Source organism: Eupeodes corollae, chromosome 1, assembly GCF_945859685.1.
Source record: "Eupeodes corollae chromosome 1, idEupCoro1.1, whole genome shotgun sequence".
Taxonomy (NCBI): Eukaryota; Metazoa; Arthropoda; class Insecta; order Diptera; family Syrphidae; genus Eupeodes; species Eupeodes corollae.
This window is the reverse complement of record NC_079147.1, coordinates 74148122-74395028: the sequence shown is the minus strand read 5'-3', so window position 1 is coordinate 74395028 and position 246907 is coordinate 74148122. Positions and strand designations below refer to the sequence as shown.

The following is a 246907-nucleotide window of genomic DNA, read 5'->3' as shown; positions in this document are numbered from 1 at the left end:
TTTAGCGGCTAATTGCAATTGTCGTTCAAAGGAGCCATCATTTCGTTAGCTGTGTGGTAAGTGGCACCGTCCTGTTGAAATCACATATTGTCTAGGTCCATATCTTCTATCATGAGATGATATCTCCAAAGTTCGTTATCATCTCACGATACCAAACACCATTCACTGTAACCTCCTAACCGGTCGCCAGCCCTTGAACCACAACAAGCAGTCTTTCTTTGTGGGTGCATTGGTTTATCGATATTCACTCTTGTGGATTATCATTCGCCCAAATGCGGCAATTCAGCTTATTGACGAATCCACTGAGGTAAAATGTCAAGATGATTCTCTTTAAAAATTGATCATGCATTGTTGCCATTTCTTGAAACCATTGACGACGATTGGAATGGTCAAGAGGATTTATTTCTTGAGTCAATTGCACCATGTAAATGCAAGTCCGTATGCATGTTTATGAACGACGAGCGGGAGAGATGCAATTGTTGGGAACGACGACGAGTTGAGGTGGACGGCTCGTCAGCCAAAATATCGCAGCAACACTTTCTGTTGTACGAGCATGCTCTGGTATATATTAACACGACTTTTCCGACTGTACGCACGTTTGGATGATTAAATTGACCGATCGTGTATTCGTGTATCTTTTCATGGTTCAAATTAAGTAAGTCTAAAATTGAGAAATGTCAAATGAAATGCAAAACGTTGACTTATAGGTGCGGTTCACATTCATCATCGCCCCTTAAAATTTAACCACACTTTAAACATACATCTATGCAGTTTTCGGAAATTTCTCTTAAAATTTTCCTTAAGTTTTCATTAAATGCCGAAGGTCTTTCACATGACAAAATAAAATAGCCAGAGATTTCCTTAATAATAATAAAGTGTAAGTGTGACCTTCTCGACAGCAAATTGAACGTAATCCTGTTTCTTCTTTAAAAAGCGACGACGTGCCAGTTGATCTGTTGCTCATCTAAACTGAGCTTACCGCAGTAAAAACTCTAGAAACATTTGATCAGTAAAGTTATATTCAAGTTTAAGCTGAATAAAATGTCAAAGAACAAGAACAATACTTCTTATTTTATTCTTGGTACATTTGTTTATATGATTTTAAAATATCATTCTTTACGAATAAGGTTGTTTCACACATATTTTACTTGCCTTCCCCTATATAAAAGAATAAATACTTAGTACAAGTAGTACCCGTGGCATGATGGTTAGTGAGTTGGACGTTGCAACGCATTCTTATAATTACAGTAAGATGCGTTGGCCTCGTTTCACCAACGCAACGCCTTAGCGAGAGAACTTGGTTCGAGTGACATAGCCCCACCAAACAACAGAAACCTGACAAATACAGAAATTGACCAACGTTTACAACAGATGGACGAAACAATAAAACGAACGATGGAACGGACAATTCCAAAGTACAAAGAACGGGACCAAATGGACGCTTACAGAAACGCGACAATTGACGCACTACGTAGGCACAAGAGTAGCTTACTGACAAGACTCAAAAACTTCTACAGACGACTTACAGACCCACACGACTTGGAGGTTAGGACACTGAAGTCGTCAATAAAAAATGTCAATCTGTTGATTAAGTAGAACTACAGGTTATCAATTAACAAGTACTGGGACCGCAAGATCCGGTCAGTTAATTCGAGTGACCCTAGTACGTTCCCGAAAATCAACAAGATATTCAGGAAAAAGAACGACAATGACCTTCCGAGTCTGAAACTCCAAAGAACCGAAGAGAACAGGGACGTACTCATGACAGTGCAAATAGATCCAGAGAACGATGACTTTTATATAATTGAAGACCCAAAGGAAAAAGTGGAGGCGGTGGGAGCTGCTTTCCAGCAAGTGTACAAGGCGAATGGTAGCATTCGCCCCAACCACGACCTGGAAAACAGAGCCCTACTCAATCACTTTTACCTCCGTAATGATATCACACATTGGCGATCTGAGAACCGCGGTTTTATCCGGTTCAATGACGATTCCTTGGCAAATGCCATAATCGCCGAGCAAAGGGGACCAAGTCTCGCGTTAGTGACGAAGGTTGAGCTTCAGCTCATCTTCAACTCAATAAAAAACAAAAAGTCACCAGGTGTCGATGGTATATCCAACGTTGTACTAAGACATTTACCGACGGAAGCAATTGACACTTACACCACACTCTTCAACAATGCACTGAATAATGCATATTATCCAGTGCATTGGAAGACCACTGTGGTTCATCCTCTCCCGAAAAAGAGAAAGGACAACTCCAACCCGTCAAATCTTCGGTCGATAAGTCTTCTTCCGAGCATCAGCAAAGTTTTCGAAAAGATCATTAATAGGGCTCTGACTAAGTGGGCTGCGGACAACAAAATAATTCCGGATAAACAGTTCGGGTTCAAGGCGGATCATGACACAATTCATGCTGCGTCTAAACTCGATTCTGATATCCAATGGAATAAATCGAAACAACAATGCACAGGTGCTGTCCTGGTTGATTTGAAAAAGGCCTTTGACACCGTATGGTTAGAGGGTCTTTACCTAAAAGTGAGCAGGCTTGGCATAAGAAAGCCATTGTTGTATATACTGTAATACTGTATGATATAGTTAACGGTAGAAAGTTTGTTGTCAAAAGTGCCAGAAGTCAGAGACAATTCTGTTCCGGACTCCGTTGGCTAGGGCCACGAGGGATACGTGCAAGAATTGGCGCAAGATGGTCATCGTTGATCTTCACGGGCAGCCATTAGCGAGCAAAAGTGTAGTGAAGTACCTCGGTATCTGGTTAGATCAGTATTTATATTTCGACAGACATATAAATGATGCTCTAACCAGGGCCAGAGGAGCCTTCGCTCTGACGAAACGGCTGTTTTTTAGCAGTCGGCTTGACCTCAGAGTGAAGGTAATTTGCTACATGGCCCTCATACGGCCAATGATCGTTTATGGTTGTCCTGTGTGGTTCAGCGTTCCCCTTCCCAGATGGAGAAGTTTCGGGTGTTCGAGCGGCAGTGTTTACGACGCTGTACCGGCGTATTTCGAACAGCCGAGTCTTCTTATGTGCATTACTATTCCAACGAGGTCCTATACAACGGGGCTCGAAACAACAGAATTGACAATTTCGTGATAAAACTAGTTCGGGGTCACATTGCAAGGGCTATGTCTTCGACCAACAATTTAATTTTCGGGGCGTTCTATCCGAACGACGAGTATTTTGAAATTGCACGCTTGAGCGGCTTCATTCCACCAGAGGCATTCCTCTTTTTAGATAGATGCGGTCTGATACAGGATAGATTGGCAGTTCCTTTAATCTACCAAGTCAGACGAAGAACCGTGGATAGGCGACTCCTGTACAATCGGGACGTCCTGGCACAAGGCGGAGCAGAGCTCCTTCGGTTCAGTAGGGCTGTGTCCGAACAGCAGGAGAACCAGTTTTGGTGGCTTCAATTGGCACTTGATAGTGGGTAGTCGGGATGGGTTTTTAAGCCGGCTTACATACTTGTTTAATAGTATTAGGGTTTAGTTTTAAGTAGAATAGGCATGGTGTCACGAAAAAAAAAATACAATGAACAAAAAAAAAAAAAAAAGTGCGTTGGACTGTCATGCAAGGGGTCTTGGGTTTAATCCCTGCCTGTGTCACCTTAATTTAAAAAATTAATTTTCGCGGGTACTGCCTCTTGCGAGGAATTGACAATTCCTTCAAGAGTAATTCTTGTCATGAAAAAGTGCTTTCTCAATTTAGCTGTTCGGATTCGGCCTACAAATTGTAGGTTCCTTCCATTTCTGACAACAGTACTCGCACACAGGAATGATTGCGAGTTGTAAGTCACAAGGCCCTGGCTTACAACGGACTGTTGCGCCACCCAATTTATTTATTTATTTACAAGTAGAAGAAGTGGGCCAGAAAGAGTTTATGCATTTTCTATTAGAATCACTTTTTCAATGTATGTATACACATTATACCTGTATATACTTACTTACTTACTTAAGGTGGCGCTACAGTCCTGTGTGAACTAGGGCCTCACCCAACAAACTTCTCCATCTAGCTCGGTCCCTAGCTAGATGTCTCCAGTTTCGCGCTCCAAGTTGGGTGAGGTCACCTTCCACTTGTGCGCGCCACCTGATCCGCGGTCTTCATCTACTGCGCTGTCCTGTGGGTGCGGATTCGAAGACTTTCCGGGCCGGAGCATTGGTTTCCATGCGCTCTACGTGACAGCGCATCACCTTGTCTAAAACCTTTCTTTCTCCATGGTCATCCTGCACAAACGGACGAGTTTGGCAGGGATGCCAAAACTAGACATGGCTCTATACAGCTCGTCCCTGTAGATGCTGTCATATGCGGCCTTGAAATCGATGAAAAGATGGTGGGTGTCGATTTGGTGTTCTTGGGTTTTTTCCAGGAACGGCCCTAATGTGAATATTTAATCGACTGTGGACTTTCCTGGTCTAAAACCACACTGATAAGGACCTATCAGGTTGTTGACGATGTGCTTTAGACATTCACATATTACGGCGCAGAAGATTTTATAGGCGATGTTAAGTAGACTGATTCCTCTCTAGTTGGTACCGTTTAGAGGCACTCCTTTTTTCAGGATCGGGCAAACAATACTGAGGTTCCATTCATCGGGCATGCTTTCTTCCGACCATATCTTACAGATAGATTGATGCATGCTGCTAATCAACTTATCTCCAGCTGCCTTAAAGAGCTCGGCATTCAAGCCATCCGCTCCAGCGGCTTTATTAGACTTCAGCTTAGATATGGCAATCTTTACTTCGTCTAAGTCGGGAGGACGGGATTGTTGGCTTTCTTCGTCTATATTGAATGGATCATCCTGCCTGACAGCGGAATTTAGTTCTTCGTCGCCGTTATACAGAAGTGGTCCTTCCATATCCTCAGCATTGACTGCGGTTCCACTATGATGTTTCCACTTTCGTCTTTGCAGCCTTCGGTTCTAGGTTTATGTACCTGTGAATTTCGTTTCACCTGTTCATAAAACTTTCGAACCTCATTCCTGCTTTTATACCTCTCAATATCTTCGACCACACGCTCCTCATGCCCTCTCTTTTTCCTTCTGAGAAGTTGGCGTTCCTCTCGCCTCTTCTGCTCATAGAGCTCACGAGCAGTTCGCGTCCTTTTATGCAGCGCCGCCGCTTTGCGTGCCTGTTGTTTGGCTGCATTTGCCTGCTAACATTTCTCATCAAACCAGGGGTTTCTTGTTGGTGGCTGTTTGAAACCCAGCACATCAGAGGCGGCTTCTCTGATTGCATCTTGGCAATGTTGCCACTGGTTTTCGATACATTGTGTTGGCGGCAGAGAACTTCGAGAGAGGTTACTTGTAACTCGGTCGGAAAAGGATTTGGCGATCTCTGGCGATTGTAGCCGTTCGACGTTGTACCTTCTCCCAGCACCTCCCTGTTTTGCCTTGGGTCTGGAAATCTGAAGTGCTACCTTGGCTACAACGAGGTAGTGGTCCGAGTCGATGTTACCTCCTCGAAAAGTTCGTACATCCATAATGCTGAAAGCGTGTCTGGCGTCGATTGCAATATGGTCAATCTGGTTGACGGTAGATTGATCTGGAGAGGTCCAAGTTCCTTTGTGGATGTTGAGGTGTGGAAAACGCGAACTGGCTACCATGACGTTTCGCCCCGCAGCAAATCTATGAGCCTGAATCCATTGTCGGAAGTGTTGTCGTGCAGGCTGTTCTTCCCGATTATTCCACCAAAGATGTCTTCCCTTCCTAGCTTGGCATTAAAATCGCCCAGGACTATTTTAATATCGTAGCTAGGGCACTGCTCATATGTTTTGTCTAGGAGCTCGAAGAACATATCTTTGGTGTTGTCGTCTTTCTCTTCTATAGCGTGCGTGCATATCAGTCTAATGTTGCCGAATTTAGCCTTGATGCGTATGGTCATGACTCCAATGACGAAGCCGCATCCAAATAAGCGCTGTTGGTTTTCGTGGTATAGCAGGCACCATAGTAAATATCGCAGTTTTTCATACTCTTTTTGCCCGGCCCATCCCATCGTATTTCCTGGGTGGCGGTGATATCTGCTTTATATCGTTCCAGGGCCTCCGCTTATTCTTCGGCCGCACGTGGTTTGTTAAGGGACCTAACATTCCACGTGCATATCCAAAGTTCGTTGTCCTTTATTCGTTTGCGTTGGTTGTCAACAGTAAATCCGTCCGTATCCGAGGCTTGTTGGTGCTTCGCAACTATGAAAGCTTTTACGTGGCCAGGAAGTCACCCCGACGCACAACCCCCAACCTGGAGGGCCAGATCCTAAGTATAACTCCAAGGATGGGGAGCCGGATAAAACCGCTTCTTACAGGCCTGGGCTCCGAATATGTCGAAGAAGCCCTATAAGGTGTTCACTAAGTAGTTCAACCTTACTGGAACTGTAGACGCCACCGTTGATTCCATCTCGGGAATTCCTCCGCTGCCGTCTGGATAAGGAGAGGTGCCTTAGTGGAAACACCTCTCCCCACCTCTCTCGTTTGCTGCCCCCAACAACTTTCCACTGGGGTTGGAACCCAATCTCCAGTTGAGGTACTAGGCACCCGATGTTCACCACGGGGAGGTGAGAGTAGGCGTTGATAGACAGAGGTTTGTTTTAAGAAAAACCTGTGGACGCTTGTGTCCTCTTGAATGCACATGTCTACCATTTGAACATCAAGGTGTAACCCAGTTAATGCAAAAATATAAAAGTTTGTTTTATAAAGATGGGGATAAGTTAACAAATCCACGAAATCAAAACAACAACAAATGAACAGATTAATTCTAAACTGTATAGGTATCCACCTCAGCTTAAGGCAGAAGTAAGAAAACAAATGAGGGACATGGAAGCTCAGGGCAAAATTAGAAGAAGTAAAAGTAGATATAGTTCACCCATTATTGTCATACCTAAAAAGGGAGATAATTCTGGCGTCCAAAAATTCAGGATAGTTGTCGATTACAGGAAACTCAACCCAATTACAATTAATGACAAACAAACACTTCCCAATATGGACAGAATATTTGTATTTGTATTTATTACATATTATTTAATATACTGTCTAAGTCTTATTCTAAACCGAGTAGTGCAACCTATCATCCTTATAGTTTGAGGTAGGGAATTCCAGAACCGAACTGCGTGAACGAAAAATTGACGTGTTGATACAAGACAAGTAGCGTATTGGTATCAGATCGCTGCTTCGATTAGAGCGTGGAAAAAGGATTCTGTTGTAAAGGTACGGGGGTTTTCGTGTTTGCATGATATTGTGGAGCATTATTAAGGTCCTAAACGAGAAAAGATTATCAAGAGAAAAACCATATATTGATTTTGCATATGAGGTTATATGAACATATTTCCGTAACCCAAAAATATATCTTGTCGCACTATTATAGACAACATTAAGTTTCCTTTTGTGCTTGGAATCGCAATTACTAAATAGTTCACACCCAAATAATAAAAGCGGAATAAGCAGCGACTTATCAAGTATCATTCTTGTTTTTATTGGAGTGATTCTTTGGGTGGTCCATAACATACGTAAGCCTCCGTAAACTCTTCCTATGATAAGTTGTATATGATTTGTCCAAGTGAGTGTCGTATTGAATTCTACTCCAAGATTCTTGGCTGAGTCAACAAACTGAATAGGGTTATCATTAAGTAATATTGGAGAAAAGCAAGATGTGTCTGTAGGGTCTTTTGAAATGACTAAGCATTTTGACTAAGTAGGATTTAAACAAAGTCCGTTTGATCGCGACCAGAGCAATATCTTATTAAGATCTTCGTTTATCTCCCAAATACCATTTTCAACCAACCCCAGTGGACAACTGTACCTAGGCTGTACATCATCTGCATACATATGTATGAATGAGTTTAAGCTTAGAGACGGGAGCTCATTAACATACATGGTAAAAAGTAATGGGCCCAAAATAGACCCTTGGGGAACAGCTCGTGTTAGCGGAAGAAAATTTGAAGTTTGGTTGTTAGCAACTACTGCTTGGTGTCTAGAACTAAGATATGAGAAAATTAGTCTCACTGATGATGACGTAAATTGAAACTCATCCCTTAATTTGATGCATAAATTACGGTGGTTAACAGTGTCAAAGGCTTTAGAAAAATCCAAAAGAGTGAGTAAAGACACAAAATTTTTATCTATACTTTCTCTAATTTCCTCGACCACATTTATAAGGACAGTAGTGCAACTGTGTTTGGGACGGAAACCGGATTGATTGGGACATAGCATGTCGTTACGTTTTAGATATTGACGCATTTGCGTAATCATAATTTTTTCAAAAACTTTCGATAAATATGGCAATATGGCTATTGGCCGATACTCATTTTGGGTTTTTGGAACAGGAACAATTCTAACACGTTTCCAGACGGTAGGAAATACCCCAGTCATGATCATAGTGTTGAAAATATGTGTTATGTATCTCAATGTAATCGATAGAGTTGCCTTCACAAACACGAGATGGATTTCGTCAAATGCTATTGAGTTTGATTTAATAGATAAACAGGTTCTTGGAACAACTTCATCGTCAATTGCAGAGAAGCTAAAGCCCCTTGTAGAGCAGATGTCGGTTTCTAAATGTCCAAAAAAGTCTGCGCTTTTATTAAACTCAAATGATGATAGGGATGTGATATTGGTATTCAACCCATCACAATCAATGATAGTAGAAATATTGTTAATGTGCTTACCAACACCAATTTCTTTTAAATTTTTCCAAACTCCGGCTAATGAAAGGTTAGGTCTCTTAGCTTCCCTAATCTCAAGAACAACTTTATATCTTAAGTCAGTGTAGACCTTATGAAGTTCGTCGAGTCTAAAACGTTTCCAAACTTTGTAAGCTAGATTGCGCTTATTTATTAAAACTTTAATTTTGTTGTTGAACCAAGAAAGGTCATTGCATTTAAAGGACTTTGTTTTGTCGGGAACATGAATATTGAAAAGAGAGCTAAGGTTTCCTTCAATAAAAGAAACTTGGTTGTCGCCAGACTCCATAAAGAAAACTCGAGGCCATTCAACCGATCTTCAGTCATTTTCTAGTTGGTTATAATTAATGCTTTTAAAGTCTCTATAGCAATAACTGCTGCTTGAAACAAGAGGTTCGGACTGGTAAGTTAAGTGCAATAAGTCATGGTGTGAAGAACAGGATGCAGAAAGTTCTCTCTCAAGGGAAGCGGATGTATATGATTGCGGCTGGAGCTCCGCAGGTCTCTTACTTTGCATCAGAACTCGAGATTGTTTTTAGGGAACTTAATCTGAGCTTGGAAGAAAACTATTTCATCTTGGCCGCTGATTTGAACGCAAAACATGAAGATTGGGGAAATTAACGTAATAATCCCAGAGGTAACCATTTTTTTAATTTGATGAATCTTCACAGCGTTGAATATGGCGTCGACCTGCTGGCTACTGAAAAGCCATTGTATCCAAGAAGCGGCTCCTTTCTGGATCTTTTGCTGTACGACACCAGACTGACAGTTACAGACAAAGTGGGTAATCACCCTCGAAACTGCTTACAGACAGTCGAGTTCGACAGTGATCACTGCGGACTGGCTGCTGTAATGCAGATTCCAAACGAACGCGTGGAGTTGGAGGAATACGTTGCAACGCACTCTTACAATTACAGTAAGATGCGTTGGCCTCGTTTCACCAACGCCTTAGCGAGAGAACTTCGTTCGAGTGACATAACCCCACCAAACAACAGAAACCTGACAAATACAGAAATTGACCAACATTTAAAACAGATGGACAAAACAATAAAACGAACGATGGAACGGACGATACCAAAGAACAAAAAACGGGACCAAATGGACGCTTACAGAAACGCGACTATTGACACATTACGTAAGCACAAGAGTGGCTTACTGACAAGACTCAAAAACTTGTACAGACGACTTACAGACCCACACGATTTGGAGGTTAGGACAATGAAGTCGTCAATAAAAAATGTAAATCTGTTGATTAAGTAGAACTACAGGTTATCAATTAACAAGTACTGGGACCGCAAGATCCGGTCAGTTAATTCGAGTGACCCTAGTACGTTCCCGAAAATCAACAAGATATTCAGGAAAAAGAACGACAATGACCTTCCGAGTCTGAAACTCCAAAGAACCGAAGAGAACAGGGACGTACTCAGGATAGCGCAAATAGATCCAGAGGAAGCCATCTTTGACGATGACTTTTACATAATTGAAGATCCGAAGGAAAAAGTGAAGGCGGTTAGATCTGCTTTCCAGCAAGTGTACAAGGTGAATGTTAGCATTCGCCCCAACCACGGCCTGGATGATATGAAACAATGGCGATCTGAGAACCGCGGTTTAATGACGATTCCTTGGCAAATGCCATAATCGCCGAGCGAACGGGACCGTCTCTTGTTAGTTACGAAGGTTGAGCTTCAGCTCATCTTCATCTCAATAAAAAACAAAAAGTCAGCAGGTGTCGATGGTATATCCAACGTTGTGTTAAGACATTTACCAATGGAGGCAATTGACATTTACATACCACACTCTTCAATAATGCACTGAATAATGCATATTATCCAGTGCATTGGAAGACCGCTGTGGTTCATCCTCTTCCGAAAAAGGAATCATCACATTGCAAGAGCTTGCCTTCGACCAACAATTTAATTATCGGGGCGTTCTATCCGAACGACGAGGATTTAGAGAGTGCACGTTTGAGGGGCTTCATTCCATCAGAGGCATTTCTCTTTTTAGATAGATGCGGTCTGATACAGGATAGCAGTTCCGCTAATATACTACGTCAAACGACGAATCGTGGATAGGCGACTCCTGTACAATTGGGACGTCATGGCATAAGGCGGAGCAGAGCTCCTTCGGTTCAGTTGGGCTGTTTCCGAACGGGACCGAACTGATAGAGTGAAGCAGGAGAACCAGTTTTGGTGGCTTCAATCGGCACTTAATAGTGGGTAGTCGAAATGGGGTTTTAAGCCTTGGCCGGCTTACATACTTGTTTTATAGTTTTAGGGTTTAGTTTAAAGTAGAATAGGCATGGTGGCACAAAAAAAAAACTAAAGAAATTAAAAAAAAATATGGAATATAAAAAACAAAACAAAAAAAAACAAAAACAAATTAAAAAACGTACAAAAAAGACAATAAAATATAAAAACGAAAACGTTAGATTTGCTGCTGTGGTTGTTCTAGTTTTAAGTAGTTTATAGGTAGAATAGGTAGTTTAAGTTAGTTTTAAGTTTTATTTAAGGACCTAACTTTAAGTAGTTTGTAAGTAAAAATAAATAAAAAAAGGATATTGATATTAGTTTTTTTTTCAAATTTTCTAATAAATACAAAAATAAATAAAATTTAAATTGAAGTAAAATAGATCTTAGGGCCGAAAGGAATTAGTAGTTAGTGTTATAGTTTAACTTAGAGTGTCGTTGCACAAAATTGTTTTGGAGATAAAATCATTTTGAATTCGTAAAATGTTCGAGGTGACAATTTTTTTTTCAGTTTTTTTGATTTGTAAAAAAACGTTAGTTGGATTTTTTTCAAAAAATATACCTGTTTTGTATCACGTTACAATATATTATAGAAAATTTAATTCAAGTCTCTGGCGTTTTTGGTTCGTAAGATATTTATGGTTAAGCAGAATGTTCAGCTTTTTTTAAACGCTATGGTAAAAAAAAAAACAACCACGCAATTTTCTTGAGAGCCCTTTCTGTATCTTTCTGCCTTTTCATCTGTATAAAAAAATTTATTTGAAGTCGATATCTCTATTGGTCCTTGAGTTATGGACGAAGAAAAAAACGTCCCTAACCTACTGAAGTTAATAACACCCTATTGAACAGATTCTCTTGTCACACTGTAAAACAGGTTTCAATCTAAGAAAGTTGCAAGAAATTTTAAGTTGCATAGCAGTTCTAAGTGTTAACACTCCCTAAGAGTTTTCCATTGGAATATGTTTCCTATTGGAAATCCACTGACGGCCGCAAAAGAAAGACAGAAACTTAATTTTAAACATTTAGCCATCCTACTCACACCTACATTTTAAATTCGGAACATATTAAACTGTTTTATAAATAAATAACTTTCCATCATTCGATTTTAATCCAAATACGTTTTCGCACTCTCATCCGGTATACAGGTTTGATTTCTGTTTCTGATCTTGTAATAACAATAAAAAGGCGTTTCAAAGAGAGAAAATATAATAATTAATATAAATAAATAACTACATACAATACTATATACATATACATTTCACAGTTTTTGACTTTGGCGAGCCTTATAAAATATTAATTCAAACACATTTTCATTTGCATTTCTTTCTTAAAAAGAAAATTACTTGATCGAAATTTCGAAATTATTAGTGATACAAAATTTTGTTTGCTTTAAAACAAATAAAAGTCAATTGTAAAAAAAGTTAAAATTAAACAGAAAACCAAGTGAATAAGTCATTTGATTCTTGGAATAAAACCGTTTAAAGGTAAGAGGGATTGAGATTGTGTGGTGTGATTAATTTATATTATTTTAACTGAATATTCTCCATTTTGCGGGGTATTTTAATTTTTCTTTTTCTTTCTGTGATTAACATACTTATACCTGCCTACACAGTTTGTTTGTATTTTTGATGAATTCTGATGCGCAAATTCAAGTTTCTTGTTGTTTTCAATTTCAAGATATTCTCATGATTTGCATAACATTGGCAATGAGTTGAGTATCAAACAACAGAGGAAAACACAATTTGTTGCTTTTCCGTTTGACCTAGAAAATGTTTAGGTACTTCTTCCCGATTCTCATTGTTTTTGATTCATAAATTTATTTGATTTTATTTGCATTTGCATCTTCTTAGCGAAAGACTACATTGGATTTAAGAAGCTTAATAGGTATTACTTAAACATATATAGGTACATAGCTATATTCCTTTACTTGTATTGCAATTAACAGTAACCAAGGAAGAGGAAGACGAGAGCTATCTAATTAAGTTGGTAGACAATGGACATGACATATCTATGTACAGTATATTATGCGAAATGAACAGTGGGTCACAGCTTATTTTATGCAGTACATGATTTAAAATTTTTAGTTTGAATTATTGACAATATTTAAAATTTCACATATTTATAAGAAATACAAGCTCGACGTAACTTTCTAAAAGTCCGAATTTTTGTACGAGGTTTTCATTTGATTTTACAGAAACTAAATTTATCTATTCTTAATGTATTTTAAAGATTCCCTTTTTCACTTAATTTATCTATTTTTAATATTTTTTTAATTTTTATTCCAAGACTCATTGAAGTAATTCTTAAAAATAAACTGTATAATTTGGTTCGAAATCATAGATCGACAGTAACCAATCTATCAATACTTACGTTTTAAGTTGTTTAGAAAATCGCTTGCAAATCGTCGTCATTTACACCGATTTTTCAAAGGCATTTGATCGTGTGCAATACAATATTCTTTTCAAAAAACTAGAGCTGCTGGGGTTTCACTCTGCTCTTCTTGTCTGGATTAAAAGTTTTTTGGTTGGATGCAGTCAATATGTTAAAATTGTTGATGTTTTATAAATAAATAAATTGGGTGTCGCAACAGTCCGTTTGAGAACTAGGCCCTAGTGACTGACAACTCTGAACCATTCCTGTGTGCGAGTACTGTTGTCATGGAAGGAAGGGACCTACAGTTTTAAGCCGAATCCGAACGGCAAATTTTGAGAAAGCACTTTCATGACAAGAATTACTCTTGGAGAATTTGTCAATTCCTCGCACGGGCAGTAACGCCATTTTGTAACGACCTATTTGCCTTCTTTTGATCCTTGCTGGCAATTTATTGAACCCTTAGCTCAGTGGTGGGTGTGGTTCTTGGACCCTTCAATGTCGCTACAAAAAAAGATATTGCCAGACTCTGCATCCTGGTGTTGATGATGCGCGAGACATCGCCTCTACCCCCCTTCCTTAGTTAACTCCCTCGCTAGAGTAACCCCTTTGAATGGCTTCTTCCTCCCTCAAGCCATCACTCTTCTCATCATCATCCTCTCATCCTTTATACTAAAAAAATTACTCCATGATTATGTACTTATCATTCAGAAATAAAAAGATATGTACGTCTTAATTTCAGACATTTAGATATATTTTTAACTAGAAATTTGTTATTTTATAAAGCTACATATATCATATTTAAACTATTCTTTCAAATTTAAGTTAAAATTACAAATCTCATTAAATTATTTCACTTAAGTAAACTAAAATTACAAATCTCATTAAATTATTTCACTTAAGTAAACTTTAGGTGGCATAGGCAGGGATCGAACCCAAGACCTCTCGCATGACAGTCCAACGCACTATCATGCCAGGGGTACAACAGTTGATGTTTTATCAACTGTTCACAATCAGGGTCTAAACAGCAAATATGTAACTACCGTCCGATTTGTAAATTGTCATGTATTCCAAAACATTTCGAGAAATTGATATATGAAAAACTAACAACATGGTTTCGTTGCAGGAAGATCAACAATGCCTAATCTTTCTATTTTCTCCAATTTCATTTTAAATAATCTCGAAGAAATACATCAAATTGATGTAATTTATACCGATTTTTCAAAGGCATTTGATAGGGTAAGTCACTCTATTTTAATTGAAATTAAAAAACTTTGGATTTCATTCTATGTTTTTGAAATGGTTGGAATCTTATCTTAAGGGTCGAGTTCAATTTGTTTGCATTGACGAAGTTCTCTCAAAACCAATTTTGGTTTCATCTGGTGTGCCCCAAGGTAGCCATCTTAAACCACTTCTTTTCCTAATTTTAATAAATGACTTACCTAGTATTTTCCTTAATTCTAGTCAACTTCTTTTCGCCGATGACCTAAAGTTTTTTCGTTGCATAAAATCTATTAATGACTGTCATCTCTTACAAGACGATATTTTGAAATTATCCCAATGGTGCAAGAAAAACCAATTACATTTAAATGTAGCTAAATGTCAATGTTTTTCTTTTTGCCGCAACTTTTCTGAAATCATCTTTGAATATAATACTGAAAATCAAGTTCTAGAAAGAGTAGGGGAGAAGAAAGATCTTGGTGTTGTTTTTGACCCTAAACTTAACTTTGTTAAGCACATTGAATTTAGTGTAACCAAAGCTAATTCCACGCTCGGTTTTATCAAACGCAATAGCATAGACTTTAAAGACCCTTTTACTCTCAAATCGCTTTTTACCTCATATGTAAGACCAAATTTGGAATACTGTTGTGTTATCTGGAACCCTTTTTATCACATTCAATCTAAAAGAATTGAAATGGTCCAAACAAAATTTACAAGATTCACTATTCAAAAATTTGGGTAGAACATCGAAATTCCATCATACAAAACTAGATGCCAACTTTTAGGTATTCAATCACTTGAAAATAGACGTAAAATGTTTTCTGTGATGTTTATAAGTGACATTTTATCATACCATATCAAATGCCCTTTTTTGTTGTCTTTAATAAATTTGTATGCTCCACCGCGACAACTTCGAATACGTTGTTTGTTTCGAGAAGATGTACACAGAGTTAATTACGCGAAAAATGAACCTATAACGTGCTGTGTCAAAGAAACAAACTTAATTTCAATTTTAATTTTGATTTTCAATTAAATAGATCTTCTTTGAAAAGTAAACTATTATTGTATTTTCATTTAATTTGATTTTATATTTTGATCATGTATGAACGAATTAATTATATATTTTTATTTATATTTTATTTTTATATACTTCTCATATTAATTATATTTTAAGTATTAAGTCAGTTAAAGTTTATTTAATAAATTGAAAACATGTAAATATTTATCTAGTAGTCTAATTGTAGATTTTTAAATCTCATATTGATGAATAAATAAATAAAATAATAAACTTTTCAGGTGTTCCCCAAGGCAGATTTGCCAAATTATATTTCTTATGCAAAGTGTCTCTTATATGCCGAAGATCACAAGATTTTTAGCTGTGTAAGATCTCCATTAGACGCCAGTATAATTCAAAATGATATTGACTGCATTGTTAACTGGTGTACTATAAATGGTTTATATTCCAATATTAAAAAATGCAGTGTTGTTTTATTTTTTAAGATACTAGGTAGATTCATTAAGTTTCAATTTAATAATCATCCATTACAAAATTTAACAAGACAAAAAGATCTTAGAGTTGTCTTTAACTAAAATGAATTTTTCGCTTCAAATCGGCCATCTAGAAGTTCTAAGTCCTTTGAAGATCCATATACTCTAAAAACCCTTTATTTATCCCTTGTCAGACCTTTAATGGAGTATTGTTGCATTATATGGAATCCCTTTACTCAATTAAGTATCCTTAGGATTGAAAAAGTTCAGAAAAGATTTACCAAATTCGCCTCACGTAAGGTTTTTAGATCTCAGATACTTCATCTTATGAGACTAGGTGTAAATTAATTAATTTAAAACCTTTATTATAGAGTAGAAAGCTATGTTCGATACTCTTTGCTTTCGATGTTTTGAATTATAACATAGATTGTTCTACTTTGCTATCAATGTTTAATATTTACGTACCTACTCGTAGTTTGTGACATAGAGATGGAAATTTTGTACACGTTCCTTTTCATTGTACAAATATTGGGAATTGTTTTAAAATTATTAATTATTCACAAAATTTTAAGGAAAATGAAAAAGAAAGCAACATCGCATCTGCACAAATCCCATAGTGAGCCAACATTAAGCATTTTCCAATAAGGTTTTGACCACTTTTCCTTCAAAATATAAGGTTAACAATTTGTGATATTTCAAAAACTATTATCGGGGGCTTAAAGTACAATGCAAAATTTTATGAATGAAACTCAATTTCGTTCATTTAAATATTAAACAATAGAGGCCCAAAATGACTACCTTGTGGAACGCCAGATAATAAGTACTTTGAAACTTTGCCAACGAATGTTGATTTTTTTTAAATAATAAATGAAGGAGTTTCCTCAGGAACTGATTTAGCTCAAGATTAAAGTTTGGATATATTATTTAAATATTCAGAATAAGATTAATAATATGTTAAATAGATTCGAATTATGAATATATTAAATGTTTCTGAACAATATGACGAACTGTTCATACACTGATTACAAAATCTGAACAAATAGATCACAAGCATGCTCTAGTTTGTTGGATTGTTAACTCTTGTATTACATATTTTGTTTTAATGCCAACACGGTCACTTTTGCTCCAGTTGATTCGTTAAACCCAATTTTCTATAACCAGTCCACTCATTTTAGGCGCCACTCATGTTGGCTCTGAGTTCTTCCAACGTCGTTATCGGGTTGTTGGCACAAACCAATGACTTAGCGTAGTCACCAAGAAAAGGGTCTAGAAACATTTATGAAACATGTCATCATTTAAATGACTACCACGCAAATTGTTGCAAGCATCGATTCTTTTGAAAAAATCTTCGACCAATCGGTTTTTGAGTGCTCAAGAGTTAGATGTTTATCTGCAAAACACGGTCTATCACGAAGCCCCACAACAAAAGTCCAGGGGTTTAAAATGGCATAATCTTGGTTCCCAGTTTATATCACCACGACGAAACAATGTCAATGGCTAGGAAATGGCTCTTGCATTAAAGCCATATTCGCTCGAGTTGTGTGGCACCGTCTTGTTGAAACCACATATTCTGCATAAGGCTCCGATTTGACAGTGACAATCGTTCCATCGCCATTTTCGAAGAAGTAAGTTCCAATCATACCTCCGGACCAAAGTGCGCACCAAACAGTGACTTTTTTTTGAAGATTATCAGAACTGCAAATACCTCAATTTTGTTTATTTACGTACTCACCGAGTAAGGAATTTGGTTCGTCGCTGAAGAAAATTTTGTTCGAAAAATCTCAGTCCGCTTGTTGTTCAAGCACCCATTCCACATATCTACGTCGACGTTGTACGAGGTGTGGAAATTAAGATCCGGGAATTTAGTTATAATTTAAAAAGTGGCAACACTGTTTCATTTGTTATCATCTACCTAAGAAGGGGGATCTTCCTTTTAGTTAGGGTTCAAATTTGAAGTATATAGCACGTTTGGTTTACATTTTATGCGTATTTTTTGCAAGTAACTTTTTTAACGTGAAGGAGCTCCCGTCACCCTTTCGTACCGACGCGAATGTTGATCGTTTGCGCATGTTGATCACGTCTGACCGTCGCCTAAGCATTCGTGCATTGTGTTACGAACTAAACATCAATAAAAATCCGGTTCGGAAGATGTTACACGAGAATTTGAACATGCGAAAGATCTGCGCAAAGATGGTTCCTGAGGTTCTCACCCATTCTCGTTCGTTGTGCAAGAGTTTTTGGCAAAAAAAGGCATTCCAACGTTGCCTCACTCACCCTATAGCCCCGATATTGCTTCCTGCGACTTTTTTTTATTCCCCAAGATTAAGTCGTACCACAAGGAAATTCATCAACAGCGGCGTACAAAAGGTTAAAGAAGCTCTAACCGTGGTGCTAAACGGGCTTACTTCGGAGGACTACCAAGGGTGCTTCCAATCATGGGAGAAACTTTGGAATCGTTGTGTTGAGTTATAGGGAGATTATTGTGAAGGTCGATAGTAAAATTTTTCCTAAAACTTCATTTTCTTGTTTTTTATTGATAAATTCACGGAACTGCCACACCTCGTAAATGGTCAGTTGGCTTTAGCTGTTGCGTAAGCTGAACTTTATATGGATGTGCCGTTAGACAGTCCTAATTCCTGTAAACAACTATGAATCGGCACATTCGGCTCTTCTGAAACACTTTTTCTTGCAGCAAGAAGTTATTGGGCGGACCTTAAGCCCAATAACTTCTTTTTTTTTTAATGATATAAAATCATTGAGTGTAGCTTCGGCTGTGTGGCACGTAGTTTCGCGCCGTCCTGTTGAAACCAAATGTTTCCAATATTCTCCTCTTCAATTTTTGTGAAAAAAACTTTGTCAACATGTCCTGATAACGATCGCCATTAACTTTAACGGCCACTTCTTGCTCATTTTCGAAGAAAAATGGCCCAATTATGCCTCTGGACCTAAACCCGCACCAAACAGTGACTCGTTTTGGCTGTATCTGCTTGTCAATGTTGTGAGCGTGTTTGCTGTGCCCCAAATGCAAACATTTTGCTTGTTTACAAACCCTCCAAGATCAAAATGAGCTTCATTTGAAAAGATGATTGTTTTTGGCAAAATCACCATCTTCTCTAAGCGTTGGTTTCAGCGTTGTTCAAGCGTATAGACAACCAAATTCGTTCAGCAGAATATAAAACTAATTATCTGTGAAATCAGATATAAGTTAAATATTACCATTCACGAAATAAGCACTAGTTGAAAAAAAACGTTAGATGGCGGACCCTATATATTTTCAGTGGTACGTGCGAAACGATGGTCTTTCAATTCTCTTAAAGCACGATATGTGTCTGTGGCAGAATCACAATTGTTGTAGTAGGTTTTAACAATTTGTATGCGTTTCGCGACAGCCATACTTTTAACTGACAAAAAAAATGGTTGAAGAACGTAGTTTGAAAGATGTCAAATTCCAACCCTATACTTTTGAAACCGCAAAATGAATAACCCGTTACAAAAGTATCAAAATAATTTTAAGCTCATCAGTTAGATATTGCCGAACGATAGCGATAGTTGGCCGCTCTCATGTGAATATTCCTTACAATCGTTTAACACTGGAGTACATGAGCCCTATTTTTTTACAGCAATGCACGCGTGGCCTACTATGGTAGAAAATTTAATAATGTTAATAATTAATTAATTTAAAAACATAAATGAAGTAAATATTTTTGCATAATGTTCAATTAGCCTAAAACATTTAATAACCATAATTTTTGAATTTTAAGTTGGAGTGTAAAGTATTTCAAATCTACTACTACTATACTAATAAAAAACTGTTAAGTTATGAAGAAAACTGTAACTGTGATCTACTATAGTAGACCACGCCTGTACTCACTCCAGTGATAAAATTAGCTAAATTATCTTCTTAGCTTAGTAAATTGCTAACAATGGCTTCAACACTTCACCAAATCGTTTAAAATTTTTTTTCCATTATATTTTTGAATTCAGTATTTAGACGGATACTATATATTTTCCAAAACTACATCAAATCTTTTTGTTAAGCCACCGATGGCAACGAATTTTCGGGATTTCTAACTGCCGCTCAAATAACTAATTTAGTTTTGTTTTGCCAACATTTGCTCAAAAGGTTTTGCTACATCTCATTTCTTGAAAAAAAGACGCGAAAAAATGGTAGAAAATTATGTTAGCCGTATAAAATAAGCTGGGAAGAAATATTTGGGTCAAAATTAATATACCTACTCCTTTATCTGCGTGAATAGTTTAGTGTTGGAGAATTTCGCAATTGGTAATTTTCATTGGCTTCTTGATCTTTTTTAAATATGTTTCTACAAACCTACATTGTAATTTTTGGCATACACTTTTCACCTTTGAAGATATATTGTTTTTCATTTTTTTAGAATCACTGCAGCAAATAAGCTGTGAGCCACTGTATAGCATAAATATGCACCGGATTTTTATATAGAAAAATGACGAAATCAAATTGGACTGTATACACATTATGTATGAATGTACCTAGGTATATTCCAAACTTATTGATAGTAAAACAAAGAAAATAAACAACAACAACAACAACAAAAATGAATCCCAATCAGACCCTGGTGGTAATATTTGTGGTTTAGTTTGGTCGCTTTTGTACATATCAATATATTTTATTTATTATTAATTGGCCTTTGCCTTACACGTGTTTGTTGTTTTAATAAATAATTTTAATTTAAATGATACGAGGAGGTAGTTTATAGGTAATTGAGTATGAGTATAGGCATTGGTTTTTTTTATAGTAAAACACAAGAGATCAAGTTCTAGGTAGATATACCTGTGGCTATTGTTCGTGTGATAATTGGCTTCCTCTTCCTCAGTTAAATTCTGTTTGACTTCCTCTTGCTTTGAGTAAACTCACTCGTTTACCCTTACATCTCACTTCTTCTCATTCTCTCCCTCCTCAATGAGTGTGACTATAAGTAGATAAACGAACTAGCCAAGGTTTTATTTTGTTTTATAGATAAATGGTTTTATTTTTAGATGTAAATAAAACAAAACAGCTTCAAAAAGTCAATGCACGTATTGATAAGAATACAATAAAATACCTATGCATTCTTATGGATACAAAAATTTAGGTAGGTATGAGTATATGTATTTATTATACTTTTAAATTATATTATATATAATTTAACAAAGTATGTTTACCTTGCTATAATAAATAAAACATTTTAATGTCTTGTTTTTTTCTGTTTTTTGTTCTATACAAAATTCCAACCTACGTATACCTACCTCACACAAGTTTAACGAACTCTGAACTTACTTACTTGTTCTTGTCCTCGTTATCAATGATTCGTTGAAGTCTGTAGTGATAACAACCTGTTTAATGTGATTAGTTTAATAATTTTTTTTAACATTTGAATAAAAAAACAGCAACATTGAAGATTTTTTGTGATAATGATGAAAAAAAGATGATGTTTGAGTACACTCCGGGTACTCAAAGGAGGACATTAGTTTTATACGACTCTATTGTGCATTTTGACCAGGTCTGATTTCTGTATTTCTTTTTAACTTTCTGGCTCTTTTCATTTTGATAACAAGTTTTTATTGCAAGACGTTCGTATACTTCATTGAAAAAATGCCATACCGGTATTTTTAAGCATTGTTTATTAACGAATTGTTGGCTTATTATTTTGTTTTAAAATTTGCATATACTAAAGACAAAATTATAAACAAATTGATACGTGAAGTGGTTCAATTAGATTATTTTTTTGGAAAAAAACCTTCAAGGTCTGTAAAATCTAAATCAATGATTATTAGAAAGACGTATATTTCGTGTCATTTGAATAGGGACAAGATTTTTATTTGCCGATATTTTTCAAACCCTTGGGTGAGGTTTGGAATGAATGAGGTATGTATTGAGTTTATATTGCAAAAAATGTTTGGATTAAGTTGATAAATACAAGATTTATGGTGGTTTTTTCCTAAAGAAGGTCATAAAACATTTTATTTTTTTATTGTCACGTGAATAGGGACAAGATCTAAATTTACTTGCAAGACCCTAGTGAAGAAAAAAACAAGACATTTTATGATTTAGGTACATACTGGAGGGTCATTCCGTAAAACGATAATCGCTAGACGATAGCGTTTCGACGATAGTCTCACTTCACGTAAGACGATAATCGTCAAAGTGATATCGTCAAAACGATAGCGTTTGCAGGATAGCTAAGTAGGTACCGTCTGCTATTAATTTCCATTGACAACTAAACAAATTGAAGCAAAAAAGTTTCGATGTAGTTTAGTTTTGTTACAAAATGAAAATAAAAACTCAAAAAATACAATGAATTCGATTACGCATTTTTTTATATACAAAACATTAGTAATCTCTCTTAATAGTTGCTAAATAAATAAAACAATTGTAGTTTTGGAATTGCAAATGAGGACTTTATAATGATATTATAAACAATAAATTTGCCAGACGGTTGTCGTTCTACATACATAAGTTTTTAGTTAGTTTTAAAAACTTTATTTAAACAAAAAAAGCTTTGATTTACAATTTACAATTTTAACCTTAAGTTTAATATGGCTTGGCCAATGGCCGCCTACCAGATTGACATTTTTTTAAAGTTTTATATGTATAAATATTGAACGTAGTTTTTGTTCTTTTTTTTTATTTTAGAAGTCTCCTTCGATAATACGCTTTCTATAGCACAGTGCGCTTGATGTGTATTTATATAAAATCTCCCAGCTTACTTTTCCATTCAAAACTTCCATTGTATTGTTCCAATCCATCGAGGCCACCCCAAAATATCTCACTCGAAACTCTTTTAAGATGGGACACCTGGCAATAAAGTGAAATGTATCTTCCCTTTCCTTCAGATTACATAGGCCACATAAAATCGGCAGATCAGGTCGATGATGAAATTTAAATTTAATAATTCTCCTCGTACTTTGAATATAATGTTTATCATATGCAGGGGGTAATGGTTAAGGAAGTATGTGTTATCTCGTAGGTCTGCACTGAGTTGACTGTAGATCATTCTATATTGTGAGGTTTGTGCTTCTTGTAGATATTTTGCATATGTGGTGTTGCTGACTTTTTCTAATATCGCAGTAAATACTCTTCGCAAGTCCGTTACACTAATATCAGGTAAACAGCGGAAGTTTTCTCTTAGACTATTCGCCAACTCCTCCCACTCTTTGAACATTGGCGGTTCAGTAGTTTCCAAATGCAACATATAATTAGGTGTGCAGTTAGGTAGCCGAAAAATGCGTTTTAAAAAATACTGAGGAATCTTTCCACCTCTTCGAATTGGTTGTACCCCCAAACCTGAGCACCGTAGAGCATTATAGAAGCTGCGGTGGCATGAAAAATTTTAATCTTTGCCCTGTGTTCGATAAATTTATTTTCAATACAACGGGCCCACACTGAAGATACAGCTCTCTTTGCTTCCGCTAGTTTTAACTGGAAATGTTTTTTCATGTTTAGATTTGCCGTGATTAATACGCCTAAGTATTTATATTCTCGAACGATTACAACACTGTCTCCCATATAAGTCCACTTTTCATTACTCGCATATCTACCACCACCATCCCTGAATATCATCATTTTGGACTTCCCTAAATTAACAGTTAAATTCCAAGTTTTGCAGTACCTCTCCAGACAGATTCATCTTTCGCTGCATTCCTTCAACACTTTCAGATAAAAATACAATATCATCCGCAAAAATGAGCCCTGGTATCTGTGTATTTGCAAACTGGATGCCTCCGCCAACTTCTTCCACGATATCGTTGTTAAAGAGATTGAACAGTAACGTACTCAGGATACATCCTTGCTTTACTCCCATTTCAGCTGGAAACTCTTCAGAAACAGATTCCCCATCCCACACGTAGGCTACATTCTTTTCATACATCGCTTTCAGTAAGGTAACAATTTTACCTGATATCCCCAATTTATAGAGCTTATAAAAAAGTGCTTCCCGAGCAATTGAATCGAAAGCGGCACGGAAATCGACAAAAAAGGCATAAAGTTTTTGTTTTCTTTTTTTGAAGCTCTCCGCAATGTTAAACAGGCTGAATATTTGGTCCAAAGTCGAATAGTTTCTCCTGAATCTAGCTTGATTTTCGTTGAGTATTTTGTTATCCTCGATCCACTGTCTTAGCCTATTGAAAATCAGAGTACTAAAGATCTTTTAAGAAGCATTCAAAAAGGAAATGCCTCTATAATTTTCTGGTATATCATATGGTCCTTTTTTGTGCAAAGGGTATATAATTGCTTTTTTGAAGTTATCCGGAACATGCGCACTCTCAAATATTCTATTATATTCCTCCGTCAATGCGGACAGGAATTCGGTTGTACAATTTGTATAAAACTCTACTGGGACTCGGTCGTCTCCCGGAGCTTTTCTCGCTTTAGATTTTCAATAACCTTTTTTACTTCATAAATTGCAAATGGAGCATCTAAAAAATCATCGATGAAAAGCGGAACTGCGTACTGTGGAAGCGGAGAAGATTGAGGTGTATTAAGCAGAGTCTTAAAGTAGTCACGAAGTTCAAACGCTCGCAGAGATGTTGCAATTAAATTGTTTCTCCCGTTAATAGATTTGGCCGCTTTCCAAAATTCAGCCGAAGATTTTGAAGAATTAAGGATGCATATGGTTTGTTGCTCCAGGCACTTTCTTTTCTCAAGACAAAGTTTCTTAAAATCCTTATTTGCCGCTGCATACATGTTTTTGAAAAAAGACGGGTTGAATTTCCTTAGCAGTCTTAGGAATGAAAACTATTTTTGTCTAGCTTTTTGACATTCTTTATCAAACCAGGCTTGCTTAGAAGCATCTTTAGGTCTCCCCTTCGCACTTGCTGGCGCAGCCTCAACTATTATTTCGGTGAGATCATTCATATACAGCAGGTTGTTGTCTAACCTTCGTTTAGCAAGTTCCATATTTAATTTATTTTGGTAAATATTTTGGTTTCTATCACTCCATTTCAACTTAGGTAGCAGGCCCAATTGTTTTGTGTTGGGCATTTCTTCACATCCTGAAACTATACAAGACATTTCCAGGGGCATATGGTCTGAGAAAATCTGCGCTGATATCCTGAAATCTCTCAGAATTGCATTCCACTTTCCAAACACAAAGCAGTAGTCTATGACAGAGCATGACGCTCCACGAAAAAACGTGAACTCGCCATTCGGGTCCCCATTACAACTACCACCAACTTTGCATCCAAACTTTCAGCAATTTCAAGTATCTAAGCCCCCTTCCCATAATGTATATACATTCAATATTAAAATTTGTTGTAACTATTGAAACTTTGGGGCGTAGGAACATTGGTATATTCGACAGGCAACGATTTTTGTATCGCTTTTGCACAAAGCACTAATCCAAATTAGTTTTGGAAACAAAAAATATTTATGAAGCCAACTTATGTTCCCTGTGGATAAAATGAAGTCTTCACTTCCTTTCCTTGCACCAAATTGGGTTTATTACTGCAGCTGATTTACAAAAATAACAGACATTGGACAAACATTTTGATATCATAGTTTTATCTTCGGCGGCAACGAATGAAAAAACAAAAAATGACAATAACAATAAACATCACAAAACAGGTGGCATGTTTAACAATATATTTTTTGCAAATTTTCAAAATTTCTCATAGAGAAAAACCAAGTTTAATAACATTTTCAAGCTATTGAACAAGCATTATCTATCGTTGAGTTCATTTTGACATTTCATTCATGGTTAGGTTAGGTTATATCGTTAATGATAATCGTTTTGATGATTATCGTTTCGGAAATTACGGAATGACTCCCCTGATTTATGTAGATCTTGCTGTCAATTAGAAATCAGCATTCGAAAACATTTGAAAATAAAATCAAATTCTCTAAGGGAAGAAACCTCTCATCCAGAATAACCTATGTTTTATGGAAATTTTATATCAATCACGTCTATTCTGATTTCAAAGCAAGATATATTTTACAATAGTAGCTCATTAGGCATCAAACAATGTTTTCAAATTAGCAAAAAAGCTGTTCTTTTAAAAAATCAATTATTCTTAATTCCCCATTTATTAGTCATATAATCTGTTTCATTTCATTTTAATTGAATTGTTATTATAATGAATTCATTAAAAAAAATGTTTTTTTCTTTGCAGAATTTCAAAAATGATTATGAAAAGTCCTTCTAACGACTGGTCCGATCAGTTTGATATTATTGAAGAAGACTACGATTCTCTGTCAGAAATAGAAGAAGAGACTGATTTCTCTGAGTACTTATGGATGGAAAATGAAGAAGAATTCGACAAAGATGTAAGAATTTAATCAAAATTGTTTATTTAAAAACATTTACTATTATAGCTATCAACTATCAAGAAAATACTTAATAGATATCAACAAATTGAATGAGTTGGTATTATGATTATGTTATATAGACATTTGTGATCGACTGTAAATTTTATTAGATTTTATCATTATTGTGAATGATTTTGTTAATAGACATGGTATTACGGATATGCTGAGTGTCCCATAAGTAATGGTCCAAACTGTATATGATGAATGGTCAAGTCATGACCTACCAGAATTTTGTAACTTGTCTATTTTTATTTTTACTGTACGTTAATATTTTACAATTTTGAATAAACATTCAATGTTTTTGCGTTTAAAAATTTCAATTTTCGGCACTATTTTTCAAAATATTAATAATTAAAATCATATTCTTATCAAACATAATTTTTTACATCGAAATTTAAAATAGTTTTATGAAAAAAAAAATCATATCACACAATACTGGTTATTGATTTTAAAAACTTTCATGATTTTTAAGCTTTTCAAAAAAGTATAAAACATCACAAAGCTAGCTTTGGTTCAAAAGTTATAAGCATTTCAATTTAATAAGTCACGATTTAAAAAACAAATATAAAAATAAAAAAATGTGTTTCTGTTAAAATTTTTTAATACATCACCAGAGACATCTTGTTTCCAATTCATTGAATTATACTCATCATGTGAGTACCCCCAACCTAATTTTTTGTTTAGTTTAGTACAAGTAGCAATGGCGATCTTTTTCCTTATCAAGCAGCGCTTCTTAACGACTACTACTACGTCTAATACTTGTACTAACGCTTTTATTATTTTAACCGGAAATAATATGGCTGTTTGTACTATCGCCGTTTTTAAACCAATGGAGTTGTTAAGCTGTAATAGTGCGGTACTTTATTTATTTCATAAAGAAGAACTAATTTAAGAAAAGATCAGCAGCAAGGAAGTATTCAAATGCTTCAAATCCTGATCATCGGATATTTATAATTCTTATATGGAAGGTATAATCCCTGGCAGTGGAAGGATTGGAAGGCGCCAACACCATCTCAATGACTTAGTTGTGTTGAGGGACATTGAAAATAATCCAAGTACTTCTACTAGAGCCGTTGAGAGAACAACTGGGATACCCAAATCTACTGTTCGGAGGTTTCTGAAGCAGAACTACCTGAACCTTTTTCACCTGCAGCGTGTCCAGGTCTTATTACCTGCCTGTTGAGTTCTGCCAAATTATGATCGATAAAAGCCTAGAAGATCCTTATTTAGAATTTTTGGAAAACAGAATCTGTGTATTATTAGATGATATTCCTCTCGCCCTTCTCCAGACCATGTAGTTTCAGCAAGATGGAAGCAATGTCAGAAGTTTTTTGGACAGAACTTTCTCCGAGCGATGGATCGGTCCTGGTGAAACAACATGACCCTCTAGGTCACCGGACTTGAATTTACTAGATTTGTTTGGGTTGCCTAAAAGGGAAAGTTTTTGCCAAGCCCATACGACTAAGAGTAGGTGTTTTTGAAAATTTCATTAAAACAACTCGAAAACCGTTGGGATGCGGTATAGACAAGGTACCCAATTCTGGTAGGTCATGACTTGGCCATTCATCATTTACAGTTTAGACCATTACTTATAGGGCACCCTGTATAGACGACTTCAATTTTATTATCAACCATAAATTGTTGGTTGAAAAGTAAACACAATAATTTGTTTTAATTTTTTAAATGAAAAAAAAGGTTAAAAGGATAATGATTTAGATAGAATTACTTGTTAAAAGTAGTTATGATGAAGCTAAATGAGGGTGCCAGCACGTAACTTAATACAACGGAATTTAGTCGATACAATCGAGCATTGGCAGCACACATTTTGGTTCAATCGAGTGTTCTCGATTGTTTCGGCAGATTTGGCAGCACACAAACTTCAAATTGACGTTTGAAACAAAAGTTTTCACTATGAGAAAAATCGAAAAACAAAATAATATGTCAATGAATAATGAACAGACCGAGATTTTGACCAATTTTATGAGTTCTGACACTGATTTAGCAAGGGGAATTCTTAAAACTGCCCAAGGGATGAAAAATAGCAATATGGGGAAAACTAAAGAACTGATTGAACTGATGTTCTTCTTCTGTCTTCTGGAAGATCTAACGAGCTGAGTATCGTGTCAAAACATTCCTTGTTGACTCTTAACTGCTGCTCAAAGCTAAAAATAATTGTTTGACAAATGTTATACATGATCCTTTCTTTTCTTCTTGAAAGAAACATTTATTTACTCATTTTCACTCAATTCGAATGGGTCGCTATTATCTCTCAAATATCTTCTTTAATTTTAGCACAGGATACTTCTTCGCCTTCATTTCACTCTCCGGATCAAAGAAAAACATTTTGGAAAAGACTTAAAATTGAAAGTAGAATGCAATAATTTCAAAGTAAACTCATTGACGTTTCATTTTATAGTTCACAATGACTTTTTTAAGTAAAAGTCACAATGGAACTCGTCTCAAATCACGTGCTGTCAAAAATAATTTGTTTCGAGTTGATCGACGATCGACAATCCTCGATTGTATCAAGTTACGTGCTGGCACCCCTGAGCATTCGAAATGACTTTAATAATGGGATGCCACAATCAGCTGTTTCAGTCGTTCTATATGAATTACTTCGGGTTTACACAATGACACTCTTCCATCAACTCAACGATTCTTTCTTACTTTTTTCTATTGCTTACTATTCTGCTCTTAAATAAAGGATTATCAGGATTATTAAGAAACAAAGTAATTTTTTATAAGACCAACTTACATTTTCGCACAAAGAATTTTTTCTTTAGTGACAAAAAGCAACAAATACTTAACACGTGAAACGTCAAACAAAATAAATAAAACTTATTCACAATCAACTTTCGATAAATATTCACAATCGGTCTAATATTACCTATTGATACCCATAATACCAACTTATCAAATACAGTTGCTCTCAAGATGCAATGTTTTTGGAAAATTCTTTTTAATTTCTATTTTTTTTATTATTTTATTCTCACGAATACATAAAAAGACATTACTTAAACAATAAACCAAAGGCAAAATAAAAATAAACTTCAATATCTCAACATTTCACCAAAAAACCAATGTTCGTCGCAAAAATAATTTTCCTTTCAATATTCACTTCTCATTTTTTGTGGACATGGCAGAGAAAAGAAAAGAAACCGACATTGCTACAAGACAATTAATTTTAAAACTACATTTAAACAATAAATCTTTACGTGAAATTAGCGAAATCGTCGGCCGAACACATTCAACTCCAACAAATACTTGACAAATATCGGTGTGAAGGTACGACCCTAAACGACGAAAAAATCTTTTCTCAGCAAGACAAGCCAGTAATTTTAAGAAAATTCAAAGTAAACTTCAAAACGAGTGTACCAAACTTGGCGGCCGAAATGACGACACTTATTGAAAGATCGGAAGGATGATTTTAACTGCAGAGTTGCTCAATAAAAACCTATTATTTTCAAAATTTATAAGCGAAAACATTTTGAGTTCGCTAAAAAGCACCTCAACAAATCCCAACGTTTCTGGAATGATGTTTTGTTCTCGGAGAAGACCAAAATTAACTTATTTGGGTCTGACGCAAAGCAATTTGTTTGGAGGAAGTCAGAAGAATATAGAGAATTTGCTGCCACTGTAAAGAATGGAAGAAGAAGTGTTATGTTGCGGGGGCCAATGGTGGCAAATGGGGCTAAAACAACCGATCGTGCTGGCTACTGAAGAGATGAACCCTTCGGGGAAAATATTCATTGACCTTCGTGCCGTGTGAGCTGTGGCGCCATCCTATTTAAACCACACTTCCCCTACATTCGTTTTTTCAAGTTTGGCCAGACAAAAATCCACAATCATGCTGAAATAACGTTCAGAATTGAACCGTAATTGCTCTTTCACTTTCTTCAAAAAGCATGGGTCAATAATGCCGATTCTGGATAGTGCACAACAAACAGTCACACCTTTTGTATGTAGAGGCTGCCCATGAATTTCTCTCAGTTTAGTGGGGCTCCAATACCGCATGTTTTGTTTGTTCACGCATCCTGAAATATGGAAATGTGCCTTGTCACTAAAGAAAACAAGGGCGTCCTGATGCAGGTTTTCGAGGAAGGCTTCACATGCATTTTTTCTCGCAACATAATCGCGTGGATTGAGTTGTTGCACCACTGCCAATTTGTATGGGTAAACATTAAGTTCCTCATCAAAAATTCGTCTTCCACTGTGCGACTAGAAATCCCTAAAGCAGCCGAATGTTTGTGTGCAGATCACTTTATTTCTTTTGCATACTACCAGTATCCCTAAACGTGTCTACCCACAAACAAATCTATTTCCGATCAGGCACACGACCTGCAGGTGCGGTATTGAAATGGTTTCTGAAAGCACACTAAATTGCGATGATCGGACGGCTGAAAGGAAATTAGGCCTCCACGCTAACGCGCGCTCTTGCTTTGTCCACTGCATTGATGACACTGAAGTAGTCATAACGAAAACTTTATATAACATGCTTTCGAACAAGCCATATACCAAAGCTCTACTATTAATTGCTGCCCAGTTGCAATAGTTTCAAATAACGAAGTAACCACGCCCACCCTGTATTAAAATTTTAATTTGTATTTGATGAATTTTGTATTTTGTTGTTGTTTTTTCCTCTTGTTTATTTATCATAAAATATTAAATTAAAAGAAAATTGAAAACAAAATTCCAAAAACAAGACATTTTAATAATTTAAAACAGCAAAACAGTTTTTTTGCTGTCGTACGCCCAATTTTGGGAGAAACTGTTATTGATAGAAATTATCGAATATGAAATTGATACTCATAACAAAGGTGTTATTTATTATTGTTTTTTTGTTGTTTTTAGGAATTACAACGACTTGAAGAAGAAGAAATAATGCAACAATGCTTAGAAGCAATGTTTGTCGATGAACTCGAAGCTGAAATTGATGAGTGGCAAAAAGAAAAGTAAGTTTAATAAAAAAAATATGCCTTATAATTGACTGACGTTAATATTTGTGTTTACCAAAACAAAAATAGAGCAGAAGAATTAGACAAAGCGCTTTCGAATCTTGCCGTAACCGAGTGTAATGTTGAGAACTCATCACTCAATCCCTTGGCCGATGAATTCATTCCAATGGAAAACTACTTTATAGATCTGATAATATCATAAACGGAACTTGTTTCTCCTCTGGAACAAAATGGAACCCGCCCTCTCAACAATCAGTTCTACCCCGAATCGAGTAAAAATTGAAATATATTTTAAAAGAACAAAAAAAGTATAAAATACTAAAACAAAAAAAAACAAATACAAAAATCTGGATTACAAGAATCAAACAATGCAAGCATGTGAAATTAAAAGAAACTAAAAAAATATCAATAAAACTCCTTCCTAAATATTAATAGTGGTTAGATGGACTTAATACTAATATTTAAGTACACCTAAGTGGTGTAGTGTATATTGAAACTTTTTCTAACAAAAACAAAAAAATCAAAAAACAAACAAAACAATATGCATACAATACTAAATTAAAAACAAACGGCTTTTCAACTTTATTTAATGTTTGTTAGCCAAGCTTATTTCTCGTGCCGTAAACGTAAACTTGATTATTAAAAAGTTGTACATTTTGTGATTATATAACGATTATATTCTGAACATGCTTGCGTTCAATTTTATTGTAATTCAAACTTAAACAAACAAAAAACTTAAAAATAAACGAAAAATCTCTCTTAATTTTAAGAGAGAATAAAAATCCTTAAAAAAAGTTCAAAAATTAAAAGAAAAAACTTCAACAAAAAAAAACATAAAACTTCCAATTTACGAAAATCAAAAAATGCTGTTTAACATAAGGAACTTTGACTAAAAACAAATATTTCAAAAAATGGCCATTCCAATTTAAGAAATTTGTTAAAAAAAAGAGAACAAATTGAAAAAGAAAACTCTTTAAGAAAAAGAAAACCGGAACTGAGACCTTTTTTCTATATTTTTTTTGTTTTTTTTTTTTTGTAACTGATAGCTTCGTAAATATTTTATGTTGATTATTTTTGTTTTTAATTTTAAAAAAATAACTTAAATGTGATATTTTTTATTTAACAGACGAAAAAACTGTATAATTTTCAATAATGTTAAAAATTAAGTCTCGAGATTTAGTACATAAACTGATAAACTGTGTAATATACTATGAATAGAATTTAAATTATATATTTTCCTTTTTTATTATTTTTTTTTTTTTTTTTTTTGAATACTTATTTTCGAATATGAATTTAAACAAAATTTTTATAATGTAGATAAACTTATGACGTCATTATCTATTTACTACTATGCATAGTTAAAGGAAATAATTTAGTTTTGTTTTCTTTTGAATGTCTTGACACTTGATTTAGAAAAAAAAAGATATGTGTAAAATATAATTATGATTATTTATAACTCTTCTTTGTTTTTTAAAGAAATTAGCAATATGTATGTGTCCCTGTAAACAGCAACAAAAAAATATGTGTGATAAAAATATATTATTTAAAAAAAATACAAAAAAAGTATTATAGGTTTAAAAAGAAAAAAAATATTGTTTTATTTTTAGTCAGAAAAGGTTTTTGATGAGAGGCGTTTACTTTTCAAATGTGTGGCAGTGGAGGAATTGGCTAACGCGATTGTTGACGCGTTGTTGATTGTTGTTTTTGATTATCAACTCTGATTTGCTCTGTCTAAAGTGATCAACCAAACCCCTTTGAGTTTTTAGCGCACTTGCTGCGAGAAATGTCATTTTGCTCAGTTCATTTTTGTTAGTAAAATTTTTTGCGATTTTTAATTTTGTTTTTTAGTGAAAATGTAAGTTAATCTTGCGAAATGTAATATTTGTATAATAAATAAATAATTATTATTTTATAAGGTCGCATGCAACAAAAGCACAAATTTCAATCCTCTCCACGCATATGGAAGCACATCCAGAGCTGGCGAGGTCGTACAATGCCCTCTCAGCCACTGGGCGAACCTTCCAAAAACAGCAATGATAAAAATTGGCACGATCCTTAAATTTGAATGGACTGCCAAGAAAATCCATAGCGGAATGGAAAAGGGTAGATCTAAAATAATTTAAGGAGAAGCATAATTGGTTCTAAAATAATCATATCTTTATTAGATTTGGACGCTCCGTAAATATGCTACACAATACAAAATTCCATAAAAAAAACGAGTGGTGGTCCATTTGAGTCAAAAGAAATAGACGCAACTGCTGCATGCGGGATGGAAGCATCAGTGAGTGGTGTTGCAGGTGGTCTATCTTTCGGCAGTGAGACAAAAGGTTTAACTTTTTATTGATTATATAATTCTATATTCGCTTTTTTTAATAAAAAAAAAACAGCGAAGATATAATTCAAGAAGTGGAGCAGTTTCTCGAAGATCTAACAAACTCGCCAAACCGAGAGAGTCCAAAAGCAAATGTTCTTAATAAGTTAAAGTTAAAAGCTAAAGATTGAAAAAGTATTGAGGACGATGCTTTATAAAAAAATCAAACGAATGAAAATCTGGCGGAAATCCGAGATGCTATTCCACTACTTGCAAATAATTAACGCGAGGAAAACGAAGCTTTAATCTCAATGAAAAGAGAAGAGCTGCATATGAGAAAAATGGAGCTGGAGGTGGCTAAGTTAGCCAATGCACCGAAGTTGATGGAGATGAATTCCAAATCCCAATAATTTGACTGATTTGACTGGAAAAATTGCGGTACAAAGAAATCGTTCTACGATGCATCTGGCTTGAGAATGAATTGAGTTGAAATTTCTGGAGAATTTTTACTGGCGTTTCTGTAGGGTGTCAAAAAGAAAGGTTCTAGGGGATAGCCACTGTCTCCTTGAAAAATAAGTATGCGTAAATTACAAATTCTTCACTTTGGCGCCACACAAAACTGTCATGTTCACTACCACCATATTTTGCATTAATCGTCATGATCTTTGTTTTTTCGTCGCAGATCTTAAAAAAGCTTTTTGAATTGTTGTAGAAAATATTTTTTTTTCTAATAAAGTCACAATCATGGCATAAATGCTATGTCTTCCTTTACGGTTAAACACAAATATTTTCGTTTTCTGTTGGCCGGAGAATCATATGACTTCCATCAATGCAACCTATTACTACAAAATTGAATATAAAATTGTTGGTGAATTAAGAATAAGATTTGTATACCTACGTACATAGCCTCGTATTTATAAAGAAAACATAATTAAAATTAATTATTTCAGATCCCGTGTCTAGGAAAACTACACAACAGAATACAAATATTGCGGACTCGAATGGAATAGTTCCGAACTTCCTTTAGTTTGAGTTCGGAAAATTCTTGTGCATGATGTAGTTTTCCTAAACACGGGAGCTGAAATAACTAATTTTAACTAAGTATATTATCTTTATAAATACGGGGGATATTATATTTATTATTATACCTCCAGGAATTCTATTTTTCAACAAAAAAAAAAAACTTTCAATCAAATAGTACGGACGACAAAAATATTAAATTATTCTAAGTTTTTTTGTGCACCGTTGTTTACAATTTTTGAACTCTCTTTGTCATCTGGGATATTTTTAGATGACTGGAAATCTTCTTTCGTAATCCCCATGTTTAAATCGGGTTCTAAAAATAATATTGAAAATTATAGGGGGATTTGCAAGTTGTCCGCAATTCCGAAGCTTTTTGAAAGTTTAGTCAAAAACAAACTTTATTTTCTTGTGAAAGAACATATACCTAAATAGTGCTCAACATGGGTTTCTTTCGGGTAGGTCAACTATAACAAACTTGACATGTTTCTCATCGTTTACTTTTGAGTTTATCTTTTCTTTTGATTCCAAGCCTCTTGAGAGAACATTAAAAGTAAAAGATTTTGTGGTTCTTTTTGACTCTAAATTTTCATTCTCCCTTCATATTGATGCGATTGTTGCTAAAGCTAACTCAATGGCTCATTAAAAGGAATTCGATTGATTTTTCCGATTCATAAACCCTAGTATCATTATATACTTCTCTGGTCAGGTCAAATCTTGAATACGGGGATGTTACCTGGAATCCTTGTCAACAAAATTTATCAGATAGAATACAGAGAGTTCAGAATCGCTTTATGTATTTTACAAAATACGCTGGAATTTCTATCCCTGTTCCCAAGCCAGGCAAAGCTTTTTAGGATTGCAATCTCTGAGAGCCAGAAGAAGAACTCACGATATTGTTTTTGTGCGGGATATTTTTTGCTGCCACATAAGATCTCCAGAGTTACTCTCCTTTATATGTATATATACTCCAACGAGGCCATTGAAGGAATGATCTCTTCTTTTTGAGTCCAGACATAGAACGAACTACGTAAGCAACGAACCAATTTCAAGGTCAATTAGAGAGTTCAATGAAATTTATGATTATTATGTTGACTTATCCAGACAAAAATTTAAGAATGTATTATACTATTTATTCTTAAGATATTAAGTATTTGTTATTTATTGCTAAGTACATTTTTAATATTTATTTTTTACAGAAATTTAATCTGTTAAGCTTTAAAGCTCGTAGGTGAAATAATAAATAAATAAACTTGTCTCTGGTATGCACCACCACCAAGAATGTTTAAAGTTGAAGCATAGGTGGAATATGTGTCGACCTTACTCCAGACAGCAAGTCGTTTAACCTCAAACCAATCATGAAGGCTTCTTTTGATAGACGAACATTTTTTAAAAATCTAAACAATGTAATTTATAATAGATGAAAATTTATTGCTCATTTGTATGTACATACATTGGTTCAGGAAGTTCCAGAATATTTGCTTTATTTCGTAAAGAAGTTCTGAGCAATCGAACAGGCTCATAATTGTGTCCTTTATTTCTCTATTAACGTTATTAAATATTCTCACTGAAGTAAACATTTCGGTATTCTTATTTACAGTCCGTGGCCATATTATTAGACGCACTGCACAATTTTTATAATTATTACATTATAGGCAATATTTTTAACGTTCAAAAAAATGGGGTCACTCATTGAAAGACTAATTCACGCGTGGAATCACCACCCACAAACATTCAAATTCAAAGGAAACATTCAAATCGTATATTGACAGTATACCGCTGAAAATATTAATTTAAAAAACAAAATTGTTTAAATCTTTTGCTTTATTTCTAGTAAATATTTTATATTGTGAATACAAAATAATTTAAATGCATTACGATATTCGAAAACCTGATTAAGATATTGCATAAAATCTTAAGTGCGACTAATAATATGGCCAGGGATTAGGGATTTTTTTAAACAATATTTTACACACAATTTATTTGCTTTATAAATTGAATCCAAACAAACGATTTTACACACAAAAATCTATGTAAACGATACATACTCGTAAATAGCTGTCACATGAAATACAAGGGAAAAAACTATTGTCGATTTGATAATCACCTTAGGTAGGTAGAAATGGCGATCTCAAGGCAACCTAGCCTGAGATCCAATTAGCGCTGTAGTGCACCGTTTTGACACCAAAAACTCGTTTGACCTGTGATAGAAAGGGAAAGATAATATCTGAGGGAATCAATTTCATTGTTTTGCTGTGACCATAAGGTTTTAACAACCATCTGTTTGATTCCTTCAGCCAAATAGCGCTGCAGGAAATTATGTATTTAATAAAAAGGTCGATTGGTAGAAGATCTAAAATAACGTTTAAGGCGTCAGTTGGGTAAGTACGCATGGCCCCTGTGGTACCCACGCTGTTCTCTGGACCTTCTTTAGCTTTTCAATATTATAGGCTTTGCTAAGAGCAGGCTACCACACAATCGAACCATATGTTAAGATTGGGCGTACTACGGCTGTGTACGTCCACAAAATCATCTACGACTGAAGTCCCCACTTTTTGCCGAAAGGTTTTGCTGCAGGCGTAGAAGGCAACAGGCCTTCTTAACCAATACTTCAATATTTAGTTTCCAGTTTAGTTTAGGGTCGAGTATAACTCCCAAATATTTTGCACTGGAAGACAATGATAGGATTTGACCGTTGAGTCGAGGTAGCGTGAAGGGCGGTACTTTAGTTTTGGTGGTAAAGAGCAACAGTTCAGTTTTACTTCTTTTTTACTTTTACTGGTTAACTCCTAGTCCACAACTCGTGGCCCAGCTGGTAACTTTCTTCAAAGCTGACTACGTGATTTCACTAATCACAGAGGTATACTTTACTGGCACCAATAGCACCAAATCATCCGCATAGGCTACCGCCTTTACTCCACATGTCTCTAATTTAACGAGAATTGTATCCATGACCAGAAGCCATAGAAGAGACAAAAGGACACCACTCTGGGGTATTCCCCTACTCACGTGTTTTGTTGCGATTGTATTGCCTAGAGTGGCTCGAATCTTCCTACCACTGAGCATGGAAATAATCCATTCTCGCCTTACATGGAGCAAAAGTATTGTTTTTGATTATCAACTATCAAGTTAGCCGATTTCACCCCAGGGTTAATTCAATCATAAACTTCAAATAAATTCCTGTTTATTTTGTGGTGAATCAAATGTGTATAAGAGTATTTTGAATAATAAGATTTAACACATAGGTTCAACATTTCACTTTAACTCGAAATTAAATTAAAATTATAAATTCAAGTTCTGAAATTCAATTTTTCGGTATTGATTTCATTTTTTCAATCCTAAATCGAATTGAATCTCCGTGTTCTACATTTCGATATTTGCGATTTTCAAGTGGTTTAAATTCGACCAGCTTAAACTGGAGCTTGATTATGAGGTTCGAGGCATATCGTTTTGCTAGCGAGTTTGCCATTTTTCAATTATTGCTTTGGCTTTAGCCTTCTTCGTTTTGAATTCGACCAATTAACGAATTCGAAGGCGAATTTGAAATGTCATAACGTTTGTTGGCGAGTTGAAATCCGACAGCTTTTCTTTGGCAATGTAACTCGATTCTACAATGAAAAATTGGTACTATGTATCTATTTGACTACATCAAATGTGTTTGCGAGCGAAGTTTTTTTTGTCGAAAGTGTAAGTAAAATGTAAAATATGAGTTCCATCTACCAACCCAATTACACCGGGAATTTGTGATTTTAGCCAAAAATAGGGTTGTACTTTCATTTCTCTTCCTCATTCATTTCAAAATTCATCATGACTCTTTCGGCAAGTATTTTTGACATGGTTTTCTGTGCAATTCCAGCGTTCTTGTCACCTCCGATTTAGTTTTTGTAACCTTCTGTTGCCAAAGAATTCAATGTTACTGAAAACTTAATGATAATCCGAACAGCATTTTGTCTTCTGCGAGAAGTCATGTTGGATGATATGGTGTTAAGTAAGAACATAAATCCGTCTTTAGAAGGATGATTGCATCTTAAATCAGAAAAATGCATGAAATCTTTATTTGAACCGATGGTACGGTTCATATAATTTAATATTTGAAGATTATTTAATGCAAATGTTCAGATTGACTGCGCCTCAAATGGTCCATCCGCTAAGTCTAATTTTGGCATACTCTTTCCAACATTTCGGCCGGTATCTCACGAATAAATGCTTCAATGTTGTCTTCCAATGCTCCAATTAAAGCGAACTTATCTGTTTAGACATGGGCTTTAACATAGCCCTACAAAAAATCGTCTAAAGGTGCTAAATCGCACGATCTAGGCGGCCAATTGACCGGTCCCGAAGGTGAAATAAATCCATTGTTGAGCGTAATGTGTGGCATGTTGCACCGTCTTGTTGAAACCACATGTCAAGCAAGTCAAGCCCTTGCATTTCAAGCTCTTGCATTTTGGGCAAACATAAGTTGGGTACCATCTCACGGTAGTGCTCACCATTCACAGTTACGTTAAGATTCGCATCATCTTTGAAGAAGTACCGTCCAATGATGCAACCAGCCCATAAATGATGCATTGGTAGCTTTTGCAATGATTCTGGCTGATATTTACTCTAAATCCGATAATTCTGCTTATTTACGTACCTATTCAGCCAAAAATGAGCTTCGTCGCTAAACACAATTTTTCGTTCGGCTTCAATTCTTGCACCAGCTCTATTTTGAAAGGCATCACACCTAAATCGTTCCGCAAAATTTTCCACGTTGTTGAGTTACAGAGGCCCAATTGCTGCGAACGGCGACGAATCGATACTTGATGGCATCATTATCACTGGCCGATGCAGCTGCGATATTTTCTTTAGTTCGCATTCTACGTAACCGTGTTGGTGGTTTTTTGTCCAACAAAGTAAATTTGGTGCGAAATTAAGTTAAAGTGGGTCGATTAAACTGACCATAAAATGAAAGAAGCGCGATAGAGCACGCATTTTGGTAATAAAATTCAATAACTTGTACGCGTTGTTCGTTTGTTAGATGATTCTTGGTTAAATTATAGACCAAACTGAAGATGATTGACAATGAAACAAAACACGAAACGTTCGTCAGCTGCTTTTAAAAGTGTATAATAGCTAAAAACTCATCTGACAGTAGCGAAACGCATTAACTGTAACTTTTTGCCCGTTTAATTTAGCAACAGCACACCAAACTGCCGCATAAGGGCCACGCCATTATGATTACTAAAACGGCACGTAGACCTCTATCTATCTATACCCGGAATACCATTTTCTCTATAAATAGCTTTAAATATTAACGTCTAAAAATACGGGAGGTTTTTTTGCCGCACCCTGCATGTACAAACCTTTTCTCACTCAGTTCTATTATTTTGGAATCATCTCTTATTCTTCTGCGTTAAATTTTGCTCGTACCGTTTCTCATTTCCTTGCAAATTAAACCAAATTCCACCGGTGTCCATTTTTGTAATAATTATTGTTGTCCAAAAATTGTATGTATGTTTTATTTTTGTTTGTAAAACTGTCAAACAACGTGATACTCGTTCGAAAGTATAAAAGTTTTTGAAAACAAGTTAGTACAACCGACATCCGGAAATGAGTTTCGAAAAGAATCAAAAGTAAAAACATAGTAATACCCCAAGCGAAAGAGTGTTAATCATTATTCGAATTAACATATAGTCAAATTTAAAAGTTCGAATTGAAAACGATGCGCCGCGAACCTCATAATTAGGCCCCTGGTGTGATTTAAATTCGACAAGAGAAAACAGTAGTATTTAACTTAAGGAAATAAACCTTAACTTTTTTATGTAATCCACTTGATTGGTGAGAAGTTGCAGCTACTACAAAGCATTTAAAATGATTTTTTAGCATACTAAATGACTTTTCCATAAAATTTCGAGAAAAAACAATGTTCTTTTGAAAAAAACTGATACATTCAAAAACAAAGCTTCGACACCAGAGTTGTTCCCGAACTATTTTTTCGGAAACTTCCTATCGCAAAGAACTGCAAACCTAAAACTAGCTGGTATGTGCATCAACACAATGCATATAAAAATCACTAATATTTTATATTTACTTCATTGAAAAGCATAGAACGAATAAAAACACAAGAATTTATAAAAATTATGACATTGAACAAATTGTTTATTGACATACAGTGTTAGCCAAAAAAACTACTTTAAATGCCTCGATTATTAAATAATTAAAATACTAATTTAGGATTCGATTATTGTATACTTATGTTTTTAAAATTAAGAGTAATATCAACAGTTTCTAATGGAAAAAAATGGGTTTTGTAATGGTTCATTAAATATAGAACAATTAGTACATTTAGTTCAATGGTCAAAACAAGAGCAGCTTTTAAAAAACACAGTGTTTTTCTTAGACTTATGTACTAAAATATGCCTGATATTTTTAACCAAACAGCTTGTTTTTAATCAATTCAGTACATCTTCGAGTCATGGAGTCAATCAAATTGCTTATTATGTTCTTTAGGATACTTTCCCAAGCTACTTAATTACCATCAACATCTCGTCACCGAATTATTTTCGCTCTCATGTTCAGATCGAGTTGGATTTGTATTTCTCTTAAGAATATAAAAGGGTATTTTGTAATTGGTTTCATTATTGCAGAATCCTCTCGTTTTGTTGTTTTTCTTTGTCTGCCACCTCGATGAACCGTTTGGAATGACTTTTTTGGACTTTTATTAATCGGCAAATCACAGATTTTGGAATGGAATATTTTTCAGATATTTTAATTTGACTCATTCCAGTTTTATAATTTTTTCTTTTATTTCGTTAGAGTATTTGTTTTCAGCCATTTTACAAAAGTTATTTAAGAACACGGATTAGCTTGCCCGCGAACAAAATAACACCTAATAAAAAGATTCAACTCTAATCGTTTGCCAACGCCTTTAATATACGCAATGGATTTTGTAGTTAACGGACTAACTTTTCTCTATTAAAAAAAAAGAGATAGCGATAAAAAGTTGTTTTTGTTTTGGTGAATTAAAAAAAACTTAACTGTCCTAATTAACGTTATATTTAATGAACCGTTATGAACACTTTTTTCTCTTGTGGTCTATTTAGAAGAACATACATAATGCGTTCAATTTTGGGAAAAAATAAACAAGATTTGTTTAAGTTATAAAATTTTTAATGGCTATTGGTGGTAGTTATAGTTGCTAATGTTTTGGTCAACACTGTCTGTCAGCTTCTATAATTTCACTTGAAGTGATTTCGAAAAATATTCAATGTAATGAAATCGATCAAATAGTAGAACCGTTTTTCAATTCAGATTTAGTTTTCGTTTCAATCGATTTTTTGAACTTAAACTTTTTTGTTGCTTCAAATTCAACCGAAATTTTAACCATAACTTTGTTTTTGACTTATAATAAATTTAAGCAACATTTGTTGAAGTGAACAGCTAATCATAGAAATATGTTCAACGACTGACATCAGTCATGACTTAAAACTATCTATAAATAGTACTTGTGGTCATCCATCAGTGATCTGTTGAAAAGATTGCACAATATTGGTAAATAATCTCATGAGTCATTCAAGAGAATAGAGGTCAATAAAAGGAAACAAGAAAGAATTGAATATGACTCAATAAGTATTTGATAAAAAACCACAAAAAGATATCGTTTAGCATTAACATTTTTCAAATACAATAATGACTAAACTGGTTGAGCACAAATGAAACCATAGTTTTTTGAAGGAGTTCAATTTTTCCATCACATTAGGTTTTTGAAATATGACGGGTATTTAAGAGCTTAGCTAAAACTCGAAATATCTCTTAACAAATGTATTGTATAATTAATTTGCAAAATACAAATCTTACACAATTAAATATAATTTAAATAATTTCAGTATCTTACTTAGTTTATGGAATATGGGTTTAACGGTTAATGAGGGCAAAACAAAGCACATGCTATCATCAAGAAAGGACCTACAACACCGACGTCTTGGTCAAAACGTCACCATGGGCAGACGTAATTTAGAAGTAGTTAAGGACTTCGTTTACCTAGGCTCCGCTATGAACGCAGAAAACAACACCAGCGCTGAGATCAAATGAAGAATTACTCTTGCTAACTGCTGTTTCTTTGGGCTAAGAAAACTATTGAGTCAAAAAACCCATCTCTCTAGCGACCAAAGCTTCGCTTTATAAGACACTCATCATCCCCTTCCTGCTATACGGTGCAGAAGCATGGGCTATCACAAAAGCGGATGAAGCACCTAGGGTCGTTTTAAGAGAAAATTTCTTCGTGTGATCTAAAGCACAATTCACATGAGCACGACCAACGACCAACGAATGAACGAATATTCGTCGATTTTGACATTTCTTTCACATGAGAGTTTTTAATTCGTCGCGAATAAAGTTTGACAAGGAGCCACAGCCAAACACCATTCACCACTGAAACAAAAACAAGAATGATTTTTTTAGGTTAAGTAAGCGCGATTATTTTATTCGTTGCAAGTGTGGATAATGTGGAACGCGAATAAAGTTTGACAGTTTGTATCAACTATAATTTTTTTCGCGACAAATAAGTTTGTTTTCTCAAATTTATTAATATACGATATTGAAAAGTAAAAGTATGTATCATAAATCAAATAGACACTAAATTGCTATCGTTTTGTTAAGAATTTGTGTGGAAATATGTCTTCAAACGTATATAAACTCACATTTTGTAATTCATTCGTCGTTCGTTGGTCGCGCTCATGTGAATACTACTTAATAGGCTTTTCACACCCAAATTATCGGTTTTCGCCGAAAACCTATATCGAAAACTCAAGTTTTCCCATACATTTTTGGTTAACCACAAGTTTTATATAAAACCTATCGAAAACTAAGCAATTCAAAGTTGAACTAAAGAAACAAACCTTTCGAAACATTCAGCGCTCAAATTAATGTAATCAAAACAGCTGTTGGCTGCTGTCAAAACAAAAATTTCGTTTTGAAATAAATTTGGTCGTGGTAAGAAACACGCTTTTTGCAATTTCCTTACAAAATAAGAATTATTTCTATTACTGACCGAATATGGAAGAGAAAAAAAAAGAAACTTTGGGGGAGCTGCGTGGGAACGGAAAAAATTGCGGGAAAATTTGCCAACGTGAGAATAAAAGCCCCGGTGACTATTGCAGTAGTACCGTAGCGTGATGGTTAGTGCGTTGGACTGTCATGCGAGAGGTCTTGGGTTAAATCCACGCCTGTGTCACTTAGCTTTTTTCACGGGTACTGCCTCTTGCGAGGAATTGACAAATCTTCCAGAATTTTGGATTGAATTTGTTATGAAAGGAGAAGAAAATATTTTAAATTAAATGAATTTTTATTGTAACAGTTTTGTTTGTTGTTGATTCTATGATATATTTTCTACACAATTAGCTTCTCCATAGTAAATTGTTCGGACCGGTTAAAGTGAACTAAGAGGATAGCTGTAGGCAATCGAGCTTGAAGTTCTCGTTGGTTCATATCGTGAGCCCATTTCACCCGTCCCCAAAACTTCAGTTGAAACTCTTTTTCTAGACGAGCTATTGTTACGTTAAAATTAATTTGAATTGGTTAGAATTCATTTTATTTTCACAAATAATTTGAGAAGAACAAAACTTCTTACTCCCAAATTTTTTCATCAATACAAAATTTGACAGCGGGTGTTAAACAAATTTAAATGTCAAATGAAAACGTGTAAATGTTCGGTGTGAACGATTTTAAGGTTTTCGAAAAAATTTTGCCGAAAACCTGGTTTTGGGTTTGGTGTGAAAAGGCTATAAGGCCCCTATGCATAGATAGGCTGTACAGCGACGCGACGTAGACTTAGCCAGAAGGGTAAACGCTGGGTCGCGTAGAGCGCATGGAAACCAATGCTCCAGTCCGGAAATTCTTCGAATCGACACCCACAGCAGCTCAGTAGAGTATGTGAAAAGTGACCTCAACCAACTTGAAACGAAACTGGAGCTAGTTACCGAGCTAGATGGAGAAGTTTGTGTGGTGAGGCCCTAGTTCACCATAACTGTCGAACCACCTTGAATGAATCTATGTTGCTATCAAACGTACGCCTTGCTAGGTGATCCAGTAGTTTCTTTCATGAAATGCCAAGCTAAGCTGAAAACAAATCACTTAACAGCTGACAAAATGAGTACCATTTAAAAAACTGCTATTTCTTAAAGTTATATATTACTTTTACAAAAGTATCCACCTCACATATGTGGGACAGAAAATAATTGAGAAATCCAATCATATAATTTCTATTCTCAAAGTTTTTATCAGCAAACCGAAACTTGTATTTGAAACGTTGTGTATAATTTTACTAAAAACACCGAAATCTCTTAAATCTAAAATTGCCAACTTATTTAAATCCTTGAAGTAAATTATCATTTAAGGTCAGATACCTTAAAAAAATAACAACAATTGCGCAAAATATTGTACAACCTATTGTTAGGGTTTAATAATTTACTAGTTACAAATTTGCCAATGTTAAGTAATTTACTAAGGGAGTCCAACATTTAAAACCTCTTCATTTTATTTTGCTAACTATCAAATTGCTAATTGGATTTTTTTTTTAAAACATCACCCAAACATGTCTTAAAAATTACAGTTCGTGAAAATAATCAAAAAGCAAATACGCTTAAACGGATCTATTAATTGGAATTCCCATCCACTGCTCTTTTAAAAATAATTGTAAAGATTTCATTAGAGAATTAGTAAATTGCTAAAAGTTAAAGAAGCCATTACGTGATCTTAACTTTAGCAAATTTAGCTAAATCGCCTTTTAATCTAAGTACGTTGCTAAAAATTGCTTTAACATATTACTAAATCGTTTGAAATTTTGCTCCATTATACCTTGCTTTCAAATCAATAACAACTTACATAGTGTAGTCGTTGCTTAAGTAAACCGATGGCAATGCTACTGGCCATTCCATGCAACTGGAACCAAAACCATCTGGAAAATACAAATTTTCAACAACTGTCATGTCAAACAAAACAACTGACAGTTGCAAGAAAATGCAAACATGGCGGTGTGCAATTAAATTGTTATATTTTTCTGAGTGCAGAGTAATTTTCGTTTGTTTGTTTCCGTTTGCTGCAAACAGTGTGCAATAATAAAGTTAAATAAATCAATCAATAAATAAATTAGTATACTTAAGATTTTTGATTTAACTGTATCCATAAAAACAAAATAAGCAAATTCCGTTTAAAAAAATAAACCAAACACGAAACATTCTTCCGCTTAGTTCTTTTTTAATTTTGCCTTAGTCCAATATGACCTGTCACAGAATAAGAAGAAGTTGAAAAATTACTTAAACCCATTGCCATTCCAATTCGAATCCGACCGAAAAAATGTGTGTTTCTGCTTTGTTAGCGCGTTAATTGCAAAACTATTTCTATGCAATTCACGTCCAACATCCAAATGATAAAGAAAAGAAAAACTCCATATCCGCGCATAGTTAAAAAATGAGCTCGTCCCGCGGTGCATTGTTTCGAGAAATTCATAAAAATAGTTGGCTCAAACGTCTAACAACTGATGGTAAAAAAATTACAATTGGTCCCAAGGTAACAACACAAAACCATTCACCTTCCTCTTCTTTATGATGAGTAACGAGGAGCGAGAAATTTTCAATTCACACTTAATTTGCTATTAATTATTTTGTTTTTTGTGTTTGTTAGAAATCTGACAGGAGCTGGGTGGTGTTTTGTGTCCACGACGATACAGAGGCTCTGTTAGAAGGCTATGCAGAACCAAGGCTGGCACCATCGCATAATCCTGAGTGGGTGGTCTCAATGCAAGATACACAGCATATATCGCACGCGCTCATACCGAACTCGCACGAATTCGAATTTGTTGTCACTCTGAGTAATGAAGTTGTGCGTTTCCACGCAATGTCATGGTAAGTTAGCAATGAGTAAGAGTAACTACTCGTACATACCGATACGTTAGTAATTTGTAATTGCTTAAGCAACACTTTACGCTCGCTTTGGGCTAAATGATGGATTGCTTTGTTTGGTCAGTGCTATAAGTATATTATAGTCTTGTTTGTCTTTTTTTGGGTAGAGTTAATTTAAAAAAAAAATAAGAAAAAGGCCGTTAACAGCTGCGTACGGATAGGCTGAGCTTATTTTGGTATTCCATTGTTGTCCAATGATGAAATATTCAAGTCAAGGTTGGTTGAATTGGTGGATTTTTATTATTATCAGCTAAAATTCTTTTGTATAGATATTTGGTATTGGTAACTTCCAAATCAATCGACAATTACAACTATTTTAATTTTTCAGTTCCAGGAAGTGGTGAGGGGTTTTTTTGTAATTTTTTGATGAGATAAGCATAATTGAATCTGTCGTTGTTTAACAGTCAATTTTTAAGGGAATCGAAAGATTGTGGTAATTTAAATATTGTTTCCTAATAAACGTACAATTAATCAAATTAAGTTCTAAAGAAAAAATTATAGGTAACTTTTATAGCACGCGATATGATTTTTAAAATAATTTCTGACATTATAAAGGGTGTTTTTTAGACGTGTCGTGTTCAAGAAGATATAAAATACATATAGTTTAATGTTACGTCCAAGAATTCAGCTTTATAACAGAGTTAGAGGTTTGTTATTGTGTTAAAAAAAATGTTCGCACAAATGGCCACCGCTGCTGGATCAAATTAATTTTAGCCGAAAGACTTAATATCAGCACTAACTCCCCGATATCCATATCCCAGGTGTTAGGAGCGTTGATGTCAATCCGCTCTACATGACCTAGCATTCTAAGCCGTTGGACTTTAATTCTGTTAACTAGGTCAGTGTCGCTGTACAGCCCGTACAGTTCGTCGTTATATCTTCTCCTCCATTCTCCATCTATGCATACGGGACCAAAAATCACCCGAAGAATTTTTCTCTCGAAGCATCCTAAGACGCTCTCATCTTTCTTTGGCAGGGTACAGGCCTCAGCGCCATAAATGAGAACCGGGATGGTGAGTGTCTTATATGCTCGAGAGAGGACTTTACTTCTCAATTGCCTTCTAAGTCCAAAGAAGCAGCGATTTGCAAGAGTTATTCTTCGTTTGATTTGAGCGCTGGTGTCGTTGTCTGCATTAATAGCGGTGCCTAGGTAGACAAAGTCCTTAACTACCTCAAAGTTATAGCTGTCCATGGTGACGTTTTGTCCAAGACGTCGTCGTTCAGTGTCCTTTTTTGATGACAGCATATACTTGGTCTTGCCCTCATTGACCACTAAACCCATCTTCTTCGCTTCCGCTTCTGCTCAAAATCGCTCCACTGACATCACGCTTTGATCTTCTAATTATGTCAATATCATCTGCGTATCGGAGTTATTCGATGGATCTTTGGAAGAATGTGCCTCTAGTGTTGACGCTTGAGTTTTGCACAATTCTTTCCAAAATGATGTTGAAGAAGTCGAATGACAGTGCATCGCCTTGTCTAAATCGTTTTTTGAAATCAAATGCATCGGTGAGATCTTTTCCGACCTTGATAGAGCAGCGTGCATTCTATATCGTCATTCTGCACAAATTGCTCTGTAGAGCTCTTCCCTATGGATGCTGTCATACGCGGCTTTAAAATCTATAAAGGGATGATGGGTATCGATTTGAACCTCCTGGGGTTTTTCCAAGATCTGCCGTAGTGTGAATATTTGGTCGATAGTGGAATTTCCTGGTCTGAAGCCACACTGATAAGGACCAATCAGGTTGTTGACGAACGGCTTCAGACGTTCACATAATACGGAAGAGACGAACTTATATGCAATGTTAAGGAGACTGATGTCTCTGTAGTTATCGGGCATGCTTTCTTCCGACCATATTTTGCATTTCAATGCCGTCAGTTCCAGCAGCTTTGTTTGATTTAAGTTTAGATATAGCTATCTTCACTTCGTCAAGGTCGAGTAGGCGGAATTGTTGATCTGCGTTGCCTAGGTTGAGTAGTTCTATCTCCCTTACAGCGAAATTCGGTTCGTCATCTCCGTTATATAAATTGGAGAAGTGGTCGCGAGCATCTCTGGTCCTCCTATGCAGCGGGGCTTTTTGTATGCCTGTTGTTTCGCTGCGTGCGCTTGCCGGCATTCGTCGTAAAACGAGGGTGTTGGCCGTGTGAAACTTCAGACGCGGCATCTCTGATTGTTGTAATTCAATATTGTCACTGGTTTTCAATGCTTAATGCAGGCAGCATAGGACTCCTTAAGAGGTTATTAGAGACTCGATCGGAAAAGGACATGACAGTCTCTTGCGATTGTAGCCGTTTAACGTCGAATCTTCTCACAGCACTTCCTTGTTTTGGCTTGGATCAGAATATCCGTAGCCGTACCTTGACTACAACGAGGTAGTGGTCCGAGTCAATGTTGGCCACTCCGCAAGTGCGGATATCCTGCATACTGGAGAAGTGTCGTGCGTCGATCGCAATGTGGTCAATCTAGTTGACAGTAAATTGCTCAGGAGATTTTCATGTCCCCTTGTAGATATTAAGATGTGTAAACTGCGCCCTAGCTACGGAAACGTCTCGCCCCTCAGGGAAATCGATCAGCTTTAATCCGTTGTCGGAAGTGGTGTTGTGCAAGCTGTATCTCCCGATTATGCCACCAAAGATGTCTTCTCTTCCTAGCTTGGCATTAATATTTCATAAGGAAATTTTAATGTCATAGCCAGGGCACTGCTCATAAGTCTTGTCCAAGAATATGTCTTTGGTGTCTTCATCTTTCTCCTCTGTTGGGGCGTGCGCGCATATTAGGCTTATGTTGGCGAATTTAGCCTTGATGCGGATTGTCATGATGCGCTCGCTCACATTGTTGAAACTCAAGACTTTTTGTCTTAGTCTAGTTCCAACAACAAATCCACACCCAAATAGACGCTGACTTTGTTCTCGGTTGCAGTCGGCGTAGTGTACATCGTGGACTTTTAGTTTGCGTTTGCGCGGTCCATCCCATCGCACTTCTTGGATGGTGGTAATATCTGCCTTGCAGCAGTTTAGGGCTTCGCTGATTGTTCGGCTGCACGTGGTCTGTTAAGGAACCTACAATTCCACATACAGATCCGAAGTTCGTTTTCCTTATTTCGTTTGCGTGGGTTGTCAACAGTGAATCCGTCCGTATTCGAGGCTTGTTGGTGCTTCGCAACTAAGGTATTTTTTACGTAGCCAGGAAATCACCCCGACGGCACAACCCCCAACCTGGACGGCCAGATCCTTAGTATAACTCCAAGGACGAGGAGCCGGATAAAACCGCTCCTTATAGACCTGGGCTCTGAATAAGTCGTATAGGCCCTATAAGGTTTTCACTAAGTAGTTCAACCTTACTCGAACTGAAGACGCTACAGAGAGTTCGTTCGCTCGAGAATTCGTCCGCCTTCGCGGCGGGTTCAAATAAATTCTAGTCGAGATACTTAGTTTTCGACCACTTCTTGTAGAAATTACGCCGTATATCAGCAATAATACGCGAAATATTCTCATCCCAGGTGTCAATCGTCTTACCAATAGAAACATTTGTTTAGCGGTGTTAAATCGCGACACCACATGCCCACGACGACGACGCGAGATAATGCACTCACAACAAGTTTTCTTTAATAAATTGATTGTTTTGATGTGTCGAGCGAACCGAACCTTACTTTGGTAATAAATTTACACAAGTTGCAAGCGTTGTTAGGAGTAGGTTGGCGATTGATCTAATTATCGCCACACTTAGAGCAATGTAGATCCCTTGTTACCCTGAAAGTCTTATAACTTTTCTGAAAAGTGAGAATATAATTTGTTTGCAGCGTATGTCACTGCCAATAACTCGGCTTGAAAGACACTGTTTTGATCGGGAAGTGAGAAATGGTTAGCAAGATTGAGTGTTTCATAAAAGACACATGTTCTTTTCGAGCCATCAGTATATATTGATATTGTCGACTCACCTCATGTGTGAAACATTATTCACCCAGGGAAGATAGTACTAAAAGGTTTATTCAAGTTCAGATAGTGTGTCATGTAGTCTGTGCATATCCTATGTGGTTTTTCAGCAACTCGTCAAGGCTGTTCAGGAGTAAGTCGATTGATTATGAAATGGCAAAAGAAACATAAATCAAGTGACAGCCGCCTGTAAGTCGTCGGTTTCGATTTGGATGTAAATCAGCAAACTACAGATTCAAAGAATTTGATATGACAACTCACATTTTCAATGCTTTAAATGTTGAAAGTTTTGTTAAAAATGTGCCAAGCTCAATTGAAGAAGCAAAGAAGAGCAGCGACAAGAACAAATGAAAAAGTGCCATTGAGGAGGAGTTAACATCTTTGAAAGAAGCTCGTACCTGAACGTTAACAAATCTTCCTATTTCAAAAAAAGCCATTGGCAACAAATGGGTATTTAAAATAAAAAGTTATTAATTTGAAAATATCAGCATGTACAGAGCTCGTTTGGTTGCCAAAGGTTATGCGTTTTATAGCCAAATCAACTGTGACAAACATTTGGAGAAAGTAAGATTATTGAACTTAATATTTCAAAGGCATTTCATAAAGTGTAGCATCTTGCTCCCTTGTCGAAAATTTGTGCTTTTGGTATCGACGAATCCTTTCTTGGGTTAATATAAACTAACGTGCTGTAACCCGGTAAGTGCTTCATATCGGTCGAAAGTTATTTTCAAAAAAACACGAAGCATAACTGCGCAGCACTATCTTTAAAAATGTTCAAAACTTCCCAATGTTGTTCAAGAATAAATGATGCGTCTAGTCCCCAGATCTAGCTAAAAAAACCTACAACATCTTCGAGATATTGCCTTCGTGCGTAGCTTCCAGATTTGTCAAATTGAGTTATGAAGATCATAATGGTCTATCTACCTGGGGGGTGCTTATAACGTAGTAAAAACCCTATTTCATGCAAATCATCTTCTCTCCATGGTATAACAAAAAAAATCAAGATAGCCTGAATACGGATCCTAGATGTTTTAACCAATTTATTAATATTAAATGTAAATCTTAGGGCCTCCCTCCAACATTAAAACTAATCGATATGAACTCCTCCGACCTTTAAATTATTACTTACACTTTCCTCATTCTGCCAATCGTAAAGTAATCATCTTCAAGAACCTGACCATATTTTTTGATCACTTTATCGAAATAAGTGCTGATATTGTCGACAAAAAATTAAGTACACTTTAGATGATTTCTCTCCAAAGCTTTGAAAAGATCATTTTATTTTTTCTGTTCATAAAAAAGGAGTAAAAAATTATGTTACGTATATAAGCTACAGGCGTATGACCAGAGCCTCACTTTTCGAGTCTACGACTCTCTCTATTTTTTATTGTAGACCTATTTTCTCCACAACAACATGCCTTCTTAAAAAGGCTTATCTTCTACAATCAATCTTACTGACATTCTTAACGAATTAAAGAAATGAAATAAAGTGGACGTTATCACCACTGACTTCAGTAAGGTGTAGAAGTCACAAAATTATTAATCTTAAATTTAAAGTCCATGACTTTCCACCTTTTTTTTATTTAATGGCTCAGATCATATCTAGAGATCCTCCAATATACAGTTATTTTGAGGTTCTCAATCTCCGATCCTAGCAAACCCGCGAGCTTTTCAACGGAGCCACATTGCCCCTTTGATATTTGTCTTATATATCAAGGACGTTATTAATGTCACTCATATTTCAACTGTCTCTATTTAAACTGCTGACATGAAAGTAATAAAGGTTATTTCATCTGATTCTATCTTACTTTCAGATTTGACAGACAATTTTTTTAGAACTCAATGTTTCTAAATGCAAATTCATAACATTCACCCGTAAGCGATCACACCTCCCTAACATACAGTCTGAACGATGTTGCCATTAATTCTGTCTGATCTTTTTGCGAGCTAAGAGTTATTTGCTACACTCAGTTAACTTTTCCATATCATTAAACAAGGTTTCATTAAACGTTGGTCTAAAGAATTCTCGAACCTTTATGTCACTTAATCCCTATTAACCACCCTTGTTCGATATCTCCTTAAATACGCTAGCCTGTTCTCCTCATCCGAACTCTCACTCTCAAAGAATTGAATCTTAATTACTTACTTAAGGTGGCGCTACAGTACTGTGTGAACTAGGGCCCCACACAACAAACTTCTCCATCTAGCTCGGTCCCTAGCTAGATGTCTCCAGTTTCGCGCTCCACGTTGGGTGAGGTCACTTTCCACTTGTGCGCGCCACCTGATTCGCGGTCTTCCTTTACTGCGCTGTCCTGTGGGTGTGGATTCGAAGACTTTCCGGGCCGGAGCATTGGAAATGAATCTATGCAACGCAAATCTCTTCGATTTGCACCCCGCGATTTTCCTTTTTGGGATAATCTATTCTTAACACCTTGTGAAGATTGTTTAAAAGTTATTAATCTCCAAACCCTCTAAAAACGCCGAGACCATAGACGTTTTCTAGAAAAAATTCCCATTTATACTAATCCACGGAACGTCAAACCTGCCTCTTTCTTTCGCCTTTCTCACCACCTTACAAATTACGGCTTTTTTGAACCTATCTCAAGAATGCTGCGAATATTAATAACACGCCTACGGCCTTTTACTTCCATATCAGTCCTCTCTAAGAAACAGTCTATACAACCCGCTCTATTTGAGGGTTTAATATTTACATCGAAGTTCTATCTCAAATTGGGATTCCAATTCGAGTTCTAAGGCTTGGGAACTTGTTGAAGAAACAAGTTAGAACGGAATAAAGCTAATTTTACAACAAATAACTTTTAGAGACTAGAACTTTGTCAAGAAATAGGCATATACACCTTAATAAAACCATATAAGTAGTTTAACCAACACTTCAGTTAAAAATACAATTAATTTTAATTTTTAGGGAAGTTATGCAGGAATGGGTTGAGACTTTACGTTCAAAACTACGAGAGATGAAAATAATTTCACCACGAGAAAATCTCTATACCAAACTGCCAGAGGTCCGAGCACCATTATTGCCCACCAGAGATCCAACATCACCACTACCTGCTACACCACCAGTTCCAGCAGCCATTGTGCCAGGTGTTGAACGTGTTGTGCCATCAATATCATCATCTTCATCAGCTACATCTTCTACGACGACGACAACGACGGCGCAAACACCTGCTGGAGTAGTGGCCACAACCTCAATTTCGAATGTAGCCCCATCAACTTCAACTTCATCAACAACATCACATCTGCAAGATACTCCAAGAAACTCAATTTCAATAGCAGCAACATGTTCCACACCGTCAATTGTCAATACTAGCAGCAGCAGCAACGTCTCGGTGGTAGTTCCGTCGTCGACGACGTCAGCATGTCTCACCTCAATGTCAAACACTCTAACTCAGAATTTATTAAATATGCTCTCGGATCCCATAAGCAATTACAGTGAACAACTAAACACCGGAAACTACAGTGGTGCAACTAGTGCCGATGATGACGAAGAAGAAGACTTTTCCGATTTGAGTGAAGAATTTGTGATGTGCCTAGCACGACCTAAACTTATACCACACACTAAAATTGCTCATGCTGCTCTGTCACCGAGAAGCAGCCTAAATGAATCATCAAACCGCAGCAGTTCGACAGAATTGCATAATGCAATTACAGATACGCTCAGCGTTCGTCTCGATATCAGTTCCCCAGCAAACAAAGAAAAAGGTTTGAATGGATAAATATTTATTTTCTGTTAAAACATAAATTCTACAAAATAAAATTCTTCTCATTTACAGATCGGAAATCACTGTCACCAGGACGGCAAGTCGTAAGGTAAGCCTTGGGAAAATTTAAGAATAATATCCTTGTAACGTTTTTCCAAAGTGTCCAACATTTCAATGAACTGAGTTTGGCCTCTTTGTCGGCTTTTGAGGAAATTTTGACTTAACAACCAACAAAATTTTAGTTTGGCAACTTTGGTTTTGAGTTTGTGCTGCAATTTCTGCAAACGTAGCTCTTGATTCTTTAAATGTTTTGCTTTGGATTTGATGACATTGTCAAATTGTTTTTGAGCTATCTGCACTTGAGCAGTTTGTATTTCCTGTAAAACATTATGCAGTTTTTTGTCCAATTGCATCAGCTTTTGCTCTAGGTCGAGATTGTTGTTCTCAGCGAAGAGTTTTGTAAATATGAAGAGATTCTCGATTATTTTTTCACTCTTAAAGTTCTCCAAAATTTGAGTGATCTGTTGGATTACATCGTTTTCCATTGAGCATTGATTACAGTTGTCGATTATTTTATTTAGTTCTTGGATTTTTGCTTCTTTCTGAGAAATTTCAACACGTATATCCATTAGTTCTTGTCTGAGTCTTACAATTTCGTTCTCCTGTGAAGCATATCTTTCAACTGGAATATAAGGTGAAAGTTCTCTTGACGAAGACGACGACGATATAACTGAATTTCCCGATTGACTCTTATCCAAAGCAGCCAGAACCTGATTAAGATCCCGATTGCAATTTGATAAATCGGTGAATGGCATTGAAAGGCGTCCATCGTTTTTCAATTGTTGACACATCAAAACACAGAGACAATTTCTGGAGACTTTCTCATCTTCGGAAGTCTTATTGAGAATCTGCAACCATTTGCGACAAAGATTTATATCTTGGATGCGATCGAGTTTAAGGGTAAATTCTTTAAGTTGCTGCAATTGATGTTTGTATAAATTGTCCAATACTTCTGGATCAAATTCAAAAGTGCTCTCCATTTTGTAACAAATTGCTTAGAAAATATAGTTGAATATTTTTTTCATAGAAAATTTATACATATATGTAAATGAGTAATGGATAAAATATGTTTCGTACACAGTGTTTTAAGTGTTGCTTGATCTTCCTAACTCAGTATATTCATATGTAACAGTTTTGATGTAGACTTTAATCTGCAGACCAATAAGGTCCAAGAAATAAATCAATAAAAGCCAAGTACCATGAAGATCAAAAAAGATTCGAAGCTAATTTATCCTAACCTAACGAAATTATGAAAGAAACTACTTTAAAGAAAAAGTTGCAATTCGCCAGGATGTAGGTAGAACGTAACTTTTGCTACATGATCACTTAGCTCTGGCAAACACAAAATTGTAGTATCCGTGGTGTGACAAGATATTCAGAAAAAAGAACGATAATGACCTTCCGTGTCTGAAACTCTAAAGAACTGAATAGAACAGGGACGTACTCAGAATAGCGCAAATAGATCCAGAAGAAGCCATCTTTGACGATGACTTTTACATAACTGAAGATCCGAAGGAAAAAGTCGAGGCGGTGGGAGCTGCTTTACAGCAAGTGTACAAGGTGAATGTTAGCATTCGCCCCAACCACGACCTGGAAAACAGAGCGCTACTTAATCACTTTTACCTTCGAAATGTTATGACACAATGGTGATCTGAGAACCGCGGTTTCATCCGGTTCAATGACGATTCCTTGGCAAATGCCATAATCGCCGAGCAAACGGGACTAAGTCCTTTGTTAGTGGCGAAGATTTAGGTTCAGCTCATCTTCAATTCAATAAAAAACAAAAAGTCAGCAGGTATCAATGGTATATCCAACGTTGTACTTAGACATATACCGATGGAGGCAATTGACATTTACACCACACTCTTCAATAATGCACTGAATAATGCATATTATCCAGTGCTTTGGAAGGCCGCTGTGGTTCATCCTCTCCCGAAAAAGGGAAAGGACAACTCCAACCCTTCAAATCTTCGGTCGATAAGTCTTCTTTCGAGCATCAGCAAAGTTTTCGAAAAGATCGTCAATAAGGCTCTGACTAAGTGGGCTGCGGACAACAAACTAATTCCGGATAAAGAGTTCGGGTTCAAGGCGGGTCATGACACAATTTATGCTACGTCTAAACTCGTTTCTGATATCCAATGGAATAAATCAAAACATCAATGCACATGTGCTGTTCTGGTTGATTTGGAAAGGCCTTTGACACCGTATGGTTAGAGGGTCTTTACCTAAAACTGGTCTTCAACAGGCAGCGATGAATTTGCCGATCCTCTTCAGCATTTACACCAGCGATCTGATAGGAAGTCTTACAAAGGCAATTGCGTACGCCGACGATCTTATTGCGTACAGAACGGCCCGAAAGGTTGAGGTTATTAGACGACTGGAAACTGGAAATAAGAAGTCGGAGAGAATTCTGTTCCGGACTCCGTTGGCTACGGCCACGAGGGATACGTGCAAGAATTGGCGCAAGATGGTCATCGTTGATCTTCACGGGCAGCCATTAGCGACCAAAACTGCTGTGAAGTACCTCGGTATCTGGTTAGATCAGTATTTATATTTCGACAGACACATATGTAAATGCTTCTCTGAACAGGGCTAGAGGAGCCTTCGCCCTGACGAAACTTCTGTGTTTTTAGCAGTAGGCTTGACTCCAGAGTGAAGGTAATTTGCTACATGGCCCTCATACGGCCGATGATCGTTTATGGTTGTCCTGTGTGGTTTAACGTTGCTCCTTCCCAGATGGAGAAGTTTCGGGGGTTCGAGTGGCAGTGCTTACGACGCTGTACCGGCTTATATCGAACAGCCGAATCTTTTTATGTGCATTACTATTCCAACGAGGTCCTATACTCGTAGAACGGGGCTCGAATCAACAGAATTGACAATTTCGTGATAAAACTCGTTCGAGGTCACATTGCAAGAGCTATGTCTTCGACTAACAATTTAATTATCGGGGTGTCCACGTTTGAGGGGCTTCATTCCACCAGAGGCATTCCTCTTTTTAGATAGATGCGGTCTGATACAGGATAGATTGGCAGTTCCGCTAATATACCACGTCAGACGACGAATCGTGGATATGCGAGTCCTGTACAATTGTAGTTCAGTAGGGCTGTGTCCGAACGGGACCGAACTGATAGGGTGAAGCAGGTGAACCAGTTTTGGTGGCTTCAATTGGCACTTAATAGTGGGTAGTCGAAATGGGGTTTTAAGCCTCGGCCGGCTTACATACTTGTTTTATAGTTTTAGCCTCAGAGAGCATTAATACATTGTCATTTGTTTCTTGTGACCCTAAGCTGTCCTTTTGTTTCCTCGTTACCGAAATTCGCTGACGGATCTCTCACCATCCGATGCTGCTGCGAATTGGGACCTGAGAGCATTTCTCTCTGCAATTTTTCTCCAGGAATCTGCTGGCATCCATCTTCTGTGCCTACTCAGAATTATATCTCCACATCCAGGACCGCAACTGCATATACATTTTTCACAGTGCTCAGGTGTTGGTCAGTGTTTTCTAGAGTTGTACTGGTGATTGCTTCTATTATCTTTGGTGCACTGTAATATCCTGAAGACTCGTAACTGTGAACTAAGGCAGTCTCCATTACCATTTCTGTCTCAAATGCTTTTAAGCTGTTTTGTTCCCCATCACGGTAATAATTCTTTCCCTCAGCTAACCTCTGGAAACCGCGCTAAGTTGGTAATTTGACTACACGAAGAGTTAGACTTCTTAAGACTCAACACTTTTTGGGCACCTATTGATGCGGATCGAAAGTCCATTGGGAGTTAGAGCCTAGTGATTTACAACTCTCAACCATTTCTGTGTGAGTAATGTTGTCAGTGATGGATGGGACCTACTATTTTAAGCCGAATCCGAAAATGAGAAAGCACTTTTCCTGACAAGAATTACTCATGGAGAATTTGTCAATTCCTCGCAAGAGGCAGTACCCGTGAAAAAAACTTTAGGTGGCACAGGCAGGGATTGAACCCAAGACCTCTGGCATGACAGTCCTGCACACGCACCATCAAACCACGGGTACTAATGTTTTCTTAATTTTTTTCTACAGGCGTACCATCAGCACAAGCAAATCAAAGCGGCCCAAAAATATCCTGGAACTGAGGTAAAGCTGTCTAGTAGTAGGGTGCTGTCATTTTACAGTTTACAAAAACTAAACTAATACTGTCATAAAATGATATGGCACCCCCTACCGTAACTCGCCTTTCCGGTTATGATTGCGAGCTAAGAAGAACTTTTTGTCTATCCAGGTTGAACTTATTTTTATCTGGAAAGATCATTTTTCTCCAATCGTTTGGTATGATGCTACAATCAATATTTCACGCCATGCGACAGCTTGCAAAATTGAGTATAGTCGTAGTTTACGCTCATTGTTTAGCGAAGGTTTCTTTGCAGATTTAGTCTGCACTGTTTTCTGTTTATTCCTCAAGGCTTTATTTCCTTCCCTACAAATCATGCAAACAATTTCTTCAATAATACAAATTTTTATTTTAGAGCTCAAACATCGCGATCTCTTTCGATATCGGAAACAACCCCAGAAATCACAACTGTAAACAACAACATAACCGAATTTGATGTCGAAAAGGACCTCGACGATCATCCCCCACCACAACCACAACCACCGCTAGAAAAAGCTTCTTCGGAGTCTTCCTCGACGAACATAACAATAATTCAAGTATCAAATCCGTTGCCATCTTCCAACAAAGGACCTGAAATCTTCAAATTTCCCGACCCACTCAACAATCACGACGAGGAATACAAAAGCAATGTTCAAATTATTCCGTCCAATCTTAGTACAATTCCCGTTCATGCTAAATCAGCAATTGCTAATCAATATTCGTCCCCAGCCAGAGCTAATGCTGTAAAGAAAATAATTCCTGCGCCATCTTCACATTTGGAAAATCATAAGATCACAACTGTAAGAGTGACAGCGGCAAGCAGCACATCAAATACTTATGGCTCAGTTTGTCCAAGCTCATCCTCCTGCTCCTCCTCTTCGGCTCAAACTCCCAAATTGTCAAAGAAAATCATTTTAACCACAAACACTTCTGGAGTAACGAACATTGCTGTGAATAATGATGTCCAACAAAAGACGGCGCACTACGAGAAGGTATTTCTCACATCAACTGTTCCCATATCAACGCCGAAGTCAGGTGAAAATCTTAACGTTGCTTCGGTGTGTTCACCCAAGATGTCACGAGTAAAGAATACGGCTAGTCAATCGAGTGTCCCCCAATCTTCAACGTCATCACCCTTACATTCAGCTGGACTGAAGAAGAAATCATTAACTGCTGAATTAAGTCGAATGAGTATCGCAACGCAGACTACGGGTACTTCTACTGCGACAGCAGGAGCGGTGAGCAGCAGTAATGGTGCACAGCTGCCGTCAACTTCGACAGCGTCGCCAGTGCACGTTGCGCGAAATCCGAAATCCAGTCCGGCAATGCATAGGAAACGACTGCTGCAAGATGGCCGAGAGAATTGTCCACCTTCGGCGCTGGCAAATCGACCCTTCCTTACACGAGGACTTACCGAAGCTGTGATAACTGCACGACCTAGTCGTAAGGACATGAATAGACCTTCTCACCTCAAAGGCAATCAACTTTCGAACAATAATGGCGAAGCACCCTCTGCGATCGAGCGCACTCGCTCTGAGTCTCTGGAGCAACGCAGACGCAGTTCTTCGACTTCGGACGCCCCATCGCCACGCACGCCACGAACAAATAACAATGAGCCACGGGCTTCCACACGCATGCAGCAGCCACCGCAACCATTTCGGTTGGCACACGAGAACGCCCTTAATGCGCAATCTTCAAAACGCATGACCTTGCGGGAACAACAAGTGCTGCAATTACGTCGTGAAATCATGCATCCGGGTGGTGTGAGATTACAACTGAGGCGGAAAGATTGTATCGCTTCCATTGCATGGGTCGATGCATTCGGAGCTGTTTGGTAAGTTTTCTTGATGACATTCATTTTGTGGGAGCGCATATTGAGAGTTGGTAATACTTTTTCAGGGTCGCTGGTTGGAAACAAAAAGAGCATCCGGTGCTATACAACGCTCTTCATATAGGCGACCAACTTATCTCTATCGCCGGCATTACAATAAGCTCAGCAAGTGAAGCAAATAAAGTGATTCGTAATACAAATACTCTTTTTGTGAGTAAAACTATTTCAAATATTTGAAATAATTTTGAAATTAAATATCTTTTTTTTTGAAGCTTGAAGTCTTAATTCGGCGAGTGCCATTTGGACGTGGATATGCAATACGCAGGGAACGTGACGGCCAGTGTCTGGGCTTAATTCGCGATGGCAATACCTCGACAATTGTAGATGTTGTGCCAAATAGTTTGGCTGCCCGCCATGGCCTTCCTCCCAAGGTACTTAAATTACTCTCCATTACATTTTTGATACCTAAAGCAATTTGTGTTTCTTGTTTTCTTGCAGACTCAATCATGTGATGGCACAACTCTGACATTTTGGGTGCTAACAGAAATCAACGGCAGACCACTGAATTTGTTCTTTAAAGAGAACGAAATTCGTGACCGACTTAATTGTATTGGGCGTGATATTTCTATTCTTGTTCAACCCTCAGATCTAATCACGAAACTTAAGAAGCAACTTAAATCTTTACGTAGCCATAAGGATTACATAGTGCAGTAAAATCAACAAACACACAAAATAAATCAAAACAAACAAAAATCACATAATGTTCTAACATACAAACAACCATGGCCAAAATAAAAGGAACAAAACTTAATTTTTGGTAACTATATATTTTTTAGGACGTGTGTGAGGCAACTAATCAAAAATTTAACCACAATATTTGAATGGTAAATATTTTGTTTATGTTTCATTTTTTGTTTTTTTTTTTTTTTTTTATAAAATTAGTATTGGTTTTTGAGATTATCGGGCCCATTAAAAAATGGCCATAACAAAAGGAACACTAAGTAAAAACCTTAAAGAACAGATCACGTCAATTTGAATTTAATTTTTGGATGGATTATAGCTTTGATATTAAAATGAAATTTTTCTTGAAGAAGTCTTAGAAGTCTTGTGTTTAGTCTCTTTGATACTCAATAGAACGGTTCTCAATGAGAGTTAGGTTTTGACATGTTTCTTTCTTAGCGTAAGGCCGGTCTAAGGTGCTAAAATAAAAATCTAACTAAAAGTGTGTAATGACAAGATAACAGAAAAAATCTTAAGACTTATAGACGTCCCACTTTCAGACTCTCCCAAAGTAGACAATAAAACCCTCTTTTTAATTTCGACGGTCAATCAAAAGCTTGAAACATCAACATATTAAAAAATATCTTTTATCTTCCACGTGTGATTTTATTTGAAATAACAGCTACACCATCTATAAAAATTGTGAGTTAGCCTCCTGGAGGATACAAAGAACCGTTCCAAAGTTAGGTGGGATTTTTTGAGATATTTACCTAAAAGTAATTTTAAGCAGATACCTTTTGGTTTCCTTGGGTTCTTTCCATTTGTAAAACATTATGTTCATTCTTGCAGAATTTAAAGTCTGCTTTCGCTATTTCCCTTATCGGTTGTATATCCCTTTCTAACAAAACAAATATTCACATCATTCGATCCCTTTGAATTGAATCAAATACATAGTTTGGTTTCTCAAATAGGTTTAATGGCTGAATCACAATCACATTTATCTTCGGCTTTATCTGCGTTACGGTGGGCCTGCTTCGCGGTTGCTTTGAAATTTCTACTATTTCATCCCTCCAAAGAGCAAATATTTTGGTTGTTGACATTTTTTTACAGCTGCTACATTTCAGACAAAGCAAATGAAATAATAGAAATGTCATTCAAAGCAACCTCGAAGCTAGGCCACCGTAACGCAGACGAAGCCGAAGCGTATTTGTGATTCAACCATAAACTAAAGCTTCTGTTTGGAGTCACATGACGTTAATTACGTTCTTTTCCTTACGATTGTCAAACGAAACGTGAGGTCGAAGCTCAATTGTGATAGCATGCGTTGAATTCCTATGGCTGAACTCGTAAACGTCATACCGAAGCCAAGCTGAAGCGTGTTTGTGATTCAGCCATAAACGTCATACCGAAGCCAAGCTGAAGCGTGTTTTTGATTCAGCCAGTAATTCTTGAATCGAATTGAACGATTGCAAATAAAACAACTTTAAATTCAACGAGTACAGACAGCGAATGTATCGAGCAGAAACGAATACACTGGTTGGTGTGTTTCATAATCCTAAATGCAAAGATCAATCAGGGTTGCGAAATTTTTAAATCAAAAATTATTGATTAGACATTCTTAAGCTATAAGTCACTGACTAGCTTATGAATTAAATTCAAACTTAAGTTACTCACTCGTTTGCCTTATCTCCTACACGGCCAACACTTAAAAAGATATAAATCCTCGGTAGCCATATTGGTGTGCCTACAAGCTAAACCGATAAGTTTTTTCCATCTTGCTTGTTCTAAGCAAAAATACTCCATTTAAATGGAGTATTTTTGGTTCTAAGCTGAGTTTAATTTGGCGCTCGTCTTTGTGTTGAGAGAATTGTTATAAAATATAAAAGTTATTCACGTAGCAGTACGCACACAAATACAACCCAAATTTCATTTCGATTCCTCGATTCAGTGCCACCATATACCTGGATCGAAATCTCAATTCGATTCGAATGAATGCATGAAAACACGTCAATTTTTCTCGTTGAAGTCGTCCACATTACAAATACAACAATGTGAACAAATGGGGTCTTGGAGGGTGACACGTACGAAGGATTTATAACTTCATATAGAGTGTTTTTGATACATACCCTGGTTACAAGAGCATATATCGAGGAACCGAATCAAAATGTAATTTACGCGTTTATAAGGAGAATTGAATCAGGATTAAGCGCCGTATAGACCTGGATCTGATAGAAATAGGATTACTTAATCCGATTCCACAAAACGAAGTGAATCGAATCACCAACTCGATTTCCCGATTCAGGTATACAAAATACTTTTCGATTCACCTCGCTTTGTGAGATTGAGCAATCCGCTTTCGATTTTTTTTATTTTTATCAAAATCTTAAAGCTAACTTAAAGCTAGACAAAAATTCTTAAAAAAACTAGTGTACATTTCAAAAATTTAAAAAATATCTTACTAGCCCTATGCGGGTGCTCTAAGTTAATTTTAATAATTAATAACAAGAACTAAATTTAAAACCAAGAAAATAAAAAAAAAACTTGGGTTCTTTATCATTATTTTTCATTTTATATAAAACTTAAAACTAAATTTAAAAATAAACCGAAACCCATTATAATACTTAAGCTCCTTAAAACTAACCAAAACCAATAATACTACTTAAAAATACTTAAAAACTAAAACAGCAAGTTTTTTTTTAAATTAATTTTTTTGCTGCCACCCTGACTGTCCCTAACCTTATCCTTAAACTTATGTAAGTCAGCCAAGACCAAACGCCCTAGACAACTTTAAATGACATTCTCAATTTCTATCTATCTCTTTGGTTCCTATCGGAAACAGTCCTACTGAACTAAATACACTCGGCTCCGTCCAGTGCGTCTCGACTGTAAAGGAGTCGCCTATCTACAGTTTTACGGCTCGCCTGACTTGGTAAAATAGCGGAACCACCTCCCTATCCTGTGCCTTCGATTGTCTTAATAGAGGAAAGCTTCGGTCGGAATGTTGCAACTTAAACGGGCACTTTCGTAGTGCTCATTGTTGGGGTAGGAAGCTTCAAAAATGAAGCTGTTAATTGACAACAACCCCTACCGAGCTTCAGCAAGAAATTATCTATTCTGTTTATGTTGGCTCTATTGTACAGAACCTGGTTGGAAAAGTAATTCGACTCTGGTGTTCTGTGCGGTCCAAGGTAACGTCGCAGTCATTGTCTCTCAAACACCCGAATCTTTTCCATTTGAGAAAGGGCAACGTTGAACCATACCGGTTACCCGTAGGCAATAATCGGCCGGATAAGGGCCATGTAGCAAATCACCTTCACCCTGCTGTCAAGACGGCTGCTAAAAAACAACCATTTTGTCAATGCAAAGGCTCCCTTAGCTCTGGCCAGAGCAGCACTCATATGTCTGTCGAAATACAAGTACTGATCCAACCAGATCCCAAGGTACTTAACTACACTTTTATTTGCCAGTGGCTGTCGATTTGGTCCAACGATCACTAGATTTGTCCAGTTTTTTCTCGAATTCCTTGAGGCTCCATGCAGCGGAGTCCTGAACATAGTTTCGCATTTTTGAATGTTGATTGTTAACTTCCAGTCATCGCAATATTGGTTAATCTTGTCGAAGTCACCCTGCAAAAGTGTCTTGATAACCTCAATTTGGGGCCGTTCTGTAAGCAATTAGGTCGTCGGCTTACGCTATTGACTGAGTCAGACTTGCTATCAGATCACTGTTGTAAATGCCTAATAAGCTCCCTGTTGAAGACCATTTTCAATATTAAAGATTTTGGTAGATGTTACATTAACAATTTTGACAATAAACCGTCTACCATTAAGCATGTCATAAAGCATATACCACAGTGGTTTACTTATGCCAAGTCTGTTTAACTTTAGATACAGACCCTCAAACCATACGGTGTCGAATGACTTCTCCAAGTCAACCAGACAAGCACCCGTACATTGTCTTTTAGATTTGTTTCACTGGATATCAGAAACAAGCTTAGACGAAGCATGAATTGTGTCATGTCCCGCCTTAAAGCCGAACTGATTGTCCGAAATTATTTTGTTATTCTCAGCCCACTTGGACAGACCTCTATCTTTGTGACTAATAAGGTATTAGTCCCGTTTTGCCGGAATCCTTTTTCGATCCGAACCAGGTATATGCGGTTCTAAATTCCGATTCGATTCTCCTTGTAAACTAGGTAACATACTCCCTACATGACGAGTATTTAGCGAGCAAGTCAAGCTTAAGCTTTTGCAACTCTGCTATCAATTAATAATAGTTAACATTTTTCAATCAATTTTATTAAATGGCATTGTGACTCATTTTTAAATATTTTTGGCCTATTATAAACATTTTTTTTTTAATTATCTGTTTTGAATGAAAGAATCTAATTAGTTTAGCCATTTTTTTTTTCAATTGCAATAATTAAAAATGTGAATTTTTAATTTATAACGGTATAAAATTGTAAATTATTTTGATTTTCAAAAGAATTAAATAGTAGTAAGCAACAAAAGATATCTGGTCCAGTTAGTGAAAAAGAAAATTGAACTCGCCAAAGGATTTTGTTGCAAATTTTTAACTAATTAATACAAAGTATAAAAATATTGCTGGAGAGTTCAATAGCTGAAGTCCTTAAGAAAGAACTTCAGGAGTAGAATCGTAAGTAAGAGAATAGTTTAATTCAAAGCTAAAAAACTCTCACAATAAAAATGCGATGGTTATTTCCCAAGAAATATGTGGCCGACAAAGCTTACGATATTCGAGAAAAAAAAACAAGAAAGTAGGAACATTATCAAAATATATTATATAATATAAAAATAAGATAAGTTCCGAGCAATCGATTCTATGCCAACCTTCTGGCTTACTCCTTTCACAGTCCAAATTTTTAATGAACTCCAGGGGCACAGATTCATTTATTAATACTAATTCCGAACGATATTTCATACAATTATTATTCAATATTCGTACGATCATTTTGAAAGTGATCATATAAAGTTGTTTAGAACAAAGTGCTTTACAACTATAACACGGCTATCCACAATCAACCAACTTATAAGCTCATAGGTTTAGCTCTCGAGCATAAACTTGTCTTACACCATTTAGCCCAAGCACACATTATATAATAATAAAAATATTAAATAATGAAACATAAAATTTACATTATCACATAATGTTTCTAATTTTCTTTTGGAACTGGTCTAATAGTTTCTCTTGCAGCAACTATAACAATTTTGGAATTGATTTTCTTCAACTTGTACCTGTCATTCGGCAACACGCATATGACCTCGTAAAGGCCTTTAAAATTAACGTCTAGCTTAGACTTCCGTTTTTGATTGCTTTTGTATAGAACGGTAGCACCTATTTCTAGTTTAGTTAGAGTACATTTACCCTTGTCAAACCTTGTCTTCATTTTTCCAGCATTTTCACGAATTCGTTTATCTGCCAACTCGCGTAAAGCATCAAAATTGTCATATCCAGTTTCAATGTTTAGGTCTGCAAACAAAGCACTCACTTCAGGGGTTCTTCCACTGATTTTAGTTAAAACTTTTAAAGGTGAAAGTCCAGTTGTTTTGTTGATTGTTGTGTTAAGGGCCAGTTGAACTCGACTGACATAGATTGTCCATTCCATGTGAATGATCGGGATCAAAAATGGGAAATCCAATGATGCCATCTTCTTTCCGTTCCTTAAGTTGAGCAGTCTTCAAAAACTTCGACAATGCATCAGTTGTGATGAACATTGTGTTATTTTTTTCTTGATAATGTTCCGATATTTCTTCTTCTTCATTGTCCAAATTCTTCTTATTTTCCATCACTTATTAAATACTTTGTTTTTATATCTGTTTTGTTTTTTTTTTTCTTTAAAATTTCTCTTTATTCCTTCCTTTAGGGTTATCCCACTTCTGATGATAAGTTCAGAGCAATCGATTCTGTGCCAACCTTGTGGCTTACTCCTTTCACAGTCCAAATTTTTAATAAACTCCAGGAGCACAGATTCATTTATTTATACTAATTCTGAACGACATTTCATACAAATATTATTCAATATTCGTACGATCATTTTGAAAGTGATCATATAAAGTTGTTTACAATAAAATAATGTTGAAGGCATACTTTCCTGACTTTGTCAGTTGAAAAATCATGAATTAAGTCATCAAATTCAATTTCCTGCAGTAATTTATGTTCAATTGATAAAATTGACAAGCTGTTTAGTCTATCTTGTAGCATTGTGCTTCGAAGTTCATTTTTTATCCGGTTAAATTTCGAAAATGAACACTCTCCACTACAGTTGAAACCATCAAAGATAAAAAAAATCTACAGGCAGTTTCTGCATTTGGAAATTGTTATGTACTTGAATACTTGAGTGACTAAAAATCGCTGCTTACATTTAATTCCATTGAGTTAAACTTGCAAATAACATTGTCCAACCAATTCAATTACTGAACCTCCAAATACCTCCAAAATATCCTTGGTTGTGAGCACATTCGGTTTGTTTTTAAATTGCTGGAAACAATTAACGGAAATAACATTTGACTGTGCTCCTGTGTCAAGTTTACAATTAATCAGATTTCCATCTATAATGGCGTTCACCAACCAGTCTTTCGAAGAACATTCGGATTTGCCAGCTAATGTGGAGATTGAAAAAACTTCACCTTCATCATATTTGTAATCAACATTGCCAGTTTGAAGCTTGTGGACGTGCTTGTGATTGGTATTTCTATTCTGTATATGGTTTTTCTCAGATTTGGGCAAGCTTCTGCATTTCTTTGCCCAGTGATTCAATTTACCACAGTTATTACACTCTTCACCATAGGCTGGACAACGCCGGGGATCGTGCAGCCGTCCACACTTATTACATGTCTGATTTTGGTTTTTATTCTTGATTTGAAATCTTTTTCTTTTTAAGACATCTATAGAAACTTCTTGATTTTCTACACTGGCCGATGACATGCAATTTGACTGGCTATGAGAGAACTCACTTATTCGGCACTGCTCTACAAAAATTTAAATTTTTTCAGATGGAGTTTTGTCGCGCATAAGTCGCTCGCGTAAGGCAGAATTTGCGATACCAATAACCAATTTATCACGAATGTTTCTTGATAGGGAATCGTCAAAATTGCAGTCGATAGCATGTTTTTTTTACTTTATTGTAGAACACATCAAATTTTTCTTCTGGAAGTTGTCTAAGATTTGAATTCCAAAATAAATAACTAGAAAAGATTTCATTAGAAAACGATTTAAAGAAGTCATAAAACTTAGCCAGGACTTGTTCAAATTTAACTTCAGTGGCGGGAGGAACAGGTTCAACTTCGAGTTGTGCAAATTTGAAATTTAGATCTTCACCGCAAGTCTTGAGGATAACTGCGATTTTTCGTTTATCAGATTTTTCATCTAACTCATTTGCAATTAGATAATTGGAGAAATCTAATTTCCACCGTCGCCAATTTTCTGCAACATTTCCATTCATCAAGAAGGGTTCAATTTTTAGAGCCGCCATTTTGCGGTTGGGTGATTCGACAATTATTTTATCCCGATTCTGTCACCATGTATGTACTTGAATACATAGTAAAACAAATTCTTAAATACTTATTTAAATTACATTTAATTAAATAATACGAATATTAATTTTTATGAAATGTTTAAGCTCTTTAAGTTCTTAGTTCTTATTCTTCATTAGCCACGTGTTATCTGAATTCAAAGTCTTTTTATTCGAAGGTTTTACATGAGATCTTTCTTGTTTAGTTATGTTCGATTGTTAGTTTTGTTCATACACATTAGACTGAACAATTTTGATATTGTAATAAGATTTTCATTTACATATTTATATTGTACGAGGTGCAAGCATTCTACCTCAAGTTATACTGTATATCTCTATGGTTTTTTAAAAACTGTTCCCAAGAATTTTGAAACTCCACTGAAGTCAAATATTGCAATCGACAAAAAAAGACAAACAATGCATTATTTTCTTGATAGTAATTGGATCGTATTTTTAATTGCAAATAATAGTGTCAATAATTGAAAAACGAGTTGGTACGAGCTGGACGGGTGGTGAAGGACTATCCAAATATGTGGCACGCGAACTTCGTACTATTTGCGTACGCTTTATATTAAGCATCCGGATTCTGAATTTTGGCACACGCTTCAAATTTATCAAAATTCTCCCTTATATCATTTATGAAAGAACAAAGCAAGTTGGCAGCAACGAGGAACTCCAGTTTCGACATTTTCTTAGCGAGGTTTAGAGCTTCGCTTCTTGTGTCTGGAGCTTGCTTTGGATCTCTAGAGATAGATGTCTAGGCGTCAGTAATTTGCTTATAACCATAACTTGTTCCACTTGAATGAAACTTGTTGCCTCCTGCACCCAACCAGCCGAATGAAGGTACGAAGGTATCAAATTCGCACCGACATATTAGACAGATTATCATAGCTTTGTCAGAACGGAGAGTAAACTGAAACTTGTTTTGCTGTTAATAGCCGCGTTTTATTATCACCGTGATCTGATCCGGATCAGATCATGATAATAAAACAGCATTGGATCATCATATTTTTTATTATTTAAAGTTTGGTAGCAGTGTCAAATTCGTTCTTTCAAAAGTGACATTTCGAAGCAAAAAAAATATAAACAAATACCCAAAATGGAAGCTGCTGTGGTTGATCGAAGTATTCATTTTAATTTTTATTTCTTTTCTCTATTAAAAACTTTTATAATTTGCAGTTTTTATTTGAAAGTGATGAAAGCGAAGAATCAAACAATTCAATTTTATCCCTATTGAATCTTATCGGTGATGATTCAAGTTCCAGTTGTAGCTCCACAACTTCTGAAAATGTGCAAATCACAAAAATCAAAAAAATTTGAATATACTTTTACATGGGATTTTTTTGAAATCATTCTTTAAATTAAAAATGGTTGTAAAAAACACTTAGGTGACATAAATTAGAACTCAGAACCGTCTAAACCATCTCAATAAAGATAGTAGTTTTGAAATGACAGTGGTTTGTATGTAACACTTACAAGAATTTCGAGAGAAAATCATACAAAATTCTTAAAAGTGTTACATACAACCCACCGTCATTTCAAAACTACTCTCTTCTTTGGGATGGTTCAAACGGTTCGGATTTTTAATTTATGTCACCTAAGTGTTTCTTACAACCTTTTTCAATTTAAAGAATGATTTCAAAAAATTCCCATGTAAAAGTATTTTCAACATTTTTTGATTCTCAAAAAAAAAGTTAAAACAATTTTTTGATGGAAATTTTTTGAAATAATTTTTTGAATTTAATAGAGTTTACGGAATCAGTTAGCAGACATAAATTAAAAATCCGAACCGTTTGAACCATCCCAAAGAAGAGAGTAGTTTTGAAATGACGGTGGGTTGTATGTAACACTTTTAAGAATTTTGTATGATTTTCTCTCGAAATTCTTGGAAGTGTTACATACAAACCACTGTCATTTCAAAACTACTCTCTTCATTGAGATGGTTCAGACGGTTCTGAGTTCTAATTTATGTCACCTAAGTGTTTCTTACAACCATTTTCAATTAAAAGAATGATTTCAAAAAATTCCCATGTAAAAGTATTTTCAACATTTTTTTCTGCTGCAGCTTTCTCGATTTTATTTATGTTTTTTGACATTTAAAGCAGGGTTGCCCATAGAACATTTTGCTCAATGATTTTTTTTGGGCAAAATATTACCCATAAATTATGTCAAATATACATTTTTTTGGACTTAATTATTTGAATTTCACCAATTAATTAGGTTTGTTAAAATATCTAATTATTTCATGGATTATATACCAAATAAATAAATATAAAGCTTCTCGCTTTTTATTTAAAAAAATATTTTTTTTCAGTCAAATTAAAATGTTTATATGGCAATACAGGTTTTATTTAATTTGTTTGCAATGATACCAACATTTACATGTGAAATCACAATGATAGAGCGCTTCTTGTTGTGAAAAAAAGAATTAAATTTTGGATCTCAAATTGAGATCCAAACACAAAGGATCTTGTGTTGTTGTTGTAATGAATGTAAATCCAAGATCCGGATCAGATCATGGTGATAATAAAACGCGGCTAATGTCTACTTACCTTATTTGATTTTCTATATAATTTTTGTATAGATTCATTCTTTTTGAGTTGGTGGATTTGGGTGCCAAATAATTACGGGGCCTTGGCCCACCAGGCTCATGCCTAAAGACGCCACTTCATAGCTTAAAACCTCTCACAACAGAAATGCTATAGTCATTTTCCCATCAAATATGAGGTTTCTACTTGTGACTAACAAAGCTTACGATATTCAAGATAAAACAAGAAAGTAGGAACATTATCGGAAGATAGCTAATTTGTTTTTTTTTTTTTTTTTAGGTTTATTATATGAACTTTTTTCAAATTTTACCATGGCAACAATGAATTTTGAAAATTGTAATTGTAAATTGTTCAATCGAATTTAAATAATTTGAAATTCTTGATCGGGAATAGTCAATCTGACTGCCAAAAATCTGACAATCACTTGTCCACTTAGCCGATTCCATTCTATTAATGTGGCAAGGAGAATGCATCGATCTAAAGTGCTAAATTGAAACGAAGAAAACTGAAAAACCATCCAATGATGGTGTTTCCAACACGCTTTTTAGCGATTTCAGCAAACCTACAAAATCGGATCTCCCTTAAGGAAAATAAAATAATCATTGAAATAAAACTGATGTGTATTCGGTGTACTAAATGGCTGCATTTAATCTCGTGTTGGAGAGGCTATCATGGATATGTGTTTTTTTTTTTTTATAGATACCAGTTGGGTAAATAAATTAATAGTTGTTAAAATTAAAATCAACTTTTAGCTGTTCACAAATAAGAGACAAACATAGATTCCGAGGACCAAAACTATTTTAAAATGAAATTTTGAATGAAAAGTTTAAATTTAAATCTCAGATTCCTTCAAATTTAATTATATTTGGAATATGATAAAACAGTTCTGTTAGGTACATAAACCTGAGAAAAAAGTATCCAGATACCCCATCCATCTGATAGGGTACAAATGTTTTATTTTACAATATAGTACAGTTACACATTTTTAACGAATACACGATTCAAATCTTTTCTAATACGTTATTTAATGTAAAAATAAAAAAAAATTGAATTTAAAAAAATACACAATGCTTTAAAAGTAGTTTTGGGACACTCGTTGCACAATGCACATGTCTAGTTCCTATTATTTTGACCATCTTAATTATAAATTTCTGTAATACCGTTTATGTACTTTTAAATATCTTAATTGAATAGTTTGACAACTTGAACACAAAGGACAGTTAAAAGCAAAAGTAATAAATGTTCGTATTATTTTGGCCATAACTGTAAGTATCAACCCTGTCCGTCCACAGGACAGAGAATTCTCAACAAAATACACACACGATGATGTACATTATAAACAAAAAAAAAACAATTATTATACATTCCACAAATATATAAAACTTTACTTAAATAATACTATTTTTTTCTCAACACGACTTAGTATGCATTTTACATACCACTCATATACAAGCCTATATATTTTTATATAAAACATCAACAAAAAACAACAACAACTCTACTAGTAGCGGCAACTATAATAAATTGTATAATTAGGAAATTGTATTATTTTTTTATAACACTAGTAAATAAATATATATACATACATTTATATAAGTAAATACAAAAATCATATACATAATCGAATGAAACAAAAAATAAAATAAAAAGAATTATATTTTGCTACAAGGAATTGTATGGATAAATGAACATTTTTGATACTTAATAAAAGAAGAACTAATTTTTTTGCTTTACATACATTACATATATTTTATTTTGTTAATAAAACAAATAAGCAAACAAAAAGACACTTACTCTTCTAGAGCTCTGTTATATTTTTTTAAAATAATCATTTTATTTTGTTAAAATACAATTTTGTGTTTGGTAAATGTTTCTTTATGTGTTTTTATAAATAAAACAAAACTTAACTCTTATGTAATCCCTTTTTTTAATAAAATAAAAAAACTGAAGCAATATTTTAATATCTCTCTTATATCACAAAATGTAACTAATGTATCTCTTAAACAAATACAAACAAAGAAAAACAAAAAACGATTTTTCAAAAGAGCACTAAATTAGAAAATTTCTGGTTATATTTTTAGGTTTAAAACAAAATTTATTGTGTGATTGATAAGGTTTTATCACTTTGGAATATGAAGGAAAAAAGAAATAAAAACAAAATGTTATTTATAAAAATGTAATTTTTAAAATTCACATTATATACATACATAAATACCTACATCAAAATTCTTATATACAAGATATTTAGGTAAAATAATATTAAATGAAATTTAAAACTTTGAAAAATGAAAAATGTAACACATACACAAACACATTAACACACACACAAACACACTTATGTAGACTCATACAAATTTTAAAAGACATTTTTTTTTCATTTTTAAAATATATGAAAACAATCACTACATTTGTATATTTCTAGGAATAAAACAAAATAAATAAATAAATGAAAATGTAAGCCACTTTTGTATATTAAGTGTGACTGCAATATATTCAAATCAAAAATATTATATTTTATTTTATTGTAATTTGTTTTATCTAGGACAAGCAAAAAGAGATTGAATTATAATCCTGCAATGACTTATAGCCCTCTCTATGATTGCTCTTTAATGTATTTTAATAAGGACACCATTTCACTTTTGAGTCTGTACCCTTTATTCATCATCTTAAGACTAACTTATTTCTAACCTATCAGTTGACTCAAGCCTACATCGTATAACTTTCCAATACATTCATATCATTAAAAGAGAAGTAAAGAGAATATTAATACATATATAATCTCGTGTTCTTAACATACATATCAACTCCTCCTTAATTACTATAAAATACATTTTTTTTTTTATTACTTATAACAGAATAATGTTTCCACCTTTATTTACGAATTATTTCATTTACGTTTAATTCTCAAATTAAATTTCCTTTGATCTTTCAAAAATTGCTTTTTTAGTTTTTCTTTATTATCATTAACAATGTCTTCTACTGCACTATGAAACTCATCATTTTCCTCTTCAAATTGCAATTGACTTTGCACTTTGTTTTCATTACTATTTTTATTGTTTATAAGAGTTACATGTGGACTAAATCGAATAGAACAATTTCTGTGTTTTAATTGATTTATGTGAGCTATTTTCTGAACCCCATTTACAGAAATCTTATATAGTGATTTAGATATTTGTTTTATAATATGTAAAGGAATCCATTTGACATGGGATTTAAAGTTGTTTTTATAATATATATTTTCTTTATCTTTAAATTTAACAATTCTATTTAAATAATCTAATTTATGTGTGTTAGTATTTACATTCTCAACAGTATTCTTTTGATTTTTAGGCTTTTATGTCAAAACATCTAATAAAGTTATTGGTTTAAATTTAAAAATCATACTAGCAGGTGATTGGTTAGTCGAAACTGTTGGAGTATTCCGGTATTTAAGCAAAAAATTGTCAATTTTGTAACTTAGATTTTTAATAGACTGTTTTTCTATTAAAAATTTCTTAAAAACTCATTTTACAGTTTGAACTGCTCTTTCAGCCAGTCCGTTTGACTGTGGATGGTATGGTGGACTCTTAAAAACCTTAATAGCATTACTTTCACAAAATTCAATAAACTCCGCTGATTGAATTACGTAATTTGCAAATCACTTTTTCTGCTTGTGTACTTTTCATTTCAGCAATCTCAATCCATTTAGAAAAACTATCTACTAATAAAAGAAACTTTAACCCATCTATGTCAAAAAAATCGATGTGTACTCTTTCAAATGGATAAGAAGAAGGAATCCAGTTCGATTCTTCAGTTATCTTGGTAAAATTTTGAGTCTGAGCGCAAACTTGACAGCACTTAACAAACTCTTTTATGTCTGCATCTAAACCCCTCCACCAAACATAACTTCTTGCCAGCATTTTCATTCTTGTCATTCCAACATGGGTATCGTGTAACATTCTGATAACATCATATTTCAAAGTTTCTGGAATAACGATTCTGTCCCCATAGTATATGCAACCATCATTACACGAAAAACTTCGAGCTCTATCTATATAATATTTCGTTTCCACATCATTTTTTAAGTTGTCCCTATTCAAAAGCCAGCTATAAACCTTACTCAAAATAAAATCTTTGCTCGTTTCAGTTTTGACATCCTCTAGCTTCAGAAGTTTCATGTTGTCAGGACCAAACTTAAGCACATTTATGAAATCCTCTGGAATATTTGTCGAACTCAGCACGGTTAGCCTAGATAATACATCTGCATGTCCTACCTGCGAACCTCTTTTGTATTTAACAAAAAAATTATACATTGATAATTGGATAGCCCATCTTTGTAGCCTTGCTGCCGCTACAGCTAAGTGTCCTTTCTTTTCGCTTAATATTTCTCTGAGCGCCTGGTGATCTGTCACAATAGTAAATCTGCGTCCATATAAATATTTATGAAACTTTTTAACTGCATAAATTATTGCCAGCGCCTCTCTATGAGTTTGCGAATATTTTTTTTTCTGATTCACTTAGTGTTGTAGATGCAAAAAGTACTGGTTTTTCCTCCCCATTAACTATATGAGCAAGAACCACACCCACACCGTATGTACTAGCATCACACGTCAAAACGATTGTTTTTTTTGGATCAAAATATTCTAAAATATTATTGCTAATCAAAAGTTTTTTTGCTTCATTAAAAGTCTGCTCATGTTCTGGCCTCCATTCAAATTTATTATTTTTTTTTAAAAGATCGTATAATTTTCTTAATTTACATAGTTGCCAAATCAGGTATAAAACTATTGTAAAAGTTCAGCATGCCAAAAAAACTTTTGAGTTGTGTAACGTTCTGGGAACTAGGAGCTTCCAAAATAGCGCGAATTTTTTCTTTGTTGGGTTTGATTCCCTTACCACTAATAACATGGTCTAAATATTCAACCTCCGATTCAAACCACTTACACTTATCCCAATTTACTCGAACATTATGTTTTTCCAATCTTTCTAAAACTTTCACAACATTAGCTTCGCAGTCCTCTATATCGAACCCTCCAATCAACAGATCATCTAAATATATACCAACCCTATCAAGATCCTTTAAAATTTCATCCATAACCTTTTGGAACTCAGCGGGAGCAACAGCAAACCCAAAAGGTACCCTAGTAAATCTGTATAACCCTTTTCTAGTATTGACAGTTAACAAATGTTGAGACTTTTCATGCACGGCTAGTTGTAAATAGGCTTCTGTCAAATCGAGAACGCAAAACACTTTGAAATCAACAAACTTTGTAAATAATTCTTTCATAATTGGAAGATGATAAATACTATTTTCGATAGATTTGTTTACAGCCACCTTACCTGAGTCGCGGTCTTTCTCTACTGCGATGTCCCTCGGGATTGGATTCGAAGACCTCCCGGGCTGGATCGTTGATGTCCATTCGTTCTACATGACCCAGCAATCTAAGCCGTTGGACTTTAATTCTGGTAACTACTTCAGTGTCGCTGTACAGCCCGTACATTTCGTCGTTATATCTTCTTCTCCATTCTCCATCAATGCGTACGAGACAAAAAAATTACCCGAAGAATTTTTCTCTTGAAGCATGATAGGTGTCTTATAGATGGTGATTTTAGATGCTCGAGAGGGGACTTTACTTCTCAATTGCCTTCTGAGTCCAAAGAAGCAGCGATTTGCAAGAGTTATTCTTCTGGTCTTGCCCTCATTGACCACTAAACCCATCTTCTTCGCTCCCGTCGCAATGCTCAAAAACGCTCTACTGACATCATGCTTTGATCTTTCAATTATGTCAATATCATCTGCGTATCCGAGTAACTGGATGGACCTTTGGAAGATTGTGCCTCTAGTGTTGACGGTTGAGATTTGCACAATTCTTTCCAGAACGATATTGAAGAAGTCGCATGACAGTGCACCCCTTGTCTAAAACCTTTTTTGACATCAAATGCATCGGTGAGATCTTTCCAGACATTGATAGAGCAGCATGCATTCTCCATCGTCATTCTGCACAATCGGATAAGTTTAACAGGGATGCCAACACTAGACATTGCTCGGTAGAGCTCTTCCCTATAGATGCTGTCATACGCGGCTTTAAAATCGATACAGAGATGGTGGGTATCGATTTGAAGCTCCTGGGTTTTTTCCAAGATCTGCCGTAGTGTGAATATTTGGTCGATAGTGGACTTTCCTGGTCTGAAGCCACACTGATAAGAACCAATCAGGTTGTTGACGAATGGCTACACACGTTCACATAATACGGCAGAGAGGATCTTATACGCAATGTTAAGGAGACTGATGCCTCTGTAATTGGCGCAGTTTAGAGGGTCTCCTTTCTTATGTATCGGGCACACTATGCTGAGATTCCACTCATCGGGCATGCTTTCTTCCGACCATATTTTGCAGAGCTCGCGGGAAGCTCTAGTCCTTTTGTGCAGCGCGGCCGTTTTGTATGCTTACTGTTTCGCTGCGTGCGCTTGCAGGCATTCGACGTCAATCCAGGGGTTTCGCTGTGGTGGCCGTGTGAAACCTAGCACTTCAGAGGCGGCATCTCTGATGGCTGCAAGGCAATGTTGCCGCTGGTTTTCAATGCTTAATGCAGGCAGCATAGGACTCCTTAAGAGGTTATTAGAGACTCAATCGGAAAAGGACATGGCAGTCTCTTGCGATTGTAGCCGTCTAACGTCGAAACTTTTTACAGTACTTCCTTGTTTTGGCTTGGATCGGGATATCCGTAGCCGTACCTTGGCTACAACGAGGTTCGATTCAATGGTGGCCCCTCGGAATGATCGGATATCCTGTATACTGGAGAAGTGTAGTGCGTCGATCGCAATGTGGTCAATCTGGTTGACGGTTGATTGATCAGGAAATTTCCATGTCCCCTTGTGGATATTAAGATGTGTGAACTGCGTACTAGCTACCAGAACGTCTCGCCGTTGAATCCGTTGTTGGAGGTGGTGTCGTGCAGGCTGCATCTCCCGATTATGCCACCAAAGATGTCTTCTCTTCCTAGCTTGGCGTTAAAATCTCCTAAGATAATTTTAATGTCATAGCCAGGGCAATCCTCGCTCATATGTCTTGTCCAAGAGCTCGAAGAATATGTCTTTGGTGTCTTCATCTTTCTCCTCTGTTGGGGCATGCGCGCATATTAGGCTTATGTTGGCGAATTTAGCCTTGATGCGGATTGTCGTGATGCGCTCGCTCACACTGTTGAAACTCAAGACTTTTTGCCTGAGTCTAGTTCCACTAACAAATCCACACCCAAATAGACGCTGTCTTTGTTCTCGGTAGCAGTCGCCGTAGTAAAGTTTGCCCGCTCCATCAAATCGCACTTCTTGGATGGCGTTAATATCTGCCTTGGAGCAGTTTAGGGCTTCCGCTATTTGTTCGGCTGCACGTGGTCTGTTAAGGGACCTAACATTCCACGTACAGATCCGAAGTTCGTTGTCCTTATTTAATTTGCGTAGGTTGTCAACAGTGAATCCGTCCGTATCCGCGGCTTGTTGGTGCTTCGCAACTAAGGTATTTTGTACGTGGCCAGAAGTCACCTCGACGGCACAGCCCCCAACCTGGAGGGCTAGATCCTTAGTATAACTCCAAGGATGGGGAGCCGGAAAAACCGTTCCTTATAGGCCTGGGCTCCGAATAAGTCGTAGAAGCCCTATAAAGTGTTCACTAAGTAGTTCAACCTTACTGGAACTGAAGACGCCACCTTTGATTCCATCTGAAGAATTCGTCCGCTGCCGTCTGGATAAGGAGAGGTACCTTGGTGGAAATACCCCTCCCCCCTCTCTCGTTTGCTGCCCCCAACAACTTTTCACTGGGGTTAGGACCGAATCTCCAGTTGAGGTACTAGGCACTCGATGTTTACCGGGGAGAGGTTTGAATAGGAGTTGATAGACAGGGGTGGGTTTTAACTAAAAACCTGTGGACGTTTGTGTCCTCTTGAAAGCACATGTCTACCATTTGAACATCATCTTTAATAGCAGGTAAAAAAAGTCGGTTATTATATGACCATAACGCTCCGAATTGACGATGACAGTCGTTTAGTTGTCGATTTCGAAAAAGTAAGGTCAAATCACACCTCCGGACTAAAGATTGCACCAAACATTGACTTTCTGTATGTGCAAAGGCCCATTCCTAATTACATAAGGATCCTCAGAACCCCAAGTCGTCCACTGCCTGTTTTTGCAAACACCCGTTCGACGTATCAAGAACGCATGTAAGCTAGACTTTATATGGATGTATGTGTAGATCCAAATGGAAAATACGATTATGTGAAGCATAATCTCCTCAGCACGATATGTGGCTGTGGCAGAATTACAATTGTTGTAGTAGGTTTTAACAATCTGAATGCGTTGTGCTAAAGTAAAGCGATCCATTTTCGTAAATGTCAGACTTTCAACTGAAAAAACAAATTTGGTTTAAGAACTTAGTTTGACAGGTGTCAAATTCCAGCCCTATACTTTTGAAACCGCAGTTTTCGGACATTTTCGCGTCATGTACCATGCACTGTCCTGAGAGAAAATAGGTTTCAATTCTTTCTATAATTAAAACAATTATTAAAAGATTTTCTATAAATTTATTTTATGGTAGGCAGGAATGCCCACAAAATACAAATATAAATATACGGTACAAATTACATAAAGTCATATTGGTTGACATTGAAACACTTCTAGAGCAAAGTACAGATTAATACAAAAATTAACTTAAGCCTCACAAATAGTATTTTCAGCAGCAAGTTGAGTTTTTTGATTCCAAACTCTAAAATTAACAACATTTGGATCTAATTGCGAATAAATAAATATGGGCATCGAATTTGTCATCAACCAAATAGTTCCTTCTTTATCAATCTGTTAAGAAAAATAAATGTTAAATTGTATTTAAATCTAAAAAAGTGTAGGTGGGCCATTAATTTTAATCGTAGGTTATTTTGACACTAACAGGTTATTCCCGCTGGGAATCTTGAAAGAAAGTGATTTCCAAGTGAAAAATAAATCAATTTATGTTTGATCTGTCAAAATATAGATTTGTTCTGGTTTTGCATTCCGTGGGGCAAAATAAATTGATTTATTTTTGATTTAAGATCAATTCTGCAGATATAGATATTTCAGCACATTTACCCTTTCTTGTTCTAATTACACGAAGATGACAAAAAAACAAAAACAATTATATTCGTGTTCCATGCGCCACAAAAATAATCAATTTTTTTTACGGAAATCTGTATTTTCCCAAGTAACTCTACACTCGGACAACGTTGGAGAATATTGAAAACGTTGTTTTTAGCCCACCTTTCATGTATTTATACTTACTGTCAAATCGCTAGGATAAATCATTCGATCTTCATCTGATACCACTTGTCCATGGTTTTTGGCAGAAAATTCAGTTGTCATCGTATTCCAACAGCCTACACCATTTTGCATAATTTCTGCATAAAATATAATGCCAGTTTTTGGATCAAATTCATGCATCGTAGATTGCTTCCGCGGACCTCTTGTTCCAAGGAGCTTTAAATGAAAACCAAAAGAATATACCTCGTAATCATGACATAATAGATTGCGGATTTATTTATAAATATCTTACTTCAAAATCTCTTCCATGGCTGGAACGGGCTGCATTACTTTCCTCCTGCAAAACTTTTGTTGAAACTGCAAATTCGTTCGTACTTAAAAAAAGAAAAGAAAAGCACGATACCAAAATTAATGACTTTTAAAATATTCGTTTTTTAATGAACAAACTGAAAATAGTACATAATTTATGAGTTGCATAATTTTCGTTCGTATTTTGTCGTTTCTGTGTTTTGTATGTTTTTTTTTGTTCGTATGCCTCAGAAAAGCGAACTTACAAAACTCTTAAGCCTAGTACATACTTGTGAACCATCTCGTGAACCCATACAAATTTCAGTTTTTGGTTCACCCGTGAACTTGCTCGTGAAGCTGAGTGGAGAACAAAGTGGAGAGTTTTCGTTCACGGGCAATTCACGTGCAAAATGTACTGGAACTGTTGGTGAAGCTGAAGTCAAATGTTCACAACGTGTACTTACAAGTGTGTACCCGTGAGCAATGTCAAAAGTTCACTTTCTCCATTGGCGAACGTTCACTTCACGAGGAAGTATGTACTAGGTTTTAAAGATTTGTCTGGCTCGAAATTTGCCACTAAACAGTCGTGAATTAGTTATGACTAAGTTTTCTATGTTTGTTTAGTCATTTTGCTTGTTTGTTAACTTAGCTAAACGTTGTCAGACATGAACTTAAAGTAATTTGACGTTAATTAATCTCTAATTAGATTTGAAATTCAATTTCTTGCACAAATGCTTTCTACCAACCTTTAAAGGAGTGCTTTGGTAGCCTTAGATCAAGATCAAGGAAGCATAATAACGGTTAATTAATGATTGATGACCGATTAACATACCATATTCGAGATTATAACAGACTCGGCGAAACCCTACAAACTCTAGTCTCAATGAATGTTCTTCTGATTTTAGATGTTAATGCTAGGGTAGATTAGTCGCAAAATAGCTTTATTAGTGGAACTACGTTGATGTTCAAATGATAGACATGTGCATTCAAGAGGACACCAGCGTCCACAGGATTTCTCAAAACCCACCTTTGTCTATAAACTCCATAAAGGCACCTCTCCTTATCCAGACGGCAGCGGACAAATTCTCGAGATGGAATCAACTGTGGCGTCTACAGCTCCAGTAAGGTTGAACTACTTAGTGAACACCTTATAGGGCTTCTACGACTTATTCAGAGCCCAGGCCTATAAGAAGCGGTTTATCCGGCACCCCTTCCTTGGAGTTATACTAAGGATCTGGCGCTCCAGGTTGGGGGCTGTGCCGTCGGGGTGACTTATGGCTACGTATAAAATACCTTAGTAGTTGACAACCCACGCAAACGAAATAAGGACAATGAACTTCAGATCTGTACGTGGAATGTTAGGTCCCTTAACAGACCACGTCCAACCGAACAACTAACGGAAGCCCTAAACTGCTGCAAGGCAGATATTACAGCCATCCAAGAAGTGCAATGTGATGGACCGGGCAGACGCAAACTAAAAGACTATGATATATACTAAGGCGACTGCTACCGAGAACAAAGACAGCGTCTATCTGGGTGTGGATTTGTTGTTGGAACTAGACTCAAGCAAAAAGTCTTGAGTTTCAACAGTGTGAGGGAGCGCATCACGAAAATCCTCATCAAGGCTAAATTCGCCAACATAAGCCTTATATGCGCGCATGCCCCAACAGAGGAGAAAGATGAAGACACCAAAGACATATTCTTCGAGCTCTTGGACAAGACATATGAGCAGTGCCCTGGCTATGACACTAAAATTGTCCTATGAAATTTTAATGTCAAGCTAGGAAGAGAAGACATCTTTGGTGGCACAATCGGGAGAACAGCTTGCACGACACCACCTCCGACAACGGATTAAGGCTGATCGATTTCGCTGCGGGCGAGACGTTCTGGTAGCTAGTACGCAGTTTACACATCGATTGACAAGGGGGGGGGACAAGGGGACATGGAAATCTCCTGATCATTCAACCTTCAACCAGATTGACCATATTGCGATCGACGCACGACACTTCTCCAGTATACAGGATATCCGGACATTCCGAGGGGCGATGACGAACCGAATTCCGCTGTGAGGAAGATAGGACCACTCAACTTCGGCGACCCAGATCAACAATTCCGCCTAACTGACCTCGACGAAGTGAAGATAGCTATATCGAAACTTAAGTCAAACAATACTGCTGGAGATGACGGTATCGCTGCCGAACTATTCAAAGCAGCAGGCGATGACTTGGTACTCATCTGCAAAATATGGTCAGAAGAAAGCATGCCCGATGAGTGGAACCTCAGCATAGTGTGCCCAGCATAGTGTGTCCGATACATAAGAAAGGAGACCCTCTAAACTGCCAACTACAGAGGCATCAGTCTCCTTAACATTGCGTATAAGATCCTTTCTGCCGTATTATGTGAACGTCTGAAGCCATTCGTCAACAACCTGATTGGTCCTTATCAGTGTGGCTTCAGACCAGGAAAGTCCACTGTCGACCAAATATTCACACTACGGCAGATCTTGGAAAAATTCAAAAGATTCAAATCGATACCCACCATCTCTTTATCGATTTTAAAGCCGCGTATGACAGCATTCATAGGGAAGAATTGTGCAGAATGACGATGGAGAATTCACGCTGCTCTATCAAGGTCGGAAAAGATCTTACCGATGCATTTGATGTCAAATAAGGTTTTAGATAAGGCGAAGCACTGTCATACGACTTCTTCAATATCGTTCTGGAAAGAATTTTGCAAAACTCAACCGTCAACACTAGAGGCACAATCTTCGGAAGGACCATCCAATTACTCGGATAAGAAGATGATATTGACATAATTGAAAGATAAAAGCGTGATGTCAGTGGAGCGTTTTTGAGCTTTGCGACGGAAGCGAAGGGGTTTAGGTCAATGAGGGCAAGACTAAGTATAAGCTGTCATCAAAAAAGGACACTGAACAACGACATCTTGGACAAAACGTCACCATGAACAGCTATAACTTTGAGGTAGTTAAGGACTTTGTCTACCTAGGCACTGCTATTAACACAGACAACGACACCAGCGCTGAAACCAAACGAAAAATAACTCTTGCAAATCGCTGCTTATTTGGACTTAGAAGGCAATTGAGAAGTAAAGTCATCTATCGAGCATCTAAAATCACCTATAAGGCACTCATCATCCCGGTTCTCATTTATGGCGCTGAGGGCTTGACTTCGAGAGAAAAAATCCTTTGGTGATTTCTGGTCCCGTACGCATAGATGAAGAATGGAGGAGAAGATATAACCACGAACTGTACGGGCTGTACAACGACACTGACCTAGTCCAACGGCTTACATGGCTAGGTTATGTAGAGCGAATGGACATCAACGCTCTAGCCCGGAAGGTCTTCGAAGCTAATCCCGAGGGACGGCGGAGTAGAGGAAGACCGCGACTCAGGTGGCGCACTCAGTTGGGTGAAGACCTCAACCATCTTGGCGTGCGAAACTGGAGACAGCTAGCTAGGGACAGAGCTGGCTGTTGACTCATGTTGGTTGAGGCCCAGGTCCACCTGGACTGTAGCGCCACCTTAAGTAAGTAAGTAAGCAGCTGCGATGGAATTGGCCGAAACATTCGAAGTTCTGATTGGAAAAGTAGGCTGGAAAATTTTATATAAATATATAACCGCGAAAGAGACTTTCAATTAAACCACTATAACCATGTTTAACTTGTGAATATAGTATGATTATTATTAATTTTAAAACCATTTTTCAAATAAACTTTTTCGAAATTTACTTAAACTTAATATACATACATACCATAATTAACTGACTGATTAATGAACAATAATTCAATATAAAAAGTTTTTGCCGATTTTTTGAGGAGTATATTTTTCTAGGTCGCCATAATCACTATTAAGACTAAAAAACATAGAAAACATCGCATGACAGTTTGGAAGTAACCGCCAATAATTCAAGATTAACTAATGTTAAATTTTGTTCGTGCAGTTTCAACAGCAGCAAGAACATCGTAGAAAACATAAAACGACCAAATCAAAATTCTCACAAAAATGTTAAGACTTAGAAAGCCAAGTAAAATGGTATAACTTCCTTACGTAACAAAAATTAAAGAAATATTAAACTAAACCAAATTTTTTGTTTTACATACCTTGCCATTGGATGGAAATATGCAGTTTTATAGCCGTCTAGATTTTTATTGGACAGAGTAACGGAAAATATGCCATCGTTCCAGGAAAAATCTTGTCCGCCAATACTCAGATCTCCTTGAGTTGGATCAAAATGAAAGAAGTTATGACTGAATGACCAAATGCGATCATCTTCCAAACTTAAAAAACAAAATAAATATTCGTAAATATTAAATTTAAAGCACTTCTGTATCCAAAATACTAACCTGTAGACATAAAGAGCATTATTATTTAAATCTGGAATGTATCCGAAAGCTTTGTTACAATATGAACTATCCACGTCAACGGTTATGCTCGCTAAACCTGGTCCTGTTGCAACAATTGATTCTGGAATCTCAAAACGATGGATCTTTCTGTTCTTCTTCATGTCAATAATCCATATGGAAGGTCTTTGTACTTGGATTCGATTGTCTTAAGGAAACATATTAGACTTATATTTTGTATGTTTACCTTTTTTTGTAAAGTTAGACTTACTTGGTAGCTCTAGCATTCCAGTGTCAATAAACCAAAGCCGATTGCAAGCATCAATTCTAGTTCTGTAAACCGAAATGATTCGATTTGTGTTTTCAGTACCCTGAAAAGTAAGATTGATAATTTAAATATGTCAGATTTATGGAATGCTCTCAATTACCGTAAACTCATTTGTAGCCATGTCGGGATATGCTCTTAGTTTTGGACTTCGGTTTGAACCAACAGTTTTCAAGTCAATGTAATTTAGGGTTGATGGTATTCCAAGACGTCGCCTCGGCATAGTTATGAACAGTTTTCCATTGAAATGATTAACACCCATCGGAACATTATTATATGGAATGTAGGAATCTTCTTGAATAGAAGTTGTTGTTGGGGCACGAGTTCCTCGAACTTTTGATTTAAAATCTTCGGTTGGGAAGATAAAATCACCTTAATGGAAAATTAATGTATGTACATAAATAAACTGTTTTTAATTTTTCTTCATATCATTATCAAAAATTAATTTTTTCCTTATTCTTGCATCCTGTGGATTTTTGGTCTTCAAAAAAAGTGAACCATTAAATTAATTTGAACCCGATCTATTATTTGTTGGTAGAATGATCATTAGGAACAAGTGGGTTGGGTAAGAAAGGGCCTAAGGTCTTTTCACCTTTGTGTGAACTTCAGCTCCACTATAATTTTAAAATTTAGTGAAAAAAGTGAAAAGATATCAAATTTAAAATAAAAATAAGTGAACAGTAATCTATATACTGTAAGAGGCTTCATCTATTACGATATGAAATATCACTGTACTTAATAATTACTTTGCTCAGAATAATCAAATTAAAACTTATTTATTTTTCACTGTTTCCATGTAATCAAAATAATATTTTTCATTAGTAATAAAGAAGTTTTGTTCAAGTTAATACGTTTTGTTTCTTATTTTGATCAAGAAAAGCCCTATAATACTTCAATGCAAATTTTCTTTTAGAGCACCAGAACTACAAAAAAGTTGAATTGCTGAGAATGAACTTAAGGTATAAAGCAAATATTTTAGAACTTCCTAACCCAATGTAACTTTGAAACTTTCTATGAATATTGATAAATAAGTTATTTGCAACATATTGTATGTACCTTTAAGTGTATAGATTATTTATTTCAGATTCTTGAAAAATTTACAATTGTACAAAGAAACGTGAGTTGTAGAAGCTGAATAAGGTCAATGATTCTCGAGAATTTTCTCCAGATGAGTACTGAAAATAAAGGACGTTCTTATCCCTCTACCTTCCCAGAATCATCATCCATTCCCACATAAACAAGGCATACCAGCCTACGTTTATGTCGTCATAAATCCTATCCCACCTCCCACGTTATAAGGGCGAAGAATCTAGCAGCGCTCCTATCTCCTATGCTCCTTCTCACTCTAAGTAACCTAGCTGAATTGCTGTTACCGATTCCCAATCTTTTCCTTACACAACAGAATGATGAATTAACATCAACTGACTCCTCACCCTTTCTCTTCCTCCCCAACCACCTCGCAACTTTATTGGGCTGGATCTAAGGTGTTAAACGACCAGTGTCGATGATCAGCCTGGCTGGGGCCCAATTCAAAAATAGCCCAGTTTCTAACGGAGTATCCGGATATCTGGCGACCTCCGGATTAACTAGCCTGCTGCCGTATCTGTTGCGGCCAACACAGAGAAGGGAGTAGTGGCTAACCATGGATCCTCCTCTGCTGTTGGTAAAAGCCTTTATAGACAAAGGCGGCAAGCGGCGAAAATCTTAAAGGCCTCTGGTGCATCATCGGGGGCTGAAAGGACACCGTGTCGAATGAGCTAAAAGCATACTTGCTACAACAAGGACCATTAAGGACTCTACGTCCAAAAGAGAAAGGTCTCTTGAGGGAGGCGTACCGACACCAAAACGGCCTCGGGTGCACAACACCAGCACTCCTCACAATCCCATCAGTAGTGGTTGCGGTCATTGACAGGAGCGATGATGATGGCACAATATCGGCTGATCGTTGGTAGTTGGTCAAGGTTAAGCTTCCGGATGGCTTTTTGAGCATTTTGAGGGAGCTTATAGTACCACTTCCTTCCATAAGCGATGGGGGTTGGCATCAAGGCCATGTCAAACTCATGGTTTGTGGCGACCAGAGGTCTTGTGACATATACAAGCTTGCTGTTAGCCGGTTAGGTGAAGTTTGGCCAGGTGCGAAGCTCGAGGTTGTCGCTATGGAAGACATTCCTAGCAGACCTAGAGCCCGCATTTGGATACCAATCGAACCTGCTGGTATCGAGGACATTCTCGAGATGATCAGAGTTTTTCAACCTGTCCCTTCCGACGCATAACTGGAAAATTGATTGATTGATATACATTAAAGGGCAAGTATCAATACAAGTCTTCGTCTCAACATGCCTACTGTAAAGGTAAATCGGTGAAAACAGCGTTATAGACTTTAGTACGCACCGTCGAATATTCCCTCCATCATAAAGAGTTCACTATGCTTGCTTTCCTTTACATCGAAGGTGCCTTTAACAACGTGGGCACATCTGCAATCACATCTGCACTGATATCTCTAAATGTAGAGAGTTCGCTTCGGGAGTTAATTCATTTAATGCTTACTAGCAAAATAATTAACTCAAAACTGGGCAACTCTTCTAGTAGACGATTCTTTAGTAAAGGGACACCGCAAGGTGGTGTTCTACCTTCTCCTCTGGAACCTAGTGATGAATGACATCCTAACTAGTCTGGATGCGGAGGGTTTCAGAGTGATAGCCTATGCGGACGACGTTGCTATAGCAGTTTCAGGAAAGCATCTTAATATCCTAAAAGAACTCTTACAAAATGCCTTGGACAGACTAATACTTTGGGCTGATCGGTGTGTACTGGGTGTTAACCCACACAAAACCGATCTGGTCTTATTTTCGAGGAGATACAAAATTCCATTTGTCAACCCTCCTTATATTAAATGAATCCAATTAAAATTCTCAGACGAGGCTAAATACCTAGATATTGTCAAAAAAGCTACTGTAGCTCTCTTTTCTTGCAAAAAAGCTATTAGTAACAAATGGGGTTTACAATCCAGAATCACGCATTGGCTATAAACATCGGTAATCAGACCGATTTTAACGTACGGTGTGGCAGTATGGTGGACTGCTTTAGAAAAATCTATAAACCGAGATAAATTAAATAAAGTCCAACGTTCAGCTTGCCTATGCATAAGCGGATCGCTTCGTACGACCCCATCTGCGGCACTGGACACCTTACTACTAACATCTCTTCATATATTTAGCAAGCAAATAGCTGCAAGCTCTGCTATTCGCCTCAAAGCTTCGTTGCAGTGGACTAACAACAACATTGGCCACTCCGTAATTCGAAGGTATTTAGAATCAATTCCAAAGCACACAGACTACACCATCCCCCAACTGCAATTCGACAGAAACTTCCAGATTTCTATGCTTCCCAGATCTTTTTGGGAGGATAGAACATTCTTGGAGGATCCATTTTTACACAGATGGGTCAAAAACAAAAGAAGGGGTTGCTGGAGGTGTGTACTCTGAACGACTGAAATTAAGTCTCTCATTCCGCCTTCCCAATCATTGTATCGTGTTCCAGGCGGAACTTTTGGCGATAAAGGAAGTCTTGTCCTGGCTCAAAGAAAACGTGATATCAACATCTGATATCCGTATTTTCTCTGATAGCCAGGCCACTATCAAATCTCTGGACTGTGTCCCTAAAAACTCTCCGTTTCCATCTTTTACAGTCACTATAACCTATCCCAACTTAAGAAACGTTTTTGTATGTTTTGCTGTTTGCTCGATTTACCATCAGGAATAATATCAACACCTATTCCACCTATCCTTCATCTGGCAGCAACTTTTTATTAAAATTGAGCCCTTAGATTCAAGAAAAGAATATTTTACATATAAAAAAAATGTTTGTATTAATTTATAACTATTATTATGTATAGTTATCGAGATACTTACATTTTTGCAGAAAACAAACTTTGGAAATTCTAAATTCAACATAATAAACACAACAGCTGATCGAAATGATATTTATTCCTGTTGCAATTAGTACAGAGTTTAACAAACTTGGGTAAGTGCTGCCAGCAAATAGTAAAGTTTTAGCGATCACTTTCCACAGAACAAAAAACGGTTGACGATCAACTATCACCTTACGCGATTCCACCCCTGTATTTTCCTCAACACCATGTTCATGTATGCTAGAGGAATACTGCGCAATATTTTTTTTAAAGATCACGTGGGATAAGTACAACCAATAATTTGTGTTTTGTGAATAAAAAGGAACAAAATCGTACATCCTTTTGGAGAATGTGAGTTCAAAAATAAATAAATAAATTGGGTGGTGCAACAGTCCATTGAGAACTAGTGCCTAGTGACTCACAACTCTCAACCATTCCTGTGCGAGAGTACTGTTGTCAGGGATTGAGGGAACATTCAGTTTTAAGCTGAATCCGAACGGCTAACTTGAGAAAGCCCTTTTCATTACAAGAATTACTCTTGGAGAATTTGTCAATTCCCCACAAAAGCAAGAGGCAGTACCCGTGAAAAAAAACTTTAGATGGCCCAGGCTATGATCGAACCTATGCTGGCATCGAACCCAAGACCTCTAGCATGACAGTCCAACGAATTTTTTTTTTAAATTCATTTTTATTAGTTCAATCTTAAACCTATCTTAAAGCTATAAAATATTTATAACACTAGACTAATTAACCATAACTTACTGGTCCCATACGGACACGCGCCCTATTTTGGATGCACGCGTGGCCTACTATGGTAGACCATTTAATAATATTAATAATTTTTTATATAAATGAAATAAATATTTGTACGTAATATTCAATCAGCTTTAAACATTTAATAACCATAATTTATAAATTTTAGATTAGTGTGTAAAGTAAAATAAAAAAATTATTTCATAACCACAAAATAAACCCTGGGATGCTAAATAGGGGTCCGTTTTTTCTTAGGCACTTTACCTTATGTTCACAAATTGAGTTTTGTTTGAAACTTTTAGTCCCTTAGATTTTCACAATCGTTTTTAATTTAAATGTCCTTTGACGTTTTAGGTATTCCCATTGATGGTCTCTTATCATCTTTTAAGGAGTTATCACTTTTTTACGTCACAAAAAAGGCTTCTAAATATTTTTGAGATTATTCTCCGTCATAGAAAGAAGTTTTTTACATTATGTAGTTGAACTCGAGTACAATTCTTATGTTTTGACAGGTGAAGAATGGACGGTGACCGTTGTTGGGCTTAAACATTTGTTTCTCTAGAGTAACGCAACGCTGTAATAAAAAAAAAATATGATTACTTACTTAAGGTGGCACTACAGCCCGGGGCGGACCTGGACCTCAACCAACATGCGTCTCCAGCCAGCTCGGTCCCTAGGTAGCTGTCTCCAGTTTCGCACACGCCAAGTTGGTTAAGGTCCTCTCCCACCGGGGTGCGCCACCTGAGTCGCGGTCTTCCTCTACTGCGCTGTCCCTTGGGATTGGATTCAAAGACCTTCCGGGTTGTCCCGATGTGCATTCGCTCTGCATGACCTAGCCATCTAAGCCTTTGGACTTTTATTCTGCTAACTAGGTTAGTTTCGCTGTACAGCCCGTACAGTTCCTCGTTATATCTTCTCCTCCATTCAACATCTATGCGTACGGGACCAAAAATCACCCGAAGAATTTTTCTCTCGAAGAATCCTAAGAAGCTCTCATCTTTTTTTGACAGGGTCAAGGCCTCAGCGCCATAAATGAGAACTGGGATGATGAGTGTCTTTTAGATTGTGATTTTAGATGCTCGAGAGCGGACTTTACTTCTTAACTGCCTTCTAAGTCCAAAAAAGCAGTGATTTGCAAGAGTTATTCTTCGTTTGATTTCAGCGCTGGTGTCTTTGTCTGTGTTAATAGCGGTGCAAAGGTAGACAAAGTCCTTAACTACCTCAACATTATAGCTGTCCATGGTGACGTTTTGTCCAAGACATCGTTGTTCAGTGTCCTTTTTTGATGACAGCATATACTTGGTCTTGCCCTCATTGACCACTAAACCCCACTGCTTCGCTTCCATCGCAATGCTCAAAAACGATCCACTGACATCACGCTTTGATCTTCCAATTATGTCAATGTCATCTGCGTATCCGAGTAATGGGATAGACCTTTGGAAGATTGTGCCCCTAGTGTTGACGGTTGAGTTTTGCACAATTCTTTCCAGAACGATGTTGAAGAAGTTGCATGACAGTGCATCGCCTGGTCTAAAACCTTTTTTGAGCAGCGTGCATTCTCCATCGTCATTCGTGACAAACGGATAAGTTTGTCAGGGATGCCAAAACTAGATATTGCCCTGTAGAGCTCTTCCCTATAGATGCTGTCATACACTGCTTTAAAATCGATAAAGAGATGGTGGGTATCGATTTGAAGTTCCTGGTTTTTTTCCAAGATCTGCCGTAGTGTGAATATTTGGTAGATAGTGGACTTTCCTGGTCTGAAGCCGCACTGATAAGGACCAATCAGGTTGTTGACGAATGGCCTCAGACGTTCACATAATACGGCAGAGAGGATTCCAATCATCGGACATGCTTTCTTCTGACCATATTTTGCAGATGAGTTGGTGCATGCTCCCTACCTAGTCATCGCCTGCTGCTTTGAATAGTTCGGCAGCGATGCCGTCAGCTCCAGCAGCCTTGTTTGACTTAAGTTTAGATAAAGCTATCTTCACTTCGTCAAGGTCTGGTAGGCGGAATTGTTGATGTGTGTCGCCTAGGTTGAGTGTTTATATCTTCCTTACAGCGGAATTCGGTTCGTCATCGCCGTTATATAATTTGGAGAAGTGGTCTTTCCATATTCTCAACATCGACTACCGTTCAACTACGATGTTCCTCTTATCGTCTTTACAGGCTTCGGTTTGTGGCTGGTACCCTTGGGAGTTTTTTTTTTTACCTTTTGGTAAAATTTACGAACCTCATTCCTGTTGTGACATCCCTCTATCTCCTCGATCGCGCGCTTTTCATGCTCTCTTTTTTTCCATCTAAGAAGCCGGTGTTCCTCTCTCCTCTTCGCTCGTAGAGCTCGCGAGCAGCTCTAGTCCTTTTGTGCAGCGCCGTTTTGTATGCCTCTTGTTTCGCTGCGTGCGCTTGCCGGCATTCGTCGTCAAACCGGGGTTTCGTTGTGGTGGCCGTGTGAAACATAGCACTTCAAAGGAGGTATCTCTGATGGCTGCAAGGCAATGTTACTTAATGCAGGCAGCATAGGACTCCTTAAGAGGTTATTAGAGACTCGATCGGAAAAGGACATGGCAGTCTCTCACACTGTTGAAACTCAAGACTTTTTGCCTGAGTCTATTTCCAACAACAAATCCACACCCAAATAGACGCTGCCTTGGTTCTCGGTAGCAGTCGCCCGGTCCATCCCATGGCACTTCTTGTATGGCGATAATATCTGCCTTGCAGCAGTTTAGAGCTTACGCTAATTGTAAGGCTGCACGTGGTCTGTTAAGGGACCTAACATTCCACGTACAAATCCGAAGTTCGTTGTCCTTATTTCGTTTGCGTGGGTTGTCCATAGTAAATTCGTCCGTATCCGAGGCTTGTTGGTGCTTCGCAACTAACGTATATCTTACGTGGCCAGGAAGTCACCCCAAAGGCACAACCCCCAACCTGGAGGGCCAGATCCTTAGTATAACTCCAAGGATGGGGAGCCGGATAAACCGCTCCTTATAGGTCTGGGCTCCGAATAAGTCGTAGAAGCCCTATAAGGTGTTCACTAAGTAGTTCAACCTTGCTGGAACTGTAGACGCCACCGTTGATTCCATCTAGAGAATTCGTCCGCTGCCGCCTGGATAAGGAGAGGTGCCTTAGTGGAAACACCTCTCCCCCCTCTCTCGTTTGCACTTAGGATCAGTTGAACCATTAATATAAAATATAGTTCAACTGCTAATTTCTTGGGTAACCTTTCATTATTCATGTTCAAACCTTGATATGCGTTTTTAGTGTACAAACAAATATTAGAGATAGTGCTATAGATACGAGTAGATATAGAGTCTCCAAGTAATATATTGCATGTAAAGTTGGAAGATTATCAAGACTATGTCGTCAGCGTAAAAAGGGCCTTAATAGTAGTCCCTACAAACTCTACACCTCTAAAAATGTCAGCTTATGAAGCTAGTAGATAAGGGTGTACCTATCAACCCCAACTAACGCCTGTTTGAAGTCGAAGAATAAACTGTAATTTTTTCCTATTTCTTCAATACTCTACATTATACAATTATGTGATTTACAGTGAAGTATCCAGACCTGAAACCAGTTTGAGATTCTTTCAAAAACACGATTTTGGTTGATTCAAAAATCGCTAACAGTCGCGAATGCAAGATTTCCGTAAATAATTTGTAAGACAGCTTATGCCCCGATAGTTCCCCGAATTTAGCGTACTTCCTATTTTGTGAATGGGAAAGATTAGAAATTCCTTAAACTGTTGACTTATGGTTCTAAGATCACATTGTTTGATATTTTGATCATATTAATACGTTCAATATTGCGATAATTATAGAACTCATAGGTATTCTGTCAGATCCTGCAGCCTTTTCACTTTTTAAACTTTTCAGGATGTTGACTATTTTTTAGTAAATCATGCTCGCGTTTGTTTTTCGTTACTTCGTTCGGTATTGGAAATTCTTACATGACTGTGGTAATAAAAAAACTGCAAGTGTTTTTCCGGTAAGAATGACACGAGATAAAACAGCATCAAAGCGGGTGTGTGATAACCGTAAGACGCAAATTATTTAAACTCCCTTTAAAATGACGTAAGCGTACATCGGGGCTTGAAAAGGGAAAGCACGACCTGACCGCAGGTGTTTTTTTTTTACTTTCATGTTTTTAACTTGAAAACAAACTCAACCTATCAACTCATCCCTGATTGCGGCTTAAAAATAATTTAGGTAACGCCCTCTTAACAAATATAGTGAAAGCAGGGGACGTGGAGCTTTTCGAACTGTTTGTTAATTGTTAAAAAACTTGACAATGTAAATCATATATGCAAGTACCAAGAAAAATTTCGCACGATATCGTTATTAGTGTCATTTACATAAAACCTGGTGTGGTTAAATATACATATATATATATATATAAATATGAACTTAGTTTAGATTTACTTTGTTAACTGTTTATTTTATCATCTGCTAGACACGAGTATCAATCAATTCTGTACAATAAATACAGTGCGGTTCACGTGATTAGACGCACCATTTTTTTCTAAATGAATGGAAGTACCAAAAAATGTATTTATAAGAAAGGTTATTAAATTCTCTTCTATAAATTTTAAATTCAAGATTAGTAAGACGAATTCAACGGTTGTTTGCTATCTTCCTTGCAAAATAAACTTAAATAAATTGGTTCACTTGGTAAGTCGGACCTGTTAAAAGTTACAAAAAAGAAGAGGTTGAAGAAAGTTTTAATACTTCTAACAACCTCCACGACTCGGAATGACATCCAAAATTCTACTTTTAAGAGATTCTTAATTTTTTTTTTTCAAATAATCCAATGGAATCCTAGACTAGGCTTCTTTTATTGCCGCAATATGCACCTCATAGCTTTCATACTGTTGCTTTCTTCATAAATTTGAAGCTTCAGCCATTCCCAAGATTTTCTATGATGTTAAGATCAGGTGAGTATGGTGGCCATAGCAACAATTCCAATTTTTCTCTAGCGAGAAATTATTTTACAACATGCGCGTTATAGATCGGAACATTGGGCAGGTTCAGACTACAAAATAATGACTTGAAAGTTATGCAAGTTTATAGTATATGAGTGGCCATCACCATCAGGTCCTCTAACCCCGTACGGGGCATATGGCGCCAACAAAACGTCTCCATCCCTCTCGATCTGCAACCTTAACTGTGGCCACGTCTTTCTCTGGGAGTTAGCTCTCGATAGCACTGTATATTTCCATGTTGATCTTGGTCTTCCAACCCGCCGTGACCCCTGAGGATTCAATTCAAAGGACTGCTTCGCAATATCATCGCTTGGTTTCCTCAATGTCTGACCAATCCATTGCCATTTGCGCTTTTGTGATGCCGATGTGAAGCAGACAGCGGTTACCAAAAGCCTGCGATTTTCACGAGATGGTGACCGAGACTTTCCATGTTTCACAAGAATATAATAGCACGGATTTCGCATTGGATTCGAAGAATCTCAGTTTAGTGCGTAAGGTGACTTGACTGGATTTCTTAATTTGGGACAGAGCACCAAAGGCACCGCGAGCTTTATTTATTCTGCTTTTTTCGTCCAGATCCGTACAACCATTTGCTGATACAATACTTCCGAGGTAACTAAATTATTCGACCTCTTCAACAGGCGTGTCATGTGGAATAATACGATGTTGTGTTGGGGGGCCTGTTAGCATTATTTTTGTCTTTTTGATAACCGATTGAGGCCGCCCACTATGGGAAAACAGACGCCTTTTGTAGCCGCCCATTCTGAAATACAGACGCTGCTTGCTGCTACCGTTGGCCCTTCTTAAAAAGCTCATCCACCACCAGACTTCCATGCCGTTGACCACAAACTGCAGTTCCTCCCCCTTTAATTACCGCCAAAAAATTACCTTCCAATTATGGCAACTTTAATGGGAAGTTGACTGGATAGTTAGTAAAGAAAAATCTGCCTAACTATCAAGTCAAGTCTACTTCTATCAAAATGACAGTTGATAATGTTTTTTTTTATTCAATTAAAAGCTGAAATTTATTACTTTATGATTTATTTATTTTCTGCACAGCTCTATTTAATGCTCTTTGTAAAAGGGTTCCTTGTCAATTTGGAAAAGATATAAATAATACTTGTTTACGATACAAAATAAAAATCGTGGTAGACGTGGTAGCTTGCCTGAGGAGTGTTTTGAAGACAGTTATTTTGTTGGTACTTTTTGTACTTTGAACTTAAAGTAGACTTTTGCGAAATAAAATTCTGAATTTTAAATTCATGACGCTTGAAAAACTAACCAGCTGCCTTGGTCAAAATGTACGTTCAAAAAATGAAGATGACTGCAATAGATGTCACTTATGTTGGCTGTGCCTGCCCATTGTCTTGTTGTAAGATCCACTGAAAAGGTCCAAAAAACTCTCTTATGGCTGGAAAAGCTGTTTTTAAAAGATCTTTAGAACTTCTGGCACACGGTATGAGTGAATCCAGAACATTTTGGGAACTTGCATCGTATTTTATTTCCGCCCATTGAGGCCAGTGACTAAATTGATCTTGGCGAACTGCTTGTGGTGGTACATGTTGGGCAGGTCCTCTATGTTTTTTTGCTAGAATATCACTTTCTATAGATCGGCGTGTTATCAAACCGGTTTATGAGCCCATCTTGCACAGAGTTTCAGCCACTTCAAGGCGAAAATATACGGATGCCATGACAGCCTTGTGAGGAAGATTTTTATTTTTGCTCACCCTTTTGTAGAGCAGCCATGAGTTGGCCATCGTAAGGTCCAAGTACTGCCATCGTTTGCTCCTTAGTCGTATCTTGTAAATACCCATAATACTATCGATAAGGTCAACGCCACCCATATGTTTGTTATGCTCGCTCACAACATTGGGTCGCTGGATGTTAATATATCACGAGTTCTTTAATCATATCTGCGTACCTCAGATATGGGATTTTGCACAGTAAAAGTGGAAGCCAATGTAACTAGCTTATTAACCTTCCATACAACCGTTGAAACATCGATTCCGTTGATGTTAGCTACGTATTCCTCTGAGTATCCACGGTCTTTCTTCATAATTACTTTTTCGTTTGACAACTTGCAATCTGCTATTCTATTCCTTCTTACAGCACCTAGACCATGAATACCATTTTTGGCTAATTATTCCAAAAGATGCAAAGAAGTGACGAAGTTATCAAAGTAGATCCTGTAATTTTGGTGTCGAGGAATCATGCGCGAAAATCTTACTACGGCATTGGAAGATGCTCCCAAATCTAGCTCTTCAGCTCTCACAATGTTTTCCTTTCCAGTGTCAACCTCTGTCTTATAACCGAAACCCGAAACATCACTCAAAACATACAATTTGTAGCCCCATTTATGAGGTTTATTCGGGTTATACCTTTTTAGAATATTCCCTGCTTTTGTAGAGCACATTTGTTCATCCACACAAAGCCTTGATTCCGACGGAACTTTTGCATATGCTTCATTCAAAGCCTCAACAACTGGACAAATTTTAAAAATTCTATCGGCATCAGGAGTACTCCTGGGAAGACATTTGGTGTTGTCGTTGAAATGGAGATGCTGTCTGATCTTTTCGAATTTATTTTATGGCATTGTCTGTTGGATGAGAGGTGTACCAAGGAAGGAAATTCAATGGTTTGTTACTCTAGGCAACTGGATCAGTGACATTATATTAACCATTTCTTCGGAAATTTTCTTTATAAGTTCCGGGTTAAATAAGTACAGGAAGAACTGTACGCATACTGTGTATGAGCATTTAGCTCTAGACTCTTCCATTTTCAGAGCAATGTAAATGGAAATTTAGGCGTTTGTCACATATAATACCAAGATCTCTAATAGAATCGACCACATTGACGGCATCATTAAGGAAGTAGTAAACTCTATGAGATGGGATTTGTTAGCGCGAAAAGGTCATTTGTTTACATTTACCTACATTTAACTCCAAGAAATTATGCATGCACCAAACAAAAAAAATATCAAGACCATTTTGTAAAACTAAGGAATCAAATGGAGTTGAGATAGTCTTAAAATGTTCTTATCATCCGCAAACATTAGGATGTCTGAGTTTTTTAATTGAAGACAGACATTTTAAACATATAAGACGAAGAGAAGGGGGCCAGGGTGACTACCTTGTGGGACTCCAGAAGTTGCATGAATGGGACTGGAGACTGAGTTAAGGAAGAGGACTCTATAAGTTCTATACGCAAAGTAGGAGCCTATTTAGTTTATAAACATAGATGGAAGGCCTAGGGCTCTTGATAATTTATCTTATGGGATATTTTATCAAAGGCTTTGCTGTAACTAGTGTATACAACATCAACTTCATTGCCATTCTCGAGGGCTGACAAAATTTTAGATATGCATTCAATTAAGTTAGTCTTAGTGGATCTACCTTTAATAAAACCATGTTGAGCAGGGGAGAATAAGGGCTTGCAATAGAAATAAACGGAATGATAAACTAAGCTTTCAAAAAGTTTTGGAATGTATGAAAGTTCAGCAATAGGTCTGTTATTGTTTATTTCAGTTTTGTTACCTTGTTTATGAATCAGAAATATAAATGATTCTTTCCATATATGAGGAAACATACCTTGGGAAAGAGAGAGAGTTCAAAGAGTGCAGTTATAGGCTTTGACAGAAAATGCTCACATTTTTTTAAAACAACTGATGGAACGCCATCAGGACCAGGGCTAAAGTTTTCTTTGAGGATTACTATTTTGGCAAGTACCATTTCTTCAGTTATTGTAAAATATGAAAAAAAGGTTTGAGTGCAACCATGTAAATAACTAAAGTAGTGTTGATCAGGATCATGAAGATGTTTAGTATACGATTTGGTAAAGTATTTAGCAAATTATGTTATTTTCTATTTGGTTAAAGTATTGGTTATAAAGGGACTCCCTTAATTCAGAGAAAGAATTGTAGGCGAGAAGATAATTGTTGTGGTCGGTATCACATTTGGACTGTAAAAAAATCTTCCAACGCTTGTTGCGGGTATTTCTTAGGGTACGGAGCTCTCTGTTGTACCAAGGAAGAGCTGAGGTGAAATCCTTTTTACGAGAGAACGGTACTAATTCTTGAATACAGTATGAGAGAAGCTAACATTAAATAGGCAAACCTTTTGATCGGAGGCGACGCAAATGCTCGGCATACCCTTTGGGGAAGTTCTGTGATCAACGACTGAGGTGAGTATTATTGAAAATAATATGGCCATTTGTTACAGAGGCAATACTCCCACTTTCGTCTTTCCGAGCTTGGAAAATTATGATGGATGGGAGGATGTGCTTGATGTTACTTTAGTAAACAACCGTAATTTATTAGTGGAGAATTGGAGAGTTTCCCCTTTGAATTCGTTTTCGGATCACAAGTGGATTCTTTTTCAAATTAATTTCGTGTCGAAAAACCCTCCGCCTTACATAAATCCCAAAAGAACTGACTGGACGAAATTCAGTCAAATTGCTAATCGATAGGAGACCTTGAATCAAAGGTGAAAACCTTTGAAACTTCTATAAGTAAAGCTTCTAGAGTCTCTTGCCCAGTTAAATATAGCCGTAAACCCCTTCCTTCTTGGTGAAATGAAGAACTGTCCAGTCTTAGGAAAATGACGAGGACAATTTTCAATATCTGCCACAAAATGTACAAGCAAGCCCTGTCATCAGCCAAAAGACAAGGCTGGAGGGAATATTGTCAATCAATCGAAGACATAAAGAACTACGCAAGGCTCAGCACAGTTTTATCGAAGGAACATTGTAATCCTTCATTTCTAAAAAAGCCTGATGGAACCTGGACAGCCTCTCCAGATGAATCTCTTAAGCTACTGATGAAGACCCACTTTCCGGGTTGCGAGAGTGATAACCCCGGATCGCTTGAAACCACAGAGCTAAACGTAGCTCATATGGAGCAAGTCAATTCCGTTATAACCAGAGAAAATATTTTGTGAGCCATCAATACTTTTTCTCCATATAAATCCTCAGGCATGGATGGCATACTGCCAGTTATGGTTCAAAAGTTGCATGATGTGGCAGCTCCATGGCTGGAACAAATTTTCAAAGGATGTCTCCTTCTCAAACATGTGCCCATGTCGTGGAGACAGGTCAAAGTAGTTTTTATCCCGAAAGTGGGTAGGCGAGGTCACGAATCCGCGAAGGAGCGCATTTTTGATTACCATATTAGAGAAATCCTAGTTGGACTCGAAAGCTCTCAGCATGCTTATCTTAAGGGAAAATCTACGGAGACTGGCCTCTATGAGGTAGTGCGTACTGTAGAACAAACAATCCATTATAAAGAATTTACTCTTGCCACCTTCCTAGACATAGAAGGTGCTTTTAACAACGTCCTTACAGAATCCATAGAAGAATCGCTCGTTAAGTTCGGTGTAGAAGACTTCATGCGAGAATGGATTATTTCCATGCTCAGTGGTAGGAAGATTCGAGCCACTCTAGGCAATACAATCGCAACAAAAGACGACGTGAGTAGGGGGACACCCCAGGGTGGTGTCCTTTCGCCTCTTCTATGGCTTCTGGTCATGGATACAATTCTCGTTAAATTAGAGAGATGTGGAGTGAAGACGGTAGCCTATGCGAATGATTTGGTGGTATTGGTGCCAGTAAAGTATACCTCTGTGATTAGTGAAATCACGGAGTCAGCTTTGAAGAAAGTTAGCAACTGGGCCACGAGGTGTGGACTAAGAGTTAACCAAAGTAAAACTGAACTGTTGCTCTTTACCACCAAAACTAAAATACCGCCCTTCACGCTACCTCGACTCAACGGTCAAATCCTATCATTGTCTTTCAGTGCAAAAGATTTGGGAGTTATTCTAGACCCTAAATTAAACTGGAAACTAAATATTGAAGTACGGTACTTTCGGCAAAAAGTGGGGACTTCAGTCAAAGATGATTTTATGGACGTACACAGCCGTAGTACGTCCAATCTTAACGTATGGTTTGATTGTGTGGTGGCCTGCTCCTAGCAAAGCCTATAATATTGATAAGCTAAGGAAGGAGAACAGTTGCGTGGGCACCACAGGGGCCATGCGTACTTGCCCAACGGACGCCTTAAACGTTATTTTGGATCTTCTAACAATCGACCTTTCTATTAAGTACATAGTTTCGTGCAGCGCTATTAGGCTGAAATAATCAAACAGCTGGTTGTCAAAACCTTATGGTCACAGCAACACAACGAAATTGATTCCCTCAGATATTATCTCGGTAGACACTGACTACTGCACTCCTACGTTGAGCCCTAGTAAGGATTTTAAGGTTATTGTCCCATCCAAAGAAGATTGGGAGGATGACATCGTGTCGATAGGTTTTGACACAACCATCTTTACTGACGGATCAAAGATGGAGTGCGGAGTTGGTTCTGGGATCTTTTCTGAGTCCCTAAATGTAGCTAAATCCTTTAGGCCTCTTGACTTTGCTGGCGTTTTTCAGGCTGAACTGCTGGCAATAAGGGAGGCATGTAAGATACTTAAACAGAGCTAGCCAGGCAAGGATTGGCCCTTCATAGCTCACTTGCGGAAATGGTTAACATTCCTCTTGTTGCTATGAAGGGTAAAATCTTTTCTCTCTACCAAACTGAATCAAACCGAAGGTAGAGCAATTTACCCAACTGCATTATATCTTGGAAGATATGGCCCACCTATAATAAAACCCGTAAAAACGATCTTCTATGCAGGCCAAGGCAAGACATAGCCAGGATTGTTGCGATTTGTACCGAACATTGGCCTATAGGAGTTCATGCGGAGAAGTTGGGTATCTCCTACAACACATTTTGACGTAGTTGTAGTGACCAAAGAGAAAGTAAAACGATAATCCATTTCCTTTGCAAATGTCCTGCTTTGGCAAACACCGGAATGAAATATATTGGAAAAGCATTCTTTCAAGAACTTGATGAGCTATCTGAGACAAAGATTAGAGACCTAATCTTTTTTCTCAATGCGACAAAATGGCTCTAACATAATAGCTATGAAGCTTCTCTATAAATCTATCCCTTTCAATCAAAGGTCAAACGAGTTTTTGGTATCAAAACGGCGCACTACAGCGCTAATTGGATCTCAGGCTTGGTTGCCTTGAGATCGCCATTTCTACCTACCTATGAGAGAGACGAGAGAATCAAATATAACCAATTTGTATGGGACTCTATTGTTGAGTGGAGGGAACTAAATTCAAAGTCGGCTTATCTAAGAAGATTGTTGAGTTTGGAGAAATCATCCCTACAAAAATCATAACAGTAATTCTCCATTTCAAAAAAGTTGTTTTCAAATTCGATGGGGTCCTTCCTTTGTTCTTTTTTCCGTAGGTGGCAGGTTTTGGATAAAAAATTTCTAACTGCTTTATCACTTTGTCCTATTTTATTTGTATTTTCCGCATAGAATACCTTTTGGAGTGGTAGGCCTCAATTTTTCCCATTTCTAACGTCTAACCATGTGAACCGCACTGTAAATATAAGCATTTGGACAAGACACTTGCAACGAGGCATTCAAGACGATTTAAACAACTATACTGTGCTTTTCTCAAAGATAATAAACGAATACATTTATTTAACATTCGTGATTAAAGTAACTAACAATTTAAAATACTATAAATGCAATTTTTATGATTTATGACATGATAATTAATATTGATAAGTCATTAAAATAAAAAGAATTACCGAAATCGTTTAAAAATATACTATAGGTACCTGTAATCTTCTCATATTGTTTGAGTGCTATAAAATCAACAACAACAAAAATAGTCAACAATAAGCTCAGATCGAAGGCGGTGCAAAAGTACACGGAACTTCAAGAGTAAACAAATCGTATCTTCCCATGATAGGTAATTATAGTTCTATTTATGGCCGGTTTTTTCTTCAAAATTATCTCATTTCAATCTTCAATCTTCAATAAGCCGATGCGAGGTACGTACTCGTACTTGTACCTACAGCAAGTCAAGGTCAATGTTCACGAGATTCCTATATGTACCTATCGCAAGCAAAAATTTCAACAAGTGTAGGAAAAAAAGTCACTGATTTAATCCCAATCAAGTTGAGAGGCGATACGAAATATTATGTTGATTATAGTTTTGTTTATTTTGCATGGAAAATATCAAAAAATGCAAATTGCAAATATGCAAAAATACACAAGTTTATAACCTACACAATGCGTAAATCTTCATAAATTCTCGTTTTGTTGTTTCTTATCTTTTTAAAATGTATTATTTATTTATAACAAGTTCTTGAAAACGGGTACAAAAATAAATTATGAACTTACCTTCAATATCGGAATTGCCTCGATTTTCATAGTCCATTTGTTTCCATTGGAAAACCTCGTTCATGCCAATGCATTGAACATCCGGTTTAAGATGAGCAATAATGGCGAAGATTAACAAAAACCCTTGTTTCAGCATTCTTTGTTTTTTGAAATCGACTACAAAATTATTCCATAAATTGATTTAACTTAAGACAAACCGAACACTTCAAAAGTCGATGTGAGACTAGATCAGCAGCACGATGTCTATTTCAGATTCAACACATTAATCAATATACGATGATATTGAACTAGGAATTCGAACGTTAACTGAAAGATGCTAAAATCAAGCTGAGATTCGGAGATAATTAATATAGGAAAGATCTTTATTTGAGTGCTGAATGGGAATTCACCTTTTAGATTGCTATATTAATAAAGAAGTACTTATAGCTCTTTACTGTGTTTTTTTTTTTTGGTATTTTCAGGAAATCCCCTTTTTCAGGAATTCCACAAAGACATGGTGTACGAAAGGTACATAATGTACCTTGTTATTTATAAAGTCTTTGTAGGTAACATTCTTTGTATATGATTGTATATAAAATGTTACTGGCAAAAGCTTCTTCTTAAACGTGTCCATGGTAAGAATGAATTATGTTAGAATTATTTTAAAAATATTGGTGCTATATTTATTCGAAGAAAAATCATAAAAACAATGCACATTGAGTATAAAGTGTAATAATGATCTATGCAAAGGGTTTTCAATTGGCGCGGGTAGATTTTGGAGCTCCGTGGCGGCCATTTTGTTTTGGTGGCATCTGTCAAATCTTTTGTTTATTATTCAGTTCAAATGGGGTGGCGCAACAGTCCGTTGTGAACCAGGGCCTAGTAACTTACAACTCTCAACCATTGCTGTGTGCGAGTACTGTTGTCAGGAATGGAAGGGACCTACAATTTTAGGCTGAATCCGAACGGCTAGTTTGAGAAAGCACTTTTTCATGACAAGAATTACTCTTGAACGATTTGTCAATTCCTCGCAAGAGGTAGTACCCGCGAAAATTATTTTTTTTTAAATTAACGTGGCACAGGCAGGGATTGAACCCAAGACCCCTTGCATGACAGTCCAACGCACTAACCATCATGCCACGGGTACTATTATTCAGTTGCTCATGCAAAATTATCATGGAAAGTTACACGATTGAACAGAACGTTTAAATGATAAAACTTTATTATCAAAATGAGTGTTCGTTAACGAAAACGATGCGCGCATTGCGCCCATTTTACCTTAGACGTGGTGGCCCTTCACAGTCGGCTCTTCAACTTTTGGTTTGACCAAATTTGAGACGACCGCACCGATTCAGTACACAATCATTGACAACGCCATTTATTCACTGACTGGGCTTCGAATCGTTTGGAAGAGGACCCCAATTTTGGCCGAAAAATCATTTAAAGTGACGAGGCGAATTTTTGAATGAATTTCTGTCTTAACAAGCAAAATTGTCGTATATGGGACGACATTAACAAACGCAAGGTTCACCACGTGATAATGAATCCTAAATAATCCGTACTTTTTTAAAAACGACGTTACTAAGGCGTTCACCGTCAACAGCGAGCGCTACATAACGTTGATATCTAATTTCTTGTGAATAAAATTGAAGCAAATGAAGTCACAGGGGTGATGTGTATTGGCCAACAAGGTCATGCGATTTGACCACGCTAGACTTTTTCCTGTGAGTTTCTTGAAGTCCCAGGTCAATGCAAACAAACCACAATCGACCAATGCCCTAAAAGTGAACATAACACAGGCTATCGCTCAAATTCAGCCGGATCCATGCGGGAGAGTCATTGAAAATTGGACCAATCGGATCCGTGATACCGTAAGAAGCCGAGGCGGGCATTTGAAAGATGTCATATTACATACTTAATGACATACATATGTACATGCGCCTTGCAAATAAAAAATAATAATTTTGTTAATACATCACACAGAAATTACTTAATTGCATTTCAAAATCTACCCGACTAATTGAAAACCCCTTTAGTTTTTAAATAATTGAGTCTATATTAATTCAAATATCAAATATCAAATAGCTCTCTCTTAACAAAATTGTGTAAAATTGTAAAATGAAAAGTTTATGGTCAATATCTTTCTTTCTTCTCAAGACATTTAAGCCGAAAACGGCTTTAGTAAAATTGTGAATTGGATTTCTTTAACTTAAATTAAATAACAATATTTTGTATATACAAGTTTCAGTTAATTTTTTTAAATACCTATTTAGGTTTAGTCAACACCCAATTTTTACCAAATTTTAGTATTATTTTCCTATGGTTGTTAAGGTTAACTTCAATATTTTGAATATAATTAAATACTTTTTAATTCAATAACAACTTTATTGATTCGGTTTAAAAAAAAATGACCAGACATAAAAATAATATGTTGTATAAGTTAAAATTAGCTCTTTAGATATTACCTTTTGTACCGTTCAATTAAAGTAGTACTGGACGGGTTCAAAATCTAATATCGACAAAATAAATGCTGGTGTGCCTCAGGGCTCAATTTTGTCTCCGACGCTTTTCCTTATGTGTATAAATGATCTTCTAACCCACTTAATTGTTTCGCCCATGGCAGTACCCTCAGCTTTTCATATTCGTTTTTAGATTTTCATCCCCGTTCTTAGGATGTGGACTACAAACGGCAGGATAAACTCATTAAATTCTGATCTTAACAGCATTATGCAATAGGGCATCACTAAACCGTAAAAAATGTAATGCTTTGAAAACTCTATGCTGTCTAGTGTCGCAAAAGTACTTTCAGTACTTGGTATGTGCATCACAAACCACTTGTTGTGTAGTGATCACATCAAATGCTGCTAGGTGTTTAGGGTTTCTCCCACGATGGATGAAGTTTTATACAGCTTCCGATCTGCCTAAAACTCGAGAATAATTCGCATTTTTGAGCTTGTGCCCCAATAACGTGGTTGTGACTTTTGGAATGAATCGAAATCAGAGCTTTAAAAATTAGACATTTGATTCTCTTGAACACCGTCCGTCGCAAGGTCTCATGCCTACAATTATTTTATCGTTATTTTTATAAACAATGCTCTAGTGAAAAAGCCAGTTGCAACCAAAATACCCGTACTTCTAGGAATGATCATTAGTTTACCCTTGAGTTCAAATTCGGACGAACTGTAAAGTATTTGATTCTTTTTTAAGCCGCACTACACAAATGTGGAATTCTTTAGCAGCATTATTTCCCACGCATTACAATGTGCAGGCATTCAAAACCATTGAATATTGGTTTCGCATTTCTAAACTTATCCTTCTTTACTTATTGCTCGTCGACTAATCAAATTTTACCAACTTTAAGTAAAATGGTTTTTTTGTTTCTATTTTTTGTAAAAAAATATTACCGACTGAATAATTCACGCCAAATTAATAAACTTTATAAAGGCTAATAAATTGAATAATAATGTAAGGAAATGTTTAGGAAAACAAAATACCAACCATCAACATTTCTTAGATCTAGCCGACTTAATAAAAATTCGTAAAATCCATAGAACTAGTCTACTTGACCGTAGCTTAGTAAGTTATATCTTACTGGCCCACACGGGCACTCTAGATTTAACTTAGTACAAACACAGCTTTTCAACATAATAGGGCTAACGATGTTACACAACTTTCTTAAGGTTTGGACGCATTAAAAAAAAACTTTTCAGGAAGCATTGCTTAGACAATGTTTCTGAAATTGTTCCCATTTGTTTAAAAACATTTTCGAAACTTTGCCGAAACATTTCGGAAACGTCAGTGCCAAAGATATGTTTCTCTTTTTCTGAAATGTTTTTTATATGTTTTTAAAATCTTTCAAAATTGTTTTTGGTCTATACACTTACTTCATAATCAGTCCATTTTTACCCATCATGGTGTGGGGTTGCTTTTCTTGGGTAGACTGGGTACGGTTGTAACTGGGTACGGTTGCAAAAAAAGTGATGTTGGGGACGGTTGAAACAATTTTAGTGGGTACGGTTGAAGATTCCATGGGTTCATGCGGGAAAAACTTCAAGAAGACAGATTGGTTTGGCAAATTACAACAAGGCTTACGAAGACGTGAAAGCAGGAAAATCATTGCGATGTAGTGCAGAAAAGCACGATATAAATTACCGCTCACTTCATATGTATAAACACAATAAAGTTTTCACTGAGAGTCAAGAGCGGGAGCACTCAAAGTATCTGCAAAGATGTGCAGATATATACTTGGTTTAAATAGAAAGGAAGTGCGAAAATTATATTTTGAACTTGCTTTGAAATTCAACTTGGCACACTCTCGGACGTGGACGACAATGAAATGGCTGGGAAAAAGTGGTTCCGCAGCTTTATGAGTAGAAACCCTGACCTGTCAGTACGAGCAGCACAAGCTACTAGCCTCTCAAGAGCTACGAGTTTCAATAAAATTAATGTGGATGCAATCTATTACAATGTATACACCGTCATGGATCGGTACAAATTTGGGCAGCAAGACATATATAATGCGGATGAGACGGGCGTCACAACTGTCCAGAAGCCCGACAAAGTGGTAGCCCACCAAGTAGGTTCGATAACCTCAGCGGAGAGGGGAATCTTGGTATCAGTTGAATTGAATTGAAAAAAAAAAAAAAAATATTCCAAAGTGTCGCCTTCCCACAAAGTGTTGCTTGTATTGGATAACCATTCTTCAGACATTCACATCAACTCATTTGATTTTTGTAAAGATAATGGCATCGTCCTACTTTCGTTTCCACCTCATTGCTTGCACAAGCTCCAGCCGCTGGATCGATCTGCCTTTGGCCCTTTAAAAAAATCTGTGATCTCCGCCATCAGCGATGCATGGATGATAAGCCATCCCAGTAAACGATGTCCAGATTACTGCTGTGTTTTTCAAGCAAAAGTTCTAGTGGTTTCTGAGGCCGCTTAGGATCATTCTTCCCACAATTTGGAAAACAAAAGCCAAGACATAATTATCGACAGCCAAGCGGCAATCAAGTCCATATACATATGAAACTGTCACAAAGTCAAGACTGATATAGCAATGCCGTAGGGTGCTTTGTTTACTTAACGAAGCCAACATGGTTACCTTTCGATAGGTCCCAGGGCACTGTGACATTGACAGTAATGGAAAGTCAGACAAATTGGCTAAAAACGGATCAATGATCAGTCCAAGCCACATGATAATAAGGACATACAAGCCAATGGAGCACTTAAATGCATAAATTCACCAGAAGTGGTCAGCTCTTGAAACCTGCTGAATTTCTTTAGGAATATAAAGCCGAAGATTTCCAAAATAATATATCCACAAGAACAGAGTGGGTATCGGCTCATCCGAGTTATGCAGAGGATGTGAGGACGAGGAGATGGAGTAAGATACCTTCCTTTTTCTATGCGAATGCTCAAGCGTTCCTAAAAGAAGAATTAAAACATAAGGAAATTATTTTTTCTATGACTTTTACAACGTCTCATCCTTGCCATTTAAAGCGTTCTAAAATGTTCCCAGAAATCGGGATGGTTCAGGGAGGCGCCTTCAATTTCAACTTAAATTCTCTCTTACCTTCCCATACCCTACCCAATCCTTTCCCCTTCCACAATGTATCCAAAGAGATCTAAGTGAGATGTTTTGTCGAACTGTGGTATGGTATTTTTAGCAAGATAATGATCCTAAGCACTCTTTAAAATTGTTGAGCGCTAAGCTTAGGATTCTGATTCATAGAAACTCTTTAAGGAAAGGGACTAGTGACTTACAACTTTCAACCATTTATGTGTGCGAGTACTGTTGGCAGACTAATCATCATGCCACGGGTACTACACTATAAAACGAAAAAAGATTGATTTGGCAAATAGTATAGTATACCATTGACATACTAGACATGGACTGCTAGTCGATTCATATTCCCATAGGAATAAATATGTATATGCCATCTGTTGTTTCTTTGTCGTAAAATGTCAAAAAATTCCATCAATAAAATTTTTTTGAGAAATTTTTTAGAAAAAAAATGCAATATGATAAATTCAAATGCCATGTATTTTAAAAAAAAAATACGTTTTTCGAATTTTAATGATGAAATTAAATTTTTACTCAACAGCTGACTGCAAAATGTCAACTATATTTCATTTCGTTTTACTGATAGTAATCCAATTTTTCACTCTGTAACAAAAATATTAACGGATTCAACAACAAGAAGGAGGTCCAAATCTCCTAGTTGTTTAATTTAATACCTCGAATTAAGTGACGTACATACATTTACTGATTGCTATTAACGCTCATCAGTAAAACATGCCAGATCCCTGCTGTTATAATTGTTAGGGTTAGGTTATGGCTATCAGTAGAATCCATCAGTCAAATGTTTGTTTTTAGTTTTTGAACATGTTACAGATTTATTTCTGGCAAAAGATTGATGCAATAAGATGAATCCCATATTCAAGTATTTTTTTTTCAAAAAGAAACAATGCATTTAAAGTTTTATTTAATTTATAAATCCCTTTTAATTGTTTTAATGGTGAAATTTCATTTTCAATTACCACCGAAGCTGCAGACTGCCAAAAGCCACACAAAATTCCGTTTCGTTTTACTGTTGGTGTTCCAATTTTGTACTGTTCCGATAACATCATTAAAAAACTTACTGATGAAAGCAACAATAAACAAATTATCTGAGGCGCGAAGCTCAATGTTAGGATCGAAAGAAAACAACATTTTCCTAACAAAATAAAGACAAATGAGTACAAAAAACGAGTTCGAAACCCGACTGATAATGGAAGTTAAAAACCATGGGTCTCTTTATGCGTAAAACGACCAAAAATATGCAGGCAGAATAAATGCTTGAGGGATACATTCCTTGTCTCGGAAAGGCCTGGTAAGTCTATGGTTACGGAATGATTAAACCTGAATTGGTGACAGTAAAATTTGTTATTTTCAGTCGAAGAGTGCCAAAGTAAATTAACCACGCTCGGAAAATCTTTTGGGACTTATTTTTTTTGAATAGAAACTTCAAAATAAACATTTAATTTAATGACGTAAATTTACTGATTGCTATAACCGCTATTCAGTATTTTTTTCAAAAATGGATTTTACTGATATCTATAACCGGCCCTTAATTTTTACTAAACAATTCCATTTCGTTTTACTGAAAGCGATCCAATTTTTCACTGCTCAGTAAAAAAACAAACTGATGGAACCAACAATAAGAAGAAGATCCAAATCTTTTGGTCGTTTGGGGCCAGTAATAGCTATCATTGAAATCGATCCGGAAAAATTGTTACGAATTTTATCGGTGTAACCCTTTGATTACAAAAAAAATTATATACTGATCGATCGGAAATCATACAAAGAATTTCTTTGAGAAAAAAGTGTAATTGCGCATTCATTTTTCTCTAAAAAGTAATGTTTCTATTTTTCGGACGGTAAACCATTTTTCTGAACAGCTGATACTTTTAAGTTTAAAAGTGAAACGAATCGTTCCACTGATTTTATGTTCAAAAGTGGAACACAATTGGAACACAAATCGTTCGACTTCTTTGTGTTCCAATTTAACACAATTCCAATGACGGATTTCTGTCAGTAAAAGTTTTTGGCTTTAGTTTTAGATATCATTGGTTTTCATCATTGAAAACAAACATTGGAATTTGTTTGGTAGGTCGTTTGTTGCTTTCATTAAAAATATCTAAAAAAATTTCCTGATTAAAATCCACCGAAAAACTTTTACTGACACAAATCTGTCATTGCAATTGTGTGAAATTGGAACACAAAGAAGTGGAACGATTTGTATTGTGTCAAATATCGATTCAAATTTTTTTCCGGGTCGATTTCAATGATATCTATAACTGGCGCCTTTCGTTGGAACTATAACTGGCGCCTTAATGATGAAATTTAATTTTTACTTAACAGCTGACTGCAAAATGAAAACAAAATTCCATTTCGTTTTACTGATAACGTTCCATTTTTTCACTGCTCAATAAAAAAAAAACAATATTGATGGAATCAACAACAAGAAGGAGGTCCAAATCTCCTTGTTATTTAATCAAATCTCAACCATTCCTGTGTGCGAGTACTGTTGTCAGGAATGGAAGGGACCTACAATTTTAGGCCGAATCCGAACGGCTAGTTTGAGAAAGCACTTTTTCATGACAAGAATTACTCTTGAAGGATTTGTCAATTCCTCGCAAGAGGCAGTACCGCGAAAATTAATTTTTTTTTTAAATTAAGGTGGCACAGGCAGGGATTGAACCCAAGACCCCTTGCATGACAGTCCAACGCACTAACCATCATGCCACGGGTACTACCCTTGTTATTTAATACCTCGAAGTTATTGACGTACATTTACTGATTGCTATACACGCTCCGCAGTTAAACATTTCAGATTCCTGCTGTTTCAATTGTTACTGATGGATTTTACTGATAGATATAACCAGCCCTTAAAAGTAAATATTTCAAATTAAAACAAATTGAAATAAATGTTTCCGCGTCCAAAAGTCGCCATTAATATTATTAATTTTCGAATATCTGGCGAAAATTCATGCTGTGTTTAAAGAAACTGGAGTCATTTCTTACCTTAACACAACCACCTATTCTAATCAAAACCTAATTGATAAATACATCCAAAATTAAAATAAAATTCTATTAATTATTTACTCTCTTCTGAGTTCTTTCGCTTGTGTTAATTTACCCTATAATTCTGTTTCTCCGTTCAATTAATTCCAAATACACCATTCAGCGCCAATCAACAAATTGTTTTCCATCTCTGAATTCACCCACCCGAAATCTAGATTCCATTCCATGCAGTGCTCGCCTCTGTAGTGTAGTGTACTGTGTGGGCAATTGGTATCGGGAAGGGGCAGTTTTTCTTTCCCTTAAACTCAGTCAGTCAGTGCTGTATACATCTAGGCGCAAATCATTTCTGTCTTCAACTTCAACCCTTTTTCAAGTTGTGCTAAAGTGTTCAAGAAAGTCCTTCCGAATTGTCATTAAACTTTTCCAAATCCTCTTTTTCAGTGTTCTCTTAATGGTGCATAGGTCAATACTTTCCAACAATTATTAATCTTTCTCCAAGAAAATAATAATCCGCACCGAGGCCGACATAAACAGAAAGAACTAACTCCCCCTCGGTGCTCGGTCGGTGTCATATGAATATAGCGATGGTCGGTAATCGGTCTTCGGTGATGGTTTATGGTGAAACAGGTTCATCGTAAATGTCAAAACTGAATGCAATTTTTATTTTTACAAAGAGAGCAACTAAACAAAATGCTACCAACTTCACTCTCATCATACGGACCATCCATAACTTTATTTGCTGAATGTGTCCGAATTGTTTGGATTGCGAAACGACGTTCACACATAAATTAAAAAAAAAGAAAAATAATTCTACAAAAATATATAATTACAAGTGAAAGTGTTTAGTTGCATTCTTACAATTTACATCCAATCATTTATTAAATATCCAATCTTCTTTACGTTCAAAGTGGAGTGCAAAAGAACAATCGCTGCTCCACGACGACGTAGTGAAAAGGAAAACCACCAACCACACTTCATCGTGTGTCCAAGTCCAAGAGAACGAGAACATTTTTGCTCGCAAAATGGACGAAGCTGCTACAGCCGATACGAACTGCAACAGCACCAGCAGCAGCATGAGCTCTTCCTCGACACCAGCAGCATCAGCAGCAGCGGCATCGGAAGCGGCAGAAGCGGAAATTGCATCTGGATCTGCAGCTTCGGTGGTAATTGAGGATGCTTCATCTTCAACAACATCCTCGTCTTCTGCATCTTCATCATCGTCTTCATCCTCATCATCATCATCGTCCTCGTCGTCTTCATCCTTATCTGGTGGTGAAACCGAAGCCGATGGCAGTCCTACGAAGAAACAACCAAAATTTGGCAAGCGAATTCAGCTTCCGATTCCAATTAAACAAATTGTTTCACTCGATCAATTGAGGCAGCGCTTCGCCGACACGGCAATGCCACCCAAAGAGATTGAAGTGATCGTCAATAGTCCCGACTCCAAGAGGGTATGTTTTGCTTTTTAAAAAGTTTGTGATGTGACCTAAATTTATTCTGTGTAAAAGAAAAGTCTCTCTTGAAACTTGAAATACGAAACAAAAACAAAACAATCTTGAAATCTTTTGTTTTAGAAAACTGTGAAAAAACTCAAACATAGCCCAAATGAGTTCTATACATTTTGCACATGCCCCCAATGCCTGGAATATCGGGAGGTGATACTGCAACTGATGGATGACCAGATGAAAACGCGCAGTACGTGGGAAATACTCCAAGCAACGCTGAGGAAGGCCTATCAGCCGATACTTAAGTGGGTTGACCAATTAAACTTATTTATTTAGTTTGTTTTATAATGTTTCTGCTTTACTTGTCGTTTCTGCCGGGCGTAAATAGGAATACCTTGGCACAGAGGAAGTATGAAGAGTTTCTGGAGAGGGATAAATCTCCGTGGCGAACAACGGGCGACATGAATCATGCCAAGGCTCAGCACCTGAACTTCATATGTGATCTATCGCTGACAGAAAATATGGTTTCAGTGCTTCTCAGTGCGCTGTGAGTATAAAGTTTGTTTTGTTTTGATTGGATTAAGGTGCATTAGTCATAGGATGCACGTTTTATTTTTTTGAATTCTTTGTTTTCATTAGGTTTTATTTGTATTGTTTTTGTTTTTTTTTTTCTGTTTGAATTTAAAGTTGTACGAACTTGATCTCGAAGTAGGAACTTTAAAAGCTTTTCGTTATACAAATAGGTATAAGTAGTCTGTTTAGAAAACGTAGGTACATATTTTTTTAAAGATCATGAATTTTAGACAAGGGTCACCGGAAATAAAAGGTCAAGGGTAAGCTAAGTTGCAAAATAAATTAATTAGTAGGGTTAGGTTAGGTTGAAGTGGCTGCGGATTCAGAATCCACACACTTATTCCAAAAGAAAAGGCCCATTGTGATACCACATGAATCTAGAGAATTAAGAAGGAGATATTTTATATCCTTCTTAGCCAGTTCACTGGGATTATCAAAAGATCAGCCTCCCAGATAAAGTTTGTGTCTTAGTGAAAGAGCAGGGCAAGTGCAAAGGAGGTGAGAAATTGTTTTGTCTTCTTCCTCGTCCATACAGCTCCTGCAGAAGTTATTTGAGGTTACACCAAGTCAAATTGCGTATCTGCCTATTAGACAGTGTCCCATAAGGACACCCATTAGGGAGCTAATATGAAGTCTGCTTTGAGATGACAAGTCTTTAGAGCGCCTTAGGGCCAGTGAAGGCCATATGAGTTTTGTGGCTGCGCATGTTGGTAAATTGTTCCACCTAGAGTTTGCTATCGCAAAAGCTGTTTCTTTTAGCAGAAGTTTAAATGTAGCTATCGGTATACCTATGGTATGCCGGTTCCATTTTTCCCGAGTTCATCGGCTCTACAATTTCCCGTGATGTCTCTGTGGCTCGGCACCCAACATAGGTGAATTTTAAATTGCTGCTCCATCTCCATAAGGGACGATCGAAAATCGAGGACCGTTTGAGATTTGGTTGAGACACCGTCAAGGGATTTGATAGCAGCCTGACTGTCAGAGAAGATGCGGATATCAGAGGTTGATATCACGTTTTCTCTTAGCCAGGAGAGAACCTCTTTGATCGGTAAAATGTCCGCTTGGAAGACGCTACAATGATTAAGGAGGCGGAATGAGATGCTTAGATTAAGCTTTTCTGAGTACACACCACTGCCAACTCCCTCATTTGTCTTGGATCCATCTGTATAAAAATATATGATTTTGTCATCCAGGGATTTTATGTCTTCCCATTCATCTCTGCATGGAATGGATACCTAAAAGGTTTTTCCAAATAGGGGTTTAGGAATAGTGTAGTCTATGTACTTTGGTATAGAACCAAAGAGGTTCAAAATAATGGAGTGCCCCACATTGTTGTTGGTCCATTGAGATGTGGCGTTGAGTCTTATAGCTGTACTCGCTGCCATTGGTTTGCTAAATATGTCGAGGGGTGTCAGGTATTGGAGAGTGTCTAACGCTGCTGAGGGTGTGGTTCTTAATGTCCCGCTCCAAAAAATCTGAAGCCAACGAAGTCGATTCTTTTACTTAGCAACTCGCTCTTGACGTAGTCTAGTTTTAAATGAACGTAAATGCATTTGGCATTGGTGGATTATTTACCCTCCGGTGGGTCGGCTTCCCCTTTGGTATGTAGATCGTTTCCCAATGCTAATACTCTTTGACCATTATTGTTAGTCCCGGCAGGTGTGTTATTTCTACTGGGGTTTCTGTCTCGGGAAAAATTAGTCCTCGTATTAACATTATTCCTATTATTACTTGGTATACTTCTATTGTCATTAGGACGGTTTGTGTTAAGAAGATTGTTATTAGTTTGTAATGACGGATTTCCGTGATGTGATTGAAAAAATTCTTGATTACAGTTATTGTTAAAATTATTTTGTCTTGGGGAATTGGGAGAGTAGTTATTACTGCGAAAATAATTCTGTCTCGTAAAATTTTTGTTGGGACAGTTAGAATTATTATAACCAGATTGATTAGTTTTGGGAATAATTGGTATTGTGGGCATACCTGACAGTTTCCGTTATTGTTACAGTACTGGGAGCTAACTCTAGCAAATGGGTTATGGTGGGTAGAAATGGCGATCTCATGGCAACCTAGCCTGAGATCCAATTAGCGCTGTAGTGCGCCGTTTTGATACCAAAAACTCGTTTGACCTGTGATAGAAAGGGAAAGATTTATAGAGAAGCTTCATAGCGATATGTTAGTTAGAGCCATTTTGTCGCATTGAGAAAAAAGATTAGGTCTCTAATCTTTGTCTCAGATAGCTCATCAAGTTCTTGAAAGAATGTTTATCCAAAGTAATTCATTCTAGTGTTTGCCAAAGCAGGACATTTGCAGAGGAAATGGATGATAGTTTCACTTTCTCTTTGGTCACTACAGCTACGGCAAAAAGGTGTTGTAAGAGATACCCAACTTATCTGCATGAACTCCTATAGGCCAATGTCCGGTACAAACCTCAACAATCCTGGCTATGTCTTGCCTTGGGCTGCATAGAAGATCGTTTGTACGGGTTTTGTTATAGCTGGGCCTCAGAAAAGATCCCAGAACCAACTCCGCACTCCATCTTTGAGCCGTCAGTAAAGATGGTTGTGTCGAAACCTATCGACAGGATGTCATCCTCCCAATGTTCTCTCGATGGGAAAATAACCTTAAAACCCTTACTAATTTTCAAAGTAGGAGTGCAGTAGTCAGTGTCTACCGAGATAATATCTGAGGGAATCAATTTCATTGTGTTGCTGTGACCATACGGTTTTGACAACAAGCTATTTGATTCCTTCAGCCTAATAGCGCTGCAGGAAACTATGTATTTAATACAAAGGTCGATTGGTAGAAGATCCAAAATAGCGTTTAAGGCGTCCGTTGGGTAAGTAGGCATGACCCCTGTGGTGCCCACGCAAGCTGTTCTCCTTCTAGAAGTCGAGGTAGCCTGAAGGGCGGTGCTTTAGTTTTGGTGGTAAAGAGCAACAGTTCAGTTTTACTTTGGGTAACTCCTAGTCCACAACTCGTGGTCCAGTTGTTAACTTTCTTCAATGCTGACTACATGATTTCACTAAGCAAATGGGTTATAGCATCTTGCATTTTAGTATGTCTTGCACTATCGAGAATGATTCTATATCTATCGTTAACTCCCTGTTTGAGAAAAGCTTATCCTCTATGTATGTTCATTTGCTATAATAAGTGTTTCTCGAGCTTCTTCCGCTTCCATACTTATTTCCAGTTCGGTCATTTTTGATATCAGTTGTTCTATTTCAGAAACAAATTCTCGCATAGTCGGTTTCTTTGACACGACCTATCTAATTAATAATTAATGCTTTCTATTGTATCTTTGTCTCCAAATTTGGAAACTAAATTTGTTCAAAGTTTTGATCTTGGCGGCTCCTAGTTCAGTTAATGCCCTACCTTGAATTTTACATTTCAACAACAATTTGATTAGCATAAGCTGTGAATCTTTCTTTAAGGTGTCATGGTAAAATTCAATATTATTGAGACAATCCCTAATATTTTCGGTGCGTTTGTTATTTTCTTCGCAGGTTAGTACAGGCAATTTTTGTGCCTTACTGAAATCAAATTCGGCCATTTTGTTCAAACTTGATAATGGCACTTTTTCATGAGTTTCGGGGACTGACTTAATTTCCTGATTTTCTTGGTCTGAACCTGGTTCTTCTGAACTATTCTTATCTTATATATATCTTATATATTGTTTTTTACGATTGCTTCTACAAGCTCCCCAAAATCTTTAGCCGTGGATGTCAACTGAGTCAGATACTTATGTTCCTATTCTGTAAGATTTTTTTGATTAAAAATTGTGAAGTGTTCAATGAAAATATTCCACAACTGTTAAATTTCTTTTAATTTTTTGTTTGCTCCTTCGAGTTTTCTTTTGCGATTGGGGGATTTTTTTAGGTTTAGATAACAGTTTTTTATTGTGCCTAAAGCTTCTTCCAAAGTCGAGCAATCCATTAACCAATATAAAAATTTTAAGAAAATTTGTGGGTTTATTTTTTATTTGAAAACAAATTGTACAGACATTCTTCTATTTATGTTGTTTTTGACTATTTTTTCTATTCTAATTGCCTTATTAAATTTCCTTACGATTAAGTCTCTAATGTATTTGGCGAGAAAAATAATACTAATTATAATTACGATAGACGCTACATGTATTCCATATTCATATTTATCATTGGACTTCGATGGTTAGGAGTTTGGGGCCTTCTCTGGTTTGTACGGTTTCTTTGGGCCTTGTTGGTTCTATTAGTAGTGCCTTGTCTTCTTTAATTAAATTGGCTGCTAAGGCCAGTTGGGTTTGCTGGGACATCTCCTGGCAAGATCGCCATGCAGTGCGTTGGACTCTGCTAAGTTTGTAAGTAATTAATAAATATGGTCAAAAGAATAGAAACAATAATTAAATGTGTCCGGCAAAAAATCTTAAATTTAAGGCCTGGAGTTGAATACCTTACGGGCTGGAGCTTCGATGTTCATTCGCTAGCCATCTTAAGAGTTGAACACGCAGTTTTTATACCAGTGGCAAGTCGCTGTACAATTCGTATACCTCCTGATTAAATCTTCTCCACCAGATGTTTCTTTGCCTGTCGACACAAATCGGACCATAGATCGTATGCAGAACCTTCCTCTCGAAGATACCGAGAGATCCTTCATTCGCCCGAGAGAGGGGGTCTATGCTTCCATTCAGCAAGACTGGGATGATTAAAGTTTGTGTATCTTTGGTACTTCGCGATAGTGCCTTATTCTTCCAGAGCTTACTTAGGCCACAGAAACAGCGATTAGCAAGGGTAATTCTACATTTGATCTCCGCGCTGATATCATTTGCAGAATTAATAGCAGTGCCCAGATAAACAAATTCGTTTACCACCTTGAAGTTGTACCTTTCAATTGTCACATTTTGACCAAGTCTACGGTGTGAATCGACTCTATTTGACGACAATAAATACTTCTTCGCCTTACACTCGATATTAAAGAAGGCACATGTTACTGCTCGCTTGTTTCTTCCCATTATGTCGATGTCATTTTCATATCCAAGTTATTGTGTGGATTTTTGAAAGATGCCACTTGTACTGTCGTTGGTGTTGCGCACCACTCTTTCAAGAACAATATTAAAGCAGCTACATGACAGCGCCTTGTCGAAGTCCTCTGGTGGTTTCGAAGGTTTCGGTCTAGTCTGTTCCAATTTAGACGCAGCAACGAACATTTTCCAACATCATCCTGGTAAGTCGTATAAGTTTGGTAGGGATACCATAACTCGTTCCTGTCTACACTGTCTGAAGCTGCTTTAAAATCGATGAAAAGATAGTGTGTTTTGTTGTTATGTTCTTGGGTCTTTTGCAGGATTTGCCGTAGAGGGAAAATTTGGTCGATGGTAAATTTTACATGTACCAACACTCACCCTATCACTTATTTGGTTTGTGTTATTACCAGCATGCCGTACTTTAGGCACTCCTGAGACGTCAATTGCCGTCCCATTCAGCTTTACTTACCCTGCTGAGGATAAGCATTAAGCACTCAATACTCATAGCTCTTATCTGCTTGTCCTCCATATCCCCTAAAAACGTCTACCTTAAGCTTAAAAAAAAAAACACTTACTGTTCAATTTATGAATGCGATCCAAAAGATTTACTAACTACGTGACTAACTCCTTTAACAATTTTTTTTTTTGAGATTTAAGCCTAGTACGCTGCTGATGCGAAACGAAATTTCCCATACAAAAATGACATGACGAAATCATAAACGAAAAATTTCGCTGTGCTTTTCGTTTTTCAGTACGCTGCTGAACAACGAAATGTGTCATTTTAGTGGATAGCTGTACTAGATTTTTTAGTACAATTCTCCACTCTTTTCGTTCTCAATTTAATTGCCCGGTATATTAATTGCTTGCGAAATTTTGACGCATCAGCAGCGTACTAGGCTTTAGGCTAAGAGATTTTTGAAATGGGTGGTTTATGCTGATTATTTTAGTTTCCTTGATGAAGTCTTTTAAATTCTCCTGGAGCACAGTTCCTTGCATCTCTCTCTATTGCTAGCAAGATACCTCAGCTGGGACCACGTCTCCAAGTTTTGGGACCGAGCTTCCTTCATTTTTCTCTTGGTCTTCCAGGCAGCCTTCTACCTTGAGGATTCCATTGAAAACACTGCTTTGCTATGTTGTCGTCCGGCTTCCTCAATGTATAGCCAATACATCGCCACTTTCTCTGCGCGATTTCAACATGCACTTTTGTTTGCCCAGTCCTGAGCTCATCGTTCATCGTTAGATATGGTTTGTGGCGAACGGATGTTTAAGATGTAACGTAGACAGCGGTTGACAAAAATTTGCAACCTTCTCGAGATGCCAGCAGACCACTTCCACTTTTCGCAGGCATATAGCAGCACTGATTTTACGTTGGACTCAAACAACTTTAACTTGGTACGGAGCGCTATTTTCCTGGAGTTCCACACTTTAGAAAGCAAGAAAGACATCCAGGTCCTTGCATTAACTTAATCTTACTGGCATTAATCCTTAAGCCACCCACCTCCCTATTTTGTTGAAGAGAGTGGCACATTTGGCTGAGGTATCCATTTCTATTTGCAATTAAGATGTCGTCAGCATAGTCCAAATGGCTTAATGTTTCCTTCAGGCGCCATTGGATACCCAGTCTCTCGTGTTCACCCACCGTAGCAGTCAGAACAGAATCGGTGACAATACATCACCCTGTCGCACTTCAAATGCGTCGGAAAGCTGTCCATTGTGCAGAACGAAAAACCTTGCGTTGTTGTAAGACTCTTTTATTATAGCAACAATTTTGTCAGGAATGTCTCTAGCAACAAGCGATCTCCAGATAACATCACGACTAACGCGAACGAAGGCCTTTTCAAAATCGACGAACATGAGGTAAAGCGTCGATTGATACTCCGACGATTGTTCAATAATAATTCGCAATTCCCGCTTGATGCCTCTTGAGCGTAAACTTGATCTTAGATTTTATCCTCTCGAGAATGATGGTCGCCATTAACTTTTGAAATACGGACAGAATGGTGATTCCACACCAGTTATTGCAATTCTTAAAATCACCTTTTTTTTGGTAGCTTGACGATTACCCTGTCCTTCCATCCTCGGGAAAGTCGTTTTCCCAAACAGACTTAACAAGTGGCAAAAAGATACCGGCAGCCAAGTCGGGGTCCACTGTGAGGAATTCGGCAGGTATGCCATCCAGCCCAGCTACTTTGTTGTTCTTTAAAAGGTGTATCGCGGTTCTTATTTCCGTGCATGTCGGGGGTCAGTATTAATGTCTGGTAGATCTACGTATGTCCGGCAGTTTGCATTTGCAATCTGGTCATCGTTCAGCAATGTACAGAAGTGCTCCTTGCTACTGTTATTGTCTTAAAAAATGTGTGAAATAAAAACTTCAAGTGACAAATTCAAGGATTTAACCCAAGACCTTTGGCATGACAATCCTACGTATTAAACGTGGAGCAAGTCCTGCATAAACTACAATTTTACTTTAATGCATTCATAAGAATTTTTCTCAAGCTTTTTGCATTGTCGTTTTCCATTCCGAATATTGTTTTTAAATTTTCTTCACTTACGTTCAATTTAATTGCTTTTTTGTTGCTGTAGCTGGAAAAAAGATAAGACCTTGAGCATCTCAGAATCCTCATACTGATTTGGGGAACACAACTTATTTTCTCAATCTGGTTTCGTGTATATTTTTATAGTATTTGGAATTTAAAATCATCCTTGCAGACATTTCAAGTGCGCTTTTTTTAGGAAAACAAGTTGGCAATGATGCGCCTCTTCATCGCAGTGTAATTCTATACTGTAAGTGAATTCGGTTAGATGCCATAGCAAAATGCGCGGAACTTAATCTTGATGGAAGCTATATTCACTATGTTAGACATTCACACTGTACTTAAGGAACTATTTTGTATTCTAGAAGTATGGGAATGTATTGCAATACTAAAAGAAATGTTTAGTAAACAAAATACTGTCAAATTTCATTTGTAAGGGAACTGGCCAAATTGGCATTCAGGGAAATGAAGAGGAAGACTCCTTAGCAAAAAATGCACTTCAACTCTACTGTGGAATAGGACAAATCTTCAATCAAAACAAAATAAGAACATCATAAGCTTCGAAAATTGCATAAGCTTAAGAAAGAATAACCTAAGGCCACTGTACTCAAACGACAGCTATGTATGATTTAAGGACATTGTCAGTCGCTTGAGCAAATAAAATGTAAGGAAAATGCTATTCGCACATGCTCCAAAAGAGACATTTATTGGCACATAACGAGGTGGAATATGACAAGCTCCCCTCTCTTATAATATCGCAAATACTCAATGAAAGTGATTTGTTTAGAAGGGCGATACAAGAGATTCAATTTAAAGTTTACGCTACGGGTCATTCATTAGCTTCTATGATGAAGGTAAACCTACACAGCATTGTACAATGGGGAATAAAAAATCGTGTAGAATTTAATGATTCGAAAACGCAATGCTGTCTTGTATCGTTAAAGCCCTCTTTGCCACTATCTATGAGTGGCACTTGCATCAACGAAACGGAAAATCTTGACATCCTCGAAATGTGCATCAGCAACCACCTTTTGTGGGACGATCACATACACGATGTTGCCAAAAATGCCGCAAGATAAGTAAATAAATCCGTTGAGAACTAGGGCCTAGTGACTTACTACTCTCAACCAATCCTGTGTGCGAGTAATGTTGTTAGAAATGGAGGGGACCTACAGTTCATATGCTGAATCCGAACGTCTAATTTAAGAAAGCACTTTTTCATGACAAGAATTACTCTTGGAGAATTTGTCAATTCCTCGCAAGAGGCAGTACCCGTGAAAAGACTTTAGATGGCATAGGCAGGGATCGAACGTTTGAGACGTTGCAAGAAATGTTTCTCTCCGTTTGATCTGGCTACAATCTACAAAACCTATATACGTCCGAAACTTGAATATAACTCTCATCTCTGGGTTGATGCTCCAGGAACTTATTTTGAAATAGCCATTTGCATTCCTCCCATTGAACCATTTAACCGCAAGACCCGCGCTTCTAGGAATGCCCATCAGTTTACCCTTGAACCCAACTTCGGCCGTATTATGAAGAACAGAGATTCGTTTTTTAGCCGTACTACGCGAATGCGGAACGCCTTGCCACGCTCTATCTTTCCCTGTTATTGTTATTTCCCAATGTTCAGAAATTTAAAATCAATGTACACCGACACCTCCTATCCAACCTTTCCCTCTTTTCCCAATGCTCACATATTAAAGGTATACAAAACCCTTTTAATGTTCGCTAATTATAAAAAAAAAAGATTGTATGATCATTGACTTAAAGCGGGAATCAATGATCAATTCTAAAGGTTTCTTATACACTTGTTTATTTAAATGTTACATTTGCCACGGTAAATAATCTCACCACTAACGTTAATGTATATAATTTTTTCTTAAAGACTTTTGGTGGATGATCCTCATCAACTATTTGAATTAATGAATTTCCAAATCGAATGCGTGGTCAAAGCTTATTGGGAAGGTTTTGCGGAAATAGCAAAGATCCAAGATAAAAAAATACCAGCCGAAGATATGTTATCCTGTATGTATTATAATTTCAATAAATTCAAACTTTTAATTAATTAAACAAAAACAATTTCTATTAACAGATGTCCTAGATGGATACGAAGAACTCTGTTCAGTTTCGGAAAGCATATCAAGGTTTCTTTTCGCGTTTGAAAATCATCATCTTAACAAATTTTGCTTAACATGGACAATGTTAAACAAACGAATGTACCAACAGTATGTTTATTTAAATGTAACCGATACTATGTTGGCCTGTATTATTACTGTAAGTATAAATTTTCTGAAAAGTATTAGCCTCTGCCTGCCTTGGTTTTAAAATTCTCCTCTTTTTTTGTTTTGTAGCTTAAAGAGGATGAGTTAACTAAAAAACGTTCAACTCTTATTAAAAAGTACATTCAATTTGATGATGAAATGATTCAAATCGACAGAACTTGGAAAGAAACTTGGGTGGCTTTAAATTTGTATAATCTATCGGAGGAAGAACGAAACCGTAGGACGCGTTTAAAAACGATACACAGCATGTTTGATGTTATTCGAAACGATGTCACGGGAACATGCACCCAATGCATAGATATTTCCGAATGGGCAACGAGTGAAAATCGTCATCTGGTTTGGCAAAGCATGCTGGCGTTTATTGCCAAATCGAGTGTAGAGTCTTTTAGCGGTCATATAAACACACTGGTGTGCGATGACAAATGCAAAGAATGTAACGAAATGCTAGAATATCATATCGGGTTAGTTTTTTATAAATTATTATATTTCTTAAAGATGAATTATTGAGTTTATAATTTTATTTAAAGATCTTGCAAGTGTGTTACATGTGCAATTGCTGGAGGACCTCTACCGCCAAAGAGATCACCGAATTCAACATGCGTCAAGTGTCTTACTCTTTCGCGTGCCGAGAAGGATGGAACACTATACGAGTCGAAAATTCTGAATGTCTGTGCCAGCGACGATTTGTTTGCATACAAGACGAAAGATAAACGACGAACGAATAGCGTAGAAGATTTAAGTGATGCCTCATCGCTTAAGGACGAAGTCTTCAACGAGCCTGACGAATTGTACGAGTACCACTTGTCTTGGGCGGTTTTCAAGCATCTAAGAGGTAGACTTAAATAAATATCATTTGCATTTCTTCAAGATACAAATCATGTTTTTTTTTTTAAATTGTTTTTAGATCGAAAACCGTTTCATTATTCAAAGATAGAGGAGAAGTACTTCTGTGTCAATTGTAAATTACCCTCGTGTCTGCTGGCCAGAAAAATACTTAATAATGAATTAGCGCTAGCATTATCCTGGCATCTAATTGATCATTATCAACCACTCCTAATGACACACGAAGATCTAAATATTATGTTAAAAAATATCATGGTATACAATCAAAAAGTGGTTACATCGAAAGTTGGCCTCGATCCGAAACTTGACGATGAAGTTTTTAAAATCTATTGGTCTTTTGCTGTTTCGGTTATTGCGTGCTATTTTATAGACTACGATGATGATAGTTATTTAAATTTAGATTATTTTGAGTTAGCAAATAATGATATACAATTGCTTACGTCACGAATTAAGGGTGCAGAACAGGATGGGAAGTTTTTTCAGTTTCTTGATAAGATTTCTGTGTAAGTTTTTAAACTTTTGTGGTGTGGTTATAATATTTGGGCTTTCTTTTAAATACAATTTAATTTCTTTTGTTATAGATTGGCATTAGCTGAAATGGACTTGAAAGACAGGAGCAATAGAACTTTTGAGTAAGTTGTTTTTTGGTTTTATTTTAGTGTCATATGATTTGTAATTGTGTGTTTTTTTTGTATCTATAGTTCGTCATCGGAAGCATCAAGTGTGACTGATAGTCCTGATAGGTGAGTTTTATAAATAATTTCATGTTAACATTGACCGAGATAGCTGCACTGCAGGTTTATAATCTCATGGCTTAGCTCGCCGAATATTAGAACAATGAACATCTTCTTTTTTTCAAAATATGTCTAATCAAGTTAAATTCAGAAGTTATTTCTCCAACCTTTTCATTGCCAAACCAGGAGTTCCCCAAGTGCGCTTATAATAAAAAAGGCAGTTCTTAAGAACTACCATTCTTTATCTTGGCTATCAATGATGTATGTACCCCTTTGTATACGCTTCAGTAACATCTTACTCTTTGCCCATGAAATGAATATCTTTAAAAGTATAAAATATCTAAACAATCTCTTTCTACTCGAAGAGGACATGAACAGTTATGTTATTTGGTGCAAAAAGAATGAGCTAAACCTTAACTTGACTAAGGCAATGATATTCTCTAAAAAACGTCCAATTATAAAATAATTACCAAGGTCTAATCAAAAGTAGCTTCTATCGCAAGGGAAGGTTGACAAAGATTTTGCCTTTAGTCATCAACTCTTGAGTGATTTGACTAATGATTTATTAAACTGTATACTTTCAAATTAGCAAGGAGTTGATCACAACATACAAAACATACAATAATTGCTGGATGTTTTCCAACATCACACTAATCATGCCATGCATGAGCATGACACTATCTCATATGCAAAATACTGATATAGTGTAAGAACGAAAGTAATATAGAATTATTGTGCTAGATACTTCAAGGTAATTGATAGAGTTTGGCATCTTATCGAAAATTCCTGCTTTCAGGACTTATGGTTTTAAAGATTGCATTATTGACACCAAAGATATGTATGTTTCAAGCTCTGTACATAGTTGAAAATTCAATACGAAACAATCTCTGCAAACTGTACAAACAATATTTCCTCGATATTTTCCAGCAATCCCTTAAAGGTTCTGCTTCAATCCTCCAACACTTTCTCATCTAGTTCGACGTTATACTCACGTTCTAGCCATTTGGTAGTCGATGACTGGATCCCGATGCAGGATATGTGTCAATGTAAGAAAGTACTTTGGCTGCTTCAGCAAATTGTAAAAAACTCCAAACCTGGTTTGCATAGCACATAATTATTCCCATAAGCTCTTCAAGAAGTTTTTATTTAGCTCTTGGGGTAAGGCCAATATTGACATACTCATGTTTAGTATTATGGGTTACAAATTTTAAAAATATGACAAACAGGATATTTAAATCCTTGCATAGATTTAAACCCAGAAGCCCTTACCAAAATCCCTACAAGGGAAGAATGGATGGAAACAGGATCATAATAACAAATCACGTATCGGGTTTTACAGACGAGTCCATAACGGAGAAGAGGGTAGGGTCTGCTATCATTTCATACACTACTTTGCAGCCTTTTTACATTTTTTTTAAACAAAAACAGACATTTTTGTTGATAGCCAAGCAGTAGTCGAAGGGAGCTACGTTCACCAAGCGAGGTCAATGCGATTACCCTTCGCAAGGATAAACAAATTGGTCAAGAAAGAATCAATGCATAAAGAATCGAGGCATATTGTTGTTATGGTATACAAACCAATAGATCAAATAAATGGGCCGCTCCACCAAAGTTTTCTTGAAACCGCAAACAACAGGTGGCGGCTCTTAAAACTTAAAAGATTCCGATTAGTATATGACCAAATATTTTAAGGGGAAAAAACAAAATACCTAAGCATACCTATTGGGGCAGCATATTATTTTTCAAGGACTAAGTACAAATAATTCCTCCAGTCAATACCGATGATAAGTCATCCAAAAAGAGCAAAAGAGAAGTGGACTTAGCAAACAGTTCCTGTATTGGTATGAAACCAAATGGTTTACATTCAAAACTTTTCTTGAGCGTTTCTCCCAATAAAAATATACATAGTGGTATATAGAATTATCACTTTTGAGATTTCCAGAAGTGGTATGTTGCAGTGCCTCAACTGGATTGAATTTTTTAAAAACTAAAAGATTAGTTACTTACTTAATTAAGGTGGCGCTACAGTCCTGTGCAACTAGGGCTTCTCCCAACAAACTTCTCCATCTAGCTCGGTCCCTAGCTAGATGTCTCCAGTTTCGCGCTCCAAGTTGGGTAAGGTCACTTTCGACCTTTCGGTCTACTGCGCTGTCTGCTATTCTGCGTTTTATCTCAGCGCTGGTGTTGTTTTCTGCGTTTACAGCGGAGCCTAGGTAGACGAAGTCCTTGACTACCTCAAAGTTACGCCTGTCGATGGTGACATTTTGACCAAGACATCGGTGTTGTAGGTCCTTTCTTGACGACAGCATGTACTTTGTTTTGTGCTCACTAACCGTTAAACCCAATTTTGCACCCTCTGCCTAAATACTTAAAAAAGCCCCATTGACATCATATTCCGATTATGCCAATGTCATCAGCATATGCTAGTAATTGGACGGACTTTTAAAAGATAGTCCCTTTAGTGTTGACGTGTGAGCTCTGCACTATTCTTTCAAGTACGATGTTAAAAAAATCGCATGAAAGCGCATCACCTTGTCTAAAACCTTTTTGAGGTTTTCAACCTTTATGGAGCAGCGTGAATTCTCCACGGTCATCCTGCACAAACGGACGAGTTTGGCAGGGGTGTCAAAACTAGACATGGCTCTATATATCTCGTCCCTGTAGTTGCTGTCATACGCGGCCTTGAAATCGATGAAAAAATGGTGTGTGTCTTTTTGGTGGTTTTGAGTTTTTTTTCCAGGATCTGCCGTAATGTGAATATTTCATCAACTGTGGACTTTCCTTGTCTAAAACCAAACTGTTGACGATGAGTTTTAAACGTTCACATATTACGGCAGAGAAGATTTAATAGGCGATGTTAAGTGGAGTAATTCCTCTATAGTTGGTGCAGTTTAGAGGGACTCCTTTTTAAAACAATATTGAGGTTCCATTCATCTTGCATGCTTTCTTCCGATCATATCTTGCAGATAAGTTGGTGCATGCTCCTAACCAACTTATCTCCAGCTGCTTTAAAGAGTTTGGCATTCAAGCCATCCGCTCCAGCAGCTTTATTAGTCTTCAACTTAGATATGGCAATCTTTACTTCGTCTAAGTCGGGAGGAAGGGATTGTTGGCTTTCGTCGTCTACATTGAATGGATCATCCTGCCTGACAGCGGAATTCAATTCTTCGTCGCCGTTATACAGTCTGCAGAAGTGGTCCTTCCATATCCTTAGCATTGACTGCGATTCCACTATGATGTTACCACTTTCATCTTTGCAGCCTTCTGTTCTAGGTTTATGTACCTGTGAATTTCGTTTCACCTGTTCTTTAAAACTTTCGTACTTCATTCCTGCTTTAAAACCTCTCAAAATCTTCGACCACACGCTTCTCATGCCCTCTCTTTTTCCTTCTGAGAAGTCGGCGTTCCTCTCTCCTCTTCTGCTCATAAGCAGCTCTCGTCCTTTTATGCAGCGCCGCTTTGTATGTCTGTTGCTTGGCTGCATTTGCCTGCCGACATTCCTCATCAAACCACTGGTTTTCGATACATTGTGTTGGCGGCAGAGAACTTTGAGAGAGGTTACTTGTAACTCGGGCGGAAAAGGATTTTTCGATCTCTGGCGATTGTAGCCGTTCGACGTTGTACCTTCTAACAGCACCTCCTTGTTTTGCCTTGGGTCTGGAAATCCGAAGTGCTACAACGAGGTAGTGGTCCGAGTCGATGTTAGCTCCTCGAAAAATTCGTACATCCATGATGCTGGAAGCGTGTCTGTCTGTCTGTACTGTTTACCATGATGTTTCGCCCCGCAGCAAATTCTATGAGCCTGAATCCGTTGTCGGAAGTGTTGTCGAGGCTGTTCTTCCCCGATTATTCCACCAAAGATATCTTCCCTTCCTAGCTTGGCATTAAAATCGCCCAGGACTATTTTAATATCGTATCTAGGACACTGCTCATAAGTTTTGTCTAAGAGCTCGAAGAACATATCTTTGGTGTTGTCGTCTTTCTCATCTGTGGGGGCGTGCGCGCATATCAGGCTAATGTTGCCGAATTTAGCCTTGATGCGTACGGTCATGAAGCGATCATTGATGCAACTATAGCTCAAGACTTCTTGCCTTAGTCTGGCTCCAATGGCGGAGCCGCATCCAAATAAGCGCTGTTGGTTTTCGTGGTAGCAGTCATAGTAAATATAGCAGTTTTTCATCATCTTTAGGACCAATTTTAATACTTTAAGCGAAAAAAACACCATCGAGGGAAGACTCTATTTTGAACGGTTGTCATTTACTTCTGACAGTTTTTTGGTTTAAGTAAAATGTCTCTTTTTTTTGCGAACCGTTTTGAATTAATTATTCCCCTCATTCATTCATTCTTTTTAAAAGGCTTGATTTTGATGCCCTCAGGAATATCAAAAAGCATATAATATTTCAGGTTGCTGCTTTACACTCTGTATCAAATCATGGTTCTTTGGTTTTCTGGTTTCTTACACATTGAAAGAGTCGTGCTCTAGTTAAATATTCCTTCTCCTCCTTTTAAGCAATGTAATAAGTGCGCTTCTAGAAATTCTCATTATTTTGCCCTGGAGCCTAACCACAAACAAGTACTGCACGAATATAGGACGCTTTACCACACTCTGCCATTCCAATTGCAATATTTTGGAATTCAAAATTATATTAATTTTCTTTTCTAAAGTTCGGACTGTGTTTTACATACATAAAATAAATAAAAATAAATTGGATGGCGCATTAGTCCGTTGAGAACTAGGGCCTAGTGACTTACAACTCTCAACCATTCCTGTATGCAAGTACTGTTGTCAGGGATGGAGGAGGTTTTACATACATAGGTAAAGAAAATCCGCTCCTAGTAAAAAAGCTTTTTACCAGTGTGACATCCGTAAATCTGTAAAAATACCTTATACCGGGTCCAGTCGTTAACTTCTAACTTTAAAATAATCATTTAATTAATGTTTACAAATTTATTTATCCCTCATAAATTTCTTTTATTTTTACAGAATAAAACACAACGTAGCACAATACTTAAGAAGAGACACTAGCAAGTGAGAAAATAATATCACAGATTATTTAAATTACAAATTAATAACCAAATGGTTACATCATTTTCAGATTAACCCATAACACCGAAGAAGTTCGAACTCCTGAATCAGAACCACCGGAACCTGTTACTCCAACAGAATCTCTTCCCCCTAAAAAATGTGGGAAAGATAAAACGAAAAAATGTAACTTCATCTTAAATTATCTTAATTTCGTAGACAATTAACACATACTCTTTGATTTTTGTAGGTTGTTTTGATCACGCTGATCTTTCGGATCATTGCAAGGAAAACCATTCGAGCAAGAAACGCATCAAAAAGGTTTGTTAAAGAAGCTTCCATTCAATCACATCCAAAGCCTCTACTCTATGACCTTAATTTTGTTATCATTTAGGAATGCAATCATGCCCGTATGAATGAAACTCGAGATAGATTACGCAAGAAACTCTCTCAATTAGTAAATGCACGCAAAAATGTAAAAGCACCAATTTTAAGGCCACCTCATCAACAGCCGCATTGCTCAAAGACACTTACTCCACCTGAGCTGGATGAACCCAGTTTAGCAGACTCCTCGAAGATCGACGAAGACGATGATAGCTTGGAATGCCTGAGTACTTTGTGCAAACGAATTACCCACCAACCCCATAAACAATTACCACAAACAGTAACAAAAAAGGTGCCCCCTACACCTCAGGTTCAATCAGAACTAGCACAAGCTCAACAATTACCAGTTGATGCACAGGTGGCACCGCCGCCTCCACCACCACTGGCAGCAGTAGCTGCTGCCAAAAAACGATCAAACTCCAATCAAGGCATAAGTCCATCGGCATCGGGAAGGCAACGTGCTAATGAAATCTTTGCCCTGCTCGAAAATCTCCCAGAGGTTAGTGTTAAGAAATGGGTTAATGATACTCTGAGTTACATTGAAGGTTCCAATGAAACAAAAGGACCAGTCAATGAAAAGAAGGCGGCCAAAAAAGCAAAACAAAAACAACGCCGAGAGGAAATGAAACGTATCGCCGAGCTGCAGGACCTGCGTGCTCAATTCCATAACATTTATCTGAGGGAGTTCACGTCCAAAAACGAACTGCGTTTTATGAAAGCCTGCAAGAAAAAAGACAAGAAGAAAATCTCCGAATACGAAGCGAATGTCAAGAAATTGAACAGAGCAAAAGCAAATGTAGAAACTAATATCCTAGAGTTGATAGCCACAGTAAAGCAAACCAATTCCGAGTTTAAATTTTCCTATCTGCCAACCAAAGAGCAACAAATCGAGAAACTCCAGATGATCGCAAAGGAAATTATAACTGCCAATAATTCGCCCCAACCAAAACCATTGAATGTGCCGCCAACAGCTTCCACCACCTCGTCGGGAACGGGAACATTGCCGCATGCAGCAGCACCACCGCCAGCCGCCACCGTTCTATCACAGCAGGAGAATAATCTGAATGGGGGAGCCTTCTACAGCATCCCCTATGCGAATGCAAACAATTTTCCGCCCTTCGTTATGCCGAATCTGGTTGCCTCTCAAAATGTACAAATGTGCTATGCCCCTAATCAGCCAACGGATATGTCCGATCCCTCCAAGCGGATCGTCACTATACGGCGAGTAAACTTGCCCAATGTACCCGAACCACAGGTCACGGTGACAGCCAAAGGTTCCTCTCCCGACAAGGACAAGCTGCTGTACACTTTTGTCAATGGACAAATTGTTCAAACAAGTCAACAGCAGCAACAACAACAACAGCAGCCGCACCAGCAACAGCAGCAGCAGCAATCGGCAGCTCCCCGAAAGGCTCCAACGCCTCCTGTTGTGGCGAATGAAAAAACCAAGACTCAACTGAAGAAGGAGAGAAAACGTGCGAAAAGACAAGCTGAGCTGGAAAAAGAACAAGCTCGACTGGCTCGCGAAGAAGAGCTGCGGCGTGAGGAGGAAATGAAGCGCGAAGAAGAACTCAAGCGACAGGAGGAGGAACTAAAGCGTCTCGAGGAGGAATTGAAGAAAACTTCATTATCCTCGTCGAAGGCGAGCTCGAAGAAAGCAAACAAAAAGAAGCAAGCCAAAGTGGAAAAAACTTCCACAAACAACAAATCTAAGAAGGTTACACCAGCTCCTTCGGTAACCAGCAATAGTCAAGCCACTACTCGTGAGAACTCTGTTTGCAGCCAGAAGGTGAAGCCCAAACCAATTGTTCAACTTCGCGAGAAACCTCCGGAAGTGCCGGAGGTGAATTCTTCAGTGGAGCGAAAAGACAAGGAGAAGCGTCAGAAGTTCATTGACAATGGCCAATTTGATAATAATCAATTCAAGATGTTGCATTTGGACGATTTCGTTTCGTCCGATTCGGCAGATTCAGATGCGGAAGTGGAGGAGGAGATTGAAGTTAAAAAAGAACCGATTCCAGTCCCACCAAAAGCAAAAACTTCTGAACCAGTAGCCACTGCCATTGCATCTAACATTCCAAAAAAACCCGCAGAACCAAAGGCAAAGTCTGTTAAGCAAAATCAGCAAGTTCAACGAACTGGGTCAGTGGAAAAGCCTTCCAAAGATCAGAAACAACTGTCCTCTTCATCTACATCTAATTCAAATTTGAATCCGAGTTCAAGGCGAGGAGAGAATAGGGATAGAAACAATCGCATGACAAAGTCAGTTCCAGCCACTTCATCTACACAAGAACGCAGCAACACTAACAACAACGAAAGGAACCGCAACTCGAAGCCCAACAATGCCCCATCAGCAGCAACTACAAATCGAAGACTGTCTACTCAATCACAACCACAATATCTTTCAACTCCTGCACCATCAGCCACAACTCAACAAGGCCAACAACAGCAGCAACAAAAGCCATCACACCGCGAACAAATGTCGTCAGAAAAGCCCAAACGATCTCGAAAGTCGAAAAACAAATCTCAATCGGGTAACAACTATGGCCCAGCTACTTCCAGCACTTCGTCAGCGGCTGCTCATGGCCAGCCTGGTTCCAAATCAAGACGAAATCAATCTGTGATACATTCTAGTGGTGGTGGCAAGATGATGGAACCTGGCAATTCGCTTAACCAAGCCATGCAGAATCTTCGTTTAACCTCGAATAACTATCCCCAGTTACCACCACAAGATCAACAACAACTTTCCCATCATGACAGACACCATCATTTGTTCTCTCAGCAACTTGCCTCGAATGTCAGCATTATGGATCAATTGAATCGCGGTGTTCAGGTGGAGAATCTATCTCTGCCTCCAGGTATAACCCTGACGAAGGTTGATCCGAGCAAGAGTGAACAGCTACGTGCCAAATCTGAGTCGATTAAGAGACTTTCAAAGCCCCTTTCCTCTCAGGCTCCAGGATCCAATTTGCATGCATCACAGCCTACAATTATCACGCCTGGATTCTATCCGCACATGTCGAGCTTCGGGCCCTCAGATCAAAGTGGGGTTATTATGGTAGAAGCAATGGGAGCCTCCACAAAACCACAGCAGCACCATCAACAACAACAACAGCAGCAGCAACAGCACATGCCACCCAATGATGCTTCAAAGGTGTCTAAGAATCGAAAGCGACGGAACAAGAAAAAATCCTCCGACACATTCAAAGCGTCAGCAACTGGACAAAGTAGAGCCGATGCTTCATCAACATCATCATCGGGCCAGCCGAAAATGGTAACATTAAGAAATCCTATGTTTGGCAATATGATGCCACAGAGTAGTCCATCGGTATTGCCCATTCCCAGCCGTGTACCAATCGCCCCACTGCCCATGGATCAGCCGGCTTCCATAATCAAGAATGAGAATGGAATGTTCACAATCCGGAATCCGGCGTTGCAGGCTGCTGTTGCCAATGGCATGCCAGTTTCCAATTACCGACAGTTTGCAGGAAACTATTACACACCGCCGCAGGAGAATATCGCTCCCAGCAGCAGCAGTTTGGGCAATCCTAACCTGGCCAGTTCGTTCTCGTATTTCTCAAATAACACCAGCAACACCAGCGCCAGTGGCAATGTCCGCCCCAACAGTCAGACAATTCCTGACGATCCATTTGCCATCAATAGCAATGGCTATGGATGTGACCTCAACAATGATGGTTCGTTGAGAGCCAATCCAAGTGGTGGCAAGTGTATCTCGGCAATTGGAAGCGAAATTAAGACAGCTCAGCAATTGAAGCAACGATCAAAGGATTCACAATGGCAGAATTATACTGCAGCAGCTCAAGACAGCACGCCAGCTGTTCCAAGTCAGGATAATGGTGAGTTTTTTTATTTCATGATTTTCAATGGAATTTTGTATGACTTTTATTATTAAATGTATCTTTATAGCATGTGGATACATTGGATCATCACTGCAATCCAACTATTACAACGGCTATGATGTATTCTCGTCGAGTTCGGGGGGAAGTCAGCAGCTATCCAGCAGTGGCAGTTTGTTTGAAAATAGTGACTGTCCATTGCATCACAATTGCGAAGACTCTCCGCCTCCAACAATAACTGGATTCAATCATTATCTGGATGGAATTCCCAATACCGGGATCATCCGATACGACGATGCTTCGTTCTTAAAGACCTTAATGCCGGGACAGAATCTAAACAACGAAGTGAGTGTCACTTTAAATCTTCATCATGACTCAGTATTGATTGTTTCTTCATGTTCCTTTTAGGTGTCTATTCATAATGTGAATGATTCAAATTTCGCACGAAATGCAACATCACCAGTGGCTCATCGTGTTGAGATAACTCCAGTTTATGGTGGCAATCGTTCGTCGGCAAATCTCTTCAACAGCAGCTGTTCCAATGCCAGTCAATACTCGCCCACAAAGGGTTTTGTGCAACCAGCCCATTTGGGAGCGGCCGAATTCACAGGTGAGTGTTTTTGTTCATTGTTAGAGGTGAGACCAAGTGATCTCAAAAAGGGTCTCTTCTTCTACCTCTATTTTTGTAGAAAATCTTTTCACGCCAAACGCGTTGCTTAATCTAAACGACTTGGATTCAGGTGATCGCGATGTGGAGTCCTTCAAACGCTTCAGTTATGATTTCGAGCCACCGAAAGAGAAACAAAAGGTCAACATCAACATCAACGATTTGTTCATGAAGGCCAGCCGGAGTGGCAATAGCTCACGTTCATCCCCATACCTGGATGATCCAACCCTGGCGTTGGATGGTTTTGTGCAGAATTTGGCAGCCCTTAAACTTACCGAGGAGCAGTTACCATCTGTTAATGGCAACTTGAATGCTGGCACCAGCCCCAATGGTTGGTGGTAAGTGGTCTACCATCATCTTCTCTGCTACTTGACAAACCCTCACTCACCCTTTCGTGGATTAACTATATTATTGGATACGACGAGACTTAACTGGCGCTCCAAACTACTATTATTGATTCAGTACATATAAAATATTACTTGTAAATTCTACATCGATCTAAATGAACAAGAGTTGACAAACATTGATGATGAGGAACGACCGACGCACGTGACGCTTGAATGAAGGGACGATGATATAATATTTTCTCGGACTTTGATTTTGGAGCAGTTTACTTCGTTAAAAGTATTTATAAAAAAAGATTCGTTTCTTTTTTTCTATAAACAAAATAAACAAACAAACATTAAAATAATACAAACAAAACAAAAAAGCGAAAAAACATACATGTTTCTTTTTGCAAATATTAATAAATGTGATGTAAAGTTTTAAGAGCAATTTTTTGTTTTTATTTTTTTTTCATTTCGTTGGGTTTCAATTCTTGCAAAATATTTCACTTTAAATAAGAAAAAGAAATCTTGAATGTCGTCAATGGGAATTTGCCGAAGATGCTATAAGCTCTAAGGTTAGTGCAACCTACAAGTAGATGAAGATCGGAGCAAAGTTGGGTAAGGCTGGGTTTGATTGGTTATCAGTAGGACAACGAAATATATGTTCGAACTTATTTTTTTGTTAACATCACTATTAACAGGAGAGCTGGAACTTAGTAATAAATGAATAACTAATTACTCTGGAAAGAGAGGGATACAGAATGTTTGCTTATGCGGACGATGTTGCTATTGCAGGTAACGGGTAAACATCCCAATATACTAAAAGAACTATTACAAAACGCTTTAAATAAGCTCACCAGATGGGCAAATCGGTGTGGACTAGGCTTTACCCACAAGAAATCAACCTTGTCCTCTTCACAAGGAAATACAAAGCCCCACTCATTGACCCTCCCCTCATAAACGGTGGACTACTTAAATTCTCTGAACAAGCAAAATACTTGGGTCTCATTTTGGATATGAAATTAAGTTGTAAACCTAATATTCAAGAGTAGCCCTGTTCTCCTGTAAAATGGCCATTGGTAATAAATGAGGCCTACAGCCCCGCATTACACACTGGCTATATATCTCGGTCATAAGGCCGATCCTTACTTATAGAGTAGCGGTATGGTGGACGGCGCTAAATATAGCGACAATCGCGATAAACTCAGCAAAGTTCAAGGAACACCCTGCCTGTGTATGGGAGGAGCACTTCGCTCTACCCCCTCCGCCTCACTTGATGTTCTGTTCGAACTAATACCGCTGGACATTTTCAGCAAGCAAACGGCCGCTTATACAGCCATACGGCTTCAAGCCTCCTCTCTGTGGATCAATAATGGAATTGACCACACTACAATTTTGAACTCGTTCAGAACTATAAACAGTAATATTGACTCCACCATACTCCATCCTCAGTTTAATAACTATAGCTTCAAAGTGGCTATATCTTCCATGTCTTCTTGGGAGAATACATCATTTTTGAACAATGATCCTATAAACTTTTATACAGACGGATCAAAAACGGAGAAGGGGGTTGGTGAAGGCGTATACTCAGATAGACTAAACTTAGGCCTCTCCTTTCGTCTACCCGATCATTGTAGCGTGTTCCAATTCCAAGCTGAAATCCTGGCTATAAAAGAAGTCCTATCCTGGCTTAGAGAAAACGTTATATCAACTAATGATATACGCATCTTCTCGGATGGCCAAGCTGCGTTAAAGTCCCTAGACTCTGTCTCCACTAACTCACTTACAGCCCTAAATTGTCGATCATCTCTTACGGAGATGGCTACACAGTTCAACATTCACCTTTTCTGGGTGCCGGGCCATAGAGACATTCCAGGAAATTGCAAAGCTGACGAACTTGCAAAAAGCGGAACAGCTTTACCTCTGCTGGCTCACAATGCTAGCAATGATTTTTGTAGGAATTGCATGGACGAGGAGGAGGAGACAATCTCTCCTCTCTTCTGTGCACATGCCCTGCCTTATCACAAAGACGTAGAATCCACTACTTCAACAATACCAGCGATCTAAAAAATTCTGACATTATTTGTCTCCTACGCTTCATTAGGAGCTCCAATTGGTTCGAAGAGTTAAGCTGATGAACTGATCCATGTAGTATCTCAACGGAACATACTTTGGTCTAAGTGTGTTGGACTTCCCAACCAACAGCCACGTTAACCTAACCTATCATGCAAGGAGATGAGCTATCATGAAGTATCTTTAACCTATTCCTAGATCTGAAAGAACGCAAGAGTGATGTCAACTTGGAAGTGACTGTCTTCAAAAGAACCTAACAGCTTGGCTATGTGAACGACAGCGACATCATTTACCGCTCTTAAGAAAACTTTATTGGACAGTACCTAACTGAAAAAGGGAAAATAATATGTCGGTGGATATTTTGTGCTATATGCAATCGAGAAGTGCTAGAACCCGACTACATTTACGAATGGGGAATGAGACGGATAAATAAGTAAGGATTCCTGGTCCCAATGGAGGATCTCCCCCCTTAGGAGATAATTTTTCTGTATAATTGTGGGAATTTCCTTCAATTCAAAACTAATCGTATTGAGTTAATGGATATGACGCCCATTATATTTTGAATTATTTATTTTTTTTATATGAAAACAAAATTTTTATTTTACTTCCTAAAACTTTGTTGCCAAAAGTATTAGTCTTACCTGAAGACTTGACCGGAAACATAATATGAATCGGAAATTCAGCCCTATTCCAAAAATGTACCGCAAATTCATAAAATTTTGACCAACGAACGATCCAGGAGAGGTCATACGAGGCATAAAGCTTACACAGTTAAGTTGTATAAGTAAAGATTTGTAGGTAATTTAACGAAATTCACAAAAAAATGGTTTGCTGTCAAAAACATTTACAATATTGTAACTTTTGTAATGCTTAAAATTATTTTCATAAAATGTATTTTCATAAAAAGAGAAAATATACAGGTTTTTAAAAAGATCCCTTGAATAAGAGATCGTCAATTTTATATTAAGTTGCCTTTTAATTCCTGCGACTTATAGGAACTATAGGGCAGTATTGTATTCGTTAAAGATTTCGAAGAAAACATGACATTACGACGGTAGAAAAGTAGAAAAAAGTTGGTCCCCCGTTTCCGTCCGTCTGTTTGTCTGTCATGGCCCCTACAGCCCAAATCATTGTGCCGATTGAAATTAAGGTTTTCAGTCGATTAGCTTAAATCGTTTTTTTTTTTTCATTTTTTTAATACGGAAAATAACAGCAAATTTTTCGGTTTAAAATCAAAAATTCGATTTTTTAAAAAATAAACCAATAGATTTGTTTAAAACTTTCTCCAATTTTTTTTCTTAATTCGTCTTCTTTCTACAAGAAAAACATATTTTGGTATTGCTCCAGAAAAGTTCCCTTCATAAAACTGTTATTTTGTTTTCAAGTTTTCTTAAGAACAAATCAACCGATTTCAATAATCTTCTCTTCAATGCAAGCCCTTTTCAATGGTCAAATTTTTAAATTGATGAATTAAAACTTTTTAATTTAAAAAAAAAATAATTATTTGTTTTTATCAAAACTTGATATCTCAGAATGGGGTGAACATTTTTTAAAATGTATATGTAAAATATATATTTAAAAACACTAAATAACTGCATACCAAAAATAAAAATATTTCAAATACAAAATATAAAAAAAAAATTATATAGATTTACAAAAATTATTCAGATATCGTCACATTATAATTATTGGAGGAGATTTAAACTGTCGACATCAGTTATGGAACTGCCTTCGTGCCAATTGCTGGGGCAATATTTTATGTGACATTAACGATCGTCACCCAAATTTCTCGATACTGTTTCCTCCTAACCACACTTATATACCATCTTCCCCAAAAAAAGTCCCTCCACTCTTGACTTCTTTATCACTAACTCACAAAATTACTGTAGTGGACCCTTAACGCATAACAAATTTGGGTCAGATCATTTACCTGTTAATATCTGTCTGAGTAATATTGCAAATGTTAGACAAATCTCTTATTACTATAAGTATTCTGCAGCCAACTGGAATCTTTTCAAATCGTATATAGGCAGAAATTGTCCAGACACTAATTTAGAGGACATACATGATCCTTTACTCATTGATTCAATGTGTTCCAATTTTACTTCAATTATAAAAGGAGCAGCTGACTATGCAATCCGTAAGAGACCCATCAAAGATACTCAACCAATACAGCTACCTTCTAATATCTTATACTTAATTCAGCTCAGAAACGCGGAAAAAAGAAAATGGGTAAGATACCGATATGATTTCTTTCTAAACAGCGTAAAATTCCTAAACAAAGCAATTTACAAAGAAATCTTTGAGTATAGAAACTGCCGGTGGGGAAAACTTCTTTCCTTTTTTTGATAAGGCAAGTAATCCCTTTTGGAAAGTTTCAAAACTGTAAAAAAAGAGGGTCTAGTATCCCACCTCTTAAAGTTCAAAACCAGCTGTTCATTACACCAATTGAAAGGCAAATATTTTTGCAACAAATTTTTCTATTAACAACACCACTCCAGCTCACTTAAGTAACCCTGATACTATTTGTGAAGTTAATAACTCAATAACAACCATCTGTCAATCAGACATAACTTTGCCTCACTCTTATTTTGTGAACCATAGTAAAACTAGTTTTCTAATTAAAAATCTAAAATCGAAAAAGTCGCCTGCCCTTGACAGTATAAATAACACATTCCTAAAACATCTCCCTTTGAGTGGTACAAAATATTTAACAACTATTTTTAATGCGTGCCTCAAACTATGTTATTTCCCATTTTGTTGGAAAAAAGCGTCGATTATTCCAATTCACAAACCAAGTAAACCTAAAAACGAAATTAATAGCAATAGGCCAATAAGTTTGCTCTGTAGTGTAAGCAAATTGTTAGAAAAAATAATCAAAGAAAAAATAGATGAACATATTAAAACATATCATGTTCTTCCTAGCTTTCAGTTTGGATTCAGACAAAGCCACAATACTATCCAACAAGTTGCAAGGATTAAAAAAACATATAAAAGATAACTTCAATTACAAAAAATCAACTGGTCTCATCATGTTGGACATAGAAAAGGCATTCGATACGGTTTGGCATGAGGGATTGCTTCACAAGTTCAAGTTGTTTAATTTTCCAATGCCAATAACAAAAATTATTCAAAGATTTCTATCTGATAGAGAGTTTGTGATCATATTGAACAAAAAGTCTTCTTCTACACAAGCTACAGTATCCGGTGTACCACAAGGTTCGGTACTCGGACCTATCCTTTTCAATACAGCCATTTTCGCTTCAGGAATTTTGTATAGTGATGTTCACCATACACTACAAGAATCACTTAATAAACTCGAAGATTATTTCAAAAAATGGAAAATCAAGATAAATGCTCAAAAAACCAAAGCAATATGGTTTTCACGTCGTCGTAAACCATGTTTTTTACCTGGAAATGTAAATCTTCATTTGGGCTCAGACAACATCGAATGGTCTGAGCATTGCAGATATCTTGGCATTATGTTAGACAAAAAACTCAGTTTTAATACACACATATCCATAACTATAAATAAAATAAATAGGTATATCCAAATTCTCTATCCTATTATATCCAGAAAATCTGAACTGAGTAAGGACAACAAAATTATTTTGTTCAAATCAGTTTTTCAATCCATCCTCCTCTATGGTGCACCTGTTTGTGGCGACTGTGCCAAAACTCATAAGCTGAAACTACAAAGATGTCAAAATAAAGTACTTAAGATTATGTTAGATCTTCCAAGGTGTTACTCTACACACAGATTACACGAACTAGTAAATATCAACTTTTTAAACTTAAACATTCAAATTTATAAAGACAAGTTTCATTGCAATTGTTCTTTATCCGATAATAAACTCGTTCGTCAATTACTTTAATAACAATGAAATATACATATAAAATAATAATTAGCAATATTAGTTTGTAAGTAAGGGTTTTTTGTTTTAGTTCTTTTCCCTTTTAATACCAAATTTATAATACTCTTTTTGTTTGTATAAAATTATATCTTAGCTGTAAGGGTTAAAAAAATTACCTAAAACTCTACAAAAAAAATATATTTTGAATTTAAATGTAATCTAGACTTATAAAATGTAACTAATAAAACTTTAACTATAAAATTGTTTAGATACAAATTAATTAAAAAAAACCAGCTTTAATGATTTTCCAAACAAAAATATTAAGTATTTTTTTAAATTATTGAGAAAAACGTATTTTGCCAGGTACATTTTTAAATCTCAAAATATAGGAAATATTTTTAAACTGACTTTTTTGAAGAAATTAGCAAGTTCCAGCGACCCAGTCGGGCATTATATTTCTTTAAACATTTATTTTCTGATGAATAAAACTTTTAAGATAGTACAAAATTACAAAAATCTACTTTTTGAAGTGAATTTGCTTGAGATGTTCTAGAACTGAGATTTAAACACAAATTTGAAGAATTTAAATGTCCCAAAAACAGCAATTGGCACACTTTTGTTAAACCAATAGCTAATTGAAAAACACTATGCACGTTTCATATCTATTAATATAAAAGCTTTGAATCCTTCGAGAAGTGAAGCGAAAAGAGATTCTGAAACGTGTAATTTGTTGCTGCCAGAAAAAAGTTTCTTCCCAGTTTATTTGTTTAACTTAATTTGTCTTAAATGCACCTATTTCCTTAAATTCAAGAACCAAACATTTTTCTCTCAACAATTTTTAAGTTATGTTGACTCCTTTAAGATCAAAATATCTACCAAAGTTTCTATGGCCGAAGATTTCCAAACTTGAAATAAAATGCTTTTTGCAACTAGGCAGGTCCCTTCCTGGGGACCACACTGAATCCAAAGGCATTCAAGTGAGATATTTTTGGGCTCTTACGGATGCATCGCCCAATACAACCTTAACTATTGCAAAGAACCAAAAAACTTCGACTACACTGGCCAAGGCCGTCTTTACCCTTTTGGAGGCCCTGGGCACTTTTCGAAAATGGGGCTAATGTATGATTATATAAAAATGTTATGTTGTATAATAAAGGTATACAGAAAAAATCACATAACTTTGAATTGATATTTATTCCTTTAATTTTTTAAATAAATACATTTTTTAATTCATTAAAAAGATAAATAGTTATTGCAGCATTTAAAACATAAAAATAAAAACAAAAAAAAAAATAAATACTTCATATAAAAATTCAAAAATAAAAAACAACTTATAAAAAATAAGTGGTTGAGAATGTAATTAAAAGAACAACTATAAAAAAAAAAAAAAAAAAACAACTAGTTTTTTCAGGTAAAAGAAACGAATATTTTTTGAAGGGTTCTTTTTCTCGATTTGAGATCAGCAAAATCATTGATCACATCTTCAAAAACGATGCCTCTGAGGATGTCGCTTTCGATTGACATAAGCGATAAACACGTCAATCTTTCTTGAACCATTGTAGCTCTGAGTTCGTTTTTGATTGTTTTTAACTTAGAGAAGTAACGTTCCCCACTGCAATTGGTCGCAATCATACTTTAAAAAATTATAAGTGCAATTTCAACATTTTGAAACTCAATTTCAATGTTATTAGTTTTTAAAAAATTATAAAGCTCTAGAATGTTGTCAGTTTTTTCATTTTCGTGTTGACTAATTTTCAAGTAGTCTTTTAAATTCAGGCATTCAGCATGTAGTTCATCTCCGTTCACATCTTCGGTGTAAAATTTAGCAAAAGATTTGTAGTAATCTTTTAAGTCTTCTGAATTCAGACTTTTTAATCGAAATAAAAGTCAAAACGTTGGCCAATCTTCATATACGCTGTCGGTCTTTCAAATAAACGCTTAGTGTGTCGACAATGGGAAGAAAGGTTTCAATTTTAAATCTTTCTTTCCCAGTCAGAATTACTTAGGGTCCAGAGCCGTCAAAAAAGTCTGGCATGAGGTTCTACACCTCATCCTTTCAGAAAGGTCCTTATATTCGGAATCCGGTTTTTTTTTGTCTGGCTGATGAATCAAAGTTATCAAAATTGTCCCTGAGCTCAATTTTCAATTCATCTTTTGAACTCAGCAAATTTATTCCAATATTTCATATTTTGTTTTGAAAGTAAAGTACTCCTTTTATTAATTCTTTGCAATACAGAGTTCCAAAGTTCTGTAAATTAAAGTTTGTACATTTTTTTGCAAAGACTAAATGCTTCCTCTCTGACCTCTAGTGCCTGTCCTAAATTGTTCGCGATAGACATAATAGCTTTTTCAATTTCTTGATGACCTTTATATAAGGCGCTTAGCGCATCAGCTCGTGCCAACCATCTTGTTTGAGAAAGACATTTAAAACTTTTTTTGGACCTAAATGATAGATACCGAAAAAAAGTTATACACTTTTTGAATAATGTCAAAGAATTTGGTTGCTTTTAAGACACACCCAGCCAAGTTGTGCACTGCAAATGGTACAAAAGTGGAAAATTTACATTTTTTTTTTCTTGCCTGCAGGCCAGAAAACCTTCCTGACATATTTGCCGCGTTGTCGTAGCTTTGGCCTCTGCAATCTGATACAGAAATGTCATGATCCTCCAAAAACTTCAGTATGGTTTCCGCTAAATAATCAGATCTATGTTCGTTAATTAAAATAAAGTCCAAAAACCTTTCAACAAGCTCGTGATCTTTTACGTAATGAATAATAAATGTTATTAGATCAACATGAGAAAGCAAACTGAATTACTACTCAGTAAGTTATTCATATTTCTTTTTTAATTTGAATATAATTCCGCAGAGAATGTGATGTAAATTGTTCAGCAAAGGTTTCTGTTCAGCAATGGAAAGTACGAATTCTGATCATTCTTTATGCATCTAAAATTGTATCGAAATATTTTCGAGCCCCAGATCCGAGACGATCAAAATGATCGAATATCAGATATGTTGCCCAGGTGGTGGTACAGACACAAGATCGCTAGAACCAGGCAACTGGAAAAAGCTTGTTTGGGAACGCAAAACGATAGAAGGCCAATAACTCAGACAATGAGTCTTTACGAATAGGGTGCCGGATAAATAAATAAGAGCTCTTAGAAAACATGCTGAAACATAAAAAAATATTATTATCTTATCAGAGTTGAGTCGTAAATATAAGGAGAAATCCTGTGCATAGAAGAAATATCCAAATAAATTAAATTTATTTATTATAGTTGTCTATAAAATCGTCAATAATTTATTTTATTATCCATCATTTCTTTTAAGTTTAGGACATGCTTAAATTCGAGATAATACAAAAATAGTTAATAGACCAGGTAATATTGTATTTTCTTTAGAACTTTTAAACTTATCATTTCCGTCAGGATACTGAAGCATTATTAAAGTTTCCAGTCATTAAATGTTCATCATAAAACTTTGCATATTTAAGACCAGGTCTAGGCACTCTTGGATATGTTTCCTATAAAATAAAAGAATTCACAATTTTTAATATGTATGGAATTTAAAAGTTAGTATTCAAAATTAAGTTTTTACCATTATATCAAATCCTTGTAGACTACTTCCTAACATAGTTCTCCTTTTCTTATAGACAATGACTCCTCCAATGACGGTCAAGATGAGTAAAAGACCAACAAGAGGAATAACATACCCTAATGTTGAGGCTAAAACGAAGTTAACTTTTTTGTTTTAAGGGATATACACAGTAAGAAAATCCAATATTTTATAACCTGTTGCTGTACGTTCCTCTGAGTCTTTATCTTTTGTATTTATAGTAGACTGTGAAGTAGCTTGCGTTGTTGCTGGCGTTGGTGGATTTGGTCGAGGGCTTGAAGGATATTTAGTCACACTTGTTGTGGGTTTATTGATTATATTATCGTTCAGCGGAGATATGCCACTAGTAAATGGCTTCACAGTCAAAGGCTCAACTGTAATTACTTCTTCTGAAATGTAATTCTTACTGTTGCCAGTTCTGGAATTAAGAATTGAAAATTTAGTTCTAATTTGGTACTACTTAAAAAAATGAATATTACTTCACATATCCGAAGTTTCGACATTCGCAAACAATTTGAAAATCTGTCAATTTCTTCGTTGAACAAAATTCTGGTAACCATTCTTCCATATTCCGCATTAAGCACTAAAAAAAAAACATTTTCAATTTTAAGCATTGCTTAAAAATAAAAGTAAATTACTTACAATATCATGGTTTTGATTAGATTTGGAAATTTTGAAATTAACTATAACTCTATCACTTGGTTTTTCAATCTCTTTGATTTGTGAAGATGTTGCTATATCAATTATTTGTAGTTTGTAGGTGACTTCCTGGTCTCCATCGAAATAGTCCTCTGGAAACTGTATAAAGGCTGCACAATAGTATTTAACTCGAGATTTCAATGAGGGCATTTTTATTTGAAATTGTCCTGTTTCCTTGGTAAAATAATTGGGAATGGTGAAACTTTTTTCTACCAAATGATTACCGGTCATTTTGTCAACATCGATAGAAGCTACTGACGAGTCTGCCAAATAAATAAAAGAAATGGTTTTTGAAAGAGATCTACGAGTATAGTTAAGGACATAAGCTTACAAATGCTCTCCTTTGTTATAAGATCACTGTTACACATTTTCATAGCTAATAAAGGAATTTTCTGAGCAATCTTAGACTTTTCCTTTTGCATATTTCCACTCTGATCCTTGTACGATTGCATTATTTTCTCAATTAAATTCAAATTCATTCGAACATAGGCAGCATCGATTATTGATCTTCCTTCTAGAGGCAGGAGCATAGCATCTGAATCGAGATCACGTCTTTTTCGCCGAAAACTTTCAATATTAGCCGATGTTCCATCGGTGTTCTCTTCAGCTGCCAAATCGAGGAGATCGAGTAGTTTTTCCAATAGTTCCGGATCCTTAATATCGAGTATTTCGAAATTAATTTTAGTTTGTGCTATAAAATTGACAATATCTTCTTTGGAAATATAATATTTCTCTGTGGGGCTTTCGTATTGTCTGTCGATTTCTTTTCGCAACAAATTTGAAGCAAAGGTTTTAAAGTTTTCGAAAGCTTCTTGGTTATTTGGAGAATTCTATGAAGAGACACAAATATTAAAAATGATCAATTGTAATAGATGGGTCAAAAGTGACTTCCTAATTTCAAAACAGTCATAACTCTTCTGACCAAAAGTTTATCGGTGTCAATTGCCATTGGTGGCACGATTTACAGCTGTAGTTGATCTTCATCGACCTGAAATACTTTGCTCTGCCTGGACTGAAACGAACGTGGAACGAATTCTTGTTATTTTGTGCAAATTACAGAAACATAAACACGACGGCATCCTGGTCCACTAGGTGAGTTCTAAGAAGCAAATAACAGCTGTTTACGTACAAAATCAAATTTGATCAAGAATTGGAGCCTGGACAATTTCCACAATTAGTGAAATTTTTGGTTACCGAATAACTTCTAAAAATCAGGATTTAATTGGAGAAAGTCTATAGTGTTATTTTAAGAGTCACTCGGATTCAAAGAGAAGTTAGCAAAAGCTTTAAATACAATATACCAAGAGTACCAAACTGGATTTCGCAAGGGTTACTAAATAGTAGCCAACATATTCGTTCCGACTGGTCTGGCTAGTATTACTTACATACTTAAGTTGGCGCTACAGTCCGGGGCGGTGCTGGGCCTCAACCAACATGCGTATCCAGCCAGCTCGGTCCCTAGCTAGCTGTCTCCAGTTTCGCACACCAAGTTGGTTGAGTTCTTCCCCCAACTGAGTGCGCCACCTGAGTCGCGGTCTTCCTCTACTGCGCCGTCTTTCGGGATTGGATTTGAAGACCCTCTGGGCTGCAACGTCGCTGTACAGCCCGTACAGTTCGTCGTTATATCTTCTCCTCCATCCGTTCTTCATCTATGCGTACGGGACCGAAAATCACCCGAAGAATTTTTCTAAAGAAGCATCCTAAGACGCTCTCATCTTTCTTTGACAGGGTCCAGGCCTCGGCGCCATAAATGAGAACCGCGATGATGAGTGCCTTATAGATGGTGATTTTAGCTGCTCGAGAGAGGACTTTACTTCTCAATTGCCTTTTAAGTCGAAAGAAGCAGCGATTTGCAAGGGTTATTTTTCGTTTGATTTCACCACTGGTGTCGTTGTCTATGTTAATAGCGGTGCCTAAGTAGACAAAGTCCTCAACTACCTCAAGTTATAGCTCTCCAAGGTGGCGTTTTGTCCAACACGTTGTTGTTCAATGTCCTTTTTTGATGACAGCATATACTTGGTCTTGCCCTCATTGACCACTAAACCCATCTTCTTCGCTTCCGTCGCAATACTCAAAAACGCTCCACTGACATCACGCTTCGATCTTCCAATATCATCTGCGTATCCGAGAAATTGGATGGACCTTTGGAAGATTGTGCTTCTAGTGTTGACGGTTGAGTTTTGCACAATTCTTCATGAACAATGTTGAAGAAGTCGCATGACAGTGCATCGCCTTGTCTAAGACCTTTTTTGACATCAAATGCATCGGTAAGATCTTTTCCGACCTTGATAGAGCAGCTTGCATTCTCCATCGTCATTCTGCACAAACGGATAAGTTTGACAGGAATGCTAAAACTAGGCATTGCTCTGTAGAGCTCTTCTCTATGGATGCTGCCATACGCAGTTTTAAAATAGATAAAGAGATGGTGGGTATCGATTTGAAGCTCCTGGGTCTTTTCCTAGATCTGGCGGATTGTGAATATTTGATCGAACCTGGTCTAAAGCCACACTGATAAGGATCTATAAGGTTGTTGACGAACGGCTTCAGACGTTTAGACGTTTACATAATACGGCAGAGAGGATCTTATATGCAATGTTAAAGAGACTGATGCCTCTGTAGTTGGCGCAGTTTAGAGGGTCTCCTTACTCTCTCTTTACTCTCCAATGTATCGGGCACCCTATGCTGAGATTCCTCTCATCGGGCATGATTTCTTCCGACCATATTTTGCAGTTGAGTTGATGCATGCTCCCTACCAAGTCATCGCCTGCTGCTTTGAATAGTTCGGCAGCGATGCCGTCAGCTCCAGCAACTTTGTTTGACTTAAGTTTAGATATACCTATCTTCACTTCGTCAAGGTCGGGTAGGCGGAATTGTTGATCTGCGTCGCCTAGGTTGAGTGGTTCTATCTTCCTTACAGCGGAATTCGATTCGTCATCGCCGTTATATAATTTGGAAGGGGTTCCTCCGTATTCTCAACATCGACAGGTGGCTGTATGAAACCTAGCACTTCAGAGACGGCATCTCTGATGGTTGCAAGGCAATTTTGCCACTTGTTTTCATTGCGTAATGAATCCAGCATAGGACTACTCAAGAGGTTATTAGAGACTCGATTGGAAAAGGACATGGCACTCTCTTGCGATTTTAGCGTTTAATGTCGAATCTTCTCACAGCACTTCCTTGTTTTGGCTTGGATCGGGATATCCGTAGCCGTTCCTTGGCTAGAACAAGGTAGTGGTCCGAGTCAATGTTGGCCGCAATGTTCGGATATCTTGTATACTGGAGAAGTGTTGTGCGTCGATCGCAATGTGGTCAATCTATTTGACGGTTGATTGATCAGGAGATTTCCATGTCCCCTTGTGGATATTAATATGCGTGAACTGCGTACTAGCTACCAGAACGTCTCGCCCCGCAGCAAAATCGATCAGCCTGAATCCATTGTCGGAGGTGGTGTCGTGCAGACTGTTTCTCCCGATTATGCAACCAAATATGTCTTCTCTTCCTAACAGCTTGGCATTAAAATCTCCTAAGACAATTTTAATGTCATAGCCAAGGCACTGCTTGTCTTTGGTGTCTTCATCTTTTTCCTTCCACATAAGCACGGCAAACAAACCCGCGCTGAGTTTACCAATTCCAATCTCACCTCTCACGGTGTAATTGCGAAAAAGCTATCAAGCGTATCTCTCTCCAGTGTTCCTTCTCACTCGGGAGTAGTTTGACGCTAAAGCCTATAGTAATTCCAGTAGTGGCAAATTTGTAAACAATGGTCCTACAACTACTACTGAGATTACACCTCTATCACAAAAGTGCTGAAATGGGAAGGAGAGACTCTCGAAAAACCTATATGAACAAAGGTGTTCTCGTGTGCATAAGACCAGAACTCTAATCAATCCCTCTAACAATCTAAGTTTTAGTGACGTCACGAAGGGAAAAATCTTGGTTGCGGTCAATGATAGGATCGGTACTGATGGCACAGTTTCGTCTGATAGTTAGCAGTTGTTCAAAAGTAAACACACTTAGGCCAGTTTAACGGCCCATTGTGATACCACATGAATCTTGAGGCTTCCTTCTCAATGAAACCAGTTTGAGTCCCTTACGAAACGTGAGAGGCTGATTATGCTGATGTGATTTAGAAGATTAAAGAAGAGTTCTTCTAGGTAATTCTTGCGTTTTTGAGCTAGAGCAGGGCATATACAAAGAAGATGAAGAACTATTTTCTCCTTTCCCTTGTCCATACAGCTTCTGCAAAAGTCATTTGACTATACGCCTAGCCGCGTGGCGTGCTTTTCTATTAGACAGTGTCCGGTTATGACACCTATTATCGAGCTTATATGCGATCTGCTTAGAGACCAGATGTTTTTTGTGACCTGACACGTGGTGATGTTGTTCCACCTGGTGTTTGCCTTCTTCATAGCGTCTTGCATTAGTAATAGCTTGATTGTACCGATTGGTATGCCAGCATTTGCCAAACGTGATAGGCTGCACTGTACCGTTCGTGGCGAGTTCCTTTGCCTTACAATTACCTGGAATGTCTCTATGACCCGGCGGCACCCAGAAAAGTTGAATATTAAACTGTTGTGCCATCTTAATTAGAGATAATCGACAGTTATGAACTGTAGAGTTTGTAGAGACAGAGTCCAGAGATTTGATAGCGGCCTGACTATCTTAGAAAATACGGATCAGATCTTTATTTCACGTTTTCTTTAAGCCAGGACAAGACTTTTATCACCAAAAGTTCCGCCGGGAACACGAAAGATCTCCGAGAAATATCTGGAAGTTTCTATCAAATTGCAGTTGGGGGATGGTGTAGTCTGTGTGCTTTGGAATTGATTCCAAATATCTAAGAATTACGGAGTGGCCAATGTTTTGAAATAGCTTTCAGGACTACTTCTTCCATTAGCGATGGGGATGACATCAAGATCATGTCAAACTCATGGTTTGTGGCGATCAGAGGTCTTGTGACATGTACAAGATTGCTGTCAGCTGGCTAGGTGAAGTTTAGCCAGTAGCGAAACTCGAGGTTGTTGATAAGGAAGAAATCCCTAGCAGACTAAGATCCCGCATTTGGATTCCGATCGAGGACATTCTCGAAATGATTAAGCTGAGCAATCTATCTCTGCCAACTCATAACTCGAAGATCGCTTAGCTTGAGTGCCATTGTGGTACACAATATAGAATACCTTGCTCTTTTAACGCCGACCACTCGACCGTCGACTAATGTTGACAACAGTCAGACCTCTATGGAGACTGAGGACTACCTTGAAATGGTTCTTGTGAGTAAGGAAGAACTCTTGGGTTTATCCTCAGACTCAAAAGGATAAAACAAGACTGTGGTGTAGGTTGATCTGCCTAAAAAATATTAAAGCTTAAGGAAAACGATTTAGAAAGAGACCTTCTGTGTGTGCTGGTGCTCTCTTTTTGATTCCAAAATAAATCATATTATCACTTTAAATTAGGAAGTTACTTTTGACCTACTCTGAAAAAACAAATTCTTCTAAAGTTTACCTTGTACGTGATTCCAGCGATGATCATTAAATTTTGGCCTTCACTGAAATCTGTCCTTTGGAAAGCTTCTTTTATGCGATTTTCTAGCATTTCGATTTCTTCTGGAGTGTATTGAACCGGGTCTACTTTAACGCTTGGTCCTAAATTAATGCTACATGCAGTCCGAATGTCACAAACACGAGACATTATTTGCACTTCTGGTTCTTAATGCAAAATTCAAAAAAGGAAAAAATTACCAACTTCTTTCGACACAAAAATAAATGCTAAATTTTGAAGTAGTCCTGATAAAGTTGATAACGAAAACGAAATGCATTGCATCTTGACGCATCTGACTCACTGATTTCAACGAAAACGCTGCCACTACGCAGAAGGTTTTTCGTTGTCCCCTTTACCAGAACTACATTAAAATTTAATATCTCCTTTCACTGCTATGCTAATTCAAACCTGAGTAAGGAAGTTGAGTATCTAAGGATTTAAATTCATAAAATTTTCCCAAACTAATATTGTACTGTCCAATTTGAATAAGAAATTCATAGCTTAGGGGGGTATCCAGCAATAAGTCCTTTGCACTTTCAGAAGATATCTCAAAAACAGTTTGAAGAGCTTTACCGCTCAATGGCTTAACCTTAAAAAATAAACATTATTATAACTTCACTCAAGACTCAAAAACCTTACGTGTAAATCTCCCCCCGTTGGTGGTGAATTAGTGTAAATTACAAACTCAAATGAACTGACAACTTTTTTCTTTGAACTTTCAACATCATTCGGATCATATGGCCCTGGGCAAACAGTATCGAGTCGAAATTTATAATTTAAGTCTCCTTTAAGACCTTGCCACTTCCCAGAAGCCATTGGAATATTTAAAACAATTTCCTTGTTGCTGGTTGAATTGCCGTAATCTGCAATTTCTGATAAATATTCCTTTTCTAAATCTCTGATTTCGACTGTTCCGAAGCCATCTCCCTATGGAAGAAATACATACATGATTATAAAAGGTTTTTGGAAAAACAGCAAGCAACTGAAGCTGGCCATACACAAAGGAGCACTTTAGCTCTGATTAAGGTCCTATGAATCAACTGGATGCTCAAGAACAAGTGCGAAATTGACACAGTCCCGTCGTGTATGGCCAGCTTTAAATTTTCATACAATTTCCTCTGGAGGAATATACACAAATCCTTCCTCTTGGGCAGTTGACCAGCCAGCCTTACAATTTGGAATCAAATCAATCATTAACACACTAAATTGAAGTTCCTGGCCTGCTGGTGGAATTAAATTGGGAATATTCGAGAATTCAAAACTTAAATAGACGGTTGGATCGACTGTGACTTCAGCTCTGATTGATCTAGTTAGTTCTCCTAGTTTTAATGTCGCTGATATTTCATAGCTATAAAAATCAAAACAAATTAAAAGATTTAAAATAATTGCTTCCAAAGTCGCAACAAACCTTCCTTGAGTTTTGAAAATAAATTCGAATTTTGTCGAATTGACACTTTCAGTTGTTGGACAATTTTCTCCATCATTTGCAGTACATTCCCAAATTATCTAAAGGTTTTAAAAATGTTAATTAAATTTTGGGTCCAGAACTTTTTTTTCTATAGCTTTACGTCAAGTGGTTCACAGTTGTTATCAAAGTCTTGAATGAAGACTTCAAATATAGCCGGTTTGTTTAATCCTATTTTAACCGATGTAGGAATGATATAGGCTTGGAATCCTTTTTTCATCACTCCAACTGTTATAGAGTCCTGGAAAAAATGAATAAAAATTCTTTAAAGAAGTAATACTGTTAAGGATGGAGCATCATATGGTTTATTTTTAAGTTATAAGCTATTTTGACAGTTGTAGCTGTGTTCCGCTCGAAAATTTGACAAAAAGTCAGTATCATACAATTGCCTATAAAATCTATAATATAGGTACGTTCATGGAGGCAAACGACCGAATCGAGACCTAGGACCTCTTAAAGGTTTTATTACGAGCCTCGTTGTATAGGACCTCGAAGTCCCGGTAAGAGCAGAATTTATAATTCTGTCAAAATACAAATACTGATCTAACCAGATACCGAGGTACTTGACTACACTTTTGCCCGTTAGCCGGTGCCTGTAAATATCAACGATGACCATCTAGGGCCAATTCTTGCACGTAGTCTGTACCGCCATAGCCAAAGGAGTACAGAAAAGAATTTTCTCCGAATGTGGGACGTTTATTTTCAGTTTCCAGTCGTGGCAATATTGCTGAAGCTTGTAGAAATCACGCTGCAAGACAATTTTAATAACTCAATTTTTCGGCCCGTTGTGTACGGTAATAGATGGTCGGTGTACGCAATTGCTGAAGAGTATCGACGAATTCACCGCTCCCTGTTGAAGGCCATTTTTAATTAGGAATATTGTGGTAGAAGTTATATTGCTACTTTGGCAAACACTTTTCACGGATTTTGACAGGCCTGATTAGTTTTCGATAAAGACCTCCTAACCATAGGGTGTCGAAAGCTTTTTCAACCGAACAGCATAAATTGTGATATTTATCCGGAATTATTATGCTGTCCGTAGCCCACTTAGTCAGAGCCCTATTAATAATCTTCTCAAAAATTTTGCTGACGCTCTGAAGAAGACTTATCGACCGAAGATTTGATGGGTTGGAGTTGTCATTTCTCTTTTTGGGGAAAGGATGAGCAACAGCTGTCTTCCAATGCACTGGATAATATGCATCATTCAGACAATTATTGAAGACTGGGTATAAATGTCAATTGGCTCCATCGATAAATATCTTGGACCTCAGGAACTTGGTCCCGTTTGCTCGCAGATTATGCCACTAAATCGTTATTGAACCACATGAAACCGCGGTTCAAAGGTAAAAGAAATGAAGTAAGGCTTTGGTTTCCAGGTCGCGCGAGCGGTCGCTTTTAGACGTCTTCCGTATTAGCGTTAGAGATGCGACCCTCTCCCTTGGATCGACATAGCATTTCGGGTTATATCTCGGCCATAACCTAAGTTGTGTTGGTTTTTAGTGCATCTTGATTTTAGAGTGGCCAAATATCATCGTCGCCAAAACGTAAGACTACGCAACCAAAGAATTTTCCACACAATAAAACCATTCCTCGTTGAGTTATGTGGCTTGTTGTCCCTTTTTTTTTTAAATCACATTCATATCGTTACCTGATGCGAATTCTATAAAAGCAATATAGTATAAGGATCATTAGCAACAATTGCAGCAGCAATATTTTCGACTGAGTCTGTGTTTTGATATGGTTTTACGACATCAGTAAAGCATATTTCTTCACAATTGTACCGATTTGTTTGGCTTAGATTATTACGACCACTTAGTGTCAGAAAAGTGGCCCCACTTGAGTCACTATTATTGAGTTTTTCGATGCCCTAATGTAAAAACTGTTAAGAGATTGTATATCACTATAATGGTAGCTCGGCAACATAATTGAAGGCATTTACAACAAAACTCTGAATGCAGTATGAAATGGCGAAAGTTTATTGCACCGGTTTCATTTTAACGTAAAAAAAAAACTTTTGTTCTGTATACAGAAGGTCTTCAGAATGTTATGCCTTGTGGAATCACATTAGAAGGACTCCAGGTTAAGACCCCTATGAACTCCGATGAGCTGGTTCTCTTGTCAGAGTCTCCTCATTCACTCCACTTGATTATTCACAAATTTGTTTGCTACAGCTCTGATTGAAATTGACTTGGAATCCAAATAAGTCGAAAACAATTTTATTCCGAAGGGGGTCAAGGACTAGAGCTTAGCGAATCAACAAAACAAAAAATGATCGGCTGTTAATAACGCGATTGGTACAATTTGATTATCCTCTCAGCGCAGCCTAGTCATGGGGATGGTATAAATATGAAACAACCTAAAAGCTCCAGAGATATTTCTTTAAACGACGGTTCATCATCATCTTCCCTACGCTACAGTAAACTACACTTCTTCTTGAGACGGATCTCTTACTGCTGTACGAAAATAAAGCTCGTGGAATCACTGTCTCAGTTGTAAAATCCAAAGTTTCCTTGTTCGAAGAGTGTGTGAATATATATGGAAGATGTGAAATGCATTTAAGCTTAATTCTTGAAGCCATACAAACTGAGACATGACAGCATGAAGCAGGCTAAAAGTTTAAAACATAGGTATTCTAAGCTCAAACACAATCTTGAAAAAGTAATTTATTCAAAGATAATTGACAATGAAAAGATATCAACGATTTTTCGGGCAACTCTCAATTCTAAACGAAATGATCACCAAGTTGTTCTTCGTGCAATACTACTAAAAGAAAGAAGTTTGAACACTTTACTGCATCTGCATAATACTCCATATTAGTGGAAGTTCGTAGAACATATTTCGAAGAAAAACAATTTAGATAATTCTGATTCAGACTCAAAAAGACTCAAAAGAACTAGTAAAATTTGTTAACGCTATTTTAGCCCTACCTCAAAGCTTGTAATAATAAACTAACAAAATTCATCAGTCATTTTGTCAAATAATAAAACTAAACTAATTATACTTAGCTTACGGCAAATGTCCGCTTATTCTAGGAGATACATAGTTTATTCTATGAGTTCAATTTTTCACTTTTAAAAAACTAAAGCCGTGGAGAGTCATCGATGTTAAGCTGATAGCGTTTGGAAATAAAAATCAGCCAGCATCGGTCGAAAGCTTCCGTCATTTACCGAAATAAACAGAGAACGTTATTTCTGCACATAACAGTAATTGTTAATAGGTTCAATGGTTTTAGAATCATTGCTACTGATTATACGGATATTTAGCTTGTTGACGAATCTATTTGATCAGAACTGACTAACTGAGCTCCATCACTAAGCATCGTAGAATGGACAAAGTGCTCTATGAACTTCGCTAACAGATTTAATTTTTTTTGGCGTTTAGCGAACAAAAATTTCAACATAGTTTGATATCCTCAACTGTCAAAATATAAATAGCAATCTTAGAAACCTCTTGTGCATTTAAAAAAACACCCTATATAAACTATATACTTAAAATCCATTCGAACGATGCATAAATTACGAATGCAACTTTATAGATATGGGTTGGGTATGTAACTAAAGACTTCCTTGCGACTAATTTATGCAACAAAGGTTAATGCCAGTACTTTATTTATCAAATAGATAAATCGAAAATCGATAGCATTATATGAACTTATGAAAAAGAACAAAAAGTTATGAACTTGTTAAATTACCTCCCATACCATCCCCCTCCAATCAATGAAAGTGTTTTTGTTTCCAATCATTTGTGTAAATACCTGCGCTAGTTCGATGGAATTATCTGATTGTATGACAGCCGCTTGAACTTCATACTCCTTTCCGGCAATAAGGGAATTTGTCAATCAATAAGGGAATTATTCCAACAAGACAATTTCCCTCGAGATGTTATTGCATTGTCAATGCTGGGACACATTTTCCACTAGCAATGTACGGTGTTCCAAAAGCAGAACTTTCGATAGCTTATTACAGATACTGTAGTTTTTCTAAACTAACAGGGCAAAGAACAGCTGTAAAATTTCCATTTATATTACCTACTTTTTCAGCTGCTCAACAGCTCAGCTGCTCTGCAATAGATCGCGAGATATTTGCGAAAAACTGATTTTCGTGATCTTTTGACCTTTATAACTTTTTTAGCCGGCACGATATCAATGTCGATTCGAAGATGTGAATCTTCATTACAATGCCGTAATAAAGGTGTATATAAAAATTCAGCTCACTAGGAATTTTTCTGCAGATTGGGGTTTAAAATAGCTAAAATGACTGGACTAAAAAGTCCTAATGTATATGAGTTCAGTAACAAATTGAATGCATTTACAGCCATTTTTTGAACGCAGTATGGAATAGAAAAGTTTATCGGAATGGTTTCCTTCTACGGTAAGATTAAAACAAGGATGTTACCTTTTTCAATATATAACTGAAGGTCTTAAAATAGTTATGCGTTATGGAATCACATTAAACGGTATCTAATGTAAACCAACCGATTATGTGGTTCTCTTGTCAGAGTCTCCCTATTTACTCCAGTTGGTGATCAACAAGTGATTGTGATTAGAAATTAAATGTGAATCTAAGTAAAAAACAATGTTAACAAACGAGATACGGTTCTAAGGAGAAAACTAATAGAAACCGTCAAAGAATATCAATATCTGGGATTTACTAAATAACACATTCAACAGAACTTAGAGAAATACCTAAACAAAATATTATCGGCGCGGCCGGCGGCGGCGGCGCGCGTCTTAAAATATAAAGACTTTACCTCAACCTCGAAAATTATTTTAATGGGTCCGATTTGTCAAATTGAAAATTTTGACATTTTTCTACGTTTCAAGGTCACTAAAGATTTTTAGGAAGATGTCTGTGCGTGGGTGTGTCCGTACGTTTTCGACTTTAAATAAATTTTGTTATACAGATAGTAAGACACAAAGATGCAGAATAGTGCGTGAGCGGTTTTTTTTACCATAGCAGTTTCAAAAAAAGGTGAACTTATTGGTTAACCCTAAATATCTCATGAACCAATGACGCTACAGTCTTGAATTAAATTTAATATTATATCTTGTAACGTGATACCAAATAAATATATTTTTGTACAAAAAATCCAATCAACGTTTTTTTTTATAAACCGAACAAAAAAAATTGTCACCTCGAAAATTTTACGAATAAAAAATAATTTCATCTCGAAAACAATTTTGTGCTACGAAGAATAACGTTTTTCACATCTGGTTACATTTTTAGAAAAATCGAACAGTTTTTTTTATAAAAAATAAAAACCTAAAAAAAAAACTCAAAGTTGGTAAAAATTGAATTTCGACTCAAATATCTATCAAAAACTTGAAATAATGGCTTCAAACTTATTTTACCTTATAAGAAATATTGTTTTCAACATTTGGTAAAAGTTTGAGAAAAATTAAGTTGACTTTTTTTTACGAAAAAATAAAAACTTAAAAGAAAATGTATCAACAGTTCGTAAAAATTGATTTTCGACACAAATATCTTTTAAGAAATTTGAGATTATGACTTCAAAATAATTTCAACTTATAAGAAATATTGTTTACACCATTCTGAACACATCCACATTCCGTAACATTTTGAGAAAAATCGAATTGACAGTTTTCTTACAAAAAAAAACCGCGTTTTTTTCATAAGAAAAATAAAATCTACAAAAAATAGTACGCAAATTTGGAAAAAATTGATATTCGGTTCTTGATATCTCTTAAATTAATTTAATTTTTTATTTATTTTTATTTTTTTTTATCCAATTTGTAAAAATTTAAGAAATGCTACTTAAATTGGTAAACATTTGTTTTCGACTAAAAATCTATTTAACAAAACTAGATTTTTAAACTAAACTATTTCTTTATATGAAAAATATTGTTGGTAGTTTTAAAATTTTTAAGAATAATTCAACTGACATCTTTCTTAGCCCAACACGAAAACCTATAAACTTTTAAGCAAGGTAAATCGACAGACCGGATGGGAAGTTATAAGTGTGGGTCCCATCACAGCCTCTTTTTCCTTATGCAGCCAAGTCATGGGGTTGGCGTCACTATTAAACAACTGAAAAGCTCAAGAGATTCTTTCTTCAACCACGATACCGACTTCCCGACGATACCCCAAACTACATGCTTCTTAATGAGTCGGGTCTCTCAACTTGGTACACGACATCTTTTAAGCTTCATTTCAAATACTTCAGCTTATGTATTGTCACACAGAAAAATTGCCACCAGAGTTTCTTGGTTTGAAGACTGGGTAAAGATAGCTTAAAGATGTGGATCGACTTTTTGCTAAACTCTTGAAGATGTACTACGTATTTTGGAAGCCATAGATGATCTTCTAGAAAAACTTAATATAAAACTGAGACATAACAGCATAGAGCAGGTTAAGAGCTTGATATTCAGTATAACATATTCTAAGCTCCTACACAAAAGAAAATTATTACACAGATACATAACTTTAATGCTATCAGTATCAATGATTTTTTGAGCAAGAGGAGAACTACTGCCCTAGAATTTTATATCACACCAAAAAGTTTACCACTAAATTGTTCTGCGTGTAATACTAGTGAAAGAGAGAATGTTAAACACTTTATTGCAAAATTTCTCATATTAGTGGAAGTTCCCAAAACAAATTGCGCTATTTAGATATTTCAGAATTTTTAGAAATGTTGAATGACAAAAACTGAAAAAAACTAGTAAAATTTATTGACGTCCTTTTAGCCCTACCTCAAAATCTTGTAATAATAAATGAACAAAAATTATCAGTTATGTAAACAATTTGTGAAATAATTAATCCAAACCAAACTTAACTAAGTATAGTTTACGGCATATGTACACTGATGCTAGGAGTTAAAAAGTTTATCTAATGAGTTCAATTTTTCAATTTTTAAAAACTCAAGGCGTGAAGTGTCATCGATGTTTAGCTGATATAGTTTTGGAAATAAAAATCAGCCAGCATCGCTCAAAAGCTTCCGATATTTACCGAAATAAATAGAGAACGTTAGTTCTCCACATAACAACAATTGTTAATTAAATCGTAGTCACTAAAATCGTTACGGGAATTTTCAGGGCCGTTTTGTGGGAGGGCAACAGGTCGGAAGCCTCGGGCCTCCACAAACGGGGGGCCCCCAAAACAGATACTTCGGACAATTTTTTTTTCAAATTCCAACTATTAAACATCTTTGATATGTATTTTTTGTTGCCCTTTTACCTTAACCTACAGCCTACAGTACTTTGTACATACATGATTATTTAATTATATTAATCTTAAATAAAAGAAATCATTTATCTATATTTGGTCACTTCAACCAGGCAATCAGTGAAATACAACATCTCAAATGGCCCTGATAAGAAGCTCTTCCCATTCACTGCCCATCTTGACGGTACCCCAATCAATTAATGGCTGAGTGGGGTGGTACTTGCCCGTAACTTCGGAGGTTGGGGATTCTGAGTCTCAAAAATTTGTACACGTTTTTCACAGTTCAGAGCGGCACCGAATTCTGATTGAGAATTCGCTACAAACAAGATGTTGCAAGACCCGAAAACGATTCTTGAATCGGTAATGCTTACACTAGAATTATAGAATTTATTCGTGGAATCCAAACGAAATGATTTGATAAATACGGGGAAGCAGCCAAAAAATATCCCATACTAATGAATATGTACAATCACGCACCCGCACCAGAACGAGAAAATTGAGGTTGAATCAGCTCAATTACGGGAAAGCACAAGACGCAAATTTGTCACAGAAGGAAAAATACAAAGTATCCACCTTCATCCCAGTGATTGACCAGCTATCCGTTTCGCTTACTGAAAGATTGCATGCCTTTGGATTCCTGAATTTTTAGAGCTACATTTCCAAAACCTCTAAATTGCATTCAGAATGTATTGGGTTTTGATGATTACAAATTGCACTGAGAGCGCTCATTTTCAAAAATGTAAATTATAAAAAATAGGCTTCGCACCACGATGGGACAAAACCGTCTTTCAAAGCTTTCTCTCCTGAGCATTGACAGCTATTTACTGCGAGAACGATTTTTCGGGGAAGAAAGCTCGAAAGGTTCCGTTCGTTAACCCCAAAATTTAATTTCAGATATGTAATTCTTTTTTCCGTTTATATTTATATGTGTTTCTTCAATACTAAAGAAATATACTTGGTTTTTCGAGTGAAAAAAAATGGTTTACTTCATTTTCAAAATAATTTGGGGCAAGGGGGCCTCCGTTCCTTTTTTTCCCCGAGGCATCTGGACATCTAAATCCGGCCCTGGCAATTTCGCTTGTTGACGAATCTATTTGATCAGAATTGAGCTCCGTCACTAAGCATCGTAAAATGAACAAAGTGCTCTATGAACTTCGCTAACAGATTTAATTTTTTTGGCGTTAAGCGGTTCACGTTGAATTGCGAAAGTTTACTGAACAAATATTTAACACCGTTTGACAAAATATAAACAGCAACTTTCGAAATTTCTATGCAGCTAAAAAAAAACACCCTATATAAACTCTATTTAAAATCCATTCGAATGATACATAAATTAAAAATGCAACTTTATAGGGTATGTAACTAAAGACTTCCTTGCGACTAATTTATGCAACAAAGGTTAATGTCAGTACTTTATTTATCAAATAGATAAATCGAAAATCGATAGCATTATACGAACTTATGAAAAAGAACGAAATGTTATGAACTTGTTAAATTACCTATGACCAGGCCTCATATCACCCCCCTCCCCCCTACAATCAATGAAAGTGTTTTTGTTTGAAAATGCAATCATTTGTGTAAATACCTGCGCTAGTTCGATGGAATTATCTGATTGTATGACAGCTGCTTGAACTTCATACTCCTTTCCTGCAATGAGGGAATTTGCCGGAATTTTCAACACAGTTCCTGTTGTGTGAAGAAGATCCTGAAATTCCTCATCCAATCCAAGCATTTTCCATCTCAGCTATAAGACATGAATCTTCTCAAAACAAGGCATCAAAGTTATCCAAGTAACTTACATAGTAATCATAACGTGGCTTACAAAAGGACACCCGAGCTGTAATGGTATAAGGAATACTGGCGACAGTACTTTCAGCTCCAATCAGAAGAAAATTTAATCCGGCTTGAGTCTGAAAAATAAAGAAAAAGAAAATCCCTTTTATTTTCTTAGGTGTAAACTCGTAGAATCCGTTGTCGTTAACTTCATTTCGTTCCAACATGCCATCCGTATATTTCATAGTGAATAGTTGTTGTTTGCTGACCTCTCCTGCGTCTGTGATGCCCACAATATGGAACATGTAAATAACCCCTGGTTCAACCTGCAAAAAAGTCCATTGACTCCTTCATATACTGCTTCATCGATTTTTGTATAGTTTATTTTGTTTGTATCTTGTCTCAAACCCAACTTACTTCGGTTTTGTTAATTGAAAACATATTCTGCTTTGAGATTTGTATTCGTTCCTTGACGTTGAGGCGATTCTCTAGACTGCGTATAGCCTTCCAGACTAAGAGAGTGTTCCTTTGGGATCTAACTCGGTTAGGGGTGGATTTGAAGAATATTCTTACTTTGTATGAAAGTTTCATACCATCTCTAGGTTGCAGCCTTCAAAGCGGTGCCATAAGTTATGGTAATGTTAAAAGTGATATGGTCTCCAAGGTAATTTTTGTAACTCACCCAACAACAACAGCTTGGGGGCTACTCGTTAGACTTCCATTATTTTCATGTTTACAAATCGTCTGAGGAGCTATTATCCTAAATGAAGGCAGTGTCTGAGCCTGCAAATTTAATTGTTGTTGCAATCTTTTGGCCAAGAACAAATAAGCACACTCACCAAACACAGTGGCCATTGAGAGATAAGTAAAACTATCACGATTATTGTTTTCAAGTGCAAGGACATGACGGTATGGCATAATTTAGCTTACAAATGGCCGTAACTTTCAACCGCACAACTTCATTGCTTGAAGTAGTTTTACTTACTAAATAGCTTTTGGATTGTTACAACCGATTCAAGGCACACATTGGACAGGACACTCTGATATGGGGTTGGGTTGGGTTACAAAATAAAGGATATTTAGCTTTGGATTTCAATGGTTAAGTTCACATTGTGTCTATAGATAATGTCCATGAACTGCCGGCAGATAGCCGTAGGTAGGTATTCATCGTATATGATAGTTTAAAATATTGACAGAGTCGTCGTAGTGACTATCGTCGGAAAGGTCATTATCATCATGGTTCGTTGTGTTTACTTTTCAAAATGACTAAACTACGTTTTATGGGTCATTCAATTCAAGGATATTAGATTAGAGATATGCATTATATTCTGTTTGACAATGAATGAATAAATCTATTATTTAAAAAACATTGCACACACTTTTTATAAAGGGTGTCCCAGATTCAATGAAAGATTTGAATTGCTTTCTACTTTTAGTATTGAAAATCATCTAACAAAAGAAAAATGGTAGCTGACGATTATTTCCGTAATAATAATACAACCATTTATTTGTCTACCTTCTGTGGAAAATTGATTTATTTCCATAAAAAAGTGGAACAATATGCCACTTTAAATAAAAAACAACTATACAAGATAAAATGGAAGTTATTTCGCACTAGAAGTGAAGTTATTTCCCATGTATAGGTAGTTTTCCGTGCCGATGTACACTTTGTGTCACATGATAAGGGACAAGCTTTTTTCGTTTTTATTTGACGTAATTTTTTAAAAACTTATGTTCTTTTGGAAAACCCCAAATGTAGAATAAATGAAATATGGATTAAGTTTGTACTGCAAAAAATATGTTGGATTAATTTGATAAATACAAGTTTTATGGCGGTTTTTACGAAGAAGGTCATTAAAAGTACCTTTTTTTGTGTCGCTTCGATAGGGACAAGATCTAACTCTTTAAAGTAAAGAAAATAACAAAAATTCTTATGGTCTAGGTAAATACTAGTTTTATTGAATGGATTAAAATAATGTTTAGTAATGTGTGCTGCCTCCTGATTTCTGAATTACTTCAATTAATTTGTGGTGTATAGAGTGCTCTCAGAGAATTGAGCGAAATTTGGACCCAGGACCGTTTTATGGCTTCAATAATCTTTTCGGTTTTTTGGTAGTGCCGTCCCCACATGTTTTCCATGATATTCAGGTCAGAAAATATGGGGGTCATGTTAACAGGTTCACATTATACTCCTGAATCCAGGCTTTTGTTGTCCGTGCGGTTTGTAGTGTAGCATTATCTTGTTGGAAAGTCCATCGATGTCCACGAAATAATTTAGAAAACTGCGAAAAAGCTCGTCTTAGAATCGATGTGTATTTTATTGCTTTGAAAATCCAGCTAAACGGTTCTGTAATATGTCATTGCTAACCATACCATTGCACCACCATCTTTGCTGTGCCGTTTTTCAAGAATTGATCTTTTTAATGAAGTTTTTCGCACTTTCTTAACTTCAAACAACTGTTTATAAATGAGGAAGTAAGAACAAAGATATATTTGATTTATTAAAAAAAAAAATAAAGTGTATTGACTTCATAAAAAAACAACAAAATCATTAATACAGTTCAAGAAAATAGCTAGTATTTGGTTGGGTACGTAACGCTCATTTTTAATCACAGCAGCACACCGGCGGCGCAGCGGTTCATAGATAAAACAAGACTCCCGCATCGTTCAACAGGTACTGATACTGAGTACCAAGCTCGTTGAACTTCCTGCCAAAGTTTGTCCAAATTTGAAATATCAGATCTATTTATCGCTTTTTCCAGGTCACTCCATAAGTTCTCAATAGGATTGAGATCTGGGAACTGGGCTGGCTGTTCCATACCATTGATTTTGTGGGCGGATACACATTGCTTAACGTTATCCTGTTGAAATGTCCATTTCAAGGGTCCATTATACCCTCTATGCGATGAAGTAGCCCCACACCATGCCAAGAAAAACATCCCGATTCTTGTCCGATTCTTGGGAATTTTATTTTGAACACTCCCTTCTTCTCAGCAATAGTGAAGAACATTAATTACCTTCTTCCTTGTACATTTCAATTTCCGCGCAACCTCCAAGTTTGTGTGTCCTTCTTTCTTGAAATCAAGAACTCGTAGCCTGAAGGCCTCTGTTGAGTGTTTGCCACGTCCCATACTATAATTCATTAATTCAAATTGAAGAATCTACCAAAAAAAATTATAAAAAATTCTAAACTTTATCACTTACCCTTTAAAAAGTAGGAATATGTATGAAAACTTTACTTAATTTGCAACGAAAACAATGTGTGCTATTTAAATAGACTTAGCTTGATTGCACCTTGGTACCATTTCATTTCCATTTGGGTTTGTTTATAAAATTATTTGTGCATAATTGATTTACCGTTACTTTACATTGAAATTATACATAGCAAAACACCTCTTACGGTATTGGCATTGATAACTGCTCTTTCTGTAAGAGCCCTAGAGAGAATTTTTAACATAACTGTGAATTTATTTTGTCGCCACGTATATCCGTCAGGTCGGTCCAAATTAATTTTTTTTCATCGGAAAAGACGACGCACGGTGTGCCAAGCTCGATTCATCCTGGTGTGATTTTTTGCTAAATTGAGGCATTGGCTCTTGTGTGCAGCATTCTTACATGCCTCCCTTATTGCCAGCAGTTCAGCCTGAAAAACGCTAGCAAATAGAGGAAGCCTAAAGGATTTAGCTACTTTTAAGGGCTCAGAAAAGATCCCAGAACCAACTCCGCACTTCATCTTTGAGCCGTCAGTAAAGATGGTTGTGTCGAAACCTATCGACACGATGTCATCCTCCCAATCTTCTCTGGATGGGAAAATAACCTTAAAACCCTTACTAAGGCTCAAAGTAGGAATGCAGTAGTCAGTCTCTACCGAGATAATATCTGAGGGAATCAATTTCGTTGTGTTGCTGTGAGTTGTGACCATAAGGTTTTGACAACCAGCTGTTTGATTCCTTCAGCCTAATAGCGCTGCAGGAAACTATGTATTTAATAAAAAGGTCGATTGGTAGAAGATCCAAAATAACGTTTAAGGCGTCAGTTGGGCAAGTACGCATGGCCACTGTGCTACCCACGCTGTTCTCTGAACCTTCTTTAGCTTATCAATATTATAGGCCATGCTAAGAGCAGGCCACCACATAATCGAACCATATGTTAAGATGGACGTACTACGGCTGTGTACGTAAAGAGCAACAGCTCAGTTTTACTTTGGTTAACTCCTAGTCCACACCTCGTGGCCCAGTTACTAACTTTCTTCAAAGGTGACTCCGTGATTTCACTAATAACAGAGGTGTACTTTCCTGACACCAATAGCATAGAAGAGGCGAAAGGACACCACCCTGGGGTGTTTCCCTACTCACGTGTTTTGTTGCGATTATATTGCCTAGAGTGGCTCGAATCTTCCTACCACTGAGCATGGAAATAATCCATTCTCGAATGAAGTCTTCTATACCGCTCTTAACGAGCGATTCTTCTATGGATTCTGTAAGGACGTTGTTAAAAGCACCTTCTATGTCTAGGAAGGTGGCAAGAATAAATTCTCTATAATGGATTGTTTGTTCTACAGTACGCACTACCTCATGGAGGGCAGTATCCGTAGATTTGCCCTTAAGATAAGCATGCTGAGAGCTTTCGAGAGGTCGTCTAACTAGGATTTCTCTAGTATGGTAATCAAGATTGCGCTCCAAGGTTTTAAGCACAAAATATATTAAGCTTATTGGTCTGAAATCCTTCGCGGATTCTTGACCTCGCCTACCCACTTTCGGGATAAAAACTAATTTGACCTGTCTCCACGACATGGGCACATGTTTGAGAAGGAGACATCCTTCGAAAATTTGTTCCAGCCATGGAGCTGCCACATCATGCAACTTTTGAAGCATAACTGGTAGTATGCCATCCATGCCTGTGGATTTATATGGAGAAAAAGTATTGATGGCGCACAAAATATTTTCTCTGGGTTTAACGAAATTGACTTGCTCCATATGAGCTACGTTTAGCTCTGTGGTTTTAAGCGATTCGGGGTTATCACTCTCTCAAGAGATTCGGCTGGAGAGGATATCCAGGTCCCATCAGGATTTTTTAGAAATGAAGGATTACAATGTTCCTTGCGGAGTCCTTTATGTCTTCGATTGATTGACAGTATTCTCTCCAGATTTGTCTTTTGGCTGATGACAGTGCTTACTTGTAAATTTTAAGAGAGTCTTTATACGGTTGGGAAAACTTATGTTTGTGGCAGATATTCAAAATTGTCCTCGTCATTTTCCTATGACTGGACAGTTCTTCATTCCACCAAGAAGAAAGGGTTTTACGGCTATATTTAACTGAGCAAGAGACTCTTAAAGCTTTACTTATAGAAGTTTCAAAGGTTTTCACCTTTGATTCAAGGTCTCCTATCGATTCAGTGAGATTCGGTAAGTAGCTTAGTTTGGAATAAGCAATTTGACTGAATTTCTTCCAGTTCTCTTGGGATTTCTATAAGACGCAGGGTTTTTCCAGTCACATCAAGCACATCCTCCCATCCATCATAATTTTCCGAGCTCGGAAAGACGAAAGTGGGAGTATTGCCTCTGTTACAAATGGTCATATTATTATTATATTACTCACCTCGTTCGTTGATCTCAGAACTTCCCTAAAGGGTATGGCGCTATGAAGGTTTGCCTTTCTGATTTTAGCTTGGGTTATGATTTTGCACACCTCCTCCGGAGGTGATGGTACATTATGAGCAGAGTAAAAAGAGGCCAAACCCTGTGTATTCTTATCTTCAAATCCGACAACTGTCAAATCGGGAATGCTAAAATTTGGGCATAAAAACCTTTTAAATGTTTCTCAGCTAAAATACAAGTTCTGGGATTACCCTGGTCTTGATCTGCGGTTTTATAAAAGAGGTCGTATTGGTTGTTCTTGTTCTTGGATAACGCCAATGTCGAAGTTTTCCTCCCTAAAGAAAACTCTCAGATTATCTGAAGCACACTTAGAGTGCTTCAGATTAATCTTTATGACCTTCAGCGCATTTTTAATTATTTTTAGCTGCAGAGCTGGGGCCCGACAACTCGCTGGGAACCTCTACTCCGCTAACAACATCGTCAACTTCGACGTTGTCATCAGCTTCGTCAGTGTCTGTTCCCCGACTCTGCAGAATTTTAATTTTGGCATTCCTTATGTCAAAACTAAGTTTGTACTCGGCCTTTTCGAGAGTCCCTAGACTTCCTCGCTAATCCTCAGAAAATAAAAGGCGCTGGTCTTCTGCGGTTCTTTTGCCTTTACTACAGCCCAATCGTGCATGGGGACCAGTGGATTTTACCTCTGAAGACCGCGGATCATATCCTGTCCGCTTGGCCTTATGCTCATGAGCGGAAACCAAATGCGAGCCTTCGGTTGTCTAGGGATGTCCTTTAGCTGGGATAAGCTTGAGCTTCAAGCCCTCTCAGTTATGCTAACTTTACCAATGCTTTCACTTAGGAAATCCCTAGAAAACCTGTCCCACGAGTAGGTCGGAAAAAAAAGATGTCAGCCCCGGCAGAGCCGATTTACCGGAGTAATGCAGAAAATAAGAAGGACCCTGCCAAGGCATCCGAATGAGCTCGTTAGCGACTGGTTTGCCCCCCAGCCTTTCATTCTTCGCTCACACCACCACTGAAATAAGGGATCCAGTATCTGTGGTCAAATTGCATTGCAAAGGCTTGCTACTATTAAGGAGTAGGAAACTTCAGCAATTCAACCTGACCTTAGCTGATCCCCATCTTGACAACGTGAAAGGCAACTGTGCTGATCATTACCGATCAAAAAGTAACTCACCTCGTTCGTTGATCTCAGAACTTTTCCAAAGGGTATGCCGGTATGAAGGTTTGCCATTTTGATTTTAGCTTTGGTTATGATTTTGCACACCTCCTCCGGAGGTGATGGTACATTGTGAGCAGAGTAAAAAGACAACTGTCAAATCGGGAATGCTAAAATTTGGGCATAAAAACCTTTTAAATGTTTCTCAGCTAAAATACAAGTTCTGGGATTACCTTGGTCTTGATCTGCGGTTTTATAAAAGAGGTCGTATTGGTTGTCTTGGAGGCCTCGCATCTTGAGGCCGTTTATCCATGGTTCTTGGATAACGCCAATGTCGAAGTTATCCTCCCTAAGGAAAACCCTCAGATTATCTGAAGCACACTTAGAGTGCTTTAGATAGTGAAGGATGACCTTCAGCGCATTTTAAATTATTTTTAGCTGCAGAGCTGGGGCCCTGCAACTCGCTGGGGACCTCGACTCCGCTAACAACATCGTCAACTTCGACGTTGTCATCAGCTTTGTCGGTTTCTGTTCCCCGACTCTGCAGAATTTTAATTTTGGCATTCCTTATGCCAAAACTAAGTTTGTACTCGGCCTTTTCGAGAGTCCCTAGACTTCCTCACTAATCCTCAGAAAATAAGAGGCGTTGATCTTCTGCGGTTGTTTTGCCTTTACTACAGCCCAATCGTGCATTGGGACCAGTGGATTTTGCCTCTGAAGACCGGGGATCATATCCTGTCCGCTTGGCTTTATGCTCATGAGTGGAAACCAAATGCGAGCCTTCGGTTGTCTAGGGATGTCCTTTAGCTAGGATAAGCTTGAGCTTCAAGCCCTCCCAGTCATTGCTAACTTTAGCAATGCTTTTACTTAAGAAATCCCTAGAAAACCTTACCCACAAGCAGCTCGGAAAAAAAAGATGTCAGCCCCGGCAGAGCCGATTTACCGGAGTATTGCAGAAAATAAGACGGACTCTGCCAAGGCATCCGAATGAGCTCGTTAGCGACTGGTTTGCCCCCCAGCCTTTCATTCTTCGGCATTGATTATGTAAAACGCTCACACCAGTAGTTGGAAGATTCGAGCCACTCTAGGCAATATAATCGCAACAAAACACGTGAGTAGGGGAACACCCCAGGGTGGTGTCCTTTCGCCTCTTCTATGGCTTCTGGTCATGGATACAATTCTCGTTAAATTAGAGAGATGTAAAGTGAAGACGGTAGCCTACGCGGATGATTTGGTGCTATTGGTGTCAGGAAAGTACACCTCTGTGATTAGTAAAATCACGGAGTCAGCTTTGAAGAAAGTTACCAACTGGGCCACGAGTTGTGGACTAGGAGTTAACCAAAGTAAAACTGAACTGTTGCTCTTTACCACCAAAACTAAAGTACCGCCCTTCACGCTACCTCGACTCAACGGTCAAATCCTATCATTGTCTTCCAGTGCAAAATATTTGGGAGTTATACTCGACCCTAAACTAAACTGGAAACTAAATATTGAAGTACAGGTGAAGGCCTGTGTTGCCTACTACGCCTGCAGCAAAACTTTCGGCAAAAAGTGGGGACTTCAGTCGAAGATGATTTTATGGACGTGCACAGCCGTAGTACGCCAAATCTTAACATATGGTTCGATTGTGTGGTGGCCTGCTCTTAGCAAAGCCTATAATATTGAAAAGCTAAAGAAGGTTCAGAGAACAGCTTGCGTGGGCACCACAGGGGCCATGCGTACTTGCCCAACAGACGCCTTAAACGTTATTTTGGATCTTCTAACAATCGATCTTTTTATTAAATACATGCTGAAGGAATCAAACAGCTAGTTGCCAAAACCTTATGGTCACAGCAACACAACGAAATTGATTCCCTCAGGTATTATCTCGGTAGACACTGACTACTGCACTCCTACTTTGAGCCTTAGTAAGGGTTTTGAGGTTATTTTCCCATCCGGGGAAGATTGGAAGGATGACATCGTGTCGATAGATTTCGACACAACCATCTTTACTGACGGCTCAAAGATGGAGTGCGGAGTTGATTCTGAGATCTTTTCTGAGTCCCTAAATGTAGCCAAATCCTTTAGGCTTCCTCACTTTGCTAGCGTTTTTCAGGCTGAACTGCAGGCAATAAGGGAGGCATGTAAGATATTTAAACAAAACCCAAACCAAAACCGAAATGCGGCTATCTTTACCGAAAGTCAGGCAGCTGTCAAAGCCATTAACTCGGCCATATCCTCATCTTAATTGGTCCAGCAATGTCGCGATGAGCTTGCGAGCCTGAATATTAACCTCGGTGTCACCCTGATCTGGGTTCCGGGCCATAGAGGTAGAGTGGGAAATGAAAGGGCTGACGAGCTAGCCAGGCAAGGATCGGCCCTTCATAGCTCACTTGCGGAAATGGTAAACATTCCTCTTGGTGCTATGAAGGGTAAAATCTTTTCTATCTACCAAACTGAATCAAACCGAAGGTGGAGCAATTTAACCAACTGCATTATATTCAGGCAGATATGGCCCACCTATAATAAAACCCGTACAAACGATCTTCTATGCGGATGTTTGTACCCAACATTGGCCTATAGAAGTTTATGCAGAGAAGTTGGGTATCTCTTACAACACCTTTTGCTGAGTTGTAGTGACCAAAGAGAAAGTGAAACGATAATCCATTTCCTCTGCAAATGTCCTGCCTTGGCAAACACTAAAATGAAATACTTTGGAAAAGCATTCTTTCACGAACTTGATGAGCTATCTGAGACAAAGATTAGAGACCTAATCTTTTTTCTCAATGCGACAAAATGGCTCTAACATAATCGCTATGAAGCTTCTCTATAAATCTGTCCCTTTTAATCACAGGTCAAACGAGTTTTTGGTATCAAAACGCGCACTACAGCGCTAATTGGATCTCAGGCTAAGTTGCCTTGAGATCGCCATTTCTACCTACCTACCTTGAATCGTTTGGAAGAGGGCTCATTTTTGGAAAAAATAGCTGTGTTAACAAGCAAAATATGGGACGACAATAACCCACGCGAAGTTCACCAGGTGATAATGAATATTCAAAAAGTTAAAGTGTGGATTTTGGGCCAACGCAGCGTCGTAATGTGTATGTAAAGGACATTAGTGAGGCGGTCAGTTATTTTGTGCTTAAATATATGTTTTGAATTTGAATTTTGTTAAAAAAAGAGGGTGGGATGCGAGCCACACTGATAACTTCCCATCCCGTCTGTCGATTTGTCTTGCTTAAAAGTTTGTCCATATGTTTTTTACCAAATTTGCGCACTATTTTTTGTAGATTTTATTTTTTAATTCCTGAATATTGAAAACAATATTTTCTGTGAAATAAAATAAGTTTGAAGCCAATATTTTTAATTTTTGAAAAGCTATTTGAGCCGAAAGTAAATTTTTAATAAGTTTTAGTATTGTTTTTTTTAGAGTTTAATTTTTTGTAAAAAAAACTGTCTGTTCGAATTTTTTAAAAATTTAACTAAATGTTGAAAACAATATTTCTTATAAGATAAAATTAGTTTGAAGCCAATTCTTTAAATTTTTGAAGACATATTTGAGTCGAAAATCAATTTTTACCAACTTTTATACATTTTTTTTTAGGTTTTTATTTTTTGTAAAAAAACTGTTAATTCGATATTTCTTAAAATTTGTCCTTATGTTGAAAATAATATTTTTTATAAGAAAAAATTAGTAAGAACCTATTATCTCAAAGTTTTCAAAAGATATTTGAGTCGAAAATCATTTTTTACAAACTTTTGTTATTTTTTGTTTTGGTTTTTAATTTTTTGTAAGAAAACTATCAATTCGATTTTTTTCAAACTTTAACTGAATGTTGACAACAAGATTTTTTGAAAGATAAAAGTAAATTTAAGCCAAAATCTCAAAGTTTTGAAAAGATATTTGAGTCGAAAATCAATTTTTACCAACTTTTATACATTTTTTTTTAGGTTTTTATTTTTTGTAATAAAAACTGTCAATTCAATTTTTCTCAAAATTTTATCAGATGTCAAAAACATTATTTTTCGTTGCACACAATTGTTTTAGAGATGAAAGCATATTTCAGTCGTAAAATTTTGGAGGTGACAAATTTTTTTTTCAGTTTTATTGATTTATAAAAAAAAACGTTATATAGATTTTTTTTTAAATGTACCTGTTTGGTATCACGTTACAATATATTATATAAAATTTAATTCAAGCCTCTAGCGTTTTTGGTTCGTAAGATATTTAGGGATAACCAAAATTTTCACCTTTTTTTCAAACTGCTATGGTGAAAAAAACCACCCACGCAATTTTCTTGAGAGCCCTTTCTGCATCTTTCTGCCTTATTATCTGTATAACAAAATTTATTTGAAGTCGATATCTCTTTTGGTTCTTGAGCTATGGACGACGAGAAAAACCTCGCGAACGTACGGACGTACGGACGTACAAACGTACGTACACACGCACGCACAGACATCTTTCCAAAAATCTTTTATTTCGACTCTAGGGACCTTGAAACGTCGAGAAATGTCAAAATTTTCAATTTGACAAATCGGACCCATTACAATAATTTCCTATGGGAAGTTAAAAATGTTTAAATTTGATATAAAGGTATTTTTTAGACGTGCTGTTTTCAAGAAGAAATAAAACACATATAATTCAATTTTATGGTCAAGAATGTAACTTTGTTATAACCCATTAAGCTATAACAATGATTTTAGGCAAGTAGTCGCCGCTACTTCAGCTGAGAGGCTCACTTTTACAGCAATCTCAGGCGTAATATTTTCTTTCAAGAAGTCATTCGGCCCTATCTAGGTTACCGTGGAAGCGGAATTTTCTTCGATTTCGTACGAATTACGTACGTTTATCAATTATATCCAATTTTGTTTTATTTCGGTCCCTTAGCTCATTGGATTCGGCGTCCAAAAATACTCCTATTCTATCCAATTAGAATTATTATTGCTTTTATTAAGTTTGCCAAATAAATAAATAATATTGTGTTTAAATTTGTTTTACTGTGGTGGGGACTTTATTTGATACAGTAAATTACACTATATCACCGATTTTGTATGGTTTAAATTACAAAGTATCGAAAATACATAATATCACTATATCAGTAAATTAGCATATTGCCGTTTGAAATTTATATCCATCCCAACGCGTAGTCGAAATTCTTTAAAAGTTCTTCCGATGAAAGCCACATATCTCGAACCGAAATTGAGTTTCCGACGAAGGATGTGTTGATGAGAAAGTTCGGCTTCGCCGGTAGGGCAGATTATTACCATTATTTTGGTAATAAATATGCACGATTTGCAACCGCTGTTCAGGAATTATTCTACTTATGATGAAATGACAAACCAAAGTGAGCATAAACCAAGTGCCAGCAGTCAAAAAAACAACTCTGAAAAGAGTATTACCAATTTGAAAAATGCAAGTCTTTTTAGACTGTGTTTTTTAACACCCGTTATTTCCTTTGTTTCAAAATCTTGGTTATTTAAGTAGTTGTTGATAATTGATATACGACAAAACTAACAAAATAAAGTTGATATTATTTTGTTTGCATTTAGCATACAAAGTAAATTAAGCATACGATTTAGAGAATAGAACTAAACTATGCCAAAATTGTATATTGATTTGAAAACTAAAAAGGGTTACAATATTTTCATGTCACTATAACGTATGTATGGTTAGCTAAGGCCACATATTAAAGTTTTGTTTATGTTAACGTGTAAACTTTGTTTTTTTTCAGTATCATTTTACAAATAGTCAAGACATTTTAAAACTGCTGTGCATAGAAGTCTTTGCATGCATCATTTAGAACCTTTACAAAGTTACTCTATATAGTAAACTTTCTACAGCTATAATTAATGCATTTTTAATTACCCTGCATTGTGACAATAAAAGGGCCACCAAACAAGGACGATGTTTTAGTTTGAATATTTTTTAACACGACTAATCAAAAGAGCAATTCACATTTTTGTTTAAAGGAAATGATACGAATCGAAGATGAAGAATTTGAAGAAGTTCTTAGTTATTCGCTTCTTAGAAACGATCTTCAAACTCTACACAAAGTTGGAAAACCCGATGCCAACAAGCTTTTAACTTTAAACGATGCAGCTCGAAAAAGGGAACAAAAACGTTCGGAACGAGCAAAACTCAAATCGGCCAATGGAGACCATGTTGAGATTCACGATCAAGTATAGAACTGTTCAACTTGTTAAGTCTTCATTTTTCTAATTTAAGTGCAAATCTTCAGTTCTACAGAGATCACAAGTTGCTTCTGACCTTGTTTCGAGTATTGGCTGTTATGCCAGTCCTAAGATCAGAACCGGGACGGATATCTTTCTCGTGGAGGTCGGGAGCAACAATGTATGCCATATTGTTTTGGTGCCTTATGACCATTGTCGTGCTGTTCATTGGACAAGAACGAGTTCAGATTTTGATAACAACCAAAGATTTCGACGAATATATTTATGCCATTTTATTCGTAATTTATTTAATTCCACATTTTTGGATTCCATTTGTTGGCTGGGGAGTTGCTTCTCAAGTCGCTAAATACAAAACATCATGGGGAACATTTCAGGTAAGAATAAGTAATTGACTTAAAATCAAAACTTTAAATATCCGTGTTATAGCTCCGATTTTATAAAATCACGGGGACATCTTTGCAATTTCCAAATTTAAAAATTACAATCTACATTATATCAGTTGGATGTTTGTTATGCGCAATGTTGTTTTTGTGGCTGCTAAGTATTTTTCTAGATGGTGAGTCTATAAGTTAAATGTATTTTCTGTGTTTAAAAATAATGTGTTTTCTTATTAAACAGGATATCCGCTTTGGCATACGATAGCTTATTATCATATTATCACGATGCTTAATATGAATTGTGCTTTGTGGTATATTAATTCAAGAGCTATTAAAACAGCATCACATGCACTAGCAAAGTGCTTTAAAGCGGTAAGTGGTTGATGAAAAGAAAGACAATTGTTAAGTAAGTGTTGTGGTTTAAATTAATTACACAGTAAGTGGAAATTTTATAATTCTCTAAAAGTATGAATTAAAGTGCATAAAATAAAAAAGGTGTCGTATGATATAACAACTTCTGATTAATTAACAATATATTCAGAGATAATGCCTTTTCAATCAATGAATCAATTAAAAAAGATTATTTAAAATATTTATTAAAAAATGATTTAGAATGCTTATTAAAAATTGTTTTTAACTGAAGTATAAAATCACGTTAAATAAAAAATATGATTAGCACTATTTTAAAGTATGAACGATAAAGAATACGCACAAAAATAAAAATGTCTTCCAAAACCTTAAAAAAATTTTCTGAAAGAGTTACTTTTTTCTTCTTAGCCAATTTTAAATAATTTCGATATCTGAATTTTGTCCGGGAAATATTTGTTTTTTTTTTTTTAACATTGCAATTTATATCTTTATGTCATATGTTTTTCTTCAGACGCTTTTTAAATCAATCTATTTATTTCTTACTAGCTAACCCGGCCACGCGTTTGTCTGACTCCTGTTTTGGTTGCAAACCACTCTGATCATTTAGCACCATTCCATAATGACGATTTCGTATCTCGATAGATATTTTGAATGAGTTGACCAAATTTTAAGGACATTCCAAGCCCGTACAGCTTGTACATTAGGGCATCCCGGTCGAACGCTGCTCTAAAATCCACGAAGACGATATACAACTTTTTACTTCTTGCAAGGTATGAGTCAGCAATACTTTTGAACACGAAAATGTGATCAATAGTAGACTAGCCCGATCTGAAGCCCGCCTGAAATTCATTAAAGAGATTTTTTGATGAAATCCACATTTTGAGCCGATTCTGAAGTACTGAAGTGAACATTTTATAGGAGGCATTTAGAAAGGAAATACCTCTGTAGTTAGCAGGATTAATTGCACAACCTTTCTTGTAAATGGGGAACACTAAAGCTTCCTTAAACTGTTCAGGTATTACACCATTTTCCATGACACTGTTAATTAGGCCGGTTTGCGTCTGAATGAGGTTATTCGATCCGTACTTGTAAAATTCTACGGGTATCCTATCCGATCCAGCTGCTTTGCCATCCTTGAGTCCATTGACGATAGAAGAAACTTCTTGAATAGTGATAGGTGAATCTAAAATAGGCTCTTGAAAGTTAAGTGGGGCGTAATGGTACTTAAATATCTCGTTTGATGTTGGGTTTAAAAGTTGCTGGAAATGGTTCTGCAAAACTTGCGGGCTTAAGCTGATGTCAATAATATATTTAGTGCCATTTAAATTGCGAGCTAAGGTCCAAAACTCTGAAGAGTTCATAGCGAGAGTGTGTTTAAGCGCCTCAGATTCAAAAAATTGTTTCTTTCTTTCTTTACATAGGTTTTTAAATCTCTGATTAGCTTTTAAATACGATTCCTTAGCAAACCTGGTACTGCCTTTACGGAATAGTTTTAGCCAGGCATAGGACACATCTCTTGCTTTTTTACAACTTTCATGAAACCATCGCTCCATGAATGCTATGCGTTTTTTCTTCAACCTGCTGAAAGGATTTGCTTGCTTAATTATTTCCTATAGATCGTTGAAATTCGCAACTTCATGATTTTGTAGGACCTCATCTAAATTTGCTTTATAGGAGTGTTCATTGCTACTATGCCAAACTATCTTTATCCTCGAAGAACGTTCAATGTGGCTTTCTCATAAGAAGGTAAAGTAAGTAAATCATTCAACTGAGGTTCTATTAAATTTCGGGATCTATTATGCAAAAGATCGAATGGAGATTGATAATACTCGAAGTATGAGCTTTCATTAGTAATATTTTTGTCCCATAATCATTTGATAAGTGGATTTGGATGATTTATACAAGATTCTAATCTGGTTTCTAATAATGTTGTCATTTAAATCATTAAAGGTTTGACTTCTGTTAAATTATACATTAGTCCGGTCAATTTAGACATTTGACCCACGACAAATTCAGGGGAAGCTGAAAATTCTTAAAATTGTTTAAATTATAATTATAAACATTGTCTTAAAAGTCCCAACCGATCCCATGTAAGGAAAAAATTTTAGCGGGGTAATAAGGTCCAAAAAATGAGTTTTTCGCGATTTTCTTGAAAACGGTAAGTTTTATCGCAAAATTACCCCAGACATAATTTGTAGATCAGGGAATTTCCTATAAAAAAGGTATCAATAATTTTTTCCCTAAAAGCCACCGCTTCTGATATATAACGATGCAAAAAATTGCAAGCGTCATAAACGCACACGTTTCCACGCCACCTGTGAGGTAGTGTACTTAGCGCGTTTTTTTTAACGTGGTTTCCCCAATAGGCCTATTCCACGGGTCTGTTGTGATTAGATTTAGAAATTAATAGTTTATTCGTCGGATTCGGAATCGTCAATCACTTCTTCTTCTTCTTCTTCTTCTTCTTCTTCTTCTTCTTCTTCTTCTTCTTCTTCTTCTTCTTCTTCTTCATCCTGACTATAGGTGAATTGTGTTAAAAGTGAAGCATCACATGTTTCTTCGTCAGTATTAAATGAATCCAATGGCGGATCCACGGGGGGGGGGGGGGGGGTCGTGGGGGTCATGACCCCCCCTGGGAGATAATATGTTTACTTTTTCGTAAGAATTCCCTTCAATTCAAAACTAATCGTATTGCGTTAATGGATATGACCCCCATTATATTTTGAATTATTTATTTTTTTTGTATATGAAAACAACATTTGTATTTTACTTCCCTAAACTTTGTTGCTAAAATATGAATAGGATATTCAGCCCTATTCCAAAAACACGGCACAAATTCATCAACTTTTGAGCAATTGATCCAGGGAGGGGTCATATGAGCCAAAAAGCTTAAACAGGTAAGTTGTATAGATAAGGATTTCATTTAAAGATTTGGTAGTAATTTAACGACATTCACCAAAAAGTGGTTTGCTATCAAAAACAACTCAAATTTGTATTTTCGCTCAATTTAGAACTTGAAAAAACTTAAGTCATGCTTTAAATTATTTTCATAAAAAATGTTTCTAAGAAAAAGAGCAAATATTCCAGTTCTTAAGAAGAAACCTTGAATAAGAGATCATCAATTTTATAATAAGTTGCCTTTGAATTCCTTAAACTAGCCTTCAATTTTATAATTACATTTTTTTGACACACATTAATAGTGAACATTGAAGTGATTTTTACTTGCGACATATAGGAACTATATAGCAAGTTTTGCATTAGTAAACAATTTCAAACTAGAGTTTTTAATCAAATATGACATTACGGCGGTAGAGAAGTCGAAAAAAGTGTCTAATTCCTTCCGTCTGTCTGTCTTTCCTGGCCCCTACAGTCCAAACAAGTTCTGATTGAAATTAAGATTTTCAGCTGATTAGTGTAGGGAGTTTTTATCATTTCATTAATACAAAAAATAACAGCAGTCCCCACATACATTTTTTTGGTTCAAACATGTGAATTTTCTAAAACTTTCTCAAAATTTTCTGTTCTTAATTTGGCTTCTTTCTACAACAAAAACATGTTTTCGTTTTGCTCCAGAAGGGTACCCCTCAAAAAAAAACTTCATTTTGTTTTTAAGATTTCTCAAGAACTAATGGAACGATTTCAAAATTCTTCTTTTTCTGTGCAAGCTCTTGTCAATGATCAAATTGATGATGATTTTTTATGATCAAAAATGTATTTTTTTTATTTTTAATAAAATACTAATTTTGTTTACAAAACTTGATATCTCAGAAAGGGGACAACATTTTTTTACGAAATTTAAATGTAAAATGTCCATATATTTATAAGCTCTTTATTTAGTGCCAAAAATATTTTTAAGACAAAATTTATAATGATTTTCGAAAAAATAGGTTAATCTAGATTTTTTGACAAATAAAATGGTATTTAAATTATTGAGAAGAACTTATTTTGAAGGTATGTACATTTTTAAATCTATTTTTAAACAGACTTTTTGGAAGAAATTATCAAGTTCTTGCGACCCAGTCGTGCATTTCATTTCTTTCAAGACTGGTTTTCTGTTGAATACAAAAGATCTTAAAAAATAATAAATAAAATCTACTTTTTGAAGTGAATTTGCTTTGGATGCTCTAGAACTGAGATTCAAACATGAATTTCAATAATACAAATGTCCCAAAAAATCAAGTGACACTTTTGTTAAACTAATGGCTAACTGAAAAACATAGTAAACGTTTCATATCTATTGATATAAAAGCTTTGAAACGTGTAATTTGTGAGAGCTACAAAACTTTTCTTCCCAACTTATTTGTTCACCTACCTTATTTTTTTTTAATTTAATTTTTTTAGATAAATTATGTTCTTAAATACAACCAAACCTTTTTTTTCTACAATTTTTAAGTTTTGTTAACGCCTTTATAAGATCCAAATAAGCAGATTGATAACGATAGTAATAAGAGATTCCCGCAAATTAAGTTCGAAAAAACTACGTCAAAAAATGCCCGCCATTTTTACATTCAGATTTTCTCTCATTTTCTGGATTTTTAAATTTTTGCAGCGTTCTTGGCATTAATAGAAATTAAAACAAGAAAAGTGTGTATTGTTTTTGGAATAAAGCAACGTTTCAAAACAGTTTCCTACATTTCGGCGCGAAATGCACCAAAAACCCTCTAAGCTATTGTATTTTAGCTCTTAAATATGGCATATTTAGACAACTGTTCGAATCTTGGAATGCTTTCTAAATAATTTGATAGCTAAAGTTGTCATTTTAGCAATTATTTAATTTTGTTAGCATCCTTTACAAAACATTAGAGAACATTTTTAGGCGGTGAGTAAAAACTCATTAAAGTGTGTGACCCCCCCCTGATGAAAAGTCTGGATCCGCCCTTGAATGAATCCTCTGTTGTTGGTGATTCTACATTAGAACAAGACTGGCCTTGACAATTCGTACAAGCCAGAGAACAAAACAGCCCAACTTTTTTGCAACCACATTTAGCATTGCATCCTTTTTTACAGTTACAAAAGATAGTGTTGAGCAATTTTTCCGGCGCAGGTTGAAGCAAAGTCTGAATTGGTTCTAATATATTATCGACCAACTTCCAACCCCAATCTGTTGGGTTTAGTTGATAACCAAGCCACACTTGAACTTGGTAGTATACCCGAAGAAGATGTTGATGAGCAGAGACTGAGGTTGGAGGAAGACAAGCTAATTGTACTTGTTTCTTATTTCGAGTATTTTTGACAAAAGATGCATATCGAAACTTGTCTAAGCAGGTAGTTTTTTTAGGAGCTCCGTACATACGAAGAAGAAAGTGAATTCCGTTGGTAATAACTTCTTCTGGAGTTGAATTACATTTTTTTAAAACTTCAGCAGTTGCAAGTAAGTCTTGCTTTTCAAACATTTTGAATACAGTTGTTTTACCCCTCCTGTAAAATGCAGATGTCGTATCACAGTCAGTTATGGCGTGTAAAAATAGTATGTGATTTCGACACTTTGCAAAAGTCGACAAACTTTTTGATGAATAAAACTCTGATTGATTTTGAGATTTTCCTGGTTTTAAGAAGAAAATAGTTTTTTCAGCTGGACTTCGAGCAGTGAGTAACACGAGTAAATCTACATCTTCACCCACAACAATCGTTATATTTGTCATGTTAACTTGTTCTATTGCTGTTTCGATAATCAGTACATCGGCGTCGTTATGAGCTTGTTTAACCAGTATATTCTCAGCAGTAAACTTTTCTTTTAACATTGAAATAAATCGAGACTTGTTGTGAGTATTTGCCAAAAATTTCTGTTGACTAGTAGGAACTGTCATAAATTCATCAAATAAAATGTCGGAAGATGAAGATGTTGCCAAAGTTCGACGACGCTCTTCTGCTGCTTTAATATTTGTCGTGCAATCATTATAGCCATCAAATACGACAGTAGCTCTGGGACCAAAATGTCGACGTACATACTGAACGTACTTATCAAAAATAACACTGAATGTTTCTTCAGTATCCCAAACAACACGGTGCAGTAAATATAAAAATAAATAAATAATAAATATATATATATAGATATTCTCGGAATAATACTCATGAGTATTTTATATTTTAAATGTAACTTAAAATCACCGACAGAAACATATTCTTACTTACATTACAGCTACAGAAAGTATATGGGTGAGGTACTTAGGCATATTATGACGCTCGCAATTTTTTGCATCGTTATATCTCAGAAGCGGTGGCTTTTAGGGAAAAAATTATTGAGACCTTTTTTATAGGAAATTCCCTGATCTACAAATTATGTCTGGGGTAATTTTGCGATAAAACTTACCGTTTTCAAGAAAATCGCGAAAAACTCATTTTTTGGACCTTATTACCCCGCTAAAATTTTTTCCTTACATGGGATCGGTTGGGACTTTTAAGACAATGTTTATAATTATAATTTAAACAATTTTAAGAATTTTCAGCTTCCCCTGAATTTGTCGTGGGTTTACTGATTTTTTGGTCTAATTTGACCGGACTACATAGTTAGAAAACCATTTTTATTAGGTCTTTTTTATGGAACTATCTTATCGTCAATACGCAAGGATAACTCCTTGCTTTCTTTAACAGCCTTTCGGTACCCTTCGGTACAAGATTTAAAATATGAGAGTAAACTAGGTAAAGCACTTTGTAATTTTTCTAGTGCATTGTTTGGCCTTACAGCAGCAGCAAAAAGTTTTGTGTCGTCTGCGTACAGAAGTGCTTCAGGCTCGGATTCAGAATTGCAAAAACGCATGTCATATAAAAATACATTAAATAGTTTTGGTCCAAGTAATGTTCCTTGAGCAACTCCTAAGAGTACTGGGAAAGGATCTGAAAACTCCGATCCAATGACAATCGACGCGGTTCTTGAATTAAGAAAACTGGTGATTATCTAATGAGGTACTTAGGACAGTTCAATCTTATTAACTTAAAGATAAGACCTTTATGCCAAATAGAGTGAAATGCTGCCTCTAAATCAATATCCAGGACAATTGTGCATTTTTTTTGTCTCAGATTGTGAATAATTTTATCATTAAGCACTAAAAGGCAAAGCTCCGTTGAGTGATTTTTCTTAAACCCAAATTGGGTTTTCCTATGTTGGAGGGAAGAGATATTGGTCGAAAATCTTTTATATTTTTGGCGTTATTTTTTTTAGCTATAGGCATAATTTTGGAATGTTTCCATGCAGTTGGAAAGTATCCGATGTTTATACAATGATTAAAGAGACAAGTTAACGTGAGACCAAGGGAAATCGGAAATTTCCTTAATACATAGTTTGAAATTTTGTCAAGACCAAATGACTTTTTGTTATTCAAATTCATTCTAAATGTATTGACTTTTTAATATGTAGTGAAAGGTAAGGAAACTTGGTTACATGCTGTGTTTGATGGTGTGAATAGCGTTAAAGGGTTTTCTAAATGAGTGTTACAAAATTCATCTACTTTTGTAAATACTTCATTATTTAAATTAACATCAAAAGACGGCGTTCGGTCTGCAAAAACATTAGCGTACATGACCCTGAATGCGCTAAGTTTAGCTTCAATATCAACCAGTTCCATTCCATCGAAATTCAAAACATCCTTGACAATATCTGACCCAAAGACTTTTCTTCCTGTAATTTTATCAATTTCCTTGAAAGCATGGGGAGAAGGTCTAATTTTGTTCAGACGAGTTCAAGGTCATGTTTTACTCTCTCTTTTATTATTTTACTAAGACACTAAGACACTGTATAGTCCAATATTGATGAGGACTGCGGATATGTTGGGCTAAAGGGAGAAATTAAATCTAGTTCGAGATATGGCCCATTACTATACCACAAAAAATTGAACTTTGATGACTCCTACTGGCAAACCAGTGCAAGTTACACAAAAAACCATAAAAGCAATTTTAAAGAGCGTGAAAAACCGGTTGAAAGGATGCGTGAGCACTTTAAAAAAAAGCATTTTTTGTAAATGCATTTTACATGGGAAAACTTCAATTTTAAATTGTAAATACTTAAAATTGATATTAACAGCTCTACTTTGGTGAGAATTTTATTTTCTACTAGCAGACCCGACCACGCGTTGTTGTGACTGAGTAATTAAGGAAGGACTTAATAGAGAAAATTGAACACTAATTTACATAACATCTTTAATTTTATTTTATTAATAAATACTATGATTAACATAAATTAAATAAAATCACAGTTAAAGTTTACTGAAGTGCCAATCGATGAACAATATTTTTGGTCAGCCTGTCTTTTGTCAACACAAATAAACTCGATGGTCTCCTTACACGTGAACAGGCCACGTATAATTGCCCATGAGAGAAACATGGATTCTCTAAGTCTAAGCCGCAAATAGACATTTTTTGTCCTTGTGATTTGTTAATAGTCTTTGCGAAAGCTAAACGGATAGGAAATTGCAGTCTTTTGAAATGTTTTGGAGAATCTGACGGTATCATTGGAATGCGTGGTAACAGAACGATTTCTCCTTTAAATTTTCCTGCCAAAAAAATTGCCTAGAGAATATTTCCGGTGATTTTTTTGATTACCAAACGTGTACCGTTGCATGGTTTGGAGGGGTTCAAATTACGCAGAAGAATAATCGATGATCCAATTTTTAACCGAAGATTATGTGGTGGCATTCCTGATATGTCTAAAGAATTCAAAAATTCAATTGGAAAATTCACTGCCTCGTCTTCATCGACAGTAGCGTCGATTGACTTAAACGACATTATATTGCCTGGTAATAATTGTTGTATCTGGTAGTTAATTAGATCTACATCAACATTTTTTGCTGCCAAAATAGCACGATTACTGAGCCAATTGTGATTTATATAGTTATTTATTATATCTGGGAAGACACTCTCGATCAGATAATTTTTAGTTTCAACAACAGTACAGAAATTGTCTGGCAATCTTTTGGGTATCTTGTTTAAATTCCACTTCACCGTTTCTAATATCTAATAGTTGCTGAGAAAATACTCGTGCTGTCATATCATTTTGGTGTTGTACTCGCATGTTTTTTGTTAACCTTAGTGTTTCGACGTTTCTCCATAAAAATTATTGCTTTAAACATGCATTGATTTCATCAGCTAAAGTAGAGCGAGGAATCACTGGCAATGTTTGCCGAAAATCACCAGATAATAGTAGCATAGCTCCATAAAAAAGTCTGTCATTACTGTTTAAATCCTGCAAAGTTCTATTTTATGCTTCGAGTGAATGTTTATGAGCCATGGCACACTCATCCCAAACATTCATCAGTCATGTGGTTTTATATTTTTCCCACAGTATAGATGATGTGTTGGAAAACATGTCGTCAAGATGATGACAAATAGTTGACGAATACAACTTGGCGAGGACGTTAAAGCTGCATCAGCAAGTGTCAGATCCCAATGATTGTCATCTTCTAAAAGTTGGAACTCACGACATGCATCTTGATACGTACTGAACACTCGAACATTAACTTTTCGTAAAAATTGGAAAGAGATTGGTCGAGGAACATTAACCAACAACAAACGCAAAAAGAAGCATTCACGTTGTTTTGGATGTACTGTATAATGTCGCCCCAGTGTCTTAGCTTTAAATATACCTGCTATAGAAGGATATGGTTCTCCTTTTTTACGTGGCTCCCATTTTTTAGTTGACATGTTCCATGTAAAATAGCATGGAATATCGGTATACAATAATGTTCTTGCGAATTGGCCAAAGGCATCAGTTTTTTGACAAAGTGAGAAAAATCCAGTTAACGTCGTTTTTGGTGGTTCAAATGCTCTTTGAAAAAGATTCTCTTCAGTGAAATATACACTTTGACCATTTTCAAGATGCACTGCAAGATGTTGGATAGATGGTTCTCTGTGGTGTATGGGAAAACTAAGAAGCTAAGAAACAGATAGCTTCGTTGCTGCTAATGTATCTGCCCATTTGGTATCGTGCTATTTCGTCATTTTTATTTATGTTTTGACTTCATCTACGGTTGGCGCATTGAATCTGCCAGCGTGCTCTCCTGATGGTACTTTGTCAGCTTTGATGACAATTTGATAATTATTGTCATTTTTCAATTGTGGTGATACTCTTTTGAACAGTTGAACCAGATGATTACGGTTCTCTAAAAATATTTCCAACAATACTACAATTGCTCAATAAAATAATACTGGCATTGAGTTGTCACACGTTCTTCACAACTGCCCATGAAGTAGATTTGGAAAAATTTTAGATCTTCATTTGGCATTGGCATCAATGATCCAATTTTATGGTACACTTGGCCTTATATTTTAAATGTTGTTTCAAAATTACGACCATTAGATGAGAGATCGCAAATTTTAGATGCTCCAAATGGTGTCATTTGAAAGCACGAATTAAACTTTTGTGTCTTACGCAAAAATAATTTTGAATCATTTGAAATGTCAGAAAGTAGTGATTTTAAGGGTTCACGTGGAGTAGGAAGTAATGGCAATACAACTTTTCCGGATGCACAACACATGCCAGGTATTTCATTGCGAAATTTTAACGCTTGGCATATTTTGTCCATCTCACCGATGGTAACTTTGGGATCAGCTGAGTAATTAATGTTTGGTGCATAATTAAACGCCAGACAAATGATTGATTCTCGTGTTAATGCACGGCTGGTCCGTTGACTTTCTCGGTTTCGTTGTCTAAATAAATCTATGTGTTGTTCACGTGCCGTTCTTGTTCTTGATAAATAGTATTCTAGATGATTATCATGCTGTTGCATTGATTCATGTGCACGAATATCTGCTATATGGATTCTTCGAGCTGCATTTCTTTCTTCTCTTTGCTCAACTGATTCTTGTGCTCTTTCAAGATGTCGATGTCGAGCTTTTTTGCTACGGGCATTGTGGAGCTTAGATTTTTTTATTGGCATTGTGCTGAGAATAGGGATTGTTAGTTAAAATTCAATCAAAATAAAAAAAAATATACAATTTTGCAGTCAAGATAACCCTGTTTAAAAATATTGATCAGTGAAATATTCGTCTCCTTGAAGAACAAAAACAGAATAATAAAAATTGTATTTCAAAGTCAAAATATATTTCAGTAGATTTTATATAAAGTATTTTTCATTTGCAACATATATGTAAACAATTTAGACCATTACTCGAAATATAAACTATCCTATATCTTAAGTTAGACCAAATTACACATAAAATGCCAACTTTCATCAAAATCGGTTGACTTGGTGAAGAGTTCACTGGGAACATACATATGACACTGGATTTTTATGTATTAAGATAAGTAAATTAATATTTTGCTTGAGCACCGAGAAAAAAAAAATTATTTCCGGAAATGAAGCACCCTAATATATATATTGGCACATCTTACCAAATTATGTCTAGCTGCTTTGAAGAGCTCGGCATTCAAGCCATCTGCCCAAGCGGCGCGCGTTGTTAGACTTCAGCTGAGATATACATATAGCTATCTTTACCTTGTCTATGTCATGAAGATGGGACTGTTGGCTTTCGTCGCCTATGTTGAATGAATCATTTTAGCATTGGGGGATATAAACGCATTGACGAATTCGCTTGATCAACAGGAAAAGAAGATGATAATTTACTTCCTCCGAAAATGTTTTGACTTGATAAGTTGACAATCTTAACGTGACTTCCGAAATGAAAATCAAACAACTGATTTCCTTTCAGATCGTATCGAAATGGCTCAACCGATGACCCACCTAGAGGTCTGTCTTCTAACCCATCATACTTTATTTGTCTTATTTATAATTTAAATTTGTTTTTGGTATTAAAACGGGCCGGGCTACCTAACTTCCTGATCATCGAATTTGGGAGTAATGTTAGCAACACAAGACAAATAGCACCAAAGAAATTCAAAATTTCTAATCTTATTATTCAATTAAATTTTACATATTGATGGAAATATGTACAGTATTTTTTTAATACTTAATTTATTTTTTATTGTGTGATGAAGTTTGGATTTGGATCAAATGTGGTGGCCAATGAAGTTCAACTTCATATTATAAAAATTTCAGATTTTTATTATTCTAATTTGTTTTCTTTAATCATGTAGAAATATTAAAATTCTTGCAGGATGTCTCCAGAGAATGTCATGCTTCAATTATATCCCAATATCGTTTTCTCTGGCTTAACTTGAGTGAGCTTTTGCAGTCGTTAGGAAACGCGTATGCAAGAACATATTCCACCTATTGCATTTTTCTGTAAGATCTGTTTGTACAAATTTTTATCGAAATTAATTTTTAATTCAAATTATTATACTAGAAACCCTAAATCCTAATACAAACAATTACTATATCACTTCTTAAAAGTTTATAATTTATTTGATTTTGTAGATTTGTAAATATCGCCATAGCCGTTTATGCAGCCTTTGCTGAAATCATCGACAAAACTAATATTTTTAGCATCTCTTACAAAGAAATGGGCTTCATAGTTGATGCAATCTATTGTTCTGGATTATTATTTATTTTCTGCGATTGTTCCCACAATGCAACTTTGGTCGTGTCGAAAGGTGTCCAAGAGACATTGTTGTCAGTTGACTTGAGAAATGTCGATGCCCAAGCTCAAAAGGAAATTGATTTATTCATACTTGCCATTGAAATGAATCCGGCTATTGTAAGTTTGAAGGGTTATGTCAATGTTAACAGAGAACTATTGACCTCTGTAAGTATTTGGATTTTTGGGTATCAATGTTGAATTAATAAATTAATAAAATGTTTTCAATCTATTTGTAGTCGATTTCAACTATAACAATATATCTTCTGGTATTAATTCAATTTCGATTTACTCTGGATCGGGGAGGAGAAGAGGACTATTAAGGCGGAATTTGTATATAATTTTTGTGTAACTTCATTTTGTAAATATTAAAACACGCACGAAACAAAAGATATAATAAGCACTTCAACGAAATATTGTCATAGTTCTATTTTATTCTTTTGCTAAGCGAGTGTTTAGGACTTTTCAGTGATAAAATGTATAAAATAACTGAAAATGAATTTAATGAGGCAATGAATTATTGTCTGATAAATTCTGATATGAAACAAATCATACAATCTACAAAAAACGATACTTTTGATAAAGTTCTATCGCCGGAGAGGCTACGACAGAAACGGGAAAAAGCTATACGAGATGAATTGAAGTCAAGAGATGGTGAAACAGGGGAAATTCATGATCAGGTTAATTGTTCTTAAAGATTTAGTTTATAATTTCATTAAGTTGTAAATAAAATTATTTATGTATAAGTTTTAATTCTGAATATACCACATAAAAAAGTATTAAAACCTTGCTCTAGTTTTCTAATAAGAGCTTTTAATTTAGAATAACTCCATTTGGGCTTTATATTTAAAGTTGTCAGCATTTTAAATTGGCAAGTAAAAACTATGCCATTAATTGCTTAAAATGTTTAAACTATTAAAATTCTATGCAAAAATGGAGACAGTTTTTAAGTTACAGTTAGCAAAAAAATGGGATCGTCATGAAACACCTTTTTGTTTGGAAATATGACTTGAGGCTTTTAGAATTAATTAAACACAACAACACAAGTCGGTCGATCCTCAGCAACGTTGCATGTTTGGGCTCTAGAAATACATCAGAATGTGCCCGAATTTCATCTTCAGGAATACGCCCCATTTTTACGATGGGGATAAGTAAGTTTGTGAAGTTATCGATGACATACAGCAGCAAAAGTTCGAATTGTACTTGACTTATATGGTTTTACATTGTTATTGGAGTACCTCACCCTTAACAATCAAATTGACTTTTATTGACTTCTTTTAAAAACTAGTAAATAAAAGCTCTTTTTGAAAAACCCTTTATTAATAAACTTCAAGCCTGAATTACTAAAGGGTTTTATAATAAGGGCGGGTAGATGTTAAAATGTAGTAAAACAAGCTGTGAGGTATAAACAAGATTATTTTTTATTTGAAAGGCGCATGTATTCCATTTTATGTGGAATGTGAAATCATTCAAATGCCTGCCTCGGCTTCTTACGGTGGCACAGATCCGAGTGGTCCAATTTTCAATGACTCTTCCGCATGGATCCGGCAAAATTTTAGCGATGTAATAAACACGAGTAAGTGTACTGTATACTTATCTAACTAGGATTTTCTATATTTTTCCGATCGAAATAAAAAACGCGTGTTTCGTCGTAGTCGTTCTCCAAAAAGTATTTTTTTTAACTAAGAAGGACAGAGACAGACAATTATGACAAGCTTTTGACTTTTCCTTTGTTGCCTTCTATGCTGCTTTGGTCTAGGGTGCCAACGCATCAAGGCTGCAGCGTAAACATCCTCCCGCCGTTGAAGCCCGCCTTCAACCAAGTAATAGAGCACATCGTTTGCAAATTGGACGCTTTAATTCACCCTTAGCTGTAACGACGGACGCAACTCGTACCAGTCCATCTTGTGCAGGATAGGTTTTGACGATTTTTCTGTTGATTTTCATCCTTTATGAGGACTACATCGTCTATTTTGATATTTTTAGACATATCTTGCCATTTTGACCTTTTGCGCAATGAACAAGAAATTGCAGGTATTGCCACCTATTCGATAGCGAAATTTTGCAGTTTATATCGGTTGGATCAGGCACAGTCATCAAAGTTCTCGAGATCAAAAAATACGCTGGGGTCAAAATGTCGGCATCACCTTCAAAACAAATGCACAACGGCCTTGAATTTGTACTTTAAATGATGAACGCCGAGAAAGAAATAATTAAGATGCAGAAGGTACGTCATCTCCTCCTACGCGAAATATACCGAATTCGTTGATAAAAGGATCCATAAATCGACATTTACTCTTTTTTGGGACCGCAACAGTCTTTCAAATAATTTATTTCTTCGAGAAAGTACTGGCCTTGCGAGATCCGAACGAGAGCGATTTATGCCAAAAGTAGATCTTGCGCTGAAAGAAAGCGCCATCCTACACGTCTACATATCCTCTAGTTCAATTTGGGAAACAAAAATTAGTTATCATCTTTATGTACGGACCAACGGACAAAAGCAAAATCGTCAAACCGGTGCCGGTACTCCAGCTACACCGGGCGGCAGTTCGGCGGCAACGTTGGCTGTCGTTGCACCTTTGCCAAACATCGGAGAAGGGATTGTGCCTAGTCACTGCCCTTCTTCGTGTGCAGTACAGGTTCTATCCACACCGGGCGGCAGTTCGGCGGCAACGTCGGCTGTCGTTACTCCTGTGCCAAACACCGGAGAAGGGCTTGTGCCAAGTCACTGCCCTTTTTCCGGTTTGGTAAAGGATGTATCAATGACTAGAACGCTTTCTCAGGTCGGTAGTGGAAAGTTCGTGAAAAATGATCCTTCCACTACCAAAGAGAGTAAACCTCTCCAGAATGCTCCTAGGAGCTCCTATAAACAACGGCGCTATGCGATGAGGATTCTAAAATCCTCTGGTTCGTCATTGGGGGATGGAAGTAATCCCATCCTTAGCAAGAGGCAGGAGTGGGCTAAATCCATTCTAGATAAAACCAGTCGCCATAACTCCACGTCAAAACGACAAAGATCTTTGGAGGAGCCCACTCCCGTCCCTAAAAAGCCTTAAGTGCAAAACACCAGCACTCCTAACATGGCCAGAGTACCACTCACTAAACCATTCAGTGATGTACTTAAAGAGCCTAAAAAGATCATAGTAGCGGTCATTGATAGGAGCAATATTGATGGCACGATTACTTCTGACCGTTGGCAGATGGTGAAACTGGGGCTCTCGGCTGGCTTCCTCAAAGTCATGAGAGAGCATCCGGGTCCACCACCAGTAACAAGCGATTGGGGTTGGCATCAAGGTCATGTCAAACTCATCGCTTGTAACGTTCAGAGGTCGCGCGATCTATATACGCTTGCTGTCGGCATGCTGGGCGAAGTCTGGCCAGGCGCAAAACTCGAGGTCGTTGCAAAGGAAGATATTCCTTGCAGGCCGAGAGCTCGCGCATGGATCCCGATAGAACCCTCTTGTCCAGATGACATTAGCGCAATGATCAGGATCAGCAACCCGAACCTCCCTTGTCACGACTGGAAGATCGCGAAACTGGAGGAGCCAAAGGGTCTTTATAGAAGTGCGATTATCGTAATCAATAAAGACTCTGTGGCTTCTCTGGCGCGAGATAAGGGCGTGATAAGATACGGCTTCGAGTCAGTCACGCTCCGCGTAAATAAAAAAGATGAGGCAGACGCTTCATGCGAGCCTCCACAACCTCCTTCGAAGGCTGTGTCGCAAGACGTAGTGAGTCCCATTGCTGCAATCACCTTCCCATCCTTGGAAGTTGTTGTCTTCTCCTAGAAACGTCAAAGGTTTATCCCTAGTGGAGACCGATGACTCAATAGACAAAGCTCTTCCCAGTGAGGAAGAAGATGAACTATTAGGTTCCTCTTCGTCTGATCTGGATGAGCTGGATTTAACAGTGTTGGAGGTTGATCTGCCTATTTGTAGCCAAAATGCTGCAAATACTACAGATTAACCTCCAACACTCTAAAACGGCTTCGGCCTCCCTTCTTCTCCGCCTGACAAAAATTGGAGAAGATGTCGTTCTCATCCAAGAACCTTAAATTGTGAAATCCCTGGTTCGAGGATTGAGAACTCCTGGCTACTACGTACTATATGTAACAGGAAAAGGTAACCCAAGGTCCTGCATACTAGTAAAACGTAATCTAAATGTATTAAACTTTTTGCAAGCATTGCACGCGTCTTCATAGGTGTATAAGCCTGGGAGACCCCAAGCATGAGTAATACTCCGTATGCTCATCCCATGTCGAATTACGAGTAAAAATGACTCCAAAATTCCGAGCAGAGTCCACATATTCAATAGTTGCATTGTTTAAAATAATTTGTGGAAAATATGACAAATCTAGAACTCTTTTAGATATAACTAAACACTTAGATTTAGATGGATTTAATATCAGTCCGTTAAACTGTGCCCAACCTGATAGTTTTTCAAGGTCCTCGTTTAAGCGGTAAGTACCATCTTCAATAAGACCAAGATCGCAGCCGAGATACATCTGTACATCGTCAGCATAAATAATGTACTGTGCAGTTATGAATGACGGAGGGAATGTCGTTTACATATAAAGAAAAAAGTAATGGGCCCAGAATAGATCCCTGTGGAACTCCACTATTGGTTGGAAGAAAGTCAGACAACCTGTTACCTACTTCAACTGCTTGCATTCTTCCGGATAAATAGGAAGAAATAAGTTTTACTGCCTCAGAGGAGAAATTATAATGCTGGCGAAGTATATTTGCAAGTTTGCTTTGAACCACAGTGTCAAATGCCTTCGAAAAATCAAGGAGGACTACAAAATTATCTTTATCGCAATCCAATGCTTGACGGAAGAAGCTATGCTTCTCTCGAAAGCCACTGTGTTTTGGAGTTAAAAGATTGTTTTCCTTAAGAAACTCACCTATTTGATTTTTCAGGATCCTTTCAAAAACTTTCAAAAGAAAAGCTAAAATGGAAATTGGCCTATATTCGCTACACTTAGCATTTTTGGGTATAGGTATAACTTTTGCCAATTTCCAGTCAGAAGAAAACTCTCCAATAGTAAGGATAGTATTGAAGATATGAGTGATATACGGTAACACAACGGGAAGTATAATTTTTAAAGAGGAAAAGTGCATTTCATCGAGGCCTATGGCACTTGGCTTTACTAAAAGTAGGCTTTTAACAACTTCAATACAGCTAACAAATGTGAAGCCAAAGTTGGAGAAAGTATTTTGAAATTCGGAAATCTCCAATTGATTCGAGAACAAAGTTATCGTATGGAGAGTTGAATTTGAGCATGATCGCAGTGTTGGTCGAGTTACTTTTAGTGCTAGTTCGGTAGATGTTGCGTAAAACGGGAAGTGATATGTTAATGGCTTGGCATAATTGATTGAACAGTTTTTTTTAATTTTCATTGGGTAAACTCGGGATGCCGAATAAAAATGCATCACTTGCTACCATTCGGTTATCATAGTGGTTAAAAGAGTGATTAAGAACTTCCAATTCCGCGGAAGTGTGAGCGAAATTTAGCTTTGCTAAATGACGTTTTAAGTGTGCTTAAATCATCTTTTATGAACCGAATATTAAAATTGAACGTGTTTTTAAATGATTCCAAGTGTACAACTGGATTGTTTATATCATTAATGCTAGTTTTAATTTCATTAATTTCACGATCGATTTTATTGGTAATAGGCTTTTCGGAATCGGACATTTGTTTTGACAAAAGAGAAATGATGAACTAACTTTGTTTTGCAAGTCTTTCGTCCATCTTAGCCCACGTCTTGTTGTTGTCCTCCATGATGTTATGAGCGACTTTGCGAGGAAGTGATGGGGAAAAGAGGCAGCTTGGCGGCGAATCCGTCGTTTTACTTTTCGTAGAACGGGAGGTGTTTCGTTTTGGTGGATTAGGCATGTGGTGGTGATTAATGCGGTTAGTTCAAGTAGAAATTGGTGTGTGTGATGACTTTTGTCAGCAATTGAGTATGTATGTTATGTACAAATAAAACTCAGATGAGATCGGAACAGCAAATTACTAAAGTTATTCAATATATGAGGCGTTCAGAATAATAATGGTCTAAATCCACTTTTTAAGAAAAATCGAGATTTTACCTTTAAACACATTATTATAATGTGTACCTTATAAAAAAAAGATCAGCGTTAAAAATGTGCTGTTATCAGTCGAGATAACGGCATAGATTTTTTGATAGGTAACTCTTTTTATCAAAATTTCAGTTTATAAATGGAACAAGTGGAACTATCCGTATAAAAGTGAAACATGTTTCAAATTGTTCTTCCATTTTTTTTTGCCATCACCATTGAATGTGTAATCAACTGCAAGTGCATAACCTTTCTTAAAATAAAGTTGTTTTTTTTTTAATACATATAATAAAGTATGAGTGATTTTAGTGTTTCTGATCTGGATTCTGAATACCTTTGAAACTGGGGGACCATCAACTGGTAATAAATATTCTTTTAATAAAAAATATGTGAATATTGTTGTATAAAAATGTTTTATTTACATTTAAGATTATAATTCAAATTCAAATACTCAAATAGAAAAAAGATTTTCGATATAAATTCAAAATTTAGCAATCATTTTGTTAAACATTTAATTTTCTTTCTTGAAGACCAATTTCTGATTCGAAGTTATATTTTTTGAAGTGAATTTCCTGCAGTCAACTCTGATACCCAATCCGATGCAGAAATCCTTACGAGTACACAAGAATGTCTACATTCCGAACAAAACGAACAACTGAAAGGTAAGAAACGTTCAAGGAATGTAAAATCCTGGAAAGTAAATGAAAGAAAAGTGAAAAGAAACACGGGGCAGAAGTACATTACAGCAAAGGGTTTAACAGTTCCAAAAAAGAAATTTATAAATTCAGACTGTGGCTGCAGAAACAAGTGTTTTAATTCATTATCAGAGGAGGCTAGACAAATATTATTTGACGAATTTTGGAGTCTTGGAGACTTAAGTTTACAAAATGCATATCTCTAGGGACTAGTTAAATCAAGTCCTATACGCCAAAATTCACGCAGAAACCTTTTTTTTCCAAATATTTCCTAAAAAGTGAAAACATTACCAAAGCAGTATACAAAAAGTATTTCCTAGCTACATTCAATATCAGCAATGGAAGACTTTTTAGATGTATTTCTAAAAAAAATGCATCGGAGTGCAGTCAAGAACGACGTGGTAGAACGTTCTCTAGAAAATTAGACGACTCTGATGTTATAGCTCATATACAGAGCTTTCCGGCGTACCAGAGCCACTATTCTAGGGAAAAAAACCCTAACAGAAAATACCTTAATAGTGAACTGACGGTGAAAAAAATTTACGATTTATATAAAGAGAATTGTATAAAGGAAAAAACGTAAATACTATTACCAAATTTTCAACACAAAGTTTAACTTACACTTTAAGCCTCCACATCAAGATACTTGTAAGCTTTGCGATGAACTTGATCTAAAAATAAAAGCTGTAAGCGATGAGGATATTAAGAAAAGTTTATGTCTCCAGAAAGATGATCATCAGCGTTTGGTAGATACAGCTAGGGATTCCCTAAAAAACGACTCAAAAAGAGTAGAGGAAGCATATATAATCACTTTCGACCTACAGAAGGCTCTTCCTTTTCCTAAGCTAACAGTATCTGTAGCCTATTATAAAAGAAACTTTTTTATAATTTTGGTATACATAATGTGAATAATAACATAGGATATATGTACGTATGGGATGAAACTACAGGAGGACGGGGATCTCAGGACATTGCAACTTGTTTAGTCAAACATTTAAAACAAAACGCTGCATCTCATTCCCATATTATTGCATACTCAGATTTCTGTACTGGTCAAAACAGGAACATAAAAACTAGCCTCTCTTTGTTAAGAGTTGTTCAGGATAATAACGTCAGCATCAATATCATTGATCTTAAATTCTTGGTGCCTGGTCATTCATATCTCCCAAACAACGGTGAATTCGGAGTTATAGAAACTGCTAGCCGAAGGTATAACCAAATCTACAGCCCAGAGCAATGGATTGAAATTATAAAAAATGCAACAAAAAAAAGACCCACGTTTCACTGTAATTGAAATGCAGCGTGAAGAGTTTTTAAGTACGAATAATTTGGAAAAGGCAATCACAAACAGGAAAAGAACAATTTGTGGTCGTAATGTTAGTTGGCTTAACATAAGATGGCTTCGGTTTCAACGGACAGAGCCTCTGCTATTTCAATTTAAAGAGACATTGGATCCTGATGCAGAATTTTATAAAGTTAACCTATCAAAGAAGAGGACTGGCAAACCTTTACAAAATCTCTTAAATATTAATCAAGATAAACTTTATCCTTCAAGGAGAATTGTTACAGAAGCAAAAAAAGGATATGATGGATCTTTTGCCCTTCATCCCACCTGTGTATCATCAATTCTACAGAAATTTACCACTTCAAGGAGTAACTCGTTTATTAAAAATCAACAGAACAGTAGAAGACCGCGAATCAAATGATGAGATGACATATTCTTAACACAAATTCCTTCGAAAATAATACACTTTGAAATCTTTTGTCATTACTTTAACATGAATTATTGTTACAATTTTCGAAATAAATAAACATTATATTTCTTTTATTTTCCCTGAATATCTTTAAAGTCTTTTCACCAGCTCTCATACTTTTACTAGGGAAAACCTGAAATGAATTTATTCCATGTGAAATATTTTTTGGATGCAACGTATAATTGGTACAAATATATATATACTTTTCAGTTCTACCGGGACCATCAATTGCTATTAAAACTTTTCCTCTACCTTGGTGTCATGCCCATTGTGCGATCGGGACCAGGGACAATTTCCTTCAAATGGAAATCTCCACAAATGGCATACGCTTTGATCTTGTACTGCTTCACCACATCTCTAGTCGTTACGGTGGGCTATGAACGTCTTCGTATATTTCAAACAACTAAAAAATTTGATGATTACATTTATGCTGTAATATTTATAATATTTTTGGCACCACACTTTTGGATACCTTTTGTTGGATGGGGAGTTGCCAATGAAGTGGCAACTTATAAGACAATGTGGGCTCATTTTCAAGTGAGATTCTATCGGGTTACTGGTGTGTCATTGATGTTTCCAAAACTTCGAATTATGATTATAATACTGTTTGTTGGATGCGTTTCTTTGGCTGTTGTGATTTTGTACAGTTTAAGTTGTCTACTTGATGGTAAGTCACATATATAAAAGATTTTTGTATGTAAACAACATTTTCTCAACACTAATTTTTTACATAGGATTTCTACTTTGGCACACGATAGCGTATTTTCATATTATTACGATGATAAATATGAATGCAGCTTTGTTATACATCAATGCAAGGGCAGTGAAAGAGGCTTCACACAGTTTATCAGCATGTTTTAAAAAGGTAAATGCTAGTTGTATATTGCTTTTCAAATTTTGATCAAATATTCCTCCCTTAAGCTAAGCATATAGGATTAAAAGATCTTCCAGTATTGGCAGATTTTTCGAAAATAGAAAGAAATAGAAAGTCTCCGTTTGGTAAAATAACGAAAAAGAACTTATACGAAAAAAAAAAACCCACAACAATTTTCATATGGTATAAAATTGGCAATTGGATGCTAATCGATGGCTTTTGACAGTTCGGCCAATATTGGAAGATCTCCCAATCCGGTAAACTTAGCTTTAGTTTAATGATAGAAATTAATATTTCGGCTTTCCTAATAGGGATTTGACAACTTTAAATTTGATTTATGAATGCACCCTTTTACTTAAAATTAAATTGTCATTTTAAATTTATTCTTACTTACTTACTTAAGGTGGCGCTACAGTCCGGGGCGGACCTGGGCCTCAACCAACAAGCGTCTCCAGCCAGCTTGGTCCCTAGCTAGCTGTCTCCAGTTTCGCACGCCAAGTTGGTTGAGGTCCTCTCCCACCTGGGTGCACCACCTGAGTCGCGGTCTTCCTCTACTGCGCCGTCCCTCGGGATTGGATTCGAAGACCTTCCGGGCTGGAGCGTTGATGTCCATCCGCTCTACATGACCTAGCCATCTAAGTCGTTGGACTTTAATTCTGCTAACTAGGTCAGTGTCGCTGTACAGCCCGTACAGCTCGTCGTTATATCTTCTCCTCCATTCTCCATCTATGCATACGGGACCAAAAATCGCCCGAAGAATTTTTCTCTCGAAGCATCCTAAGACGCTCTCATCTTTCTTTGACAGGGTCCAGGCCTCAGCGCCATAAATGAGAACCGGGATGATGAGTGTCTTATAGATGGTGATTTTACATGCTCGAGAGAGGACTTTACTTCTCAATTGCCTTCTAAGTCCAAAGAAGCAGCGATTTGCAAGAGTTATTCTTCGTTTGATTTCAGCGCTGGTGTCGTTGTCTGCATTAATAGCGGTGCCTAGGTAGGCAAAGTCCTTAACTACCTCAAAGTTATAGCTGTCCATGGTGACGTTTTGTCCAAGACGTCGTTGTTCAGTGTCCTTTTTTGATGACAGCATATACTTGGTCTTGCCCTCATTGACCACTAAACCCATCTTCTTCGCTTCCTTCGCAATGCTCAAAAACGCTCCACTGACATCACGCTTTGATCTTCCAATTATGTCAATATCATCTGCGTATCGGAGTAATTGGATGGATCTTTGGAAGATTGTGCCTCTAGTGTTGACGGTTGAGTTTTGCACAATTCTTTCCAGAACGATGTTCAAGAAGTCGCATGACAGTGCATCGCCTTGTCTAAAACCTTTTTTGACATCAAATGCATCGGTAAGATCTTTTCCGACCTTGATAGAGCAGCGTGCATTCTCCATCGTCATTCTGCACAAACGGATAAGTTTGACAGGGATGCCAAAACTAGACATTGCTCGGTAGAGCTCTTCCCTATAGATGCTGTCATACGCGGCTTTGAAATCGATAAAGAGATGGTGGGTATCGATTTGAATGCTCCTGGGTTTTTTCCAAGATCTGCCGTAGTGTGAATATTTGGTCGATAGTGGACTTTCCTGGTCTGAAGCCACACTGATAAGGACCAATCAGGTTGTTGACGAATGGCTTCAGTTTTCACATAATACGGCAGAGAAGATCTTATACGCAATGTTAAGGAGACTGATGCCTCTGTAGTTGGCGCATTTTAGAGGGTCTCCTTTCTTATGTATCGGGCACACTATGCTGAGATTCCACTCATCGGGCATGCTTTCTTCCGACCAAATTTTGCAGATGAGTTGGTGCATGCTCCCTACCAAGTCATCGCCTGCTGCTTTGAATAGTTCGGCGGTGATGCCGTCAGCTCCAGCAGCTTTGTTTGACTTAAGTTTAAATATAGCTATCTTCACTTCGTCAAGGTCGGGTGGGCGGAATTGTTGATCTGCGTCTCCGAGGTTGAGTGGTTCTATTTCCCTTACAGCGGAATTCGGTTCGTCATCGCCGTTAAATAATTTGGAGAAGTGATCTTTCCATATTCTCAGCATCGACTGTGGTTCTACTACGATGTTCCCTTGATCGTCTTTATAGGCTTCGGTTCGTGGCTGGTACCATTGGGAGGTTTTTTTTACCTTTTGGTAAAATTTACGAACCTCATTCCTGTTGTGACATCCCTCTATCTCCTCGATCGCGCGCTTCTCATGCTCTCTTTTTTTCCGTCTAAGAAGCCGGTGTTCCTCTCTCCTCTTCTGCTTGTAGAGCTCGCGAGCAGCTCTCGTCCTTTTGTGCAGCGCCGTTTTGTATGCCTCTTGTTTCGCTGCGTGAGCTTGCCGGCATTCATCGTCAAACCAGGGGTTTCGCTGTGGTGGCCGTGTGAAACCTAGCACTTCAGAGGCGGCATCTCTGATGGCTGCAAGGCAATGTTGCCACTGGTTTTCAATGCTTAATGCAGGAAGCATAGGACTCCTTAGGAGGTTATTAGAGACTCGATCGGAAAAGGACATGGCAGTCTCTTGCGATTGTAGCCGTCTAACGTCGAATCTTCTCACAGTACTTCCTTGTTTTGGCTTGGATCGGGATATCCGTAGCCGTACCTTGGCTACAACGAGGTAGTGGTCCGAGTCAATGTTGGCCTCTCGGAATGTTCGGATATCCTGGATACTGGAGAAGTGTCGTGCGTCGATCGCAATGTGGTCAATCTGGTTGACGGTTGATTGATCAGGAGATTTCCATGTCCCCTTGTGGATATTAAGATGCGTAAACTGCGTACTAGCTATCAGAACGTCTCGCCCCGCAGCGAAATCGACCAGCCTGAATCCGTTGTCGGAGGTAGTGTCGTGCAGGCTGTATCTCCCGATTATGCCACCAAAGATGTCTTCTCTTCCTAGCTTGGCATTAAAGTCTCCTAAGACAATTTTAATGTCATAGCCAGGGCACTGCTCATATGTCTTGTCCAAGAGCTCGAAGAACATATCTTTGGTGTCTTCATCTTTCTCCTCTGTTGGGGCATGCGCGCATATTAGGCTTATGTTGGCGAATTTAGCCTTGATGCGGATTGTCGTGATGCGCTCGCTTACACTGTTGAAACTCAAGACTTTTTGCCTGAGCCTAGTTCCAACAACAAATCCACACCCAAATAGACTCTGTCTTTGTTCTCGGTAGCAGTCGCCGTAGTAGATATCGCAGTCTTTTAGTTTGCGTCCGGTCCATCCCATCGCACTTCTTGGATGGCTGTAATATCTGCCTTGCAGCAGTTTAGGGCTTCCGCTAATTGTTCGGCTGCACGTGGTCTGTTAAGGGACCTAACATTCCACGTACATATCCGAAGTTCGTTGTCCTTATTTCGTTTGCGTGGGTTGTCAACAGTGAATCCGTCCGTATCCGAGGCTTGTTGTTGCTTCGAAACTATGATGTTTTTACGTGGCCAGGAAGTCACCCCGACGGCACAACCCCCAACCTGGAAGGCCAGATCCTTATTATAACTCCAAGGAAGGGGAGCCGGATGAACCGCTCCTTATAGGCCTGGGCTCCGAATATGTCGAAGAAGCCCTATAAGGTGTTCACTAAGTAGTTCGACCTTACTGGAACTGTAGACGCCACCGTTGATTCTATCTCGAGAATTCGTCCGCTGCCGCCTGGATAAGGAGAGGTGCCTTAGTGGAAACACCTCTCCCCCCCTCTCTCGTTTGCTGCCCCCAACAACTTTCCACTGGGGTTGGAACCCAATCTCCAGTTGAGGTACTAGGCACCCGATGTTCACCGCGGGGAGGTGAGAGTAGGAGTTGATAGACAGAGGTGGGTTTTGAGAAAAACCTGTGGACGCTTGTGTCCTCTTGAATGCACATGTCTACCATTTAAATTTATTCAGTAAACTCAATATTTTCACTGTTGTAGAGTTTTTTTTTTATTTTTATTAGTTCATTCTTAAACCTATCTTAAAGCTAGACAAAAATTCATAAAACTAGCCTAATTATCCATAACTTACAACTAACTTAATGGTCCCATACGGACACTCTAAGTTAAACTATAACACTAACTACTAATGCCCTAAGACCTATTTTGCTTCAATTTAAATTTTATTTATTTTGTATTTATTAGAAAATTTAAAAAAAAAAACTAATATCAAGATCCTTTTTTATTTTTACTTAAAAATTACTTAAATTAAGGTCCTTAATATAAAACTTAAAGCTAACTTAAACTACCTATTCTAACTGTAAACTACTTAAAACTAGAACAACCACAGCAGCAAATCTAACCATCTAACATTTTTTTTATTTCATGTTTTTTTTAATGTTTTTTTTTTACTTTTTGTATTTTTTTGTTTTGTATTTTTTTTCTATTTATTTTTGTGCCACCATGCATATTCTACTTAAAACTAAACCCTAAAACTATAAAACAAGTATGTAAGCCGGCCAAGGCTTAAAACCCCATCCCGACTACCCACTATCAAGTGCCGATTGAAGCCACCAAAACTGGTTCTCCTGCTTCACCCTATCAGTTCGGTAACGTTCGGACACAGCCTTACTGAACCGAAAGAGCTCTGCTCCACCTTGTGCCATGACGTCCCGGTTGTACAGGAGTCACCTATCCACGGTTCGTCGTCTGACGTGGTAGATTAACGGAACTGCCAATCTATCCTGTATCAGACCGCATTTGTCTAAAAATGCCTCTGGTGGAATGAACCCGCTCAAGCGTGCATTTTCAAAATACTCGTCGTTCGGATAGAACTCCCCGAAAATTAAATTGTTGGTCGAAGACATAACTCTTCCAATGTGACCTCGAACGAATTTTATCACGAAATTGTGAATTCTGTTTATTCGAGTCCCGTTGTATAGGATTCGGCTGTTCGATATAAGTAGGTACAGCGTCGTAAACACTGCCGCTCGAACACCCGAAACTTCTCCATCTGGGAAGGGGCAACGTTGAACCACACAGGACAACCATAAACGATCATTGGCCGTATGAGGGCCATGTAGAAAATTACCTTCACTCTGGGGTCAAGCAAACTGCTAAAAAAAAGTCGTTTCGTCAGAGCGAAGGCTCCTCTGGCCCTGGTCAGAGCAGCATTTATATGTCTGTCGAAATATAAATACTGATCTTACCAGATACCGAGGTACTTCACTACACTTTTGCTCGCTAATGGCTGCCCGTGAAGATCAACGATGACCATCTTGCGCCAATTCTCACACGTATCCCTCGTGGCCCCTGCCGGAACAGAATTGTTTTCAGTTTCCAGTCGTCGCAATATCGCTGAATCTTGTCGAAATCACGCTGCAAGAGAATTCTAATAACCTCAACCTTTCGAGCCGTTCTGTACGCAATTAGATCGTCGGCGTACGCAATTGCCTTTGTAAGACTACCTATCAGATCGCTGGTGTAAATGTTGAAGAGAATCGGCGAATTCACCGCTCCCTGTTGAAGACCATTTTTAATTGAGAATGTTGTGGTAGAAGTTACATTGCCACTTTTGACAACTGTGGTAGAGTACACGAACGATCAAATTCTGCAAACTATGCACATTTTGAACCGAAATTCAGAGTCGGTGGCTGCTTCTTAACATAATGTGGGCTATTTTCTTTGTTTATCTCTCGTCAGAGTCACTAAGTGGTGTGGAACAGATTTCTACTGCTTAATAATAATGAGAAAACATTGGAAAATAAAAGTAATGGTAAATTTAGGGTTTTTAGACTTGGATCATGAAATTAATATTCAAAAAACAGGATCATTCCACTTTTCGCATAATGCTTTTGTCGGTCATAACTTGAGTATTGCTTTTCTTGACAACATAATGTGGGTATTATTTTCGTAAGCACGGTCTTAAATTACTCGCCCAAGAAACTTGTATCTTATTGTCCTCGTTGCTTGAATGTCAAAAATTTATAAACTTTCTAGTAGTGTTTTGATATTTCAAATGACAGCTGACTTGTTGATAGGTTCTTAATAACTTGAAACCTCGAATGGTATGATCGATCTGCGGTTAAAGTTTTAAAAACTAACACAAATGTAGGTACACAAAAGAAATTTTTTAAAGACTTATCAAATAAAATATTATGACGGATTTATATTGACAAAATAAGGGATTTTAAAGCCATTTCGTCGCATTAAAAATTAAAACCAGGTTTTTCATTTTCATCTTAGAAAGTTCATCAAGATCATTAAGGAATGCCTTTCCGAAGCTAAACGTTCTAGAACCGACCAGGAAAGGATATTCTGAGAGAAAGTGTTTTCTCTTCATACTCCGCACAGCTACGACAGTGAGTATTTTAAGGGATACACACTACACAGCTTTGCTGCATGCTCTTCTACGGCTAATGTCGGGTACATATTGCAGTGACTTTGGCTATATTATGCTTGGGCCTGCATTCAAGTTGGATTGAACGGTTTTTGTTATATGTATGTTGGTCATATCTTCCTGAACCAGTACAAATAAAGTTGTGACCGAATTCATGGCCATAACATGGCACAATCAGGGAGCTGAAAAGACTTAGAGACATTTAATGACTCAGAGAAGAATGCCAACCCAATTCCACACTCCATCTTTGATCCGTCAGTAAAGATATCGAATTTTTTTCTAACCATGCCATCCTTTTTGGCAGGAAAGATGATATTTAAATCTTTACTGAGTTTCAGGGACGTATAGGGTAGTCTGTGTCCATCGTGTTAGATGTATTTAATAAAGCAAGTAATTTTGAGCTGAAGAGAGCGCTCACGAGAGAGTAAAATAATTTCCAATCCTGACAATTTCTGGCCGTAAATCCGCGGCGTCTGTGCGGATTGCTTCGCATAGACTATGGAAGACAAATTTTGTCAAGAAACCGTTCCATAATGTTGGTAGTTTCCCTCTATATCTCCCTTGAAAATTTGACAGACCAACAATTTCTGTCCAAAGATCTTGGGAACAAACTTAAAATCCCCAAACTATCAAGGTCAGTCTACTTATTTTAAAATAACAATATTGATCATGGGTTTCGTTTAGCTTAATGGTGAACTTCTTTAGTCTATGATTTGTTTGAATTTCTTCACGGTTCCATTTAATGTACAGCTGTTTTTTTAATCAATAAATATCAAATAAATGTTTTTTATAAAATTTAATTAAATTGAAAAAGAAATAAGTGATATTTCTTTACAATACAAAATGCAAATCGTGATGGACTTGTAGCTTGAGTGAGGAGTGTTTTTTGACTAACTTTCCAATAAAGTTGCCTTAATTGAAAGCCAGGTTTTTGGGACTGGCCAATCAGATACTAGAAGATTGCCATACTTACAAGTCCCTAATGTTGCAATTGACTGGAGATGATATCCTTTATGTTGTCTAAACCTGTCCAATCTTTCTAAGATATTTTCTTTGTATTCCCACCAGACAGTTGAACTTTCAATGATCAAATATAACCTCAAATGCTTCATTTCAATTAGGAAATGTGTGTCCAAGCTGTCAAAAAAAAACCATTGAAGATAGCTTTGTATTAATGTACATATATCTGGCCTCTAACTCTGGAAAGTATAAACTGACAATGTGTTTTTATAACAGCTTTTGACTAAATATTAAAATATGAACAAAAAATAAACCTTGGTATCATGAACTCTTAAGGTGTTGAGTTTATTTTATTTATTGCAAAACAGTTTAACAATGAAAAATGGAATATTCGACATATTAAAAACAAGGCTAACTTTAGTTGATATGTTTTTAGGAGTGATTTAACAAAAAGCTGGACAAATAATTTTTAATATTATTTTTAATGTAAACCTAATTATTTTAAAAAATAAAAGTGAATTTGTCTGTTTTAATTTTTAGGACACAAGTTTTGATTGCAATTCAACAGTTGTTTCAGAATATCGAATTCTTTGGCTTAATTTAAGTGAGATTCTACAAGCCTTGGGCAATGCTTATGCCCGAACCTATACAACATTTTGTCTTTTTCTGTAAGATACAAAATTCATACATACATATATATTTATTGACATTTATTTTCTAAAACATGACGATTTATATTTTTGTATTATTATAGATCCATTAATATAACAATTGCAGCTTTTGGAGCTCTTTCGGAAATTTTCGACAGTGGATTCTCTGCCAAAGTCGTTGGAATGTTAATATTGACAATTTATTGTACTACATTGCTGTTCATTGTTTGTGATTGTGCTGAAGCAGCTTCCAATGTTGTAGCTGAAGAAATTCAACACACTTTACTCACTTTGGATCTTTCAAAAATCGAAATACAAACTCGTCGAGAGATTGATCATTTTATATCAGCAATTGAAATTAATCCACCTGTTATTTGTATGAAAGGCTATTCGAAAATTAATAGACAACTTTTAACTTCGGTAATACTTCTTTTTACATATATGACCCATATAACAATTTTTAAAATAACTTTTATTTTAAAATTATAGTTATTTTCGAAGATTGCAGTATATTTAATAGTATTGGTGCAGTTTAAACTATCTATTGTGGAACAGAACAAGTATTTAGCTAATGTTCTAGCTAATCATACAAGCAATAAGCCTTAGAACACGAGAGTAGTTGACTTAAATCACAGCTTTTAATGGATATTTGTCATAAACTGTTAAGTTCTCTAGATTAAAGGCTGAAGTTTTATTTACGACGTTATTATACTAAATTTATTGCACTGCTGAGCAATTTTTTTTCCTGTCAATGCACTTTTCCGATGGGTTTTTAAATTTCTCTATAAAATCAAATTTTTGAGATTTTAATTTGAAAAATTCGGAAGACGTGGTGATTCTTTTATAATTTATCATACAATTAATATAATTTATATTTGTTTCATTATCACTTGGCATTATACATTTTTTACCAGAGAAATATTTTTTAACATATTTTCTAATTTTGTAATTTTTAATATTTTAATCTTGTATAAATATTCGAAAAAACAACATCTTTTAAAATATATAAGAAAGCATTAGTTTATTTCACATAAGGATATCTAAATTCATGAAGTATTTTTTTGTTCAAATCCATAATACCGATCTAAAATATTCAGTTGAAATATTTATAGTATTTTATTAAACTTTTGGAAAATGTTCATAAATTGTTAAAGTTCACATGTCTTACAAAAAAATATTAATATAATTAAACACAGAACTTTTCATGCTAAAACGGTTTTTAACAGAAAAACTCAAAACAGTTTGAAAGTAATTTTTAGTTTTGTAACGAATACTTAGCCTTAAAAGGGCTATATCCAGTGACGCGGGTAGATTTTGGCAGCGGCCATTTTGTTTTTGGTGATATCTGGCAAATCTTTTGTTTGTTATTCAACTTTGTTTATGCCCAATCATCATGGCAAGTTACACGATTGAACAGCACGTTCAAATGATAAAATTTTAGTATTAAAATGAGTGTTCGTTAACGCAAACGTTCCGTACATTGCGCTCATTATACGGTAGACGTGGTGGTCCTTCACAGTCGACTCTTTAACATTTGGTGGACGACCGGTTCATTTAACATTCAGCAAACACCCGTTCGTTCAAGGAACGCAAGATCGTCCGAGAATATCGCCGCGGTCCGTAAAAGTGTACAGCAGAACCCAAGCAGTTTATTCCTCTCCAAGGTGATAATACATCCTCAAAAATTTACCGTTTAGTATGAATTTTGGGCCGGTGTAGTAATTGGTCCTTTTTTTCTAAACGACGTTAGTGAGGCGGTCACCGTCAACAGGGAGCGCTACATAACTATGATAATCAATTTCTTAAGTCCCAAATTGAACCATATGGACCTAGGCGACATTTGGTTCCAACAGGACGGCGCTACGTGCCACACATCGAACACAACACGAAAGAGAGCATATACATACCTGAACAAAAATAGCAGAATATAAAAATTTGAAGGCGTTTTGGAATAATGTTCAAGAGCTGGGTAATACTCTCGGAGCTGAAATGGAATTGCATAAATGGAATTCCAGTAGAATTCTACAAAGTAAGTAAAGATAGACCATATTATTGCATTTATAAGTATTTGCTAGAAAGTCAATTCTAGTACCCGTAGCGTGATAGTTAGTGCGTTGGACTGTCATACAAGGGGCCTTGGGTTCCATTCCTGCCTGTGCCACCTAACTCTTTTCACGGGTACTGCCGCTTGCGAGGAATTGAGAAATCCTCCAAGAGTAATTCTTGTCATGATAAAGTTCTTTCTCAAATTAGCCACCTTATTTATTTAGCAAGTCAATAGAAAAAACAAAAAATAGCAGGTCAAGCTCTCAACGCTGGGAATCTTCCGAATATTCTTATGATGCTGCCCAAAGAAAATTGGTCACTCAATAATGTAAATATCGAAGTTGTGCAAGAATTTAAGTACGTGGGTCTTTAAATTACACGAAACCTTAATTTCTCAAAGCACGCTTAATAAAATTCAATGAGGCCAAACTGGCTCTGACCCTAATGTGACCCAAGTTTTTTTGCTAACTAGGATATAAGTTTAGCTTCAACGGATTAATGTGCTATGGTGGCACGGTTTTTGGGTACATGTTATTTTAGGTGTTTGAAACTGTTTTAAATGGTGCAGCAATTTCATTAGACGTATTATTCAACGCCAAATTATGCCATTTATCTGGAATCAAGTATGATTCGTCTTTACATACACAATCTTAGAGCCAGTTACTGACAATCTTAAGGCTAATGAACTTAGAACAGTAGAACAGACTATGTACTAATTCACAACACAAGAAGAACTGACACTAATATTTTGAAAACTTAACAATACAAAAATGAAGCGGTTTAGATAAGATAATATTCCAAACATTGTTTTAAAACATATTCCAAACGAAATCATATGCTAATATTGCGTTATATTTATTTAACTTGCTAAATAACTGTTACTTCCTGAGTTGTTGGAAAATTTCGAAGGTACATCCAATAATACAAAAAAAAATATCCTTTTGATCCTATAAGCCAATAAGTCTTCTGTCGGAAAGATTTTTGAAATAGTTTTTTGTTAGTCCATATACAGTTCGTGTGCGAAAAAAAGGAATTAATACCGCCAAACCAATTTGATTTCAAGAGAAATCACTTAGCAGTGCATGCAGTTACAAAACTCATTTCAGATGTAAACTGGAATCTGAACGCAAAGATGTACAGCTGCCTGCTTAGTATGTATCTAAAAAGCCTTCGACACGGTTTAAATCAACGGGCTTTTATTTAAACTCATGCGGTAGGAATTTTCACCCCATCTTGTTAAAGTAATTTCATCTACGGTGAAACATAAAAAATTGTTATAATTGATGCACAAAACGCTATACCCAAAGTTTTTAGTATCGCCAATGGTTTGCCACAGGACACTGTCTTGGCACCTCACTTGTTTAGCAAACGCTATCGATGACTCGATTGGAAAAAATTGGAAAAACCTAAAAATAATAAACTCGGAGGGTCTCCCCATCGAATCAAAGACTGTTGTGAAGTACCTGGTCTGGGTGTTCATTTGGACAAACTTATATACTATCATGATAACATAAACAATCAATTGCAAAAGGCAAGAGCACTATTTATGTCTCTTAAACGCCTTTTCTTCCCCAACTATCTGAGATTCGATGTAATGATTATTTGCTATCAAGCATTTATACGTCCAATTCTGACTTACGCGAGTGCAGTTTGGTGGAATATTAATCCGTAGTATATGGAAAAGATTCGCACGTTCGAGATAAAATGTTTTAGAAATTGCATGCAAATGTACATGTACAGGAGCTCACATTCTGACTTTCGGCATTAAGTTTCGAACAAGAAACTATTGGATGCTTCCGGTATGTCCAGAATTGACAATGTCATTCTGAAGCTTGTGAGAAATCATTTTGAGACGTCGGCAAACGTTGTTGAGAACGATCTTGTTTCTGGGTTTTTCTTTTTAACCCCGAACACTTCAAAAACATACTTATGTACGTGTGGATTTATGCCGCCCGAAGCTTTCTTGTTTCTGAATGCACATAGCTAATTGTCCGACCCATTGAACATACCTATAATATACCATATACCAAGAAGAGCTACAGATAAAAGAATACTATATGAACCTTATCAATTAGTAAATGGAAATACGGACCTAAGATACTGCGTAAGAAAACCTCAAAGAGATGAACAAAATTTCGATCGTTATAATCGCGAAAGATATTGGTAGCTTGACTGCGTCGTTGCACAAGCGTAGTCCTTCTTACCATAACGTCCTTTAATATATTTTCTTATCGGTCGAGAAAGCAAGCTAGATAATTTTAAACAATTGTCAATTGTGCTGATATTTCGGAAAGTTGGGGATCATATACGAGGACACCTTCTAGGTTAGTTAGTTTTTAAGTATTTTCAAGAACTAGTTTTTAAGAAAAAAATGAAAAGTAAAGATTTCAAAAGGTTTTTTTAAATCCCATTTTCCTTTAATATGAAAAATAATAACATAGTCAAAGTAAACAGCAATATGAATGTAAATAATAATTAATTGTACTAAAAATGAAATATTAATTAGTATGTATACGAGAAATTGATAAATAAGTAAGTACCTACTGACAATTCTGTGTCACGTACTAATAATTTAAAAAAAAAAAACAAATAATGCAATAATTTTTAAGTTTTTTTTTAAAAAAGATACGATTGTTAGACTTTAAGGGAGCACACATAAAAAATACAAAAAAAATCTAAGAGCCAGTCTTCACAGGTCTATTATATTAATACTTTTGTAAACAAACGGCTCTCCATTCAAGGAATTGGTGAATACGCCCATTCCCATGAAGTTCATGTCACTGTTAAAATTGATGAGAAGATTTACAATCAGCATCTATCCAAAAGTCGACTTAATGAAATACTAAACGATTACTAAGATAAGGCTACTTTAAATAACTTAACTTTTCGTAACAGTTTTAGCCGTCGTATGGTGGACCGCACTGGACAAATGGTAAATCTAAATAAGCTCATCAAAGTCCAGCGGTCAGCAGGTATGTGCATCACAGGAGCACTTCGCACAACACCAACCGCAGCACTGGAAGTGCTTTTAAACCTAACACCACTTCACATCTTCTCTAAAAAAGTGGCTGCCAACTCATGTGTAAGGCTTAGAGCCACCTCTTAATGGACCAGTAACAATACTGGACATACTACTATTCTAGACAATTTCAGATCTATCCCAGATCGCTTAGACTATACCACCCCAAACATGGTATTTATTAAAAGTTTCCATGTGTCCATCCCTTCAAGATCCTCCTGGGAAGAAGAGAGACCCCTGGAAGACGATGCGGTACACTTCTATACTGACGGTTCAAAGACCGATCACGGAGTTGGAAGTGGTATCTTTTCAGAACAACTGAATCTCAGTCTATCCTATAGACTTCCCAATCAATGTAGTGTATTCCAGGCAGAAGTAATGGCAATTAAAGAAGCACTATCCTGGCTCTACAATTGGAGTAATAACGGGACACTGCCTCATAGGAAGACATGCTCTGAGGCTAGGGGTCTACACAAATGACTTCTGTAGAAGCTGCATGGACGAGGAGGAAGAGGAAACAGTCCAACACCTTCTATGTACATGTCCAGCAATCTCCATTAGAAGGAATTACTTTCTCGGTAATCCCTTCTTCGATAACACCATTGAACTGGCAACGATTGACACAAAACGTCTCTCTAACTTTATTAAAAGTACAAAATGGTTTGTTTAAATTCATTACTCTCCCATGAGTAACCTCATTAGTGGTATCACAATGGACCCTTGAGGTCTACGTGTGTCAATGACATCTGGACAGCCACTCCAACCTAACCTACCTAACAGTTTGCAAGACTAAAACCTTAAGTTCAATCTGTAACTAGTTCAAAAAAAAAAGTGAAATGTATGCTTTTAATACGTTCTATGTACTGTTTTATGTTTCGAATCATCTTGAAATTGGTATCATTTAGTTTTTCAGATCGTTTCAAAAATGATAACGTTTTGTGTTTTAAATCATATTGAAATTGTTGTAAAGCTATTAATTATTTTTAAGAAATTATTACAGCCATTGATTAATGAATTTTTATTATTTTTTTTCTAAATCTAAATTCTAAATCTAATTTAATTGTATTATTCATTTTTTAACAATGAAATTAAATATCATATCCGGAAGACTGCTGAAAAGAAACGTTTTTATCTTAAGAATTATTGTTAAACATATGTTTACAGTACAATAAAGAATATAAAGGAAATTAAAACCGGCCATTCACGACACAATGGCAATATACAAAACTGTTCAATTTGGGGTTTGTGCAGTTTACTAATGTTGTGAAAATTGGTATTAGAAACATTGGGCCTTACTAATAATCAAATTAAGTGTTAAGGTTAAAAGAAAATCTCCAGACTTTAGAAAATTCACATACCAATAACGAATCTAAAATCCAGTTTAGGCGTTAGCAAAACGTCAAAATTTAATACATGGAAATCCATGTTTAAAGTCGAGCATTAAAAAAAAGTGTTGCCTAAGTGCTGTTTTATGGTACGTAAAATCGTGTTCAATACTTAAATCTTATCTCAAGTTATCAATTTCCATTGGTAAAGGTATATTTGAGGCTGTGAATGCAAAAGTGGTGTATCCCACTTTTTGTAATTGGGTTTGAATCTACTAAAACAAGCACATAAGCTTTGAAAATAGTAAAGTTATATTTTTTTTGCAAAAATTAGATATTCAAGAATATAAAATTATGTTTAAAATAATGTATTTCCCTAAGACAAAAATATGAGAGACAAAATAAGCCAATTTTTCAAAATAAGGTTATGCCACTTTCAGATTTTTGTTCTAAAGCCTAGTACGCAGATCACGCTATATTATAGCTTTCATACAAAATTATCTCAAAAATGTAGGAAAAGAATTTTGTATGGGAGCTAAAATTTAGCACGATTTGCGTTCTAGGCTTAAAGTAAAAATGAAGTACTTTATTTATTAGGGGTATTCACGATTCGATGCAATTAATGTAGTATCATTGCAAAAGTGTAACGTTGAAACATTTTCTTCCAAACTGACAACGACACCAGACAAATTTTATACTCCATCTTGCGAATCGAAAAGAAGCTCTCGGGACAGTTAAAAGGAGAAGTTACCCATGTTGTATACTTTTTTTTTTCATTCCTACTGACACTGAACAAAAAGCAACGAAACGCAATTATAAACGCATCATTTGGTGTTATAAACTAAAATTTAATTTAAAAGTCACTCCGACACTACAAATCAATTGTCGTACTCGAATATAATAAAAGTACTAAAATACTTGATGTTAAAAAGAACACGGCAATACTGGACTTTGACAGTTTCTATTTTTTTTTGTTTTGTATTTTGTGCCTGTGGTTAGTGAATCTGTAGATACAATAAAGACTTGAAAATAAATTCAAATAATAAGAAGGGAACTAATAAACCAAAACCCACCTGTAGTGACCAAAGAATTCGTTTTCATCATATTTCGTAAATGGATCTATCCTTTCTTTATACATTTTCACTTTACGAGATGAAGAAGTTTCTGCGATTATTTCAAAATCTAGAAACAGACCTTCGTCAATTGAACTCATTTTTCAAACCTAATATTTTTGCTTTTGCATAATAACAAAAAATTGATCTTTGATAGTTTTGACAGTTCAAGCAATTTTTGTTCTTATTTGTAGTAGATTTTGTAATAGATTCAAGGAAAATCTTGAGACTAGTTAGTAAAAGGATTAAATTGTTTATTGGTACCAATTTATTAAAACTCAGCACTTTGTTTTAACCTTCCAGTTAACTAATAGTCGACATTAGCGTTTATTAGTAAGGCCCATTGTATGATGATATTTGAATTCAGGACAAATTATTGTTTGCCGTTCTGTTAAGCTCTTCAGCGTCAGATCCTACAACATTTTAAGCTCTAATAAAATAACCGTATTAACTATTTAACTTAGGATTTTAATTACCTACAAATTTAAATAAAACTGTTCACAAGGTTATAAGATATTCGAATAATACTGTTTGTAAATTTGATATTATAATGAATTTTTGAATATATTGTGCATTTTGTTCTTCGTAATAGTCATACACAAACTTACTGAAATAAACAAAAACGTTCCACATACGCCAGAGTGTACCTGCAAGAGTTTCTAAATAAACCAAAGCAACGTGAAATATGTCAGCTAGTTCCTAAAACCTATTCAATTCACTGAATGCTTCCATCCTTCAGATAGCCAGCTGGTAACAAGTAACAAGTGTCAAAAAAGCTTCATAGTAAAACAACAAGTAAGAAAAAACAAGCAAATATTTGTTATTCTCCAGGTACTTAGCTCTTAATCAAATCTTGCTCATCAAAGCAGATAATAATAATAAGTGTTTTTAATTTTTACATAATAAGAATATATAAGATTAGTTTGATAACTTTGTACTAAAAAGAAACCCATAGAAAGAAGAAACCTTAAGCATAATGTCATTCAAATTGTGTGCAAATCTAAACTTCCTATTTCTGGAATCCAATGCCAACTTATTAGATCGAATCGCTGCAGCAGGTAAAGCCGGATTTCGTGGCATAGAAATCGGCTATCCAAGTGAAGATATTTTGGAAAAAGTTGTCCAATCACAAAAAATTGTAGGCATTGAGGTGGCACTTTTAAATATTTCTACAAGTGAGTGGCTTAAGAGGTATTTTTAGTTCAACATCGTCTTATGGTTTTTATTTTGTACTTTTTAGATGGAGGTGATAAGTACAGTGCAGGCCCGACAAGCATACCCGGTGGAGAGGAACAATTTAAGAGCAATCTTAGTGAATCCATCAACTTGGCCAAGAAATTAAGATGTAAAAAGTAAGATTTCTTAAATTAAATAAATAATCTACAAAAGTAACAATTAACTGACTGCAATGCTATAATTGCAGAATTCATCTTATGGCAGGGAAGCAAACTGAGAAATCAGTTGGAGAGCACCATCAAACGTATGTCAACAACTTAAAACTTGCAGCTAAAATGCTTGCACAAGAAAACCTTATGGGAGTCATCGAACCCATCAACAAATACGCAGTTCCAGGATACTTTTTGAACACTTACAATACCGGTTAGTTTCATTAATTCACCTTCAGACTTATTATGAGCTTCACCCAAAATATTTCAAAGCTTTTTACGAAATTTCACATCTCAGATTTCAAATAGCCCTATAAAAATAGGCAAACATTTCAGTCTTAGATAGGGTTACATTTTGAACCACATGATATGTCAAAAATCAGTCATCTTCCTAGGGAAACTCCCAGTAGAGCGAAATTTTACAGAACTTTTTCCATTTGAAACTCAAAATAGGCCTAATTACTTAATTCTAATCAATTTTAATTTATTTTTATTTCCTATTTTTGTAGCTATTGATGTCTTAAAAGAAGTAAACAGCCCAAACATTAAACTTATGATTGATATCTTCCATCTGCAGCATATTTGTGGCAACGTTAGTAATACATTCAAGGAATTACAGCCCTACATTGGTCACATTCAAATTGCACAAGTACCACATCGTCATGAACCGGATGTACCTGGAGAACTCGATTATGGTTATGTTTTTGAAGTAATCAAAAATTCAGGATATGATGATTGGGTTGGTTGTGAATATAAACCGAAAGGTAACACTGTCGACGGCTTGGGATGGGTATCCAAGTATGGATTAAAGTTGTAAATAAAAATGTAAAGATTTTACATTAGAAATTTGTTAATAAACTATTTTATACAGTCAATTTGTTAATTAGTTTTTAGTGATAATTCTTTTGGGTATAAAAAGCTTAGATTATCTCTTTACTATGAGAATATATATATGGGGTAGAGGAGCTCGACGTGTGGACCACTTGACACAGAGGATATTCGAACAAAGTCTCCACTGATATATTTTATTCAAAAGACTTTGTTTTTTAACTCCTTTGATTCTTTAAATAATGTACCTATACCTATGACTATATAATTTGTTTATAAATATTATGTTTATGAATCTTTAAGTAAATTGGGTGGGGATACTCTTTTCCTTAATCGAACTAAATTGTAACTATGACAAATGAATTATAAAATTGTTCGTCTTTATTATGGAAAGGCTTTGAAAACAAGTACTGAAATTTTGGTGTTTTAATATATTTGTGTTTGAATTTGTTTGTTGCTGAAGGCTCGGAACTATATTTTAAAAATATTACCCTGCTAACCAATAGGATGAGGCCACACAATTAGGAATTGATTTTCGCTTTTTATAGCTGGTGGAAGTACCCAAAAACTTACTACTTGTAAATAGGAACGTATTTCACCATTACAAATTTTTAAATTATTTTGAAAATGAGCGTTGGAAATCCCTAAGTTAAAAAAAATCACTTAAAAAAACGAATAAATTAATGAAATAAACATTAAAAATAAAATAGGGCCCTATCAAGATTTTTTTTGTACTTTGCGAAAAAAAAAAAATACTAAATTGGTGACCATTATCATTAGTTTACATGTGTATGATTCCATATCAATGCTTTGAACAACAATTTAATCGTTACCTATAAGTGAATAGTCTTTTTGCCGATCGCTCGAAAAAACATTAAATGCAAAATATATCGCATGTTTTTCTCAGTCATGTTGCAGTGTTGTTGCTAAGTGTTTTTTTTAATTGTTTTTCTTATTTCTTTGGGATTTAACGTTATTACAATGCTCAGTTCAAGACGCCATTAAGATACCGAAAACACAATTAGAGCAGCAAATATGTGGTAGCGGCTGTTGCAAATCGAATCGGTTTTTCGCGGTGAGCTATTCGAAACGTGTGGGAACGCTTCCAGGAAACCGGGAGTGCAGTAAGGAGACCAGGATCAGCATAAATTTGACTCACAACTCAGCATTGGGGCCGGCACATTTGAATAATTGCACGTTCCGTAGCGTATTTTAAAGGGCTTTACAAACTTAACTGCGGTAGTCAACAGGCACTCAAGTTACTGATCAAACCATTTACAATCGACTCCACGAAGATGGTCAACGTTCCAAAGTGCTTGCTATTCGGTCGAAACTTACACCAGTCCACCGCGCAGCGCGATTAAGATAAACCCGTAAGGATACAATTTACAGACGAATGCAAAATCAAGTTTTTGAGTTTCAAAGGGCAGATGAACTTTTTAGCGACCCGTGCATTCACGGAAGTAGCCGATTTTGGGGCCCCTTTGGTTTTGATATGGCCTGTAATAAATTTGCTATGGAGAATAGAGCTGATTATCCTAGATAAGTGCACCGTTACCACCTCCAGTTACATTTAAATGGTAATAGAACCTGTTGTAATCCCATTTTCACAAAAAGTTGGCCATAGTTTATGTAAGCACTATTTATCTTAAGACGAAAGCCAAAAAACTGTGTGGGCCCCATTTTTGTTGAGGAGGTTATTTAGATTTGTAAAAATAAATGCCCGAAGTTTCTCGGATTTGTGTAGTCGTGCAATTTAAATACATGATGATGATTTGCTAAAAATTGGAGAAAATTTTCTCTTCGAAGTGAATGTATTTAGAAAATTAAAACGGAGTACGTACATAAAATACCAGTCTGGCCAATTGTTGGTTCTTACCATTTGGCTTTGGTCGAAAATAACTCCTTTGAAACCACTTTCAAACCTCTTTAACAGATTTCTTATGACATAAATGCTCTATGTTCAATACTGTCCAAGAGACCTAAGTAAGCAGAAGCATTAGCCCACAGATACTTACACTTTAGACGTGTACAAGCTTTATAGATAACAGTCTTGCGGCATCACCTTAAGAAACCCGAACACTTCGCGAATGTGATCTATACACAAAATGTGGCTTGAGATACACATTCTAAGAATTTCATAGTTTCAGCCTCCTTGATTACAAGTGGCACTCATAGATAGTGGTAAAGGTAGCAAATTATGTTTTTTTCGACACTTCTCGGTTTTTGATTCCTCATTTATCAATGACTAGCTTTTTACCCGCGGCTTCGCCCGCAGTGGAGAAATTAAATAAGTATGAGAGATAAAGGGTAAGGGTATGATAATAGAAATGAGTCAATATAATAGCTAAATTTTATTGTTTGGCTAAGATCAACAATTTTTAAAAATTACTACAGACAATGAAGTTTCAACACCTTAATATATGCTTATTGTAATGCAACAACAAATGTTAAAATATATTTCACTGTAACAAAAATAAATAATTCTGAATTCTAACAATTTAAAAAAATAAGATACAAAGTATTAGTTTAAGATATTTTTATAGACAATGTTATAAGTTTTCCCATCGGGTGCAAATATGTGTAAATTCCGGGCTACACGTGAACAGGCTACATAAAGTTGGTCATGGTCATGAGAGAAGCATGGGTTTTCTAAATGCACTCCTGCTACCTGTAATGTTTGTCCTTGTACCTTGTGTATAGTAACAGCAAAGCTAAGCTTGACGGGAAACTAAACCCTTTTAAATTGGAATGGAAGGTCAGTGGGAATAATTGGTATCCGAGGTGTTATAACACTATTTCCCTTACCGACACCTGTTAAAATAGTAGCACCAAGTATGTTCTGTCCCAATTTTGTTATCCGAAGCTTTGTTCCATTACATAGCCGAGGAGCATCTAGATTTCGCATAAGCATTACTGGTACATTTAGTTTCAATTGAAGTTTATGTGACGGTACACCCGATAGTTCAAGTGAATTTAAAAACTCCACAGGATATGAAGTACTTAGTTCCGTATCCATAATTGTATCCATTGACAAATATTCCTTCATTTCTCCTTGAACCTCGTTTAAAATGTCAGTGTTGATCCTATTCACAATTTAATTTCTTGGTGCTAATATTGCTCTTGCACACAACCACTGATCACTACACAAGTTTTGTTGCAATTCCGGAAAAACATTAGCAATGAGATCCAATAACTTTCTACTAAATTACAAAATTCTCTTGACAGTGATATGTAGCCTTCAGCGTCAAATTCTGAACAACCATCACCAATTTTCAACAACATTTCTGCGCAAAGTCCTGAATCCACATCATTATGAAAATGCACTCTCATATTCGTTTTCAGGCGGAGTTTTTCAACTGTCAGCCATAAGCTTGATGATTTAATACACGCTTGAATTTCATCTGATGATGTCCCCCTTTGAATCACTGGAAGGGTTTGACGGAAATCACCGGCCAATAAAACTACCATGCCTCCCATTATATCTGTACTATCTCGAAAGTCCTGGAGGGTCCGGTTTAAAGCTTCTATAGCCTTCTTGTGAGACATTCTACTTTTATCCCACACTAAAAGCTTGCATTCTCGCAGCATCCTACCTCGTGAACTATTTTTACTAAAATTACAGATTGGCGAATATTCCTGTGCCAAAGTCAATGGTAATTTTAAAACGGAATGTGCCGTACGACCGCCCTTTAATAGCGTCGCGGCAATACCTGACGAAGCTACAGCAACTGCTATTTTGCGGTCCTTTCTGATGGACATCTATACTAATATTATAAATGCGATTGTAAGTTTGTTTGTTAGAGTAAGAATTAACATCAGCGAGTAAGATCTAAAATAATAAAGTAACAGCTAACCACAAAAATTATGGATAACCTCAAAAATGTGAATAGTATTATACTGCATGTAACGACAGAAGAAAATAACAATAAATATAGAAACATTAGAAACAGTTGAAACTATATTCAATTGAATTAGATATTGTCGTCACCGTCGGTAATACAGTGGGTTGGTTATTACAGTATTCAGGGTTGAAACTTCATTACTATGATGCTAGATGGCGTTGAAGTAGCTAAATTTGACGATATTTTGACAAACAATTTTCTTATTTTTCGTACATTCTTTTTTATTTTTTTAATAAAAAGTATCCTATGTTACTTCTAATCCCTTTAAGAGTGTATGTGCAAAGTTTCATGATGATCGGTTAAGTAGTTTTTGCGTGAAAGCGTAACAAACTTACATTCCCATTTATAATATTAGTATAGATAGATGTCAGGGTCATATTTAAATAAACTTTAGTGCCTTTAAAGTTAAACATCCGAAGAAGAGGGTTGTGAATTTAAAAGCTTATATAAAAAGCTGAAGGTACTATCGTCAGCGAAGAAGGTAATTGGCTTAGAAGTTTTAGACAGGAGGTCATTAATAAAAATGAAAAAAGTGGTAAAACAGAACAGAGCTGCCGGACAACCAGTATTTATTTTGTACTGCTCAGTCTTGAACCCATCCAATTGTATTTGTTTTGAACTGTCCGAATGGTAATTTCTAATCCAACGAAGGATGCATTCTTCAAACCCGAAGGCACGCATTTTCGATAAGGGAGCCCGATGGCAAACTCTATTAAATGCTCATAAAGTATGAAAACCAATAATTTTACTTACTAAAAAACGATGTAAGGATTTGTTTGACTGTTCGGTCAGACAAACCGTTATATCACCAGTCGATAGGTTGTAAACAACTTAACATAACCTTTCGATGTCAAAAAAGGCTTTAGACGAGGTGATCATGCGATTTTTTTTAACATCGTACTTGGAAGAATAGTACAGAGCTCCCACGTTAACACCAGAGGAATTTATGCCTATCACGAGCTAAGTCGTAATAGAAAAAAGACTACGAATAGCAAAAAATCTACCACAAGTTCCCTTCGCAGTGCAAAACCTGGTACGAAATTCGTAGAATTTGGTATCACCAGCCCCGAAAAACATGAAATATGTTGTCCTTTTCTACGACAGGTTTTCTCTTTCATAGACTAACAAAATCAGTAATATAAAACAGTTATTTGAAAAAAATGTGAGTTCTTTCAACAGTCTTGTTATTTTTTATTTATTTGCTATTTTAAAGGTCGAAAACAACAAATTAACACCAATACAATAAAATGTATGAAGCACTGTCCCGGAAACCAGACATTGCACCTCTTCATTTAAAATTAATTTATTAATATTTTCAAACTTTTAAACAAATTTAAATTATAAGGAACACAATTATTAACATTAATTTTATGAATAAAAACAAAAATTAGTAATGGGTGGTCCCGCCTTGATTATAAATAACCTCATACATCCTGTTCGGTAGGGAATCATACAAATTTTTGATATAGGACAGTGAAATCGAGGCCCAGCTACACTTAATGGCTTCTATTAGCTCATCTTTACTACCATATTGTTTCCCAGATTCATATACTTTTCGAGCAAGCCACCCGAGCCAAGCGAATATGGTTGCCAATCTAACAATGAGACATTTTGGTGCTCTAGAAATAGTTTTACTACTCTGGCATTGTGGATGGGTGCGTTATCCTGCTGCAATTTCCATGACGAGTCACCAAACAATTCGTTAATCGAAGGAAAAACCTCTTCGAGTACCTCAATGTATGATTGCGCATTCATACGAGGAGACAAAAACTGCAACTCCAAAGTTCCATAATTAGTAATGGCTCCCTAAACCATAACACCGCCCACTCGGCTGTGTAAACGATCCAAATGATGTTCCTCTTTCCGCAAATCATGGAAGTAATAGTAAAATCCATCAGGCCCCTCTAAACTAATTTTTTTTTCGTCAGAGAAAACAACACGGTACCATTCCTTACTCCATGTCATGTTAGCACGACAGAAACTAAGGCGTTGCTCTTTACGAGACGGGTTAAGCGGTGGTTTTTTCTTAAGCTTTAATCTTTTTAAGTGTGTAGCATTAGAAATTACCCGTTTTACGGTAGATACACTTGCTTTGACATCACTTTTTTCTTTTATTTTGGGGGCAGAATCATGCGAATTTGACGCGAGTCGCAGGATTGCTCTTTTGTCAGCAGCGCTAACGACACTAGACGTTCGGCCTTTCATATTTTTACCATAGCTGGACTCGTTCCGTAAAAATGTGGATATAACTTTGCGGCTTCGTTGCGTTTTTTTAGCTATTTGGTGAATAGACAGGCCACACTCGCGATAAGCTTTAATTTTAGATTTCTCGTTCTTTGCCAATGATTTACAACGACCCATTTTGACTGAAATTATCTTAAAATGACTAAAAGAAATGGAAAAATATTTTTTAATAACTACCTGGCTTGTGATCCACACGAAAACTGATAATATAGGGGGTGGTGCTATTCAAGTGAACTTAAATAAAACCACGTTTTTCACAGTAGTTTCAATAAAGTTAACAAAAACTATATTTAACGGAACATTTCCAATGTAAGAACTAAGAATTCGGTCACAGAGATAGCAATTTAAGAGATAATCACCCCTATCACAGAGTCCCTCGTAGCGAGTCCCCGAAAATTGTGTTACGCTACGAATACGAATACATTTACATCATAAGCCCCGAACGAATTCAAGAAAGCATTGCCACACAGAAATACTAATTTCGGAGTTTTAAAATCAGCTGATATGCGTCAAAATAAGAAAATTAAATAAAAGTTCGTTTTTCATCTTTGGATTTGTTCTTATTTTTATTTGTTTTTGTCTTTAAAAGTTGATTTTGGTATCAAAACGGCGCACTACAGCGCTAATTGGATCTCAGGCTAGGTTGCCTTGAGATCGCCATTTCTACCTATCTTAAAAGTTGATAGTATTGTCGTTGCAATCTTTGCAATAAATGAAGAAAATACACGAAGACTGGATGAATCATATGATTGACGCGAAGTGGTTGGAAGACGCCGTGGAACATTTCCCACATCAACTACGTCTGATAACATCGAAACATCGGCAAGTTGGTTCTTTTCACAAGGTTCATTTGATTCTAAAGGCTCGGAAGAATTTTCGAATATATAAGTTTGTGGATCTTTTATTCCGCTGGTCAAAGTTCATTCATTCTTATGACACCTTCTTCGAGGCTGCTAAAAAATGCATTCTATTTGCTCCGCCACCTGTAGCTTTGCATTCTTTTTGTTCTCAACCATGTTCCTCTTGATTTATGCCTTCCAATCTAACCATACTTAAGAATTAAATTAAATTATAAAAAAGCTTGGACTAATTTATTCAATTTACTTTTTTCCAGCTAGAGGTGTCCTTAGAAGGTGGGCCTATTTAACTCTATTTTTACTGCTTCCCAAAACGAATTCACTTCCTCCTTAGGGATTTTTGAAAAATTCTTGGGCAACTTCAAGTTTTTCTTGAAGCATTTCATAAAGCCTTTCGAATTAAATTTTATTTGTGATAACTTTATTTAAAAAATTAAAAAAACATACATAGGTAAACACTTTCACATTAAAACAATAGTAAAACTTACATGATTCTTTTCATATATTTTATTTAATTTATCTTCGCAAGCTTAATTTTTTGTTCGTTTTAAAAACTCCGATCAAAATAATTGTTCGTAGAAAAAACTGCCAAACTTCCTATTCATTCGGGACTAGTGATACCAATTTTCACGATCTCCGAATTTCGTAGCAAATTTTTTTAGTACGACGGGACCAATGATACAATTATTCGGGTTTCGTACTACGAATCTATTACGACGGGGCCTGTGATAAGGCTGAATTAAAATATACAAATATTGCAACTGTGTACTGACTCAAAGACCCGAATTCTATACAGTTACATATTGCATAGTGGGGGCGCAAGTGAGCGGCACTGTATTTCTATGATTAATGTTTCAAATGACATGAACACAAGAACAAAGAACGAGTACGGATACAGTGGACAACACAGAAGAGATCTTTCCTTACGACAGTTCACTTGCCTTCGATGCCTCCAGCACCTCCTGAAGAACGTTAAAAATTCAAGCATAGTTCAACTTCTAGCCTAATGGAATTCATACCTCTGACAACATACTTACTCTAGAAATGCCCTCTTTTATTTTTCTCACAAATAAAATAGAATTCGAATCCTTTTATGATCTTCCTTGAAATATTTTTTGTTCTATATTATTATCGTTTTTAAACAAAAATATCTAATATACACATTTATATGGAAATAGAAAAAATTGTTTCCTTGAAAATAGAGAGAACAAAAAGAAGAGGCAAAAAAAGAGATTTTCACGATTTAACAGAAGAAGAATAAGAAATAGATAAAAAACAAAGAAAAACAAATAATTAATACGCTTGTTTTTATCACTTATAGATTTTGTATTCTCACTACAATTGAACAAAATTTTGTTTTATTTCTTGTTGTTTGTTTTAATATTTATAATTATTATGTATAATATGTATATTTATTTTTATAAATCAATCTTACAGAATGTTTCTTTCCGTCCATCGAGAAAGAAACAAAGGAAAATAAAAACAAAAAACTATTTATTTATAAGTATAATATATATATAAAAAAAAATATTATAAACTTAAAAATAATACAAATACATAATAATATTTAGAAAAAAGTTTTATCATTTTATTTTTATAGTTTTATATATTTTTTTAAAATGAGAAGATGATTGCTTGTTTGCTTAAATGCATACATTACCATTTTTGTTTGTTATGTCATTATGCCTTTTGTTGCTCTTGTTTTATTTTTATTTTTATTTTGTTTATTTTTTTAGATTCTTAAAAAGCTTATTAATTAAATTAATTAATTTTAAACCTATAATTAACAGATGAATTACTTTCTTTTTATATAATGCTGTTTTTTTTCATTTGTTTAATGTTTTCAAGGAGAATTATTATCATTTAAATTTGTTTACAACACTTCCACGTTACACTTTTTGGGCGTGTCGTGTCGATAGAGAAAAGAACATGGGATACAAAATGGGGATGAAGAGATCTGAAAGGTGCGAATCGAAGTACTTTGTTTATTCAACTCAACATGTGGTCTCCAACATCGAATCAAGTTTGGTTTGAGTTACTTTTGGCGATGGATGATGGAGGGGCGGCTGTGGCGGTGGTGGCTGCTGTTGGAATTGTGCTGCCGCCTCTGCGGCTTTTTTAGCTTCGCTACAGCGAAATTGTCTAAGGTAGTCACTGAAGTCGGCCCCAGTGGCAGTGGTGGTGGCAATTATAGCAGCGCTGCCCGCCTGAGTTTTGCGCATTTGCTCAGACAGTCGTCTAATGTTCAATTGTAACTCGTCGTCCCGCTGCGATATCGATGAAAAACTATGACGGGCTTGCAGAAGATTCGGATTGACGACATCTAGAAAACTACGTTGTGCCTGTTGTTGAGGTTGCTGCGTTTCAACGGCAACAGCAACAGCAACGGCTGACTTATTGCGAGCCGGCGAGGTAACCGGCGAGTTGTTGCATACATAATGCGGCGGCACCGGCGGAAGTGGTGTGGCAGTAAATGGTGGAGGCGGTGGCGAGAACTGGTTCTCGGGTGCTTTGAGGAACGGCGAAGAGGGCGCCGACATTGGTGGTGGTAGAAAGTCGTCTTCAATGAACAACGGCGACTTGCATCGCTGCAATTTGGGGCGGTGGCTTTTGGTGTGCTCGCCACCGCCCAGTTCGAATTTGGTGGCCGAGAACGACTTGGCCTGGCGGAAAACTTCTTTTTTGGGTGACTTCTTGATGGTGGTACTTGTTCGTGGCAGACCATTGGCCGAGTCTGGTGGCTTCCGCCAGATCCACGGGTCAGCTGGAAGTGGCTCTATGTTGCCACGACTCAACGATCGCGTCTCCTTTGACATTTTATGAAGATTCTTTCTTTTGTGCAGCGAGTTGACTTTACACTCTTCGAGGTCGGACATCTTGAGCCACGGATCGGATGGCACATAAACGAGGCACCCGGTGCTCTTGTTGTTGGTTTGATTGTACGAAAACTTTGTGTCAAAATCGGTTATATTCGGCGAGGTTTGTTCACTCTTTGATGTTTTGTGCTTTTTCTTAACTACTCCTCCAAATCCAGCTCCACCTCCACTGGGTGCTGTGGCGGAGTTCTTGGTTTCGCCACCACCCATCGCGTGCACATTCATCTCGGCCATGCGGGTCATGATGCCGTTTTCCAGTTCGAAGTCCTCATTGGGTGAAACCTTTACGGACACGATGTCATTTTCGTCAGACACCATTATGGCATGTTGATGGCGCACCGGTGGACGCGGCGACAAACTCCTTGTGGTGCGTAATTGCTTCGTCGGCTTCGCTTCGCCCAAGGAATTCGACTTCTCTAGGGCCATTTTCTGATTGCTGTTGTTGGCGGAAACACCAGCAGCCACAACCTCCTTTGGCTTTCTTTCGGTCAAGCCGAACTTGCGCATGTCTAGATTCGGACTGGTTGCCGCATTCCTGGTGGCCACAACTCTTCGCGGACTCGGAATCGAACGGCCAGTGGCCAGTTTAATCAGTTCGTCGGATTTCTTTCGCAGCTCATTCAGAGCAGTCATATCGGTGTCTTTTGAATGCATCCGGCCTGGACTGGTAGTGGCGTCACAACTTAGTTTCTTTGCCGTCGTTGAGGCGGCTTTTCGTTCCATAATTCCATTGCCTCCAACTAGGCCTCCATTCGGCCCGCTATTTAGCTTGAGTGATTTCAGCGAGCTATAGCGTGGTCCGATGTTATGGTTGCCGATGCCGACGCCTCCGCCGCCGCTGCCGCTAGTGGAAGAGTTACATGTGCATTTGGGAACGCAGTCCATTGGCTTTTGATGGTTGTTGGTGCAAGTGTTATTGTTCGTTGGTGAAGTAGTCATACTGCTACTGCTGAATCGAGCGGGATGATAAATTTTACTACTACTGCTAATATGGTGTGGGGATAGGGATGATGATTCGTCGAGATGATTGCTAGTGTTACATATTGTAAGTTGCTCTGCTGAAGTTCGCTGCTTTGGATTGGTGTTTGATGGCGATGGCGAGGAGAATTTATTTTGTAATGGGGAAGACGCATAAGATGATAAACGATGTCCTTGGCTCTCGGCCCTTTCTAATCGAGCAGCTGTAAAATTTGTTTAATTATAGAAATTTAATTTAATTACAATTTATAAATGAGACAAAAATTAATTACCATTAGAAGTGCTTTTAAGAGAAAGGTACGGTGCTGCGTTATTGGCACAAGAGCCGGACCCTTTATGCTAGAGAAATTTTTCAGCGAGAGCTTTTGTTGAAACGGAACTTGACGATGAAGCCGCTGCTTGATAATAAAACGATAAATGTATATTTGAATTAAATGGATTTTTCAAAATTGAAAAACTTATAATTTTACGCTATGATGATTTTGTCAAAGCTTTTACAAATATTTACGACATTTTTCTAAATACATAGGGATGTTTAAATATGTGATGAATTTTACAAAAATAATCTTTTTCAAGCATTTTATTTTTACATAAAGTGAAAAGTTTTGAAGGAGATTGAGGTCTCCAAAAATAAGAATTATGCATATGAGTGGAGAAATTAGTTTCTTACTGTTTTGATTAATACAAAAATGATAAAGTAATACAAAAATTTGATTGCATTTGACTTCCATAAGTTTTCCGTTTCACTTTATGGTAGCTCTTGAAAAATAAACAAAAATTGTGTTAATTATTTAAAAAAGGTTTTAAAACTTTATCTTTTCGGGATGAAATTGATATTAATAAAGGAATGAAGTTTGGGTTTTATACAAAAAAAAGTTTTAAAATATGTTTTGGGACAGCATCACCATTTTATTAATGCGCAGTAATACTTATTTTGTATGAGAGAATGTACTGCCCAGAAAGAGTCAAGTTGACAAAATATGGATACTCAGCTTTATTTGAGATTGAAAACTCGAATTTATACTCCATTTTTTTTCCTTCCCTCGAAGTCACAATAAAGTAGAAACTTAACTTAAGGTTTTTATTGGACCTTGTTATTCCAAATTCTTTGAACTTTTATCTCGATGAAACTATTTTTGGGAGAATTTTGTATCATCATTCGAAGATTCGTGAAGACGAACATTATGAAAAATTGATAGTTAAAAAAATGCAGTACAAAATGCAAAAAAAACGAGACGGCAGCGGACGAATTCTCGGGATGGAATCAAGGGTGGCGTCTACAGTTCCAGTAAGATTGAACTACTTAGTGAACACCTTATAGGGCTTCTACGACATATTCGGAGCCCAGGCCTTTAAGGAGCGGTTTATCCGGCTCCCCGTCCTTGGAGTTATACTAAGGATCTGGCCCTTCAATTTGGGGGTTGTGCCGTCAGGGTGACTTTCTGGCCACGTAAAAAATACCTTAGTTGCGAAGCACCAACAAGCCTCAGATACGGACGGATTCACTGTTGACAACCCACGCAAACGAAATAAGGACAACGAACTTCGGATCTGTACGTGGAATGTTAGGTCCCTTAACGGACCACGTGCAGCCGAACAATTAACGGAAGCCCTAAACTGCAGCGAGGCAGATATTACCGCCATCCAAGAAGTGCGATGGGATGGACCGGGCAAACGCAAACTAAAAGACTGGAACTAGACTCAGGCAAAAAGTCTTGAGTTTCAACAGTGTGAGCGAGCACATCACGACAAAGCCTAATATGCACATTTCCCAACTGAGGAGAAATATGAAGACACCAAAGACATATTCTCCGAGCTCTGGGACAAGACATATGAGCAGTGCCCTGGCTATGACATTAAAATTGTCTTAGGAGATTTTAATGCCAACATTCCGGGGGGCCATTCTAAGGGGCCAACATTGACCCGGATTACTATCTCGTTGTAGCCAAGGTACGGCTACGGATATCCCGATCCAAGCCAAAACAAGAAAGTACTGTGAGAAGTTTTGACGTTAGACAGCTACAATCGCAAGACTGCCATGTCCTTTTCCGATCGAGTCTCTTATAATCTCTTAAGGAGTCCTATGCTGCCTGCATTAAGCATTGAAAACCAGTGGCATCATTGCCTGGCAGCCATCAGAGATGCCGCCTCTGAAGTGTTAGGTTTCACACGGCCACCACAGCGAAACCCCTGGTTTGACGACGAATGCCGGCAAACGCACGCAGCGAAACAAGAGGCATACAAAACGGCACTGCACAGAAGAACCAGAGCTGGATACGAGCTCTACGAGCAGAAGCGGAGAGAGGAACACCGGCTTCTTCAAAAGAGAGCCGATTGAAAGTATACGAGAAACAGTACGTATCTCAAAAGACCGCTTGAGTTATATCCTTCATGCAATATTGGGCATAACAAAGCTGTCGGAGCGATATGTGCCGTTTTTGCTCACTACGGACAACAAGTGCAACTGTAAGACTACTTTGGAGCAGTGTTTGACGCTGTTTAAGACCAATTCGAAGGAGTTCCTGCGTGGTTTTTTGGACTTTGACGAAACATGGTTCCACGCCAGAGGCCAAACAAAAAAAACAGTCAAAACAATGGACTTCAACTGGCGAGCAGTCATATCGGTCGTAAAGGTGATGGTTCTCTGGGATTCACAAGGTGTGATTTACATCAACTAGCTGGAGAAGAGAAAAACATTGGCAGGGTTGCAGTATGCCGAATAATTGGACTTGACTCACAACTCCGCTTTCACCAGGATCAAATTTAGTTGAATTTAGAAGCTCTATTCAGAAACCACATATTTGTTGGAAAATGACCATCAAATTTTTTTCTGTGAAAAATTTTTAGCTACCAATTTAACTTTTACCTTACGAAGATCAAATTCCATTATTTTGACCGTCATTTATCAACAATCAACTTAACCGATTCCCCTGGCACGTTATTGGGGTTCCAGCCAAATATAAGAGTTTTGCACTAATAAAAGCTTTGTAAATTATAGCCAGAAGAGGTGAAGGGTTTATGGCCACATTTAATATGTGTTAACTCCACAAGAAATAGTTTGTGCTGCAGATACCCAGATGTTAAAACTGTTCAGTCTCTTGAATGCAAGTACCACCTATTGATAGTGGCATTGGGGAATGCTATCATATGCTGCCTTTCATAATCCACATCCAAAGGACAAGGATGAAAATCTAAAAACCAATATGAAAAGTTGGGGGTCGCTGTCATCAGCGAAACAACTTTGTAGGTTAGATGTTCCAGACAAAAAGTAATTTATAAAAATAAGAAAGAATCTCGGATACAAACCGGAGCTATGAGGCACATTTATTTTGTGAATATCAAATCTGAAACTGTCCAAAATGTATTTCCAATCCAACAAAGAAGAAATTTATCAATACCAAATGCCAATACCAAGCAAACTGGACTCATCAATCGAGCTTACAGAAGGAATGTCATGGGAAACGAGCGTCGGAACAGGGACGATGTAATGTTACGCACATTTATAAAAATGACTAAAAATATTTAATACCTTTGGTTAGGTTAGGTTTAAGTGGTTGTTCATGATGGAATCGGACACACTTAGTCCGGTTTAATGGCCCATTGTCATAACACATGAATCTTGAGGCTTCCTCCTAAGCTCAATGGAACCAGTTTGAGTCCCTTACGAAACGTGGGAGGCTGATTATGCTGATATGATTTAGATCGTTAAAGAAGAACTCTGCTAGGTAATTCTTGCGTTTTTGAGCTAGAGCAGTACATGCCGTACAGAGAAGGATAAGAACTGTTTCCTCCTCGTCCATACAGCTTGTGCAAAGGCCATTTGAGAATACGTGGTGTGCTTTCCTATTAGACAGTGTCCGGTTATGACACCTATTATCGGGCTTTTATGCGATCTGCTTAGAGATAGCAAGCACCTTAAACGCTTTAAATATAGTGTTGCCAGATTTTTTGTGTGAACTGACACGTGGTGATGTTGTTCCGCCTGGTGTTTGCCTTCTTCATAGCGTCTTGCATTAGCAACAGTTTACAATTAGCGATTGGTATGCCAGTATGATCCAACGTGGTAGGATGGGCTGCACTTTACCGTTCCTGGTGAGTTCATATGCGTTACAGTTACCTGCAATGTCACTATGGCCCGGCACCCAGCAAAGGTGAATATTAAACTGTTGTGCCATCTCCTTTAGAGACGATCTACAGTTGTGGACGGTTATAGAGTTTGTAGAGACAGAGACCAGAAATTTTATAGCGTCCTGACTATCTGAGAAAGTACGGATATCAGATGTTTATATGACGTTTTCTTAAGGACAAGACTTCTTGTATCGCCAAAAGTTCAGCCTGCAACACGCTACAATGATTGGGAAGGCGGAATGAGACACTTAATTTCAGCCGTTCAGAGTACACACCTCTGCTAACCCCATCTTTTGTTTTTGATTCATCTGTAAAAAATTGGATTGACTCTTCTTCCAGGAATGCCCTATCCTTCCAGAAAGATTTGGTAGGCATAGAAATCTGGAAGTTTCTGTCGAATTGCAGTTGGGGGATGGTGTAGTCTGTGTGCTTTGGAATTGATTCTAAATACCTTAGAATTACGGAGTGGCCAATGTTGTTGCTAGTCCACTGTGAAGAAGCTTTGAGGCGAAAGTAGAGCTTGCAGCTATTTGTTTGCTAAATATGTCAAGAGGTGTAAGGTATAGCAAGGTGTCCAGTGCCGCAGACGAGGTTGTGCGAAGCGATCCGCTTATACATAGGCAAGCTGAACGTTGGACTTTATTTAGCTTATCCCTGTTTATAACTTTCTCTTAAGCAGTCCACCATACTGCCACACTGTACATTAAAGTCGGTCTAATTACCGATGTGTATAGCCAATGCTTTATTCTGGGTTGTAAGTCCCATTTATTACCAATAGCTTTTTTGCAAAAAAAAAGCTACAATAGCTTTTTTGACTCTTTCCTGTACGTTGCGTTCCAATTTAGTTTTATATCTAAAATAAGAATCAGGTATTTAGTCTCGTCTGAGAATTTTAATAGGATTCCTTTAATAAGGGTGGGTTGACAAATGGAATTTTGTATTTCCTCAAAATAAGACTAAATCGGTTTTGTGTGGGTTAACACCCAGTCCACACCACCTTGTGGTGTCCCTCTACTAACGAGTCGTCTGCCAGAAGAGTTGCCCAGTTTTGAGTAAATTATTCCGATAGTTAGCAATAAATGAATTAACTCCCCAAGCCAACTCTCTACGTTTAGAGGTGTTAGTGCAGATGTGTCCATGTTGTTAAAGGCACCTTTGATGTCAAGGAAAGCAACCATAGTGAACTCTTTAGAAAGAGGCAATATTCGTATTTGGCGTACTAAGGTGTTTAACGCCGTTTCCACCGATTTACCTTTACTATAGGCATGTTGAGACTAACACAGAAGTCTTGTATCAATACTTGCCCTTAAATGGATATCAATCAATCTTTCCAAGGTCTTAAGAAGGAATAATGATAGACTTATAGCTCCTAGATCTTAGGGATTGACTTGCGAGCATTTACTTGCTTTGGATATAAAAACAACTTTAACTTCTCTCCATGCCGAGGAAGTATGGACCAGGTAAAGACAGCTGCTAAAAATTGCCTCAAGAATTGGTGCAATTATGTCTGAAGTTTGGGACATTATAGACATTATGAATTTGCATTTTTTTAAAACAAATAGTTGTCAAGTTCTTATTAGTAAACCCGATAACCCGTTTAAGGATTTTAGATATTAGCATCTTTTTCTTTTCTTTTCTTTTTATAAAAACGTAAAATCTTTTAAAAACTTTTGAATATTGATTTTTATTTTTGATAATATAAACTTACCATCATTTTCATCATTGTCTTCCGTTGTAACACCAGCGGTGGTGGAAGTGTTTGAGTTCTTTAATTGTCATTTAACTAATTCTACGGTAAGAAATTTTTTAAGTCTTTCAAAATATTGCGAATGTAATTCTACATCATTATGACCAGCGCCCTTTAGTTATAAAATGAAAAAAAGAAAATATTTATTTAAAATAAATGTTCATTTGAGAAAATATTAATTTTAATATTTACTTCAACCCATAATGGTTCAACAGCTTTTGGGCATCTTTCGTATATTCCAATACCATGTGAAAAATCAATAACTTCATCATGGGTTCCGTGTATAACGAGTACAGGAGATTTTACTTTAGAGACCTTATCAATACTGAAAATAAAAAAATAAATATAATTTTAGATTTTATTTGAAATAGACAAAAATTCATAACACTTGTGATCGATAAGAACAAAGTCTAAAATAATAATCAAAGGAGCAGAAACGTGCACTGCACATCTTCAGAGCTAAATTAAACTTTACTTTATTTACCGAAATCTTCTTTATCATGTTTTATTAATTTATATTAATTTATTATGTTGCAAAAAAAAAACCGAAATTCCCATTTCAAGATCAAAAAGAAAACAGTCAGAAAAATTGTGTAAATCTATGTGTTCACTTTTTATTTTTATGAGGTCATTGAAATCTCAGAATATAAATATAATAATGATTAATTTGTAATACATTCATTTTATCAGCATAATCAGATTAAGATTGTGTTTAGATTCAAAGTCCATTTAATTGTTTGTTTGGGATTTTATTGAACTCTTGTTTTATATTCTATTTAAAATACTTACTCGAGGTTATTGTTATGTGTTTTTCAAAAGAGAAGATGAATAATAAAATATTTCGCAAGTTTTGTTTGAGGAGTTGAGATTATTTGAATAGGCTCAAGGTAACCTCCATTTTTCAAGGTTACGCATATTTTATTTTATTTCAACTTCTTAGTTGGGTTCATCATTGTATAGGTGTGCTGACATATTTATAGATACCGAGTTCTATGATTCATTCAAAAGAAGTTAAAGAATTATACTTTTTCTTAGAAGTTAGAAAATAAATGTTTTCCACCTGATTGGTTTGTTTACTATCATAAAGTCATCTAATTATTTCTTTGAAGTGAGATTTATGAATCAATGAAAACAAGTCTTTCATAGAAAACAGCAATTAAAAGTGCTAAGCAGAATTTGTATCAAGGAATTTATAAAATGGCAAATAAGAATTCTTTTTAAATTTGTGCCAGGTCAGTGCCCCCAATCAGAACAAAACAACAGCTAGAAATTTAAAGACGTTTCTTTTATGTCTAAGTTATTGGATCGATAGCTAAAAATATTCTTATTTTGAAATTTGATAAAGACTTCCGGGCAGTCAGGGTCAGCTCAAATGAACTGAAAAATTTGTTTGATAAGCAAAAAAAGGCCGCAAGATACGTAGTTGCCATTATCGAACGTGACTGCTCAGGTCACCAACTTTCCAATCTATGACACTTGTAGAGTTACGGTAGAAAAATGTAAGAAAAAAATGGTCGTTAGTAATAAATATGACTTAGATTTCTACTTAAATACAGCTGTTTATAGTTTTTTAATGTGATAGGAACAACAAATACAGTTTCAAACAATATTCTTAATGGCTCCGGAGTATTGCAGGAGCTATTGATACGAGTAGGCCAATTTACAGAAACATCTGTTGTCATTATCGTTTACCTGCCACTGTACTCAATTGAGTCATTGGAAATCATTTTTTTGAGGTCAAAGGCTATTTACAAGTTGTTTGGTTACTATTTGTGTCGTTTTGTCCTCGCGAAAGTAAAAGGTTTATTAAATTTTTAACTATTGACTAACTTGTGTATAATCTATTATGTTCATTAGGTTATTTATCAAGAAAAAATACTGGAAAAAATATATTCTAAAAAGTATTCCTTCTTGTTTGTGGTAAGTCGCACGCAAAGTACACTGGCCAAGACCGTGTTAATTTGTTCTTGCTGGATTTGTAGATAGATGTTCAAATTGTAGACATGTCTACATGCAAGAGGACACCAGCGTCCACAGGTTTTTCTCAAAACCAACCTCTGTCTATCAACTCCTACTCTCACCTCCCCGCGGTGAACATCGGGTGCCTAGTACCTCAACTGGAGATTGGGTTCCAACCCCAGTGGAAAGTTGTTGGGAGCAGCAAACGAGAGAGGGGGGAGAGGTGTTTCCACTAAGGCACCTCTCCTTATCCAGGCGGCAGCGGACGAATTCTCGAGATAGAATCAACGGTGGCGTCTACAGTTCCAGAAAGGTCGAACTACTTAGTGAACACCTTATAGGGCTTCTTCGTGGAATGTTAGGTCCCTTAACAGACCAAGTGCAGCCGAACAATTAGCGGAAGCACTAAACTGCTGCAAGGCAGATATTACAGCCATCCAAGAAGTGCGATGGGATGGACCGGGCAAACGCAAACTAAAAGACTGCGATATCTATTACGGCGACTGCTACCGAGAACAAAGACAGCGTCTATTTGGGTGTGGATTTGTTGTTGGAACTAGGCTCAGGCAAAAAGTCTTGAGTTTCAACAGTGAGAGCGAGCGCATCACGACAATCCGCATCAAGGCTAAATTCGCCAACATAAGACTAATATGCGCGCATGCCCCAACAGAGGAGAAAGATTAAGACACCAAAGACATATTCTTCGAGCTCTTGGACAAGACATATGAGCAGTGCCCTGGCTATGACATTAAAATTGTCTTAGGAGATTTTAATGCCAAGCTAGGAAGAGAAGACATCTTTGGTGGCATAATCGGGAGATACAGCCTGCACGACACCACCTCCGACAACGGATTCAGGCTGGTCGATTTCGCTACGGGGCGAAACGTTCTGGTAGCTAGTACGCAGTTCACATATTTTAATATCCACAAGGGGACATGGAAATATCCTGATCAATCAACCGTCAACCAGATTGACCACATTGCGATCGACGCACGACACTTCTCCAGTATCCAGGATATCCGAACATTCCGAGAGGCCAACATTGACTCGGACCACTACCTCGTTGTAGCCAAGGTACGGCTACGGATATCCCGATCCAAGCCAAAACAAGGAAGTACTGTGAAAAGATTCGACGTTAGACGGCTACAATCGCAAGAGACTGCCATGTCCTTTTCCGATCGAGTTTCTAATAACCTCTTATGGAGTCCTATCCTTCCTGCATTAAGCATTGGAAACCAGTAGCAACATTGCCTTGCAGCCATCAGAGATGCCGCCTCTGAAGTGCTAGGTTTGACATGGCCACCACAGCGAAACCCCTGGTTTGACGACGAATGCCGGCAAGCTCACGCAGCGAAACAAGAGGCATACAAAACGGCGCTGCACAAAAGGACTAGAGCTGCTCGACGAGTAGAAGAGGAGAGAGGAACACCGGCTTCTTAGACGGAAAAAAAGAGAGCATGAGAAGCGCGCGATCGAGGAGATAGAGGGATGTCACAAAAGGAATGAGGTTCGTAAATTTTAGCAAAAGGTAAAAAAAACCTCCCAAGGGTACCAGCCACGAACCGAAGCCCGTAAAGACAATCAAGGGAACATCGTAGTAGAACCGCAGTCGATGCTGAGAATATGGAAAGATCACTTCTCCAAATTATATAACGGCGATGACGAATCGAATTCCGCTGTAAGGGAGATAGAACCACTCAACCTCGGCGACGCAGATCAACAATTCCGCCTACCCGACCTTGACGAAGTGAAGATAGCTATATCTAAACTTAAGTCAAACAAAGCTGCTGGAGCTGACGGCATCGCTGCAGAACTATTCAAATCAGCAGGCGATGACTTGGTAGGGAGCATGCACCAACTCATCTGCAAAATATGTACGGAAGAAAGCATGCCCGATGAGTGGAATCTCAGCATGGTATGCCCGATACATAAGGAAGGAGATCCTATAAATTGCGCCAACTACAGACGCCTTAGTCTCCTTAACATTGCGTATAAGATCCTCTCTGCCGTGTTATGTGAACGTCTGAAGCCATTCGTCAACAACCTGATTGGTCCTCATCAGTGTGACTTCAGACCAGGAAAGCCCACTATCGACCAAATATTCACACTACGGCAGATCTTGGAAAAAACCCAGGAGCTTCAAATCGATACCCACCATCTCTTTATCGATTTTTAAGCCGCGTATGACAGCATCTATAGGGAAGAGCTCCACCGAGCAATGTCTAGTTTTGGCATCCCTGTCAAACTTATTCGTTTGTGCAGAATGACGATGGAGAATGCAAGCTGCTTTATCAAGGTCGGAAAAGATCTTATCGGTGCATTTGATGTCAAAAAAGGTTTTAGACAAGGCGATGCACTGTCATGCGACTTCTTGAACATCGTTCTGGAAAGAATTGTGCAAAACTCAACCGTCAACACTAGAGACACAATCTTCCAAAGGTCCATCCAATTAATTGGATACGCATATGATATTGACATAATTATAAGATCAAAGCGTGTCAGTGGAGCGTTTTTGAGCAATGCGACGGAAGCGAAGAAGATGGATTTAGTGGTCAATGAGGGCAAGACCAAGTATATGGACACTGAACAACGACGTCTTGGACAAACGTCACCATGGGCAGCTACAACTTCGAGGTAGTAAAGGACTTTGCCTTCCTAGGCACCGCTATTAATACAGACAACGACACCAGCGCTGAAATCAAACGAAGAATAATTATTGCAAATCGCTGCTTCTTTGGACTTAGAAGGCAATTGAGAAGTATTTATGGCGCTGAGGCCTGGACCCTATCAAAGAAAGATGAGAGCGTCTTAGGATGCTTCGAGAGAAAAATTCTTCGGGTGATTTTTGGTCCCGTGCGCATAGATGGAGAATGGAGGAGAAGATATAACGACGAACTGTACGGGCTGTACAGCGACACTGACCTAGTTAGCAGAATTAAAGTCCAACGACTAAGATGGCTAGGTCATGTAGAGCGAATGGACATCAACGCTCCAGCCCGGAAGGTCTTCGAATCCAATCCCGAGGGACGGTGCAATAGAGGAAGACCGCGACTCAGGTGGCGCACTCAGGTGGGAGAGGACCTCAACCAATTTGGCGTGCGAAACTGGAGACATCTAGCTAGGGACCGAGCTGGCTGGAGACGCATGTTGGACAATACTGAGGTTCCATTCATCGGGCATGCTTTCTTCCGACAATATCTTAGTGATAAGTTGGTGCATGCTCCTAACCAATTTATCTTCACCTGCTTTAAAGAGCTCGGCATTCAAGCCATCCGCTCCAGCGGCTTTATTAGACTTCAGCTTAGATATGGCAATATTTACTTCGTCTAAGTCGGAAGGACGGGATTGTTGGCTTTCGTCGTCTATGTTCAATGGATCATCCTGACAGCGAAATTCGGTTCGTCGTCGCCGTTATACAGTCTGCAGAAGTGGTCCTTCCATATCCTCAGCATTGACTGCGATCCCACTATGATGTTTTCACTTTCGTCTTTTCAGCCTTCTGTTCTAGGTTTATGTACCTGTGAATTTCGTTTCACCTGTTCATAAAACTTTCGAACCTCATTCCTGCTTTTATACCTCTCAACATCTTCGACCGCACGCTTCTCATGCCCTCTTTTTTCCTTCTGAGAAGTCGGTGTTCCTCTCGCCTCTTCTGCTCATAGAGCCCTTGAGCAGCTCTCGTCCTTTCAAGACTGTATTAAATAAATAAAATTAATAAGCTTGTTGGGTGAGGCCCTGGTTTACACAATACTATAGTGCCACCTTAAGTGAGTGTAAAAACCACCTGAAATACTTTACTTTACTAAACCGGAAACAAAAAGAACAGCCTGTTTACATTGTTTTAAATCTGCGATATTTCTGTCAGAGGTTCTTACGAAATATGCGTTATCAACCATAATAGGCTAATTATAGATTTGTATAAATAACCACATTAAGAAACAGACTATTATCGATATTATTTCAGTTAATAAGAAAATAAAAAAACAACAAAATTAATTAACCGAATTGTCAACTTATTTTTGACGCTTTATTCTGGTTATGATTGTGAATTCCCTAACATACAGAAAACAACAAAAGAAAATGAAAGCTATCAGAAGCCTTAAGCTAACTGGAATCCAATTATTATTATCAAATAATTTACAACCTCGTAATAATAAATTTAATTCATTTACGGCGCTAGACATACGATACAACAGAACAGTTATTAATCTATAAGTACGAGAGTACCAGCCAAGCCCAAACAGTTCATTACTTTATTATTAGAACTAAACGAATATTATGTATCTATTAAAATAAATAACAATTCTTTTTTGTTTTAAGTGGATACTGAAAAAGTTTCAGTTTCGATTACAACTTGTTGATGAGACACAACACAGCGTAAGTGTTATCTCAGTTATTTCTTAATGTACTTACAAGGCACATAGACATTACATACTTTAAGATTCTTATGAAACGACGAATCATACATTGTGAATGGAATGAAATGGACACTGCCAGACAAACCCACTTTAATATCAAAAAAAAAAAACAACAACAATTACAAATAAAAACGTCCCTTTTGTGTTTCTTTTTTTTTCTGTTTTGTCGTATTTCGTTGTCACTGTTTTGTATATTTTGTATTTTTGCTTGTTTTCCTTTTAACATGCAAGCGGATGTATTTGCTTTGATAAGAGGCAATCGATGTGTAGCTTTGATATGCCGGTTATTCGAGGTCAATCAACCGCAAACAAACCTACATTTCATTTAATCAATCAAATCAAATCAAAACAAAAAATTCAATCAGATTTAAGTGATGGCGTTCTAAATTCTAATCAAAACATATGAAAGATACTCAGTTCAGTAAACTTAAACGATAACCAGAAAACTTTCATCAGCTCTGACACCACTGTAACACCCTCCACTGCCCCTCACTCTTCGACGGTACTCACGAGTTTTTCAATAAAAATATACTTCGTCAATTTAAAACATTCTTTTGAATCTTTTTTTTTTGAAAAAGAAAACCTAAAAGAAGAAAAACAAAGATTTGTTTCATTAATCTATTTCTTAAAACAAAAAAACAAATCATTCAACAAGAAAAAGACCAACAACAACAACAACGAACACCTTCACTTTTTATATCCATTAGATGAGGGGAAGGTACATAGTTAGCACAATCAGACTGTAAGTCTGATGACTTTTTTATTATTAGTTGAATAAATATTTAGGCCTCCAATAAGGCATAAGTGAGTGCCAATTGCAAAACAAACTGCCACTGACTCAAGACCTATTTTGTATTAATTCACAGAGACAAGAGATAGAGAGACCAATGCAAGGGGTAAAAGAGTCGGTAAAATCGATTTGAAATGTCACAAAACTTTAGCTTTGAATAAAAATACAACAAACAAAAAAAAAAGAGGGTTAGTAGGATGACACAGGACGCAGGACGATATGACAGATGGGACGAATGGCTGTAGATGAACTGCTCTCTGGGTCGAGTCTGTTGTAAATGGTGAATGTGGATGTGGAACCACTTTAATTACTTCATTAGGACTATGAAAGAGAGATACTGCAGTGTCATCATCATCAACATGAACATCACAATATTTAAAGAAGAATAAATAAATACACAGAAATAAAAACAAATATGTAGCTACCTTGGGTTAGGCTTTTTGACAGCACAGGAAGGTGCTCAGAGCTCAATATGAGTTGGACTGAGGATCAGAGTATGAGAGAGTAAAACAATAATTTTTTGATAAGTTTCCTTGGCCTACACCCAAAGGAGAGTTTGAAAGGTGAACTATGACATACATATTTCTACATACATATACATATCTTTGCATTTACATATGCCCTACTGACTTCAAGACTTTTATTACCTTTAGGTGCACTTATATGCCAAGTACCAATATAATATTCTTGTCTTCTTACAGGGTTACCTATAAAATAGATTCAAAAATATGACGAAGAGTTCTATAAATTTGGTTTACAAAATGTACTACATACAGCTTTGGCCAAAATAATAGGAACATTTCTATCTTTTGTTTACTTTTGTCACTTATATGTCATACAAAAGCCGTTCAAAGAGGTTTACCATTTACATGATATCAATCTATTCAATTGGGAATTTTTAAGAGTAGGCAAACGGTATGTTCTAAAGATTTGATTTTATAATTGGAGTACTGATAATTTATCGAGCCCCCTTAAGACACTGGATACATACTCATACAGTGTCCTCAAAATTGATGCCTTTGAAGAAGTTAAGTTTTAAGGGAATTTGAAGAGTTCCTTATCTTGTATATGTCTCAGATATATGCGTCTCTTTTAAATAATGGCATTACTTACTTAGTTACTTGCTTAAGGTGGCGCTACAGTCCGCGGCGGATCTGGGCCTCAACCAACATGCGTCTCCAGCCAGCTCGGCCCCAAGGTAGCTGTCTCCAGTTTTGCACGCCAAGTTGGTTCAGGTCTTCATCCACCTGGGTGAGCCACCTGAGTCGCGGTCTTCCTCTACTGCGCCGCCGTCCCTCGGGATTGGATTCGAAGACCTTCCGGGCTGGAGCGTTGATGTCCGTTCGCTCTACATGACCTAGCCTTCTAAGCCGTTGGACTTTAATTCTGCTAACTAGGTCAGTGTCGCTGTACAGCCCGTACTGTTCGTCGTTATATCTTCTCCTCCATTCTCCATCTATGCATACGGAACCAAAAATTACCGAAGAGTTATTCTCTCGAAGCATCCTAAGACGCTCTGATCTTTCTTTGACAGCGTCGAGGCCTAAGCGCCATAGATAAGAACCGCGATGATGAGTGTCTTATAGATGGTGATTTTAGATGCTCGAGAGAGGACTTTACTTCTCAATTAACTTCTAAGTCCAAAGAAGCAGCGATTTGCAAGTTTTTCTTTGTTTCATTTCAGCGCTGGTGTCATTCTGAATAATGGCACAACCTTTTTTTTGTTACAACACGAAGCAAATTAAAATCAATACGGACGAGTAATGCAGAGGATGTGATGGTGAGGATGTACATACAGTACTGTGCAAAAATCTTGCGACTATCATCACCAATCAAAAAATCGAACATTAGTTAAAGTTGTTAAAATCAAATTATTTGTATTGCTCTAGACTTTTTTATCTGTCATCTTATTGTTTATAATCTTAAAACACTGATCCACAAGCAAATTCTACAAGTGTACTGCTTTTATAAAAACAATAATGATTTCAGGTGTGCAAAACATTTGCAACTAGTGGCCAATTCTCTTTTCGTCTCCTTTTGATAACGGTTAATCTGATTTATTTTGGGGTTGGTAAGTTTATACGTGTATCTTGATTTGTTTAGTTAGTTTTAGGCGGGACTTTGATCGATAAAACGGTTTTTTAAGATAAATTCTTTGAGTGCTCTCAAAAAAGGAGCATAAGAAAAAGAAATCTCAAGGAAATTTTCCATTTAAAAATCAACTATTTGTAGAATCATCAAAAGTGGAAAGGTTTTATGCCATCATGGAGGAGCAAAGCCTCGAAGCAACACAGTAAAAGATGATTGAAAATATGAAATGTCTTCCGAAGAAAATCCACGGAATCATCCAGGGAAGCAAACATTGAACTTAGGTTACCCATTGACCCATCAACTATCAGACGCCGCACACTGCAGGCCAAATTGTGTTGTTTTTAAATAGCAAAAGGAACATTTATTTAAAAAAAAGTGTCAAAGCTCGTTTGGCTTTTCCAAAAACTCATCTCAATTGGAGTCCCTAAAAAAGGAAACGGTCTTATTTTCTGACGAATAAAAGTTCAATATACACGGATCGGGTATAAAACAACATGTCAGACGGCCAAGAGGTGAGAGGCTAAATCCAATATTCAGTAAAGGGACGGTCAAACATAGCGGTGGTTGAATTTTGGCCTTAGACTGCTTCTTTGGCCAAGGAATCGTGAAAATTCGACAAGTGGAGGGCATATGAAGTCTGTATACTATTGTAACACCATGCTGCCTTATGCCCATTTGGAAATGGACTTTCCAACACGACAATGATCCCAAACCCAAGTCGAAGTAAACCACAAAGTGGATTGTAGAAAACAAAATTGAAGTTTAACCATGGCCAGCAGAATCCCCAGAAATAGACCCAATAGAGAACCTGTGGGAAATTGTGAAGAGAAGAGTTTGGAACAACATTTTTAAGCACAAAAGTGACCTCTTCATTCGAATTCAGAGGCAGTGGAAAGACATTCCAAAACCGCTTATTAATAACCCTATAGCTTCAATGCCAAGAAGATATACAGCCGTTATAAAAAATAAAGGGTATGCAATTAAATATTAACATTTCCTTGCCTTGAAGTAAGAATTTAGTTTGAAATAGTTAAAAATTTAGTTGTAAGATCTAAGTTGCAAGTGTTTTGCACAACAATTTTACCAATTTTGAAAGTATTTAGTTATTTATTTAAGTGAAGAGTGTTCATTTTTTTTCCACCAATTATAACGTCATTCATATCAAAAGAGTTAAGAATGAATTTTGCTGCTTGATTTTTTAAACAATTGTTTTTTTTTTTTAAAGAAAAATGTTCAAGGTTCTAGTTGCAAATGTTTTGCACAATACTGTATATGAAGATACTACACAATGCCTGTTTCATTGCAATGCGCTATGCCATTTAAGAAACAGCTTCCTCGGAAGACATTTCTTCAATGGCCTGAAAGAATTCTCTGCCATTCCAAGCAGAAACTCGTTTTACTTCGCCAAAGCTTCAAAATGGCTTAAAAACTCTTAAAACAAATCTATTCATTCTTTCAACAGCCATTAAATCGCTTGGTACAGGACGATTTTGATAGCACGGGAAAAAGGGCTAATTCTGCATTTGTACACTGGATTGGTGAAACCTGCACATTACTGTCCGTCCATACTTTTTACATTATCACAGAACTAATGAGCCAACACCACTTTATAAATTGGTGCATACACGAACCACTGGCTTATCAAACCGGCCAACTTCTACGGTTCTGGGGGAATGGTTTACTTTGTGGGGGTTAAGTAGGGAAACATGCCTAAGGAGCTAGTGCGTTAACTTTTCTCCTTACCCAAGTAAATATACCAACTGATATCTACAAACAATTTCGGGCTAAAGCTACATTTATGCGTTTGGTGGGCCATGTCATGGGACTCTTATCATTGGTAATGGTACAGACTAAAACATTTTCATTTCAAAAGTTTATATTCCTCCAAAAAGTTTATAGCGAATTCTCCTTGGCATTAGACTTTCTTATCAGTTTGCTCGGAATCCAATGTTTTATTTCTAGGTGATTTTAATTTACCACACACACACAATCCGAAGACGAATCCTGCCTCTCTTTCTTCTTCACAATTAAAAAAAAAAAAAAAAAAAATTGGGTGGCGCGACAGTCCGTTGAGAACCAAGGCCTAGTGACTTACAACTCTCAACCATTCCTGTGTGCGAGTAATGTTGTCAGGAATGGAGGGGACCTACAGTTTATATGCCGACTCCGAACGGCTAATTTTGAGAAAGCACTTTTTCATGACAATAGTTACTCTTGGAGAATTTGTCAATTCCTCGCAAGAGGAAAAGACTTTAGATGGCATAGGCAGGGATCGAACCCAAGACCTCTAGCATGACAGTCCAACGCACTAACCATCATGCCACAGGTACCACACTTCTTCACAATTGGAACTATCTATTCTCGATAAAATCCTAGTATAGCTAATTTCCAATTGTTGTTTGAAGATTTAACCATTTCGGGGATTGCTGATACTTTAGCATTTTCTAATAATGACGAAGCAGTTTCAAATTTGTATAACATCCTTAATAATAATTGTTTAGAAATTCTACCTTTAAAGAAATCAAGAAGTAAAAACTTTAGCCACCCTTGGTACACGAAAGAATTTCTATTACTGCGTAACAAAAAAAAAATACGGTATGGAAAACTTATCCCAAAACTCTGTCTCCAATCAACTTCTATTTTTATGTTAAACTTTTTTATTATGTTACTGATATGGGCACCTCTTTGAAGGAGAATGCTAAAAAATGTTAGAAACTTGTAAACCTAAAGAAAAAACCAGATAGCTTTCCAGTTAACTTCACTTACAAGAACCTTTCATTAGATAAAACTGTTGATATCTCTAACGCTTTCGCAACAAATTTCCGTGAGTCATTTGTTAAAAGCGCTCTAGAAGTTGATGAAGTATATTTTCTTAACCTTCACTCTTTTTCGCAAGCTAGCTGTAGTCACATTCCCCGATAGTATTAAAAAAGTGTAGTAATGCTTTAGTTGAACCCCTTACGTTCTTATTCAAACTTTCTCTAAAAACAGGCAAATTTCCCAGTTTATGGAAGAAGTCATTTCTAACACCAAATTTCAAGAAAGGTAATAGGGTGGATATGACAAACTACAGGCCCATTGCAAAGCTTTCTTGCATTCCTAGAAATCTCTATTGCAAAGAGCAACATGGTTTTGTGAGAAGAAGATCAGCCGTTACAAATCTCCTCACATTCTCAAACATATTAAATCTCCAAACACTTTATAGAAAAAGGTTATGAAGTTGACTATTTATTTTATTTAAACTTAAAGCTCTTGGTTTTCCACCATTTTTCTTGGCTTGGTTCAAATCATACCTTGAAAACTTACTGAAAATTGTAAAGTGTAAAAAACAAAAAGACGCACCGTCAGCCTAATCTGACCTAATCTAAGCTAACAAAGTATGAACCCATTTAACTTCGCTTTTCAAACCTGAGAGGCTGAGATATTTATCCACTTTGGAGTCACCAGTGAGGAGACCTGTTATTAATCTTAGATTAGTTTTACTTAGAATGATGGAAACAAACATTGTTTTTCGATTGTTATTCCCAAGTTATGATTTAGCTTTCCTTAGTCTGGGAATGTCCTTCCAAGGATTTGAGCATTTGGCATACTCTTATGATGTGATCTTGATATTGATAACATTTTCTTCTATGTCGCAATAGGACACTGGCCCCGTTAAGGTTGTAGTTGCTCCCTGTTTTTCTAAGAAATGTTACCCAATGAATTGAGACTTTATTGTACTTTCCCAGCTCATTTAGTGTATCAACGCATATCCACACCAGTTTTGATTTAATTGAATAGGAGGTCATTGCTTTTAATGCGACTTGAATATCTGAAAAGAAATAATGTCCTTCGATATTACATTCAGTGCATTTTGTCATAAGTTTCAAAACTTTTGTTCTATGCCTAAAGACTTCTGTATCAATCCCTTTAGATCTTCTTTATCGTATCAGGGCTCAACTTAATGGCGTTCGATTTGCGAGTATAGTTCATATTATCACCTACATACTTCTTATTGTAACTTAATATATTCTAAATGTTGCAAATAAGCTTAAAATCGTTTATAATTATTGTCCCCAAGAAGCAAATTAAATGCCTTAGCCTGGGAAGTTACTTTCAAAGTTTTGACCTCTAATTTCATCTTATTGTTAATCAGCCCTATCATGAATTCCATCGTAATCGGTAATTTTTACGAATTCCTAAAACTGTATCATGAAATCCGTTCGTAGTGGAAATTCTCATACAATTTTACATTACGAACGGATTTCATGATACAGTTTTTCGGAATTCGTAAAAATTTCCGATTACGATGGAATTCATGATAGGGCTGAATAACATTTTCTTTAATGCCGCAACTAAGCCATTTCCCTATTAAGCTCGTAGTTGCCCCTGTTTTTCTAGCTAATCTGCTTGACTCCAACGTGAGTTTTGCTCCAACCTTTAAAGCGAAAACCATTGAAGAATTTCTTAAGCCGACCTTAATCCTTTGGATTATAAGTTGTGGTCCTTTTTAGAGGGAATGATTTGCTTAAGATGTAGATTTCTCAGCGTGAAAATAAACAACCCCAAAGTAAACTTTAATGTTAACGATTTCTGTGATTTTAACGGAACAAAATTTATATTTATCGGTAGTATTTTCCATAACTGGGCCCAGATTTCATTTAAAGACATTCTAACGAAGTTTATCTTAGGAAATGTGGTACTCAACTCTTCAAGAAAAATGTCTGTATGATATATGCAGTATAAGTGGTTAAATTTTAAGGGCCGATATTGAATGTGAACCACAGCTCAACGTCTAGTTTTTTTCAGCATTCCATAAGACATTTCTCGATTTCAGACTAATTCAATTTGAACCATGCATAGATACACAAAAATGGGCGTTCAAATAAATACGGATATTCGTGATTTTTGCCGGTCTATTTAATCGTTCAAATGTACCATCGGAAAAATCATGTACACATTTGAACAAACCGGGGCTGTAGGAGATGTGAAACACAGTGTATGTTCGTACAGCTCGTACTGCAGAAAATATTGCAGCTTTTCGCAATAGCGCCGTCCACCTCAACTCTTCGTCGTGCCCAATAATTGCACCTCTCACGCTCGTCGTTGATGAAAATTATGCATAAAGACTTGCATTTACACGCCTTTTAGGTGCAATTGCCTTAAGAACTAATGCGTCTTAACCATTTCAACCGTCAACAGTGACCAGAATGGTCACTATTAACCTAACTGAAATCGTAAATAAGCAAAATTTTCGTATTTGACCGAATGATAATCTAAGAGTGATTGTCGAAAAACCAATGCAACCATAGAGAGCGATTTAGGGCCCCCGAAGACTGGAGACTTTTTATCGGCCGATAGTTTAGTCGAGTTGGGCTGAAAATGCGCATACCGATCCAACTAAACAGTTTGGTTGGTGAACAGGACGCAGACTATCCAACTTTTCGACGGAACTTTCTACAATCAACAATTGTAGAATACAAGCACACGACGCCAAATCACAGAGCGAAATGAACTATCGGCCGACTAAATAATCGTCATGCATGCGCAGGCGTGTATGCGCCAATACTGATTAAACAGTCGGCCGATAGTTGGCCCACAGATTAGTTTAAATACCGAATCGCTGTAGGGTGCGCATATGCATTCCTCTTCATACTGATTAAGAAGCCGACCAAACTATCGGCCGATAAAAAGTCTGCAGTCTGCGGGGGCCCTTATGGGCTGGAGGCATCATTGTGCGATTTTTACAAAATAAGGCTAGTGAGCCAGTTACTGGGAATAGTGTTCGCTATCGTGAAATGATAACGAACTTTGTATAACGCGAATTGGCAGATGTGGACAATATTTGGCACAGTTGGACTTCTTTCTTTGAGGATATTTAAAAAAAAAAGATGTACATCGATAAACCAGCAACAATTCAAGAGCTAAAGGATGCGATAATTCAGTGCTTTAACTGAACAGAACCTCACTTTTGCGTGAGCGTCATCGAAAATTTGGACCATCGATTTTATCATAATAAAAAGAAATTACAAATTATTGTCGTTTTAATAAATCAATAATTTGTATTTAAATTTTATTCAAAATCAACATCAGGCTTTAAAATTTAACCAACCTTTAGTACAATTTAGTTAAATTCCAAAAAGAATTTTTGAACTAAATGTATTTAATCGAAATGTATTGTTATAAAGGGTTCTTGAAATTTGCA

At 36.7% G+C, this 246907-nt stretch overlaps 12 protein-coding genes across 14 annotated transcripts; 6 read left to right on the top strand and 6 right to left on the bottom strand.

Annotated features, from left to right (window-relative positions):
* The first annotated feature begins 12027 nt into the window (after positions 1–12027).
* LOC129940636 (polyadenylate-binding protein-interacting protein 2B) lies at positions 12028–31621 on the top strand. Its single transcript, XM_056049028.1, has 4 exons — positions 12028–12412; positions 26133–26286; positions 31180–31280; positions 31353–31621. The coding sequence occupies exons 2-4, from the start codon at positions 26143–26145 to the stop codon at positions 31483–31485; spliced, it is 378 nt and encodes a 125-aa protein (XP_055905003.1). The 5' UTR covers positions 12028–12412; positions 26133–26142; the 3' UTR covers positions 31486–31621.
* A 14005-nt stretch (positions 31622–45626) lies between these two features.
* On the top strand, positions 45627–61282 carry LOC129941956 (uncharacterized). The gene is made up of 8 exons (XM_056050737.1): positions 45627–46158; positions 46273–46493; positions 53410–54206; positions 54278–54314; positions 58761–60218; positions 60284–60425; positions 60488–60646; positions 60714–61282. The coding sequence occupies exons 1-8, from the start codon at positions 46060–46062 to the stop codon at positions 60927–60929; spliced, it is 3129 nt and encodes a 1042-aa protein (XP_055906712.1). The 5' UTR covers positions 45627–46059; the 3' UTR covers positions 60930–61282.
* Positions 54214–55335, bottom strand: LOC129941957 (uncharacterized). Its single transcript, XM_056050738.1, has one exon. The coding sequence runs from the start codon at positions 55243–55245 to the stop codon at positions 54292–54294; it is 954 nt and encodes a 317-aa protein (XP_055906713.1). The 5' UTR covers positions 55246–55335; the 3' UTR covers positions 54214–54291.
* An 18262-nt stretch (positions 61283–79544) lies between the features above and the next one.
* Positions 79545–103406, bottom strand: LOC129940302 (L-dopachrome tautomerase yellow-f2-like). Its single transcript, XM_056048594.1, has 8 exons — positions 103136–103406; positions 85352–85620; positions 85195–85294; positions 84927–85131; positions 84684–84860; positions 80569–80650; positions 80298–80492; positions 79545–79838 (listed from the first exon to the last, which is right to left on the bottom strand). The coding sequence occupies exons 1-8, from the start codon at positions 103269–103271 to the stop codon at positions 79695–79697; spliced, it is 1308 nt and encodes a 435-aa protein (XP_055904569.1). The 5' UTR covers positions 103272–103406; the 3' UTR covers positions 79545–79694.
* Positions 103407–112012: 8606 nt separating this feature from the next.
* LOC129953988 (uncharacterized) lies at positions 112013–135798 on the top strand. Of its 2 annotated transcripts, none has more exons than XM_056067563.1 (17): positions 112013–113131; positions 113255–113430; positions 113514–113672; positions 123120–123259; positions 123327–123508; positions 123586–123977; positions 124044–124348; positions 124421–124862; positions 124941–124991; positions 125061–125102; positions 130078–130122; positions 130190–130302; positions 130367–130437; positions 130511–134357; positions 134428–134702; positions 134766–134967; positions 135098–135798. In XM_056067563.1, the coding sequence occupies exons 1-17, from the start codon at positions 112703–112705 to the stop codon at positions 135364–135366; spliced, it is 7140 nt and encodes a 2379-aa protein (XP_055923538.1). In that variant the 5' UTR covers positions 112013–112702; the 3' UTR covers positions 135367–135798. The 2 variants fall into 2 exon arrangements, with proteins under 2 accessions (XP_055923538.1, XP_055923537.1); XM_056067562.1 differs by having other exon boundaries at positions 112014–113131; positions 135047–135798.
* Positions 135799–144685: 8887 nt separating this feature from the next.
* LOC129942256 (uncharacterized) lies at positions 144686–156443 on the bottom strand. Its single transcript, XM_056051114.1, has 13 exons — positions 156346–156443; positions 152695–152832; positions 152535–152632; positions 152237–152474; positions 151766–152053; positions 151535–151715; positions 151091–151293; positions 145920–146418; positions 145532–145851; positions 145369–145472; positions 145066–145307; positions 144872–144999; positions 144686–144797 (listed from the first exon to the last, which is right to left on the bottom strand). The coding sequence occupies exons 2-13, from the start codon at positions 152809–152811 to the stop codon at positions 144699–144701; spliced, it is 2517 nt and encodes an 838-aa protein (XP_055907089.1). The 5' UTR covers positions 152812–152832; positions 156346–156443; the 3' UTR covers positions 144686–144698.
* Positions 156444–161125: 4682 nt separating this feature from the next.
* Positions 161126–162542, bottom strand: LOC129940746 (uncharacterized). Its single transcript, XM_056049191.1, has 6 exons — positions 162388–162542; positions 162231–162331; positions 161966–162158; positions 161758–161874; positions 161575–161685; positions 161126–161519 (listed from the first exon to the last, which is right to left on the bottom strand). The coding sequence occupies exons 1-6, from the start codon at positions 162451–162453 to the stop codon at positions 161271–161273; spliced, it is 837 nt and encodes a 278-aa protein (XP_055905166.1). The 5' UTR covers positions 162454–162542; the 3' UTR covers positions 161126–161270.
* An 11669-nt stretch (positions 162543–174211) lies between these two features.
* On the top strand, positions 174212–188115 carry LOC129941892 (gustatory and odorant receptor 22-like). The gene is made up of 7 exons (XM_056050661.1): positions 174212–174478; positions 174538–174864; positions 174917–175046; positions 175109–175239; positions 187282–187409; positions 187542–187869; positions 187941–188115. The coding sequence occupies exons 1-7, from the start codon at positions 174272–174274 to the stop codon at positions 188022–188024; spliced, it is 1335 nt and encodes a 444-aa protein (XP_055906636.1). The 5' UTR covers positions 174212–174271; the 3' UTR covers positions 188025–188115.
* Positions 188116–188176: 61 nt separating this feature from the next.
* LOC129941891 (gustatory and odorant receptor 22-like) lies at positions 188177–205751 on the top strand. 2 transcript variants are annotated; one of them, XM_056050659.1, is made up of 6 exons: positions 188177–188381; positions 196442–196898; positions 196966–197096; positions 204906–205033; positions 205120–205435; positions 205505–205751. In XM_056050659.1, the coding sequence occupies exons 1-6, from the start codon at positions 188178–188180 to the stop codon at positions 205619–205621; spliced, it is 1353 nt and encodes a 450-aa protein (XP_055906634.1). In that variant the 5' UTR covers position 188177; the 3' UTR covers positions 205622–205751. The 2 variants fall into 2 exon arrangements, with proteins under 2 accessions (XP_055906634.1, XP_055906635.1); XM_056050660.1 differs by lacking the exon at positions 188177–188381 and adding an exon at positions 193739–194142.
* A 7567-nt stretch (positions 205752–213318) lies between these two features.
* On the top strand, positions 213319–214777 carry LOC129939352 (putative hydroxypyruvate isomerase). The gene is made up of 4 exons (XM_056047332.1): positions 213319–213692; positions 213758–213869; positions 213941–214116; positions 214412–214777. Exons 1-4 carry the CDS (start codon positions 213494–213496, stop codon positions 214717–214719), a joined length of 795 nt encoding a protein of 264 aa, XP_055903307.1. The 5' UTR covers positions 213319–213493; the 3' UTR covers positions 214720–214777.
* Positions 214778–217461: 2684 nt separating this feature from the next.
* Positions 217462–217779, bottom strand: LOC129940415 (uncharacterized). The gene has a single exon (XM_056048738.1). The coding sequence runs from the start codon at positions 217777–217779 to the stop codon at positions 217462–217464; it is 318 nt and encodes a 105-aa protein (XP_055904713.1).
* Positions 217780–223213: 5434 nt separating this feature from the next.
* Positions 223214–231445, bottom strand: LOC129953178 (uncharacterized). Its single transcript, XM_056066047.1, has 3 exons — positions 231427–231445; positions 225863–225985; positions 223214–225793 (listed from the first exon to the last, which is right to left on the bottom strand). Exon 3 carries the CDS (start codon positions 225549–225551, stop codon positions 223731–223733), a length of 1821 nt encoding a protein of 606 aa, XP_055922022.1. The 5' UTR covers positions 225552–225793; positions 225863–225985; positions 231427–231445; the 3' UTR covers positions 223214–223730.
* Positions 231446–246907: the final 15462 nt, after the last annotated feature.

Excerpts from the sequence above, each read along its gene's own strand:
- LOC129940636 (XM_056049028.1), top strand. The coding sequence starts at position 26,143 with ATGATTATGAAAAGTCCTTCTAACGACTGGTCCGATCAGTTTGATATT. Across the intron at positions 26,287-31,179 it reads AAGAAGAATTCGACAAAGAT|GAATTACAACGACTTGAAGA; the intron begins GTAAGAATTTAA and ends TGTTGTTTTTAG. Across the intron at positions 31,281-31,352 it reads GATGAGTGGCAAAAAGAAAA|AGCAGAAGAATTAGACAAAG; the intron begins GTAAGTTTAATA and ends AAACAAAAATAG.
- LOC129941956 (XM_056050737.1), top strand. The coding sequence starts at position 46,060 with ATGAGCTCGTCCCGCGGTGCATTGTTTCGAGAAATTCATAAAAATAGT. Across the intron at positions 46,159-46,272 it reads AAATTACAATTGGTCCCAAG|AAATCTGACAGGAGCTGGGT; the intron begins GTAACAACACAA and ends TGTGTTTGTTAG. Across the intron at positions 60,219-60,283 it reads GATGCATTCGGAGCTGTTTG|GGTCGCTGGTTGGAAACAAA; the intron begins GTAAGTTTTCTT and ends ATACTTTTTCAG.
- LOC129941957 (XM_056050738.1), bottom strand. The coding sequence starts at position 55,245 with ATGGAGAGCACTTTTGAATTTGATCCAGAAGTATTGGACAATTTATAC.
- LOC129940302 (XM_056048594.1), bottom strand. The coding sequence starts at position 103,271 with ATGCTGAAACAAGGGTTTTTGTTAATCTTCGCCATTATTGCTCATCTT. Across the intron at positions 85,295-85,351 it reads TGGCTACAAATGAGTTTACG|GGTACTGAAAACACAAATCG; the intron begins GTAATTGAGAGC and ends CTTACTTTTCAG. Across the intron at positions 85,132-85,194 it reads TGGAATGCTAGAGCTACCAA|ACAATCGAATCCAAGTACAA; the intron begins GTAAGTCTAACT and ends TGTTTCCTTAAG.
- LOC129953988 (XM_056067562.1), top strand. The coding sequence starts at position 112,703 with ATGGACGAAGCTGCTACAGCCGATACGAACTGCAACAGCACCAGCAGC. Across the intron at positions 123,260-123,326 it reads AGCCGAAGATATGTTATCCT|ATGTCCTAGATGGATACGAA; the intron begins GTATGTATTATA and ends TTCTATTAACAG. Across the intron at positions 124,863-124,940 it reads TTTCTTGATAAGATTTCTGT|ATTGGCATTAGCTGAAATGG; the intron begins GTAAGTTTTTAA and ends CTTTTGTTATAG.
- LOC129942256 (XM_056051114.1), bottom strand. The coding sequence starts at position 152,811 with ATGAAAAAAGGATTCCAAGCCTATATCATTCCTACATCGGTTAAAATA. Across the intron at positions 145,852-145,919 it reads TATAACAAAGGAGAGCATTT|ACTCGTCAGTAGCTTCTATC; the intron begins GTAAGCTTATGT and ends TTTATTTGGCAG. Across the intron at positions 145,308-145,368 it reads CGAAACTTCGGATATGTGAA|AACTGGCAACAGTAAGAATT; the intron begins GTAATATTCATT and ends TCTTAATTCCAG.
- LOC129940746 (XM_056049191.1), bottom strand. The coding sequence starts at position 162,453 with ATGTCCTTGCACTTGAAAACAATAATCGTGATAGTTTTACTTATCTCT. Across the intron at positions 162,332-162,387 it reads CTCAATGGCCACTGTGTTTG|GCTCAGACACTGCCTTCATT; the intron begins GTGAGTGTGCTT and ends TTAAATTTGCAG. Across the intron at positions 161,520-161,574 it reads AGCCACGTTATGATTACTAT|CTGAGATGGAAAATGCTTGG; the intron begins GTAAGTTACTTG and ends CATGTCTTATAG.
- LOC129941892 (XM_056050661.1), top strand. The coding sequence starts at position 174,272 with ATGATACGAATCGAAGATGAAGAATTTGAAGAAGTTCTTAGTTATTCG. Across the intron at positions 175,047-175,108 it reads GCTAAGTATTTTTCTAGATG|GATATCCGCTTTGGCATACG; the intron begins GTGAGTCTATAA and ends CTTATTAAACAG. Across the intron at positions 187,410-187,541 it reads TCCACCTATTGCATTTTTCT|ATTTGTAAATATCGCCATAG; the intron begins GTAAGATCTGTT and ends TTGATTTTGTAG.
- LOC129941891 (XM_056050659.1), top strand. The coding sequence starts at position 188,178 with ATGTATAAAATAACTGAAAATGAATTTAATGAGGCAATGAATTATTGT. Across the intron at positions 197,097-204,905 it reads TATCAGCATGTTTTAAAAAG|GACACAAGTTTTGATTGCAA; the intron begins GTAAATGCTAGT and ends TTTAATTTTTAG. Across the intron at positions 205,034-205,119 it reads ACAACATTTTGTCTTTTTCT|ATCCATTAATATAACAATTG; the intron begins GTAAGATACAAA and ends GTATTATTATAG.
- LOC129939352 (XM_056047332.1), top strand. The coding sequence starts at position 213,494 with ATGTCATTCAAATTGTGTGCAAATCTAAACTTCCTATTTCTGGAATCC. Across the intron at positions 213,693-213,757 it reads ACTTTTAAATATTTCTACAA|ATGGAGGTGATAAGTACAGT; the intron begins GTGAGTGGCTTA and ends TGTACTTTTTAG. Across the intron at positions 214,117-214,411 it reads TTTGAACACTTACAATACCG|CTATTGATGTCTTAAAAGAA; the intron begins GTTAGTTTCATT and ends CTATTTTTGTAG.
- LOC129940415 (XM_056048738.1), bottom strand. The coding sequence starts at position 217,779 with ATGAAGGAATATTTGTCAATGGATACAATTATGGATACGGAACTAAGT.
- LOC129953178 (XM_056066047.1), bottom strand. The coding sequence starts at position 225,551 with ATGACTACTTCACCAACGAACAATAACACTTGCACCAACAACCATCAA.